This window comes from Anolis sagrei, chromosome 3 (genome assembly GCF_037176765.1).
Source record: "Anolis sagrei isolate rAnoSag1 chromosome 3, rAnoSag1.mat, whole genome shotgun sequence".
Lineage (NCBI taxonomy): Eukaryota > Metazoa > Chordata > Lepidosauria > Squamata > Dactyloidae > Anolis > Anolis sagrei.
The window spans coordinates 88,588,180-88,813,184 of record NC_090023.1 but is presented as its reverse complement, the minus strand read 5'-3'; the positions used below and the strand labels follow the sequence as shown (position 1 = coordinate 88,813,184).

General features: G+C 39.4%; 1 protein-coding gene and 1 long non-coding RNA gene across 5 annotated transcripts; one reads left to right on the top strand and one right to left on the bottom strand.

Annotated features, from left to right (window-relative positions):
• Positions 1-15,461: 15,461 nt before the first annotated feature.
• On the bottom strand, positions 15,462-219,694 carry SH3KBP1 (SH3 domain containing kinase binding protein 1). Of its 4 annotated transcripts, XM_060770073.2 has the most exons (19): positions 219,267-219,694; positions 191,658-191,815; positions 147,127-147,250; positions 108,836-108,942; positions 100,638-100,764; positions 97,058-97,132; positions 86,491-86,687; positions 60,258-60,333; positions 57,665-57,759; positions 47,954-48,055; positions 44,906-44,957; positions 42,321-42,401; positions 41,461-41,623; positions 38,794-38,879; positions 28,412-28,521; positions 26,474-26,599; positions 23,644-23,912; positions 21,111-21,174; positions 15,462-18,708 (listed from the first exon to the last, which is right to left on the bottom strand). In XM_060770073.2, the coding sequence occupies exons 1-19, from the start codon at positions 219,268-219,270 to the stop codon at positions 18,667-18,669; spliced, it is 2,058 nt and encodes a 685-aa protein (XP_060626056.2). In that variant the 5' UTR covers positions 219,271-219,694; the 3' UTR covers positions 15,462-18,666. The 4 variants fall into 4 exon arrangements, with proteins under 4 accessions (XP_060626056.2, XP_060626057.2, XP_060626058.2 ...); XM_060770074.2 differs by lacking the exon at positions 97,058-97,132 and having other exon boundaries at positions 219,267-219,690; XM_060770075.2 differs by lacking the exon at positions 219,267-219,694 and having other exon boundaries at positions 191,684-191,809.
• On the top strand, positions 38,340-121,704 carry LOC132771718 (uncharacterized). Its single transcript, XR_009631109.2, has 3 exons — positions 38,340-38,557; positions 115,501-115,594; positions 121,622-121,704. It is a non-coding gene; the product is annotated as an uncharacterized lncRNA (long non-coding RNA).
• Positions 219,695-225,005: the final 5,311 nt, after the last annotated feature.

The window sequence follows — 225,005 nt, the reverse complement described above, 5'->3', positions numbered from 1 at the left end:
CCATAAAACAAATAGGCATGGGCAAACTTAGGCCCTCCAGTAGACTGTTAGGAATTGTGAGAGTTGAAGTCCAAAACACCTGGAGGGCTGAAGTTTTCCCATGCCTATGCTAGGGAATGGTTTCAGTTGTTAGACTGAATAACCTGTTATCTCTGATCTGTTAGGAAAACAAAGGCTTTGCCAGTGGATAAAAACAGCAGAGCTTTAGAAGTGTTCTTCAGTGTATATATACATATATATATATATATATATATTCCCATTAAACAACTTGTTTTATATCATGCACTCAAGAGACAAAAATTAAGCAGACTTTGATGGAAATAATAGATTTGGTTTACTCACAACTTTCATGCATTCAGTATAAACAGGTACAAAACTAATCAGTCCAGTTTCAGATATGTTTAAGATAATTTTCTGTGCCATCTGGCCAGGACATCTCTCTTATAACAAAACAGCTATCAACAGGTCACATAGTCAAAAAAGGAGAGAGAGGATGAGAGCATGTGATCTAGAGCCCCTTTTGTAACTTTTCAGAAAACATAGAGTAAAGGAAGCTGCCTATCAGCACATACATACATACAGGAAACAGTAAGCAACAGGATAATAGATAAACATTACTAGAGAAAGCTTGAAGAAGGTTGTCATTTCCAACAATAAATGTCATTTTTTAATTGAATCTATTACAAATTAAAAAAAAACATGGATAAAGTTTATCAAACTGCAGTTGAATAAAAGTTTTTGTGGGACATCTGTCCTGCAGCACATTTTGCTATAGTTTACCAATAAATATTATCTCACAGAGTCTCAACCAATCCAACCTAGTTTGTGGCAGCCGACAAAATTAAGTTTCGGGAGTATAACATGGGCTTTCGAAATAAGTAAAGGTAAAGGTTTCCCTTTGACATTAAATCTAGTCGTGTCCAACACTGGGGGCTGGTGCTCATCTCCATTTCTAAGCTGAAGAACCAGTGTTGTCTGTAGACACCTCCTAGGTCATTTTGCCGGCATGACTGCATGGAGCACCGTTACCTTCCCGCCAGAGTGGTACCTATTGATCTAATCATATTTGCATGTTTTTGAATTGTTGGAATGGCAAAAGTTGGGCTAACAGCTAAAGCTCACCTTGCTCCCCAGATTAACACTGCTAACCTTTTGGTCAGCAACTTAAGCAGCTCAGCGGTTTAACCCTCTGCGCCACCGGCAGGCATGCACCGGCAGGCATGTAGCTGGGGGGGGGGGGGGCTTGGGGGGCTTCAGCCCCCCCCCCCCCCAAATTCTGATGGTGGTCCGCGAGAAGGCCTTACTGGTACATTATTTAAACTGTTATGTTTATTCATATCATGATCTGATCACCATGCTCAATATATCCCATATGCATGGGGGTATTGGGATAATGATACAAAAGGTTTGCTAGGGTAGACCCTCTTTCACTCAGACTCACCCCCCCCCCCGAACCAAACTCAGCCCCCCCCCAAACAAAATCCTGTCTACGGGCCTGGCCACCAGGGGCTCCAGAGTAAGTACTCACACAATTAAACAAGAAACAACACTTTCAAACCAGCAACAGGAAAGTTTTCATATTTTGTTACATAGTGTAATTACAGTCTGCCCCAAGTTGCGAACAAGGGAGGTTCTGTAGGTTTATTCATAAGCTGAAATTGTTTGCAAGTTGGAAAGGTACATTTTGCAAGTGTCACTCCAGCTAAATATACTATATGCAAGCATTGAATAGCATAATGAAGGGTTAACACCCATGTGATGTTTGTTTTGTTGTTTGTGGCCCTGTTCAGAAGATTTCACCTTACTTTCTGTACCTGTGATTATTGGATTTTGAAAAACATTGGCTTGTGGAAACAAGCATTGATGATAAGGCTTCAGTAGAGGCACCTTTCCACCATGATAATAACTCTTTCAGGAATGAATTTCCCTTCCAAGGGGTACATTTTTCTCCCTGTTGTCTTCCCTCCGTTCTTAACTCTAAGTCGTATACAAGCTGGATGTTTGCAACTCAGGGATTTCCTGTATATGATTCTACACTCACCCTAAAATGCAGTTCCAAACTGCATTCTATGGCAGTGTAGATGGGGCCCGAGAAACAACTAATTTTATGCATTTATTCAATTTGTGCAATTACTCTCTGATGTGGACTCTCTCAGAAGACTTGTTCCCCATTCCTTCTTCGTTTCAGAAGTCAAATTTCTAATTACTAAATTGGGTTGGGATGTGGATGAATTACTGATTTAGATTGTAGGCCACTACTATTTTAATTCAGTACTTATTGATTTGGCTCCTGGGGCACCACATCAACTGTAATAACTATGTGATGTGCTGACCCCTGCCTTCACTCGTTACTGATTGTTGGGTGTCTCTTTGGTTTTGTTATTGTGATGCTGCAGTTGAAAAAGCCAATGTGATTCTAGGCTGCATCAACAGGAGTAGAGTGTCAGGAGAAAGTCATCGTCCCCACTCTATTCTGCTTTGGTCAGACCTCACTTGGAATAATCCTTCGTCCAGTTCTGAGCACCGCAATTCAAGAAGGATATTGACAAGATGAAATGGCCCACAGGAGGGAAACCAAAATGGTAAAAATTCAGGAAGCCAAGCCCTATGAGGAGCGGATGAGGGAGCTGGGTCTGTTTAGCTTGGAGAAAAGAAGACTGAGAGGGGACCTGAGAGCCATGCTTAAATATTTAAAAGATGCCACATTGAGGAAAGGTCAAGTTTGATTTCTGCTGCTCTAGCATTGGATTCAAATTGCAGTAAAATAATCTACCAGCATATTAGGAAGAGCTTCCTGCAGGCCCGTAGCCAGGTTTTTCATTTCGGGGGGGGGGGGGCTGAATTTTTTTCAGGGGGGGGGGTTCAGGGGGGCTGAGTTTCTGAGTCTGAGTGAAAGAGGGTCTAACCTAGCAAACCTTTTGTATCATTACCCCAATACCCCCATGCATATGGGATATATTGAGTATGGTGATCAGATCATGATATGAATAAACATAACAGTTTAAATAATGCACCAGTAAGGCCTTTTCGCAAACCACCATGAGAATTTCGGGGGGGGGGGGGCTGAAGCCCCTCAAGCCACCCCCCCCCGGCTACATTCCTGGCTTCCTGGGAGTAAGAGCTGTTCGACAGTGGAATATGCTGCCTTGGAGTGTGATGGTGTCTCCTTCTCTGGAGGTTTTTCAGCAAAGGCTGGATGGCCATCTGTTGGGGTGCTTTGATTGTGTGTTCCTGCATGGCTCTTGTAGTCTTTTCTAACTCTGATTCTATAATTCTATTATATGCTAAACTAAATATTATATTCTAATGACATCTAATAAAAATAGAAGGAAAGAAACAGGACTTTCAAGATAAAACAAAGTTTTGCTTCTCTGTCATGGCACTGGCAACCTGTGCTGCTGAGCTGGATCACTCTGTTGAGCCACAAAGTCCTTTTGTCTGCCCTTGTAGACGTTTGTTCGCTTTGGTTAATTTAGATATGACCACAGACTATCTTCATGAGGCAAAATGTCTTGTTTTCCACACAAGCAGGTTACCTAATAGAGCGGTTTCAAAACACGGGAAAGAATGAAATTGCTCTTTCAGGCTGGAGGTGCCCCATTTGAAGTTCAGCACAGCTGTTAGGAATTGTGGGAATTGAAGTCCAAAACACCTAAAGGGTTGAAGTTTGCCAGTGCTTGTGCTAGGCAATTGTTTCAGTTGTTAGACTGAATAGAATCATAGAATCTTAGCATTGGAAGAGACCTTGTGGGCCATCCAGTCCAACCCTGTTTGGTGGTGGCGGGGTATAAAGAAAGTTAATAATAATAATAATAATAATAATAATAATAATAATAATAATAATATCCCCCTGCCAAGAAGCAGGAAAATTGCATTCAAAGCACCCCCGACAGATGGCCATCCAGCTTCTGTTTAAAAGCTTCCAAAGAAGGAGCCTCTACCACACTCCAGGGCAGAGAATAACCTGTCATCTCTGATCATTAGGAAAACAGAGATTTTGCTGGTGCATAAAAAAGCAGAGCTTTAAAAGTTTAATCTAATTTATTTAATCTAGTGGAAACACTGTTTTAATTGTGTTTTAATTAATGTTTTACTGTTTATTGTTACTTTGTGCGTTTTGTTTTATGTTATTTTGTTTCCATGTTATTAACTTGTTATTTATTTCTATATATTATATATTGTATTTACTTATGTTGTGAGCCATCCCAAGTCCTTTCAGGGAGATGGGGGTGAGTATTGTTGTTGTTGTTGATGATGATGAGTTGTTAGGCACTGGGCCCAGGAGGGTCAACAAGGGTGAGCTGAGCTGCAAAAATAATGTAATTTCATACTACTTTAACTGTTATGGCTCAATGATATGGATTTCTGGAGTTGTAGTTTGTTGAGGCATCAGCACTCTGGCAGAGAAGGCTCAAGGTCTTATAAAACCACAATTCCCACAAATTCATGCTTTAAGCCATGGAAGGTAAAGTGTCCAGCTGAATTACTTTCAGTGAACAAATAAAGTGTTTAAAATCTTTCAAGTAGATTTTTCTTGTCTAGCAACCTGTGCAGGAGTAGGAGAAAGGAAAGAAACCTAGAAAACTGAAGAAATAATCTTTCCCTTCAACCACATGTGCTCTTGCATTTCCTGTGATTGTTACATATTACCTTTTGTAGTTTCAAAATTGTTCCCAGCAAGCACATAGCCTTAGACCTACACAACCAAAGTCAGTCATTACTAAACCTGATTGAAGGTTATTGAGATCTAAATTAGGCATAACTTTATTGCTGTTGTTGTTTCCCTTCAAGTCATTTCTGACTTCTTGTGACCCTAAGGGATGTTATAGTCCATTCAGAGGATTATGCAGTTAGATATCTTGATCTAAGCAGCAAAAACACAAAAGACTTCGAGAAAGGAAACTAAACCTTATTGCAGGAACTCTATTCTAAGATAGGAGAGTTACTCAGGGTGCTGATCTGACCTATCTACATCTTGGAAGGTCAATAGAGGACTCACGGGAAGAAGAAGATAGATCAAACAGGGAGAAACATCCCTAAAAGTATTTTGTTACATGACAGAGAGAGCAAGATTAGTAGACAAAAGGGGGAGGACTCTTCAGGTAAATCAAACTACAGAGGTATCTTGTCAAGATTTGCTCAGAGGTTGTCCTTGGTTTCCTCTATGGTTGAGAGAGTCTGATTTGCCCAAGGTCAACCATCAGGTTTCCATAGAATCACAGAGTTATAGAGCTGGAAGAGACCACAAGGATATCCAGTCCAACGCCCCAACACACAAAGCACTCCCAGCTCTCATGGTTATGTGGCAAGAGTAACATTTCAAAGTCACTACCTGAGTAATTCCCAATTTTTGCTGTTCAAGCATGAAATATCCTCAAACAAACCTCCCTATAGATTTACCTTTCCTGACCTACTGTCTTGTCAGATGAACTTCAATGGCCTTCCATGTCCAAGGGAACCTTTCAGCATGACTCACCTCTTTATTCTAATTGGTGAGGTTATGGAAAAAAGCTTTGCTGTAATTGCAAACAAATAGTGAATCGAAGCTAGCTAGTTTTGTTTTTCCGTTTCTCTTCCGGTTTTGAAATCTTTTTTGATCCCCAAATTTCTGACAATCTAATAACTGAAACCTTCAGAAAGGGACAGGAAAAATTACCAACAGAAGGTGAATACAGCAAAGATAGGAATTCCTGGAGTGAGTGATACTCTTTGTCCCACTATGCAATTCTAAAGATTTGGTAACTGAAAAAATTTAATGAGGCAGCAGACATCTAATTGAGGGCAATGTTTTCATTTTGTCTCCCTCCCTTTGGTTAATTGTTTGTTGTTGTTTTTTGTATTGCACTTTTTAAACTATTAACATGGTTAGCTGTCTTGAGACCCCACAGGGAGAAAGGCAGGGTATAAGTAAAGTAAATAATAATAATGTCTTGTCGAAGACTTTCATGGCCATAATCACTGGGGTGTTGTGTTGTATGGCCGTGTTCTAGCAGCACTTTCTCAAGACATTTCGTCTGCATCTGTGACTGGCATTTTCAGAGGTCTGTTGGAGGTGAGGCAAGTGGAGTGTATATTTGGGCAGAATCTTCTGTGTGTCTGGCATTTTCAGAGGATCTTTGTGTCTGATTTTAAAGTGGAAGAAATCCAGCATAGCTACTTTTATTTTCCAACCTCTGGTTCCTAAATATCTGTAAATAGTACATTTTCTTCAATGGTGGCACAAATAGAAATGCATAACTGATGTAATAATGTATTTACCTAAGAAAAGGAAATTTACCTGTAAACTATTTTCCTTATAACCATGCCAATGCTTTCATTTAATAGCTCATAAAGGCATTAAAATAAAAAGATCCAAAGTATTTTTCTATTCCCTGTACTCAAAACATATATTTCCAGCTTTTGGTTTATTCTGTCCTCTGACAAAATATTTCCACAATTATTAAATATCATCCTATTCCACAAATGTCAATCCTGTTCTGGGGGTGTAATTCCTTTGCATTTGTTCTTTGCTATTAATTTGATTCTGACTTATGGTGATCCTAGGGATGAGAGGCCTCCTGTCATCAACAGCCCTTCTCGGATCATAGCTTCCTTGATCAAAAGAATCCACTTGGAACCCTCTCTTCCTCTTTACCTACAGCCTTCTACTTCACTGAACATTATTTTCCAATGAGTCATGTTGTCTCATGATGTGTCCAAAGTACAATTTAGTCATATTGGCTTCTCATGAGGGTTCAAGCTTCATTTGTTCTAGGAACATTTATTATAATAATATAATTATAATATACTTTATTTATATTCCCCTATATCTCCCTGAGAGGACTCAGAACGGATTACAGAAAACATATATAGCAAAAATTCAATGCCGTTATACAATTAACAAAGACAGACAATGCATAGACAGAGGCTAGGCTTCCCTCATTTTCATTTCCAGTGTCTGGAGGATGTGCTCAATTCAGCCATGGGGAGGGGCTGTTGTCCCATTTTTCCATGCTGAGGAGCCTATTGTCCATGGACATCCACGATCAAATTGCCAGCATGTCTTTAGGGGTACCTTTTACCTCCCTATCTATTTATCTATTCACATTTCTGTTTTCGAACTGCTAGGTAAGCAGAAGCTAGGGCTGACGACAGGAGCTCACCCCACCCGTAACTTGAACTGGCAATCTTCAGGTTGGCAAGATTTTCTGTAACTGGCGGTTTAACTCACTGTGCTAACTATGGCCCCATTTGCTGCCATTTATGATGTTGGCAATCTATGGTATCCAGTGAACTTTCTTCCAGGATCATGGTTCAAACAAATTGACTGTCTTCCTGCCAGCTTTCTTCACTGTTCACAACAATATATAGAAATTGGAAATGCTATGTCATGTGTGTTTCTGACTTTAGTATGGATTTAACTTTGTTTGGTATCTGAATCCATCAAAAAGGGTTCATAACATTCCTCCATATACAAAATGTGTGTAGTGTGCAATTGAAGAAAAAATTAAGTGGAAAATGGATAGCAACATCCATCCAAACTCTTGTTTGAAAATAGGCCTATGCATCTACACTCAAATATATCGCACAGTTATCTTCATATCTACATCACAGCCAATATAGCAATGGATTTTCCTTACTTTTAAGTACCCTCTAGATTTTCATGAAAACATACCCACACAGATACTTACGGTAATTAGCAAAATAACGAAGTCCATTTTTTCCTGTCATTTTGACACCCTTTTCTTATGCAAGACTTTGGTCCATTATTCCAAAGAAGAGAGTGTAGTAAAAAGAAATAGGGAGGGCTTGCTGTTGCTGTGAGATTTTGGGGCTATATGGTCATGTTCCAGTAGCATTTTCTCCTGATGTTTCACCTGTATCTATGGCAAGCATCCTCATAAGTTTGTTTAGAGGTGTGGCATTGTCAACTGGGTATTGCATGACATCCTGCTGAAGAAATTGATGTTTGTAGTTTCTGATTCCTGAGATGAATTAAGAAAATCTACATCCCCTGGCCATTGTTTTCACCAGGGACCCAGAATACTACATCCATTTCCCTAATTCATCTCAGGAGGCAGAGGAAATGACCAATTCTCACAGTTCTGACAGGAAATAGCCCGCCTGAGCATGCTTCAGACTATTTCCCTTTAAAGAGGGAGAAATAAGGTCTCACCTCTTATCTCTCATTGTGGGTTTTTCAAAAATACTGTAAAGTCTTTTTTTTTTCCATGTCAGGAGTGACTTGAAAAACTGCAAGTCGGTTCTGGTGTGAGAGAATTAGCCGTCTTCAAGGATGTTGCCCAGGGACCCCTGGATGTTTGATATTTTACCATCCTTGTGGGAGGCTTCTCTCATGTCCCCATATAGGGAGCTGGAGCTGACAGAGGGAGCTCAACTCGCTCTCCTTGGATTCGAACCACTGCCTTGGTGTTTTGGTATTGATTGGGAAGGAAGGGAAGGAGTAGCATTGAACAGAGGTGAGATCAGATCTAATTTTGAAATGGCTCTAGATGTGACGAGATCTGGGCCTATAACATTCAAACACCAAAGGACCTTTAAAAATCCTAAAACTGCAAAATTGCCCCATCCAATTGAGAGACAAATGAATCTCATTCTACCAGTACTTCATACATGACAACTGTACGTCATAATCCTTACATTAGGACTTATGATCTTAGCTGGTAACTGTTTTGATTTCAGACTGCAAAACAAGTAATTCCTACTCAAAATATAAACTAGCGTAACTTTCTACATCCCACCATTAGTGAAATTTATCTTTATTGGTTGTAAAAGTATAGGCATTGGACTGAAGCAAATATGGCTGTTTATTCTCTTACTCTGTTTCCCCCTCAAATATGCTTCATGTTTGTGGGAATCATTGCCTGGTTTTTTGCATTGTTTCCAAGGACTATTTTTAGAAGTATCATGTGGGACAATTGTTTCTCTAGATAAGAATGACATGTGTGGAACTCAACTGGGCATCAGGTTGACAGATAATTCCACAGAGATGCTTACAAGCTGCCAGCAAAGCTGGCTGCAGTTTGAAGGATACAGCAGACCATTAAAATATCCTTGAAAAAAGGTTGTTTGCCACCCACACATTCCATTTAAATAGAGATGATATCAAGGAATGGCCTATTTCTTTATGAGTCAGGACCTGCAGCTAGTGCAATATGCAGCAGCTAGACTTCTAACAGAAGTGTATTGCAGAAACCATATCATGCTGGCTTAAAAGAAATTGCAATGGCTGCTATGTTACTATGTTTCTAGTTTGAATTTAAATGTTGTGATGACATGTAAGGATCCAAATGGCCTATGATCATATTTGAAGGAATGCTTCCTCTCTCTCTCTCTCTCTCTCTCTCTCTCTTTGTGTGTGTGTGTGTTGTGTTGTGTTGTGTGTGCATGTATGTATTAGACATGGTTAGGTTCAGTAGGAATCTTCATAATTCGGAATAAACTAGGAAAGATTTCTTTTTTGAAGAGATTTTGAAGTTTCTAAGGAAACGGAAGTCCCTTTGCCCTTCCGAAGCTTTTTCCGCCATTTCTGTTATGAAGCAGTAAGTGAATCGGAAATGATTTAGCTTTTCCCCGCTTCTGGTCTCAAGCCTGGGAAGTATTTTAAACCAGACTGGATGAATTTCCTGCCTTTCCTCTCCCCTCGCTTCTGGTCTCAAGCCTGGGAAGCGTTTTAAACAAGACTGGATGAATTTCCTCCCTTTGCTCCCCCCCCCCCCTTTTCAAAGTAAAGACCACCCAATGAAACATGAAATAACACTTTCAAACCATTAAGGAAGGATTCAGAAGTCTCGGAAGTTTCAAAAAGTTTTGAACATTTTTTTCTGTGAAAATGGGAATTGACTTCCGAATCGATCCTACATCCGAAACAAGTTTTGAACCATTTTTAAAAAATCAAACAAGCCTAGTATGTATATACAGTAGAGTCTCGCTTATCCAACCTTCACTCATCCAACGTTCTGTATTATCCAACATAGTCTGCCTCCTGCCCAGATCCACAGCTGTTTCAATATATTGCAAAGTTTTAGTGCTAAATTCGTAAATACAGTAATTACTACATAATGTTTCCATGTATTGAACTGCTTTTTCTGTCCATTTGTTGTAAAACATGATGTTTTGGTGCTTAATTTGTAAAATCATAACATAATTTAATGTTTAATAGGCTTTTCCTTAACCCCTTCTTATTATTCAACATTTTTGTTTATCCAACATTCTGCCGGCCCATTTATGTTGGATAAGCGAGACTCTACTGTATGTATGTATGTATGCCTGCCTGAAATCAATTGGCCATCCTCTATATCCCACTAGTGAAAACAATATACAGTGTGAGAATATAACAGGTTAGGTTTATTTATGCTTGTGCCCTGGATTTGGAATGTCCTCTTTCACAATTTTTCATGCTTTCAACCTAAACTTTCAATATTAAGCAGCAACAGAGGGAAACTGTCCCTCTTCCTCTCCCTTTTCATGATGTTGAGTCTCCTTAGAAGCAGCACGCCAGAGGACTATGTTTAATGGATCAGTGCTAATGGGTTAACAGCTATGTTTCCATTTAGAAAATAATTAACAGATGGGTGGAAATGAACGACCAAACAAACACATTTGACTGCTCAGTGTGTCATCCTGGTCACTTAGTGCATTGGAAACCCACAGTTGCAATACTCTGTGACTATGCTTGAAAAATACAATTCAGAATGTTGGAAGAGAAATAGAAGATGTAGAGCCTTATATTTGCAATGAAGATGACATATTTCAGCAGGCAGTTAAATGCAATAAATGTCTCAATTACAATACAGCTGCTGTATTGCAAATGTTCTTTTTTGAGTGCATCAAATGTCCCAGTTATGGCATGTTTCTGAAATAGTTTCACATTTGGTTTCATATCTTAGTTTAGGAACATGGGGACATGAGAGAAGCCTCCCACAGGATGGTAAAACATCAAAACATCCAGGCAATGTACTTGCAGACAGCCAATTCTCTCACACCAGAAGCAACTTGCAGTTTGTCAAGTTGCTCCTGACGCCAAAACATGGAAAAAAATGATGTAAATGACACAAGGAATGGGTTTTTGCAAGGGCAGTAAATAATTAAGAAGGGCAAGATGCTATCTTCTCTTGGTATGCAGTTCTGACAAGAAACTGGCAGTTTTGCTATACATATTTGCCTTAAGAGGAATATATAATTTTCTTCCATGTAGTTCAACCAATGATCAGTGACAGCACAGAAGTACAGGTCATAAAGACACTCATTTCAAACACATTTAGCTACAAACATAATCACAAAGGCCCCAAAGAATATATCAAATCGCACTTTTATAAACATTTTTTCTTTATTAGATGCACACATCTTGTTCACAATGGAAAGGAGATCTTTCAAATAATGTATTCAGGTGAGCTCTTTTTGTGTATTCCCTGCCCTTTTGGTGTGATTAAATCTAGCTGAGACAAAATTAGTTCTGACTGGTGGTAAAGAAAAAGAAGAAACATTTCTTTATCTTCAAAAGTTTAGAAAGACCTTATGCACCATGACTGGAAAAGGTTACCGTTGGACAAAGTAGGATAATCATCCATTGCAAAGCAACAAATGGTAATAGAACATCTCTGGAAACTTCTTGGTCAGTAAGTTTCATGGCTGAGCAGAATTCAAACCCTGGTCTCCAGCGTCATGGTTGTAGCAGAAACCAGTACACTGCACTGGCTCTTACCTCACCTTAATTACAGTATCGTAATAGCTTTATATGTTGATCTCATAGTTCTGGGGATTTTGAAACTAACTGTTACAGTATCAGGAAATAGGATTTAAATGCAGCATCACAAAATCCCATTCGCACAAACAATATTGTCAGTAGCATGTACTGCTGTTTGAACTCTCCTCTCTCCTTTGTTGTTTCCTTATAATCATCCTGAGGCAAGAAAATAATGCAGGGTGACTATAATAGATAATAAATCACAACGGCAAACACATAATAACTAATGCATAATAAAATACACCATAAATATATAATATTTTGAATTAAAAACACTGCTGCTCAGTCTAGTCACAATCTACATGTGAATTTTCCAATTTGAGTAGTGCTTTCCATGTTCAGCTCTCCTAGCAATAATTTCCTGTCCAGGCAAGAAAGTCTTAAGGTCTTTGTAATAGTAAATAGAAATTAAGTTTTATTTAGAAAAATTATTTACAAAAGGAGCCACTGTGGTGCAATAGGTTAAACCCTTGTGCCGGCTGAACTGCTGACCTGAAGGTTGGTGGTTCAAATCTGCAAAATGGGGTGAACTCCCATCTGTCAACTCCAGCTTCCCATGTGGGAACATGAGAGAAGCCTCCCACAGGAGGGTAACACAGCCAGGCATCCCCTGGGCCAAGTCTCTGCAGACGACCAATTCTCTCACACCAGAAGTGACTTGCAGTTTCTCAAGTTGCTTCTAACATGATAAAAAAAAATCTACAAAGCTTTATCAAGAGTTAGCCCCTGATGATTTTCCTATTCTCAATTAGGGGGAAAAAAACATCCCACTCAGTAGTTACTTCTTTTCTTGATAAGGTTGAATGCTAAGGTACACTTTTTATGCAGCACCTTTTCTTTTTGTTTGCTTATTTCTGTTGTGAATTAATTATTGACATTTAGCACTATCCTAGTAATACACTATGGTAACCCTGCACATGAAAATGACAATACTCCTGTGCATTTCATTTTAAAGTATGTAAATAAACTTATGATGGATAGAAGAGAAGGAGCAATGATGTGATTTTAGGACTGTAAACTTTTTGCCGAAATTCAAGATTTAAAATTTGTGACACAGCAGCTTCTATATATGCATTTTCAAAATAAATTGGAGCATTTGTATTTTCACTTAAACAGCAGTATATTATTTTATTGAAAACGATTCAGTGAAAACAAGTCTTTATTGTGCAAGCACCAACGTTGAGACAAGATTATATTTAACTTAAATCTTGCCCAATTTACTTCCTTTAAAATTGCACAGAGTGATAAACTAAATACTGCAGACCAGAAGGTCGCAATTTTAATTTTGATTTTTTGAGGGGGGGGGGGGGGGGAGTGGGAAAGGAGATATAGAGAGAGCAAAAACCTATAGATTGCTAAGGAATATTCCACTAGTGGGGAATGGTTTAATTCCAATTTTAAAATCAGCACCTTCCAAACCTGTCTGCAAAATCTGCTGAAGAATATTTGATACATCAAACCTGACAAGGCAAAAACAGTCTAATAGCATCCACAGTGACAAAAGGACAGCATGCATTGTCTAGTCACCAACACTGAAATTCCATTGTTTGTTGATACTAACCTCCAAATTTATTCCTTGATTATTATGTCAAAACCAAAAGGCTTTTGCGTTTCCGAGGTTAAGCCTTGCTATTCAAACAAGGTGATGTGCCAGGGTGGGCAGCATGTGTCCCTTGAGATGGCCCCAACCCCCAGGACCCTGGAAGTTGCAATTTAACAATCTTTGGAGTGCTCCAAGTAACCCACCCTTGTACTACACAGATGTTTGTGATTTCCGTTCATTGAAACACACCTTAAATTCTGTGGTGAAAAGATGCTTCAGGAAGATATTTCTGCAGGGAACTTCCCTTTAGAACTGGTTGCTTTAACAAAAAAGGATGTTGAGACAGAAGCATTTCCTAGCCAGCCAATATCCAGCCAGGGTGTGTTTGCTTTTAAAGAATCACCAGTTCCTCAAAATGATAAGCAATTCCACACTGCATATCCGTTGAGTTTTCCTAATGCTGATAGTTGCTATATTGAGCTTCTTTCTCTTATTACTGACTGTTATTTGCTTCTTTCAACCCATCCTGTATTTATGACTAGCAATTTTCTGTGGCTTGCAATAGATACACCAGTCTCCACAGAACAAACAGTCAGTCCAAAAGCCTAGAGATGCAATGAAACATGCCATAGTACTCATGAATTATCTTTAACTACTGGCACACTGAAGAATACCACAAGATGTGCTTCGCATTTCTTCATTTAAGCTGGCCTTCCTTGAATGTCTTTGGGAACTGGCATTTTCCTCCTCTTTATGTCTAGTAGACATGATCTTGCAGCAGCCTGACTTCTCATTGTTGGTAGCAGAGCTACTTGCCCTTGACATTTTTGCTATCTGCCCTAGGAAGATGGCTTAAGAATAAAAAAGGGAAGCAAGATTACAACAATTACAAACTGAGCAACAAAGGACACGGAAATGTGTCTTGTTCACTCTTTCTCCAGCAATAAAGCTCCCAAAAAACCTTCAATGGAGGGACCCAACACTTGCCTTGTTCAGGATAAGACTTTAAGGAACAGTATATTACACAAATCAGGTATGCTTTAACATTATGAACAATTACTGTAGCTTACTTGAAAAGCATACTTTTATCTCCTCCATTACATTTTCACCTTCTAATATTAATATGGCTTCATTCACAACACACACAGAGTACTGTTTCATTGTTTGTTTATTTAATTTTGTATTTGCCTTAAAGTGTGTGGTTGTTAGCTGCCTCGAGTCCCCTTGGGGAGAAAGGTGGGATATAAATAAAGTAAATAAATAAGTAAATATTCCCACATAAAATCAGCATCAAATCTATTTAGCGGGATTTCCACAAGAGTCCCCCAGGGGGCCTCCTGGTGGTGCAGCAGGTTAAAGCGCTGAGTTGCTGTACTTGCTGACCGAAAGGTTGGTGGTTTGAATCCGGGGAGCAGGGTGAGCTCCTGCTGTTAGGCCCAGTTTCTGCCAACTTAACAGTTCAAAAACATGCAAGTATGAGATTAATAAGTACCGCTTCTGTGGGAAGGTAATGACACTCCATGCAGTCATGCTGGCCACATGTCCTTGGAGGTGTCTACAGACAATGCCAGCTCTTTGGCTTATAAATGGAGATGAGCACCACCCCCCAGAGCCAGACACGACTAGACTTAATGTCAGGGGAAACCTTTACTTTATTAGAAGGATGAAGAGGACTTGGCCCCTGAGTATTTTTGCCATAATGAATGTGTTAATCTTGTAAGGACCTGTTTAGTTATTGAAACTAGACCAGACATGGCAAACTGGAAAGTTAAATATTAAATGGTTTAGCTTAGCTATTTATAATAATCAAGCCATATATTTGAACACAGCTTCATTTCAATAAGAAGTGGAAAACAAATGAATGATATTTAATAAAGCTTTCATTATATTGCTAATTTGTCTATATAGCGCAACTCAAAGAAAAAAATTGGACATCAATTTAAGATTAATTTGCAGTATGTACATTTCTGTTTACTTTAAATAGAAAAATAAATGTATGCTTTATAGAAAAATAAATATTTAACCTAACTATAATGATGCTGGCATAAATGCATTGTTGGTCTTCTTTTATAAAACACTTGAAATGTAATTTCTTTGCAAAATGCCATTTGTAAATGTAATGTGGAAGAAAAGATAACTCATCTTTTCAAGAATCAAACTTTGAACAAAGTATTTTCACAAAATCTCATTTAATCTTATTTTACAAATCACAATATGTTGGACTTTCTTCAATACAGTTTTTATAAAATGACAATTTACCATCATAACAGGAGGGGGCGGGGGGAAGGAAATTAAGAGACCTCAATTTCAGGTCAGTTAATGCAGAACTCAGATAAGTTTTTTCCCCCTTTTCAAAATAATATTTTAGAATTCTTACATTTCAAGGCCCTGTCTTCAAATTCACACTGTAATTATTTACAGTTCAATCTTCAAGTGAGTGGAATCAGACATCTACTATGCTACCCTCTAACTCCAAGTTTCATTCAATTAGTAGTATACTTGTTGACCTCTTGTAGTCTCTTATTTTAGTAGCTAATAAATCTTTATTGCTAGGAAACTTTAAGATAACTACTAAGGCTCACTAGGAAACTCTGGTTCGGAGCCTACTTAGTTCCTGAATTTAGGCCCGGAATTTAGTATTGCTCTTTGAGGTTTGCAAGCCACACTAACATGATCAGGTGCCACTTTGTCCTGCCAGCATCTGTATACCGAGACCATGGCCAGTTGTTATCATCACCTCCCTTTCAAGTTCCTCCAGACCCCAAAGAGAAGTGATGGTGGCTTGGAAGTTAAAAGAGAAACCCCACAATTATTTGCCCCAATGTAAGATTTGGCTAATATATCCTGATCCAAACAATGTCTGATGCAGCCAAAGGGAAATTGCTTTCATCCTGCAGTAATAATAATGAATGAACCAGGGCACAGTAAGAAGCTTGGAGTAGCTCTACTTCATGGCAAATGTGTATACTCACTTTCTTGCCGCATTGATTCCCACTGTTTCGTATAACCCAAGGAGCCCCAATATATAATACATGTGCATATTGTACACACCTTTTCCCAGGAAAACATTCAAAATGGCATGACACTGAAGCATAGCCTTGCCCATATGCCAATGCCCACAGACTGCTAGCATTTCAAGTGCACATCTAAAATTTATATTGACCTTTGCCCACTCCCAAGCACTTAGGTTGGTACTTCTATCATAGTATCATGGAGGCTGCAAAGTCATATTAATTGCAGCTCAATATCCCATTTATTTTAAGGAATCTTAGGAACGGATTAAAGATCTCCTTCTGTAAAAATTATAAATACTGCAAACCAACAGTAGCTCTCAAACACATGGATGTTGGGAAGATCAAGGAATCCACGATGTATCTTCAAGCTTAAAGCGTTATCTAAAAGATACTTATCAAGGTGGGTTTGGTAACATTAATATGATAAATTTGTTTCAAGATTCCAGAGGTATCACAGTGACAAATGTTAAAATTAGTGCTTGTGTTAAAAGAGAACAAATGAGACATAGACGTCATGAACATAAGAATTCTGATTTATCACTGCATATAACATTTTATTCCATTTTGGTATGTAAATTTTAATACTTTTCTGCTTTCTCACAATATTTATAGAGGCTTATCATAGGTCCTCAATAAAATTAGAACTTAACAGTTCTAGACTAGAATATAAATTTGTGAGGGAAAATGCTGAATGGTCACACTTAGATATGATAAAACAGATTTACTGTGAGATATTAAATGTAAACTTCACAGCTCTGACCACAGCAGTGTCAAAACCACAGCAAAAAGGCGGACATTTCAGCAGCACATACACCTCATTTTGTTTGTTCAAGGAGATCAACACTGTAATCCTGGAAATGAATCCCAACTGCAGTTAGTGGGACTTATTCCATGGTAAGTTTATTCTGGGTTGCCCCCTCAGCCCACAATCCCAGACATTCAGAAAGGAAATTCCACTGAACTCAAAAGGCATTTGCAGTAGACATGTGTAGGATTGTTCTGTTAGTATCATCTATTATAAAAACAGGACAGTTTCTGTCATTAGCTATTTTCAGGAATTATGCATACATATTCAAACACACACACTCACTTTCAAAAGTGGAAATTTTCACAATCCATAAATAAAGTAAACACTGCTTTTTATGTAATTCTAGGAAACAAAAACTGCTGCTGGATATCTCTATAAAATCATTCTTCTTTCCATACTAGCAAGTTTACCATAAATGTGGCAGTTGACATTAAACACCAGGTTAATATTGCACCTTATTCTGTGCCATGAAATAATACAACTCTCTCTCTCTCATTGATTTATATTTTATTCATGGTTACTCTTAATGTTATGCAAAATTTGTTTGCCCAAAATGTGCAAAACTGGAGATAAAAGCAGGTGTTTCAAAAGTTCAAATTTAATCAAGCAGAAGGGAAATCTCAGTTGAGTCATATTATAAAGCTACAGCTGTCGAAAGAAAGTGACTTCAACCTGCTGTGGTCATTACACCACTTTTGTGGGACGCACACTCACACTCACATACACACAGAGTATCTTCTGAGCAAGCAGCTAATGAAGAGTGACCTCTAGTGGATTGATAGGCTTTTTTTGTGATAGCTACATGTCCAAGATCTGGCCCACAATCAGTTTCAATCCGTGTTTGGCAAAAGAAGGCACAAATCATTGCAAAGTTCAGATTTCTTTTCATGCTTTTTTCTCCTTTTTAAATAAAATATTTATACACAAACATAAGATTCATCTTGAAGATAATTTTTGGGCACAGAATTGCATATGTAATAGTATTTAAAATAACACAAATTAAGCTGCTTTATGGGTAGCGGGAGAAAAGTGGAGGAAGAAAAGGAGGGAGAGAAAGAGAGAGAGAGGAGTGAAAGAGAAAAGACCAAACAAACCAACCCCTCACCCAAATATCAACATTCATTTCTGGCTATATGCTATACAAACATTTTAAGAATCTCTGTGACAAAAGTCAATTTAAAAAGTCAAAATAATAAAACCTGTAAACTGATAAAACCCGAAGTACATTTTACTTATGGAAAATATCTTTAAAATAGTACCACTAGGAACTAAACTGCCTGAGTTTTCATTTTGTCTGTGAACTTGAAGTAGAGAAGACTTTTTTTAGCACAGTAAAAACAATTTCAGTCACAACCAGTGCGATAGCTGAGCAAGTGTGTCACATGGAAATTTCCTCTCTTCACTGGAATTTGTGTTGTGCTATTCGAACTCTTGTGCTAGTTGTTCAAACAAAGGGATGTAGGCAGATCTTTTAATCATTTGGCACAAAGTTGTTTTGTCTGGGGCATAAAGTCTCTGTCACGATGAACAATACAACATTCTATCTATGCAATTTTCACTTTGATTGAAGAGCTTTCTTTATATCATTGACCTCCATCTATTAAAAAAAGAGAGAGATTCAGATTAAACAATTTCTATGCCATCAGTTACTACATCAAGCTGTGACACCATCCAATTCATCCTTCAACCTAAAGGAAGTGTTGTCAAAGGCTTTCATGGCCAGAATCACTGGGTTGTTGTGAGTTTTCCGGGCTGTATGGCCATGCTCCAGAATCATCCTCTGGATGTTAGTATTGTTTTGTCTGTTGAAAAACAAATCTATAACTGGGTTTTCTTGGCAAGGTTTGTATAGGAGAGGTTTGGCTTTGCTTTCCTCTGAGGCTGAGAAAGTGTGATCCATGGTTGACCCCAGCCTCCAGAGCTGTAGTCTGATTCAAATAACCATACTAGATTGGCTCTCAGTGGCACTTTATTATATCTCAATACACACATGTCAAACTCAAGGCCCATAGACTGAATCCGGTCTGCCATGACATTTTATGTGGCACTCCAGATGCTGGATTATGATTCCTGTACTCCTCATCATTAGACACCATGACTAGAGCTGATGGGAGTTGTGATATTGGAACATCTGGAAGGCCGCAGTTTGTTCTGTTTAATCAGGTTAGTGGAGTTTGAATTTAGCTACAAGGCTTGTGGTGACTATGTCTGACTTTAAAATGCCCTTTTAACCTTTCCCCAACCTACAAGGGTTGATGGGTATCAATTCCCAGTATCCCCAGTCCGCATGATGGATAATCAAGAGATGGGAGTTGTCATTCAATATCATCTGGGAACCAAAATTGAGCACCGACCGCTATGTTAAAAAAAAACAACGATGTTGGACATCTACATCTACAGATTCCCCATCCATGGATTCAATGGCTCCTTGAAGGCAACCATAAGGATGATGTGGCCCTTCATGAAAATGGGTCTGACACCCCTATCTCAACCTTGAATTCAGTATTTGAAAGCTTTATGAAAAAGAGACTGAAAACAAAACAGCAACTTTTTGCTGATGTTATCATAGCAATATATTGTAACACACACACACACACATATATGTTAGTATATGATATAAATATTCAAAATTTTCCATATCCTTGGCAAGAAAGGGTGTTTCAATGCATGAGATATCTTGCCAAAATAATACAAGATAGAATAAAAGAAAAAGATTCATTTTTTTACCATCAGCAGCAATAACATTTGACCAAAACTTGTGCACAACATGCAAGAGATGATATGAGACAATGTGTGAAAATAAGTTAGAGTCTCAGAAATCCAACAAAAATCAGGCTGACAGATTTTCACAGTTGTAACAAGAGAACATAGAAATAATTTATCATAGTCAACAGTTTTAAAGTATCATCTGGAGTGGCTCACTCCAGATTAATCTCATGCTTCTCTTCCTAAGCATGGTGATTTTCTCAGACATCAATATAGAAGAAATTAATAAACTACCGTACATTTTTCCCTTCTGATTTTCAAACTGTCCCTAAATGTTGATATTTCTAGAGATTTCTTTTCTCAATAAAATCCTTAACATTTCACGTGACCTCTTTGTTTAGAGAGGTTTTTTTGTGCAAGTCGCTTCTGGTGTGAGAGAATTGGTCATCCACAAGGATGTTGCCCAGGGGACACTCGGATGTTTAACCATCCTGTGGGAGGCTTCTCCCGTGTCCCTGAATGAGAAGCTGGAGCTCACCCTGCTCCCTGGATTTGATCTGCCGACCTTTCTGTCAGCTGTCCTGCTGGCACAAGGATTTAACCCACTTTTTAGAGAGTGAGCACAGCTCCTTCATTTCAAGCACAAGCACCGCATGTCAGATACAAATATTTCTATCTGGCAAAGACTCTTCTCCTAAAGCACAAAGACATAGATCTAAAATTAGTGCTCAGAGACGTTCTTTTCAGAAAAAATATAACTCTTCTTTGTGTCTTCAAGTAGTGTGTTAAGCAATTAAGCAGCTCAATGAATTCCATAAATTGAGTCTGCTACAAGTTAATTAAGAGTTTTGACAGTGAATTAGAACAGCCATTAATTCATTTTATATTCTCATCAGTCACCACTGGAAGAAGAGCAATCATTACAGACTGAGTTGTTTGTTTATTCACAGGGCACTTCTCACAAGAACTTTTCCATAATCTTCTCCTGTTTGTTTTCATTACAATGCTACAATGATAAATGGGAAGGTCACAAATCAGCAAGAATTTGGATTCAAAACTAGGACACTGTTATCTTCTCTCAAATCTGGGTATTAAGAGGGCAGTTCTCCTCAACTTTCAGGCTGTTTTCTTACAGAAAAGGAACAAAAATTACTAGGTGATGGAAATAGAGAGAGGTTAATGGGTACTGGTAAGCAGCTGCATTTTAAAAAATAAAACAAAGGTACTAACAATTCCGTTAGGAAGGCAACTTTCGTAGCTTTGCTTATTCCAAAAGACACAAGATTAAATTACCTGTAGTCGTAGACGGATCTTTTTTTCTTCATCTAATTCTGAGAGTAATTGTTTAATCTCTTTTCTATGAAAAAATAGAAATGATTTCATTACTATATCATATGCATTATTTTACTATTTCAAGTAGAAATTCTCCATTTCTGTGAATCTGGTACAACATAAAATCCAACCAATAGTCCAATTCTGTCAAAGGCATGAATAGATAAGAAGTCATGAGATGTCTGATCTGCTTTTTAAATATTAAAAAGGGAAATACAGCTGTAGAACTTTCCAGTTCCAAAAGGCACTAAATCATCCACCAAGCTGATATTTATTCTGTGCATGTGCCTCACTTTATTCAACCAGCTGTATATTTACTTTCCATTCCTGTGGCACAAACAGGGAATTTGGGCCGGGGGGGGGGGGGGAGGGGGGGAGAGAGAGCGCATGGAGATGCCATTATCTTCCAAACAATCATACAACCCAGATTCACACATGCTACTCACACTATATATCAGATTATATTTTGGAAATCTAATTAACGCATTCCCAGACAAGATACTTTGTCTTGTAATTTTGGGTGACTATAATATTAACTAAGTGTCAAAACAAGACATTAATAAACACAATGCATGCATTCTAGCACTATTGAACATTTGCTAAGGTGCTCCACTTTTCCCCCCATTGCAGTTCTAGGTTGTGTATTGGATGGGTATCTGTCCATTTCCAGAGCACCTTTTCCTGGCAGAAAGGGGTACAAGCTAAAGGACTGCCCAGAAACTCCAGAATGAATGTATAGAAGTTTGCTCTGTTTATTCTTAATTTGCCAACCCAATGCAAATTATATTCAAAGACATGGCCATATTGATCTGTATCAATAAACAAAAAGATCTAATAGCACCTCTGAGACTACCTGCAAGAATTTGGTAGCATAGACTTCTGTAACTTAATCTAGCCCATTAGGTAAAGAATAAATAAGCAAGGAGAACATTCTACATTGTTATCTGAAATGCTTGGGAACTAATTGGGGATTGGGGGGGGGGGTTGCATACCTGTATATGAATAGGGGATAGGTGAGAAAGGGGGCTAGCTACATACCCACCTGCTAAATATGTAGCTAGCCCCCTTTACCACCTGCTGGGTTCCTCTCAAGGACATTCTTGCTCCATCAATGTCAGAAATTTGATGGGAGAAAGGGAGGCAGGGAGGACTCCAGGTCCTGTAATTTAACTTCCAAAAAATCCCTTGTAAAACCCAAATATCAGGGAAGGGGAAGGTTCTACTGTATCCAGCTCCTGTGGTTCCAGAGAATGTTGGAAAGGACTGGCTGCTAACCAGCAATCCTCCAAGTAAGCATGCATAGATAGTATAATCGTTCTTTTTTCCTTTAAAAAAAAGATATGCAAAGGAATTTTTCAATCAACTGTAGCCAAACCAGCTACACTCATTCACAAAAAAAGAAGGACAGGCAGATCGAGTCCCTTTAGGGAGATGGTGGAGGAGTACAAATAAATTATTATTAGTAGTATTGTTATTGTTATTATTATTATTATAGGGCTTTGGTTTATACAAGAACAAATTATCTCCATTCTTTCCAAAGCTTTCCCCATTCTTTGAGGAAGACATGTCTAAGCAGAACTTAAGGTAGGAGTGAAACCTTTCCTTATAAATTAATGGATATTTTAACACAGTTGGGATTGGGCATACCACTTACTTAACATATTTGCAACATGAGGCAGCAAAGCAAAGACTTCCTGCTTCTTCTAATCCAGTGTGAAAGATTTAAAATATGGCCCTAGTACTGAAAATTCTCAAGTAAATGCACATCACATTACAGTTCACAAGGGTGGTTTATGACAGCTTTTAAGTGTAATTCACACTGAATACAGCAAGCCAGGCTTTCCGTTGTTTACAACAGCATAGTATTATGTAAAGCAATTACAGGTTGAGAGTGGAACTGAATTTATTATGTTATTCATTGCTTTTATAGCCATACTGCAGGTTGGGCTGAGAGAGCAATAACATAACAGCCCTGTAGTGTAGTTCACTGTTAATAACCCTGCTACTTAAAGAAATGATTTTACAACTGCAATTGCAATGTATACCACTGCAGAGCAACTGCAGGTGGGCCCAAGGTTATTTGGATAACATCTCAAGTTGTAGCAAATTGCCCCCTCATAACTTTTCCTAGGTCAAGTCACACATTCAGTTTATGTTTCATGCTTTCAAACGTTCAAAAACTTTTGAAAAATCTGCATGTAACACAATTCCTGCTATCAAAACATTTTTATCTATATATATAAAAAACATTGCCATTATTTATTGTAGGCTTCAAAGTGTGTAAGTTTACCACATAATTTGTATCATGCTGCCTTCATTTCTAATTTTCTATAAATCTTTTGTAACACACTGCAAGAAAAAGGAGTGGTGGGGGGGGGGGACATAGATAAAATATTAATAGATAAATCAAAATAGGGACGATGTGTTTCACAAATAGAAAGTATCAGTCTACAGTATCACAGCAATACAGAGTACTAGAATTATTAATGCTCACTTCTGTTGATCTTTCATAGTTTCAATGATAGTTCGTAGCTCTTTAACTTGTGTCCTCAGCTCTTCCAATGCTGCCGCTTCACCTTGGTTGGCGTGATCAGTCTTTGGCTTTCCTTCAGTACTGAACAAAGATGGGGAATTTGATCTATGACCTGTTGTTCCTGCTACAACTGGATGAAGTACAGATGAGGATGATAATGAAGAGGGAAGATTACTTCCACTTGTTAAGCCTCCTGGCTTGGCAGGCAATGTAGCTTTGTTATCAGACACCTATGGGCAAAAAGGACAGCGACATTGCATACAAACATTATAATATTCATAAAAAGGAATTTACATTTCACAACTATGAAATGTTCAACAGCAACGTTGAAGGAACTCCATCTAGATGTTTCACACACTGGTAGTTGGAGTACCAACTACCATATGGCAAATCAAACATATATGGCAAATCAAACATATCTTTCCAAAACAACCTGAATATGAAGCTGACATAAGTTTCCAGGTGAAGTACAAAGTGTTGGCTATTACCTTTAGAACACAGAGAATTTAAAACACAGTTAAATATCTGTATCTTCTGGCAGGCCTACAGAGTCAGTTTTAACCTATGAATTTAAACCTATTGGGTCGCTGTGAGTTTTCCGGGCTGTATGGCCATGTTCCAGAAGCAAGTGAGGTTTATCTATCTGTGGAATGTCCAAGGTGGGAAATTCCACAAATATATATAAACCCCACTTGCCTAGTTTCCAACAGGCCCCTCAACCTCTGAGGATGTCTGCCATAGATGAGAGTGAAACATCAGGAGAGACTGCTTCCGGAACGTGGCCATACAGCCTGGAAAACTCACAGCAACCCAGTGATTTGGGCCATGAAAGCTGTCGACAACTACACTGTATTAATAGAAATGATTTTAATCTTATGACTGTCTTTTAATATATACGTTTTAACAGTCTTGTTTTTATCTATGTATTTTATCTGTCTTGTATCCTGCATCAAACCTTGAGGACAGACAGGCAATAACATTACATGGTTTGGGATCCCGTTCCCTCTTATAATCTGTCCTGTATACTGAAGTCCTCTGGGGGATATTTGCTCCAGCTGGGCAGTATTAGGCTAGCAATTATCACCTATAGGATTTTTCTTCAACTGCCCTTAGACTATACAATGAACTGTCAGAATTGACTTGACAGCTGAATATACTGTCTGAATTTAAAGCAGCATTAAAAACCAGTTTCTTCTGGCAGAACTATCCAGATGATTTTTCAATTATCATTTTTATTTAAGACTTTTATCTAAAAAATGTGCCGATGGATTTAATATGCAGTACTTCTTTTAAACTGAGGTTATATGTGTTACTTGATTTATACGTTTTTAATTGATGTGATGAGTTTTAAAAGATGTTATGTGTGATATTTTAATCTGCTGTTTTCTGCCTCAATCCATGTAAAGAGGCAGGTAAGAAATAAAATCAATAACAATAATAACTACATTTGCACAGAAATCACTATACATAAAACTTGAGTTTGAAAAATGAGAAACTCCACTGAAATTCTTCTTTAAACACACATTCTCTGAGCAAATTACTACAAACTGCTTCAGATCTCAGAGTATCCCGATCAGTGTTCTTGTAGGACCTCATACTCATGTCAATCTGCAGGCCAGAAACTTCAGGAAACCTTTGCTCCTGTTAATTTCAGTCAATTTTTGAAATCAGTAATGAGAGCTAAGTAGCATCCGAGATGTTCCTAAACTTCCACCACTCCACTATGCTGGGTACAGTTGCAGGCTAGCAACATGTGGACAGGCACACACTCCCACCATTTTTAGGCCTTCCTTATGTAAAATAATGCTATTCACTTTTACCAATAGAATTGTCTATTATTTGTCTAAATTTAAATACCCACATATTTTTACTATGATTCAATTATTTTACTCTTTTTACTATGATGCAATTTCATAGTAAATGACCCCCAGTGGTGCAATGGGTTAAACCCTTGTGCCAGTAAGACTGAAGACCAACAGGTCATAGATTCAAATTCAGGGAGAGTGCGGATGAGCTCCCTCTGTCAGCTCCAGCTCCCCATGCGGGAACATGAGAAAACTCTACCTCAAGGATGGTAAAACATCAAAACATCCGGGTGACCTTGCAGATGGCCAATTCTCTCACACCAGAAGCAACTTGCAGTTTCTCAAGTCGCTCCTGACATGATATAAAAAAATTCCACTTGTTAATGTATCTTACGTATTCCTTTGGAAGAAAATCATTATAATTATAATTATATAATACATCATTAGATTATAGAATAACCAACACTAAGTAAGTACAGGCAGTTCCCAAGTTACAAACATCTGGCTTATAAAAGACAGGGGTGAAATAACAGGAAGTGAGAGAAATCTACCCCTAGGAAGGGAAATTCACCCCTGAAAGTCTTAACATGAGGAAAAGGTGTCTCAATTGAAGATTTCTCACCAATACTTTCTCCACAACTAGCCACATTTTTCAAAATCCAATTATCAGAAGTGACAGAAAGTGAGGTGAAATCTTGCGTACAGTAATTTTTTAAAAATGTCTATTCAATTTGTAGAAAATACAGTAGCCTTAGGCTTTCTGTATGTGTATGTCTTGCCACAGGCAAAAGTACATGTGATCAACGTGTACATGAATTTTAATTTTTTCTTTTAATGGAATCTGGACATCAGCTGGATTGCGACTACAGGAACAAAATGATGGGACTATTTGCTTAATGCACATGCTACACTTAAAATACATAAATCCCACTAGGAATTAGGGGTGCTGGCCCTCATTATTGCTATAAGTAAACTATGTAACTTACTAGCGATATTGTAACAGTCTTGGGTTTCTTTACTGGCTCAGCTACTTTCGGTGGAAGGGAAACATGTTCTTCTTTCTCCTCTTCGGGACTCGGCGAATCAAAAAAATCAGGACTCGAAAGTGAAGACTGTGGAAAGAGAAGAAGAGTTTATTTCTGCAAATACTGAAAAAACTACAAAAAATCAATAAAATCACAATCCTAGGCATGTCTACTCAAGAAAAATTCCCCAAAGTTCAGTGAACAGTGAACTATAGCAAACTTTCATTATGTGAAATTTCTCAATCAAGGTGACTAAAAATTGAATGTTTTTCAAAGTTGTTACTTAACATTTGAATATTTCCAAAGTTCAGTGTGTTCAATATGCATGTGTAGCAATCTTCCCAATTCAGACATCTTCCAGTTAAGTTATATATTTTTCTATCAACCTCTGAGCAAGCTGGTTAGGTAAGAAAGAGGATGTAATTCAGCACATTTGAACAGTGCCAAGTTGGGAAGGCTAGTGTACAGTACAAAGGCTAGTTGTAGACTAGCAGGCACTACTCCAAGAAGGCCTTATGTGTCTTCAGTACAGGATTATATAGGGCTATTCTTTTGTGAAAGTGCTGCTTACAGCTTTCAAAAGAGCCCAATCTGGTGCACCATGGGCAAATTCAAAGAACCAGAGCCTGACACTGGAGAACAACATTGATCTGACCTGAGAACTGCCTTCATACTGGAAGTGAATGTTCATTTGTAGGTTACTGAATAAATCTGAAATATATTTTCTAACTAGAAAACTATTCGGCAAAGCATTTTGGGATGTGGGGGAATATGCAGGTCTGATTACATTGAAAATACTTTTTTCTTCCAGAAAGACATTGTAATAGATGCCAGTAAGTTTAAATTAAAACAGAACTTCCTATTATGGAAGGATAGGCATAATAGTTAAGATAAACACAACATCAAACTATGTATTTCAACAAAAGCAATGGTTTTTAAAATAGTAATAAATCAAAATAAGACTGATGTTTCATTCACATGAAAACGTGTATTTATGGCTTCTGTCATGCTAACTACGGGCTGTTCTACATAGGCATTATAATGCAGTTTGAAGTTATCTCAAGGTTTCAATGTCTACAAAACGCACAGTTTAATATACGTGGTAGTATGTATTAAGGCCAAAACCGCATATTAAAAAACTCATCAGAAAAAGCTGTAACATCCATTGTAGCTTAACAGTATATATCCCATGTAGAGCTGGAATCAGAGACCAAAAAATGCAGACTGCTGTTCAGGACAGGGCTAGTGCTGATGCATATGGCCGGATGGCAAACAAATACACACACCCCATAGAAGAAGGCATAGTGATACCATGGGAACACCTGCTTTCTGCCCCGTTGTCTCCATTTAGTGCAGTGGTTCTCAATCTGTGGATCCCCAGATGTTTTGGCCTTCAACTCCCAGAAATCCTAACCGCTGGTAAACTGGCTGGGATTTCTGGGAGTTGTAGGCCAAAACACCTGGGGACCCAAATGTTGAGAACCACTGCTATAGAGTGTCCTGCCTTGGTCTAGTGTTGATTCCAAACAGTCATGCTGATACCTATCAGGACATCCTCTTGGATGCTGTAAGATCCAACCATAATCAGTGGATCTTTGCAGCCACCATCCCAGCGTCCAATTGGTTCCTGGTGTGTTTGTGTAGATGCTCCACAGCAAACTGGTTCTCTCTTGTGCACTTCATGACCTGGGTTTAAGTTGCCATGTAAAACCGCCCTATGATAAATACCTTTATCATAAGCATTATTTGTGAACAGGCTAGAGGAAACAGAAATCTGTTGATCTATGGTAATCTTGATATGTGAGCACTGCAAATATAAGAAAACCCCAATTTGTTTGGATTATTGAATTGATCAGGAAGATGAATAAAGAAAATACGCAGTTCTTTGGGGATACTTACAGAAGTGAATGACTGTGAAGGAGGTCTTCTGCCAGTAGCTTTTGGTCTGGTAGTTGTTGGGTGGCTAAGTTTTTCTGCAACTGGTATTACAGAATCAAACCCTTCCAGATCTTAAAAACAGTCAAAGAGAGGGAACTGAATTAAAATATTGATAAATTATGAGTTCCCTCAAGAAGACAGTCCGTGAAACCTCTCAAAATCCTACATCTCTGTAGAACTGAATGTAGAAGATTTCTATGTCATCAAATTAAAGATAGTTGTATTCAGAATTAATTATTAATTGTTATATTTATTTGCTTATTATATTTTAAAATCTCACTCACAACACAATAGAGTCTTGCTTATCCAACATAAACGGGCCGGAAGAATGTTGGATAAGTGAAAATGTTGGATAATAAAGAGGGATTAAGGAAAAGCCTATTAAACATCAAATTACATTATGATTTTACAAATTAAGCACCAAAATATCATGTTTTACAAGCAGTTCAATACATGGTAACGTTATGTAGTAATTACTGTATTTACGAATTTAACACCAAAACATCGCAATATATTGAAATAGCAGTGGATCCGGGTGGGAGGCAGACTGTGTTGGATAATGCAGAACTTTGGATGAGAGACGGTTGGATAAGTGAGACTCTACTGTACTTATAAAAAGCAATACAATAAATGTATTCACAACTCATTAAATTAAAGGTAATTGATTTGAGGTAGCTGTGGAGTCCTATATTGGCATGGGCAGGACTTGATAGCCTTCAGGTTCCCTTCTAGTTCAATGATTTCTACGGTATCTTACTAATTGGGATAACCACAAGATAAAGTTGGCCCTCTATATCTAGAGATTAGGTATTCACAGATCCAACCATTCATGGCTTAAAATGTGGTTTTTAATTCCAAAAAGCAATCCTTTGTTTTGCCATTTTATATAAGAGACATTGTTTTAATACATCATTTTATATAATGGAGCTTCAGCATCATGGTGGCTCAATGGGTTAAACCCTTGTGCCAGCAGGACTGCTGACCAAAAGGACAGCAGTTTGAATCCAGGGAGTGAGGTGAGATCCCATCTATCATCTCCAGCTTCTCATGCGGGGACATGAGAGAAACCTTCCACAAGATGGTAAAACATCCAGGCATCCCCTGGGCAACGTACTTGCAGACAACCAATTCTCTCACACCAAAAGCGACTTGCAGTTTCTCAACGGGGGAAAAAACCATCCACATAATTGGGGATCCTCAAGGGGTTCTGGAATCAAACTGCAGCGGATACCAAGGGCCTTGTGAATCTAATTTTAGTAACTAATCTAATAGCATTTTCCAAAAGAGTGTTAAGAAGTTTTGATCCAACTATCAAGTTGAATGTAATATTCAACAATATAATGGCTACTTTCCTATACATGTCCCATTTTTAACACAGGAGTCCCAAAATGATGCTGTTATCTTAAGTGGGGAGTACTTAGGAAATCGGTCTCCTTAACCTCCTCAAGCACATGATACCTTTTGCTTTTAATCTTCCCTTCAGGCCTGGCAGGATGCAAGCTGTCCTTACCAGAGTGAAATGTTACCCGTGTTGTCACTAAATATTTGGCACTGCAAAGTTGTAAACTGATCCATTTAAAGGTAAGATGATGCAATAATCCAGTGAGATTTAGCTTCCTGCCCGATTTATGAGGGGCAGTAAACGAATGGAAATTTATTATCTGAAGCTCAAATGAATTGTTTCAGAAGCATAAATGAAAGAATTTTGTTTTAGTACCCACACAGTCAATTTGCCAGACAAACAGAAGGGGTCATAATGATCTAAGGAGGTCTTTCTCATATTACAGAGAATGACACCAGCTAGACTTGGATCTGTTGCATTTCTCCCTCCCTGCATCTATTGTGTGCCTTCCTCCTTCGTAATATATTGAAGGAGGAAGGCTGGGATTAGCCTATTATCAGTTGCATCCAGAACTGCACACACAATGGGACTTTGCTCCTGCTTGCTTTGCACTGTAAAAGCCTTTTCGCTTGAAGAGAAATCCCTGGGATACGCTGAACAAACTCCACCTGATTATCCTGCACCACAGTCTCTAGTTCCCCAGCCTTCAGGAAGAGGCTTTTGGGAAGGCTCAGGCTGCTATAGGGGAAGAGTGTCCTTATGCAACCGATTTCCATTCACACAACCCAGGGGCCATGCCATCCCTTTTAAAAAATGGCCTGATTATCTACTAAGTAACATTTGCTAAATAATTAACTGCAGATAGTAGACTGGAAAAGACTCAGTGACAAGATTATTATTAAGCACTAGTTTATCTATGTACCACTGTATCGTTACCCACCATTCCTATTAATACTTTTTTCAAGAGTAAGTACATAATCTGCTTTGGAAGGGAGCAATCAAATTACATCAACACGGACACAACTAAGGTCATGTAAGTCACACTTGGGAAAAGGTGACAAGGTTCACAAACTCTGTCCTTCTGTGCTGACAGCACATGAAGGTTAAACTCTAACTGCACATTTCCTCAGCAAGATTTTATAATATCTTCTTAAATTTGTGACCCACATTTTGCACGTATTTGATTTTTAGAACAACCAGAACAACAAATCTAAACTAAGTTTGATAATGACAAAGGTTCCCAATGTTAGCATAATACAACAAGATATTGTGTAATATTGGAGCTATGCTCAAAAGAGTTTTGTGTGTTTATTTTTTAAATGGGAATAAAAGAGAAGAGCGATACTCATGGTGACAGTGGAGGGATTCAAACAGGGTTAGAATTTGAACTTTCGCTATCAAAAAGCCCTTTCAGATTTCAAAGGAAATCTAGGGTGGGATCCAGACAGGCCTTTGACCCAGAAGCATCCAGATTTTAAAAAACCTGTCCACACCCACCCCAGAAAGCGCACACTTTCTGGGGTGGGTGTCCACACATTCTCACGGGACTAGCCCAAGAGAATGTGTGGAGGCCCTACCCTCCAAGCCCCCAGGCCCTTTCGAAAACTAATAAAAGCTTACATACCTGCCATTAGAAGCCTTGGCAGGCTCTCCTGGCGCATAGAAATGATGCGCCAGGAGAGGGGGAGAGCGATTTCCCCCCTGCTCCACCCCTTGCTCTCCTGGTGCATCATTTTCTATGACCTGAGAGAGCCCGCCAAGGTTTTTAATGGAGGACACGTACATTTTATTAGTTTTCAATGAGGTTGGGAGGTTTGGGAGTGGGTATTCCCACAGTTTTCTTGGCTTATTTAACCCGGTAAACTGTGGGAATACTAAATGGACTGCAGTATTCTGCAGTCCAGACCTGGAAATAGTGGATTTATCTCGTACCTTCCAAGAAGGCACAGAATAAATCCACTATCAAATTAATTCGCTGCAAACCAGGGTTTTCCTAGTTTGTAGTGAATTAATTTGGGTCTGTCCAGAATGTTGCCTGGACAGCCCCTCTTTTATTGTGGGGGATTCCCACAATAAAGGTCCTGTCTGGATGGGCCTTACGTCCCTTCTTAGCCTGGCTGCAATGTTGCTTGTCCTTTCAATTTGCCACTAGGCAATGCCACCTTTCAGCTCCTTCCTTTTGCAAATGTAGATGAATATTGCTCAAAGGAAGATCTTTCCTGCAGTGTGTTGTGTTTAGAGATCTGGGTTTCTTCAAACTGATGATGCAAAATTATTCAATGCTTAAAAGGTGCAGTCTTTATTGTGGTCCACAGGCTAACTATCCTACTCTTCCCAGATCACCACTAGCAAACATGGGGTGGACAACATACATTTAGGCTACATAACTTTAGACCAATATATTTTAACAAATCGGATCTGCATCAAAGAATGGATCTACCACAAATGTTATACCGTATACGCCCCCCCCCCCGATTAGAAAAGCAAAGAGAAATATAATTGGCAGCTCAGAACATGTGATCAACAACCAACCATATGCAATTGAATAGTGAGGACAACAGAAACAGTCCTTTAGGGGAAAAAATGATGACACCATATTTTCCGCAACCAGATCATATTGTCTTATGGCATCAAATGTTATATTTAGTTATTTATCACAACATGCCTCCATCCATCCATCCATCCATCTGCCTATCCATCCACCAACACCCCCACCCCCAAGTCCATACAGCTCTCTTTGGAAGTCATTCTCTTCTTGAATGTCTGTGTATTCAACAGGTTTAAAGATAAAGAAGAATATGAACGTAGAGAAAAAGGGTTAAAACTTGGGGGGGGGGGGGAGGGCAGTCCATTTATGTTCCATCCAAGGTTATTAAAAATGTGTTGCGATAAAACAAAGCCACTGATGATATAAAACACAACTGTATTGATAGTAAGTAAATAGTGAATTGATGCAGAATTTTAAATAAAAAATAAAGACATTTTTCTTGCCTTCCTCCAGGTGCAGTATATCTGTCCTTTGGTTGTATGGGATTACATTATGGTCCTGGGCTATAACTGCTCTGAGTTGTGCAGCCAACTATATTCCTTGTAGGAATGCTTCATGCACAGTTAACATTTTAGAAGCTATTATGAAACGCACAGGTTGAAAAAGGGGGCAGCACATTTTTTCTCTTTGACCAAATGTACTGGGAGAAAGGAAGTTTCCTATTCTTAGGGCGGAAAACAGCATTTGTATCTGTAACAAGGCTGGCAACAGTTGCAAAGATATTTGGGTTACGCTTGCACAAAGAGAAAGATAATTAGACAGAGAGTGCGATGCACCATAACAATGAAAGAGGATGAATTGGAAGCTTAACAACATAACTCTTCGATTTTCTGAAAATACAACCTATTGTAAGGGTGTTGGATGCAGAGGGATAGCACTTCAGTCAGACACTTAAATGCAGCGTCAAGACAATGGATGTCTCCATTCCCCAAACAGTGAACGTTTCTTCCCCTTCTTCCCCTTTGCACTTAGCACTTCCTAAAAACCTGCAGCAGAAGATCTTTCAGGCCTTTTCAGCAGGTTTTAAGAATGCACAGGGGGCTGCTAACGACAGAAGGCATCACTTCCCTTGTAGATTTGTTGAAAAAAAGAGTTTTTTCAATGGAACAATCCTTCTGGACACTGACTGCACAAACTTTCTTCACTACTTTATGTGAGGGGTTTAAAGGTACCAAAGGCAAACTGAAGCAAAAAAGAGCACAGAGGGAAGCACAAAAAACCATAATATGATTCATTGTTATCCCATCCTCAACCTTTCTATTATGTATGTATGTATTTATGGAATTTATTTCTTGCCTCTTAATCCATCAGGGTCACTGAGGTAATGTAAAAGGAGTTAAAATATTCAAAACACTAAATACACAATTAAAACCAATTAATCTCCCCATTAAAATTAGTTCTAAAATGGCCAGCAACTAGAAGACAGTGTAAAACGCAGCTAAACAAAATTAGAGAAGTCACCCCCAATTTTAAGATCAGGCAAAATAGCACAGCCTTCACCTCCTGCCGCAAACTCAAAATGGATGCAACCACTTTGTCACTGTGGAAAGATTTCCACAATTAGGAGCGGACTACAGAGAACTTTGCTGTGTATCAACCAACCTAATCTCTCAAGGTGGTGGGATATATAACAGGGCCTCTTCTGATGATCTCAAATTCTAGGTAGGCTTATATGGATGAATCAAATTATCAGGTGACCTTGCTTGGCTTTATAGCTAAGGACCAACCATTCAGGGCTTTATAGGTGAAGGCCAGCCAAAAACCAAGCTTGGAAGCAAACTGGAAGCCAGTGCACTTCTTGTAAGACTGATATTCTATGGCCTCTAAAACGTACGTTTTCTAGTAGTCTGACCACTTCATTTTGCACTAACTGCAGCTTCCAAACCTTCCTGCATTATAATACATATATCTGGGTATAAATAACACATAAAACATTGTGAACAGCTCAGTAAATATGGCACAGTAAATATGGTCCATTTTTACATCAGTTCTTATACCGTCCCCCTGGGATATGTTGACAGAATTCATGATTGCAGTTACAAAAGGATAGCTATAGTTCTGTACTCATTACTGATTCATATTCACAATCTCTATGCATTGAATAGAGAATACATAAGGACCATAAAAGTCCTGCAGTTTTGAACCACTGTATAGCAGCTGTTGTGAGTGACAAGCATCTGTTCCCTTGTTGATCGGGACATAGGCGACTGATGTTTCCATAGCCTTCCCATGAGGAATCCCCGCTGTAAGGGAGAGTTAGAATGTTGATCCTATTTTTGATTGTTGCGCCAAAAATTACTCACACAAAAAGTGTGGAAATGCTAGTTTGTTGTTCCAATCATCATCAGAAAAAAACCCAGTCATTTGAAGTAGCAGGATATGGGGGTTGCTGGGCCAGGAGATGCCTATTTAGCTATGCAAGTAAGGTAGTTATGAAAATCAAGTAGTGATTCGAGACTCTGCTGCCCTGGAGAATGGGATGCAGAACAATGGCTTCAAACTTCAGGAAAAGAGATTCCACCTGGACATTAGGAAGAACTTCCTAACAATGAATCTCTGCCCCAGAGTGTGGTGGAGACTCCTTCTTTGGAGGCTTTTAAACAGAGGCTGGATGGCCCTCTGTCGGGCATGCTTTGAATGTGATTTTCCTGCTTCTTGACTGGGGGTTGGACTGGATGGCCCATGAGGTCTCTTCTATGATTCTGGCCATAGTTTCTATAGTATTCATAAGAAAACAGCAAACAGTGCCACCACATTATTTCACATTGTTCCCCGAGTACATGTATTTTATTTTATTTTACTTGCTCACAAATTGTCCACCTGCTATTAAGAAAACCCTTTGCTGACATGTTGAACTCTACATACTGCCAATTCTTTAATCATTTTAAAATTCATACACTCAAAAGGTTCGGTCATCCATTTTATTAATTAATATTCTTTAACACTGGTTTCAACCTTCAAGATCTTCCAGAACTAAATTAAAATGCTGCTGCCATAAGTCACATTATTCTCAGTGCCCTACAAAATCATTTTGAAATAGTATCCATGCTTCGAACATAACCTACTGGTCCAATGAGAATTCGGGGCTGACAGTGTACCATAGAATTTGTACAATTATTTCCCTTTTCACAAAATACAAAGTCATTTGCAGTGCATTTTATATTAAAGACATGGATAAAGCATTTTAAAAATGCTTCAGATACAATTCATGCCAATGCTTTCATAATGTGTATGAAAACTTCAGAAAGACATCACATTTGTAATAATGACCAACAGTGTATGCATAACAGATATGCATAAACCAATGACTGCTTTTCACAGGCATTAAATGAATGATTATGCATTGACTCCATCCACCCAACAGTTTTATCTGTAACAACAAAATGGCATGAGAATAGTTCAGCACAAGCTGCTCGTTCTCAGGAAAAACAATGACAGGACAGACAGAAGGTGGAAAACAGCCTTACCATCATCGAGTGAAGAAGAATTACCCATGGTAAAGGGATGTAAATGGGGAAAGCTTGAAGAAATGTGAGTGGAAAGGAAAAGAAAGGCACCACTGGAAATGTAGAAAAAGAAGAGAAAAGGAAAATAAAGTGTGAGGAGTAAAGGGAATATAGATTTCTACAGACACACTTAACAATAAGACTAACAACCTTTTCTTAAGATATAGGAGGAACTGCAAGCCACAGATAAAGCTAGGGACATACCTTATGCGGTGGTATTTAAATGAACAAACAAACGACACACATTCAACCAATTCAAGCCACCATTCATTGATTAAGTAATCCTGCCCCATTAGATATAAATATTCCCAAGTCTTCTTGCCAAGAAAATGACATCAAGCACACACATCCTCTGGGAGCCATGTTCACACACAAATGATGACGCTCTACTTCCGGTTGACATGATGTTAAACACAGCACTTGCCTGCCCAAGCTAATTCCAAACTATGGCAATAACATAATTCCCCTATCCACCTCTGTGAACATAATACAATGCAATTTTTGGTTCTGTTTTACAAGACAAGCTTCCAAATGGCTAACACTTCCGAACCAATCTTTGCTCAATTTATGCCAGAAGCAGTGAAACTGAACGCCTATTTCTTTCTTGCTGCAGTCCTAGTGGTTTAAACACCAATGGCAATTGTGTGAACATTTGTCACCACATATGCATTTCATTTTAATTCCATCTGCCCTCAGTCTGTCCTCAGTCCATTTTCACACACAAATCTGAGCACTTCTCTGTCTTCCATCAAGGTCAGTTGCAACAGTTCAGTTCCACCAACAATTAACTTAATTTTCTACTCCTTTTCTTCCTCCTCAAATTATATACAAAGCATCTTGAAACAAGTTGTGTTCTAGTATGATAAGCAAGCTGCATTGTCCTCTGACTCTATTCTGTTTATCTTCTAATATGCGGCTGGGTGTCTCCTTAATAAATACAAAATATTAAACAAACAAACAAAACCAGATCAGACATTGTCACGCTCTAGAATACTGTGTTTATTTTGCTCTTTCAGTTTTGAGTCATTAGGAGTGGATTTGTCATGGCAAACTGCATGCTGCTCTGATCTTCATTTATGCTTAACAAAATGTTGCAATCCTGATTCAACTAATTTACTCCCAGCAGGAAAAAAAACCTTGTGAATAACCACAGTGTTGTGTGTTAAAATTTTCATGGTTCTTCTCAGCTGTTTTTATGTGTACTAAAAGAAGCCTTTGTTCCAAATGTAGCAATTTGATAAGATTGTTTTATTATTTTATTTTATTATTTTATGTTAGGTTTTATATTGTTTTCATATGTGAGATTTCTCTGGGATTTTATATTGGTATTTGTTTGTTTTATAGAGGCATTGAATGTTTGCCATTGTATGTTGGAATCCGCCCTGAGTTCTCCTGCATCACACTAGAGAAAAAATCCACTTAAAATCCAGTTTCTGCCTCCTGCAGAATTCTGAGGTTTGTAGTTTAGTAAGGCTGTTAAAGGCTCCTCCCTAAACTACAAACCCCAGAATTCTACAGGAGTCAGAAACCGGATTTTAAGTGGATTTTTTTTGTAGTGTGATGAGGGAGATTGGGCACAATACAAATAAAATTATATATATATATATATATGATATTTAGAAATTCAACCCTTTATCCACTGCTACTGGTAAGATCTCTCACCATTTTCTCATTGCTAGAATCTTACCATTACCAGTTGTTAAATATAATATTTAGTTATGCAAGTAATTCTATAAATTATAAATGGCTTATAAAAGCACTCTGCATCTCGCTGGCACTTAACACAAAGCAGAAAATACCATGTATCTATAAAAACACATTTGATATTTAGGTCCTGTAAAGAAGAATAAAATGTTCCCATTTCAAAAGTCATGCAATTTTGTAAATTATTGATCCTTTATTATTATTATTTTAATATACACTATTTATTATTTGGAATTCATTTGTTACTTTTCCAGTAAATGTTTTGCTGAAAAAAGCACACTGCATTGCCTGAACAGCCATCTTTCTTACAAACTTTTACTGAAAAGGAAAACCATAATGAACAGACACAAAAAGAAATCAGAAATGTAATTCTTTGACATACTGGTAACCTCACTCTAAACATGTTTACCTGGAATTAAGTCAAACTTAATTCAATGGAACTTACTTCCTAGTGAATATGTGCAAGGTTTCAACTTAATTATTAAAAACTTAATTTTAAATATTAATAGAACAGTTGCAATGAAGGGCAAAACTATCAAATCTGAAAAAAAGCGAAGACTAATTGCTGAAGCTGAACATTTTACCAATGGTGCGCTCTAAAAAGAAACCACAACATAAAAATAACAGTGCATGCTACCAATGAAGTGCAGTAATGCTTACAATTTAGGATACAAAGACTCTGCCTCTTACAAAAACACGTCTGCAGCAGCACAGTTGTCAGTGGACTGAGTGACTGAAGCAGATGACACTGAAATACTTCCATGCAAAGTGTCTCTGGGTTTGCTTACAGATATGTGGCCACCTCACTTTCTAGCAGAAGTCTACTACTTCACCACCCAAGGACATCTTCCTTATGGATCACAGATTTGCCGAAGCAAAAAAAAATGTGATTGTTCCTTTTATTGTCTCAAAGCAATTTAAGTGCCAAGTGCCTCTGGAAGTCCAATCCATTTCTTTCCAACTTCAAGGATGTACATCTACATTTGAAATGACAGCAACTACTTCAGGTAATTAAAAAAACTAGCTTTTAAATACTCAAGGAGCAAAATGATTTACACAACTGAACAAGAGATCACAAACATTTAAAATATTTTCAACGAATTATCTCTTATTTTATAGATGCAAATGATAATCAGTAAATGTGCCAATTGATTAAGAGTTTTTAAGCATTTTATGATCGCATTATCACTGCAAAGTTTATGTACATTTAAAAGGTAGGTCAAGTATAAAAAGCAAGACTTACCAATGTCATTGCTTCTTTCTGTTGAGTCCTTTTCTAAGGTGCTGGACAATGTACAGCCCACTAGGTCAACTTTTGGGATATCACTCCTGCAGCCAGAAGCAAAAGAGACTTTACCCGGAATTCTTAATATAGTAATTTTTAAACTTATATCTTACAAACTGGAGGGAAGAAGCACTCCACGCACAGAATATCTGAGTGACTGCTGACTGTCAGGCAAAGCTACCTCTTGTAAACCAATGTGCTGCTCGGATTAACCTTATCTTGTTTCTCCTTAACACCTGTCAAAAGGGCCTATTTTAGACATGCTAATGTCCAAATAATTTCTGAAATTCAACTGCATCTTGAGATGGACAAATTCAGAAAGGATACCTTCTGAAGAGCAATTTTAAAAATAATAATTCTGCCCTTCAAATCACAGTTATGTGAAAGGCAGAATGTGCTGCAGATCCATTAATGGAAAAAAATGTATGAAGTGTCAAGCTGTGATAATGGGGTTTAAGCTCTCCCCAGTTCTGCTTCTAGCTACAGCTTCTTCAATATGATTGGTTTCCTCATTGAGATTCTAATTACTAATGGCCTTTTTGCTGACAGTTTCAGATGGGGTTTGTTTGCCTTTGCAAGCCTGGATAAGCACTAGAAAAGAACACTGTTTATTGGAAAGGAAAAGAAACAACAGTATAGTAAATTGTATCTTATACATTATGTTCCTTTATTTTTTCAGCATGCTATGTACTTCTAGAAATCATCCACTCACTTTATTTTAAAAAAGGTATTTTTTCTATTTGCTGTACATTTAGCATTTTTTTAATTCAAAAAAAATATTGAATGCCATATTTCTCAAAAGCTTACTCAGTGAAAATGGATTGTGGGTTGTACAGGCATGCCACATCATTGTCTCATTCTTTCTTTAGCTCAAGACGTAGGATCCTATAGCAAATACTATTAATCTTCTGAGGAAATATGAAATTGCTTTCGGGATCGTATGCAAAAGTCATAGTCTCTGGCAGTCTGACACCTACCCGATGTTTTGGACTCTAAAAATCAACAACTCTAGCCCCTGAAGTCAGAGTATTTAGCTGAAAATATTTGGGGGACAACATGTTGGGGGTGGCTGCACTAAAGGAAATGCAAAATCTTGAGCTTCCTGTCTTATTTAGTTTCTCTTTCAAAGCCATTTTTGACAAGCTGCTCTACTTCTAATATTTAGTATTGGTGCATTCTTACAAAAAATAGCAATGCAATTACTGAGACAACAGTTCATTTGCATCCATCATAGCTTTGGAGCAGGACATTGCAATTCCATACTCTTTAGAACCCATAAATACAAACATAGTTTTCTTTCATCATTATCATCATCATCACCACCACAATGATGAGATCTGAGATCTGACTTCCTAATCCCTTCAGCCTCTGTTAACAATTGAATAGCCTGCTATCTTTATACTGTTCTTATGGTTTTAAATTATGTTGATATCAAATATTGTAAAATAGCTGACAACCAAAACTAGTGAAAATGACAGTTTCATCAAGTCAGGGACAGCAATGGTTTCCTACAATAGACTGACAGTCATTAAATATGGTAAAATGTAATAAAATCCACCAAATGTTTGTCTAAGAATAGAAATGGCCCAGAACTACCCAAAGCCATCCAAGGTATTCTGGCAAATGTGACAAGGACTCCCACAAGGACTCTTGCCCATACTGGGTAATAGAAGAAAACAACAAAAAACCCCAAACACTTCAAATTTGCTGGCCTTTCAGGACACCATATGCCTTAGATGGCCATCTTACTCTGTCTAATGGCAGGGTCAACTCTTCTGAGAATAAAGGCAGTACTGGATCTACCTCCAAACATTCAATATTTATCATATTTAATACTTTTCATTGTGAATATTTTCAATCACTACATGACTTCTTCCTTCTTTCCTTTCATTTTATCTCTCTCTCTCACGCATTCCTAAACAATCAGGACTTGCAAAAGGAATATGATAATGAGATGTCATAGAGCCAATCAAGACTTGTCTGTGTACAACAATGACAAATCACACTGCCTCTATTCAAAATGGTTATCAGCAGCAGGAAGAGAATATATCCTTCTTCAGCAATCCTTTCATATGCAGTATTCATATGCAGTAGTCATATGCAGCATTCAGTGAAATACAGCAAGATAGAGCATCTTGCAATTGCTACTAGGCATCTAATCACAAACTACTATAATGATTAATTTACAGTCTTTATGCTTCATAATAAAAGTCCACTCCTATAAAAACACTTTACAAAACTGACCAACATTGTTTTATAATTCAGGTGAAAAAATGCTATGGTGCCAACATCTCAATGAAAGATTGGCTTCCAGATTCTTTTCTTCACAAAACAGATTTTGAATAAATGATATAAATCAAGATACTTTATTTTTTAATTTATTTTAGGATTGCTATAATCATTCATTAAACCTTTGCATACGGATAGACTTCTAAAAAGAAAAAAGATGCAATCTAACACATATTTACTGAGAAGCCCATTGAAAACAATGAAATTTACCCATAGGCATTTGTCTAGGATTGCACTAATAAGCATATGTAGACATGGACAAGATTACAGCATAGGTACAATTTAAATGTTCACTATACAACCAATTTCATTTTAAAGAATAGATGGATCAAATACCTTGTATGGGTCATAGGCACAATTGGTCTTTCTGGTCTTCTTGGAGGCAACGTACCAGGTCTGTTCAAAGAATTTGTTTTTGGCGGTCGAGGTTTCTTCGGTGGTATAGCAGGAACAGAAGGCTTCTGTAAATCTAACAGTTTTTGCTCTCTGTCTGGTCTTTCTTCAAATCAATTTCCACCCAAAAGAATAAATATATTTTTAAGTATAATAATCAGAAATGTAACAGCTGCCACTAGTGTCAAAACCTAGTAGAAGGTCAATCTTGCACCACAGCTTAGGTCCAGAGTACAATTACTCTTTCATAATATTTATTCTCTTCTTGTGGCAAACCTAAAAGGCAGCCTGACCTGCACTCTTAAATTAATGATTCTAGAGCCGACTGTGTGGAACAATGGGATTTAAAAATCATTCAATATCTTGCCTTCAGAAATGTTAGGAAAACTTTATAAAGGCCAAGACTGCTCTTGTTATTATTTGAAATACTTTGTGTTTATAACGCATCATTTTAGCACACCCATGACATTCATCAGAGAAGGGTCACGACTGAGCTTCCCTTAACATTTCTGTACTTCTTACGAAGAAAGAATGGCAAAGTAATTCCCGCTTCAGAGAGAGGAGTGCTGTCCTTCTCCAGACTCTTCTTCCACTTCACTGTCACCTCTCAGCAGTAAAAACATCTCATGTCACAAAATAGCTATAGCCGCATCTTTCTATCAACTTTTTTTTGTTCTGGTTCTCTCAAACATAAATAACAAGGTATGTATAGTAAAGTATAGAAATGAACTGTATTTGATCTCTTTCTAAAAATGGTAATATAGATCCAAGTACACTTTTTCATTTGGAAGTACATTTCTTACCTTTCTCTTCTGTTCGATGAGGAAGACATTCTGGTCTCTCAGGAGGTACCTTTCTAATTTCGTGCTTTCGATCGGTGGTAGCTGCCAAGATAGCAATATGATTGTTTAGAAAGGGATAATTAGAAAAACTGAAAAATATCATGTGCAATGTATTCATTTAATGGCTCCCCATTATATTGGACCAGACAAAGGTGGTCCATTTTTTCTTTCTCCTGTTTGCACTGAATATTTAACATTTATGAATAAAATAAGAACCACATTACAGCAAGGACTTGGATTTTGCTTATTGTTTGTTTCTCTGTCCTTCATCGGCTAAGGTAGCAGACAAACACCACTGAACCATTTTGTAGCAAGATCTAACCAGCATGTTAAGTTATGAATTTTAAATTTAATATTATATTTAATCTTGGTACTATATATTTTAATATATGTATTTATGGTATTGTGTTTTATATGGGTGTTGTAATCATGTTATACCCCACCTTGAGCTAAGAGAAGATGTGGTAAACAAATACAACACCATCATCATCATCACAAATTATCATCACCATCACCATCATCATCCTCAATACCATTCTTCTCTACAGACCAGTAGCAAGACTATAGTCTGAAACATCGACATGTGGACCTAGGCTACACTGACTCATATACCCCACTGATAAAGATATCAGCATTGAGATCTGCTGGTGTTCTACATGGGTCAGATTGCTGCGGTAATCCTTTTGCATCTGGCTATGGGGATGTAGTCAGATACTTTTCCAACCCTGATTGCTTGCCAAGAAACATGGAATGGCCATGCAGGGTGGCTGCAAAGGATTTTCAGTAGGAAGAGGCATTCGGTGCTGTGGAGGGAGGAATGTCAGCCCCCATAGCACTTCGAACAGGATGCTCATACATGTGAATGAAACTTACACATGTGTATATCCCGAATTTGCACCCACACTCTAGAATCAACACACTATGAAATTCCCAGCTTGGTCAATATATGGACATGCAATTGCTTTGAGATCCATGCTGGAGAAAAACCCAGGATATAAATGTAACAACATGAGAAATTAATAAACAAAGATGAAAGAGTAGTGGGAGAGCTAGCACAGAAAGACTGTCTATGAGTAATCCACCCACTAAACTAAGGATTATGACTTTGTTTGACAAGTATGCAAAAAAAAAAATCCACCCATCAACAACCCTATGGCCAAAAACCTTCATCATGAAATAATTTTCCATTTATAGAAATACCCTATATATTAGGTTAATCTCATGTATAACTCAAGTGCACATTTTGGGGCCAAAATTCTGGATTTTAATATGATCCGTGGATAAGTTGAGAGGGAAAAGCACCAGGGCTACTTGAGGGAGCCAGTTACTGTTGGCCACTGACATTTTTCCAGCCAGACATTCAAAAAGGTCAGAAGGGGTGCTGTGGCAGAGAGAGTAGAGAAGGTTGATGCTTCTTTTAGCTTCCCCCAGAACAGGCAAAACTCTTGCCTTTCACCACTCTACTCAGAGATGGTTCCTTTTATTATAAGAGCTTGGGTGTAGTACTTATTAAGCAATGAATAGTTAATTTAGTCATTTATTTGACTGAAAGTTTTAGGCTTATATATGAGGATATAGAGTAGGTACATTATGGCCTCCATATCCACAGGGAGATTAATTCCTGAATTTCCTATGGAAACAAGAAACCATGGATAATAGTGTTTATTTCAACACTACTGGAAATTTTTCCATAAAATCACCTGGTGGACCAAGAATATTCCTAGAGAGGACATTCTGTTGGATGCAGGTAGGTGAAACCTTGGGTAACAGTTTTATGGGTATGGTGGGTTCTACTGTATTTATGAAATCTCAGTAAAACTAGATACTGCATTACAAATTTTTCATTTTGATAGTAAACGACTAGTGTTAGTGTTTTCTGTTAACAACCACTAGGTGGCAAAAGAAACTAGGTGGCATTTCTTCCATAGAATGATTTGGAGACATTGGTAACTAATTTATTTCATCGTAAAATTAAAACAAGTTGGTGGTAAAAATGATAAAGCATTATTAAATGCTTGGAAATGCATGACAGTGAATAGATCTGTAACACTTCATAAAGGACAATGTGGAGGTTGTTTCCAAAAGATACCATTTTTTTTAAAACACTGCGTGATAGGTAGCAGATCAAAACTATCAAAATGTATCAAATCACTTTGGTAAAAGGCATGGAAATTGCACTTTATAGCAAAAGAATGCATATTTCTCAGCACATTTTCCCATTTCTGTAAAATTTGTTCAGATGGATTTGGCCCGCTTTGGAAACAAGCTCCACATTAGCCCCATGTTTGTGTAATTTGGTAAAGGGGAACAAGTTTGTTGTTAAAATTTAACTGGGCTAATACTTAACTAGTTCTGCCTATCCTGAGTTTCTCACTGTCATGAATAGCTTTGGAATACCAAGAGCAGAAAATACTTGCAGTGTAACAATTTTTAAATGATATGATAGATACAGTGATACTGAGAGCTTCCATTAAGAGAGAGAAAAGTGGTTACACTCTCTGTAACGTGTATTTACTGATGTTTATTGTATGACAGCAGTGCATTACCTGATCCTTGTTTAAAGGCAGAAGACGATGGAGGAGGTGGTTTCTTGGGTCTCTTCAACAAAAAGCAAAGTGAACACAGAATTACTAATAAGGATTTGAATCAGACAGAAGATTTGTTATGTTGTTACAACTCAATGAGAAAACAAATTCAGTTCCTGAGTCCTTTGCACCCTGGTCCAAACTAGGAAATGAACACAACAAGGCTGACAAACTGAGTTGCAGTTCTGGAACCTGTGTGCTAAAATATGTTGGTTAGTCTTAAAGATGGCAGAAGACTATTTTTAATAAAAATTCTCCTTTACTTTTTAATTTCTCACATAGCACTAATCCATCATAAAGCAGACTTTAAAGGTTTTTCACAGAAGAGATCTGTTATATGCCATTCTTTTCTCTCTCAGATCTATCTACTTCTAATCCAAAAAAGGTTGCTCTGCAAGAATGTTTAAACAAGTAAGATTACAGAACCTTCGGGTACAATTCCCTTATTCAAGAGCCAATTCCCTTGGTTCAAGAGCCAAGTGAGACCCATGAGAAAAACAGGTGCCTACAACTGACAAGTGACAGATGTTATGAATGACTCCGTCTATGAATGCCAAATTTTAACAGCACACTATGTATTATTATGGCAATTTATCTTGTTTATGGATTGTCCTTCAGCCTGACAAAAAACTCCGAAACTGCTTAGGCCTTAATAGGTAAGTACCAGCATGTTCTCATTACAACAGTCTAAATGAGAGATGTTGAAAGCACGGCTGGTTATGGACAGATGTGTGTCCTCCAAAAAGTGGCGCAAATGGCAAGGCTGAACAAAGGCACTCTTGTTCGCAATAGCCACCAGATCTTCTGTGACCTGATATGAATATTCCCAGAAGATGAAGACGTTCTTGAATAGATAGTATATACTGGTATTAGTGTAAGCAGGTTTATATTTTAACATGGAAATGTGTACTGGTTGAGTTTCTTAAGAATGACTAAAAGGACTGAGAGAGAAAGAAGAAAGAAATACAATTTGATTAGAAAAATCATCATAAACACTAATTAAATCTGAGTTTAACTGTTTTTTAAATAAGCTTTCTAGATTCTATTCAATTCAAAGTGACTGCACCCTCATCAGAATATGTGTTGCACTAGGATTACGTGGAAATGTAGTCCAACAATATCTGGAGGGAGTACATGATTTCTACATCTGAGCTGGAGCACTACAGCTTAAGGATCCAATGTGGGGTGTGTGGGAAAACAGTATGCCACGGACCAGCGCCCTATTTGGGTTTTTCTTGCTTTTTTGGAAATTTACTGGTGGCCGACCGATCAGCACCAGTCAATGAAATAGCACTGTCCTAGACAACATCCCCGCAAAAGATGCATTTTCACCTAAGTGGGAATGAACGAAATGCCCATACACTTCATTATTCATAAAAAAACTTTAACGAAATAAGCAAAAAAGAAAGAAGAAAATATGTCCTGTTGCATGTTTGAAAATTAAATGGTTTTCATTAAATTCAGTTTTCCACTTTATGAAAGTTGATCCAACTAACATTGCAGCTTTAATTCAGCTTTTTCTTGGCTAACTTATTTGTACTCTATGGCTGCTACAGTACATTTTAAAGAAAAACTATGATAGACACTTTTTATGTATTTTAATCATTTAATCTTTCAGGGCATTTGTCTTTAATCTCTTTGTGATCGGAGTTTAAGATCTTCTAGGGAGGCCCTGCTCTCGGCCCCACCTCTATCACAAGTGAGGCTGGTGGGGACGAGGGACAGGGCCTTCTCAGTGGTGGCCCCTTGCCTGTGGAACTCACTCCCTGGGGAAATTAGGTCATCAACATCCCTCCTCTCCTTTAGAAGGAAGCTGAAAACATGGATATGGGACCAGGGCTTTGGGTAATCTGGCAGACTGACAAGGTAATGACGACCAGCATTTTGGGAAGGACTATGGTATTGCTGAATGGACTTATGGATTTTAGAACTCGGTGAATGTTGGCCATTAGATTGGCTTTTTAGTTGTTATTGTATTAACTGAATGTTTTAACTATTGTGGTTATTGTTTGTTATGTATTTTATCTGTTTAATTGTTGGCATCGAATTGTGCCGGTTGTAAGCCGCCCTGAGTCCCCCCTAGGGGGTTGAGAAGGGCAGGGTAGAAGTGCCTGAAATAAATAAATAATATAAATTTAATGTTAGTTATGTTATTAGTGTAATTATGTTTTATTTTAATATTTGTATTTTGTTTTCATTTTAATGTTAATCGAATTTGATTATGGCATTAAATGTTTGCCTTTTTGTATTTAAACCGTCCTGAGTCCCTTTAGGGAGTGAGGGCGGTCTATAAAGTTTTTATTATTATTATTATTATTATTACTATTACTATTATTAAAAGAAGGGTGTTTCACTTTAGGATAGGATGCTGACATTTTGTATTTACTTTGATAACATTTCAAAAGACTGGAGTGGTGATGGTGGAAGAATCTGAACAATAACGTAGAAGGTCATGACAACCCGAGAGGCATTTCCACCTTCTTTTTTCTCATTTGAACTCACAGCACTATATATCACCACTCCTCAGAAAACTCACTCCTGATTATTCATCCATTTCAGTGAACTCCACCTTACTCTCAAAGCACACTTTGGTCAAATAAGATTGGTGGAGAGAAAAGAGGTAAACACAAGTAATTATCTCGATCATAAGATAAAGTGATAACATCTGAAAAATTCTTTTTTGATACCCTGTTTCTGTATGACTTGTCATTTTCTATCAATTTGAAACTAAATCCATTAAAATATTCTAGAGGGGGGGGGGAGAAGCATGAATGAAACAAAGGAAACTGAACAGTTCTCTGCTGTATTTGTATTTCATGTTTGATCAACCTGAATGGGGTCAGTCGTTAGTAATTCAATTAGCATGTGATATAAAATGATTGAATAAGTTCCCAAGGAATGTCTTTTAAAAGAAAAAAATGTTTTTAAAAAGAAAAGAGCAACAGGTTTGCATTTAAAAAGTCTGCATTCAAGCATTAAGCTTTGTAAGAAAAGGTAAACTGGTCCTACCTCTTTTTCAAAATCAGAAAGAAGTAGTTTAACAAAGTTGTCTGGAAACACTCCTTTTTTCCCATTGAGCTCTCCTTCCCACCAGCCAGCATCAATGCACTCCTGTGACACATCAAGAAAAGAAGTGAACATAATGAGCATATATTGCAAGACATACATTTTCTGCTGTGAACTCCAACCATAAAGACAGATCTGTGCAGAATACACTTTATTACATAAACAGCTATTTTCACAACAGGACCAAAATGTACATTCTGAAATTGGCAGACTTCTCAGATTCATTTTCCGATAGTAAACTGGAACTGCAATCTAGATAAATTCAAACAGATAAGGTAGTGATAAATGTGGCAATATGTATATAGGACACTTAGGGTGTGGGTGCCTGCATGTTTATATATGATCATTAGTCACAAACAGGTTGTGCTGAACCCATTATGCAAATAGAGTAGAGGTAAAATGAACACCACAAATTTGTGGTATGCCAGAGCACTGAAATAATCATGCCATTCCCTCCAGACTCTTCACTTCTGTTTGGCTCATTTTCTAATTATCTGCAACCCCTATTAAGTTAGAATGGGATGAGGCTGTGAAATACAGTCTTAGGGGTATATGAACCCATCTATATGTGCTACCCTCCAGAGAAACCCATCTGTCACTTATTTCTTCAGTCATTCCCAAACTCACATCAAGTTAGGCTAGGCAGATAAGAAGGAAGAAATGTGTCTGATGGAAAAGAAGCAGAAATCACTGTCTATCCATCCATCCATCCATCTATGGAGCTATCTCATATTTACACACCTAAATGTAGAGTCTATATTTGCAATTTTGACTTTTGCAGATGAGATTATGCATGGATTTGATTGAAAATAATCTCTCTAGGAATTTCTAGGGATTTATGGTAAATATCATGGTGACTTTATGGTGAACATCTTCCAGCCATTTAGGAGGACCTAGAGGACACCTCACCATTAATCTCTAGGTTGACTGGAGGACCCAGAAAATCCTAGAGTGGTGTTCTCTCACATATATAAATCATGCCATTTCTTTATTTGTGATTTTTTATTTTCAGGGATTTTAAAAATCTAAATCGTTTAAAGTTAATTTTGTACGTTTTGAGGCACTGTGTAAGTGCCATTTGTAAGCTGCCTTGAGCCCCCCTTGGGGGTAGAGATCAAACAGGATATAAATAAGGTTAAATAAATAAAAAAATTTTCTGGCCCTAAACCCAGCGAATCCTGTAAATCCAAATGTATGAAACTAACAGTAGAAGCTGCTCTAATAGTATTTTAACTGGCAAGTATAATCAATACAAACTAATTTTGTAGGCTATTAAAGTACAAGTCTTTGATCTGGGTATAACTTGGTTACAGCTACTGCCATTTTTATTTTAGAATGAATTGTATGCTTACTTGAAATCATTGTATTGTTTTGTTAGTGGTCCATAAAGTATGTAGAAAACATTTAAAACAATCTATATGTAACTTCAGCAATATTTAAGTGAAATTGTAATAAGCATTTCCGATAAGAGACTCAACTTGTACTGGTCAGCATAGCAAACATACATCTGAACTATTATACTAGAAAGTGTGATGTAGTGTTTTGACTGTCGGACTGGAAGACAGGGAGGCCATGGAAACCTACTGAGTGACCTTGGGCAAGTCGGATTCTTTCAGAACTAAAGGCAATGGCAAATCCATACTGAACAAATTCTGCCAAGAAAATACTGCAATTGATTTGCCTTAAGGTGACTATAAGTAAGAAATGACCTGAAGACACACAATAACAGTAGTAACAGCAACAATGCAGTAGAAAAAAATAATGTCTTGGATCATCTATAAGAGGATAGATTTTGTTTTAGAAAAAAATCAAAATATTTACAACTTTAACCGCGTAATGCTTAAAAAATATCCTGTTATGAGGAACATGTGAAGTTACTGAATATGCTCTACACAGGGCCATAGCCAGACTTTTTTTTTTTGGGGGGGGGGGGGGGTGTTTGAAATGTTTTTAGCAAATCATGAAGAGTTGTTCCACAACACAAAATAATTTAAATAGTATGGCTCTTTCTATAGTTTTATATAGACTTAATACAGACTTAATTACATCAATTTTCTATTTTAGTTACAAAGTTTCAAGTCTTAAAATAACTGAAAATTACTATTAATTGGTAGTTTATAGTTACAAAAGAATACCACAATGTCTGTTGGAAACACTTGAAAACTGTGTCAATACACTTTGACAGAAATTAGGCTCCATTGATAAACTTCGGTGGACACTCAAGAGCGCAAGTCCATTCAGTCTTTCTTGCCCCATTGTGCTTCTTATAAATGAAGTATACCTACTTTATTTACTGGAAATTTGCTTTGCCATTTTTCCCAACACTCCATGGATAAGAACATCCCCCCCCCCCTTTAATCTTCTTTAATACCTTATTGTTGACGCTCCCTTTTTAAACACAGGCAGTGATCCCATCCATTTATGGTTTTTTCAATTCTGGCCCATCTTCTTGAATCATCCATGTCTAACTCTAACAGTCTTGTTAACTGGCAGGCCACAAAATAATCCTCTAAACTGGGTGCCTCCTATCCTTCATTTCCTTCCAGGGAGTAAAATATTAGTATGTACATGAAGCCCGACCTTTTATTTTTCTGTGCAAAGCTAAAGCTGTCATGATTAACCACTGAAGGTATATTTATATTGCATTTCTTTTTTAAAAGTATTGTTTTGAATAACATAATGAAAGTTAGTTTTCCTCATTGAATCATATTTGTTTTACACTAAAGCATTATGATATAAAATTACAACCAATGGTTAGTTAGGTTGCCTCTAAACATTTTTAAGAGAGAAAAAACATAATATAAATAACTATAAAAATAACAACAATAATATAGATATTGACTGGTGTTTACTATCATAAAAGCCCAAAGTTGTTTTGTTGTGCGGCCACAAATGGTATTTTAATAAGTTTGACCTCATCTGATATCTAATTATCCAGTTTTCAATATCTCAGGGGAAAAACACATAAGTACAACGCTTCTGTCTATGCATAGAAAATACTTAAAAGGAACAGTTCTTTGCTCATTAAGTCTCTTCACATTGACTAATTTGTAGAAATATGACCATCTTTCTTTACAAAAACAGATCTTTAAAGCTTTTCTGGGTGACTTGCATTTATAAATGACTTCTTGAAAAATTCAAATGTACCAGTCATGAGTGAAATTATTAGAAAAGTGATTTCTCCTTTTAATGATTCAGAGTTACAGCAAAATCCATTTCCGGTTATGTGAGAAGACTGTAACTGTCATTTGGACACGGTTGTAGACCTTTAAAATATAACAATTCTCTGGAGTAAGAGTATTGAAGAGAGCCATGCAAAATTACTTGATTTTGGGAGGAATATTATGCAGCCACCTTTTTACCTATTTGCTTCAAGAAATCAAAGCGTACATAGACCATTATTATGGTTATAGAAAACACGTCCTGTCTTTAACTAATTTAATTCTGAGGGTGGCATTTCATGTAGGTCTTGTAATGGCCATTTAGAGAAAGGAGAGAATGGTTAGCATTATGTCAGCTAGTTTCTTCTCGCTATTTTCTTTTTTAACAACTGAAAAGCAGATAGAGTACCATTAGTATAATTGCTGTGTGGGCAAACTACCATTACCATGTTTCCTTCCTAGACTGCTTTGGGAATGAGGCTAGAAGAGCTCTTGCTACTAGATGAAAAGCTGGCAGCTCCTTCACTGAGAAAATGAAAACTTAAAAAAAATGAGAGTCATGCTTAAGTGATACCATCCTAAGAACAATGTTTTGGGGTTTCAGAACTGTGCCTCTGAAAATCGCCAATAAAATATTGAAAACCTATGAATATGGGCAAAAAATAGGGCAGTGGTTCTGTTGACCTTTCTTTGTCTGTCTGCCTCTCTCCAAAGGACTAGCTACAACAGCAAAATAATCCAACTCAATACCAGAGAGATGTCATTTTACCACATTACTTCATATAATAGGATCCATGGATTTTGGTATCCACATGAATTCCTAAAACAAAACTTTGGTGGATACTAAGAGTACACTGTATACAACAATTGAGACACAACCCTTTTTCCAGTGTAAGTGAGTCAAATTTTCAGGCTGTGGGAGCTCACTTCCATTTTCACATGTATACAGTGGGTCTGCAGCGTTTTGCTTTTGGGAAACAAAACAAAAAAAAAGCAAGCCCCATATTATTTAATGGCATATTAAATAGGATGTGATGGTCTGCCATCAGAGGAAGTTGTGAATCCAGAGCCTGCAGATCCTGAGGGCCTCCTGTATTTGGAGACAGCACTTTAGTACAGCAGGATATCTATACAGTGATACCTTGACTTAAGAATTTAATTTGTTCTGTGACCGAGATCTTAACTCAAAATGCTCTGGTTTAAAGTGAATTTTCTCCCTCTGGCACTAGCCCTTAACTCAAAACACTGCTTTTATGTCAAAGCAAAACAATTCCAAGTGATGGCTCTTAAATCAAAGCACTCTTAAGTTGGCATGCTCTTAAGTAGGGGTTCCACTGTATTTATGCTTGGAGAATGTATGCCTCTTTTGTAGATATGCCACAAAAGTGTGTTGCTGGTACTAGCTAGTCTTTAAAATATAATTCTGACAAGCTGGAAGGAGGCTAACCTTTATTTTAGCTGGCCATTTAGAGGATAACACAATTAAATTTTGTCATTTGCAGTGATAAACCCCTCCCAGTTAGAATTCTCCATCTTCCAAATTCATTTTCTACACACTAATGAATTTAACATGAGGAAGTTCATTCTAAATGAATAAGTACTCAAAATAATGAAATACCACTCTGAGTGATTGAACTAAGCCTCCAATAAGATTGCATAAGGTTACTCTGTCCACAACTGGGCTAATTCACCCTTCCCTGGCAATGCTTTGCAATAGAGAACCCACAATTCAAGCGGTTGTTAGGGGCTGAAAGGGAGGAAAAAGAGTGCTGGTGTGATAGTCTATCAGGCACTCTTTGGATGCAACTTCATCTTATTTCAATAATTAAGAGGATTGTATTGTATTGTATTCTGTATTGAATGTGTCTATACTGAAAAATGTATAGAAGTAGAAGAAACCTAGAGGTAATTAAAAACATATTTTTAGAAATAAGCTCATCATCCATGAATAACGTACCAACCTCTGATTTAATATTTAAAAAGCCAAGTCAAAGGGACTAAAATTAGAAAGGTTTGTGTTTAATTTTTCATTTAATTATGTACCAGGGCCTTTGTGAATGCAAATGTTATTTGGATAACATGACTATCAGCTGTGCTTTTTGTCAGGATCAGAAGCTTCTATGATGTTAAAGTCGAATGTAAGATGAAAATATATTCACCACTCAATATAAGAATTTCCAGCAAATTGAATGATTTTTTACAACACTGTATTATCTGTAAGTATGTATATAATACATAGATCAGAAAACAATTAATTGCACCACATACAGGAAACACACAGCCCACAATGTGCATGCAGCCTCTGTAGAAACCCACCCCAAGCCCTATTTGTGTTTCTAACATGAAAACATCATGTCCCCAAAAGGATCCAGGAGGTGAGATTTTCCACTACAGCAGCAGGGAAATTGAGAGTTCATTGGGTTGTTGTAGATTTTTCAGGCTGTATGGCCATGTTATAGAAGCATTCTCTCCTGACGTTTCACCTGAATCTGTGGAAAGCATCCTCAGAGGTTGTGAGGTTTGTTGGAAACTAGGAAAATTGGGTTTATATATCTGTGGAAAGTCCTGGTAGTAGAAATAACTCTTGTCTGTTAGAGCTAGGTGTGAATGTTTCAACTGACCACCTTGATTAGCATTTGATGGCCTGACAGTTTTTAGGCGTGGCTTGTTACTCCCTGGGGGGATTCTTTGTTGAGAGGTGATTAGGTGTCCCTGACTGTTTATTGTCTGGAGTTCCCCTGTGTTTGCATTTTGTTTTTTATTTACTGTTATAATTTTTTAATTTGAAGAACTTTTATGACAGACAATGCTGAAACCAGTTGAGGATCTATGTGGTAGTGGAAAGTGCTCCTGTACTCTGAAATTTATGTTTCTACAACTGTAACATTACCTTATAAATGTTTTCTGTCTCCAGTTTCTTCATTCTGTTGACCCTTACAAGGGAACATTGCTAACACACGGCACCTTTTCTGTACTTCAGAATGGCTTTTGATGGACATGTGCTTCCATCAATAAAAATTTAATATTTATTATTTCCAACATTTATACCCTGTTCTTCTCAACCCCTGAGGGGGGACTCAGGGTGGCTTAGAACGGCAGCAATTTGATGCCGAAAACATACAAAAACACATTACATACAACATTACACAATAGGTAAAAACATTAGGTTAAAAACATCAATAAAAGCAGTTATTTCTAATGCTTATTTTCAGTGAGAGACCAAGATTAACTATATTGCTGATGCAAAGTGGAAAAATACTCTGCCACAAGAACTATGCATCAGTTCTTAGTCTGGAATGCTGGTAAAACACAGAAAATAAAGCAGAATTGCATTTATGTGGTTAATGGGAAATATAAGTGAAGCCAAGACATGAAACAGTGACTTCGTATGTATGTTGTTATTTCCGCTGCTATTTATGTTTCATGGATATACACACAGAGCAGGGTGAAGCTGTAATAAGGTTGCAGAAAATTGAGATGATGGAGTGAAACACAGCACTACAGGCAACAGGTTGGATGTAATCTTCCTTCACATCTACTTTTGCAAAAAGAAAACTATCATTACCAAGGTGAGGGAGTTTCTAGCTTTACCCTTTGCCCCTGAATTTCTCAGAGTTTTGAAGTGATGCATTAAAAGCAAGACTAATAACATATTGATTTTCTTTTAGTAATGAGGGCTAACATTATTACTTTTTTAAAGGTTTTAATGTTAATTATAGACTTCCTTCAACCAATCCAGCTGCTGGGAGCTGCTGACCATTAAGGTGGCCTGTAGGTACTTAGGATTCGTGAATATTTAGTAGTTATGGATCTGTAACTCTAGGTTGCAAATCTGTAACTACTTCAATCCTGAATACCAGGCAATATTTTGGAAGGAGATTTGAGGGGGAGGGGTTGTCCAGAGACGTTCCCCTTGTTGAGATCTTAACAAACTCAACACGCAGTTGCCATTCACCTTTGGGCCAAATCTGTGACAAACTGATAAAACAAACTTTTCACCATTCTTGCTTTGTTTCTTTAAATGAATAGAAGGTATGCAGGACATGCATGACTTCTCTGAAGGCTAACAGCATGAAGCTACCTCAAAGCCCTAGCAAAAAAAAAGAGTGTATGGCTTGCTCTTGAATTTTGCTTCTAGTCATATGTCATAGTTGTCTCTAGTACCTCTATTACAAATATATTTTCAGTTCTCATATGATTCCCAAATTACTATATATTCACAGGCTTGATGTCCATGGATTTGCTGACCCATAGTCCAAAACAGACCCTCCCGGGAAGTGTGTGTGGGCCTCTCTAGACTATCCAGTAAGGTTCTATAATAGAACCCAAAATATAGCGTTCTCAATTATCCAGTTGTCTATTATGTTATGTTTCAGTTATCTTTGTGTGTGTGTTTCTCGTGTGTCTTGGAATATATCCCCCTGTGGCTTTGGGGTTGTACTGTTTTAGCTTTAAGTGAAGCCATATCCAGTTTGGTTTTTTGGTTTTCTTAAACAAAGAAAAAATATGTTTGTTTATCCTGTTGGGATTGGAGTGAAGGTTAAAAGGATGTTTTAGAAGGGCTTTTGGACTGTACATAGACTATTTTAAAAAATAAAATTGTAAATAATGCATCAATAGCACGTTATTTTACTTACAAAGGAAGAAGGGAGGAATTTGAGAGCAACTTTAAGACCAACAAATTTTATTTCAGCATGAACTTTTATAGATATAAATTATAGATTTGCAAATGGAGTGCAGAATGATATCAAAGCTCCATGTTATAAAGAATATCAATACAGTTGTAGAAATGGGATGGAATGCATAAGATCTAGAAATATGCAAATCTTGTTCCTTGTCCTAAATTTTTCAAAAGTCTGAGCAAGGTGATAAAGATCTTTAAGATCTTTACAGTGTCAGTTAATGCTGAAGTGTGAAGCAATAAATCTTCTCACTTAGTGATTGCCATAAAGTGATTGTCTTTGTTTAGTTTATATTACTGTTAATGAATTGGTATTTGTGAATAAAATTCAGCTGTTTTTCTTTTGTCTTTCTTTATAATTATTTTGTTCAAGGACTACACCTTGTAGATCCCTTGTTTTCAGTGAGAGACCAAGATTAACTATATTGCTGATGCAAAGCGGAAAAAATCTAGAAAAGGTGGAATATTCTATAATTGGGTTTTTTGAGTATTGACATTTCTAATGCCAGATTTGGGTCCAGCAATCCTCTTGTGTAGAGCCTGTCTTTTTTGTCCAATATAACGTGGCACTGCTGTCATAAGATAGCATATATTATATTGGAAGAAGAGCAAATAAATGCACTTCTGATGCTGAGGGTAATGTCACTGGCTTCTATAATATTGCTTCCAGAATAGAGGTGAAAACGGAGTTGGCATCTGGGTTTGTCTTTGTATTACCATTCATATTACGTATCCTATTATAAGTAAATAGGTGGTGAATATCTGGAGGATGACTAGAGGTGAATAACGACCAAGAGATTAATGCAGCTACTTTTTTGAAAACTACTTTACTTGTCATCAGGCCTGTAGCGAGGGGGTGGTTTTAGGGGTTCAACCCCCTCCCCCCGAAATGTTTCAGATTTTTTTAAAAAAAACCTGGTTTACTCATGAATTTTAACTGGTTAACCAAATCCCCCTGCTAAGTATATGAGATGCAAAAAAGGTAAGAGTCCCTCCAGAACTGTAAGCACTATCTCAAGCAAATATTGACAATTTATTCACACTGTCATTACTTGCAGCAATAGCCGATGTAGCAAAGCAACCAAGTTGGGGGCCAGACTTGGTGGAGGTGGTTGATAGGGGTGGAGCTGCAGGCTATTGAAGGTTGCTCTGCCCCCTGCAGGTGTGCTCTTGGCTTCAGTGTGAGCTAGGAGGCAGGTTTCAACCCCACCCACCCCAAAATGTTCAACCCTCCCCGAAATTTTCACACACCCCCCCCAAATTTTCAACCCTCCCCAAAAAAATTTTCTGGATACGGCCCTGCTTGTCATTGATCAGTTATGAAAATTGCTAGCATTTTGCTCAAATGATTTCAGGTCAAATGAGAAACGTGTTAACATTTCTCAGGAACATTTCGTTCTGATCTCTCTATTTCCAATGAGCTCATATAGAGGAACATTACATTTTTTTCTCTTCCCAGCAGTTAGAAGTGGTACAATTGGTTCAACCACCTCATCCTGCAGAATAATATAGATCAGATTACATTTAAACTTTGTGTTCCGACCTTTATGTATGAAGGAGCAAAGGCAACTAACAACAAAGCAATCAATTATGCAGAGGTAAAACTGTGGCATTTAAAACAAAAAAATGGACTTTCAATACAGCCAGTTATTGTGATTTTTTTGTGTGATACTTCCTTCTTTTGAAAAGCGAGCAAGTATACATCCTGACCACACAGGGCACTCATTTTGATTGCTTTATTGTCAGTTATCAATGGCATTTTTCCATATGGAAAAGCAAGGTTATTTTTAAATAGTAGAGCATTGCAGTTACCTTGTTGAGAAGAGTGACAATATCACCTTCTTTGATTGTCAGCTCATCTTCATTCTGAGCTTCATATGGGAATATAACTTTGCAATATTCCTTTACTGAAAGAAAAAAAAGCTGTGTTTTAATAAATCGTATTGTGAAACATTCACATTTTGTAAAAAAAATGAACATGGTTCCCAGTGTTTATCTAAGCCAGTGGCTTTAGAAATTGTATGAATCATTAATAAGCTTTGCATAATAACTGATAGAGAAAAATAAAGATTTCTGCAGAAACAGTCATTTTTGTAAAATATTCTACTCAGAAATATTCCATTAAACTATTTTAATTGGAAAGACTGTGCTCATTTCTCACTCACAGTAAGAGAATGTGAAAGAATCCCCATAGGGAATAAGAAATCTTTCTGCTTTCACCATGGCACTGGGTCATTATGGCAAATGAAAGCACACATAATCATTTCTAATTTAATAGATTTAGGCATATAAACACATTAAATTGTTAATAAACATTTCTATTATATTCTATTAAAACTGTAGCCTAAATTCCTTCTTTGGATACCTAGGGAATAGAGTTTAACCAAGTAAAGGGACTTGGTTACATGGCAATATAGGGGACGAGTACCCTCCACATATATGGATTCTGCATTTACAGATTCAACCATCCATAATTTGAAATTTTTTTTTTAATCATCAAAAGCAAAACTTGATTTTGCCATTTTATATAAGAGAGACACCATTTTACTATGTCACTGTATATAATGTTAACAGCATCTGCTCGTTTTAGTATCCAAGGAGGGTCCTGGAACCAAACCCCAATGGCTCCAGGATATCAAAGGTGCACTGTTTCACTTTCCACCTCTCTGAACTAGCCAGGAGAATCTGGTGCTAGAAGGAAGAATGTTCAAAAACAAAAGGGGCAATTGAACATGATGGTAAGGAGATCAATGGGGCCCACTTTCCTGCCTGCAGTTCCCCCCAAAGGCCACAAGGGGGGGGGGTCTTCCAGAAATGCCTAAATCCTGAGAGGAACTGGGATTTAAAATTCTGGTTCTTTTGGGGATTTAGGCCACACAGCAGGTCCAAGTCCCAGAATTTGTAGGGGTGGGGATGTGGCTAGATGCTCTACTGAGTTGGCCCCACATCTCCCTAAACTTACCAGAGAGGCCTGCTTCTGTTTGCAGGCCTCTTGGAGTAAGCACTAGATGCATCATTTTGATGCAACAATAGCTTACTCTGTGTGGCTTGCAGAGGGAGGCAGCCCTCTCTGGTACGTTTAGGAAGAAATGATGGGCTGGCATTGCCATCCTGGTTCTTCAGGCTACTGAAGCCCCCCCCCCCCCCCCCCCCCCAAAAAAAAAAAAAACCAAACGGATGGTAGTAGGGATTGATTCCTGGGATTTCAAAAGGTGATCCTGAGACTACGAACATCTACAAAAATCTGGACCTTATTGAAATATCTGGATCTTTGCAGGTGTTTTTTATACCTGGAATAAATCTGGAAATCCAGGCTTGCTCTGTGTTAACCTGGATTAACCTAGCAGTTAGAAAACATGCAAATGTGAGCCATTACCTTCTTTGGGAAGATAACGGTGCTCCATGCAGTCATGCTGGCCACATGACCTTGGAGGTGTCTATGGACAATGCTGGCTCTTCAGATTAGAAATGGAGATGAGCACCCGCTCCCCCCAGAATTGGTCACAACTAATGTCAAGGGAAACCTTTACCTTTACTTTAATATAATTCACATATATTAGTGCTACATCTCAAAAAAAATCATCTGCTGTTTGCGTGCTACTCTAAGGAGTGACAGAGCCAGGCAATAATACCCTAATCTACATTTCACCCATGTATAATTTAAAAGCCCCTCTTAGAATTATTAATTAAAAATAATAATTTTGAGGCTCTACAATTTATGCTTAAATCTGGTACTGACTTCACAACTTTTTATCTTTTTATCTGCTCTTACGATTTTCTTTGTTTGGCTTTCTTGAAGGTGTGTCTGCTTTTCTGCTACAATGATTACCTGCCACTCTTCCTCTGTCCATCCCAATTCTGAAGTGCGACTACTAACAATAAACATTTTCCAGACAACAACTGGAATTTTAGAAATGACATTTTAGAGAGTAGCAAAGATGACGTTAGCAAATGTAATTATAGGTTTTGTCCATTTTTAAACTAAGCTGCTTTAAGTGCTGGAAAAACCCTACTGATATTTTAATTTCTTCTGGGATACTCGAGTGCCTGAAGCATATTTTCAAACCATGTAAATGCAGAGAACCAAGCTGAGGTGCATATGTGTACATATTCTCCAAAGACATATCTGAATATTTTAAGCAGGAAAAAATCCTAACCATTTGGATTCTCGAAGAACTGAAAACCATATAATAAAGGATCACTGAGTTGTAGAAATCAGACAGTAAAAGGTTAAAGCCAACTGCCTTTTTTCTTCACATTCTTAGCATTTTGGGACATTTTCTTTGATATTTATGAAATTATACTTTTTTTGAGAGCTGAATGTAACTCAGTGCAATTCCCAGATGCCTAGTTACTCTGAGCAGAGTCTTTTATCCTCCCCACAAAGAAAAAAAGCGAGACGTACCCTTTGTTCTGTTGTCCAGTTCTATTTTTGCTGGTTCCTGAATTGCTGTAGCCACAGGTATTTTTTTCCCAACTGTCTGCAAACAAATAAACAATCCTCTCTTTAATGTTAACTCAGGAATTAGTCAATAAATGCAAGAAACGAACAAAACACCACAATTCACATATTTATTTCTCTAAAAGACTATGGTCAATTAAAAACTTATTTAAATATTGAAATGGTTTTTAGCTGCCACAATTCCTTGAGATCTTATGGTTATTTTTGCAAAAGGATGTTTTTCTCTGTTTACAGCCCTGTGAAATATCAAAACTGTCTTGACTCTTGTTTTTCCCAGAATAAGCATTTCTAACAATTACATAAGCCCAGGTCTCAAAGCGAACTGAATTACATGCTACTCTATAGATGTAAATGCTTACAACGAACCCACCATAATAATAAGCCTGTATCATTTTTTAAGTCCATCTTCAAAAGAAATAACATTGATTAATGGGTTTTCCAAATCCAGTGAGAAGAACAAACGTCTGTGCAGATTCAAAAGCCACTAAAGCATATGAAGAAAAAAAACTTGAATTAACAAACTGTGTCAAAGACAAGAATTTGCATTGCTTTTATAGGTACACTCACATGCACTGCCTTCTTGACAGTGCATTAGAGACTTAGCTTTGTCTGAATGAAGATACTCAAAAATAAGAGCAACATTGAAATATGGTCCCTGCAATACTGAATGAGGGAAACTAAGACAGAGCAGTTCTGCAGAAAAAATAGAAAAATGTATAGATTTCCACCTCTGTCTTGAAACACGCACACACTTGGTCCATCTCCATTGCTATTAACAGAGCCCAGCAAGCCAATCCAAAATTTATGAGGTGTGGGATAAATCTGACCCTCCAAGTAATTTAATTAATTAGCTAAAATGTTTGCATACAAGACCACTTGGTGTCAAGGGAGCGAGTTATCTTCTGTCAGGCTGTTTTGTATGGAAAGTGAAATAGCTGATTTATGTTAGAAGGCACAAAGAGGTGACTTGTCAATTAAAAGCCTTTACTTCTAGTTAATGTGATCTGTCAAAAGGGTTGCCAGATGTTCCTCTTTTAAAAAATCAAATTCATTTGACGTGCAAGTGAACCCAGATTAAGAGCACTGCAGGACAGACTTCCCCTTATTTCATTTTTACAATATTTATCCTTTGTTTCCAATGCTTAACGTAATATAGAACAAATATTACTCTACCTTTCAGAACAAATTATATCTTTTCCCAACATTAGACAGAAAAATAATGAATACTAGAATTCTGTAGGAATCCTTGTTGTCCTTGGAGACAATATACCATTTAACATAACAGGTGTCACAGTTTTAACATTTCATTGTCCCTAAAGTTCAAGAAAACCACAAAAGGGGTATGTGTTTGGAATTAAGGTAGATTTCCATTTGTGGTCTCTTAAGAGTCTTCTCTTGCTCTGTTTTAATAAGAAAAATCACACAATCATGTAAAGCTACACAATCACATAAAGCCACACAAACTTGCTGTGGCTAAACAAATCAACTACTGGAATATCCTCTACATATGTTCAAATTAAGTTTTGTATTTATATGAGCAATTGAGGCAACACAGTAAGTAGTATGCTAATTTCAAAATTATATCAAGCACTTTTAAATGCAAGGGAAGAGATTTCCTGCTACAATGTGATTTAAACAGGATTAATGGGAAAATCAAAATACATAACATCAGTCTTAGCATATGGTAATGCAACTGTTTATGGGTCATTATGCAAATTCTCTATAGTTTCCAACCTCTCATTTGCATATACCATAAAGATTATGATTTGGAAGTTCCAAGATGAATATATATATACTCTCTTTGTCACATTTCCTTACATGGCAATTATATAGAAAGTTCAGGAAACACACAATTATACCATGCTTCCTGTTTATACAGTATTCTGTCTCATCCAAATTAGGACCTTCACATTTCCACCCACCTTGGAGAGAGACACAATTCTCTTTCAGTCAAATGAGAAAACAAATCACACATGGACTTGTGCAAAGTTCTATAAGCAGCATATATTTTCACGCACATGTCATTTGGTAGGTCTTATTCATAAATAAAAAAAAATACTCAGGCAGAACAATTCATATTCCAGGAATGCCGGGACTCATTTCTCATTCCTGAATCTACTTGAGATTTTTAACTTATAGACTCTGAATGAGATGCTTACGTGTTGCTACCCAACAAAAAGATTGGGAACCCAGAAAGCTGCTTGTGATGGGTTTGCCAGCTGTAGTTATACTCTCTACCAAATGCATCAGTAGCAATGCCTGCAGGAACACAGTGTGGAGGAACTACAGTTGTTGTTGTACTGGAACTCGCTTCATCCTTTTTTTAAAAAAAGAGTCTTAGCTAGATAAAAATAAAACCACTGTTGTCTTATCACCCAAATATCTATTGTTAGCTCATGTACACATCTATACACTTTATTAATGCAGGTAACAGGCATAAAAATCCTAAAATGTATTAATACCTCAAATAATAAACAAGTAAAATAAGGAAACAAGTATCTTAAATGATTTGTCTAAAGCACATGAGAAATATATTTGCTTTTTACTCCTTCCTGAAAGACACCAGGCGACAAAAGGATAATATTAGGAATTTCAGTTCCCTTTCCTGTTGTTAACAGTAAGGTTAGCTAGCTGTTGAACTCACAGATTTCTGTGGTTCCAGCCAAGCTGATATTGGAGATAACAGACTTGTCTGCTCTCAAACAAGGAAGCTGAGCATTGCTGAGAGCAACAGAGTTACACTGTTTGATACTGAAACCAATAAAAATTGCAAGAGAGTCATATACATGATTCCAGTGACTTCCAACCTGTGGTCCGTGGACTACCAAGAACTAAAATATGGTCTGCGGCCTCACTGCCACTACACAGTTGCAACGAGAGTGGCTGGTCTCATGAAACCCTCTTATAGTGCCGAGGCAACGGGGATGTCGGAAGGGGAGAGGCTGACTACCCATGAAAAGTGCGACAACAAACCTCCTGACTGCTGCTTCTCCTCCTCCCTCCCTCCCCCTGAGAGAAGCTGTTCCATGTGGCACCTGGAAGCGGGGGCACCTTGGTGTCTTTGTTTTTAGGCCTGTTCCTGAGGATATTTGGGGTGCTGCTTCAGAAAATTGCACTGGATAGACTACAACAACTCTAGATTATTAAACATGATTTTGTGTGGGCGAGATGGCGGCTACTGGATGGCATATGTTCTGTATGAGAAACTATAGTTGATGTGGTCTTATCCAATGCAATTTACTGAATCAGCACCCCAAATAACCAAACTGAATCTAATGTTGACCAAAAACGGATGCATTTTGGTACTAATGTTGGAGAGTGGTTCCCTGGTCAAAGTGTTTCCTGGTCAAGTGGTCCCTGGTAAAAACAAGGATGGGAACCACTGCCAATTGAAACTATTATCCTATGCTAGCCATAAAATAGTACCGTATTAGAGATTCAGGGCTCAGTTAAACAGATGAATAAATACAATTCAGATGTCAAGCCTGGCCATGATTCAGTAATCAGAAGCTTTTCAGAAGATTTCCATATGCTCTTCATCCCATCCCGATGAGATACTTCCTTTACTTTATAAGTTTTATTTGTCACATTTTACTGAAGTGTACCAACTGGCAAAATGTATGTCAATACTTTTAGACTATGATATGTAAACATATTTCAAAGTCTGGTTCAATGTTAAGGTGCAAACTCTGGTTTGCAAATTTGGACAGTAAACTGTTTTTTAATTTAAAAAACTGTAAAAAGAAGTGGAAATCTGTATCTGAGAGAGGAGAACTAATCACAAATGATGGCTGGGCATTATATCCCTTTTGGATTTCATGATGTCAAGCAGGTTGATAAAGTGTCACTGCCTTGTAGTGGTTTGAGCATTGAACTGCAGGCTTGGACATCAGGGTTCAAATTTCTGGTTAGTGATGGAAAACCACTGGCTGACCTTGGGAGTCACATTCTATCAGTCCCAGCAGAATGCAATGGCAAGCCCTCTCTGAACAAATCTTGCCAAGAAAATCCAATTATAGTGTTGCCTTGTCACAAGTTGAAAATGACATGAAGACACATAGCAATAAGCAGATTGGAAGTTTTGTCAAAGTTCAATATTAGCTCAGACCCCTTGAATGTTGGCTAATCTGACATGACATGACAAGCTATGTTTAACGGAAAAGGAAGCAAGAGTGCATGATCTACTTCGTATGGCCATGCCATAAATAGACAGAAGGTGAGTGTACGTGTAAACCTGAGACTAACCTAGGTTTCTTCTTACAATTCAAATTGAGCAGTTAGACCAGCCTGAGTCTCAGAGATGCTTAGCTAATAGGGAGGAGTAAGGAGTTTATCACACAAGGTCAGCAAATTGCTATTACAGCAGTCTTGTCTTGGACTATCCACATGGTCTTTTCCTGCTGCTCTCCCAGTGGAAAGCAGTCTGGAAAACATTTCTTTGACAAACACACATAATCCAGTAATGACTTCATTTAAAATAAAGTACCACTGAGAGAGTGGCAGGAAAGGAGCCATGTCATGTGATAAGTTCAAGACAATGGCACAGTTGCAATTTTCCCACCTCATATGATAAACTCCTGAGGTAAAGTGAAACATAGCAGAGGGGTGTGAAGGGAAAAGGGAGCTGGTCCTAATATCCCTTTTTTTAAAAACAAAAATCCATTTTAAATGTTGTTTTTCCTTGTAGTGTGATTTACTTTCAGTTAAAGAAGTACACTGAGAGAATAAATGACATATTTCTTTCAAAGATTGATGCAGAACAAGTTAACTATCCCTGGCCAAATTTCTCTAACTCCGAAGTCCCAAACTTCAGCATAGGTCATATTATCCCTTCCTAGCTTACTATTTAATAGTTTTGGCAGCAGTCCTAATCCTGCACAGGCCTCTGCCCTTCACAGCTAAACTGCAAATCACATGTCTGCCATGAGATTTTACAATAGTATAGGAAAATAAATATGGTCATATAGATGTTTTAAATGCAACCCATATTCAGGAATTTAGAACAGAAAGTATGTCCTTATGTATTTAACTACAACTCTTTTGCCAATGATTGTTATTAACTGCTGTCAAATTGACTTTGCCTTGTGGCAATGTGATGAACTAGTGATCTTCAAGTCACCTTCTCATCAACAGTCCTGCTCAGGTCTTGCAGACTCAGGGCTGTAGCTTCCTTGATTGGTTCTGTGCATCTGTAATGCAGTCGTCCTCTTTCCTATTGCTGTTTATCTTAGTGGCTTTTCGAGTGAGTCATGTCTTCTCATGATATGGCCAAAGTATGACAGTCTCCATTTAACCATCTTGGTTTTTGAGAGAGCTCAGGCTTGATTTCCTAATAGGAGTCATTTATTTGTCTTTTTAGCAGTTTATAGGATCTGTAGATCTCTTTTGCAGCACCACTTTTCAAACGATTTGATTTTCTTCTTAACAGCTTTCTCCACTCTCAAGCTTTCACAACCACACATAGAAGTGGGAAATATAATAGCACAGACCATTCAAATTTCAGTATTCAATTATATATCTTTATATTCCAGGATGTTGTCTTCTGATTTCTTGACTGTAGTCTTCATTCTGATTAAAAAATGGACTACTTCAATGTTGTCATTGTCTACTTTAAAGCTATGTCAATCCTCTGTCAATCTTTTGGTTTTCTTAAAGACAAACTGTAATCCTACCTTTGTACTTTTTCCTTAACTTTATTCGATAATCATTCCAAGTCTGCTTTTTCTGCTAGCAATATGGAGTCATCTGGATCTTAAAATGTTAATTTTCCTTTCTCTAATTTTCACACCTCCTTCCTCCGAATCTAATCCTGCTTTACATATAATATGTTCATAGCACAAGTAAAGCAGGGAGGGTGATAAATGCAGCCTTTCCTTCCTGAACCCCCCCTTTTTTTTTCTTCTTCTTCTTTTTTTGTATTCTGTCCTGATAGTAACCTCTGTACAAACCAGGACAAGGAAATGCTATGGCACATTTATTTCTCTAAAAGAATCCATAGTTTTTCATGATTTACACAATCAAAGTAGTACATTTCATATTTGTTCCAGCTAGATATCAGAAAAGCTTATATGGCCATATGGACTGACACACATGGACACGGACTTGTATCATCACCTAATGGCACATTAGCAAAGTTGAATCAGACAGCTTACAGTTATAAATATGAGTATTAATCATATCAAATATTCCAGGAAGTGAGAGCTTCTGAGTCTAATCATACTATTGATGTGCATGCAGAAACAAAGAGGCACAGACTAATAAGCAGAAAAAAAGTTCCCCCACCTTTGTTTAATTACAACCCCTATTGTTCTCCAGCCAGTGTTCCACAACAGGCTCTGTACAGATGCAAAACCCAATCCTATGATTCAAAAAGACAATGCAAAACTAACTTCTTTGAGGTCCATCAAGAGACAATAAACTTCATTTCTAACCAATGTCCGTATTCAGATAAGTGTGATCTAAAATCATTCTAGACCAGTGGTTCTCAACCTGTGGGTCCCCAGATGTTTTGGCTTTCAACTCCCAGAAATCCTAACAACTGATAAAACTGGCTGGGATTTCTGGGATGAGGTCTCGAGGGATGATTCACCACCCTCTGTGGCAAATCAACAGGGCAGGAGGGCAATCCCGGTGCCCTGCCTTGCCAGCAGCTGCGTGGGGAAGTGTCACCATACAGCTCCCCGTCCCCACGCTGGCCCAGTGGTTGTCTATGGAACACACAAAGCCCCTCATGTGCTGAGGGAGGCATCCTGCCATGCTGCCAAGATGCTTCCTCATGGAGCCCTGCCAGAAATCGCTATATGTCATGTGATGGGTGGCATGGGGCTCTGTGGAAGATTCGTACTGGCAGTGTGCTAGGATGCTAAATTCACCGAGTGTGATGAGGTGGTTTATCATAAATAGACACTGTCTCATTGCAGGCTGTTGATGTATCCCGTCTTTGCACTGTGTTCTTCTATACTTGTATTAGGTTTTATATCCAGGTTGTAATTCAGAACAATAAGGCTTGCTCCTTCATAAATAGGTTATAGCACAGACCCACCCAAAATGGTATAATTGCAAACATTTTATATGAAGTGACATTTTTTTACTTCTCTTTTTCCAGAATCACTAATAAACAGTTAATTCTAAAGTTGTATTTCAGGATTTCTGAATGAGGTATTGTGTCATACCTTTTATTTTAATTATACTACTGCATACTTTGACCCTTTCTCTCTAAGTAAATTAGTGTTTAGTATTATATTTTGCAACATGTAATTTGAAAGCTTGAGCTGCGGCAGCTCCAACAACACTGGGTATTTTTATCCAAGTAGAAACCAAAATATATCAATAGCTGTCTTTTTAGAAAGCTATTTTAGAAGGAAACAGCAAGAATAGTTAATTTTCTGTTACTACTCAAAATACTTTCAGTTATTTGACATATCAATCAGCAATGCCATCTGTATAAAACGTGGTTGATGCCATACATTTATTTTCATCCATGGAAGAAGGCTGTGTGAATCAAGTATGTATGTGAAGAATATAGAACACAAGGCAAATCCACCCTTGTTTTGAAACATCTGCTTCAGGCTTAGCTGGAACACTTCACACTTCTTGTCTTTCAGTTGTTGCTTAATTGTTCTGAAATCTGTAATTGTACCCTTCCTGAGGATGATGTTGCAAGCATAATCCTGCTCTGTACAAAAGAAACTGCATGTTTAAACATTTTGAGTGTGTCCTTGGGTGAGGAACCAATGAGGTAACTCTACTGCCTTCAAAAAACAGCCTCAGCAAAGGATAATGTGTCTCCTCTGAATGAATGCCTGTAACAGGCAATGGGTTGGATGAAGAACAACAAATTGAAATGGAATACAAACAAAACAGAAGTGCTTGCCATCAAGGGTCTTAATCTGGGGATAGAAGAGTATCAACCAGTTCTGGATGGGGTTACAGTCCCCTTGAAAGACTGTGTTCGCAGCTTGGGAGTACCCCTGGATCTGTCTCTCCAAATGTCAGCCCAGGGAGATGCAACATTCAGAAGTACATACTATCAGCTTTGGCTGATATGTCAGCTGTGCCCCCTCCTAGATTTGGAGGACCCAAAGATGGTCGTATATGTGCTGGTAACCTGAAAGGTTCATCTGCCCTTGCGCTATGCTACTCTGCTGCTAAGTACGCATGCCCAGTGTGGAACACATCTCACCACACTAAAACAGTGGATGTGACTCTTAATGAGACATGCCGCATTATCACAGGGTGTCTGCGCCCTACACCACTGGAGAAATTACACTGCTTAGCCAGTATTGCACCACCTGACATCTGCCGGGAAGTAGCAGCCAATAGTGAAAGGACCAAGGCAAAGACATCTCCAGTTCATCCCTTGTTTGGGTATCAGCCAGCACGTCAATGACTTAAATCAAGAAATATTTTTCTTAGATCTACATAGACACTCGCTGGAACACCTGAGCAAGCGAGAGTTCAAAAGTGGCAGGCTCAAACCCAGCACCTCAATCTGACTTAAATCAAGAAATAGTTTTCTTAGATCTACATAGACACTCGCTGGAACACCTCAGCAAGCGAGAGTTCAAAAGTGGCAGGCTCAAACCCAGCACCTCAATCTGTGGGTGATACCAGATGAGAGACTCCCCCCTGGGCACACAGAAGACTAGGCGACTTGGAAGGCGCTGAACAGACTGCGCTCTGGCACCACGAGATGCAGAGCCAATCTTAAGAAATGGGGCTACAAAGTTGAATCCACGACATGCGAGTGTGGAGAAGAGCAAACCACTGACCACCTGCTGCAATGCAACCTGAGCCCTGCCACATGAACGATGGAGGACCTTCTTGCGGCAACACCAGAGGCACTCCAAGTGGCCAGATACTGGTCAAAAGACATTTAATCAGCTACCAAGTTTGCAAAATTTGTATTGTTGTTTTTTTTTTATCTGTTTGTTTGTTTTGTTCTGTTAGAAATGTAATACAATGTTCTGGTTGCAGATAACACGATAAATAAAAAACCTGAAAGGTTGAACTTCTGCAATGTGCTTTACATTGGGATACCTTTGTACCAAGTTCGGAAACTCCAGTTGGTTCAAAATACAAGTATAGCAGCCAGATTTGTTACAGGAACATCCAGGAGTGAGCATATTACGCCCATACTAAAATCACTCCACTGACTGCCAATTTGTTTTCAGGCAAAATACAAAGTGTCAGTTTTGACCTTTAAAGCCCTACAAGGTTATCTACAGGATTGCCTTTTCCCATACAATCCGCCCCGCATACTTAGGTCCTCTGGAGGGTGGCTACTCCAGCGTGCCTTAACCCAACTGGTGACTGCCACCCAAAACACCTTTTCATCGGCCGCCCTACAACTGTGGCATGACCTGCTGGAAGAGAATGTAAAATACACCTGAAGACTTATCTCTTCCAGCAGGCCTACCCAATCAGTTTTAATCAGGGATTTTAAAATTGTGTCTTGTGTTGACTATATTTTAATCTTTGTTCTGTGTATCTGACTACATATGCTTGTAGAAATATATTTTAATATGTGTATTTTATAGTGTTTATGATTTTTTTGTATCAGGAGCGATTTGAGGAACTGCAAGTTGCTTCTGGTGTGAGAGAATTGGCCATCTGCAAAGACATTGCCCAGCAGATGCCTGGATGTTTGATGTTTTACGATCCTTGTGGGAGGCTTCTCTCATGTCCCTGCATGGGGAGCTGGAGCTGACAGAGGGAGCTCAACCTGCTCTCCCCAGATTAGAACCGCTGACAGTGCTGCCCGCACAAGGGTTTAAACCATTGCGCCACCAGAGGTGCAATTATGAGTATGTGTTTTTATTATGATTATGTGTTTTTAGCCATGTTGTAATCTGCCACGAGGAGAGGTGGTAAGAAATATAATAATAATAATAATAATAATAATAATAATAATAATAATAATAATCTGTAATTTATGAGTAATACATCGAAGTCAAAATTTCTGCACATCAGGAAGTGGCAGGGCTCCGATGTCAAATTGCTGACAAGAGTCAGAAAACATCAATGCGCCATTCCAACCTGATAATTCTACAAGATCAGGTTCTGTCTTTGTGTGCATGTACTATATAATCTTAGAGACTAACTGCCCTAATAGCCCTAGAGTCCTATCTGATCTAGGAAGCTAACCAGTGTCATCTCTGGATAGTATATGAATGAGAGACTACAGATTAATACCAGATGCTACAGATGCTGCTGGCTATATATATCAGATGCTGCAGGCTAAATTTCTGAGAAAACAAAGTGGCAAACCACCTCTGAGTTTTCCTTGCCAAAGAAAACTCTATGCAATTCATGGAGTCACCATAAGTCAACAGGTGACTTGAAAACATATATACACTGTATAATCTGCAGTGAAAAGCTATGAGAGACTGATGATTCGGCTTCAGCAACAGATATAAGTAGAGTATGAATTATATACTTGATTTATTAATATAATTTGAGGAATTCATAAATCGAGCCAGAAGGCATGTGGATTGGTGATCAGGGTAGTCTAAGTATTCCTGTATGCTTATCGACTGATTTCTTTCCACTGATCTTGTTAGTTGTTCTGTCTTGGTGCTTTATACCTGTATCTCTTTATCTTTTTCTCACAAAGTCTATTTACAGTGAAATCTAGGCACATTTACTCAAGAAATAAGCTGTGTGTTCAGTGAGGCTTACTCCCAATTATAATATAAAACAATAGACACAATGTATTGTCGAAGGCTTTCATGGCCGGAATCACTGGGTTGTTGTAGGTTTTTCTAGGCTATATGGCCATGTTCTGGAGGCAATTTTTCTCCTGACGTTTCGCCTGCATCTATGGCAAGCATCCTCAGAGGTAGTGAGGTCTGTTGAAAGTAGGAAAAATGGGTTTATATATCTGTGGAATGATCAGGGTGAGACAAAGGACTTTTGTCTGCTGGGGCTAGGTGTGAATGTTTCAGCTGATCACCTTGATTAGCATTCAATGGCTTGGAAGTGCCTGGGGGAAATCTTTTGTTGAGAGTGATTTTATGTGCCTGTTTGTTTCCCCTCTGTTGTTTTGCTGTTGTAATTTTTGAGTTTTTTAATACTGGTAGCAGACAGACAAAAGTCCTTTGTCTCACCCTGGTCATTCCACAGATATATAAACCAATTTTTCCTACTTTCAACAGACCTCACTACCTCTGAGGATGCTTGCCATAGATGCAAGCGAAATGTCAGGAGAAAAATTGCCTCCAGAACATGGCCATATAGCCTGGAAAAACCTACAACAACCCAATAGACACAATCTCTCTGGAAATTCTTGCAATATAGGTACAATAACACATATAAGGCCTAGGGTAGGTAAAGCTGCATTTTGAAGGCCAAAAAATGAGTTATCAACTATATGGTAGCTTACTTGAAAATAATTTTATGGGTTTGCTTATTTTAGTCAACTAGTCAGCAGCACCCATCACAACATGGAGGATTAAACTTTTTCAATATCAAATGAGCATACAATAGCTTGATGATATGAATAGCAGAAAATACACACGACTAGTTGACAACTTGATGGGACCTAACATGAACAGCTTGATGCCACCGCATTAATCAACCTCCAGAATATATAATCATTTAGTGTAGCTCATATGCAGAAAAGTCTATCAAAACAATGGGAATGAAACATAAACTAGTAATAAGAATTTGTGAACTTAAGACTTCCAAACTGTCATGTTGAAAAGGTACTGCATTCTTAAAAACTCAAAAGAATAAGCAGTTATCTACTTTATCTTGGTGTGGAAATTGTGGAAGAAATGGTTTTGAAAAGTTCCTTTAAGGCAGTATATCCTGAATACACTGTTCATACAGACACCATGTTTTAGTCCTAATAAATTCCTGTGAAACCAACATAGAGAATTACATTCCATCTTGCTTGAGGAAAGATGTCCATTTTCTCCAAACGGAATGTCAACACTGCATGTTATACCACCAAACCTGTGACAAATAAGGCATGGCATGGGAAATTATAATGTTGTTGTTCATTCGTTCAGTCGTCTCCGACTCTTTGTGATCTCATGGACCAGCCCACGCCAGAGCTCCCTGTCGGCCGTCACCACTCCCAGCTCCTTCAAGGTCAGTCCAGTCACTTCAAGGATGCCATCCATCCATCTTGCCCTTGGTCGGCCCCTCTTCCTTTTACCTTCCACTTTCCCCAGCATAAATGTCTTCTCTAGGCTTTGCTGTCTCCTCATGATGTGGCCAAAGTACTTCAACTTTGTCTCTACTATCCTTCCCTCCAATGAGCAGTTGGGCTTTATTTCCTGGAGGATGGACTGGTTGGATCTTCTCGCAGTCCAAGGCACTCTCAGAACTTTCCTCCAACACCACAGTTCAAAAGCATCTATCTTCCTTCGCTCAGCCTTCACTAAGTTCCAGCTCTCACATCCGTAGGTCACTACAGGGAATACCATGGCTTTGACTAGGCGGAAATTATAATAAGTGACTTATAATAGTGGATGCATTTCTGTTGCTTTATTTCTCATTTCCAAGATGTGTTTAAAAGCATGATGCTTAGAGTGAAATCAACTGATACGGAAACCACTCTTTCATGGTATTTATCACCAATAGCTTTGTCACTCACAGATAATAATAATCACTACTTAGGTATTTAAAGAACTAATGGGCTCCCAGCAGGAAACAGGCAAGCCCTTAGCAAAGTGTTTCACAATCAGATGTTGTAACCATAGAATGGTGAGCCTGTTTTCATGAATCATGAACTACAATCTACAATCTTACACCAAACTTCTGGATTTATTTTTCTGATATAAGAGAGGGTTGACAATCTATTATTTGGTTTAGTATTTGCCAGCTTTATAAGATGTACCTTATTTGGACTGACAGTCAATTTATTGACCTCCTCCAGCTTATTACTGATTCCAGGCAATGTGTCAGGGATTAGAGTGTCTCACTAGATATAGCCATTCTGTCAGTAAAATGAGAATAGATAACGGAATGCCATCAGTATAATCGGAATAATGAATTCCAGCTCCTCTAAAAGGCTCCCTCATTGGTTTCATGTAAATGTCAAAAAACCCCATAGGACACACTAGCTGTGCCCTGCCACGCGTTGCTGTGGCCTATAGTAAAACTTATCAAAGTTGAGGTAGATATCTGGACTATTATGAAAGAGAGGTCCCTACCTATTCCTTCCCCCTTTTCCTCCCCCTTTCTCTCCTTTCTTCCTTCTCTACCTCTTTCTTTCTTTCACTACTTGGTTTCATCCTTCTCTCTTTCCTTCATTCCCTCCCCCTTTCTTCCTTTGCCTTTCTTCCCTCCCTGTTTGCTTCCTTCTTTCTCTTTTTATTTCCTTTTATTTCACCACCATCATAACAATAACAGTTGTTTTGCCGTTTTGTGAGTGTGTTGTGTTGTTTTTCATTTTGAGTAGATATATTTGTACCTTGTGGGTTGTGTTATGGGCACGGGAATTTTGGTTAAGTTTTGTTGGGGGATCTTTGAGTTTTGTTGTTTTGCCGTTTTGTGAGTGTGTTGTTGTGTTGTTTTTCATTTTGAGTAGATATGTTTGTACCTTGTGGGTTGTGTTATGGGCATGGGAATTTTGGTTAAGTTTCGTTGGGGGGTTTTTGAGTTTTGTTTCCTCGTTGGATGCCCCTAACAAATTTATATATATAGATGATACTTTCTGGAACCCCACAACTTTGTTCCCATGGTGCAAATCAGGAGTCCTCTAACACCAGCCTTTGAAACCCTACAGAGCATATAGGAATAAAACCGCTGCAATATAGTACTTCTTACTCCCATCCTTTTCGGTGTTACAGAAGAACATTACACCTGATAGTAACAAAAATAAGTGAATTCGGGTTTTTTAGCCTTCTGCTGGAATGTGGTACCAAAAAAAGATCTTTATGAAGGTAAAGGTTGTCCCCTTAAATCCAGTTGTGTCCAACTCTGGAGGTTGGTGCTCATCTCTATTTCTAAGCTGAAGAGTCGGCGTTGTTCGTACACACCTCCAAGGTCATGTGGCTGGCATGACTGCATGGAGTGCCGTTACCTTCCCGTTAGAGTGGTACCTATTAATCTACTCACATTTGCATGTTTTCTAACTGCTAGGTTAAAACCTTACACCGGGGGCTCATCTTTATGTAATTTTGAGAATCTTTATGTAAAGATTCTCAAAACTAAATGCAGAATGAAATTCATTACATCAAAAATGTAACCACAGACTAAACATGGGTCTCTCTCTCTCTCTCTCTCTCTCTTTTTTTTGTCGTGTCAGGAGAGATTTGCGAATCTGCAAGTCACTTCAGGTGTGAGAAAATTGGCCGTCTGCAAGGACGTTGCCCAGAGGACGCCCGGATAATTTTGATGTTTTATCATCCTTGTGGGAGGCTTCTCTCATGTCCCCGTAAGAGGAGCTGGAGCTAGTAGAGGGAGCTCATCCGCCTCTCCCTGGATTCGAACCTGCGACCTGTCGGTCTTCAGTCCTGCCAGCACAGGGGCTTAACCCACTGCGCCACCAGGGACTCCTAATATGGGGCTAAAGGGATCTGGAAGTTGTCACTATAGGTGGAAAATTAAGTGTCCAGTGGGCAAAACAATGTATCGTAAAATTAAGAGAAAATAGCAGTTGTTCCATTCTTAAAGTAAAGTGAGCCTTACTATAAATTTCTGTGCTTTACTTTTAAATCAGAATCTCAGACTAGGAAATAAAAATATATAAATACAATAAAATACAAGACATAGGAGTCAACAAAAACATACACAAGGTAAGGTATTATATGAATGTTATTAAAACCTAATATCAACAGCTGTTACATAAGCTATTTAATGCATGAGTGGTATATTTATTTGTCTATGGTTGCATTCTGTGGGGACCCTTAGGGCAATAATGATGTGTTCAAAAAGGTTTTTTTGCATAGTAATTTCAGGGGCAGAAGTAGTCTTTTTGTTATATGTTGTCGGAGACGTTCAAGCCTGGAATCATTGGGTTGCTGTGGCTTATTCAGTCTGTATGGCCATGTTCCAGTAGCATCCTCTCCTGACGTTTCACTTGTATCTGTGGTGAGCACCCTCAGAAGTTCTGTTGGTAGTGAAGCAAGTGGAGTGTGTGTGTATGTATATGTATGTGCATATGTATATGTATATGTGTGTATATACTGTATATATATATATCTGTGGAATGTCCAGGGTGGGGAAGAACTTTATCTGTTTGAAGCAAGTGTGAATGTTGCACATTCTACTGGAAGAAGGCCATACAGCCCGAAAACCCACAGCAACGTAGTCTTTTTGTTAGTTTGATACAGCATAACCAACAAATTTTGTGGCGTGTTATAGACTTTGGCACAGTTTGCAGACTTCAGGCCACTTTACTTGCTGTAACTGGAGTTGCACCACAAGACTTTTTGTTGTTTCACATGCATTGACAAGGTAATCCTCACTGTTCTTACTTGAAAGCAAATTCTACTTAAATTAATGTGGCTTAATTCTCTTTAAAGAACTTAGAATAAGATTTCACACATACCTAAAGAAAATTCTGTCAGCCATACAATTATGAATCTACAGTAATGCTTTCAAATCGTACGACGTTTTCAAGCATACACTCTTTCCATTCATTCCCTTCCATTTGTTTACTTATCCAACCATTTCCCCTTTTCTCTGGTTATGTTTCAGTCCCGGGATTGGGGAGGATATAACCCCTACCAATGCATTTTCCTCCTCCCCTCATCAATCTTTGCCTTGCAAATTTGTGTGTATTTGCTTTTTAAAGAAAAATAAAGTAACATCTGTGTAAAACTCTAACATAAATCAACAGCCGAAGAAGGAAACATCCCACACATTTTTCCAGACCATGCAATGTCAACTTTTTCCATCGGCTCTGAAAAGGAATAAGAACTGACAAGAATTTGTCAGCAGCTCAGAAATGGAGAATAGAAACTTTAGCTATCTAAAAGAATATGACCCTAATATTCCCATTCTATAGAGGGGACAACAAGGAAGATTTTGAGAAGAGAGACTGGGAATTTCCCTGAACAGTCAAGGCTGCAGGTATGCCCAAACCAGAAAAGTGCAGCAAAGAGTGTCATGAGTGCTATGTCAAAAGACATTCACAGTATTTTGAACATTTCAGTTTGAGGAAAACTATTAGATTGTTTTCCTCAAACACTAATGTTATTTGTATTGCCACACTCAGACCACTGCACTGGGAATGACATACCCAACTAAATGGGTCTGAATACAATTATTTACCTTTTTGAAATGAATGAGAGATGGCAAACCCACAGTAACAAACTATCTTACACACAGCTTCATTTCTGTAGGGGATCCTTGTAAAGGATGAAAATATATTTCTAAAGAAGTCCAAAAAATTGCAAACATTTCATCAAGTCAATTGACTTACGGAGATACTGTTAATTTCATAGGGTTTTCTAAGGTAAGGAATACCAGAAGTGGTTTGGTTAGTTCCTTCCTCTGAAATAAAACCTACAACACCTGGAGTTCATTGGTAGCCTTCCATCCAAGTACTACCCACAGATGGCCCTGCTTAGCTTCTAAGGTCAGGTGGGATCTGGTGCTTTTAATGGTATTTAGCCAGTGTTTGGCAAACTATTCAAAACACCCTTGATCCATAGGAGCCCCGGTGGCGATACAAGGGTAGCACTCCTACCCTTGTATCGGTAGGAGTGCTAACTGAATGGTCGGCAGTTCGAATCTGAGGAGCGGGGTGATCTCCAATCTGTCAGCTGTAGCTTCTCATGCGGGAACATGAGAGAAGCCTCCCACAGGATGGTAAACATCCAGGCGTCCCCTGAGCAATATCCTTGCAGACGGGCAATTCTCTCACACCAGAACTGGCTTGCAGTTTCTTAAGTCGCTTCTGACACGAAAAAACCCACTTGATCCATATCTTCTTCATTGTATTTTATTCCCTTTCCAAACAAAAAAGGGGGAACTACATAATAACTGAAAAATCTGTTCAGGACACTATGCATTTCTTTAATGTTTCAAATAGAAGTCAGAAGGCTTCTTACCAATGCACACACAGAACTGTAGTTACATGCTAAATCTCAGAACTATTGGAATTAGTTAGCTGTACAATTATATGAACTGTCAACATTACTTTATAATCTATATTATAATGGAACTCAAGAGATTAATATAATTAAGTCTTAGTTTCAAACAAAAATACTTTTAAACAGAAGGAGTTATCAAGAAATCTTTTTAAAAAGCTTTTTTAAAAATCTCAGTACAGCCTAAAAATTTTTGGAAGTGGACTTCCTTCCCTTTCTCTCCCCCCTTCTTTTTAAATACCAAATAAGGATATAAGAAAGTCACACTTCCTATAGAGATTGCACAAGGTAACTGAACAATAAGAATAGTTCAAATTTTTATAAACCCATGCTAAAATTAGGCTCTCATCAGACATCTGTGTAAGTTCACTGATCAAAGTCAGGGCTGGAGTGAGGGAGATGGGGAACCGAATTCCAGGGCAAGTTTGACTTTTGCCAAGGAATCAAGTCCTGTATTTTAATATGTTACTTATTACTTCACAAAGACAGATGGAGCAGCTTTCCATTTTAAGACTTCAGTGAAAAGTCTCCCACTTTTAACACATCATTTTTACGCCACGATACAGTCAGCCAGAGGCTCCTGGTGCCAAACATCTGTGCTCTACATTATGCAAGTTACAACTTGGTTGCAGATATAAGCACACATACACAAAGCAGGACTTTAAAAAAAAAAACAAGCATGAAAGACGTACCTCTTCTCCCATTGTGAAGGAAAGCTGCTTTTCTAGAGTTTATAGCAAACCGCTCAAGAGCAGCACTGTGAATCCTCCCATTTCCTTGTAAGTGCTGAGCTCACTAAGTCTGGGAGACCAAGCCTAAAACTGAGTCACACATTAAGGCCAATGCGAGAGCTAGGAGGAAACAAAGCTTCCATTTGTTTATTACACAGGAAACCTGGAACTTCTTGCCATTTGGGCTGCATCGGAGTAGAGGATTTCTTCCTTCCCAGAGAGAAACACTGGGCTTCTCTTGACCACACACACAGAAGCAGAAAAAGCAACAGGAAGAGAGGAGGACGGCATAATTTTTGCAACTGACCCAGAGAAAAAGATACTTTTAAACAAAGCTATTCAGAAATCAACCCACAGCAAGATTCTCAAGTTCATAAAAATGTAATCATAGAACAAGAAGAACAAACATATCTCTGTTGCTAAGATAGTATTTGCACAGTGGAAATTAATGATTTTCTCAGCAGAGAGACTCACGAGAGATAGGAGTTTGTATCATAAGTTTAAATTAAGTCAGTTATGCTGCACACTAAATGATAGAAAGTTGAATATATTTATATTTAAGGCACCAAAGTTAGATGTTACAAGGCAAAATAGTGATTTTAAATATGACGTTTAAACTTAGGTAATAACTACTCAAGCCACTGATCGTGTTCGTATATGCCCCGGGAAAGGCAATGCTGAATTTTAATGAGCAAACATTATGACAGCTGTGGACTGGTTTCTCACGCAGACACACACAGGCACTTCAGGACTAAAACTCTCAGCTCCGAACCATGTAGTTGGACAGGTTCAGATCTGACTCACGTAATGAAAGATGCCGCCCACATGGAGTCACTAAACCCAGTTTCCTAAAAGATGAGTTTCAGTTCAAACCCCCAATGGAACTCACTAATCGGAAACATTAAAAAAACCATCATCCCATTTCCCATCAACTTGACCTTAAAAATGACTTGACATCTTATTTTCAGAACTCTAGTTGACAAAGTGCCAGTCTTATACTTGGCATACCTAAATTCAGATCCACCCAGAAATTAGTTATGAGCCCCAAGCCATTATAGCCATCTATGAGACTTGTCTGCCCAGTTTGCAAACTTGGTTAAGTATAGTTCATATGAATGGCAAATAAGCAATCTTTTCAAGGCTAGTGAAATGGAACACAGATTATGAACACATATAATGCATATGCACCGAGGGTGTGGTTATTCCTATGACAGGGTTAGAGTTCAGCACCTCTTGTGAGTTTATTTCATTTCGAATCTTGGAGAACATACTTTACATGATCAACAAATCCATGGCAGATTTTGTCCCCAACTCATTTGCAAACTTGACTAAATTGGAGTGTTATATATTATCAAAAGCTTTCATGGCCGGAATCACTGGGTTGCTGTAGGTTTTTCCAGGCTGTATGGCTATGTTCTAGAAGCATTCTCTCCTGATGTTTCACTTGCATCTATGGCAGGCATCCTCAGAGGTGAGGTCACAACCTCTGGGGATGCCTGCCATAGATGCAGGTAAAACGTCAGGAGAGAATGCTTCTAGAACATGGCCATACAGCCCGAAAAACCTACAACAACCCAGTGATTCCGGCCATGAAAGCCTTTGACAATCTATAACAATCCAATTTAGTCAAGTTTGCAAATGAGTAATATGTTAATAAAATAATTGTCACTGTTTGCACTTTCCAGCATTTTAATTCATTCTGACCTCACAACTTAGAAGCCAACTCTTCTTTGGAAATATATATAGACCTGTAATACAGGATAATACAATGTACCTGATGAAGTAGGCTATGGTTCTCAGAGGTTTGTGCGGTAATGCATTTGTTAATCCAAATTGCCACAGGATTTTTTGTTCTTGTGCATAGAGACACCATCCTGAGGGGGAAAGCACTGCTCTCTGTTTTACTTTAGGCAGTTAAAAAGTAAATGTTGTAAAATGTATTCATTATGGTTGTTCTGATAACCATTCCTTGTTTCCTTGGAAGAAATCAGCTACTGTATTTATTCAGTGTCTGTCTCGTTTTATTTTATTTTTTTAATGCAGTGGTTTGGAAAATGAGTTTTTCCCAAGATGGTAATGTGATTTCTTAGAAAAGGAAATTCTTAGAAAAGTTGTTTGCTTTCCAAGACTTTTCACCATCTATCTTAGAAGGATTCTGTTTGTATAGATATGATATAAACAGAAAATGGACTGGGTTGCTTTGAGTTTTCTGGACTGTATGGTCATGTTCCAGAAGCATTCTCTCCTGACATTTCGCCAGCATCTATGCCAGGCATCCTCAGAGCTTGAGGGGTCTGTTGGAACCTAGGCAAGTGGGGTTTATATATCTGTGCAATGTCCAGGGTGGGAGAAAGAACTCTTGTCTGTTGGAGGCAAGTGTGAATGCTGCAATTGGCCAGCTTGATAACCACTGAATAGTTGTTGCTTATGATGCTTGTCTTACTATTGTTATAATGTTGTTTTTATGTTGTTTTCATATTTTATATACTATGTTTTTAACTGTATGTGATTGGGCTTGGCCCCATGTAAGCTGCCCTGAGTCCCTTCGGGAAGCTGGAGGTGGTCTATAAAATAAAGTTATTATTATTACTATTATTATTATTATTATTGCAGATATTATTTGCAGGAATCCTTTGTTGGGAGGTGAAATATCAGGAGAAAATGCTTCTGGAACATGACTATACAGCTGACAAAACTCACAGCAACCCAGTGATTCTGGCCATGAAAGTCTTCGACAACACAAAAAACAGACCTCTTATTGAGAATATTTGTGCAGTTTCCAAGACCAATTTTAAGTTATGCTCTTCTTGCAATTTCTTCTGTATCAACATTGATTTTATTGATGTTTCTTGAGATACAAGAGATGACACATATCAAATTCATTGTAGACTTATTGATCTTTTCTTAAAATATTGGAGAGAAGAAGTATTTAATATGTGGGGTATGGTGGAGTTTAAAAATCAGATACACTCTGAGCAGCACCGGCCCTTAAGCATATTGAGAAAAATGAAGCACTGAGTACACTTTTTATTATTGTTTTAGAAAGCTGAAAGATCAGCAAAACAAAAAATTGTGTCATTCTACTACAGATCTGATAATACCAAAGCAAATCTTAAAAACATTTAAGAAAAAATGCAATTCTATTCTCTTTCCCATCCAAATTCTGAGATGCATAAAGTAATTTATTGAATTAGTTTTATTTGCACTCAGAAGATCTCAACAGTTTTCTTAGAGTTCTAAGATTCACTGTACCTATGCCTATCACATCTCAGAGGGTAGTTGCTTTGGCTTAGTTAATTTGTCGTTCTCTCTCTCTCTCTCCCTCCCTCCCTCCCTTCCTCTTGTGATCCTAGCACCTTCTCTGGGGTGTCGGAGGATGCTGAAATTCACCACTTTAGAAGAATGTTGATTTACATTAAGATCAGACTAATTTTTGACTACAATTTAATCTTTTCACTGCATGGAAAATGACCGAACACATGGCAGATTGTCACTTTTAGGTATTCCCAGATGATCAATTTTCCCCCAAGCCCATAAATCTGCCTTGCCATCTAATTATGAAGCATGGTTGATACTGATAGCTTCAGAAGATGTAAATCTGGCACTGTAAACCACCATTTTCTCTTAAGGTGGGACATCATAATCATGATATTGGAGAAAGTTTTTAATTTACATGAGATTTAGGGAAATATCTCAGGAATCATAGTAGTATTACTTCTGTATGAAGGTACCAGATTAGGACATTCAGAGCTTTGGAATTGGGTGCTTTAATTTCATTGACTGAGCTGCACTTTCTCTTAAAACAGGTGTTGAAAATCTGTTTGGGAATCAACTTCTGGAAGACTCAACCACCCACACATTCTCAGCTACAGAGGAAGACAAGGGCACCCCCCCCCCCCTTGGAAAACATTTTGCTAATAAAACTCCATGATAGATTTGTCTTAGGCCCCTTCTACACTACCTATATCTGGCAACATAGACTCATATAATCCAGTTCAAAGCACTTAATCTGGGATCAGATCCTGGGATATAAGGCAGTGTAGATCCAGCCAGAATTGATTTAAAGACTACAGGCAATCCCTAAGTAACAAACATCCAACTTACAAACAACTCATAGTTAAGAACGAGGGTGAGACAACAGGAAGTGAGAGAAATCTGCCTCTAGGAAGGGAAATTCACTCCTGAATGAGTTATCATGGGGAAAAGGTGTCTCCACAGAAGCTTTATCACCAATCCTTGTTGCTACTCAAAGTTGCTACTGGTGTGAGAGAATTGGCCATCTGCAAGGATGTAACCCAGGGGATGTTTGATGTTCTATCATCCTTTGGGAGGCTTCTCTCATGTTCCCTCATGGGAAGCTAGAGCTGACACAGGAGCTCACCCCGCTCCCCAGATTCTCTCACACCAGGAGCAACTTGCAGTTTCTCAAGTCGCTCCTGTCACAAATATATATGTGTGGGTGTATGGCTAGAGTTACAAAGTGTACCTGTTCCAACTTTCATACAAATTCAGCTTAAGAACAAACCTACAGACCCTATCTTGTTCATAACTTGGGGACTGCCTGTAAACTACAGTTGAGGCTATTGTTTCTGTATCTTAATTTAATTGACAAGTTAATATCCAGTTCTACTTCCAAAAACAATAAGCTCATTATTTTAAGAGCCAATGAGTTCAACACTACTCGGCAGAAGTTAGCTTCTTGAAGAGCCAGTAAAAGTTGCTGCCAAAAGCACTGCATGTAGTATGAAAACATTCTTCCTTTGTGGTTATGACTGATCTCTTCCTCCATAATTTGCAGGCCTCAATATTCTGTGCGAGATGTCCTTCAAGATGACTCAGGGTTTTAACTGATGCAAAATGAAGATGAGTATCTTTTTACAGGGGTGGAAAAGATACTGCTTTGCGTCAACAGCCTTCTCTACTTCTTTTCATTCATGTACAATTGAATATACCCAACAATATTAAAACTTATGTAGAATAGAATGATGCATACGTTTTTCCTATATCAGCGCGTTAATTGCATACTCATACTCTGTTCTAGATGGCCCTAGAGTATGAAAGGAAGGAATTATTCATTTCTGCTGAAGCTTTCCAAAATTTCTTCTTTCATATGGCATTTATTATTTTAAGTCATCATGTTTTATTTCTGTATTTTCAGTTTTATCCCTTTCTCATCTACCTGGAGCTTTAAGGAACAGAGGCTAAAATTATATTGAAAGATAAAGTACAAATGATAAATTTGTTCCAATCATCAGTTAAATACTTGCTAAAAGTATTTTCTCATGTAAATCTGGCTTTCCATTCCTGTAAAACTAATTGAATACAATTGATCTACAATCTATTTTCCAACTTAGTACAAGTTCAGAAAAAGTTTGGGAGTTGCTCACGAACCAGTTAAATACATAAATAAAAAAGTTAATGAGTGCATTAGTACAAAATCAGTTACATGCAAGATCTCACTTCTTCCTCTGTTTCCTCAAAGGCATCTATAATATTCTATGCTGATTATGTAATAATAATAATAATAATACCAACAACAACAACAAATCCTGTTATCTATCTGCAATAAGGGTTGGCAAAGTGGGCATTTGGCCACGTATTCCCTTCACCAATGAAGCTCTCTCACTTTGCCCTTAGCTCAAACAGAAAAATCTTTTAAATGCAAACTACAGCCCAGAAGTGATTTCCATTATACTGAATTAGGGCAAAGAGTAAGAGAAAGAGGGAAGAGAACATAGAGCACTGTTTCTCAACCTGGGGGTTGCGAGGGAGTGTCAGAAAGGTCACCAAAGAACATCAGAAAACACAGTATATTCTGTTGGTCATGGGGGTTCTGTGTGGGAAGTTTGACGCAATTCTATCATTGGTGAGGTTCAGAATGCTCTTTGACTGCAGGTGAACTGTAAATCCCAGCAAGTACAACTCTCAAATATTAGGGTCTATTTTCCTCAAACTCCACCAGTTTTCACATTTGGGCATATTGGGTATATATGCCAAGTTTGGTCCAGATCCATCATTATTTGAGTCCACAGTGCTCTCTGGATGTTGGTGAACTAGTACTCCAAAACTCAAGGCCAATGCCCACCAAATCCTTCCAGTATTTTCTGTTGCTCATGGGAGTTCTGTGTGCCAAGTTTAGTTCAATTAGATTGTTGGTGGAGTTCAGAATGCTCTTTGTGTGATTGTAGGTTAACTATAAATCCCAGCAATTACAACTCCCAAATGACAAAATAAATCCCCCCCCCCAACCCCACCAATATTCAAATTTGGGTATACTGGGCATTTGTGTGAAATTTGGTCCAGTGAATGAAAATTCATCTTGCATATCAGATATTTACACTATGATTCATAACAGTAGCAAGATTACAGTTGTGAAGTAGCAACAAAAATAATTTTATGGTTGGGAGTCACCACAACATGAGGAACTGTTTTAAAGGGTCACGGTATTAGGAAGGTTGAAAACCACTGATATAGAGAGAGCGATAGCAAGCATACATTGAAGATTGGCAAATCATACTCTTAGCAATGTATGGTTTGGCATTTGAGGAGCATGATAAGCCCTTCCCCTCCCATCACAGGGGTTTATAATTTTTTTCCAGGACAGGGACATCAGTGGACATGGGGAGGACCAAGCACACTGGATTGTCAGAAATTGGACACCCCTGAGTTCTATTTTAAAACTGTCATTTCAGTTTTAAAATAGGAAAATTAACTTTAAAAAAATGCGCGCACACATATACACATAGAATATTTCTTACAGACATTAAAACTAACACCTTGTGAAATCCCTAAAAAACAACTTTCAAACCAAATCCAAAGGAGTGCACATGCTGATTAAATTGTTACTATTTTAATGGAAGGGAGGCATGTGAAGAACTAAAATTGACAACTAACAACTGAAACAAATTATGAAAAAATAGAAAAAACAACTGATGAACATTTGATTACATTTGCCTGATTATAATCATATTTAGTTTTAAAGAAACCAGAAGACAGAATGGGCATTTTATTTTACTTTGCTGGATATCACAAATTACAACTAGGACTGAGTCGAACTCCCTCTGGAGACAAGCGAGGAGGCAATTTTAGTGGATTATCTTACTCCTCTCCACTGATCCCCTTCCTTGTAAAAGCATATGAGTAAAAAAGGAGAGCCATATAGGAAATTGGCAACAAAAGTTTTCCCCCTTAATTTTGTGTGCGTATTTTTTTATTAGTCCTTTCCAAATATTTTTTTTCCCGAGGGTATGGTAGGGAAAAGGGAATGGGTTTTCCCCTTACTTATTCAGTGGGGACATCCACAGTTCCTTCTATGGATGCATTTCAGTGGGCTGTGGATCGACTTGGCTTTGTAACTACTGCCCACACAAGAGTATGCATTTTTGTTGTCTGTAATGTACCACAATATCTTTATGTATATATTTTAGTCAGGCAGCTGAAACCTATGTATGCATATATGTAAAACCTTATGAACAGATTTTCAGTACACCCACAGGGTAACTGCTTAAAAATTCACCATACATAAAACTCTCGGCAGCATGTTTTTAATCTCATCCCACACAATAATTGGATTAAGCACACTCTGCCTACCAACGATCAATGGAAGTTTGTGATTATCAACCTACACAATTTAATTTAATTTCTTTTTTAGGATAAAGAATACTTTAAGTAGAATATGCATTTTAAAACTGAAAACCAGCACTATTGTAACTAACTGAGAGGAGTTAAAACTTGACTGACCGGAATAGTTGCTCAGACTGAACAGATGTAATTGCCAATGCAAATTATTGTGGTTCTAGTGTAAAATCTCTATGTGCAAGACCTCAACAGCTGAAATGATGACTCTAGTTTATAGACTAATATTATAGTTGCCCCACATATTACGTGAGGGATCCGTTCCAGAGCCCTTTGTGTAATACAATTTCATCATGACTTGGATTTCTGGGAAAAGAATATCAAAGAATCACTCTGAGGGATCTAGAAAATGCTTAGAGAAGTGTAACTCGGCTTCTGCCAAAACGTCCAGCTGAAGCCGACCATGGATTAGTGCTAGGGGCTAAAAACAATACTTCTCTAGTAATTTTCTAGGTTATTTTTATAATAGTTTTTATTATTATACCTTACAAAAAAATAAAAATAGAAACATATAATATTGGGTTGTTGTGAATTTTCCGGGCTGTATGTTCCCGAAGCATTCTCTCCTGATGTTTGACCTGTATCTATGGCAGGCATCCTCAGAAGTTGTGAGGTCTGTCTCTAGAACATTCTGAATGTAATGCCTGCATAGGTGAGAAACCCATTTGCCTGAGGCATCGCAGAGGATGAAATACAACAGCCAAACTTAAGGGATAAACCAAGAAGGTCCAAACATATATGAAGAATCATATACTGTACCTTTTCATGTGGCAGAAAATCATTATCTACTTCTATTGACCTGGGCCGTAATTTTATAGGTTTGTCCTTGAAAATGTCACCAAAGCCAATCCCCTTAATTTTTTTGGGTTGAATTGTTGCTGCTCCATTAGCTCCTTCTGATTTGGTACTGCTGGAATCACCGCCATCACTTTCAGAGCCTGTAGCCTCTCTTAAACCTGCCACGAAGAAAGGGGAAACTTAAGACACAACATCTGGCAATAAAGAAAGCAAAACAAAACAACACCTCATGCAACAGGCCAGTATACCTCATGCATCAGGTCAGTTTTCCTGTACAGGGTACAGATTTTTGTCTTAGCAAAACCGATTTAATAACAATCACCTGAAGTTATGGAAGATGTAGCAGGTCAATGTATGCATCCTTATTAAATAACAACAGCAGCAACAACGATAACAAGAAGAAAACTTGATTACTGTCCTAGACCAGTGGTTCTCAACCAGTGGGTCCCCAGATGTTTTGGCCTTCAACTCCCAGAAATTTTAACAGCTGTCCTTGACCCTTTGTAAACTGAAATAAGAGAACTGGATGAAGGTTATAATCTTGGCTGCCTCTAGAATTAAAACACATGTCACAGCACATGATCAATATTTCTAAAAGCAGAAATGATCTAATTCCATGTTTTAGTAAATGATCCAAAAAGATAGATGGCTGAAGGGAAATTACAGCAGCCTCATAACAATTTATTGATTAAACTTAGAGATGGGGGTAAATCTGGCTCTTCAGCTTTCAGTCCAGACTGATGACCATGTTATGCAACTTTTATGGGAGGTGGGATCCATCTATATTGCCATGTGCACACCATCCTTTTATCTATTTCTCTGCACAGGCTAGAAGTATTGATTCAGTTACCTGTTTTCTCACAGTTACCAATATTGATGAGATGTGTGATCTATCTGTTGATCATGGCCTTTACCTTCTAGCCAATGTTAGGATAACTCCATCAGACAAAACTAAAAATAATCTAGGAAAGCTAAAAGATTTCAATGAGATATATTCTCATATATCAATGAGATACATTCTCATGGTGAAAAAATGATAATTTTATAAAGAAAAAAACTCACCCATTTATTTGTGGTAATGCAGAATCTAATAGTGACTGGTATGACCACCTTGCAGGTTTTTAAACAGAGGCTGGATGGGCATTTATTTGGATTGCTTTGATTGTGTATTTTTGCACAAGAGTGGGTTTTGATACCATTGACCATGGTATCCCCATTTGAGTCATCTTGTCAGGATGGGACTGGGAGACACTGTCTTACATGGAGGGCTGTTCCAAGAATGTGATGAGGAGGGACTCCTGTCCGAACCCCCACCATTGACCTCTGGGGTTCCTCAGGGTTCCATTCTGTCCCCCATGCTGTTTACCATATACATGAAACTGCTGGGAGAGCTCATCCGGAGTTTTGGAGTACGGTGCCACCTATATGCGGATGACACTCAACTCTACTACTCCTTTCTATCGAATGCCAAGGAAGCTGTCCTGACCCTAACCCACTGTCTGCCACCAGTAATGAACTGGATGAGGGCAAACAAATTGAAACTTATTCCAGACAAGACAAAGGTACTCCTGGTCAGTTGGAAGGCAGACCAGGGAATAAAGATTCAGCCTGAGCTGGATGGAGTTGCACTTTCCCCGAAGGCACAGGCTCACAATTTGGGTGTCCTCCTGGACTCAGTGCTGAACCTGGAGGTCCAGATATCTGTGGTAGCTGGGAGGGCCTTTGCACAATTAAAACTTGTGCCCCAACTGCACCTGTTCCTTGAAAAGTCAGATCTGGCCACAGATAATTTAAGATAAATTAAGAGGGAGCTGTGGTTTTTAACTTTGAATGTGTTTTAATGGTTTTTAACTGGGAATTTTAAAATACTGGTTAAATTTAATCCTGTTTTAATGTTCACATATTTGTATATTTTTAAATGGTTATGCTGATGCTTTTATATTAAGCCATTTTGAGTCCCCTTCAGGGGAGATAAAACAGGATATAAATAAATATAATAATAATAATAATAATAATAATAATAATACTCAGATCTGCACATTTTATTTGCTGATACATCACATAGTCCTAGACACTTGGGAAGTGTCCGACATGTGATCCAATACAACAGCCAGCAGAGTGGTCTTGTTTGCTGTATACTAATCTTGTTGTGTTTCAAATAATTATAATAATTAACTGGATAGACATTGTGGTCTCTTTCAACTATATGATTCTATGACTTAGGTATCGTCCCAGTAATTGCAAGTGTATGGGCAAAGCTCTTCCTATTATGGAAAGAGAATGACCAAGGAAAAACAAAGAGGGATCAAGGACTAAACCAACAAGGACCAAGAACAAACCAACAATAGACAGACATCTACTTGGAAATTGTTGAGAAGTTTGCTTTAACACTGGCTACTCTGTCAGTTATTACATCTGATGGCTTCGCTATAATTAGGACTACTGTAGCCATTAATTATGTTTTGATGTAAGCTTTGTTGCACGTCATCTTTTATCTTGTGATAGCTTTGTAATGGGATTTGAAAATTTATTTTAATGAAAAAAGCAGCTCTCAACTCTTCCATCAATGGTCTCCAAAATATGTAGATTAGTTATAAAGCTAACAATACATGAAATAACACAATTAGATTGAACAGTTAAGAACAAGTTAAATCCACTGCCAATTCCACAAATAAATTGTGAGAACAGTATAATTTCCACCTGGTTCCTAGAGAACAGTAGCATAGACACAAACATGAAAATACTTGAGGATTGCCCCTCCATAATTTTGGGAATATAACAAAAAGCTATGCCCACTGTGGCATCCATTTAACTTTCAAAGATGGGGACACCTTTACCAGGCTCTCAGCTGACAATAATGGCATTTTGGACAGGTTTATATAGGAGAAGCTAGGACTTTTATAGCTTATGAACAAAAAAAAATACACGAATAGAAGTTATGTTTTCCATACCTACACCATCAGGATTGCCTTGTCTCATGTGGCTATAAAAGCTCCAAAGGAATTATTGAAAACTAAATAAATTATTTTTGAAGAGAGCAATGAGAACTTGTGTGGTTACACAAATGCACACATACTAGAATACAAAGTAATACATATATGCATATGTATATTAGAAAATTAACAAAGTGCTGTGCTTGCTACCACGCTTATCTCATTCAAAGGATATTTGAATTTAATATATGTTGGGGGTTTTTAATGTGTATGACTCATCAATGCAGTTACGCAATCAAAATTACACATTATTTAAGGGAGAAATAGAGGACTAAATGGCAATTAATCAAATCTGCAATCAAATATACTGTGCATCTCTCTCTGCCAGCACATTTAATTACATTCCTCTCTAGCTGAGGCAATCTTGTTACAAAGGTACACATCCACACCCCTGAGTACACATAAAATAAATCAAGACAGACAGGCTGATTGGCTTTACTAGCCTTAGTGAAAAAGGCTAATTCCATTTGTATCAACTTAGATGATAACTGATTTTCCTGAAAAGCATTGAACATCTTCAAAGAAAATAGGTATCTTGCTGTTATGGCTGCATACAAAACATTCATCTGAGCAAACAAATTCAACATGAATCAAGATCAGTTTTTTCCCATTTCCTTTCAAAAGCTTCTACAATAATAGCATAGATGGGAGAAATGGGGACATGAAAGACAAGCATATGAACTTTTCACAAATGTCATGACACAGCTTGTCACAAGCATGGAAGGGTTACTTGAGCACAGGATATTCAACTCAGCAGCTGAGCCACTGTGAACTTCTGTCCTGGTATTCCAAGCAATAAGACGTTTCAGACACACACGCACACACAGAGAGAGATAGAAATGATACCCCCCCCCCCTTCTACTGAGCTGTGAAAAGAAGAAGAGAAATTTTGCTATTGCTATTCTATTCTGCTTTTGCTTTAGGGAACCTGAGGGAGAAGATTCTCTACTTTGCACTCACATTTCACTTTCTTCTCAGAGCAGGAGTGGACAAACCATGGGCCTTAGGACAGTTTTTCTGAACACCACAAGGGGAAAAAATTTCAAAATGGCCTCCCCAAATTACCTCTGGAGTGTGAAGGCATTTCTACTATATTTGGAAGCCTACTGAGTTAAAAAGTTTCTTTGATTCCAAATTCCCTCGGGCAATTCCACTATATTTTTGCTCCTAAGCATGGTTAAAATGCTTCATGTCCACTTGAATATTTTTGATGATATGTGGAATTATCATCATCATCATCATCATCACCATCATTTTGCAAAAGTAGGTATGGCAGGATGGGTCTCTGAGGTCTCCTGAAGAGCAAATATGATCCCCAAGTCCTCCACTGGCGTGTTCTACAGTAAGAACACGCCAGATGCATCTAGGGAAAACATATGTCTCAAGAAGAGGTATCTCACTGTGACCCAAGAAGCCTAATCTTCAATGGGCACAAAAAGATTTTCTCAGCTTATCGATGAACCAGTAGCTGGCTTGCGCTAGTTCTAGTTAAACACAGATCTACTGAGGAAACCTTGGATTAACTAGGCCAGAAATAAAAATGGTTCCTTAGCATTAATGTATCTTTAATTTAGTAGAATTTGTCATGGAATCTTGAGTCATACGAGTTTCCTACACAATAGTAATGTCAATTTTCAGCACATTTATGGTGCAGCTATGTTGTAAAATTAATGCAGATTGGCACCCCTTTAACTGCCATGGTTCACTGATATAAAATCATGGAAGTTGTAGTTTTACAAGATGTTTAGCTTTCTCTGCAAATGAGAGATGATGCCTCACCAAACTACAACTCCCAGGATTCCATAGCATTAATTCATGGCAGGTAAGGTGGTATCAAACTGCATTATTTCCACCATATACATGCACCCATAGATGTCCAATTCCTCTCCTCCCTAATATCTAGTCATGGTGGTTAGTGTTAATGAGAGCTGCATGTTTAACAACATATTCATGGCCACAGATTTCTTCTTCCTACACTACAGATAATATAAAGATGCAAGTGTTTCTGAGACAAAGTCATGATAATAACATCAAAGTGAACTGAAGTTTCCCAAAATAAAACTAAATATTGACTGAATGCCAGGCTGATGCTCTGGACATTTCATATTTAAGAAGTACAACAAATCAGTCTTTTTCTTTTACCTGGGTACTTCTGAGAGTATTGTACCTGGCTCTTTATTGCTGATATTCTGTAGCTTCCAAGATCCAGTGAGAACATGTGCATCCCTTGGTCCACAAGTCCCTCTCTTCTTTATGTATGTTCTAAGATTTATGAAACTGTACAACTTGCAATACACTACTCCCTCCTCCTTCAAATGCAAAGGAAAATGGAGAAGATTATCCTGGAAAAGGATTCAGGAGAATTTCAAACCGGCCTTCAATTTGAAATAAGTGTTCTCCAGTCAAATCAACCAACCATATTGGATTCCTGCTTCAATTCTTATGGAAAAGAAGTGTCCCTCCCCCTTCTATTAAACTGTTCCTCATTTTAAGGAGATGGTGAAAAGATTTGTTTTTCAGAAATACTCGTACAGGGGGCAAAGGACTAAATATAACTTTATTGAAGTCAAGTAGTGTGCTGAGAAGAGCCATTGTGCTGTGTGACTTCAGATAATTTCTGACTTATTGCAACCCAACTGAAGTTCCCTAATAGGCAGAAATATTGCTATTAATTCATATAAGAGGGCAGATTTTACTTATGTCCTTGGATCTCTTCCCTGTAGCTAACAATGTACTTACTATATATTTTTTGCAGATTAACAACTCCACAAAATGATTCTCATGCTTTCAGATACCTTTCACAGAAACAGGGAATTTTTCAGGATGCCCAAATACTCACTCTGACATTTTTAAAATTCTGGTGTTTTTTCAGGATTTCTATTATTTTCTTACCACAATAAATCTATTAGGAATGAAACACTCAGAATATGCGCAAGATCTTTTCATAGGGAATGCAAGGAGCTGTTTGTCTCAGACTTGTAATAGCTAGATAGCAATCTTAGAAAAGGAGGGTTTTTCTAAATAGCAAAAAAAAAAAAAAAACAACAACTGTAGAGAGGTTTTCTTTGTTATTCACAAAAATTCTGACAAATCCTGAACTTGAAAGACACAAAATTAGGCAATAGCAAAGATCAGACAGCAAGTATAATTGTTAAAAGGTCAGCCTCAAAACACTAATAGAATTGTATTTTGGATAGTCCAAGGCTCTAAGATCTGACTCATTAATAGTAAATCAATCTAACTGCTTATGCAGGATGAGAAACAACTTTATTGATCCTGATTTCTTACCCTCAGTGATTTGGTTTACTTAATTTGTCTAGAAGAAACATGGTGTGCAATTAAAAATGCTGCACCCACACAAGGTTATTTATTTACGACATTTATATGCTGCCCTTTTCACCCGGAAAGGGGATTCAGAGCAGCTTACAATATATATATATACATACATACAATATATTATATTATTAACATAGTACAATATCAGTATTAAACTTTATCAGACAAATGTACACGTGGTCATGGATTTGGCTTTTACATTTACTACAGATGCAGCGGGATATTAAATTTTAAAATTAAGATAATATAAACTGTAGCGTGCACACTTATTATAAAAAGCCTGATTATCACCATCATGCCAAACAAATGGAATTGAAAACAAAATACAAAAATATTCATACATTCCGTTCAGTAGGGACTTCAAAATATGAAAAGGTATAAGAGATAATGAGTATATTTAGTCATTTACATAAGACTGTTGTAAAGCTCTGAGACAGACCCTGTTTTATCTCAAAAGCTACTCTAGATCAGACATGGATGGGAGACTGTCAGGGAATATCAGGTCCTGTAGGCTATATTTTAAGGGAAGGCACTGGCAAAGCACATCTGAGTATCATTGCCTAAGAAAGCCCTATGAAATCAATGGGGTAGCCATAAGTTGATAGGCAATTTGAAAGCACACACACACACACACAAAATGGACTGTGTGGGGGCTGTTAGCAAATGCAGGGGACCCTGAATTGATTATAGCCATCTTCTACACATTTATCCATTGCTCTGGCAATATATCTCAAACAGACATTATAGCAAATATTGTGAGAAACAAACATCTATTTCTTCATTTTCTATTTCTTTAATGAGTGTATCAGACGCACACATTTCAAATTTTAAAAGATTATGGTGACTTTGCAAATACTGCACTAAGTAGATCATCACTTCAAAGCTAATGTACTAGCAATAGTTTCCTGTCTAAACCAATGCTCAAATCAGTCCAGAATTTTGCAAGCTAAAGATAATCTAATAAACAGTAATGATAGGCTGTACATCAATGTTTAATTTTAACATAGATTTCATAATTCCTTTCACTGCATTTAAAATTCACACCAACAATTATTACTATATTAAGATTCCTCCATCTGCAGGGAACGTGTTCTCAATAAAATTATGGAAACTGCAGATAATTCCGAACACCATTAAAATAAAGAGCCTCCAGTTCCAGTAGATATATTTGCTAGGATCTCCAGTGTGACTGACTCTATGGTAACTCTGGGAGAAGCATATCACAGAATTGTAGTGGAAGACCAAGCAAATAACTAAAGAAACCAGTTAAACCATGGATATGAGTTCTACCATCACAGAAGTCAAGTAATAAAAAGAAATGTGGTGGAGGAGGAAGAAACAGAATTAATACCAGAATATTTTCATAGTTTTAAAAAACTTGCCAGAGTGATCTATGTTCTGATACTTTACAAGTGGATTGTTTTCACCCCTAAATTAGGGTTTTATAATGGTATTACACAGCTACTTAATGAAGAATGTCATGGAGGTGGACAGCATTTCTATGGATACAGAAAATGTTGACTTTGTAAGTGACAGATATTAAAGCTGCCTAATGAATTCTGTATAATTTACTCTAATAGCAAGGAAAGAAAACAGGCAGTCAAGCTCCAAATAAGCTTTGTCTAAGAATTTCTCTTTGAAGAGGAGGGAAACAGAGTGGGGAAAGGATAAAACAAATTTTACTTTTCTCTTTCTGTATTAATATACAGAGCTAAAGTATTCTGCAGATGATCACTCAATCTGGTCCACTAATTACAAACTGGCAACGGTTTAGGATCTCAATGATAGAATTCCCCATTACCTGAAACCTCAATCTCTGATGGATCGACTGTTAAGCCCTTCTGCATGAAAAGGTTATCATTCTATTTATTTTATTTATATTCTGCCTTTCTCCTAGAATGTGACATAATGTGACAAATTAAAATGAAACTCAGCTTTAAAAACTATGCTTGAAAAAAAGTTGAACAAACAATTTAACTAAAAGTACAAAGTTAAAATAGTGTGAAACCCAAATCATATTCTTCTATGTATCACCTTTTCCCTAGACACAAATGTGCAGGACAGATGAAATATGAAAGGGTTTTGTGAAAAAAGGAAGATAAGACCAAACTACCTCCTGAATGCTTTTGTGTACTGTACAATGCAAAACAGTCCAGCAACTATTAGTCCCATCCAAAGCAGGCCCACTAACTCAATTGATGAATAGTAAATTTACATTTATATAAACTGCAATTACTGAATGGCTTACAGCAGCTATACAACTATTGGGGAAAGAGGTAATTTCTGCCAGGTAAGCTAAGATTGAACTATGAATCATACAACCCATTGCCAAGGAGAAGGTAAACTCAGGCTAAATTGTCTACACATAACCCTAGTCAACTTGCATTACTGATTGAATCAAGCACTAAGGCAAAACATAAACATACAATTATAGTTTAAGTGAAGTAAATGTTGTTAAATCAAACCGTATCCACAAGCAAAGCCCATTCACCTTCTGAAGCAAAATTCTGCTTAGGTGGAATGATTTTGCAACTCAAAAGAAGGATGGGCAGAATCCCTAGATGAGATTAAACCTGGAACATGGAGGTGGTTTATCTCTGAATGTATCCTTTTTAAATTCCACCTGCAACCTTTTGATTCTGTTACTATCTCTATAAATCTTAGTAAACAAAGTAATGGAGAATAGAGAAGTTGCACATAAAAGACATGACAATCTTGCATTCTTGGTTTGTTGATAGTGATGAGAAATAAAGAAGGTCATGTGCTTTCATTTGTAGTCTCACAGAAGATGAATTGGATTTTTAAAATCTCATTTAATGAGAATTTCTTTTCTCCATTATTGTAAAAAAGGCTTATTATATTTGTAATACAATACTTCTGTCTTCTGCCTTGATTCTTTAATTTTTTTTCTTTGAGCTTACTGTTGTATGTCCCCTTATTTCATTTCAGGTACAAACATAATAACAGGAAAAAAATCCTCAACACTTCATCTTGCATAAACATTTTCCATTCTGAGTCGAAATATAATTTTCTGTAGTATGAAGCTAGCTTTTCATTTTTATGCTTAATCTTCTGCCAGGTTTACTTTCATATTCCTAGCAATATCTGTTTCCATGCTAATTTTAATCAAAACAACTGTCCATTCCACATGCGTTTATCAGTGTTTCATTACATTTACATTATATAGCATTTCTGAAAGAAGGGAGATGTAACAGTCATGCATAATTTAGGTGGTTAAGTAAGCATAGGAAATCAATAATCTTCTTTGTTATGTTTTGTTCATGAAACTACAAAGTATTTTCCAACCACAAACATTATTTAGTACAATAATGGGGGTGGTGACGGCCGACAGGGAGCTCTGGCGTGGGCTGATCCATGAGGTCACAAAGAGTCAGAAATGACTGAATGAATAAACAACAACAAAAACATTATTTAATATAGTAATCAGACCAGCAGGTAAGACTCGCTTCAGCAAAACCTTTACAGACTGTTTTCTTGGAGGCAGTGGTGACAAATACACAATATGGCTTGCCGAGATACGCTCCTGAACTTATTGTGAAAATAGGAGACCTTAGATAACAGTGAACCCTATTGAACCTTATTCCACTGGAAATTATCGTGGGTCCTCTCCAGAATTTGCTAGGTCCTCAACTGAGAGTCTATGTTAATTTCTGGCAGAAGCATGCCATAGAATCATCTGGAGGCCCTAATAATTTCATTGAGAACCAGAAGGTCCCATAGACAAAGATGTCACTCCAGACCCACAGCTGGTCTACTCCACTGGCACACTGTCTACTAACTTACAGCAGCTAGTTTCAAGAACTGGAATCCAGGATCTTTTTAAATGGAAACAAGGAACTGAACCTTAGCCTTTTTGCATGCAAAGCATCTGTGAGCCTATTAACAGTAACCAGCTAACAGTAAGTTGTGAAATTAAATGCCCAGCAGATGTCTATACATATTTGGGTGTTTTCCAACACTGCACATACATATACAAGCATACACATGCTGAAGGAAAAAAGCATACATCCTCAGTACATATGTACTGTGGAACCAGAAGCAAACAGGACTTATTTCAGCTGACAGACAAAAATGAAGAATAGCCAAGACTCAGCGCAATGGGTGGATGTTACTTCAGTAGCAGATGATATTGAACAGCCTCATCTTAGCATTCCCTCTTTTTCTTTTAATTAACTCACTGTTATAGCGTCTGTAGCTGTCAATCTTTGTTGGTGCCACCTTATACAGAATTGCCCCTTCAAAGGCAGATTTTCCTGACAGCAAAATGAAAGAAAAGGACAGCAAAACAAAAGAGGGGGAATAGGAGGATCGAATAACAATAAAAGAAAGGAGAAGAATAGTTTTTAATTTTTGCTTGGCATTGAAAGCTTCATTAGCAAAGGACAAAGAGTTCCAGAAATCTCAGAAGGCATTTTAAACAGAAAAATAAACATTTTACTAAGGTGGTAGAATTCAAAGGCATAGCCATGTTAGTCTGGAAAAGGATCTTGTAGCATTGTTGAGACTAACTGAAAGAAAGAAGTTGGCAGCATATGCTTTCACAGATTTAAGTCTACTTCATCAGTCCATTGACAATGGGTTAAACAATGACAATGTCTCCTAGTATAGTACATATATTATAACACCAGTGAACACCCCAGCAACATGAGGACCCTCGGTTTATCACATCTATCACATCGCCTTTCTGGTTCCCAGCTTCACCTCCATTCATATGGTTATCTACCCACCTTGGCTTTAGGCACTACCTTTCCTCCTGCCTTTGTTCCCCAATAACCACCTTAAAACTGAACTGGTCTCTTCACCACATAACCAGTTTTGTATTTCTTCTACCATTCACACATGCCATCCACAAAATATCTGTTCCAAGGCACTTCACTGCATGGATCAGATGTAATAAACTTACGTCTACAAAACCGCTTTCTCTCAGTTTATCACAGAGGTGCAACAAGATACCTTTGAATATTTTACTAAGCATTGTGTCGTAAAATGAACAGTAAAGTACATTATCCTAATTACTCATGATGGAGAGTTAAGAGCAAAATTACAACCACAGAAGTATGTCTGAAAAGGCAAATATAGATGAAGGTCTACAGATTTCTTCTCAGTATTTGATACTCAGCATATTGGTATGATATCCAATTCTGTCAAAAGAGTGATCTCTCTCGTCAGAAATGAAATGCCTCCCATTCACCTCACCCAAATCAACTTGGGCACACTACTCTGGGCAAACCACTGGAGCAGATTTGGGAGCTTATAAGAGGAGAAAGGATACAAAGGAAAGAAGGAAAAGTTCTGTTGCACAGATGTCCATTTGCATAACACTTGAGTCCTCCACTTCCCATTCCTAGTGTCAGTATATTTCCTTTTCAACTTTTCCTATTATAATTGTTGAACACTTTATATATTTGTATTTTTTATTTTGTAAGTCACCTTGAGTCCAGCTTTTGGGAGAGTGGGAAGTGATATATAAATAAACTAACTGAACACATTTTAAACTAATTACTTTCAGTCATTCACAAGTATGTTTATTCCATTCATTCATGAACTTTCAGCAGTGTGTCATGCAAAAAGTAACTTGTTGAAAATTTCAAAAGATGTCTGAAATTGATATATTGTTAGTAAAATATGTTTTAAATGTATGTTTTGTTTTTTGTGTGTGAATAGCTTGTTTGTTTTAAATAGATAGCAAGTTCTCTGCTTGCACTATTTCTAGAATCCTTATTGTATACATTATGCTAGATGTTAAGGAGTACCCAAAAGTGTGAGTCACAGAGGTGGGATTTGGGGGACTTCAACTCAAGCATACCATACATTCTTTAGATATACATGGTTCTTCCAGAGCTGTGCAATCTTGCCACGTGTTTATATGTATATATGAAATGACCAGGTATGCATGCATGGTAGTTTTCCAGCTGAACTTCAAGACTGACCAGAGCCAGTATAGTGTAATAGACAAGAGGTTGTACTGTGATTCAGAAAACACTGGCTCAAATCTCATTCTTTGCTACAAATTTACAAGGAATTTGTAGGCAAACCACTATTTCCTTGCTTTGTTCCTACCTCTTGCCTTGTATGATTATAGCTAAATAATTGTGTAAAGTGTAAATGTCAACTATTTTGATAAAGTTCTTCAATTATGACAATGCCAGGTGACAGAAGGAGAATAGATAACTATCAGGGAAAATAGAGTGTTTGGCCTCCAGATCTTGCAATTGAAAATATTTGTGCGATAAATACATTTTATTATACAGAGAGGCATCAAGACAGCATGATAAATTCTTAATAGAAAAAAGAGAAATGTAATTTATCTGTCTGAAAATGTGCTAAAGATAACATGAATGTTGCCAGATGAGACTGAAACTAAATCTTTACCTTATCTGTTGCCCCTACATTCCCATCTGTAATGTTTCTTACAATTTACCTATGTCCTGATGTCATGGATCAAGACAGGGATTGCAGACTAGAATTATAAAGCACAATGCCAGGATATTACTACATAGGGTAAGCTACATTAGTCATTATGGTGAAGAAAGTGGAACAAGACAAGTGGCTGTTGTTTTCAGGTGCCATGCATGTATATTGTACCATTTTTGCTGTAGTCAATCATCTGAGGAGATAAAACCTTTGTATTTTGAGATACTGAAAAAGACGCATTAATGTTTCTCTTGTAACAGCATTACAACGGACAATCAACATTATTAATCAAGGAGTAAATCATTTTGGAAGCAACATGTTACTGCATTTCATTCAGTGTTACCATGCATAAGAGAAGAACTGGCTTATAAGCACGCAAATCCTTAAAGTAGCTGGGGAAATACAAGTGGAATACATATGATATCAATATTCATAACAATATGATTAAATATAGCACATGGTATGTATGAATCACACATATCATTGCTACAGAAGCAGTTTGAGGAAGGTTGCGGCAAGCATAAAACTGTCCAAACACAGCTGGCATTTATAGTAGTACTGAAGCCAAAAGATAAGTTGGGAGATGACTAAGAATAATTGACTCAAAGAGACTTTTGCTCTTCTCTACCAAAAGCCAATGAGAAGGGGATTTTGTGCACATCCCCATGGAAAATTATGTCAATGTCCAAAATAATCAATTTTGAATTTACAAAGTGATTTTGCACTAGTACTTAGAGGTGTCTTTAGTGGATGAACAAGAAACAAGAAACCTTTAAGGAACCTTTGGTTTTTTAGCTATACAATAGTAAGGGTAAAATAAAGTTTAAAACACCAAAGAGAAAGGTAGAGTTGACACATGTTTAAATACTCCCAAGGCTTATTGTGATGTCCAAATAGTAATCCCAGTTACGGATTTGGTCTGGATGTCATAGCAAAACAAATCTATAGTTAGTCACGCAATCCTTGCTTATGAGAACATCCAAACCAATCTAATATGACTGGAAGAAGATCATAAGGTCCTCTTTCACCGCTCCAAAAATCAATCATCTGAATTAGCATTTAAGAGTCTCTAGGGTTAGACATAATGCCAAACCATGGTTAAAGGGAAACAGACTAATCTGAATGGAAGAAAATGGCAAGAGAAAGGAGAGCCCAATTTTCCAGCCCAAGGCCAAGTGCTAAATTATGGTGACCATGTGAAACCATTCAGTCTACAACAACTAGTTAGCTTCTCCATATTAACATATAAATTATAGGAAAAACCAAGGAAATACCATCATAGGTAAACATTCCAGCAAAGCTGACCTGATTTTTAGTAGAGACAGTGAATGCTTGCACTCTTACTTGGTTTTATTAGTTGCTCCTCGTGAATAGTTCTAGATTCATCACATTCGGAAAGTTCCTTTATGAAGTTGGAAGGAAACATGCCAGTCTTCCCATTTAGAACTCCTTCCCACCAACCCTCTTCCACCTGTTTCAGAAAGGAAAAACAAACATATGCTCGTGCTTCACATTAAATGTGACAACTGTTTAAAATAATTCTAGTATTGCTTACATAAACAAATACACAGAGAGAGCTTTGACAATCAAATATGTCAGATAAAGATTTACCAGTAAAGCTTTGGAAGAGATGGAGCCTCTGTGATGGGTCTGCATTTATTCATCAAAATATCCACTTAATTTAGGACATATTGCTATTAATACGCAGATGGAATGTCATAGAACAGAGGTTATCTCAATCAGCGGCTCAGTGCTGTTTTATATTTCATGAGAGCTAAGAGACTGAAATTTAGTTTTTCTTTAAAAAAAAAGCACCATGTACCTCTGGCTCATGGAGCACAGCATCTGTGAATTTTGGATGTTGTTACACAAGCACTAATTTGTCAGTTTCACTCTCTCTCACATTCAAATCTTCTATATTTATGAATGATTCTACCTATCTTCAGCATATTCAACTGGAGAAAGACAATACATACATTATATATTTTGGAAAGGACTGAATGAATATATCATAATTGCAGGAGAAAATAAATGTCACATAAAATCATTAAGTTTCTCTTATGCCAATTTATTCCATTTGGAATGGCAGCGTCCTAGTAGGAAACGACAGCCCCTAAATAGCAAATGCCCTTGGGTTATAATGTGACAGGAAGGAAATGACTCATTCTTTATATCAGCTAAGGATATCTTTGACATTTTAATAATTTCCATCCATCATACATTGCCCATCTATTCAGAAGTGACAGAAGGGGACAGTTTCAGTATGTGAAAGCCAGTCTATGATATGGCTCCAGCAACCTCTTCAAAGGGAAAAGAATGTTTAAGCAACAACAATGGCAACAACAAAAGGAAATCATACAAAACTGCACAACTGTTTCATTTTCATAACCTATTTATTTTCTTACTCTGCCTTCCTCCCAATATAGGGACTCAAAGCGACTAACATCTCAAAGGAAATTTGGATTATAAATGCAAGACATATTAAGTAAATATTGAATGTAAATATATAATGTGAGCACTTGAAGTTTCTTTTGAGACGCAGGGAAAGTAAGGTGTTACCGTATTTACACGAATCTATTGCTCACCTTTTTTGGTTAAATTGTCTTCCCAAAATTAGGGTGTGCATTAGATTCACGTAATATGGTAATCTTAGTGCTGAGCCAAAGCAAAAGGGGAAGCTACCTCAGAAGCTGCACCTAGAGCTCCCATTTTAGGGACATCACCTCTGATTAAATTGATATGGCTCAATGCTGTGCAATGCTGGGATTTGTAGTTTGCTGAGGCACCAGTATTCTTTGGCAGCCCCCATGATCCCAAACTACAGCCCACATGACTCCATAGCATTGATACAGGGGAATTAAAACTGATTCATTCTACTGCATAGATGCACCCCAAGTTTTTCTTTTCCATTGCTGGAAGCTCTGGTGTTCTAACACTTTTGTTTTAAAAGAAGGAATTCTAAGCAGGAAGCCACTGTAATGCGCGTCTTTTTTGGTCAAATCACAAAGAGTGCACTTTTTGCTGTTGCATATTACATTTGGTTTCAGGGTTTGGAAAACTGAAGTGTGCATTAGATTTGATGGCACACTAGACTTGAGTAAATACGGGTACTTTAACAAATAGCAATAGTAACAATACAATAATAACTAACAGCCATTGCTGCTTTACTTCCATTAACTGCAACTATTTTTAAAATTCCAAGCTTTGTCCATTATGCACAGCAATAGGCTGTAGGTTACCCATAATCAAAATCAGAACTATTTATTTCACTAAAATTGGCCTAATTCCAATTGCTAGTCTCAACCAAACTAGAACTACAGTACTGGTATGCTAAAATGAGATTTATGTTTGGTGCTGATTTATCACCCAGTAATTGATGCAATGTATCTATTGTAGTTGGGACTAATAACTGGATTTAAATCTTTATGTATAATTCCCAGCCCATGGGAGACAAAAATACCAAACATTTTTCCTAGACAAGTAGCAACAATTCAAATACATTCATCTCCTTGTTACCCAAAATAAGTGTGAAATTACTAAAACTTTCAAAGTTCAGACATGCCAGCTGCATTACAGCATAATAGCTAATTTATTTCCTTAAATATATATATATTATTTGCATGACTAGTCCGCTTTATTTTTAGATTCATTATCCTATTTCCATATTTACATTGTTGAACTATAACAGTGTAGGCAGTATACCAAGTCAAGCATTCCTCCATAAACTATAAAACATGCAACTTTCACAAGTTCAACTTCTGTGCCTAAACGGAATGCAAAACTGGAGCAAGAACAAAATTTTATAGTTAAATAGAATCATAAGAGTTGGATGAAGCCTCATGGGTCATTGAGTCCAACCCCCTGCTCAATCCAGGAAAAGAGATTTAAAGACGGTATTAAAGTCAACCTTAAAAACTGTGCCATAGACACCGAGAACTTGGGAGCCCTGGCCCTTGAGCGCTCTAACTGGAGGTCAGATGTGACCAGCAGTGCTGCAGAATTCCAAGAGGCATGAATGGAGGGTGAAAGGTAGAAACGTGCCAAGAGGAAGGCATGTCAAGTCAACCCTGACCGGGATTGCCTTCCATCTGGAAACCGATGTCCTTACTACGGGATAACATGCGAATCAAGAATAGGGCTCCACAGCCACCTAAGGACCCACCGCCAAGACACAACACCTGGAAGACAATCATCCTCGAGCTATGAGGGATCGCCTAAGTAAATCAATGCAGGACCTCCAGCTAAAGCATCCCCAGCAGACCCAGCATCTTTTTGAAGACATCCACAGAAAGAGGCCATACCTCCTCTGTAGACAATTCATTGACTGCTGAACAACTCTTTTTCTTCGTGGTCTCTGCGAATGCACACTTGTGGAGAGACTGCGCCTGCGCGGGCTCCAACGGAAACTTCTACATTTTAAACTTTTCAAGTTTTGGCGGTAACCCCGCCCAGTCCTGGCAGGGGATAAAAGGGCGCCCCGCGCACACCGATCCAATTCCTTTTTTTCCGCCGCATCATCGGCTTCGATACCTCCTGTACCAGCAGACGTTGGCTTCAACATCGACATCGGCGTCGACGTCAGCTGCGGTATCCAGGCCTTCGACATCAGCTTCGACGTTGAAGGAGGCATCGACATGGAGCAAAAGAAGAGGCCATCCCCTCTTCTCTGTGACAATCCTTGAGATATTTAAAAACCGTGATCATGTCATCCTTCAATCTTCTCTTCATCAATCTGAACATGCCCATCTTCTTAAACCTTTCCTTCTATGATTTTTGTTCTTTTAGAGGTGGAATGGTTTTCAAACTTGGAGCTGAGTACCATGCATGTCCTTACTGCATCCAAATCAACAGACTCTGAGTTAAAATAAGATCAGCTAACAATCCAGCAAAACAATACAAATGCTTTACAAAGCCTTTGATCGCGACATGAATGGGGACACTGTCAATATACAGGCCTGTGTTTTTGGGATAAACAACTATGGCTTATGAAACCCTGAACACGCATCAAAGCGTGGCCAATGCAATCACATATCCTGTCGATACAGCACCAAAATGTTTTTACCATGTAACAGTACAGATGTTCTTTGAGAAAATGTCCTCTGTCTAAGAAAGTGGCAGTTCGTTTTGCACAGGTCAAGAACTGGTTCTAGCTGGTTTGAAACGGAAGTTACTTTTGTGTTAGTAATGGAGTTGACATTATATTACCTGTCTTTAGTTGCCTTTCATCCCTGGCTCTCACACACTAAAGGAGGAGGGTAACTTCTGCCTGAACCGAGATCCCTCCAGAAAATTTTAACTGACTACAGCGTAATATCTGAAATGTAGCCCTGTCATTCTAATATCACCACTTTTCTTTGTCTGTATGGTTTTAGCATCTTTCATAGAATCATAGAATAGAATCATAGAATCAAAGAGTTGGAAGAGACCTCATGGGCCATCCAGTCCAACCCCCTGCCAAGAAGCAGAAATATTGCATTCAAATCACCCCTGACAAATGGCCATCCAGCCTCTGCTTAAAAGCTTCCAAAGAAGGAGCCTCCACCACACTCCGGGGCAGAGAGTTCCACTGCTGAACGGCTCTCACAGTCAGGAAGTTCTTCCTAATTTTCAGATGGAATCTCCTCTCTTGTAGTTTGAAGCCATTGTTCCGCGTCCTAGTCTCCAAGGAAGCAGAAAACAAGCTTGCTCCCTCCTCCCTGTGGCTTCCTCTCACATATTTATACATGGCTATCATATCTCCTCTCAGCCTTCTCTTCTTCAGGCTAAACATGCCCAGTTCCCTAAGCCGCTCCTCATAGGGCTTGTTCTCCAGACCCTTGATCATTTTAGTCACCCTCCTCTGGACACATTCCAGCTTGTCAATATCTCTCTTGAATTGTGGTGCCCAGAATTGGACACAGTATTCCAGATGTGGTCTAACCAAAGCAGAATAGAGGGGTAGCATTACTTCCTTAGATCTAGACACTATGCTCCTATTGATGCAGGCCAAAATCCCATTGGCTTTTTTTGCTGCCACATCACATTGTTGGCTCATGTTTAACTTGTTGTCCACGAGGACTCCAAGATCTTTTTCACACGTACTGCTCTCGAGCCAGGCGTCCCCCATTCTGTATCTTTGCATTTCATTTTTTCTGCCAAAGTGGAGTATCTTGCATTTGTCACTGTTGAACTTCATTTTGTTAGTTTTGGCCCATCTCTCTAATCTGTCAAGATCGTTTTGAATTCTGCTCCTGTCCTCTGGACTATTGGCTATCCCTCCCAATTTGGTGTCGTCTGCAAACTTGATGATCATGCCTTCTAGCCCTTCATCTAAGTCATTAATAAAGATGTTGAACAGGACCGGGCCCAGGACGGAACCCTGCGGCACTCCACTTGTCACTTCTTTCCAAGATGAAGAGGAAGCATTAGTGAGCACTCTCTGTGTTCATCCATTTAACCAATTACAGATCCACCTCACCGTAGTTTTGCCTAGCCCACATTGGACTAGTTTCCTTGCCAGAAGGTCATGGGGGACCTTGTCGAAGGCCTTACTGAAATCCAGGTACGCTAGATCCACGGCATTCCCCGCATCTACCCAGCTTGTAGCTCTATCGAAGAAAGAGATCAGATTAGTCTGGCATGACTTGTTTTTGATAAATCCATGTTGACTATTAGCGATGACTGCATTTGTTTCTAAGTGTTTGCAGACCGCTTCCTTAACAATCTTTTCCAGAATCTTGCCCGGTATCGACGTGAGGCTGACTGGACGGTAGTTGTTTGGGTCGTCCTTTTTTCCCTTCTTGAAGATTGGGACCACATTGGCCCTCCTCCAATCTGCTGGAACTTCTCCCGTTCTCCAAGAACTCTCAAAGATGGTTGCCAATGGTTCCGAAATGACTTCCGCTAGTTCCTCTTTGCTGAAGAGGAAGCCAGTGAATCTTTGAAAACTTGCATAAAACAGTTTTGAGTTGGCCCAATAATATTTCTGCTTTGTGGATTTTGTATTTTGTTGTATTTTCCTACATGGCCACTTCTGAATAATCAATCTTTCATACAGTTATTCTATTGCCATCCTAGTTTGCATCCTCCTGTACATCATAATAGAAGTACTTTATCTTGTGCCTGACACTTCATCAATTCAATTGACAAAATCTGATCATCCAAACTCTTTCATCTTTCTGATTATACAGGTCCTCTTTAAATACCACACTGGCTTCTTGCCCAATATTAAGCTTAGTATAAGCTCTTCCCTCTACAATGACATAGCTCCAACACATCTCTTCAATCATGGCTTTTGCTATTCTAGCTCTTGCATTATGAAGGCTATTAGATTTCTCCTGGCTCTCAACAGTCTCTAACATTTTTAACTTCCTCTCAAGAAACTCATGATAAACCACATCTTTTTGTTGCTCTCAAAGTTTTTCAATGAAGCCTTTGGCTTTACTCCTTAAGTCTTCATCCCAAATCAAGCCTAAATATGAAATGGAACTGAATGCACGCTCTTTCACATCAACCTACCCTCCCTCTTCTTTCAAAGCCTCTTGAATTTTAAATGATAAGATGAGTTGTAGGTTTTTCAGGCTATATGGCCATGTTCTAGAGGTATTCTCACCTGGTTTTTCGCCTGCATCTAGGACAGGCATCCTCAGAGGTTGTGAGGTCACAACCTCTGAGGATGCCTGCCATAGATGCAGGTGAAACGTCAGCAAGAATACTTTTAGAACATGGCCCTATAGCCCGAAAACTCTACAAAAAACCCAGTGATTCTGGCCATGAAAACTTTCGACAATAAAATGATAAGATCTTTATTAAGGATTTTTTTTCTATGACATCTGAAGAATTGTGTATCTTGAAAGTGTTATATAAAACCTAATGTCACCACTGTCACAAGTGAGGCTGGTGGGGACGAGGAGCAGGGCTTTCTCAGTGGTGGCCCCTCACCTGTAGAACTCACTCCCGGGGGTAATCAGGGCATCATCATCCCTCCTTGCCTTTAGGAGAAGGGTGAAGACTTGGTTATGGGACCAGGCCTTTGGGCACTCCGGCAACTAAATCAGACAACCAGGCGAGTAAGACCAGCAGGATTGATGAAGTGGAACGTAAAACTAGATCTATGAGTAGCGAACGCTGACCATGTAAGAGGAGAAATTGGGTTTGTATTTGGTTTTATTGATTTTATTGATTTTATGGTTATAATGTATATTTGTTGTTAACTGTGTATTGATGTAATTCTGTGTTTGATTGTCTTTATGATGCAGGGATCAAATTGTGCCTTTGCTTTTGTAAGCCGCCCTGAGTCCCCTTCGGGGTGAGAAGGGCGGGGTAAAAGAACCCCAAATAAATAAATAAATAAATAAATAAATATAGATAGGACATATGTTCATTTGTTGTTATGTTTAAATAATTGTAATTGGATGTGCTAAAAGGTATAATGATTATAATGCACCCAAAACTGTACACAAAGCTGATTCTGCAGATCCAGACTGGGCAAAATCCTTGTTCCATGTGGTTTGAAATGAAGCTATTCACTGAAGCCAATAAATGCTTACAGATGAAAATGTATTGTCAATTAAAGCACCCTGTCACCAGATACACATGCCCAATAAAATCTATCACTAGGTGAGAAATCTCATAGTTAATGTATAGAAGCATAGAGAATTGTTCAGCTTCCAGATACTGAAAAAAATGTTGCCCTCAAAAAAACAAAAGAAAGCTTAAAGAATCTTCTAAGCATGGATAGACTTCTTAGTTCGATTTGTATCCTTCCAATTATATTCGGTATACAGTTCTATTCTATTGGGATACACTCCAAATGCTTTATTGCTTTTTAAAGACCATCACACCACTCTCTTATCTGACCATAAACAATAGAACTATTTTGGATTCCCATCCACAATATATCTTCACATACAACACACACTTACAAAAACCCTCCAGGAGGGAGAAACACATCCTATTTGTCCACTGTCTTCCAAATGCTCCAGAAATGCTCCTCATATTTGTAGAAGATCCTGATGAGGAAAATGGAACGCTGCCTTTTCTCTCCTCTTTCCTGTACATGTGTTGGCACATAAGTAATGTGCTATTTGGTGAATGGGAGATTTGTGCACACTTCCCATATTTATAGTCATCTGTACTCTCCACTTCGATAAATACATATGCTATGTGTGGAAAAAGTAAGCTGTCCGCATTATGGGAGAGGTGCACCAGTATCTCATTCAACCTTCCTTCAATGGCTCTATGTCTATCTGCACATATATATGGAACTGTTTGGATGCTCTGTATCATTAGTGGAACCCTTCCTGCCATACATGAACTTCGTCACCCAGCAGGGAAAATTCTAATACAGAAAGTGGAAATTCATAATTTAAAAGGTTTGTCTCTCCTGTTATTAGTAATTGCCACTGGATTTTTGCTGGGTGGCAGTTTTACTGGGTGGCAACTTTGGGAATGTATCTGAGCACAAAAAATGGCATGAGGAGCCTGATTCTGAAGCCAAAATGAGCTAGACAGTGTCCAGTGTAAACATAGGATGATGGAGGATCTTGGAAAATCCTACTTACTTCTCCCACAACTTCAATGATGTCTCCAACTTTTAACTCCAGCTCATCTTCATTCTGGGGCATGTAGCTGAAAGCCACTTGACATCTTCTTCGTCTATTCCTGTCACCTGGAATTTTAAAAACAGATAACATTAATTGTAACATTTATGCTTAAGTCATGAATTTCAAGTTGCCATGAAATGTACATGGTATTTCAAAATGATGGACCTAATTTCAAAGCAGGATATTTCACGAGGGCAATGTGTTACAACTACACAAAAAGTTTAATGAGTTATCCTGCTATCAAGTTTTATTAACCATTCTGAACCAGAAAGAAATCTAAAAAAATAACTCGGCAAATATGGAGTATCTCATTAGGTTCATCTTTTCTGTATTTTCTGCACTCTGTATTTTGAGTACCTTTAGCAAATATCCTTTAGCTAAAACCTCTGAAAAAACAAACATATTGTATATATGATACACTTATATGAATTTTACAGTTTTACTGAAGTACGGCACTAACCAACACACTAACAGGGCTGATGACAAAATGTCTGGGAGACCACACTTTTTCATAACAATGAAATGAAATCACATAAATAGGGGGCAGCTTTATTTTGTATGTTTTTTATATTCTAAATCATGATTTTAAGCCTTTAAATTATCTTGCCAATTGTAAATAAGCAGTTATATATTACAAGAAATGTGTACACCCAGGATGCTGATAGATTAATAAATAGCCTAAAGTTTTACCTATTGTTAATGCTGGAATTTTCACCAATAACAACATGTTATTGCATCAGCTTATGTAAATCAGAAAGTGCTAATGTAACAGTCAAACAGTAATTTCTATTAACTAAAATGGAAAAAGAGTTTGCCCCTAAAGGATATTTTACCTGTTTTATAACTCTCTATGATATAAAGTAGTACTCACTCGCCTCAACTGTACCACAGAGTCTTTCCTAAAGAGTAACAAAAACCTCAATTTAAAAAAAAAATATCAGGCAGTAGTATTTGTAATCATACAATCAAAAATTAGTCATGGTTATGATGTTGCATGATTGCTCTGTTTTATTGTTATGTTGCAATGGAAAACAACTTATTTCCATTTAAAATATTGCAGAAGACATATAATTAATTTTGTCATAAGCACTAAAGGTTTAAGTGAATTATGGAGAGCGATGACATGAGATGAGAGTCATCCTGACATTTTGGAGCTGCTTACTACAATGTCTACCACTTTGTTCATCAGTTTCAAGAAGTGGATCAGTCTCAAGAAAAATGGACTTATTGTTTTAATATAGCTAGTAGTTACCAAAATATTCATACTATCTAAATTCTGATTACAAAAAAATACCACAGACAGAAGTATAGCCATCTGGCAAGCTGGACTGTTGGAGATAACAATTATTTTGTAATGTTAGGTTCTGCTGATCTAGAGAGTAGGGCGCTCTAGATCAGAAGGAACTGATTGATCAGACTGCCATGTTTGAAACCAGTTTAAGGCCAGGAAGGTGATTACATGAACCACAGAACCTAACATCAAACTGTTTTGAAGGGTATTATTTCTTCATTTTCTGCAGAGATGCGCATCAGCACATTGGAGACATACAGGGTGAGAAAAAAAACAGGAAAGTAACAGTTAGCAGAGAGAATCAACAGTTAGAGAAAATCAATTATCCCTCCTGCCCAGCCATGCCCTTGGGCCATTTTTGGACAGCTCCTGTTCTGGAGTCTATAATGTGCTTCAGCAGGGGTGCTTGTGTACAATGTGCTCTGCATTTTGTGGAGCTGATTTTGCCCTGGATCTGGGATACACTGGCATCTTCTGCAAAGTATTATTAGATGAACTCAGACTTTTCTGAGACTTTTAAAATGCATTATGTATCCTTAGATGCAAGTTGCAGTGCGCATTGACAGTATGCGTTTTGTAATTACCACTGCCTCGGCTTCAAAGTGCATTATATGGTCAGCATGGAAGGACATGGAACAGTGGGTTCAAACTGCAGGTAAAGAGATTCAGCATAAAAATTAGGAAAAAATTCTTGATGCTAAGAATTGCTAGTCGGTGAACTATGCCGTTGCCTCAGAGTGTGGCAGAGTCTCCTTCTCTGGATGCTATTATTTTTTTTGGAAGAAAATATTCTCTTACTAAACAATGCTACTGTCAGTATCTGTGTGACAGAGCAAGTTCTTCCTCAGTGGGAGACATGCAGGTCACATACACATGTGGGCTCTAATTGCCATCCAGTCCATGACAGTCTAAATGGATTCCTCAGAAGAAAACTGCAGTAGCACAGGTCAACTCAGCATGGCCATTTACACAAGTAACCATTCTGAAGAAAAAACTCACCAGGAATAAACCTCAATTGCCCTTTTCATGTTAAAAGATTTATCATTATTTCTCTACCTGTAGTAGAGCAATTGCTATAATCAAAAAGTGGCCCTGCCATACAAAAGAGGCATTTTTATAATACTTTGTAATTTGGAGACTAATTTGACCCTCTTTGCTGTGCCAGCAAAAAATAAACAATTACACGAAAGTGGTAACTCAGGGAATGAAAGGCCTAAATCCAATTGTTTTGTCAATAAATCCACTGAATCAATGAGAAATTAGTAACTCAACACTTAAATTCCATTGATTCAGTGGGTTTTCATGTCAGAAAAACAACTGGATTTAGACCAAAATCATTAGACTCATCTTGCTAACCAGGCACAAAAGTAAGTATTTGACTTCCTTACTCAATTTTGTAGTAAACATTGGAGGGTGGTACCAACAGCCTCAAAAAGCACCATATTCTGTCTGACTGTGAAAGTTTAATCAGGATTGGCTTTGGTTAGGAGTTGGATGAGAGACCCCCCCCCCCCCAGTGAATACCAGGTGCTGTAGATATACAGTGTTCCCTCACTTATTGTGGGTGTTACATTCCAGGACCATGAAAAGTGAAAATCTGTGAAATAGCAATGCTATATGTTTATATCAAGTTCCAAGGGTGAGGCAGAAGCGAGGAGAGATTTAAAGGCACCACACACTTTTTTGCTAGCTATCTCTGCTTAGCTTCACATTCTCTCTTGATTGGCTGCCTCTCTCCCAAGGGGGAGGGTGAAACCGCTTTCCACACTCCATCATTACCAGGAGGCGGGATTAGAGTGCTGCTCTGGGCAACAGCAACCATTCATAAACTGGGAGGCAAAACCCCGTGAAATAGCCAGTCCACAAAAAGCAAATGGTGAAGTAGGGAGGGAACACTGTATTTCATAGGAAGGAACTGGTAAAATCACCTCTGAGGATTCTTTGCCTAAGAAAACCCTATGGATTATATGGGGCCGCTATGAGTCAACAAGTGCCTTCAAATCACAACAAGACTATCCATTCCTTGGTATTCCAGAATTCTAACAATTAGAAATGGAAAGAAATCTGTATCCTTTGTAATGGGCTTTTTATTGCCAATTAAGATAATGGGGTGTGGGAAAGCATTAAAGGCTTCATATCATTCTAAATTAAGGGCTTTTGCCCTTAAAGAAGTTCTAGAAGTATCCATAACAATTGTCTCTGCCAATTTAATTAGTTTTTTGCACTCACTTTTGTATTAAAGGGCAGAAAGGTATAAATGCTAGCTGGGTGTTTAAAATAAAGTGTAGATTGACTATAGGTTACGTGTTTTTGGACTCACAACTGGCAAGGTTAGTACAAGGTAAATAACCTCTGTCTGTGATAACATTCCTTGAAACATGAAGAAGATCTGACATAGGAGGGCTTCATGGTGAGTGCTACTTTTTCGGATACCTCTTATTGTGCAACTGGCATATGCTGATGACAAATATGGGGGATACAATTTTGCTAGCACAGTGTAATGGCTTGGGTGTTACAATACGATCTTGGACGACCAGGGTGCAAATGCTCATCTGTCCACAGAAACCCACTGGATGACTTTGGGCAAGTCACAGTTTTAGAAAAAGGCTATGTTAAACCCCCTTTGAACAAATCTTGCCAAAAACAGGGTTTGCCTTAGGGTTGAAGTAAGTCAGAAATGACTCGAAGGTACACAACAAAAAGGCTGGCAGCTGAGAGAAATGGGGAGGCGGAGAAGCTATTACAAGGTCTACAGTCTGGGGAGTGGCAGGCAGATTTCCCCTCCTCTTCTCCCAGAAAATCTGCATGAATGTTGATTGTGAAGCTTCTCAAGGTCAAAGCTGTCATGTCGTGCTGTTTCTCAGTGTCATAACTAGTGGGTAGGCGTTAGACAGGGAATCCAGCAGGCAGATAAGTACAGAATGTCTTGCTGCAAACCCCGAAATGAAGTCTCCTTAAGAACATCAGGTTATTTGGGAACAGAAACGGTAGAAGGGGAGGGACATTTATGTGTTGCTCAACACTGACAAGGGGGGGGGGGGAAGCAACCTGAATGTCAAAATCAGGTTTTCATAACTATCCTCAGTTGGTGCTGCTGCTGTTGTGTGCCTTCAACTTGTTTCTGACTTATGGTGACCCTAAGATCTTGTTTTCTAGATAAGATTTGTTCAGACAGGGTTTGCCACGGCCTCTTTCTGAGGATGCAGGAGTGTGACTTGCCCAAGGTTCCCAAGTGGGTTTACGTGGTTGAGCAGGTGGTCCCCAGTCATCCAAGACTCAAACCACTACACCATGCTGGCTCTCATATGCAACAGGGGCATTAAGTTATTATTGTATTCAACCACAATGATTCTCAGAATTGCTTTTAATTTATTAGTTTAACAGTTCCCTGGCTTTGGGTTTACAATCTAAATAAGATGTAACACACAAGGAAAAGGGGTGGCAGAGTGGAGATTAGTTTCAGTACAGGTTCTGGCTGCTCTAATGCCTGCTCTGAAGTCAATGTGGGACTCCCTTCCTAGTAGGATTAGATTGGCCCCTTCCCTCTTGTCATTTCATAAACAAATGAAAACTTGGCTTTTGGAGCAATAATTTGGCCCAGCATAATTATTTGTGCAATGCAGTTGGAATTGGCTTTGGACAGATGAATATGATTATCTGGCTTTGGATCTATGCACAATGGTCCTCTAATATTTACATATGTTGTTTTAATGTTCTTTTAAATTGTTGCTTAATTGCTTGTAATTGTTATTGTTGTTTGGGCATAGAATAATGCCACTCATATAAGCTGTCCTGAGTCCCCTTCAGGGTGAGAAGGACAGGATATAAATGTCACAAATAAATAAGTAAATAAATAAGCTACGGGTTGTTGTAAGTTTTTCGGGCTGTATGGCCATGTTCCAGAAGCATTCTCTGCTGACGTTTTGCCTGCATTTATGGCAGGCATCCTCAGAGGTTGTGAGTTCTGTTGGAAACTGGGAAGGGTTGCTGACACTGCAGTTGGAACATGAACAAGAGTTTCTTTTTAGGAAGGTAAAGTGGGATATAAATAAATATTATGATGATTATGACGACGATGATAATGGAGATCTCATCAGCTGCTGAGGCTCAGCTACCATCAAACTGAGCCTAATCACTTACAGGCCATAGCAGTTGCAGTTGGAATTGGAGGGAGAGGTTTCACCATCTACTGAGGTCCATGCACAGAAGTGGGTCTCAATTATTATGCAATTCATACAATTCTTAATATTTTGTAATTAACTTGCTGATAAGCTGTAGAGCACTCTTCATACTATTTCTTGATGCAAGGAGTTGCTTGGTCCATCATCTTTCTACCAATCTTACTGCCTTGCTATTATCAATGGACTTTAGACTCCAGAAGAAACAGTAGGACAAATTTCTATTCAGCTGCAATGCCAGGCTATACTACAAAACCCAATCTTTTAATCTACAGAGCTCTAGCCAGAACAGCTGGAGATAGTGCAAATGGAACAATTGTGGGATACACAGTTCAAAAAGTGACTTTTCTAAGCTGTGGGTTGTTCACATTGCTAGATCTTTCAATTCTGTCCTAAGACAGAAGAAAAATAGTGCTGCTTGTGCATAATGGAAATAAATCACAACTCCCTCTGTTGATGCACATAAAGATGGCTCAATGTCACATTAAGGCAATAGGGATGGCCTCAGTTTGCCTTTGGGGCCATTCCAGCTATTTGATTCTATGAATAAAACACCCATAATCTTCATTTCTTGATTTATAGTCCTGCAATGCCAATTTGATTTCTGACTGTTAAGACTTTTTTTTTTGGCCTTGCATGTAATCATTTCAGCTAGAAGTTTTTCAGGCTACATATTTGTTATCTTCCAATTACATTGTCATGTTTTCTTCATGCCACATTGCAAGTTAATCTGGTATGCAGGTGTATGTTCAGTCTGGTCTGCAGATGTTTCAGGATAAGCAGAAAAAGCATATTAAAATGCATAAATGCAAGAATACGTACTTAACTACGAGTTTCCTTTACATGCTTTTAGAAGAAAGAATATGTGTTCTTTAATTATTGGGTGCCACTGTTAAACTATTTTACTCTGCTATTCCAAAATCTTAGGTAGGCATAATGTTGTTCAAATAAAGCTATGGGCTTTGCCCGAAAGGAAAACACTGTAATGCTGATCTGGAGGTTTCTTAAAATCATTATTGTAAATAAAATGGAAACATATTTGCCATTATTTTAGAAAACATCAAGCACCCATAATAATCATTGGAACATTTAGGACACAAATAAAGTACCATTATGTAACTCAGCTAATCATTTCTTTTAAATCTTTATTCAAGAAATCTTAAGAACCGCAACAATAAAAATCCTCTGTGGCCTAAATCCAACTCCTGGCCCAAACAAGAACAGATCCACTGAATCAATAGCTGAATGGTAAGCCAACACTTATATATATATAAACCTTATTAGCTGGAACTAGTAACTCAATGTAGGCATACTTTTTTTAAAGTGTTTTGGAGTTTTGACTGAGATTCAGAGCTGTATAAAAGTAACATTTTATATCTTTATGATGATAGTCCTTGAGATCAAAGTATGGAATAATTAAAATAGTTATGTGAAGGAATATGTAGAAAAATAAATGGAAGTATTCACTGATCTATGCCTGGGGAAATTACATTTTCTTTCATGTCAGAAGTGACTTGTGAATTGACTTGAGAATTGGCTGTCTGCAGGGACGTTGCTCAGGGGATGCCCGGATGTTTTACCATCCTGTGGGAGGCTTCTCTCATGTCCCCGCATGAGAAGCCGGAGCTGGCAGATGGGAGCTCATCCTGTCTCGTGGTTTCAAACCGCCAACCTTCAGGTCAGCAGTTCAGCCAGCACAAAGGTTTAACCCAAAGCGCCACTGTGGCTCTACAGGGAAATTACACATGATGATCCCTATAAAGCTCCCCCTGTCTACCTAGTGAGCCCCCAGAACTTCCTTTAAAAAAATAAAGTCCGTTTATTTCTCTCATCTTCACCCCCAAAGTCCCCTCAAAGAAAGACAAAAAGACAGTGAGGAGAGATGGGCAAAAACCAGCCACTGGCCACCCCTGCAAGAACCATTTGAAAGATGGAAGTGAGAAGTGAATAAAGAAAGGCAGTCAGATAATACACATTAGAACGGTACTGTCCCCCAAGGAGACAAATGAATCTCTGTAATAAAGTGTACCTAAATAATCTATGAGCTCAATCAAGATCCAATTGCTATTCTGCTTTTTATCTATGTGTCAAATGACATCTTCTGTTTAATGTTTTACACAGGAATTAAGATATCATTAATTATAGTGGCAGAAACTGGCAGAGTTACACAAAAGTCTAGTATAAATCATCCCTCTCTAACTAAACCATCAACTTCTCAGTTAACTGGTGCAAAAAATACAGCTTATAATTGTTCTTGCAGTAGAGGTTTAGGGCACATCTACACTGAAGAATTAATGCAGTTTGACATCACTTTAACTGCAATAGCTCGGTATGGAATAGGAGCCCCCGGTGGCACAGTGGTTAAACCCCTGTGCCGGCAGGACTGAAGACCGACAGGTCGCAGGTTCAAATCCGGGGAGAGGCAGATGAGCTCCCGCTATCAGCTCCAGCTCCTCATGCGGGGACATGAGAGAAGCCTCCCACAAGAATGATAAAAACATCAAATCATCTGCGCGTCCCCTAGGCAACGTCCTTGCAGATGGCCAATTCTCTCACACCAAAAGTGACTTGCAGTTTCTCAAGTCGCTCCTGACACGACAAAAAGTGCTGGTTTTGACCTATACAGCTCTATACGGTTCTAGCCCAGCTTACTTGTCCGAACGCATCTACCCCTATGTCCCAGCTCATAATCTAAGATCACCCGGGGAGGCCCTGCTCTCGCTCCCGTCAATAGCGCAAATGCACCTGGCGGGGATGAGAGATAGGGCCTTCTTGGTTGTGGCCCCCCGCCTAAGGAACACTCTCCCAAATGAGGTAAGATCCGCTCCCTCCCTCCTGGCTTTTAAGAAAAAATTAAAAACATGGTTTTGGGACCAGGCCTTCAGGCAGTAGAAACAAATGTATGCAGCATTTCGGAAAGACAATGACTGGAACTGCAATTTGACGGATGAGACTGTTTTACTGTTTTAATGATTGTTCTACTGTTTATGGATGTATTTTAAGTTGATTTATGTCTAATTGTAATTGTATAATTGTAATTGTTTGTGCTGGCATTGAATTTTGCCATTACCTATGTAGAAACCGCTTTGAGTCCCCTTTGGGGTGAGAAAAGCGGAATACAAATACTGTAAATAAATACATAAATAAATACATAAATAAATAAATAAAAATAGGACTTCTAATTTTGCAAGGTCTTTATCCTTTTCTGACAGAGTGCTGGTTCCTCACCAAACTACAATTCCCAGAATCCCACAGCATCACAGTAGTGCCCTACTACATTCATTCTGCAGATGCTTCATTAGAAGAAGTCTGTGGAACATTTTGTCTTCCAAATATTTTGGACATCTAGAACACCAAGGCATAATGACCAATGAGAGATTAGGAGATGGTGACAATGACATTTTAAAATATCAGGAAGGCCAAAAATTCCCCAACTCCACTGGTTTAATGGACACAGCAGTCACAAAGTTAGACAGCAGCATCATAACCTCTATCAAACATGGATAGGACAAAAATGGGAAACTCTTGACTGCACAAAAAGGCAAATAAATCCAGTGCCACCTAGTGACTACATTGGGGTTATCAGATTTTATTTTATTATTATTATTTTGTACAAAGGTTACTTTTGGAATTTATAGAAACAATCTGAGTAGGGGGAAACTCTTTACACACACCACCTATTCTTTTATATAAAGACTGGGTAAGGGAGTGATGCAGCAAATCTAAATTAAAAGCTTTTATTGCCCCTGTAGGGTGAACTGTAAAATATCAATCTGAGACCTGTCAGTACTATCATGGTGCCCCAAAAGGCACAGGTCTTCGTGACCATTTAAAGGCTTTTGAATGAGATGCCAACAAATCAATATAAAATCAAATAAAACATCAGCAGATATTTATTTATTTCTCGTGTCAGGGCAGCCAGTCAATTATATTATACTAGCTGTGCCCTGCCACGCGTTTCTGTGGCCTATAGTAAAACTTATCATAGTTGAGGTAGATATCTGGACTATTATGAAAGAGAGGTCCCTACCTATTCCTTCCACCTTTTCCTCTCCCTTTCTCTCCTTTCTTCCTTCTCTACCTCTTTCTTTCTTTCCTTCTTTCACTACTTGATTTCATCCTTCTCTCTTTCCTTCATTCCCTCCCCCTTTCTTCCTTTGCCTTTCCTCCCTCCCTGTTTGCTTCCTTCTTTCACTTTTTATTTCCTTTTATTTCACCACCATCATAACAATAACAATAATGCAATGCATTGCCTCTGGGACCTGACACCTCTCCCATTCCCCCTAAAAGGGTCTCATAGGAACAATAGCATAATAATAATAGAAATAACAACCTTTACCCGCCACGTGTTGCTGTGGCCAATCTTCCCTCTTTCTCTCCTTCTTTCCCTCCTTCCTTGTGGGGTTGCGGGTGTGTGTGCGGGGGCGGGGGGAGTGATGGAGCGTGGGGTTGCGTGTGCGTGTGCGGCGGCGGGGGGAGTGGGGTTGTGTGTGTGCGTGCGGCGGCGGGGGGAGTGATGGAGCGTGGGGTTGCGTGTGTGTGTGCGGCGGCGGGGGGAGTGGGGTTGCGTGTGTGCGTGCGGCAGCGGGGGGAGTGATGGAGTGTGGGGTTGCGTGTGTGCGTGTGGCGGCGGGGGGAGTGGGGTTGCGTGTGTGTGTGCAGCGGCAGGGGGAGTGATGGAGTGTGGGGTTGTGTGTGTGTGTGCGGCAGGGTGTGTGTGTGTGGGGGAACCGGCGCGGCGAGGCTTGGAGTGGGCATGGTTTCCGCAGAGGGAACATTGGCCAGAAGGCCATGTGCGCACGCCAGGGAACTTGCGGCTGGGCGCCAATGCGCATGCTCAGTTGTTTTGCCGTTTTGTGAGTGTGTTGTTGTGTTGTTTTTCATTTTGAGTAGATATGTTTGTACCTTGTGGGTTGTGTTATGGGCATGGGAATTTTGGTTAAGTTTTGCTGGGGTTTTTTTGAGTTTTGTTGTTTTGCCATTTTGTGAGTGTGTTGTTGTGTTGTTTTTCATTTTGAGTAGATATGTTTGTACCTTGTGGGTTGTGTTATGGGCACGGGAATTTTGGTTAAGTTTCGTTGGGGGATTTTTGAGTTTTGTTGTTTTGCCATTTTGTGAGTGTGTTGTTGTGTTGTTTTTCATTTTGAGTAGATATGTTTGTACCTTGTGGGTTGTGTTATGGGCATGGGAATTTTGGTTAAGTTTCGTTGGGGGGGGGGGGGGGGGTTTGAGTTTTGTTTCTCCGTTGGATGCCCCTAACAAATTTATATATATAGATTTCTAACAGAACAAAGCAAGCAAACAGAGAAAATACAAAATGTGTGAGTTTGGTAGTTGATTAAATGTCCTTTGACCAGTATCTGGCCACTTGGGAGTGCTTCTGGTGTTGCTGCAAGAAGGTCCTCCATTGTGCATGTGGCTGGGCTCAGGTTGCATTGCATCAGGGGGTCAGTGGTTTGCTCCTCTCTGCACTCGCATGTCGAGGATTCCAATTTGTAGCCCCATTTCTGAAGGTTGGCTCTGCATCTTGTGGTGCCAGAGCACAGTCTGTTCAGCGCCTTCCAAGTCGCCCAGTCCTCTGTGTGCCCAGGGGGGAGTCTCTCATTTGGTATCAGCCATTGGTTGAGGTTCTGGGTTTGAGCCTGCCACTTTTGGACTCTCGCTTGCTGAGGTGTTCCAGCTAGTGTCTCTGTAGATCTTAGAAAACTAACTTATAGTTTGATGGGTGTGTGTTTTAAACAGTGGCATGCCTTACAGAACTTGTAAGACTCACTAGGGATCTGTACCTCCAATTGATGTTTTTTCAAAACACAGAATCCATCACAACTTCTGAGGATGCCTGCCATGGATGCAGGTGAAACGTCAGGAGGGAATGCTTCTAGAACATGGCCATATACCTCGAAAAACCTACAACAACCTAATCCATCAGTTGATACAGCAATGGTTCCCAATTCTTTTCTTTTCTTTCTTTTTTTTTTTTTTTTGACCAGGGACCACTCTCAAACATTAGTAGCAAAAGGGTTATGAATCAGTTTTCTGGTCAACTTTAGATTAGGTTTGGTTATTTGGGGTGCTGATTCAGAAAATTGCATTGGATAGACCACATCAGCTCTAGTTTCTGATACAGAACATATGCCATCCAATAGTCACCATCTGCTCACCCACAGAAAACCGCATTTAATAATCTAGAGCTGATGTGGTCTATCCAATGAAATTTTCTGATTCAGCATCCCTAATAATCCCAGGACCAGGCCTAAAAACGAAGAAACCAATTTTTTTTTAAATTGGGCTGTGTTATTATCCATGAGGAGCCCCCGGTGGCGCAGTGGGTTAAAACACTGAGCTGCTGAGCTTGTTGATCAAAAGGTCGCAGGTTCGATTCCGGGGAGCGGCGTGAGCTTCCACTGTCAGCCCTAGCTTCTGCCAACCTACCAGTTTGAAAACATGCAAATGTGAGTAGATCAATAGGTACCACTCTGGCGGGAAGGTAACGGCGCTCCATGCAGTCATGCTGGCCACATGACCTTGGAGGTGTCTACGGACAACGCTGGCTCTTCGGCTTAGAAATGGAGATGAGCACCACACCCCAGAGTCAGACATGACTGGACTTAATGTCAGGGGACAACCTTTACCTTTACCTTATTATCCATGGATTTTATTAACACTCGTGTAAAAAGGGGGGGGGAGTGTTAGGCTGAAAAAAAATACAAGAAGTGGAGTGTGAGACCCAAGAAACCATCTTTAATGGCTTTCTCTTCACCTCCTCGCCACGGCCCCATGGCCACGAGGAAGGGAGCGTGGTCCGTGGGGTGTTGCAATGATGTAGTAATGGTGAAGCCATGGATCATATTTTAGCTTTTTTGGACCACTGGTGGTCCAGGAATCACAAGTTGAGAATCACTGGGATAGAGACCCACATGATCTGTGATTGACAGCTAGATTATGGGGGTGGATTTTTTGTATGTAATAGTGGGAGGGGTGAATCTAAAAATCCCACAAATCCACTGCACTGGACACAATACACATGTGTGTGTGTGTGTTGGTAAACATCCCTTCTCCCACTAAAGGAGGCAACTTTTTCCTTTCTGCATTCATATATATTTCCCTTCCTTTTCTATCACTTTCTGCCCCCAACTCTCTTCTGACTATAAAACATCTTATATTCCTTTCTCTTATGCCTTGGTTGCTTTTTTCTCTGAGCTCATGGGTTGCAGAATGCTAGCTTGGGAACTACATGGGCCTCACAATACTGTTTGTGCCTTTTGATCCCTACAGATACCTTGGTCTGTGAATTTTCAAGAAAGAAGTGTATTCCCTTTCCTGGAAGAATCTTGGAGTGGTAATTAAACTTTTTTAAAGGTTTCAGTGCTCCCTTGCACTTTTTAATAGCAATATATCTAAATTTATTTAAAAGGGAGACAAGTATCTGACCACATCTAGTTTTTTGGTGTGTGTTGTGATTTTGGCAATCTCTGTATCCTCTCAAAGGGTCCTCAGGAGAAAAACAGCCACCTGACCAATGCAGTTATCTTCCAGTCTCCGTCTTGTCCAAACAAGAGAGGCTCTATTTTTCTTTCCTAAGTGGCTGTAATTTTCTCCCTTCCCTTTAATTTTCCTTTTGCATCCCATTTCAGTTCCTTTCGCTTTCCCCAACACCCACAGACAAGCAGATAGTAGTGCATTATTATGGAAGATTCTTACACCTAACTTCTTTCAAACTGTTACGTCAAATCCAATTCCACTGTCCTCATTTTTAACATTCCAGTTTGATTCCTAACTACCTCAGAGCTGGAGCTTGTATGCTGCTCTCTCCTCAAAACATTACCTGTTTATCTTAGGTAGGAATAGACATAACTGATAAATTCAGGAGACGATTGTTTCTCCTTTGGTCCTTGCATGGGCCATAAAGACTGTTAAAATGTTGAACATAACAAACAAAATTGAACTGGTAGGAAGTCCCCTTCTGGTTTTAAACAATGGGCACTTCTAATGTTCACTAGCGTAGGTGGTCATTGTAACCTATTTAAAAGATTAATTACTTCTGGAAAGTCACAAAAGAGAGTATTCAACTTTTTTTAACAGAAAACGTTTTGGAGTCACAGAACGAGCTGGTAATCATAATTGAAAGTGGGGGGGGGTTGGTGCATACATTGTAACATATTTTATTTTGGAGGTTTTAAAGCCTCTTTCACTGGTTTTTTTTTTTGTGGGTTTGGGGATTTGTTTTGTTTTGTTTGAGTAATGGTCACTCCTTGGGTTAGTGGGTGCCTTGTGGCCAAATATGGTGGTAATTCATCCAGCAGTTTTGACCAGATAATGTTTCAACATATTCATCAAGTAGACCAGATAATGTTTCACATATGCATCAAGTGAGAGGCCAAAGCTGTGGTTGAATAAGTTTAGTCTGACGCATTTTGTTAATGTTCTGGGGATTGGATTAGGACATTAACAAGGAGCTATGGCACAGCTATTATGATTCTGAACATTAAAACTGGATGGGGATATGGGTGGGATTCTAAGGCATTGCTGGTAAGATTCTGAAGTGGCAGGTAGAACATTTTTCTGAAAACACAAGGTTCCCTGGCCTGCTTTTGGAGTATTAAATTCACACTTCAGCTAGAAAAACTGAATCTATGATATTCTGATGCTAAGATTCTATCTAAAGGTGGGAAAATGGCAGGGAAGCAGGAGAGGACTATGGCACTGCTGCAAAGATTTCTAATGTTAAAGAGCAAGAAAAGGGGAAACTGCTTTCTGAGATAAGATCAAGAGGTTTAGAAGAGGAGGAAGTAGGAAAATAACAAGTATCCTGGGACCCTTTTTGGATATCTTGGCAGGGATTAGCTACATTTCTGCTAGTGTGCAAATAATTGAAATATCCCAAACCATCATAAGCTAATGATATACAGTCAGTTCTCCAAATTTTCAGGTGTAACTTTTGCAGATTTGATTAATATGTTCTCTTTAGCAATCTGTAGATCCTCCAGAAAGACCCTATGGTCAACCTCTGCCTGAAATACACCACAATGTTGCACTGAAACACCTAGAGATTCTATAAACAAGAGTTACTCTGGAGGTCCTAGAGATTTCTAGAAAATTCTGAATATTTGGATTCCTGGTTCTCACAGAGATCTATTTATTTATTTATATATTTATTTTATTTACCATTCTTGTATACCGCTGTATCTCAAGCCCGAGGGCGACTCACAGCGGTTTCCAGATAGCAAACATCAAAGACAGTAAAAACAGCAACACTCTATATACCATAACAGTTAAACAAACATCTCCATTACTAGCTAATACAAACATCAATACACAATTCTCCCAAAGCCCCCCCCCCCCGATCGCCTCATCATCCAAGCGTGATCCAAATTCGACGTCCATTGTTCCGTTCCTATGTTCAAATTACCAGAATTGCACTGAATTACTCAAATGCCTGCACGAACATCCAGGTCTTTAACTTTCTACGGAATGTCATGAGAGATGGTGCCAGCCTAACATCTACAGGAAGGGCGTTCCACAGCCGAGGAGCCACCACCGAGAAGGCCCTATCCCTCGTCCCCGCCAACCGTGCTTGGGAGGCTGGCGGGATCGAGAGCAGGGCCTCCCCGGAAGATCTCCAAGTTCGGGTGGGTTCATAGGCCGAGATGCGGTCAGCTAGGTATCTTGGGCCGGAACCGTTTAGGGCTTTATAGGCCAGTACCAACACCTTGAATTGGGCCCGGTAGCGAATCAGCAGCCAGTGGAGCTGGTGCAACAGGGGGGTTGTGTGCTCCCTGCGCTCCGCTCCTGTTAGAATCATGGCTGCCGCGCGTTGGACTAGTTGCAGCTTCCGGGCCGTCTTCAGGGGCAGCCCCACGTAGAGAGCGTTACAGTAGTCTAAGCGGGATGTGACAAGAGCGTGTACCACCGTGGCCAAGTCAGACTTCCCAAGATACGGGCGCAGCTGGCGCACGAGCCTGAGCTGTGCAAATGCTCCCCTGGTCACCGCCGAGACCTGGGGCTCCAGGCTCAGCGACGAGTCCAGGGTCACACCCAAGCTGCGAACCTGTGTCTTCAGAGGGAGTGCGACCCCATCCAACACAGGCTGTAACCCTATACCCTGTTCGGCCTTGTGACTGACCAGGAGTACCTCTGTGTTGTCTGGATTCAACTTCAATTTGTTCGCCCTCATCCAGACCGTCACAGCAGCCAGGCACCGGTTCAGGACCTCGACAGCCTCCTTAGTAGCAGGTGGAAAGGAGTGACAGAGTTGGACATCATCTGTGTACAGATGACACCGTACCCCGAAACTCCAGATGATCTCACCCAGTGGCTTCATGTAGATGTTAAACAGCATGGGAGACAGAATAGAACCCTGAGGAACCCCACAAGACAATGGTTGTGGGGATGAACAGGTGTCCCCCAATAACACCTTCTGGGAGCGACCTTCCAGAAATGACCGGAGCCACTGCAAAACAGTGCCTCCGAGACCCATCTCCGCAAGGCGCCCCAGAAGGATACCGTGGTCGACGGTATCGAAGGCCGCTGAGAGGTCCAGAAGCACCAACAGGGACACACTCCCCCTGTCGAGCTCCCGGCGCAGATCATCCACTAAGGCGACCAAGACTGTCTCAGTTCCATGTCCCGGTCTGAAACCAGACTGCGCCGAGTCTAGATAATCCGTGTCTCTCAAGAATACCTGGAGTTGTGAGGCCACTACGCTTTCCAGGACTTTGCCCAAGAAGGGAAGATTGGAAACTGGCTGAAAGTTGTCAAATTTGGTGGGATCCAGTGATGGTTTCTTCAACAGCAGTTTCATTATAGCTTGTTTTAAGCTCGCTGGAATTTTGCCTTCCCGAAGGGAGGCATTAACCACCACTTCCACCCACTCAGCCAATCCCCCTCTGGCCTCTTTTAGAAGCCAGGATGGGCAGGGGTCTAGGATGGACGTGGTCGGCCTCATTCCTCCAAGTATCTTGTCCACATCCTCGGGCTTCACCAATTGAAATGAATCCATCAAAATAGGACAAGCAGGTGCTCTCGTTACATCCACAGAGACTGCATTTAACATGGTGTCCAGATTAGAACGGATCAAAGCGACTTTGTCTGCAAAGAACCGAGCAAAAGCTTCACAGCGAGAGGTCGAGTTGTCAGGGATCCCACCTTGGGTGGTGGGATTCAAAAGGCCTCTGACAATTCGAAACAACTCAGCCGGACGGTTCTTTGCAGACGCAATAGTGGCCGCAAAGAACGCCTTCTTTGCGGCTTTTATTGCCGCGGCATATGCCCTCAGAAAGGACACAAACCGTGTTCGGTTTGGCTCACTCGGGTCCGAACGCCACACACTCTCTAGTTCCCTCTTCCTTCGCTTCATCACTGCCAGCTCCTCGGTGAACCAAGGTGCTGGTTTAGCTCGGCTACTTGAGAGGGGACGTGTCAATTGCCCTGGTCATCTCCCCATTCCAGAGAGCGACCAGGGCGTCGACAGGATCACCTACCGAGGCGGCGGGAAACTCCCCAAGAGCCGTCAGGAATCCATCCGGATCCATAAGCCTCCTGGGGCGGACCATCCTAATAGGTCCTCCACCTCTGCGAAGGTTAGGGGGTGCAGTGAGCCTAAATCTGACCAGGTAGTGGTCAGTCCATGGCAACGGAGAGATGGTCAACTCCTCAACACCGCCACCTTCCTCCCATCCCTGGCAGAAAACTAAGTCCAATGTATGTCCTGCGCTGTGAGTGGGGCCAGTTACTTGTTGGGACAGCCCCATGGTTGCCATGGCAGACATGAAGTCCTGAGCTGCTCCAGAAAGGGCCATCTCGGCGTGGACATTGAAGTCCCCCAGCCGGCACTCCAATGCCAGGCTCGAGACCACCCCCGCTAGCTCAGGTAGGGAGACTGTAGTGCAGCGAGGTGGACGGTACACTAGCAGAATCCCTATTCTGTCCCGGTCACCCACTCTCAGGTAGACGCCTTCAAAATTTGTAGTCTGCGGGATGGGGCCCCTGGTCAGAGGGATGGAATCTCTATAGACCACTGCAACCCCGCCTCCCCGCCCTCCGGATCTTGGTTGGTGCTGCACGGAGAAACCTGGCGGGCAAAGCTGGGTGAGATTCACCCCCCCAGCCTCATCCAACTATCTATGAGTATAGCACTGATAAATGAAAGGACTCATATGGATTTGTTCATTAAAACATCTAAATATTTTCATGTAAGATTGAAAACTGCTGAGATATACCATTAATACACATTGTGATCCTACAGACCTTATATAGATCATAACGATAGCATATGAAGAAAAATGCTGTGAGTTAGATCTAAACAATCCCAGAATAGTCTCATTATGTATAAGAATTCTTTGTATTTCTGCTTCTTGAATATTAGCTCTATATGTCATCTAAAGCAGGTTTTCATTGAATCTGATCTTCAGTAATTCTGTGGGCCTGGACTCTGGATCCCACTCAATATTAGAGGATAAAAAATACCCCTAAAAGCTGCTATGGAGATAAAGGTTGAAGGCAAGTGTAGTTTGCTGTGTCACTACTAAGTAATATTTGAAACTCACATAACCATTGATTTAATTACTCTCCCCTCAGTTAGCACATTTCCCATTTGAATTCTAACTAAATAGCAATCATACCAGCAAGTCTTAGGCCCGTCGCAAACTCTGTTCCTGCGGGAGAAAACCTTGCTAGCATGTCCCTGACGTCACGAGACTCCGCCTCTCGCCCCGCCCCTTTCTCTGCCCCTTTCTCTTTGCCAGCGTGGTTTTTCTTTTGCTAGGGCAGCATTGCCCGCATTTTCTCTCAGTTGGCAGAATTCAACTGAGAGAAAATGCGGGCAATGCTGCCCTAGCAAAGGAAAAACCACGCTGGCAAAGAGAAAGGGGCGGAGAAAGGGGCGGGGAGAGAGGCGCAGGCTCATGACGTCAGGGACTTGCTAGCAAGGTTTTCTCCCGCAGGAACCTAGTTTGCGACGGCTCTTAAATATTTAAATAAAATACCCTTTTGGTATTGCATGGGTGGGTAGGGAGGATTGCATTTTTCAATTTTTAAAGCCATTTACAAAAGGTTCAGTCAAACATCCTATGAAAAATTAACCCAGCATCACATAATAAGATACCTTTTCTGAAAAAAATCTGAAGCATATACATCAAATCCCAATATGTTTCCCACCTGAGAGCAAGAACTGTCACATAGCCATGGAATACCCTGATATTTGTGGTGGATTACTATACACCAATAGGTTTTTAAAAATATCTTATCCCACTCCCAGGGACCACTGATTTTCTAACTCAAAGGGAGCTTACACGAAATCAAAATTGAGTTGAATAGTATCAGACTGATACCTAAATGCAAACGTGGTTTTCCTCTCTCTTCCTCTCCAGTTGTATTTCCAGGAGAAAGGGGAAGGTTCAGAGATTATGGTGAATCATTCTCCCTTTCACTCAGGTTTTCTTTTTCCTCATTAGTTTCATAATGTAAGGAGAATATTTTTTGATCAGACTAAAACCTATTTTGGCTAACATTCTTCATGCAAAGACAGTCACCTATCAGTGCTTCTCAGCAACTTACACTAATACGGCCATTGACACTCGAAATTAACTTACAGTAGAGTCTTCATCCCTCCTTATTATCCAACATTTTCGCTTATCCAACATTCTGCCGGCCCATTTCTGTTGGATAAGTGAGACTCTACTGTATATAGTCATCATACTAGAAGTCACTACAAATCTCTTCTCCATTGCATTAACAAGTTGATGTTAAAGACATTATCCCTTCTATCTATTCTGAGTGTCTGACCATTTCGCTTTAAAAGATACTTTCGGACAGAAAGAAAAAGATTTTCCTACTGTATTCAGTTTCTCCACGTTTTACATGCTTTTGTACTTTTCCTATCATAAACCCCTTAATTTACATTTTTTCCTGAGATTTAATAATCCAAACACAAAATGCTGTTGCTATCCATAAAGTATTAAGTACCAAGAAGGCAAGCTACCCATACATATAATTTAGCTGCCACAAGCTCCTTAGGTATGTGACTAATGTTAATCCAGCAGTATGTCACAACTTTGTAAACTGATGTAGAAGCAATTACTTAACTTTTGTAGCAACACGGCTGTTTTTAGGATGTTACAGCGATGGCACACAAAGACTCCATGACTTGGAAGCAACCAGAGATCATTTAGAGACACATCTTTGAATGTTCTGCTGCATAAAATTACTGCAATTACTTACACATCTCACTGCCCTTGGCAATTTCCTGGAAACTTTAGCCCCTACAAATCAAATGATACCCTAGATAAAATACTGACTACTGAAAAATGCAGTGTTTAAATAATTTTGAAAAGGAAGGGAAAACCAAACAATAACAACTCTGAATCAGTTTTGAGTGAAATTTAACTTGCACTCACACACATGTTTATGTGGGAGTAAATCCCATTGCACTCAGAAGTTTATGAGATCACATCTAAACTTGTTCTGCGCTTTTGGAATAAGCAGGAATAGGATACTGTTTATAGCCCTACAGTTGTCACAGCTGTACAGTCTCTGCAGTTGCTACAGATCCAAAGATCAAAATGGATAGTTTCAATTTTGAGCACTACACTTGCTCAAAAGACATTTTTAAAGTGCTCTGAAAACTTTCCCCACATCAGGAAATAAACCCTACAGGATGGAGATAACTGAGCAACATAAAATAGATACAAAAAACATTCAGACCCATATTTGATTTTTTTTCCTCGGGAAAATGGATTTCTGGGATGACACATTCATGGCAGCATCAACTCATAGTTGAGATTGGATAAGCCCTACCAACAGAGCTGTCTCTGTCCAGAGAAAATGGATTTGAGGCATCCAGGATTTTTCCTTCATCACAATAATGGGGAAATTGCAGAGTTTTCCCAGAAAATCGTCTAGTTTTCCAGAAACCATACACCTTCTCCTGGAAACGATGCAGCTTCCAGTATAAAAAGAAACTGACTAACATTATAACTTGCAAGGTTGCAGCTTCAACTACGGAATTTCTTTTCCTTAAGAGTAATATTTAGGCTGCAAACATTCCATCAGCAAAGAATGTGTAATGAAAAGGCAGTGAGCAAAGCTTTTTGTATTGCAAAGCTGAATAGTTTCTCAAACTCCTACATGTGTCTCAAGAGGCACATTGTTTATTTTCTGAGGGGAAAAACAAAGTTCCTGCAAAGTTGAGGAAACTTTCAACATGCTGGATTTTTTTTTTTTGCCTACTTTTTTTGAGGGGTGAGAAACTAAATTTGATCCCATAATTATTCGCTGATACATCACACATTCCTAGACACTCGGGAAGTGTCCGACATGTGATCTAATACAAAAGCAAGCATAGTGATCTTGTTTGCTGTGTACTAATCTTGTAATGTATCTAATAATAATAATAATAATCATCATCATCTTTATTTATATTATCACATTAGGAAACACTCCATTTCTGAGACTGTATGAGAATGATTTCAAATCGTCCCATCACAAGACGTTTGTTCCATCCCATCAGTATTTCATCGGAATCTGTCTACAAAAACATTGCAGAAATCGATTATTTGCAGACGGAATTCTAATTGTGTTTTTTTAAATACTATGGATTCTTCTGTTGTTGAAGTGCTGAATTTGTGTGTGACAGGAAAATCTGTATGCATCCCATCAGCAACTATACAACTTGTCATCCGTGGGCAGAGTCTCATGACCACAGACTTTTCATGATGGAACTGGCTGCCATTTCTGTTTTAGATGTTGATGGAAAAAGATCTCCAGGATTACTGAAATCCTTAATTGCTGTTTTACATCATTTTTTAAATGCAAGTTCTTCCCTCCATTGCATCTGTATGTGTAACAGACTGTTAATATTTAAAAGAATTTTAATTAGTATTCGTTCAGGACTTTGAGACTACATCACTGCGCAATCTTAGAGGAAAAATGTATAAGGACATAGAGGGGGTGTTTGGATGGATTGGGAGGAGCCAGCCTTCCATGGTGTGATGAGTCAAAATGCAGTATTTTCTGAAGTTAAGAATCATAGTAATTGGGTTTGATGGGGTCAGTTTGTATCCTATCTGAAAACAGTGCGCATTCAGTCATGAAACTATGTGATGCACACTGATTGGTTTGGATTACTTCATGTGTTGAGATCTCTAGTGCATTTCTATTCGTATGTGTATGTGTGTGCCTTCAAAGTGTTTGCTGACTTATTGTAACCCCAGTGTCTAAACAGGTTAAATAAAATGTACTCACTAGCTACCAACAGACCACACAATGTACAGTTAATCCCACAGCAGAAGCTGTACTCGCTGCCTTTAATCCAGTGCAAGAAGAACTGCAGGTTGCTCCAGAGCTTCCAGAAAACCCCGGGATGACCTCTGGCTCTTTTTAATGCAGGGGCAACCCAGTGTCTACATGTCAAAAAGGCCCACCACTGTTTTGTTGGCCAAGATCTAGGAAGAGCATCGCTGCCAATTTTGCTTCTGGTAATCACACTGTTTCAGTCTTATCAGAAATAAAATTGTCAGCAAGGCTCTGTTTGGGAATTGCTTCTGCCTGGTGAAACCGTTATACCAGCTTCTGGGAGGATAGAGCACTCGTGTAAATGAACTCCTGGCCCAGATGGTCACAATGACTGCAAAATGGCTTCAAGGTGCTTCCACACAGGTACTTGTTGACTCTCCCTGGTATCCCATGGCAGTTCTGGAGCAACCTACTCCAAGTATTTCATTTAATGTAGAAACACTTGGCCTCGTGAATTTGTAGGATTTTCTTGGACAAGGAAAGGCCTGTTATGATTTGTCATTTCCTTCTTTTCTTTTTTTTTTATCTGAATTAAAGCCTACAGCACTTTGTATTTGTTGGGCGATCTCATCCAAATATTACCCAGGGCTGCCTTTTCTTAGTTTCTAAGATCAGACGGGACTTGAATGCCTTTAGGATATTGAGACCTCTGCTCCATATCTATTAGATCAGACATGGGCTAACTTTGGCTCTACATGTGTTTTGGACTTCAACTCCCACAATTCCTAACAGCCTATTATGTAGGCATTACTATATGTATACGCAATATATATTTCCGTAAAAATCTTTTTGTTGTTCTTGCATTATAACAGTACTTGCAGGCAAACAACAACAAAAAGAAGGCCAATTAATTGTAGCAAAACACTATCAGAACTAGAAGATACTTCACGACAACTTATGTTCAAATGGAAAGAATCCCAGTCTAGGGTATTCTAATCTAGTTACCTGATTCCTTGGCTTTTCCACTGATTGAAGGCAATGTTTACAATCATGTAATGTTTAGATAAGATGGCAATAGTGATGCCATATATAAAAGTTGTACAGAATGTTGAAAGTTCAACAATGTGGGAAGTAGAACCTACCTTCATCGGAATCACTAAATTTTCTTGCTTATTTGCTGTTTCATAACATAGCGATCTAGAATAAATTCGTCTATTTAAGTGGATGGGATAAATTAATCTCAGCCTTGCCACATATGCTAGCTTGACACATATGCTAGCTATATACATCACATGACAACTGGGCCCATCTGTGTAACTTGTGGTCCCCATGTTTACCATATGAAGAAGAACCACCGTTCTGTTACAGGTTCTACCTCAAGGGGGCAGCTACTGTAAAGAAAGGCAACCACCATAACCCATAATTCAGAATCAGCTTTGATTTTGGATGGAGGCCAACTTCCAAAGGTGAAGACAACAGGCAGAAACGTAGGACCAAGAAAAACACAGTGATTCCATCAAGACTTTTAAAGTGGATCCAAATGCTAGCATTGCCGAGGAGATCAACAACTGATTTCTGGATAAGAATGAAGTTGGGATTTGAGCAGCTCTCTACATGTTGTTGAACTGCAACTCCTATCAGCCCCAGTCAACAAAGACAATGGTAAGAACTACTGGAAACTGCAGTGTAACATACTCCAAAGAACCATATAGCACGGATTACTGCTATATCCCAATCCAGTCAGAGCCAAAGTCTGGCAGTTGAAAAATTAATTAAGACTTGTTTGTGGCATTGGATTTAAATAAATCTGTATCCTCTTTTAATTAGTGGGAGATTTTAAAGTGCTTTCAAAAACATTTCTGTGTCCAAGAATATCTTGGATTTTTAATACACCTGGCAAAGAATAATAAAAGTGTTAGTCAAATAACCCGTGGCCCAAATTCCCAAATCCATTTATTCTAAGAAAAAAACAGAAACAGAGTAGGCTATTTCACATTTCTCTGGGACTTGCCCATAATGGTTTCAACTTACTCTTGTTTCTTCATTTTACACTGTCCCCATCCCATTCTCCCATGCCAGCCCTACCCCCTGCCCCCTTTTTGTCTCTAATACTGGCCATTATTCTCATCTTCAAGGAAACGGTGGCCTACCAATAAGCCTTGTGGCATTTGTGTCTTTATTCCCTCAGCTGCTTATCACTCTCTAATGAGCCCCTTCTAGTCCAGCGCTCCTGCTATTCTGTCTACACAGCTGCTCCATGAATGGATGGCAGGCTTGGCTTTTCATCAATTAGTTTCCTGACACAGGCATTTCAAACTTTATCTCATCTCTGAAACTGCATGTGCATTTCTCTGGCCACAAATATGGGAGAAGTTGATATTTCCCTCTGCTCTCCTTATCCTTGCTTCCTCACTGAAACAGTTATAGAAGGTAGCTGCTCATCCTACAAAGATTACTGCACCTTACGTCCAGTTGTTATTCTCACACCCAGCAAGTGTATATACTACAGGATACTTCTAATGTATAAATGTTATAAAAAGTGATTATCTAACAGATCAGTTGTCTTTAACAATAGCATAGCAGCTTGCATCAGATAAAAAGGTGTAAAGAGAAGAAAATGGGATTCCCTGAGCTTAAACAACTTCTGTCACTATTAATCATGGAGCAGATGGACAGTAATGTGAAGAAGTATGCCCATGTCAGAAAAGAGCACCCCTTACAGCCTTCTCACAAGAATAAGACTTCAACATGACCCAACTATGAATATACTTGAGTAATTAGCAGGAATACAGTTTGTGCCGTAACAACAGTCACTGACTATGAGAAAAATTAAGGGAAGTTCTACAGTCCCTCTAATAATTGTACATATTATGTGCCGGGTTTATAAAGCACCAGAAGCCACAGCCAAAGGATATAGCTGACCTAAAAGACTAACTCCATTAGGTTCCTTCACCAAACGGAAGAATGAAATAAACTCCTTGCCTAAAAAAAAGAAATATATATATGAAATTCAAGAGGTCGCCAAAGGTTTGTTGTTTCAGGCAATGGAGATTGAATTTGTTCTCAAAACAAAATAAGTGACAGAATGCGAAAAACTACAGAGAAACTGCTGTGCAGCTAACCACAAGTAATGAGCACAAAATCACATAAGGAACATATGCTTGGGGGTTACTGATTTGTGGCTTTATTAACTTTTAAATTTTGGGGCAAACTGTATTCAAAGTTTAAGATAAAGCAGTGTTCATATTTGTTTAGACTCAGAACTCATGGCCAATCTTTTGGTTTTTTTGTCTTATGAATGTTCTTCCCTCTCTGCCTGTCTGCCTGCCTTTGATTCTCTTTATTTTATTTATTTATTTATTTATTTATTTATTTATTTATTTATTTATTTTTAATGAATTGTAGAGACAAGTAGGGTAACATAAATCCAAATAATGAAATTCCACTTACATTTTCACTCAGTATAATGTATCTTATTTACTAAACCTTACCAATCCCAATTTCACACTTCATTTCAAGTATTATTTGAATTGATCAATCGTGAAGAGGATGTGATTCACTTAGTTCTTTATTTTTTTCTTTTTCTTTTTACTCTAGCTAGCAGAGTTCCCCATTTTGAGTCCCAAGTCTTTTTACAACTGCCAGTCGTGTATTTCAATCTCCTTTCACAGATATAATCCTGGAGCATACAATCTGCTAAATATTCAAACCATTTTTAAATTCCCATTTTCCCTGCTATTTCCAGCCCAATGAGACTGTTGCTCGGGCTGCTTCTATCATATGTTTCATGATACCCACCCATTTATTAGTACTATTCTTGCCATCAATTTTCTGGATAAAAAAAATCCTTTTATTCAACTCTACTTTTTACCCTAGAAATTCTTCCATTTCTTCTTTTATTTTATTATAAAATTCTTGTATCTTATCACAGTCCCACCACATATATTTGAAAGAGTCAATGTTGCCGCATTTGTGCCAACATAATTTTGACGATGATTTAGTTATATGGGCTAATTTAAATGGGTTTCTATACCACTTGGTCAATATTTTCTGTTGTGTTTCTCTGGTCCTAATATGTTTATTTTTTTAAATTGAATTAATCAAGTGTTCAATGTCTGACTCATTACAATTTAAATCCTCTTTCAATATCTCAAATAATGTTTGTTTCAGTTTATATTGTTTGACAACTATTTTCTTATAAATGAAACTCATCAAGCCTTTCTCCTTTTCTAGTTTCCATTTTAATATCTGATCAAAATCTGTTCCTGGGCTTTCCTTTCTCCTCCACTCTACAATCCATACCATAATAGCCTGCCTGTGATTGTCTGTCTGTCTCAAGTCTTATCCAGGACTGGAGCAAATATGTTTGAGTCACAATACCCATTGTGAATTGTCCCATAAGCTACATCTAATATATCAATTACTTCTCATGTAGATCAAAACTTTTCCTCTTCCAATGGAGACATTCAATTGGCATGTTTTTAAAACCAGGAATATTTCTTAAATCAAGTCTCCATATTTTAATTAAATGTTATTATATTATTGATGCTTAATTTTTTATGCTTTAGGTCTAAATGTTCTTTTATGTTTGTGTTTTAATTTGGTTAGGTTAATTTATAGTTATATGTTATTGTCTTCTTATTATCTTTCAGTTTTCACATGTAGGTACGGCATTGAATTTTGCCTTTATAATGTTGGAAACTGCTTTGAAGTCCCTTAGGGTGAGAAAAGCAGTATATAAACATAGTAAATAAATAAATAATAAATATGTGGCTGGCAGTCAGCACAGAAGTGGGAACAAATTGAGATATTTATATATATATATATAGAGAGAGAGAGAGAGAGAGAGAGATCAAACTATCAGAGCCCATGTTGATACTGGGAGGTCCCTTAACTTACAACATGGTGGAGGAAAAAGAAACAAGTAGAGAGAGAGAATAAACATAAGTTTATGTAAGCCTTAGCACTTGTTATACTTGATTTCCACCAGTTCCACAGCTATTCCCTTTTTTTAGCTGAGTGCTACTTTTTGGCATACTTTGACATTTAAAAAAATCTTACATAAAATGGAATTGCCAAGGAGATTAAAAATTAAATGGTTAGTACAAGACCAAGCATACTGAAAAGCTATTAAAAATTACTAGGACTTAAAGTTGCTGCTGTTGTAACAGAATGTGCTTCCTTTTCATTTTCGTGCCCTTGTTCCCAGAGGCCCAGCTGCCAGATACCATATGGAGTCTTCCTTTACTTCCACAAACAATATTGTCAAATCTTTGAGAACACCAAAGGCCACAGCAAAAATGTCACTGTCAAATATGCCAGAGTTTCAGGATTTCAGAAACCTATATTCATGAACACCTTCTCCAAATACCTTTGGCTTTAGTGGACTAATATTTGCTGTATCTTCCTCAATACGGCTTTCTGACCTAGAAAGTTAATTAATTCCATAACATGACCCAGTGAATTCTGATTGGTTCTTTCTAATCAGTCAAATATTGCCTGTTTCATGTCAAGGATTTTCTCATAGTGTCTCAATTAATTCAACAACAATGTGCAACAAAAAGATTTTCTATAAACAGGTAGCAGAAACTGAAGTCATAAAAATTGTTCGTGCTGGCCCTTTATTGAAAACTGTAGTTTCATATTCCACATTTAAAACTTAAGAAGTGGCAAAGTAGGGTAGACACTCTAACAAACATTGCCTCCCTTAATCTAAACAATGTTCACATTTGAAGAAGTAATTCATCTCCTCAATTTTTGTTAAATAATAGAGTTCAAGTAGGCAACTATGATGTTGTAAATAATTTAGTATGTTTGTTGCAATGTCAGTCTCCATTTGTTTCTCTTTCTTTCCCAATCCAATGTGAGTTTTGCCGATTTTGCTATAAAAGTACAGCCTTCCATGTTCTCTGAAGAATGCATACAAAATCAGGCTATAATACAGATTAAGCTCTCCCGGGGGGGGGGGGGGGGTATATGTATTTCATGGTGTTTTATTAGTGGGCTTCAGGGAGCTCTGGGTTCCAAAAAGTCAAGTGAAAGCAACACAAAGCTCATGCATGGTCTGTATGTGACCCATCCCAATGCTTACTTACTATATTTGTTTGAAGTACTGATATACAGCAACCCTCTCCAGCCCCTAAGAGCTTTTTTAAGTGTGTTTGTGTAACACATGAACACACTTAAAACATGACAGAGATAAAAACGGTAATAATACATTAACAACTACTTTAGAAACTTTTAAAAACTCTTTAAATAAAAGTGTACAACAAACATTTAAAACAGAGTGTTTCAAGTATCAGAGGCCATGTAGGACAACTCAAGACAGATGGCACCAGCTGAACTAGCTTTGGCAGGGATCTCCATACCTGGGATGCTCTTACAGAAAATCCCAGGTACATATGCATACCAATCTAGGGGTTCCACTGAGGAGATATTTCAGGCAGACTCACATGGCAGTCTTTCAAATACCCTAGCAAAGCTTTTTGGACTTTGTAGTTTAAAAGTATGTATTTCATCACATAATAGTTGCCAGTACACAATAGTTGCACCCCTGTTTTCGGGGTGGCAAACCCAGTAAAATGCATATTCCTTGCATAATAGTCGCACCTTTATTTCACAGGTGTGACTATTATGCAAAGAGGGCAGGCATGCAGGTGGCTGAGGCTTAACCTACCCACACAGCTACGTCCTCAAAAAGATGTATTATGTTGCCACCACATAATAGTTACATCCTTCCTTTTTTGAAAAAAAAAAGGGGGGAGTGCAACTTTTTGCAGTGAAATTCACTAGCTATTTTAATAAAACTTAGAAGCAAATTAGAAGCCAGTCTGGTTCTTGTTAGATTAGTATCACATGGTCTATATAATGCACTTGGACATCAATTACATTTTGCCCAAAGTTACACAAAGGCACTCCCAATCACCACAACCACCTTGTCTTCAAAAATGAGCACTGTTCCAGCTCCTACACAAAACACTGTACTACGTATTTCCTAAGCCTTATATATGAAGACTTTTTTGCATTAAGAAAAACAATATAAACAGGCCCATGAATGAACATGATTGAGCATGAACATGAGCTATTGACTTGGAAATTTAATATGCATTGTTGAACCCTGGAAATCTTTATTTCCATCAAGATTTCAACAAACTAAATCCCCATCTACACTGCCATATAATGCAGTTTCATAATGTAGTTTAAATGCACTGAACTGCATTATACATGACTGTGTAAACTCTTATAATACAGTTCAGTGTAGTTAAACTGCATTATGAAATTGCATTACATGGCAGTGTAGATAGGGCCTAAGATAGCTAATCCTTGCTGTTATACACATTGCAAAAACCATAGCACTAGCTCATGTCATTGCTTTCAAGTTCATCTCAATCAGCATTCAAAGGTTCCTATCTTTAGAAAATTGTGCTCCATTTTCTTGTAGTATAATAAAAGTGCAAGTCTTAAGGAATCTCTTCTGCTCCCGTACTACTGAAGAGAATTCATTATACAACAATATTGGCCTCTTGAAATCTAGTGCAGTATAACAACACAAACAACACTAACTTTAAAATAAAAATAAGTTTAAAGCAGCTTGACAATATTTTTCATGTTTAATTGACAATGCTTGGTGCAACTAGGGAAGCAGTAAGATTAAATGTTTTGAATGAATGGATTAATGACTCAATAATTTATTTTGATCTCGGATCTTTAAATGGAAGATGCAATATAGAGTCCTAATCAAAATCATACAGACCAAACAATATAGAGCACCATAGTGGGTTCCAATAGGATAAAATTGGAGTAAGCTAAAATCTTTTGAGTGGTTGCTTTTATCCTAATTGCATAACTTAATTTCTTTTGCCACGGATTTGATTATCAAAGGAACACTGTCTTTCAGAAGAAAAGAAACATTCTGCAAAGAGCTGTAATCTGCTTTCAGCAATTGGGAAATATGTTTTGCTCTAGGCTCCCTATAAAAAGTGCTCGTCAAGAATACACATAAAAGAGTTTAAATTTCCCTGAACTATAATCAAAGCCTTTCATTAAATGGAAGACCAATAAACTTCCTTTCCACCACTCTAAAGGGAAGTGGATTCAACCTGGCTCAAGCAAAAAGCATTTTAAAATCTAGAGACAGTTAGCTGAACAAGATGGCTTACATTATAATTATTAAAAATGCTTCCCTAAATACATTCAATTTTTTCCTATTTCGGAAGCTTAGCAGAGTTAATCTAGTTAGAACTTGGATAGAAGACCAATGCAGACAATTACATTGGTATGATTCAACTACAACTTACATGGCAACTTCCTACTGAATCCTGCAGTTTGTTGTTTAGTGAGGAACCAAAGCTCTCTGGCTGAGATAAGTGACTTCATCTCACTGAATCTTCTCTCCACCTTCTCTCTGTTTTAAGATACTGGCAAAACGGAGTCCCAGAGAGGCCATCCTACGGCGCATGGCCACTTCCTGTGGCTCCCTGTGGGAATCCATGTTACCAGCCTGTTAAAACAGAGAGAAGACCATTTGGGTGATACCCAACTCCTGACCCAGTAAAATGAGGAGGAAACGGGGAAAGCACAGAAAAGGATGTGGCATGTCCGACTATCCCTGAAGATGGGGAAAGATGGTAGGAAACAAATTAAGATGGTTCCCTCCACTTTACCCCGTTTTCAAATTGTCAATGTAATAATGTACACAAGTACCCACCCATAAAGTGCAGATCCCAGATTTCCACATGAAGTTATCATGACAGTTAAAGTAGAATCAAAGCACAATGGCTCCATCTACACTGTGTTTTAATGCAGTTTCAGAATGCAAATTAACTGCATTGAACTGGCAGTGCAATCTAATATAATCCAGTTCAGTGCTGTTCAATCTGCATTATATGAGTCTACATTGACCATCATATTTCAGTTCAAACTACATTATATGGCAGTGTAGATGGAGCCTATAATTTCACAGTGTGAAAGGAATCAGGGATCTCCAGGTAGATCCTGAAAAGGTCCTCCTAAAATCATGGACAGTACTAAAAATTCATAGAATTGCTAGGAGATATTATCGTTTTAAATATAAACATAACAGTTCTGGCAAGACCAAGAAGTTGCCTGGGGTTCAATACATATCAACATTTCAGCTGAGCCACCCAAGACGCTACACAACAATGAACAATAAGTTATTGAAATGAGTAAACTTTTTCCAGTATGTTATTATCCAATGTCTATTTACATGTATATATAGATTTGAAGAGGAAAACAAAATCTAATAAATACATAGCTTTTCAGATTTACAATACAGAGCAATGGTTTTCATAAGGTTTTTCAAACCTAATCAAGATTACATAAGCAATACTGTATTATCTGCATAGAGCTAAAGTGGAATTCTGGCCCAAGGCACTTTAGAGACAGAAGATTCTATCAATAACAGATGAACCACTAAATTATTGAAGGAAAATTACATAAGGTAGTTGCAAGAATGTAGCCTTGGAAACATCCAAGTTAACTGGAATAACCGTGGCAATACATCTCCTTAATTTACATACATCTACACTTGATTTCTATTGTGTGCTTAAAATAAACATTTGCTTTAAATAAGAAAAAGGAGCCATTTATCTACTAGGGAGGTTTCCAGGTTTTCCCACAAATGATTCCGCTAAACAAATCCAATGTTTATTTATTTTTAGAGTACAAAGCTAGGGCTGTGGAGACATGGGTTCAACTATTTACTTTTATATAAAATTTTCTGGGTAATCTCTGGCCAGTTAAGGTAAAGGTTTTCCCCTGACATTAAATCCAGTCGGGTCCAACTCTGGGGGTTGGTGCTCATCTCCATTTCTAAGCTGAAGAGCCGGAGTTGTCCGTAGATACCTCCAACGTCATGTGGCCGGCAAGACTGCATGGAGCGCTGTTACCTTCCCACTGGAGTGGTACCTATTGATCTACTCACATTCACATGTTTTTGAACTGCTAGGTTGGCAGAAGCTGAGGCTAACAGCAGGAGCTCATGCTGCTCTCCGGATTTGAACCTGCAACCTTTTGATCAGCAAGTTCAGTAGCTCAGTCGTTTAACCCATTGCTGCACTGGGGGCTCCTACGGCAAGTTAACATCTCCGAAGGTAACCCCATAGCACTAGGGGCTGAGCACAGGAAGGGTGACAAACCAGTATACTATACTGAGTTCATTAAAGGAATGATAGGATAAAAAATAGAAGAAAGATATAAAATAAATAAATGCTATCCAGAAACAGTTGATTTTTAAAAAGAAGACTATATCTAAAATCAGTTACAGAAAAATCATGCATAAGTTCAGAAGTGCTATTTCTCCCTCTGCCCCTGAAAACCCATCATTTCTATGATATCTGGGTTCCTGGGCTCCATTGGAACTAAGGACTTTCATAGAATCATAGAGTTGGAAGAGACTTTGTGGGCCATCCAGTCCAACCCTCTGCCAAGAAGCAGGAAAATTGAATTCAAAGTACCCCTGACATATGGCCACCCAGCCTCTACTTAAAAGCCTCCAAAGAAGGAGCCTCCACCACACTCCGGGGCAGAGAGTTCTACTGCTGAACAGCTCTCACGGTCAGAAAGTTCTTCCTGATGTTTAAGTGGATTCTCCTTTCCTGTAGTTTGAAGCCATTGTTCCACACCCTAATCTCCAGCGCAGAAGAAAAAAAGCTTGCTCCCTCCACCCTTTGACTTCCCTCCACATATTTAAACATGGCCATCATATCTCCTCTCAGCCTTCTCTTCTGCAGGTTAAATGTGCCCAGCTCTTTAAGCTGCTCCTCATAGGGCTTGTTCTCCAGACCCTTGATCATTTCAGTTGCCCTCCTCTGGACACATTCCAGCTTGTCAACATCTCCCTTCACTTTCTCAAATGAGGCTGAGAAATTATCACTGGATTAAAGCATGTTTGGTTAGGCTTCATCACATCATGTTGTATCTCTTCCCTGTTGTTGTTCATTCGTTCAGTCGCTTCCGACTTCGTGACCTCATGAACCAGCCCACGCCAGAGCTTCCTGTCAGCCGTCACCATCCTCAGCTCCTTCAGGGTCAAGCCAGTCACTTCAAGGATGCCATCCATCCATCTTGCCCTTGGTCGGCCCCTCTTCCTTTTCCCTTCCTTTTTCCCCAGCATAATTGCCTTAATCTCTTCCCTAGTGGCATTTCCTGTCTTTCCTGCCTTCTCAAACTCTTCCCTAGTTGCATTGCATTTGAATTGTGATTGGATAATTTCTTTTCATTGATGGAAAAAAAACCCTAAGTGAAACCAATACTATTTCTTGAGTGATAGTTTCGTTCCATTGCAGTACCAATATTGTGAAGAGGAAGAAAGTCTTGTGGAAATCCTAAAACTGTGTGACTGCATAGTTGTGGCAAAGTACACAAAATACAGCGTGTATGCACTGGGTAGGATGAACATGGATAGGCAGTGAGGCTGTACAGCACCAGCATAATAATGATGTATGAAAACGATAATTCCAATAACATTATGTTTCCGTTTAATTAAGCAACAATACTACACGCTGGTGTGAGGAAGTCCAACATGTCCAAATGAAATAACATACTGCTTCTCAATTTATTCTTCCTTTCCTTTCCTTTGTGTAGTCTGTGCAGAATTTTAGACTGTAATATCCTTGTGGCATCAACCTGCCCTATTACACTCTGTAGAACATCATGTTCTCTGATGTAACTGTCTATGTACTGTAAATTACAGATATTTAATCCACTGGCGCAATTGAGCAGCTGATGGAAAAATGTTTTGGATTTCTGAGTATTTCAGATTTCTTCACAAGGAAGGCTCAGCCTGTATAAGATTCCCTTTTAGAATATTGCAACAGTGGCCCAAAAGCACTTCAGGATCTTACAGTGTCATTTCTTACAGCAGGCACCTCACCTACTGAATCCAGGTTGCAAAGTAATTTTAGGCTTCTGTATTCACATTTGCGGTATATTGCCAATTTCCTTCCAACAATATTAGTTAAGAAAAAAAACACAGCAATATTTTCATAGTAGAATCTGTCAAAGTCTACCATAATTCAGAATTACAGAAATCCTTGAATTTGTGACAATATATATTTTGTATGTTTACAGAACGGGAGTCATGGGTTTGTTTTTTTAAAAAATTATCGATCCTAAAATGATTTTGGATGCTATTTTTATTAGATATATACATATGAAAAGAAAGTCTGGAAAACTATGAAGAAAAAGTATTAGTGTTACAAAGAGAAAGGTGAACCAAAATAATGTTTTGCTGATCTAGAGAGTGAAGACAGGATGCATAGACAAGAAATAGGGAGTGCTATACAAAATATGTTTTTAATTACATGGGGATGATGTGCATAATAGCAGAGACAAAAATAAACTGAAAGATTATGGTAATAAGAATAATTCTGCTCTTGATGAGTCCAAGAGCAGAAGCATGTGAAACAAATATGTGAGTGGGATGAAAACTGAAAGAAAATAAGTTTACTGACACGAGAGTGACATAATTGGTTTAACATGTCACCTGCAGTTTCAGTGCCATCATAAACAGTCTGCATAGCAGGGACATATTATCTCTAGCACATTTGTTGACCTGAATTAGACTCATGAGTTTCTAAGCTCGGTGATTAAACAGACCAAGAAGAATATCTACTAGGAGCGTGCATCACGTTTGGCTCAAATGCAATGCCTGAGCAAAAGCAGCCCATTTGTATTTCTGTTGGGGCTTCCCAAGCTTCTTGTGGAAGGTTACAGAAAATCTTTATATTTAATAACAAGCAGACAGAAAGTCTTGCACCAAACAATACCTTTTCTATGCAATGCTCAGAGAGGGAGGGAGGGAGGGAGAGGAAAGGAAGATGGAAATGCAGTTTACTACCTGGAGATCTACTTTCTAACCCTTAGATATGTTTTATGAGGAATTCTAACCATTTTTGTGCTTTGAGATACAACTATAACTGTTTCCAACTAGTTTCAAGAAACATAACACTATACCTAGAGTGCATATACACTGTAGACTTAATGCAGTTTGGCCTACTTTAACTACCATGGCTCATTGATATGGATTTCTGGGAGTTGTAGTTTGGAGGGGCACCAGCATCTTTTGCCAGAGAAGGCTAACGATCTGGCCAAATTACAATTCCCAGAATTCCATAGCACTGAGTCTTACTAGTTAAAGTGGTTTCAAACTTCATTAATTTTTTAGCATAGCTGCAACCTAGATGTCTAAAAATCTGCAGCTTTCTGGTGTGGAAACACCTCTATGAGAATAAAACAAAAACAAAATCAGGAAGAGAGATAGGAAAATGAATTACTCACACGTATGGCAATTATTAGGACTCCGCTGCTCCTTAAATTGTTGCATGCTAAATATTATTAATTTATTCCTAGGGGTGATTGTTTGTGCCTTCATTTTCACAACAAGATTCCATAAGAGACACAGGAAAATTGTTCCAATCTAGTCTGAGCAAGCAAGCCATTTTCTGAATTGAGTGTGGACTAAATCCACAGGATCCACATAGATCTTCAGTTTCTAGTATTTTCCCCTAGGTTTCTCAAAAGAATTTTAAAATATAATTGGTACATCCTGGTCCTCTTAAAGGGGATCTTTTAAAACACACAAAGGACAAACCTAAGTCACTAAGGACTTAGGTTTGAAATTTGAAACAGAAGATCTTAAACTGATATAGCATAATACACCATCTATTTTTTAAATATGAATGTTGACTGATTTCATGCTCTCTAAAGGTAATCTGCAACAAAGCAAAACACAATCACAAGTCTGTCAAAATCAATCCTATGCTTTCTTCCAATGAAAATAAATACATTTTTGGCTGGGCCAGGTTTTCTGGCCTCATCATTGGTTAACACCCATATATTCCGGCATATAAAATGACTGGGCGTATAAGACAACCTCCAACTTTTCCAGTTAAAATATAGAGTCGGGGATATACTCGCCATATAAGACTACCCCTCTTCCAACACACACCAAATAAAATGTTTAAAAGCATCAGATTTGATTTCAATATGGTAATTTTCCTATTACTGTACCTCCTTCTCTACCTCGCAGATCTCGCACATGTGCACCTGCACCGCTTCACTGTAGTCTTCAGGAGTGAGATCTGAGAGTCAGAGGAGGAGGTATGGTAATAGGATACAAGGGCAGGCCAGACAGGTAAAAGGTGTTTTTCTGGGCCCAGAGCCCACTCTATCTCTTTTTTCCATACCCCAGGCACCCCGGACACCTGCAGCTTGCTCCGCCCTTCACTTACACCTTCCGAGTGAGGCGCCCCTTCACCTCACCATCGGGAACGCGTTAAGTCCACAAATCCTTGATGAATGGATTTTCTTCTACCATACTTGTACAGCGTCGCCCTTAATGCTGTCATACAGTCGCTGCATAGGGCAGGGATGCAGACACTGCCATTTTTGAGCTCCCCCCACCATATATCACAACCGCAGATTCTCCAATCCAGATTGGAAGTTTCAGCATCCGCTCTATAAGATGACTCCCGGCGTATAAGACGACTCCCATGCATAAGGCTACTCCAGCGTATAAGACGATTCCCGTGCATAAGATGATCCCTGACTTTTGAGAAGATTTTCTTGGGTTAAAAAGTAGTCTTATACGCCAAAATATATGGTATATTAGAAAAGTACATGTTTATTTCACAACACTACAGTGAAAGGGGAAGAGGAAGAGGGATGAAGGACAGGAGAAGACTGGTGTTAAAAAGTAATACTAGTCAACATGATGCTCACTGCATTCAGTAGTAAAATAAAGAGCTCAATAAATTACATAACTAGAAATGTGCATATTGAATGCTATATACCTAAATGATAAAAAGCTTGCTAATAAGGTACCATACAGAACTAGTGACTCATTTGTTGGGCTTCTCCAGATGAATGAAATGAGTCACTGGTTGAAAGTTTAGCACGTAGTGTATGTAATTGTATAGGAAACTGGTCATCTGGCTAGGCTGTTGTACATGAAAATTTTTGGTAAGCTATGGTATATGAAAATCCCTCCCACCACTAGCCATACGCTAGAGAGAACAAGCTTCTCACATACCTCTCTCTATTTCTATCCCTCTGTCACAACACATGCAGGAAGCAACCCTTTGCGAACAAAGGCCCTAATCGATATAGAAATCACCTTTTCATTCATGTGCCATTTTTTTAAGCATACTTCACTTAAGTGGTATATGCCAACAGGACAATACTATGTTTTTTTTTCTTTATTGTGGAATCATCTGAAACAGTGGAGCCATTACACAACTGATCATTTTAAGATAACTGAATGCTGCAAGAATCCCACAGTGCTGTGACCATAAATACACACTGCAATAGAGAGTAACATTCACTGAGAAGAAAATACGTAGACATGAATTTATTTTATAGATGCATTTAATCCTATCATCTCGTATCCATAATTCTGAAATTTGAAACACTCCAAAATTCAAAATTGTTAACTTCTGTGCCTGAGATGGTTACATCTTTGGTCCCTTCGACACAGCTGTATAAAATCCACATTGAAATGGATTATATGGCAGTGTGGACTCGGATAATCCAGTTCAAAGCAGATAAAGCAGATAAAGTGAATCATCTACCTTGATATTCTGGCTTATATGGCTGTGAGGAAGGACCCTTTCATTTCAAATGGTTCAGTGTACCCAACATTTGTCTCATGCACAAGATTATTAAACAAGTTATATATAAGTTACATTCAAGCTACACATATAAGATGCATATCAAACGTATTTATTTATTTATTTATCATATTTATACATTGCCCTTCTCACCCCAGGCCTTACAACAGGCAACAATTTGATGCCATACATACATATATTAAAAATAAACAATTACAATTAAAAACCAAACAATTAAAACATAAATAATTAAACAACAGTTAAAATCATGTGAAACAAAGTGCATGTTTAAGACTTTGGTCTCATCTCCAAAATATCTCATTATGTATATTTATATAAGTATTGATATTCCAAACCCCCAGAAATTCAAATCCTGGCCACTTCCTGGTCTCAAGCATTTTGGATTAGGATATTCAACCTCTAGCACCCATTGACTGAATACACAGCCCAACCAAAAAATATATTGGTTTCTTGATTTTTAGGCCATTGGGGTTATTTGGGGCACTGATTCAGAAAATTGCATTGGATAAACCATATCAGCTCTAGTTTCTTAGATATAGTTATGATTTTCTGTCAGCAAGCACATAACGATTGCTTATGCTTCTCTATGGGTGAGCAAATAATGACTTCTACTTCATCTGTATCTCAAAAAACTATGGCTGATATGGGAAAACTTGGGGTCATTTTTTAATCAATAGGTCAAATATACCCAGAACCAAGTTTAACATTAGACACATCAAAATGTGTGTTAGCCAGTGGTATCTGAAATAACTTAATAAATCTCTACTTTCCAATCTGCGTATTTCTTCCACTTTAAATTGAGAAGATACGTATATCTGTCAAAGGTGTAACTTTATTTCTGGAAACACTGCAAATGCATTTTCATTATAAAGTACTTTATCAGAGCTTAGAATGAAATACCTTTTTTAGAGGTTCTAATAATTGTCTCAGACAACAATAAAGGACTTCCATTGGAAACTTCATGTATAGATTTTTCTGTTGCTCTGCTGGCAAAAGGTTCTTTCTTCACATCCTTTTTTATTTCCTGTATAAGAAATAAAAACAAAGTAGGAGGAAAACTATTTAGAAGACTCATTCAAGAATATTTAAAAACAAACAATATATAGACTTCTAAAGTGAGAAATCAGTCAAATGCCATTTGCCATCGCTGAAAATTTTCTCTGGGTGCACAATTATAGCATGCACGTGACACTTAGGCTCAACAGATGGCTGCTAGGCTCCGTTTGCATGCACTGTGGAAACGAAGCCCCACAGGAGTTCCACGGAGGCTATCACATGATGTAAGGGCACTTCTGGTGGGACTCTGTGGGGCTCCATTTCCACAGCACGTGAAAATAGAGCCTAGCAGACATCTTCAAGAGTTGCATTATCCAACTCCAAGCATCAGAAAGCAAGAGTAAGTAGGGGAAAGACAGGGAAAGGTGAGGTAAGCACATGGAATGGTGGGCCATTTGTGAAGATGGGGAAAGACAGGAGAGAATGGGGTAAGATGGTTCCCTTTGCTTTCCCCTGCTTTCCCCATGTCTCCCCAGTCTGCATCCTTAATCTAACATTGCATTGTTTATTGTTGTTGTTTATTCAGCAAATGTAAAACTGTAATCTTAAAATGAGAATCTTGTAGCTTCCTCAGAAATGAAATCCACAGCATGCAGTGAGACTTTCATTTTTGGAAAAATATTACAATTTCTGTCTTTATTTATTAATTAGTCCTGTAAGCTATGCAACAATTAAAGTAAAGCGTAGGAATCTGCTTCTTCTTTCCTGGAATTGTGAGGGTACAGTAATGGCTGTTACCAAGTAAATACTTTAGCTATGAGCACTACACTGTGGGTGGCTGTCAAGGAGTTGGAGAGGATAAGTTGCTCCCATTAGGCAAGAGATTCTTGCTACCAAGACAGAAAATCCATCTTGAGCTGTTCTTAAGATGTCCAAACATCACCACCTCAACTTTTTTTTTCTTTTCAAAGCCAGGAGGAGGGAGACAAAAAAACCCAAGATGTCTACCCACCCAATATGCCTGAACTGCTTATGTCTGAACCGTAGTTTTGCCTTTCTTCAGCACTACTAGCAATCCATAAGATCCAAAGGAAGGCCAGTGTATATACTATTTGTGAGAGAGCCAGCGTGGTGAATCCCCGCTTAGCTGTGGACTCATAATGGGTGGCCTTGGACAGGTCACACACTTTCAGTCTCAGAGGAAGGCAAAGTCAACCCCATCTGAATAAAGCTTGCCAAGAAAACTCTCTGATTAGTTACCCTTAGCATATTCATAATTTGGATATGCCTTGAAGGAACGCAATAACATCCTGCCCGTGATCATATCAAACTCCTAGAAATTCTATCTTTACCCTGAATTGTTAATCAAAAACCACTGTGACATATTCTCGTTTTCTGTGCACTTTTCTCCTGAGTAGTCTCCCTAAGGATTGCTAAGTGCTGCCATTTGTAGGCTCTGAACCAGAAACTCAGGTTTGTGTAAGATATTTGTGGTTCTTATATAATTATGGTTGTGTATCTCTGCCCCCTTCCACTATGCATCATGTTTCCTAATTAGTGGGAAACCCAAAGCTGGTACCCCAAATATTACTGGGGCACATGGGATGAAGAATGTGCAGGGTATATTAAAGGAATGACAAGTATGAATATGACTCTGAGGATGCCTGCCATAGATGCAGGAGAAATGTCAGGAGAGAATGCTTCTAGAACATGGCCATATAACCCAAAAAAACCTACAACAACCCAGTGACTCCAGGCACAAAACGGTCTCTCATTTGGATGTCACAAGTGACTTAAAGTGCCATGGCTTATGAGAAGAAACAATCACATTCTGGTAGGAAGTGAAATGGAGAATGAAAAACAACATCTGTCTGGATTTTCCCACAGGCAACAGGAGCTGTAAGGAGTCTTCATGGCAAAGAAAGAGTATGTAAGTAATTAAACAGAATGGGAAAAGATCCAAAATGATTAAGAAACACCACTAAAATTAATCTGAATTGGTGACTATTATACTATTTTTTGAAAATTTAATAAGATTTTCTGTAGTTTGAGAAAAGAAATGCAAGGAAAAGGACTGATATTCAGTGGCTTGGCAATGAGATTGTCTGAACAGTTATGTTAAGAATTATTATATTGTGTAGTCCTAGACTTCCTTTGATATCTTCAAGCAGTTCTGTATTAGAACGTGTAGCCAGCAACCAGGCCCGTAGCCAGGATTTTGTTTCGGGGGGAGCTGAGTTTGATTGGGGGGGGGGGGCTGAGTGAAAGAGGGTCTACCCTAGCAAACCTTTTGTATCATTACCCCAATACCCCCATGCATGTGGGATATATTGAGCATGGTGATCAAATCATGATATTAATAAACATAACAGTTTAAATAATGTACCAGTAAGGCCTTCTTGCGGACCACCCTGAGGATTTCGGGGGGGGGCTGAAGCCCCTCAAGCCCCCCCCCTCCCGGCTACATGCCTGCCAGCAACTATACCTGCGTGACCGCATTTCCATCTACGAACCCACACGCTCGCTCCGGTCATCTGGGGAGGCCCTGCTCGTTATCCCACCTACGTCGCAAGCGCGCTTGGTGGGGACGCGGGACAGGGCCTTCTCTGTGGCGGCCCCCCGACTTTGGAATGCCCTTCCAAAAGAGCTTCGTCAGGCCCCTACTCTGGCAGTTTTCAGAAGGAACCTAAAAACTTGGCTGTTCCGATGTGCCTTCGCAGATTAGGAATCCCCATCCCAAGTCCTAGATGCACTTTAGCACAACTAATGTTGCTGCACACCGCACTTTAATTCCTACGTTCCTCCTGCCATCTCAGCACTTTTAACCTTGTACCCCATTGCGCTGGCCGAACCAGTTTTAATAGTGTCTTGATGTATTGTCATTGTGGTTATTTTGCTTAATTGTTTGATTTGCTTTGTTTATTGTTATGTTATGTTTTCTATTGTATTGTGTTTTGTGGCTTCGGCCCGTGTAAGCCGCATCGAGTCCTGCGGGAGATGCTAGCGGGGTACAAATAAAGTTAATAATAATAATAATAATATACTCCACAATTTTCTTGCATTTTATGAGCATCAATTTCTAAGTTCTTTATACATGAAATGGAAGATTAAAACCTGCTTCCTTTCTGGCAAGTTCCAGCCAGTTTTAACATATCGCATTACATTTTGAAAGCAAAAAAATAAAATAAATATACAATGTTAAATTTTACAATGTATTTTGAGTAAGAAAAACCGAGAACAAACCACGAGCGTAAAGATGAAGATCCACCCAGAGGAAAAGTGTTCTTACCATACATCAAGGGAACCACTACCGCATAGGGAAACTGATGAGGAAACACAACATACAAACCACTTACAGACCCACCAAGCAAATCCATCAAATGCTATGTTCAGCAAAGGACAAGAGGGATCCTCTCACCTCTGCAGGAGTCTACCGTGTACCATCCAGCTGTGGACAAGTCTACATAGGGACCACCAAACGCAGTGCCCAGACACGCATCAAGGAACATGAAAGGCACTGCAGACTACTTCAACGAGAGAAATCAGCCATAGCAGAGCACCTGATGAACCAACCTGGACACAGCATATTATTTGAGAACACAGAAGTGATGGACCACTCGCACAACCACCATGTCAGACTACACAGATAAGCCATTGAAATCCACAAGCATGTGGACAATTTCAACAGAAAGGAAGAAACCATGAAAATGAACAAAATCTGGCTACCAGTATTAAAAAACTCAAAAATTGCAGCAGAAAAACAACAGAGGGGAAACAAACAGGCACATGAAATCACCCTCAACAAAAGATTCCCCCCAAGCACTACCAAGCCATTGAATGCAAATCAAGGTGATCAACTGAAACATTCACAGCTAGCCCCAGCAAACAAAAGTCCTTTGTCTCACCCTGGTCATTCCACAGATATATAAACCAATTTTTCCTAGTTCCAACAGACCTCATTACCTCTGAGGATGCTTGCCATAGATGCAGGCGAAACGTCAGGAGAAAAATTGCCTCCAGAACATGGCCATATAGCCCGGAAAAATCTACAACAACCCTAAGAAAAAGCATATGGAACCACCACACTAACAACCACCCCACCTATTAGCTTCCTTTTACTCAGACATAGTTTAAATAGTTTAAATCTTTGTTTGTTGAAATGTGCTACATGTATGTTTCTTTTTAAGTAATTATCCACATATTTCAAATGGTTTTTGGAAACAATAAACAAAAGCTGGAAGTGGTAATAATTGGGTCTTAATTCACATTGGAGTCTCTTATAAAGAAGAAGGACACCAATAATTTTGCTTGGAGGACAATTTTACTGCCATTAGTTGGGCATCATGTCAAATGAATCTAGATATGATCAAGCTGAAAATGGCCATATACTTGCTCAAGTAACTATTTTTTTTAAAGGAAAATCAGAGTATAATACAGCTTAATATTACTTCTTTCGAGCTTCTCCGGGTAGATTAGTGCTTAACATAACATGAGAATTCATAGTTTGACTGCATGTTTTCTACGAAACGTCTACATTTCATTAGACTGGAATGAGCTGGAATGAGTCAGTTCTGAGAAACATATCTCATATCAATTTATCTATCTGACAGAAGCTGTCCTGGGATAACAAAAGCCCTTCTGAACATCAATTGCCTAATTGTTGCATCCTATTCTTGAGCCATTTCCTCCTTCCTTGAACTACAGTACCCTCTACTTGATTTATAATTGCCTCTATTTTCAAATTTCTCTTGCCCTTGAGAATTATATCTAAAGTGGTCGCAAGAATTGTTTAAAAAAAGAAACACATTTCCTATAGAATACCTTTATTCATATGTTCAAGATACTATCAATTAGGATTTGAAGTTCTGTGGCTCTCCAGATATATTTCTTCGCTTCTGAGATGTCATTGATTGTATGAAGCACACTAATTTCAGTACTACCTATCTATCTATCTATCTGGAAAGCAATGCTTTTGGGAAGTGTGAACGCCAAGCACAAAGTAGCTGCACGCAATAACATCCTGTGGAAACTTACTGGTAGCACATGGGGCACAGACCCAAAATTAAGAAGAGCATCAGCCTTGGCCTTATATTATTCAACCACTGAGTATGCCTGCCCTATTTGGCACAAGTCTGCCCACACAAAGCAGGTGAATATAGAACTGAACAAAACATGCAGAATAATAACAGGATGCCTCAAACCTACACCAGTTGATAAGACTATAAGCTAGCTGGCATTGCCCCCTCTCCCCTGATGTGCGACAGGAAGTTGCTGCCAACTGTGAGAGAAATAAGGTTGAACACTGTGAAAGCCACCCACTGCATGACTATCACCCTCCTCGCAGTAGACTCAAATCAAGGGAAAGTTTCATGAGAACCACCACTCCTCTGGGCAGCTAAACCAGGAAATCCCAACTTGGAAGTCCCTGAACAGACTCAGAAGTGGAGTGGGCAGATCAAAAGACAACCTAGCAAAATGGCACTACCTAGAAGAATCCTCCACCTTGTGAGACTGTGGAGCAGAATGAACAACTCTGAATCTGTATGCTTGCCCACAACGCCCTGCCTCATGCACAGAGGAAGAACTATTTAAAGCCACAGACAATGTGGTCACTGTTGTCTGTTTTTGGTCTAAAATTATTTAGCTGCTTGCGTTCTCTCTATTTTATCAGTTTTATACTTGTTTATTTATGCAATGCTTTTGGCACAAAATAAATAAATAAATCTATCTATCTATCTGTAAAACCCCATTTATTTATTTATTTATTTATTTATTTATTTATTTATTGCATTTATTGACCGCCCCTCTCAGCCCGGAGGCGACTCGGGGCGGTGAACAACAACAAAGAAGACAGTGTACAGCGGGTTTGGACATACAAAACAGACAGATACAACACAACATATACTTATACTAAAAATCCGCTTCGTCAAGTCCAGGGGTCATAGCCAAAATTCGCAGTCCTAATTCATTCCAGTGTCAGTTAACTATACTTAGTTGAAGGCCTGCTCAAAGAGCCATGTTTTTAGGCCCCTACGGAAGGCCATCAAGGAGGGCGCCTGTCTAACTTCAACCGGGAGAGTGTTCCACAGCCGGGGGGCCACCACCGAGAAGGCCCGCTCCCTCGTCCCCGCCAGACGTGCCTGTGAGGCGGGCGGGACCGAGAGAAGGGCCTCCCCGGATGATCTCAAGGCCCTCGTGGGCTCGTAGGCCGAGATGCGGTCTGCAAGGTATTTTGGGCCGGAACCGTTTAGGGCTTTGTAGGAAAGCACCAGCACCTTAAATTGGGCCCGGTAGCAGATCGGCAGCCAGTGGAGTTGGGACAGCAGAGGCGTTGTATGCTCTCTGCGTCCAGCTCCCGTTAACAACATGGCTGCCGCGCGCTGGACTAGCTGAAGCTTCCGGGCCGTCTTCAAGGGCAGCCCCACGTAGAGAGCGTTGCAGTAGTCAAGGCGGGATGTGACCAAAGCGTGTACCACCGTGGCCAAGTCAGACTTCCCAAGATACGGGCGCAGCTGGCGCACGAGCCTGAGCTGTGCAAATGCTCCCCTGGTCACCGCTGAAACCTGGGGCTCCAGGCTCAGCGACGAGTCCAGGGTCACACCCAAGCTGCGAACCTGCGCCTTCAAGGGGAGTGCGACCCCGTCCAGCACAGGCTGTAACCCTATACCCTGTTCGGCCTTACGACTGACCAGGAGTACCTCTGTCTTGTCTGGATTTAATTTCAGTTTGTTCGCCCTCATCCAGACCATTACAGCGGCCAGGCACCGGTTCAGGACTTCGACGGCCTCCTTAGTAGCTGGTGGGAAGGAGTGACAGAGTTGGACGTCATCTGCGTACAGGTGACACCGCACCCCGAAACTCCGGATGATCTCACCCAGCGGCTTCATGTAGATGTTAAACAGCAAGGGGGACAAGATGGAGCCCTGAGGAACGCCACAGGTCAACGGCTGCGGCGTTGAACAGGAGTCCCCCAATAACACCTTCTGAGTACGACCCTCCAGGAATGACCGGAGCCACTGCAGAGCAGTGCCCCCAAGGCCCATTCCTGCAAGGCGCCCCAGAAGAATACCGTGGTCGACGGTATCGAAGGCCGCTGAGAGGTCCAGGAGCACCAACAGGGACACACTCCCCCTGTCTAGCTCCCGGCGCAGATCATCCACTAAGGCGACCAAGACCGTCTCGGTACCATGTCCCGGTCTGAAACCAGACTGTGCCGGATCCAGATAATCCGTGTCTCCCAAGAATACCTGGAGTTGTGAGGCCACCACGCTTTCCATGACTTTGCCCAAAAAGGGAAGATTGGAAACAGGCCGAAAGTTGTCCAATTTAGTGGGGTCAAGTGATGGTTTCTTCAACAGCGGCTTTATAATAGCCTGTTTTAGGCTCGCTGGAATCTTGCCCTCCCGAAGGGAGGCATTAACCACCACCGTTACCCACTCGGCCAATCCCCCTCTGGCCTCCTTAAGAAGCCAGGATGGGCAGGGGTCTAGGATGGACGTGGTGGGCCTCATTCCTCCAAGTATCTTGTCCACATCCTCGGGTTTCACAAACTGAAAAGAATCCAACAAAAACTGACAAGCAGGTGCTTGTGTCACATCCACAGAGACTGCATCTAATGTGGCGTCCAGCTCAGAGCGGATCAAAGCGACTTTGTCTGCGAAGAACCGAGCAAATGCTTCACAGCGCGCTGCCGAGTTGTCAGGGCTCCCACCCGTGGGAGGAGTTAAAAGACCTCTGACAACCCGGAACAACTCCGCCGGACGGTTTTTTGCAGACGCAATAGTGGCCGCAAAGAAAGTTTTCTTTGCGGCCTTTATTGCCGCGGCATATGCCCTCAAAAAGGACACAAACCGTGTTCGGTTTGACTCGTTTGGGTCCGATCGCCACACGCTCTCTAGAACCCTCTTCCTTCGCTTCATCGCTGCCAGCTCCTCAGTGAACCAAGGAGCTGGTTTAGCTCGGTTACTTGAGAGGGGACGTTCCGGAGCGATCTTGTCAATAGCCCTGGTCATCTCCCCATTCCAGAGAGCGACCAAGGCCTCGACATTATCACCTACCGCGGTGGCGGGGATCTCCCCGAGAGCCGTCAGGAATCCGTCCGGATCCATAAGCCTCCTGGGGCGGACCATCTTAATGGGTCCTCCACCCTTGCGGAGGGTAGGGGGCGCAGTAAGCCTAAATCTAATCAGGAAGTGGTCGGTCCATGGCAACGGAGAGATGGACAACTCCTCCACACCGCCACCCTGCTCCCATCCCTGACAGAAAACCAAGTCCAATGTGTGTCCAGCGCAGTGGGTGGGGCCAGTTATTTGTTGGGACAGCCCCATGGTTGCCATGGCAGACATGAAGTCCTGAGCCGCACCTGTGAGGGTTGCCTCGGCATGGATGTTGAAGTCCCCCAGCACAAGAAGCCGTTGGGACTCCACAGCCAGGCTCGAGACAACCCCCGCTAGCTCAGGAAGGGAGACTGTAGTGCAGCGAGGTGGACGGTACACTAACAGAATCCCTATTCTGTCCCGGTCACCCACCCTCAGGTGGACGCATTCGAAATTTGTGGTCTGCGGGATGGGGCTCCTGGTTAGATGGATGGAATCTCTGTAGACTACTGCGACCCCGCCTCCCCGTCCTCCGGCTCTAGATTGGTGTTGCACGGAGAAACCTGGAGGACAAAGCTGGGAGAGATTTACGCCCCCCGCTTCATCCAGCCAGGTCTCCGTGATGCACGCCAGATCTGCCCGCTCCTCCAGGATTAAGTCCTGAATCCAAGTTGTTTTTCCGTTGACAGACCTGGCGTTCAGCAACACCACCTTCAAGCCAGAGGGCCCGCTCACCTGGTTACACCAAATTCCCTTAGGAGACCTATTTGGAATAGTTAATTTGGGAAAGCAGTCCGAATTAGGCCGAATTCGTGGTCTCCTTCTCCCGCATCTCCTCCTTCCCACCACGACCTCTATGGGGGCCCCTCGGCTAGTGGAACATCCCCCCCCTCCATGCCGCAGTTCTGAGCCATAAGAGTGTTTTCTCCTATGCTTGTTGTTAACCTTATTAGTTCTTGCCAGCATCCCCTCTCCCCCTCCTCCCCCCTCCCCACCACACTCTCAATCCCAGGCTCCGGGCCACCTCTTCTTCCGCCCCCACCACCACACCAGAGCAGCGTAAACAGTATCCAAAGGGGGGCAGGGGGCCACATGGGTAGCGGCGATACGGATGGTGGAATCGATATAGTCAGTTCTTAAAGTGCAAGATATCGCCAGGTCTCAAAGTGCCAATTCTTAAAGTTCTTAAAGTGCAAAAAAAAAAATTCCGGGAATGGTCCGTCAATAATCAAGGATGATCGTAAGTTTCTTAACAGCAACACACATTCCACGTTCGACACACATGATAAGTGCTAGATCTAAAGTGCTCTACTTAACGGTAAAGTGCGGCACAGAGGGATCGGGAAGGGGTGAAAGTGCTGGTGCAGTCTAGCAGCAGAGAGCCGGCGCCTAGATGTTCAAAATCGTTCTTATTACAGTGATAGCAATGACAACAGGACTACCGGACAGTGTTAGTTGATAATTATACAACTACCCGTATGCGATAATGATGGTAGTTAACTAAAATTGCTATGACCCCCATAGGACTTAGACGGTTGGAAGATCAGCGGATTTTAAAATATATTTATATGAAAGAAAGTACGTCTTAGAGTCAAATAAATACAGTGGCTGGAATTGCAAGTTCAGTAATAGTGAAAAACCCTGGGAACAATATCTGGAGGACCACATGATTCCTATCCATGCTATAATTTAGTTTGAGTCATAATATTCCATGAAAAATCTGAAATTCCAGCACCAGTTTGTTATGATCAGTTTATAGCCAGTGATTAATGAAAATAGTCTTCTGTCTCCCAGCAAAGAGTACTGTATGATTGTTGTGGGTTTTTTCGGGCTGTAGAGCCATGTTCTAGAGGCATTTCTCCTCACTACCTCTGAGGATGCTTGCCATAGATGCAGGCGAAACGTCAGGAGAAATGCCTCTAGAACATGGCTCTATAGCCCGAAAAAAACCCACAAGAACCTAGTGATTCCAGCCATGAAAGCCTTCGACAATACAGTACTGTATGACTTTATCTAGTTCCAAAAAAATTACTTCTTTCAAACACATAAAGCTTTATAAGTGATCCTCTTGTGACCCCGAGATGTATGTTTCTTCTTGTTTAGTATGCAGAACTTACAAAGATAAGAGAGCACTCAAGAAACAGATCTCTAAACTGTATAATTCTGGTTATCCCTGACATGGAGTCTAAGTCAATGGAAAAATTATGGCGCTATGAGCCTACAGCAATTCTGTGGAGAGGGCAATGGCTTTCCTCCAAAAATACACAATTTTTTCCTGGAAAGGTTTTTCTCTTGAGTTAAAACCCCAATGCTTTACATATTTTCATTCTTAGTATAGAATCTATGAATCACTCTAGTTCTTTCAAAGATTCTGCAAAACTGAAGTGAAACTTCCAAATTCATCAGGCTTTAAATATGTATATATACAGAACAAGACCTTAGGAGTGTAATCTTTAGGTTGCTTGAACAATGAATTCATATCATATAGCCATCTGTACTTTTGACAACTTTTGAAAACAGAAGTTAGCTTATTCAGGAAAAACAATGGAATACCAGCAATTTTGTCAACGCATCAAATCTAATAATAAAGTACTGTTTTCAAAACCTATTCTTAGCAATAGGAAACAAAATGGTATTTTTAGCTACCATGACTAAAACAGAATTTTCTCTCTAAATTAAAATATTTTGTCTTCTTTGACCAGAAGAGTTCAATTTTAATTCTAGTGATAAAATAAGTCCATTACAAGAGAAAAAAATGCAATGCAGAAATCTATTTTCAATACTAGCTGTGACTAAAATAAAACCTGAAAAGAATTATCAATGTAGTCGTCTTTTCTCTTCTGCCCTGTTCCAGTTGCAATTTAACTGCTATGCTAGTTCCTGGCAACAGTTTACATTGGTATCTTTAGGACGGACACTTAAATAAAGGACTGTTACTTAGAAGCAGAGATCCAGCAAGGTGTAGTGATTTGAACATTGGATCATGAATTTTGGAGACCAGGGTTTGAATCCCCCACTTGGCCTTGGAAACTCACTGGGTGGCCTTAGGCATCCCGCACTCTCTCAGCTTCAGAGAAAGACAATGATAAACTCCTCTGAACAAATGTTGTGAATCAAACCTCATGATAGGCTCACCCTAGATTTGTGATAGGTTCGTTTAGCCGTAACTCAGAAATGGTTTGATGGCACAGAGCAAACTCAGAAACAAGTTTGCAACTGAATGAAACAATGAAAGTTCACAAATAGAGTAGAACATACAGTAAGTAACACACCAACTAGAACACATTATGGGATTGTCACCCTGAATAGGTTGTTAGGGAACTGTAATATAAAAGGGCAGCTTCTATCACAAACTCTTCAGCTACTGCCTTATTTTGACTAATTTTTATAAGTTTTTTATCTATACGCATAATAAAAGTGAAAAACGTGTATGTGTGTATGTGGCGAGGTGTCCACTTACACAGACAGCCTCTGGCCCCCCAAAATAGGCTATAGTTCCAAGTGCTGAGAAGCCTCCAAAGGCACTCCCTCAAGTGACATTACAGGTTATAGTGAGTGCCATGAACATGTAGCCCAAAAGCTGCCAATGTCCTCCCCAACCGCTATGGCCCACCACCCGAGGAATGTTTTCATTCTGGAAAAATTTCATCCTAGATTTGACATGTCTCCTCCACCACAGCCAGGCATCCCTGGGTTCCTTGTATGGAATTTGCATGACCCCGCCCACTGCCTCTCCCTTAACACTTTCCTACCGTTTCCTGTGGCACACAGCAAACAGAGAGGAATTTATCAGCAACTGAACAGACTGGAGGGGTTTGGGGATGTTACTCAACAGGATGGAAGTTGCATCCAGAGAAACTGTGACCCCCACTGACAATGGACCGGGACCATACTTGGCACAGAGAAGCCCCATGACCAACTGAACATATAGCATGGGTTTGTGACAATTCACTTTGATTTTGGGAGTTGTAGTTCACCCTTATCCAGACAGCACTGAACCCAGCCAATGTCAGATCTGGACCACACTTGACACAAAGACCCAACATGGCCAGCTGTGCATACAGGCCTGGTTTGGGGATGCTTGACCCACAATTCTGGGAATGGTAGTTCACACACATCGTTATGTATTTTCTAATGGGAGTATTCATAAACAACAAAATTAAAGACTGGCTTTTTTCTAATATATAGTGTTACAAATTAACTAAATGATATTACTTAACACTCCAAAACAAACAATGCCTTTTTCAAATAACCCGGCAGCACCGGGTGCCCAAGTAAGTTTAAAATAAAACAGGATAATACGTCTTCAGGTTTTCTACTGACACATAATATCTAATCTATATTTCTATGATACTAGGAAATACAGGGGAGTACATTCACGTAAGGATATGGTACTGCTCAGTTATTTCACGCCTCAATGACAACCTGGACATAATCTTACGTATATTAAGACTGTACTATAAACAGATGGGTTTGTGTGTACTGAGGTTGCAATGATAAGGTCACTGTAGTTTTATGAGTATGGTTTCCAAATACACTCTCAGTCACATAAATATAACCACAAGGAACCAATGCACACAGATCAATTGAGAGCAGCCTTTTGTAGTATTTCCACAGTCAGTATATCACTCATCACTCGAACCCAAATGATGACTCCATTGACTTTCTGTGGTTCACTGGAGATGGAATGGATTTAACTCATTTATGTTCCATCACAGAAGAGGCTTTGAAAACAGTGACATACGTTTATCACCAAAATCTCACTCATGTAGCATAAAGCATCTTGAAATACTAACTAACACATTACAAGAAGAGCATGACATAAACATGCGGAGGAGAAGATAATGATGTGTTACTTTACTTTGGTCAGAGTGAATGAAAAGCTGGTCATTTTATTATGGTTGTTACTTAACCAAGAGAGCAGGGAGCTATAAACTGTCTGGGTAGCAGGAAAGCAAGCCAAAATATGTAATCCTTTGGAATAAGCCCACAAGTGGCATTAACATGAATAATTTATAGAATTACTGCAAGCTCTAAAAGATTGGAAGCTGCGGCCTGCTTCCAAAGAGACTGCATGCTTAAGACGTGGCAGCCAACGAAGGGTGAGGATACAATCATAAATGAAATAGGAAGCATTTTGCTATGAATTTGGTAGCACCTCAAGTCTTCTGTAATTCAGAATATATCAGTACAAGTAAGTAAGGGTTTAAAATCCATGTCATGGTAGCACTTTACTGCCAGCACAATGGAAGGATTCCCTGTATCCTCAGATATTTTCAATGTTCTCTAAATATTGGCTTCAAAGGATCAGTTGCCAAGCATAGAGAACATTTAATGGAAAAGTGGAAAGCATGGCACAAAGCAGGCAGAAGAAAAAAGATAACATCTGTAAATATATTAGAAGGGCAAAAAATAATAATAAAAAAGGATAGATTTTGAGGTGGAAAATAACCAGGTGACAAATACAGTCAGCTTTCTGTATGGATTCTGTTAGAATCATAGAATCATAGAATCAAAGAGTTGGAAGAGACCTCATGGGCCATCCAATCCAACCCCCTGCCAAGAAGCAGGAATATTGCATTCAAATCACCCCTGACAGATGGCCATCCAGCCTCTGCTTAAAAGCTTCCAAAGAAGGAGCCTCCACCACGCTCCGGGGCAGAGAGTTCCACTGCTGAACGGCTCTCACAGTCAGGAAGTTCTTCCTAATGTTCAGATGGAATCTCCTCTCTTGTAGTTTGAAGCCATTGTTCCGCGTCCTAGTCTCCAAGGAAGCAGAAAACAAGCTTGCTCCCTCCTCCCTGTGGCTTCCTCTCACATATTTATACATGGCTATCATGTCTCCTCTCAGCCTTCTCTTCTTCAGGCTAAACATGCCCAGTTCCCTAAGCCCTAAGCCGCTCCTCATAGGGCTTGTTCTCCAGACCCTTGATCATTTTAGTCGCCCTCCTCTGGACACATTCCAGCTTGTCAATATCTCTCTTGAATTGTGGTGCCCAGAATTGGACACAATATTCCAGATGTTGTCTAACCAAAGCAGAATAGAGGGGTAGCATTACTTCCTTAGATCCAGACACTATGCTCCTATTGATGCAGGCCAAAATCCCATTGGCTTTTTTTGCCGCCACATCACATTGTTGGCTCATGTTTAACTTGTTGTCCACGAGGACTCCAAGATCTTTTTCACATGTACTGCTCTCGAGCCAGGCGTCACCCATTCTGTATCTTTGCATTTCATTTTTTCTGCCAAAGTGGAGTATCTTACATTTGTCACTGTTGAACTTCATTTTGTTAGTTTTGGCCCATCTCTCTAATCTGTCAAGATCGTTTTGAATTCTGCTCCTGTCCTCTGGACTATTGGCTATCCCTCCCAATTTGGTGTCGTCTACAAACTTGATGATCATGCCTTCTAGCCCTTCATCTAAGTCATTAATAAAGATGTTGAACAGGACCGGGCCCAGGACGGAACCCTGCGGCACTCCACTTGTCACTTCTTTCCAAGATGAAGAGGAAGCATTAGTGAGCACTCTCTGTGTTCGTCCACTTAACCAATTACAGATCCACCTCACCGTAGTTTTGCCTAGCCCACATTGGACTAGTTTCCTTGCCAGAAGGTCATGGGGGACCTTGTCGAAGGCCTTACTGAAATCCAGGTACGCTACATCCACGGCATTCCCCGCATCTACCCAGCTTGTAGCTCTATCGAAGAAAGAGATCAGATTAGTCTGGCATGACTTGTTTTTGATAAATCCATGTTGACTATTAGCGATGACTGCATTTGTTTCTAAGTGTTTGCAGACCGCTTCCTTAACAATCTTTTCCAGAATCTTGCCCGGTATCGACGTGAGGCTGACCGGACGGTAGTTGTTTGGGTCATCCTTTTTTCCCTTCTTGAAGATTGGGACCACATTGGCCCTCCTCCAATCTGCTGGAACTTCTCCCGTTCTCCAAGAACTCTCAAAGATGGTTGCCAATGGTTCCGAAATGACTTCCGCTAGTTCCTTCAATACTCTGGGGTGTAGTTGATCTGGCCCTGGGGACTTGAACTCATTAAGAGCGGCCAGGTATTCCTGGACCACTTCTTTCCCAATTTGGGGTTGGATGTCCTCCAATCCCTCATCCACTCCATCTTGCTGAGGTTGAAGACTCTCTTTTTGTGAGAAGACCGAGGCAAAGAAGGCATTAAGTAGTTCTGCCTTTTCCCTATCCCCTGTCAGCATTGCCCCATCTTCTCCGCGAAGAGGTCCTATCGCCTCCTTGTTTTTCCTTTTTCTACTGACATAAGAATAGAAGCCCTTTTTATTGTTTTTAATGTCCCTGGCAAGCCTGAGCTCGTTTTGTGCTTTAGCCTTGCGGACCTTTTCCCTACAGGTGTTGGCTATTTGTTTGAATTCTTCTTTGGTGATTTCTCCCTTTTTCCACTTCTTGTGCATGTCTCTTTTGTGTCTTAGCACAGTTAGAAGTTCTTTGGACATCCATTCTGGCTTCTTTGCACTTGTCCTATTTTTTCTCTTTGTTGGCACGGTTTGCAATTGCGCCTTGAGTATTTCACTCTTGAGAAATTCCCATCCATCCGTAACTCCCTTGTCTTTTAGTATCTGTGTCCACGGAATGCTGCTCAGCGTTTCCTTCATTTTTTGGAAATCAGCTCTCTTAAAGTCCAAAATGCGGGTTTGACTTGTCTTAGTTTCGGCCTTCCTTTGTACCTCAAATTGCAGGAGCACATGGTCACTTGCCCCTAAGGATCCTACCACTTCGACCACATCGATCAGGTCCTCCGCATTTGTTAGGATGAGATCAAGAGTAGCCAATCCCCTTGTTGCCTCTTCTACCTTCTGGACCATGAAATTGTCTGCAAGGCAAGCAAGGAATTTGTTGGACCTTGTACTCTTGGCCGAGTTTGTTTTCCAGCAAATATCGGGATAGTTGAAATTGCCCATGACTACTACATCTCTTTTCTGTGCCTGTTTGGTCAACTGTTGGCAGAAGACTTCATCAAGTTCTTCCTCCTGGCTTGGGGGTCTGTAGTAGACGCCTACAACGACATCTTTTTGAGTCCCAGTTCCCTTGATTCTTATCCAGATGATTTCAAGCTGGTTTCCCAGATTGCTGTCTTGAATCTCTTCTGCAGCATAAGAGTTTTTGACATATAAGGCTACTCCGCCTCCTCTCCCCTTTGTTCGGTTTCTGTGAAAGAGGTTATACCCCTCGATATCTACATTCCAGCGATAGGAGTCATCCCACCAGGTTTCAGTGATCCCTATGATATCATATTTGTGGTGTTGTGCTAAAAGTTGGAGTTCGTCTTGTTTATTTCCCATGCTCTGTGCATGTAAAGACATGTGAGCCCCTGGGATCTTCCCTTGAGCTGTTTAATTGGGATTATTGTGCTTTTGGTACTTGGTCCTTGTTGTGTTTGTGCAGCCCTCCGTTTAGCCTTCTGGCGATTCCCAGACATTATGGGTAAAGTAGTGTTCGCAAGGCTGTTGTCCCCCTCCCCCGGTGGACCTAGTTTAAAGTGTGTCTAATGAGGTTTGCGAGTCTGTGAGCAAAAAGGTGTTTTCCTACTTGTGTGAGATGCACCCCATCCCTTGCCAGTAGGCCATCCTCCTGGAAAAGCAGGCCATGGTCGAGGAGCCAAAGCCAAAGCGTTCCTCCTGACACCATTTTCTAAGCCAGTCATTGACCTGTACTATTTTTCTGGCTCTTGTGGGTCCGTGTCTTACAACAGGGAGGAGGGATGAAAAGACCACCTATCTATAGATTCTATTATCCATGGTTCTTTTATATATAGAGAGAGAGCCAAAAAGCAAACCCTTTTGCCATTTGTATAAGAGGCATTGCTTTACTCTGCCATTGTATATAATGAGATTTGAGAGCCATGGATTTTTGTATCCATAGGGTGGGGTTCCTGGAATCAAATACCAGTGGATATCATATGACTTAAAACGAAGAAGATGAAACCTTTAAAAATGCTGGTCCTTAAATAGAAAAAGTATATCCTATCAGAATAAAGGCAATATATATCAAGTATGTTTGCTCTATTTTAGAACCAAATGTGTCTCACTCATTCATATGCAAGTGTACAGCCGTGGGTGGGCTCTGAATGGAAATCCTGATTTAACTTTGTGTGGGTGTTTTCATGGGACTAGATTCACCACTCAGTATACAGTAGATGATGATATAATGGTGGGCTTGTAACATGTTCTGGAAAAAATAGCCCTGGCCACTTCTTTTAGTTGCCAGCTTGCTGCTATATTGAGAGATCAACATCTTGATGGTGTTATTATCAGTTTTACACTCTGCTTTAAACGAAGCTGAATTGTCACAGTGTAGATTAACCCAGTTTGGACATCCTTGATGGCGTGATTTTTCAAAATGAATCTCCCCCTCTTTTGAAGTACGACATTACATCCCAACTAATGATCCAGATTCTGTATTAAAATCACAAGTGAAACAAAGGCAGAATAGGTATCTATTGATATATACCCGGGTGACATGCAGGAAGACACACAAGGGTTTCTGACGTATTTTAAAGGGTATCCCTTAATCAGGAACATTGTGGTGCCAAATAATATGTATGAGGATGAAATTTACTTTCAAAGTGTTCACCTACTTGTAACTACTGTCATACTTCAGAACGCTGCTTTAAAGCAGGGACACTTATTCTAGGCTTATTCCAAGTCTCAACAGCTCAAAGTACGTACAGTTCTCTATCTGGAAGCTATTTTTATAAACCACCCTAGTTTCTGCCCTTTTAGAAAATTACTTCTTTTTTTTGTAACCACTTAACTTTCCAATTGAGAAAATGCCAACTGTTGTGGTCATGAACGCCAGCACAGAAATTAAACTAACCAGGAGATGTGCAGATTGCAAAAAGAGCCTTTTTCCAGTGGCTTGAACTGAGAAACGCAGAAAGATAGCAAAACTTCTGGACTTCTCTTTAGAAAAATGTTTTTTTTTCATTTTTCAAATCTCACTGGATACGATGAACGTCTGTTCATAGAATGGGTCATTGCATTAAAAAAGGATTCAAAGTCACATCTAAGAATTCAAAAAACATTCAACGTCCCATCTAAGAAGCTTTCACTTTCAAGAACTATCTCGATTGAAGCATTTTGTTGCCCGATTCCCTCCCTGGCATTTCCATTTCTACCAACCTGAGAAAGTAGGACTGTGGTAGACCTCTGTTTTTACTTTAAAGTAAGAGTTGGAACCGATGGGCTACTTATGGCGCCACCGATTTATTTTGTGAGTGATTCTTTATAGAGCCAGACATTTTTGTTTTACACTCCCCCCCCCCCCCACTCCCCACCACACACACACATCCCTAGTAAGCATAATCACTGTTCAGGAATATTGGGAATTGTAATTTAGTGTCTGAGAATATTAGAGAATTATTAGATAATATGGATGGTAGTCTAATTCTATATATGAAAGCTTCATGTGTGGACAGGACTGACACTAGATTGTGCAAAGTGATTTGAGCCTTGAACGATCTCCTCCTTTTGTTGTATGTCTTTCTTACTTATGGCAACCCTAAGGAGAGATTTTTGTGCAAGATTTGTTCACAGTGGGTTTGCTACTGCCCTCTTTTCAGAGGTAGAGTGTATAACTTGCCCAAGGTCACCCAGTGTATTCCTATGGCTGAACAGTGTTTAAAATCATAGCACCAAAGAATTATAGTCCAAGGCTCATACCACTTTGCTGCATTACCTCTTATCTTGGTGTGATCCATATAATTCAGTAATATATGTTACATTGACAAAAGAAGACTGCATTCACATGATGTGTTAACAGTCAAGCTATAAAGAAACAGTGTCAGGTGATCCTGATTATGAATTCTCCTTAAAAATAATAAAAAAGTATGTTGCTAGCTCTGAAAAAATTGTACCTAGTCCAGCATTTTTTGCATGAAGCAGCGGGTATTCAGTTGTCCCGGGAAAGCTGGCTAATAGATTTATAATAAACAAAAGTTTATCTGAAAATATCCAAGACATGTTGTGATTCAGAGTGTGGTAACAACGAACACATTCAAAAAGTTCCATCTGCCACCCATGAGATAAATTTGTGCTGCCCCAGTAACAACAAGGGTGGAGAAAGGGGGGAAAGGTGAAAAGTTTCCACTGGTTAACTTATACAGCTTGCAGAGAGAGGGAGAGAATACACCCAGTTAACTTGTTGCAAAATGTGCTTCCTCTTCAGACACTACATACATAATGTTCTATTTTTAACTTTTTCATTAATGTCTTTAAGACTCTTCATTTGGGGAAATGGCAAATTGCTCATGGCTTCCCAGATCCATAGTAAGAGCAGAGCATTCTCTAGCGCTGCCAATCAAATTGGCATTTTATTCCCATCTTAACATTTGAAATGGCATTGAAAGAAAGACTTCTGGAAATTTCTAACTTGTAGGTTATATAACATCCTCCTTCCCCTGAGGACTGATAAATTATACCCTATATTTGTTGTTGTTCATTCATTCAGTCGTCTCTGACTCTTCATGACCTCATGGACCAGCCCACGCCAGAGCTCCGTCGGCCGTCACCACCCCCAGCTCCTTCAAGGTCAGTCCAGTCACTTCAAGGATGCCATCCATCCATCTTGCCCTTGGTCGGCCCCTCTTCCTTTTGCCTTCCACTTTCCCCAGTATAATTGTCTTCTCTAGGCTTTGCTGTCTCCTCATGATGTGGCCAAAGTACTTCAACTTTGTCTCTAGTATCCTTCCCTCCAATGAGCAGTCGGGCTTTATTTCCTGGAGGAAGGTCTGGTTGGATCTTCTCGCAGTCCACGGCACTCTCAGAACTTTCCTCCAACACCACAGTTCAAAAGCATCTATCTTCCTTCGCTCAGCCTTCCCTAAGGTCCAGCTCTCACATCCGTAGGTTACTACAGGGGAATACCATGGCTTTGACTAGGCGGATCTTTGTTGCCAGTCTGATGTCTCTACTCTTTACTATTTTATCGAGACCGGACATTGCTCTCCTCCCAAGAAGTAAGCGTCTTCTGATTTCCTGGCTACAGTCTGCATCTGCAGTAATCTTTGCGCCTAGAAATACAAAGTCTGTCACGGCCTCCATATTTTCTCCCTCTATTTTCCAGTTGTCAATCATTCTTGTTGCCATAATCTTGGTTATTTTGACATTTAGCTGCAACCCAGCTTTTGCGCTTTCTTCTTTCACCTTGATTAGAAGGCTCCTCAGCTCCTCCTCGCTTTCGGCCATCAGAGTGGTGTCATCTGCATATCTGAGGTTGTTAATGTTTCTTCCAGCAATTTTCACCCCAGCTTTGCATTCATCAAGCCCCGCACATCGCATGATGTGTTCTGCATACAAGTTAAAAAGGTTGGGTGAGAGTATGCAGCCTTGCCGTACGCCTTTCCCAATCTTGAACCAGTCTGTTGTTCCGTTTTCAGTTCTGACTGTTGCTACTTGGTCCTTGTACAGATTCCTCAGGAGAGAGACAAGGTGGCTTGGTATGCCCATCCCACCAAGAACTTGCCACAATTTATTATGGTCCACACAGTCAAAGGCTTTAGAATAGTCAATGAAGCAGAAGTAGATGTTTTTCTGAAACTCCCTGCCTTTCTCCATTATCCAGCAGATATTGGCAATCTGGTCTCTCGTTCCTCTGCCTTTTCTAAACTCAGCTTGAACATCTGGCAACTCTCGCTCCATGTATTGCTGGAGTCTTCCTTGCAGGATCTTGAGCATTACCTTACTGGCATGAGAGATAAGGGCCACTTACCCTATATACCCATGTGTAAGTCTCAAAATTTTAGATAAAAACAACAAAATCCTGGGTTTGGCACTCCAAATCAGTTCTGGGATATTGTGTCCCTGTAGAAAGCATCTCTCCCCTTAGATAGTGAAAAATTAATGTGAGGAAGTTTTCCACCTCATTCATTGTTCACCCTACATAGTTCTTACTGATGGGAGGAGACGGAACCCCACACGTTCACCCAACTAGAACAAAAGGTATCACTATAATGTATGCAAAAGGCTAGGATCAAAAGAACATCTTGTTCTGGCTAACTTTGCCAACTGAACAATAGGATGGGCAAAGAAATGTGGTAATTAAATGGATGTTATGGCTAAACTGAGGGAAATTGTTCAAAGAGACTACCAATTTTTACAAATCCGTTTTTTAAAATTTCATTAAAATATGTATACCCCACCCAATATCAAAAGATCTCAGGCATCTTACAATACAATCAATGTAAAACAATAAATAGTATTCACTTCTCATCATTTCTGGAATCCCACTGGAGCATTGCAGCACACCCAAATACCTGGGAGTTACCATGGATGGTGCTCTGACCTACAAGAAGCACTGCTTGAATATCAAGCAAAAAATGGGTACTAGAAACAATATGATAAGAAAGTTGACTGGCACAACCTAGTGATGACAACCAGATACAGTAAAGACATCTGCCTTTGCACTTTGCTATTCTGCTGCTGAATACGCATTTCCAGTGTGGAACATACCTCACCACGCTAAAACAGAGGATGTGGCTCTAAATGAGACATGTCACATTATCACAGGATGTTTACACCCTACACCATTGGAGAAATTACACTGTTTAGCCAGTATTGCACCACCTGACATCCGCTGGGAAGTAGCAGCCAATAATTAAAGGACCAAGGCAGTGACATCTCTGGCCCATCCCCTGTTCAGATATCAGCCAGCACTCCAACGCCTTAAATCAAGAAATAGTTTTCTAAGATCTACAGAAATACTCGCAGGAACACCTCAGCAAGCGAGAGTCCAAAAGTGATAGGCAAAAACCCAGAATCTCAACCCATGGCTGATACCGAAGGAGAGACTCCCTCTTGGGCTCACAGAAGCCTGGGCGACTTGGAAGACAGTGAACAGACTGTGCTCTGGCATCATGAGATGCAGAGCCAACCTTAAGGAACGGAGCCACAAAGTGGAGTCAACGACATGAAAGTATAAAGAGCAAACTACAGACCACCTATTACAATGTAGTCTAAACCCTGCCACATGCACAAAGGAGGACCTTCTTGCAGCAACACCAGAGGCACTTCAAGTGGCCAGCTACTGTACAAAAGATGTTTAGTAGAATGCCAAGTCTTTAAACAATTAGCCCAAAGTCTTTAATAAAAAGCTTTTACTCGATACCAAAATACCAATGTTCAGCCAGTATATTACATTACTTTAGATCTGCATGTTTCTCAATGTTTTATTTTGAGGATCCATAAGTAAGCTCTGAAATATTCTTACAATGTAAGAATACCATACATGATTTCTTGGCTGGGATTGCCTAGTCAATAGGATTGGTGGGAGGACAGATTGGGCCTTGTTACTACACAAGAAGACTATATAGGCTCCACATCATGAACTTGTCTTTTTTCTGAGGATGTAAGGTTATTAGAGTATTCTGTGCAACAGGATGTGGGGAAAGACACGAACCTCACTTCCTGCTTCCTCCTATTATAACACTTCTCTCTTTCACAGAGCTACTGGGCACAGCTTGTATTGTAGGATCCAATTACAGCATATGCCCTTCTTTGTACAACTACATCTCACTTAGGTGAGTTGCAATTGATGATATTTGACAAAAAGGCAAGAAACGCATACAAATAAATAAACATACAGTGTGTTGGAAAGAAAATAAAGATCATAAAACATTTCTGAGAATTGTTTTGAGTAAACACATTACATCCATGCTGGGCAGAGCATATGAGAACAGATCAACAAATTCAGAGATCAAAAGTTTGGGAAATACTATGTAACAGATTGGATTAAAATACTGGTATGACATGAGTACGACCGATATAATAGAAGCTGTTTCTGGCACTTACTATGTGAATGAAAGGTTATGACAAGGACTTAGAGACTGATTGCAGATATCATTGGTGGGATATTTATTTTTGTTTCATGTCATTCTCTGTGTTTTTGTTTGTGTGCCTATTTTGAGTAGTAGACGCATATACTGTTACCCTATGGTTACTGTAGCATTGTATACTTTCTAAAGTGTTTACCATTCAGCAAGTGGGAAGGTGTTGTTTTAAGACAATCAAAAGCACATTTGCATACATGGAAGATTGGGTAGCTCTGTGAATCATTGCCAATATAATGAGGTGCCTTTAAGACAGTATCTAAACTACAATGGACTTTTGGTATTTTTGGACTTTTGCTGGAGGTTTGGTTCAAGGACCTCCAAGGGTTTTTAAATCTGTGGATGCTCAGGTCCCATTTACATACAATGATGTAGTAAAACTTGTGACCATTATATGAAATGACAAAAATAAGCTTAGCATTTTTGAATTTTTAAAAATATTTTCAAGATGTAGATGGCTGGATTTGTGGATGAGGAGTCCACGGATATGGAGGGCTGGTTGTAGATAATGGAATGGAAAATCGTATCAATTTGTATAAATTTTCTGTATGCATATAAGCAATCTATAAAACATTAGACAACAACTCTACTATCAAGTTTGCAAAATAGCAAGCAAAGACAAGAACAAAAGTTCTTTCTGTGTTGCAATTTCAAGGAATCCCTAATCACAATATTTTTGAATCCAGACATCTAAGTATCCCTTGGTTTCCAAAATAGCCAGAACACCACACTTCTATAAGACATTTTAGAATTTCATCTTTTGTCACTAATTTTCAGAAACTAAAAGAACACCACTTAATGGCAAGACAAATGTTAATTTTTCTTAAAAGCCAACATTCCCCAATTCCCAATTTTGTTGTTACAAAAATTGTTCAACGTGTGAAGTATATAATTTGTAAAATCAAAAAGAATTTGAAGAGCAGAGATTTCACAGCTGACTGTATCTACTCCTTCTGTTGTTACATACATTCAAAACTTTAAAACAGCGATATTGTTTTTTCCTTGTAGTAAAGACTACAAGGAAAACAGTGAACTGTGCTTAAATAAGTATGTGAAAACTGTGAAATCCTATTGTATGCCAAATCTAACAAAATCAGAGTCAGTTATGTATGTTCTAAAGCCTTTTTCTGATTTAATGTACTGTCAAAGACTTTCATGCCCAGAATCACTGGATTGCTGTAGGTTTTTCTGAGGCTTCCGGGCTATATGGTCATGTTCTAGAAGCATTCTCTCTTGACATTTCGCCTGCATCTATGGCAGGCATCCTCAGACCTCACAAACCTTGAGGATGCCTGCCATAGATGCAGGCAAAACGTCAGGAGAGAATGCTTCTAGAACATGACCATATAGCCCGGAAGCCTACAACAACCCAGTTTTTCTAATTTGTTTTTTAATGTATGTGTTTATAAAAATGCATCTTTAGACAAACAAAATGACATTGTTTTTTTCAAACAATGAATTCATGGATAAATGTATAATCAATTAGAGGGGAGTTTCTCAGCACACCTGGCCTTATATGGTTGTTGTGATGATAAAAACAGAGGAACATCAACTATGTAACCTACTCTGCCTTCCTAATATATCTATATACCTAATAAAAGTAAAAATGTGTATGTATATGTGTGGCTGGGACTCCCACTTCCACAGACAGGCTCCCACTTCCACAAACAACTATGACCCCCACCACTATGGAGCCACCAAAATGACTCCCTCCAATGACACTGCAGGTTATAATGTCATTAACATGTACAAGAGCCTTGCCAATGTCATCCACAAACACAATACTGCTCACCAGCCAAGTGAATGCTTTCATAAAGGGACAATTTCATCCTAGATTTTATGTTTTTCCTCCACCACAGACCTCTCAGTGTTTCTGACTCTCGCCATTGGTGTGGAATTTGGATGATCTCGCCCACTGTGTCTCCTATAATCCTCTTTTACTCTTTTCTATGACACATAGCAAACAGAGTAAAATTGATCAGAAAACTAATCAAACTGGAGGAGTTTCAGGGACTGACGCAACATGACAGTTGCAGTTCACCCTGCATCAAGACAGAGCACTGTGACTCCCACCGACAATGGACCTGGACCAAAATTGGTACACAGAATCCCAATGACCAATGAAAAATGCTGGAGAGGTTTGGGGGAAATTGACTATGATTTACAGGAGTGTAGTTCACCTATATCCAGAGAGCATTGTGAACCCAAACAATGATAGAGCTGGACCAAACTTGGCACGCATTTCTGATATGCCCACATTTGAATATTGGTGTGATTTGCAGGTAATCCTGCAGCCAGGGAACACACTAAATCCCACTGATGACGTATCTAGAGCAATCTTGCCACATATACCCAACATGACCAACTTTAAATACTGGAGGAGAATAAGGGGGTTAACCTGACAGGATGTGAGTTGTAGTTCACCCACAACCTTATTAATTTTCTAAAATAAAAAAAATACTTTTTCAAATAACCTGGGCATCTTCGAGTAACCAAGCTAGTTGTAAATAAATAATAGATACACTTGACTGACATTTCATAATCTGAATGTATTATTGTCTATCACATTCTATTACTTCAGGCAAATATCTGCAAATGAGATAAACTATGCTAATCTGACTCATAATGCCTTGGGGGGGGGGGGGGATAAAAATATATGTCACCCAAAATCCAACATCCTGGTCAACTCAGGTTATTTCCTTTTCTGCTCAAGGTTTAGTTATGTAAGAAAATGCCTCTGCTTTATTTTTAAAAACTTCACATACAATACAAAAATATTATTTCTAAAGGTGCAATTATGCATAACAGTTGTTTCAAAAAACTTGGCACTGCATAACTTATAAATGTTGCTAGTTGCTGGATGCAGTTTATGGCAAGGCAGGATCAACAGCATTTTTTAAAAAATCCCTTTCTTTAAGACGTTGCGTTTAAACTATCCTGGACAGAAGCAGACAGCTGTAATAGTTTTTTTCCAAATTACATAATGGAGAGTGCCAAAACCAGTTAGAGGAAATGGCTTCCTAGCATGAAATTCCAGCTTGAGACACTTCAATTTAATTCTCGTTCAGGATTTAAAGGACACACTCCTTAAAAAAACACCTTGAGCAAAAGGACAGCACAACAATATAGCTGGCCAATGCAGCCTACAGGATGTAACCTAAGAAAATGAATCTATACTGTGTCTTATATTTCCAAAGCAATTTTCCCATCTGTGTACTATTTGGCTGAAAGGAACTAATGGAATGAGGCTTCCTTTTAACTTTCTTTTCTGAATCACTTCCTTTTCCTCTTAAACCAACACATTCTCCACTCTCTCCTAGCATGAATGATCCAAGACATTTCTGTCTATTTACCTTCATTTGATAAGCAGTGAGTATAAGGCTGTGAACTGGGTCATTTCCTTGGCTAAAACTCATACCTCTCTATCAATTTCAACAAAGCCAGGTGGAAAAGATTGAAATAAATAACTTTAAAGGCTTTAATCTGCACTATCAACCAAGTCGAGATGTTCAGAAAGTATTATGTGCAATGAATGAGAATCCAAAAGGATTCCATTGCTTTCCCACTTCTTCTGTAGTCTTACGAATGTTTTTATGCCAATACATTTATCCTCTTACAGAAAACACAAAGCAAGCCTTCATAAATACAAAAATAAATCCTATTAGATTACATGGTGGATAAAACTTTGTATAGTATTGCTGCTCTGCTGTCTTCTTTGCTCTCTTGTCACAATCTACAACAGAGGAGCACCTAATGAAGCTGAACATTGAGAGATTCAGAATGGACTAATAAAGATGTATTATTTACATTGTGCCTAGTTAACCTAATGATAATGCACCAAAATTGGTTGATGACTGCCAACTTGGAGCAGGTTCCTACTCAATACCAGAGGTACAAAAATGTGATTTCTACTTGTGCAATGTGAGAGCCTGTAAATGTCAATTTCCTCATATTATGGTCCATTACGTGTGCATTTTGATACCATTGGAGGGGGGGGGAGCATCCTGACTGGGATCCTAGCTGTCAAAGTTGATGTCTACCTGAGACAAAACCTCCCTAATCTCCCCTTAGGCAAAAACATATGACTCCATTAACAAACAATCAAATACTTCTTAGATCTTCAACAAATTAAACAAATGCTTCAAGGCTTTGAATCAACTGGTAGGCACCTTGCTTGGAGAACTATTTCTTTCTTTAACAAGGAAAACCCTTTTTGACCCCTTCCGGGCAATCTGTTTTCTAGGCTCTGCTGCTATGTGCCTACTCCCGGCTCCAATTGCTTCTTGGTTACCCAAGTAGACCTACCAGCCAAGACCTTGTAAATTTTCCAGCTGGAGTCCTTTTGGATTTTCTCCACAAAAGATGTGAATCTGTATCTTTAACCCCAACAAGGGTTGTGCTGTAAAACTGTTTTCCTTAGAAGCTTTAGGGCTGTTTCCCCCGGATGTTTTGAGAAACGAAGCTTCTCTACAGGTGGGGAAAGCTCACATCCTGTAACTGGGCTGCCAAAACTGAAAGACTGCCTGAAGTCTTTCTTTTCCCTCCCAGAGCCCTGGGTAAAGGGGCAGAACTAAAGAACATAATGATGATTGACAGTTCATTGGCCCTATAATTGCAGAGCAAGGGTAACCACCTTATTGCAAAATGCATGGAACCTTGGAATACATGTAAACACTCAATAGAAAGAAAATGAAGTAGGAGTTCCTGGTACAGCCGTACCAGCACAATCAAGTCTTTTGGTTTCCTCACCTCAGTTATATTTTAAAAGGCAGACACAGGGCACTCCTCCCACCTACAAGGCTATTAAATGCTAATCAAAGTGGCCAATTGCAACATTCACACTTGACTCAAGTAGACAAGAGTTCTTTCTCTCACCCTGGACATTCAAAAGATATATAAACCTCACTTGCCTAGTTTCCAACAGATCTCACAACCTCTGAGGATGCCTGCCATAGATGTGGGCAAAAGGTCAGGAGATAATGCCTCTGGAACATGGCCAAAATTCACAGCAATCCAGTGATTCCGGCCATGAAAGCATTTGACAACACAAAAGAAGAAAAGTTGTAATAAAAAAATAATATAATCTTTACTAGGTAATCTAAAAATGAATGGAGAAAACAAACCACCACATAGCTGAGTAGTTTAGATCCTTCAATAGGAATTCATAAATATGCTACACAAGTACCTTTACTGCAGAAATCCAAAGATATTGTTACTACATTATAACTACCTGGAAAAGCGCAGAATAAATTACATCGAGTTTAAAATAACTGTACAAAGAAGAGCACCCAACAGCATATTATTGTAAACATCATCATAATACAAATAATAAACATATTTGCACAAGAAAATGGTCCACAGACAACTTAATCTGAATTTAAATATTGGCCAGAATAATCTCTCTAAAGCAAAATTAGTGTCTTATTCTTCATGCAGAAACTAATGTACTAGTTAAATAAAAACATGCAGAAGCAAAGGTCACTAAATTAGGATGCAAAACACCCAAGAACTATGATCAAAACTGAATGATGTTTTAGAATAATGGAGCTTCACATCAACCAAGATCTTAAAAGCCAAATGGCAATTTTCACAGCACATTTTTAGAAAATCCTACCCTGTCTGCTGCAATATGTTACAGGAAACAGTGAAACAACCATGACGAACTGCACCTCATGTGATGCCCATTAAATCTCCATGGTAAGTACAAGTACAGACAAAATGTGTCCAGCTTTTTGTTGTATAGCACTTGCTGGTCAATGGGATTCTTAATATGTGATCTGTTTCAGCAATCTACTTTTGCAGTGTTGAGTACATACTCATTTAATACCAATTTAATTATGTCACTCTTCTCCAATGTGGCACCTGACTATAAATCTTAATGAGAACATGGCATGCCAACTGAAAATCATGAGAGTTACAGTGTACAACTGAAGTTAGTTCAGGAAGCGGGAATTTGTGGCAAATTGCTAAGAAATGATGGGTCTCTTCAATATCCATTCTTCATCTATAAATATAATATATAATGATATATTATAGATTCTAGAGGTGGAAAAATGTAAGTAAATCACATAAAAATCTGATCAGTTTGCAAAATAATACTAATATGAAATCCAGCATATATATCTTGTTTGCTGTGTCATATTATGTTTTTGTGTTAGTAAAATAATAATAACAACATAATAATAACAACATAATAATAATAACAACAACTTTATTCTTGTATCCCACACCATCTCCCTGAAGGGACTTGGGGCAGCTTACAAGGGGACCAAGCCCAGTCAAACAGAGATTAAAATATAGCAAAATAAAATACATATACAAAACATCATAAACCACAAACAATTAACAAGAACTCTGGAGTTTACAGATGGAGCTATTTGAATTCTAGACTATGTATGTATATTGTGGGCCCTCTATATTCAATGATTCTATCATCCATTATTTGAAAATAAATACATATCTGAAAAGCAAACCTTGCTTTTGTCATTTAATGCAGGGAACACCATTTTATCACAACATTGCATATAATGGGGCTTGAGCATCCATGGGGTTTGTTATCCAAGGGAGGGAGAGGGATGAGGATGGCTCTGGAACAAAACCCCACCAGATAGCAAGTTGTAATAAAAAAAAGTTGTTTTTTGCCTGTTCACTTATGGCAATCTCATGAATTTCATACTGGTTTCTTTGTCAAGAAATACTTCATATGTAGTTTGTTGAATTTAAATAACGATTATATGAACATGTAATAAAACAATGTAATGTAAAACATCACCTTTCAGCACCTGATTCTAGATTCATAGTTGGGTTTAATATTTTCAAAAACAGAAGATTGCTTCCTCCTTTTTTGTTCATGGTGTTCAAGAGGTTATTCCAGGTATGGACAAACTAAGACCCGGGAGGCGGTTGTGGCCTCCTTGGGCGCTTACCTCTGGCTCTCCATTTTTCCTGTCCTTTTGGCATAAAACCAAGGCAGCCTGCCACATCCTTATGCAGAAAGGATGGAGGAGGAAGGCACGCTGCAGCTAAGAGCCCTCTGGATTGCTTTCAGCCACCATGTGTCTCGCCCTCCTTCCAGCATAAGGACAGTGTGAGCAACCCTATCCTTATGCCAGGAGGATGGCTTGAGAAAGGCACACAGCAGTTGAGAGCCCTCTGGAGTGCTCTCAAATGTTGCCTGTCTTGTCCTCCTCCCCACATAATGCTGAGAGGATAGCCAGAAGATCGAAAGAGGAGTATTGGGGAGGAGGATAGAAGCAGTTGCTATAGGTCTCATGTTCCTCCTGGCATAAAGATGGGAAGAGCAGCCCCATCCTCATGCCAGGAGGACAACCTGAGAATGATCAGCCTCCTAGCCCTGCCCTCTCCCAGGCCCTCCCCCTCTCGGGTCCATCACACCCAGAATATACCTGACTATCCTCTTTCCCGGCCCGGCTCACCTGGCTGGGTCCACAATGCAGCCCCAAGGCAAAAAAGTTTGCCCATGCTTGGGGTATTTAATGTGAATACTCAAGCAATCACAGCATCTGCTGAAACTTCATTTTACTGTTTGGACATCCTTCCACTGCAAGCCATCATGCATCATCAATGTGTTGCCTCTTGGCTTTTGTAACATCTTGACTAGTGATCTTAAAAGCTTGCACACATTGTGGTATTCTTTTTGTTGGACTAATAACTATATTGCCTGTTTGTGCCAGAAATAATATATAGACCAATAAAAGTATAGGGACCAATCATTTTATTTATTTACTTTATTTTTATCCTAACTTTCTCTGGATATAGGAGTGCAAATCATACAAGCTTGTGCAAGTGTGGTAGCCCCAGATTTTTTAAAACTTAAAATTCTGTACCCTATGTAATTCTGTTTTAGATGTTTCCCCTGCCCCAAATGCGAAGGGGAGATTTCTAGAAACAAAGGAAGTTTGTGAAAGAACCCATTATTGTATATGATACAATAGCTGTACAGCCTTAGTGAGGACAACCACATAAACCTAAATACTTGTATGAACGATAACCTTTCAATACATGGAAGGTTTCTCATAAAGAGTTAATATCTACAATGAGGTTTTTTTAAAACGGTTATTATGCTTCTGTTGTACCACACAAAACAATTCTATATATGTGGAAGTTGAGGGATACTCCTAGTCAAAAGTGGGCTGGAGGAATATGCTTCAGCATATTTGCTGACTGGAGATCTTTATCAGATTCCGAGTAGAGCATTTTAGTAAGAGGAAAACATGACAATCATTCTCGTTTGCTCCTGCTGAACTCAGTTTTGGTTCTCAGGGCACTTGATACACTTCAAGGAGCCTGCATTGCTTTCTTGCTGGTTCTTGTTCTAAGCATCGTACAGACATTTATAAAAGCATTTAAAACAAAAGCTAGATTTTTAGTTCAATCATTTGCATTCTGGGCTCAGTTCCAATTAAAAGCTTACATAGCACTGTAGCTAATACTTCACATGGTAGTCAACAACTAAGATAAAACACAAACAGAAGCATTCGTGAAACTAGTATGTTGTATTCAAAATATATAGGGAGAGGGAGAGATCATTAACAAAGCCTGAGGGTTTTCTTTATGATTCAGGGAAGAACTGTGCTGTTGGAGAATCCCACATGAATTTGTAGAAGACAGCACCCATGCCAGCACTAAAATCTTTGCTGTTCTTCACATTTTACTGTGGGTTTTTCCCCACAGTAAGCTACTTTTGGGTTCTTGGATTATATTAAACACCAAGATGCAATCAATACAATTAGAATTCTCAAGCAGGTTAAACTGAACCTATTCACAAGCATTGTTGATGCAATGCTATTTCCTAACAGAATGTTTTTTTCATGTTGTAATAAGATACACTTAAAGTACATACTTATATTTCACTCTTTTTCTGAGTTATGCATTATTAGTAGGGCAGCGATCTTACCGGATTAGTTTGAGATTTGCCAGATATTTATAGAAAATAAAGCAAGATTATAAATAACTAAATCTAAATCTGTAGATTTTACCAAATCAAACGTTTACGGAAAAATATGAATCAAATGATGGAGAAAAATTAAATATGGTGAGTGTTAGTGAAAAATGTGAATTGCATCAGAATGAGGAAAATTAGACAAATAAAAAATAAGTAATAAAATTAAAGTTGTGCTGTGCTGAGATGTGTCACACATTACAGTAATGGAGAATTACATAGTCTTATTCAGGAAAATTTATATTACAGAATATATTTTCTGAAATCAAATTTTCTATACAGAAATTAGCATTTTCTTCAAAGAATGTAAGTTTCTGTTCAGAACACAGTATACACAAAAATAGTCACAATCACATTTTTTGGCACAGGTTTAGTTCCAAATTGAGAATAGTTTGTGGAAACGGTGCAATTTTCAATTGCTTTCTCAGGACTGAGGAGAAAAATAATATTACTTGTTCCTGCTGATACTGTTTTTCCTTTATGTTTTTTAACTATTGTATTGATAAGCAGCATTGTTCCTTAATATACTTAAGACACCAGATTCTGTCCGATCTTGTTGGTAGGGGAATATCAACAAAAGCTTGGTGCAGGGCCCTTAAATATTAGCTTATGGTCAGTATTTTCAGACTGAGCTCAGGTCTGATTCATCATCTAGCCCGGGATGATTATACCAGCAACTGGTTCAAACTTAATTCTAAAAAGTGTCTTCTATCAGTCTTTCTTCGTCCCTTTTCTTGGTTTTGACATGGCACTTTAATCTATTAAACAAAGACTGTGGGACATTGCTCTCTGTGAGCTATTTTCTCGCTTATATATTTCTTGGTCCCCAAGTGCCTTGATTATCCACTATGCTGAGCCTCTCGAAGAAGCAAGTTATCTTAAGAACTTGACTGTGGCCAAATATTGCTGCCTATTCAACAAGGCAAGGTCCAAGTGTTCCCATCCAAAATGCTTTATTTATTATTTATTTATTAAAAACATTTATATTCCACCCTTCTCACCCCGAAGGGACTCCGAGCAGAGCATAGCATATATATGGCAAACATTCAATGTTGGGACAAGAATTCATATACACATACATAAACATTAAAAACATTTATCTCAATATTAAAATACACCATTTGAGGTGGATTTGCAGGAGTCCCATACAATGCAAGACTCTGCCCATGCAATAACCAGGACGTTAAATGTATGCATCACAACCTATTGTCCGGCAGTTTTTATAAGAAGGCTTGGCTACATATTATTAACTCATTACTGAGAACCTTACCCAGTAGATCAGCCCAATTCTGTGTAAAGTTTTTACTAGATGACAACTTCCCCCATGTGACAATGGCTGTTGCCAAGTTTCTCTCAAAGATAGCCAGGGTAAGACAACTTCCTGTATTGGACTCTGGCAGAAACCTGTCCTGCATCTATTTGCAGTTTTCTTACCCTTGCCCATATGCATCTTGTATTGAAAGCCATTCTACAATTAATTAATCTTATCAGTTTACTAATCTGGTTGCAGTTGTGCACCTTTTACCTCTGAGCAAATTGGGTCTTTGGATTGTAATCAACTTTTGATTGATTGATCATATCTTGGAATTTTAAGCAGGGCCAACTCTAACTAGTACTTGAATGGGGGACCGCTATATTTCACAGGATGGAAATTGCAAAACCATATCTAAGTATTCCTTGTCTAAGAAAAGCTATAGGTCTTCATCAGAATGTTTAAAATGCTAGTACCACTAGTAAACCTATAACAAAGACAAAAAGGCAAATCCAGCAATACAAGATAGGCAGAATACTCTTGCTCCACTGGATCTATGGACAACTACCAATAATAAAAAAACATTACCTCCACCATTGCGGAATCCAAGTTTTACCCATGTCCCGAATTAATGGTACTGTGGTAATAACTCTTCCAGGGGAGAAAACCCTTGACATAAATATTTGAAGAGGGGTATTTCAAAATAAGGCAACAGTGCAAGAGCACATTCAGTTTCTCTACCATTCACCTCCTTATTCATTTTTATAGTAAAACAGCAAGCTTTCTTCAATATCTGCTGCTATACATTAGCAGAGAGATACTTCCTTCCACATTTTCAGGTGACAACAAGGAAGCCAAAATGCCATTTCTGCAACAAGATGAAACATTCTGAAAACAATCGCTTCAGAAAAACAGTATGCTTTCAATCACTGTTTCAAACATAAGTGAATGTCACGAAGCAAATGAGCTATACTTTTCTGACTTTCACATATGAGAACATGACATTTTCCATATAACTCATTATGCAAATATTTCATATTCTAAAGAAAATGCCTTCTCTTCCTCAAAAATACTGAATTTAAGCCAAGGAGCAAACCAGTAAATATATTTCTCATACGACATATTACAGAAGAAAGGTGATGCTGGACAAGTACAGTCCCACACAATTCACAGTGAAACAAAGGCACTTTACCGAAAAATACATGGCAACCATCACTAAATAGAGCTGGTATGGGTATGCATGCTTTATGAAGATGGAAGGGTTAGGTAATTTTTATTGTTGGTATTCTGTTGCATACTAAGAATGTAAGTGTGCAAGTATTTGCCCAACGAATTATATGCAGAAAGCACTTCGGGACTGAGGGGAACATACTTCTGACATTATTGTCATAGACAATTCTCTGGGGAGATCTGGGATTGTAAATATTTAAATACAGCCAAGACTAAGAGCAAGAGGTGGTGGCTGGATGACAGCGCACAAATTAATTCCTTTAATGGAAGCATGCAATTTTTTCATACAGTTTCAGGCCAAAATGCATTACTAAGATGTTGGCCCTAAGGGAAAAAGAATGGCTTCACTTCAATGGAAAAACGAGAACATAGAAAGATCCTGTTCATTCTCTCTTTCTCTCTCACACACACACACATCAGCTCAAATTCCACAGTTTTATGTAATGATGAGAAAAACTGAAGTCTTTTGATCAATTTGGCTGCTAAATTATTCTAATCATACCATAGAGAGATCTAAAACTCTGGAACCATTGTAATTTTGATGTCGATCATTCTGGTTCTTTCAATCAATTTGTCATCACTGTTGTCTGCCACCCTACCTTATAAATTACTATGACCTTGTTCCTATGGAAACCTATTTGAGAATTGTATTAGAATAAAAATGGTATTTTAAAAGTTAATCATGATGAATATTACAAACAGTAATGACTGTAAAAGGAAGGTTGTTTATAGTTGCTGGAGGAAATCCCCACTAAAACAGACAGCGTGTTTTCTGTACAAGCCTTCTGTCTTTTGAGGTATGTTTCCCTCTGAAACAGGATTTAGGCAAAAGTAAAGACAGGGACAATAGCAAATATTAGACAAGCAACTAACAAGCTGGTAGACTGTGTTTCCCCTACAAAGCTACAATACAAAATAGCATTGAAACTGTTGGCAGGTGATGTTAACATATATTTTAATAGATGGATCATTGATTCATCTAAGAAAGCATGTTCTCATAAATAAAGAAAATAATGTCAGAGCATTATACATACTAAAGTATGTATAAAGACCCACTCCAAAAATATTTGTAATAGAGTACTCTAGTCTAGAGACACCAGCCCCAATGGAGGAGGACTGAAAGAACTATAAGAGACATAGCTATCTTTTATAGAGTAAAAGAAGCATACCAGCTGGGCTCTCAATGGCCAATCGTGATCGCTAAAAGGAGGCTCTTCATTCTCTCATGAGGAATTAGTACAGTGTGAAAATCCAGCTGCTAATTTATAGAGCAGAGTGCAATGACAAGATGGCAGAAAGCCCACAATCCAGTTGGATCATCAACACTCATGGTTGTAGCATTTTTATCCATCCGGTTCTTTCTTTGCTAATAAAAAGGGATATTTATGAGCACATCCAGTCTGTAAATAACTGCTATGTATCTACCATGCTCAATAGATACAGTGACACAGTTCACAATTGGTTCTAAACAAACCACTCCAAGTGGCAATTAAAATGTAACTGCTACCATAACATAAAATAAAAAACCTTTTAGTCCAGCTTTAAAAAAACCCCAAGTATTTTAAATAAATTTATTTTCCAAGTGTTTTCAAAATTTACTATCCAATGCTATTTGAATATTTTGCACATATTCCCAAGTAATAAATATGAAGACACATGAGGTCCTTGGCAGCATTCAAATATTCCAAAGGAGAAAACACAAATATACTTGCCCTTTAGGTTGCATTCACTATAAAAGATGTGAGCCAGTAATTTGAAGTGTATAAGCATTGTTCTCACATATTTCTTACACATTTACACAGGTTATCAAAGAAGTGAGGTTTTCTGCAATGCACTTTACATTGGGCTACCTCTGGACCAAGTTTGGAAACTCCAGCTGGTTCAAAATATGGCAGGCAGATCGGTTACAGTAACATCCAGGAGTGAGCATATTACAACCATGCTAAAGTCACTCCACTGGCTGCCCATTCCTTTCCGAGCAAAGTACAAGGTGTTGGTTTTGACTTTAAAGTCCTACATGGTTTGGGTACAGGTTACCTACAGGATTGCCTTCTCCCATACAATCTGCCCCAAACACTGAGGTCCGGACCTTTTCAATGGCCACCCCACAACTGTGAAATTATCTGCCAGAAGAGCTTTGATGGCTAAATGAGCTGTCGGAATTTAAAACATATTTGAAGACCTATCTCTTTCCGTAAGTCTATCTAGCCAGTTTTATTCACTAATTTTAAACTTGTGTCTTATGTTTAATCTGTGAATTTGAATGCATAATTTTTAGAAATATGTTTTAATATGTGTATTTTATAATGAATTTTAGATTATTATGTGTTTCTAGTGAGGTTGTAATCCGCCTTGAGTCACAAGGAGAGACAGGTAAGAAATAAAATTATTATTATTATTATTATTATTATTATTAAAAAGTAGTTTTTTGTTCCTTTTTTTAACTTTTGTGGAGGCTTCTCCTAAACTCAGCAAATGTGGCTGACTGCATATTTTTGTAATGATCACATAAAAAAATCCCTGGAAAGTAATATGAACATTTTCTAATTACGGGTATGAAGACATCTTTTCTCAGAAATCACCATCTCTGATATAATGAGCACCTCTTCTGGTTCTTTGACAGGCTGATAACATGAGTCCTTGATTGTTTACTCAAAATCACTGACAGTCAGTAAGACCAGACCTCTTTTAGCTCTGTGGCCGTGCTAGATATTGCTCTCCAGTTTTGAAGCAACAAGAAATTCTAATTTGATGGCAAGTTCTGTATGGAGCGCTAAACCCAGCATGCCTCACAAAGAGGGAAAGAATATTAAGGTGCATCTGTGGGTCTTATCCATGGCTTAATAAACATAGTCCAAATATGCCAACCTGCTGGCTATCTGCTCTTATTAAATGTCTTTTGCTGCCATTCTACAAACTTTGATGGACTTCTATAGGAACAGCTGACACAAACTTGAACCTTGCTTTAGCTGTTATAACTTGTCGAGTTCAGTAAAAAGTGAGGCCATGGTGCTATAGTGAAACAACAAGCAAGGAGCCCACATAAGGATGCCAGTTAGAGGAATAGCCAAAGGAAAAATGGCCAGGAACCTTATGAAGGTCAGTTCGCTTTCCAAGGAATCAATGGACTACAAATAGTTTAACTAAGCCTTCTAAAACTTGGTGTCTTGCAGATGTTTTGGACTTCAATTTCCACAAATTCTTCCCATTGTCCATGTAGCCTTGGGCTGATACATCTAGCAAGCCAAACTGCCACCTTGGGAAGGGCTGGACTACATTGTCCAAATGTTGGTTTTTTTCAGAATACTATCAGTAGTGTGAATAATCTCTATATACTATTCATGCTTGTCCCAACTTTACAACTATTTTGATAAAGATTTCCTCAACTAACCACAAGCACTACTATTTTATGCAGCCACTTCTGAGTATTTCATTAACATAATACTATAATCATATGTAACAGGATCCTCATTCTCAAATCTAGGAACTTGCCATATTTCTGGGCATAGTCACAGACAGCCTAGTGTAGATTCTCTTCCCTTGCCAAAGCAACAACCTTCAAGAGTGACACAGGGTATGTCTGCATTGCATTGTCCAATTTGCCCCAAGAAGTGGCCACTGGCCAACTGTATCGTAGAGCAAATTCATGGTGTTAGCTATCTTGTAGGTAATGCTGGACTTTCAGGAGGAGGCATGCCAGAAGTACAAAATAAAGGAAGCAACAAAAGAGTACATTTGGGCAGCATTCCAATGAAGCAAAAAGATAAAAGCAAAAAGCCCCCAAGGAAATATGTATTTTGCTTCAGCAGAGAGAACCCAAAAATAGACTGGATCAAAAGGCATCTGCCCTTCTCTTCCCACATCCCTACTTCCCAGGAGAATTCCACACATCAATTATGTATCTAAATATTGCTTAAATATTTTGAGTAATGGAATCACTACACTAGAACGTTAATGGCAGGATTAAAACAAGGAGGAAAACAGTGGAATAAGAAAATGGGATGTATGAATTTTCAACACTTTACTGAAATGCACTAAAGAATCTTTGAATATATTTAAGAGTGAAACCATACATTAGCCCACTACATGTATTACCCTATTAAGTGATAGACCAAGTTACTGTCAACGTGTTGTTATATTGGTTATCATCACTGCCAATCAGATGGCAAATGGTTTTTTTCTTTCTCTGAGTTTAGAATGAAAAATTCTCACCATACAATATCTCTTTTTATATAATCTTTAAAAAATAAAAAGAAATAGTCCTATTTCTACTACAATTAAAAACAGAGACTGAAATCCAAAGTTCAAATAAAGAGCTTTGTAGAGGTTTCTGAGGATTCCTTTCAGTCTTTTCTACACTTGCTGTCTGTGACACAAGGCAAAGAGCAGCAAAACAAAGAAAATTAGGCAAGCTACCATGTGCACTGAATAACAGCCAATTTTTTTTCTTTCAATTCCTATGGAGAGAATATAGCACAAGCAGGAAGAAGATGAAATCTGTTAGGCTGGGTCAGGAACATTTGGTTTCTCAGAGGAAAACCCACCTAAGGAAACTCACCATAGCACATTGATAGGCGTTTCTGCCCAGAAATATGTCCCACTGATTTCAAAGGATCTTGTTAACTGCCTTTAAGTCATAGTTGACTAATGGCAATCCTATGGATAAAAGAGCTCCAGCATACTCTTATTATTAACACCTTTATCATTGCAAATGTAGTGCGATGGCTTCCTTCATTGAATCCATCTACCCTTACTTTGATTCTCCTCTTTTCCTAGTGTCTTTTACTTAACCTAGAATTGTTGTATTTTCTAAAATATCATGTTATCTCATGTAATGCCTATGATACAGCACCTGAATTTAGTCATTTGGGCTTTTGGTGGAAGTTTAGGCTTGATTTGCTCTCATGCCCATTTATTTGCCTTTTTGGCAATCTCTAGTATCTGTAGATCTCTCCTCCAATGCCACATTTTGAAAAAGAAAAAAAATAAACTCTTCTCTGTCTTCACTGTCCAGCTATTGCAATCATACAGAAAGAGTGGAAATATTAGAGATTATTCTGACTTTGGTGTTTAAAGATACATTTTTGTATCTGCACCAATGTACTTTGGAACTTTAATAGTGGCAACACTGCTGTAAAGACGCTACGCAATGAAACTAAAGAATGTTGCATATACCACACAGTTACATACCTACCTTACCTTTGAGCAAAAAGACTCGCTCTTCCTACATCACACGCATGCGGAGTGACGCGAAGAACTGAGCCTCGTATTAGCTTGCAGTCTAAAGTAACTACTGTCACAATGTTTTCAAAACAAGAACAATATAGTTGTATAAAGACTGAATATGCCAGAGGTCATACAGCACTATAGTGTCATCAAGGTCTTCAAGAGGCTTGCGGGGAATCTGCATTGCCTTACAGAACTGTGGCAAGGGGGGTAAAAGCCTTCAACGAAGGACGCCAAAATGTGGCAGACACACATTGGCCAGGTCGTCCTAGTGTCAGCGAAGCAGAAGCAAATGCTGTTTCCGCACTCGTAGACAGTGATTGACACCATACGATTTGTGAGCTGGCCCAAAACACAGGTTTTGCGCAAACGACTGTGCTCCATATTCTGAAGAAATGCCTAGACATGAGAAAAATTGCTTCACGATGGGTTCCACATCATTTGACGGAAATGCAGAAATGGCTATGAAACGATGCTACTCGCGCCCAAATCTTCTGTAGAGTAACTTCTATGATCCAGGGGTCCATTCAAAGAATATAATTACAGCACTATGTTCTACTATATTTAATTCCCATGGCTTTGCCCTACATAATTCTGTGGTTTTTAGTTTGGTGAAGTAGTGGAATTCTGGCTAATAATTGTGTTGTGAGAATGGGCTCCAGGTCCACTGTATGGATTCCAAAAGGCCCTTCAAATTGTCCATAAATCCAAGAGCTGTCCAGTTATATCAGGCTTAAGCACTACAGTTAACGCTCTCCAACAATTCACTTCTTGTGCTACACACCCTTTCAAACTGTTACAAAATCTGGATAGCTGAAATTCTTTTCCTGATGGTTAGAGATCAAATCAAAAGTGCTCTTGTTGGTATATGAGTCACTTATATACGCACAAGTCACCCACATTTGCCAAGCAAAGAGCACCAATTCACAGGATGTGCTTTTGGTTTGCAGTGTGACTAAAATAGAGGGCCTTTCAACAGTAACAAGTTTGCTCATTGACTTGTCTAAATCAAACAAGACAAAATAATCAACTCACTGTTAAAAGCACTATAAATTAGTATGACAACAACGGCACAATTTCCTAACAGTATATATAATTAAAGTATTACAATCCAAGTGCATTTCATAAACCACTCTGGTAAATTTGACATCCTTGTCCTTTTATGCAAAAGGGAAAAAGGGAAAGGACTCGATGGTTGGGTTGATCTCTTTGTTAACAGGAATATTTAGACAGTATCGAAGGCAAAGACAATACAATTGCTCAACTCTGTTAATCTGGTCTGTTGGCAAAGAACGGGACCAATCACTTTAGCTTTCATTGTGCATCTGTTGCTTAAACAGAGAGTAGAAATGAAGAGCTGTTTATTTTTAGATATGCATTCTGATTTTACATTAAACAGTCACTGCCAAGAAACTGTCTTAACGAATCCAACAAGTCACAATATGTGAACCACCTGTAAAATGTTGTCAGTAAAATGTTGTCACCGGAAACAGGTGAGATCCTGCACTTCTTCCACTTAAAACGTGCACCTGGTGATATTTATGCTACAAGTTGGTTGGAAGAGACAGAACATCCAGAGAGGTGTAGGCTCTTTTTTTAAACCAGAAACCCACAATCATTTCAGAAAATTGGTTGACTTTACAAATTGAAGCCTGCAATTGGCTACCATACTTTTAATGCTTAATCTTTCCCTGCCATCCCTATAAGCAAACCTGTATCAAACAAAGTTTGAAAAATCGTTTGTCTTCGTAGAATGCAAAAAATAAAACACCACAACATGCTATTAGAATAGTAACATCCTCCGTTCCTCCAGCAAATCTATTTCCTCAGCATAAACCTGCTACAGGATGACTTATACTTTGCAAAAGCTATCTTCTTCCCCTTTTCATTTCTGTATCTAATTTACTCTACAGTACAGTACAGTATCTTTTATATGTTGCCTTTTTCCTGTGACGGGACCCCAAAACATTTTAGAAATGCAAACAAGACAAATCTGAATTTTTACCACACATTTATTTATTTCATTTACCAACATTGTCCATTCATGATAGAAACATAAATTTAAGAAGCCATTTTCCTTAGCATTATTTTACAAAATGTTTTTGTGGAGGGATTAGATCATCTCATTAACCTGAATTAATTATAAACTTTGCCATCACTGCAATGCAGTTAATTATGCCTAACATTTTCCCCATACATAAATACAATAAGAAGACATGTTATTTCCCCTCCTAAAATAATCTGACAACAAATAAGTTAGAAATGGCTAGGGAACAAAATATGTAGTCACTGTTATAGGCATTGCAGAATCTTCTTGTCATACAAACAGAGTTAGCCCATACTTTTGTTGTCAACTAGCCATGAAGTGTTGAAGTGTGAATGGACCAAGGGCACTTTTACATCACACAGTCATGGTGCTATGATTCCACTTCAACTGCCAAAATTCCATCTGGAGTCTTGGGTTGCATGTACACTGTATAATTAATGCAGTTTGACACCACTTAAATTGCCAAAGCTCAATGCCGTGAAATCATGGGAGTTGTGGTTTGGTGAGGTACCAGTGCTCTTTGGCAGAGGCGGCTATAGACCTTGTAAAACTATCATGGTGTTAAATTGCCTTAAGTCTAAAATGCAAAGGCCATCTTGGATTCACAGTTTATGAAGGGGTGCTTAGAATTCTCAATTACAAGGGCTTGGCAAACTACAAACCCCAGGACCCCATAGCATGTTATCAGGGCAATTAAAAATAGCTCCAAAATATAGTGTAAAAGGCTTCCACTTACTTATTTGCTGAATTGCTGTCAAATGCTAACTCATAGTTAAATCTTCTATGTTAGTTAAACCTTTGGATTTTTGTACCAACAGAATAAGTAATGATATTTTTCAATGATCTAATATGATTTCTGTGCATGTCCATTTGCAATAAAAACAGTTCCAATGTTACACTCAGTAGCCTGTCATAATGCAAAGAAACAATCTTCTGCACATCCTTTACTATATTTGTATGCCATACCCAGCAAATAATTCAAAAGTGGCATACAATGTGGCTATCAAAGCATAAACACAAAACCAGGGCTAAAAAAAACCCCAAAACAACATACTTGTAAACAATAACAACACCCAGAAATATCAGGGAACTCATAATATTTGCTACAAAGAGAAGGTTTTTTAAATTTTGAAAAGGAAACTAAAGAATACATAATATTATACCTACATCTCCAAAGTAACTGCTGAAGCATGCTGTCTCTTGGGGCGGTTCCAGACAGGCCCTTTTCCCAGAAGATTCTGCGTCTAAAAAACATGGATCTTCCTGGGGGCCCATCTACACTCATCCCAGAAAGATCTCTGGAACTCGTGCCAGAAAAACTCCGGCAGCCATCCCATGGAGCCTGGGTAAGCTCTTTTCTTTTTTTTACTCTGTTTAGGGGGCTTTGGGGGAGGGGGTTGGTATTCCCACAGTTTTCCAGGCTAATTTAGCCCGGAAAACTGTGGGAATGCTGTCTGGAATGCAGACCAGACACTGAAAATAGTGGGTTTATCTCGCGCCTTCCAAGAAGGTGTGGAATAAACCCACTACCAAATTTTCCTGGTTTGTGGCGAATTAATTCCAGTTTGTCCAGGACGTCATCTGGAGAGCATTATTTTTTTTGCGGAAGTTTCCATATTAAAGGGACTGCCTAGATCTGCCCTAGGTACCAGAATCTAGGATAAATGGATTCCGAGCATATTTGTATTCAACGTTTATTTTGAACTTCAAGGGAAGTCCACATGAAAGTCACCCAGAGTTTTGAAATTCATAGGTCAAAACTTAACTAGCCAAATTAGACTCAGCAATGTACTAATGAATAATATAATGAAAAATAAGCATAAGACAAGCATGCAGACTTTATGGATGACATCAGTTTAAGCAAGAGGCCTCCTGTTTTATTTTACATTTCCACACGTCTTCATGGATAGATCCTTGGGTAGAGTGTGTTGTAACAGTCAATGCTATGACTTGTCAGGAGAGTGATTTAAGTTTTTCTTTCAGATAACACCACCTAATATGCCACCTGAATATAAGCCATAATTGTTAGGTGAGAATCCAGAAGAAAACTGGATTGAGAAGCATGTCCAAACCATGAATTTCCAGCGAGAACATAATTTGAATCTACACAAGTTTTCCCTTTCCAATTAAACCAGCGCTTCTCGATCTGTCGATCCCCAGGAGTTTTGGCCTACAACCAGCTGTTACAATTTCTGAGAGTTGAAGGCCAAAACATCTGGGGGCCACAGGTTGAGAACCACTTAAACCATAGTCCTCATTTTCATACTCTTTGGCAGATAGATAGACAGACAGACAGATAATCATAAAGGCCAAAGTGGATGTGACACAGAGATGCATTTAACATCAATGCTTTTAAGTTAAGAACAAAAAGTATTAGGAGTCTGCAACAAGGAGAATGGGAATAGTACTGTAGAAAAAGTACTGAACCATTTTCTTGGAGAGTTTCTTTTTTAAAAAAACCTAAAATCAACCCTCTTTACTCAAGCATCTTAAATTTTTCTTGTGAGGGAAAACAAATGGGGAATGCGATTTTAAGGAGTGAAACAAGAAGTAAGACATTCATGGTTTGCTTCACCTGATTGTTAGAAATATTCTCATGTTTCCCTCTTAACATGCACTTTGGTCTTTGAAGGATTTTTTAATGATATTAGGTTTATCCCATCTTTAAAATTAATGTGGGTGCACATATCATCTAGACAGCAAACCTGCATCTAAAGGAGCAGACACAAGACAATGAACAGTTTTCACTTTGTACTCACTCTTACAAAGTTGTCAGGGAACAAACCTCTTCTGCCTTTGAGCTGTCCTTCCCACCAGCCTCCATCTTCTTTCCTGATGTGGGTGATTATGTCACCAACACTGATTGTCAACTCATCATCATGCTGAGCCTTGTAGTCAAACTCCACTATCGCCTCCACTAGAAGGGGAAAACACAAATATGCATTGTGGAATTAGGAAAGCCATTTTACCAAGCACAGCAAGATCATCTGTAGCCGTAGAAATTTAAGATGAATGAAATGTAATGGGGAAAGAGTGGAAAGCAACTTCACTTGGAGCGTACTAATAAACCAACACAGTCTGAAAAATAAAAAAGCAAAAGTAAGATTTTAAAAAATGATCTTGTTACTGATACTATTTGGATCAAATTAGCTATTTTAATATCACAATAGGCAAAGCATAAGTATAGCCAGAATAAATCATTTTCAAATCAAATTGCTGTAAATGTATTCAATATTAAAAAATAATCTTAAGACTTCTAAATTCACCAGCAGTTGTTATATAATATGTAAGCTTCAATTTATCACCACTTTAATACATATTCACAAAGAATCATTCAAATATTGACCCTCAGGAAATTCAGTACACCCTTGAAAATAAATGTCCTGTCTACAGTATCATGGAACTGAAAACAGCAAAGTCACATCACAGCAGTACTTCCAATATCTTCCATAGCCCCCCACTGTGAATACAGAAGGGAATAAAAATGTAATTTTGAAACATATTAAAATATTAAATTAAAAAGATAAGCTCTGTTGAACTCAATTCTCAGTGAACACATATTTCTCTCATGCAACTAAAAAATTATGAAGCTCTAATGCAGCAAATGTGAAGTTCTGATACAGCAAATGCTTCAGGTGTCTTTGATTATTGTCTGCAGTCAGCCCAATTTTTAGCATGATGTATATATACATATGTACTTTCACGATGCCTGTTGACTTACTATTAACCCCATGAATGTAATAGGTTTAGCTTAGGCATAAATTATGCAGAAGTACTTGTTCTGACTTACATACAAATTCAATCTCTCCCCCCCCCCAGCTTTGAATAGCATAGGAAAGGGTTAACACCCCTGTGGTGTCTGTTTTGCTATCTGTGCCCCTGTTCAGAATATTTCACCTCACTTTCTGTCCCTGGGATAATTGGATTTTGACAAATGTGACCTTTCCCCCATGATAACTCTTTCAGGAGTGAATTTCATTTCCTAGGGGTAGATTTCTCTCACTTCCTGTAGTCTCACACCCCCCCCCCCCGGTTCTTAACTATGAGTCATTTTGAAGTCAAATGTTTGTAATTCAGGGACTGTTTGTGTTTCAAATTCCAAAACTGTTCACCCACAAGTGACTAAAATAGTGATGCCATTGTTCTCTGATGGTTTGGTGAACATAAATTGTGTTTGATGCACAAAATTGTTAAAATGTTGTATTAAATTTGGCCAAAGCTATGTGTATAAGGTGTATCTGAAACATAATTTTGAGTCTGGACTTGAGTTCCATCTCCAAGATAATCATTAGGTATGTACACACAAATACAGGTATTCCAAAATCCATAAGAAATCTGAAACCCTAAATACTTCTGGTCCAAACCATTTTGGATAATGGACAGTCAACCTGCACTTTCATTCTTAATTCATCTTTCTTTTGTTCTCAATAGATTAGTAGTTTGTTGAGAACATGAAGGAAAAGCCAAGCTTAACACAGACTTTGTATTTCATCATAAGTAGTTGCTATTTTTTGTGGTTTGAAATCTGATTATAAGCAGTAGTTCATTGAGCGTTAAGAATTAATGAACTCGAATGTTGTAGGGCACCAATTTCAGGGTTACTTGCATGCTGCATTTCCCCCATAGGTATCATTCTAAGATGTTGTTGCCACTGATACAAGCATCTTTGTAAATAACCATCCCAGTAGTGCTATTCTATAGAAGCAGCCTGCCTGCCAAAATCCAGAACAGCTGCACTTAGAAATCCCAGACTCTTAGAGCAGAATCATACCCAGGACACATTCCTTCAAGCATATTTACAACTTAAGAGGTTGAAGGAGCAAGTAAAGAAATACCAACAAGCCTCAGCTTTCAACACAGATATCTATTTGTGCCACAAGTCAGGATTGGAGTTGTCAGGGAAACAAGCAGCTGAGACAGCAAGGAAACACAGTTATTAAGATGATAAAATGCAACATTCACATGACTCTACCTACAGTCCACAGCAGCTGACACTCCTTAATGAGTAAAGAGGGGTAGCAGGAACCAAGCCCAAATATACTGTCCCCTGCCCTGCTTTCCACAGGCCCTTCCATAAGGGAAATAATGTCAGACGACACAAACAGTTTTCCTTCCAAAGACGGCCCATGTATTATGCAAATTTGTCGTACATGAAGACCCCCTACATGGATGAAGGCGAGAACAGCAGGGAACCAGATTGCTTGCACTGAGCTCCCTGAAAGCAGCCCCCTCCCAGGTGGGAAGTCCAGCTGTGCAACAGACAAAGGAGATGAACTCCTTTCTCAATTGGGTTTCCTGCTGGATTTGGCATTCAGGGAGGGGGCGGCTCTTGGGAGCTCATCACGGGCAGCCTGAACCCCAACATGTGAGTCTTTGTTTCCATACTCTCCCTTTATAGTATTTTCAGCTTCATCTACCTACTGGCCAAGAGGAAGAACCAACTAGCAAAATCTTGCCACTGGAAAAGGATTCCAGATTTTACACAATGAACATATTACATGAAGGGTCTCAGAAGGGATCCCTCCCATAATGCATGGGCCTATGGTACATGCACTTCCCATACCTGGATCTAACTTCAACATCAAGATAATGGACATCCACTAACATGGCAGGACTTTCTCTTCCACCATCATTTGAAAACCTAGTTTCCCAGCATCCAAACAGAATCTTGAGTGGTTACAATAGTTAGCTGTGTATTTCTTTTAATTTGCTGAAATTGCTTCCAGTAACCTTCAAAACTCCCTTCCGCCATGCAGGAAAAGCACAATCAAAGCTTCCCCTGAGTGGTGGGAGAGAAATGGGATTTTAGAAGCAAGGAAGGAGAGGGGGAAAGGATCTGGGCTGTGAGGGGAGGGAGAGACTTTTGGCGACAAGGAAGGCAAGAAATAAGGCTTTTGGTGGCAAAGGAGGCAGGGGAAAGGGAGGAGCAGGAAGGAGCTTTGAGGGGGGGGGAGGAAGAGGGAACCACAGAGGCCCTCAGTTTGCTTTGAGGAGCCTTAAGGGCTCCACGGAGTACACTTTGAGAACTGCTGGTGTAGATATATGTCTGAACCATCTAAACCCTTAAAGTGGGAATTTGGATTTGTTCCCCAACAAATACAACCTTCTGATACACTTGGAAGAATGATAAAAATGTTTTCCCATTTATGTATCAAAAAGATCACTGCAATAATCTGAATGTGGGTTCAATGGTTGTGTTATTATAGTCAATAAGTACTTCTATACTTTGTAAGAACGAGCATGGTGTAGTGCTTTGAGTGCGGAACCAAGATTCTGAGATAACAAGTTTCAAATTCCTGGTGAGCCATGGAAACCTTTTGACTGGGCAAATCACACTCTATCAGTCTAAGTGGGAAGTAATGGTAAACCTGATCTGAATAAACCTTGTTAAGAAAATCTCTTGAGAGTCATCATAAGCTGGAGTCAACCTGAAGGCACAGAACAACAGCAGCACTTTATGAACCCAAATCCAACATAATTTGCATCATTATGAATGTATGGCTAGTGTATACTACTCTTGTGTTATGTGAAAAACACTTCTGTCTTGGCAGAAATACTACTTTGGTTCTTAGATACTAAAAAAAAATTCAATATTAACTGACTAGGAATAGGTGGACTCTTGATAAAGTTGCTGACCATCAAAAAAGGCAGAGTGGAGTTTCACCTTAGTAAGGATATAGTTAATAATATGTAGCAAATACATTACATTTCTAAATGTACACAGAAATACAGAACTCCTGTCGTGCAATCCTTAATCTTCATGTATTAGTAGCATCGCCATATAATCAAGACTTGTAGGGCATTCCAATACAACTCTATAAAAAAAATAGCCCCTAGTGAGTTAAATGAGAAATCATGCTTAGGTCCAGTTACTGCCTTATAATGCTAAAGTCAATAGCTACTCTCTAAGCTACCTTCAGTATTTTTAGGTATCTCTTTCCCCTAACAAATCCCTTCTCAAAGAAGTAGAAGTCGTTTTGATCTGGAAAGTAAAAGTTCATTTATCTGCAACATAATGAGCTATTCAGGACATTATAAAATTGTGAACTGAAAAAGCAACGGACAAATCCCAAGAGGTGTCATTAATATCATTCTATGTATCATAATAGGCTTATTGTGTTGGAACGGAGCCAGAGGAAGATATTCTGGCTTCAGTGCCATTAATGATTCACTTGTTGCCAAGAGCAACATTGCACTGTCTATCATGGTTCCATTCTCTAGACCAAGTCTGCTCACCCGTAGACATCCAGGCTGGAGTGTGTCTATTTTAAGATGGGTGGCTGAGACTGAATAGGGTTTTGTTGTACACTGTCCATCTTGCTGTTCGATAATCTCCCTTCCTGAGCTAGCCAGGATGCTCTATGGGTAGTTAGTAGAGTTGTTTTTGGCTTGTGACAATGGAGGACTTCAACATCTGAGACTCTTCTGTTGGGAGCAGCTCAGGACCATGTCTGCCATAACAACAATGAATTTGTCCCCACTCGCACTGGGATTAGCAGGAAAAATAAATAAGCTTACTATTCTTTGTAAAACAAATGAAAGCAACTTACTTATGCATAGCCAGATGCATGGTTAAATGGAGGAAATGGAGACAGAATAAAAAGTGTCACAGTTTGGAGAGATGTAAGAAGAGAACAGGTATGGTAAAACAATCTAAGAAGCCAGTATAATACAAACTAGCAATTAGAGTTGAGTCAGCTTTTGTATCTATGGGTTCTGAAATCATGGATTCAACTAATAACTGCTCATTTAAAAAAATCATCAAAAAGCATGTTTAGATTTTTCTTATGTTTATGTCTTTTATATTTTAACTATAAGTGTTTTAGAAACATTATTTATAATCATATAAATAATGTTTATTATAATCCTCCACCTCCCACTACTTCTTTATCATGCCAAAAGCGAAATTGAGGGTACAGTTGTAATGTATTTAAAAACAGAAACAAAGTTTCAAAACTTGGCATTATACTAAATGTCCTTTGACCAGTCTGATGTTGCTATAAGAAGATTCTCCATTGTGCATGTGGCAGGGCTCAGACTGCATTGTAATGGGTGGTCTGTGGTTTGCTCTTCTCCACATTCGCATGTCATGGACTCCACTTTGTGGTCCATTTCTTACAGTTGGCGCTGCATCTCATGGTGCCAGAGCGCAGTCTGTTCAGTGCCTTCCAAGTCGCCCAGTCTTCTGTGTGCCCAGGAGGGAGCCTCTCATTTGGTATCAGCCATGGCTTGAGGTTCCGGGTTTTAGTCTGCCACCTTTGGACTCTCACTTGCTGAGGTATTCCTGCAAATATCTCTGTAGATCATAGAAAGCTATTTCTTGATTTAAGGCATTGGCGTGCTGGCAGTTATCCAAACAGGGGATGGGCCGAGATGACTCTACCTTGGTCCTTTCATTATTGGCTGCTACTTCTCAGCAGATGTATGGTGGTGGGATACAGTTTTTCCAGTGGTCTCCCATTAATTTCACATGACTAACTTCTGGAATCAATTCTGGGACTAACACATGACCAGTTTCTTCTGGATCCAATTCATTTTGATAAATGAGAGAACAGTAATATTTCAATGAATGAAGTCCTTAAAATCTGTCGGATTCTTCTGTCAAATGATCTATTTGTGAGCTGGTGAAGTTTCAACTGAGCAAATGAGAGTGGGACAGACCCAGAAGGATTAGAAACATTATCTTGGTAGGAAATCCCTCTACACTCACTGCCTACTGTGATTATATATCTAAAATATACTACATATACTTTCTGAACAGGAGTATCTAGGGATATCTACCTTTCCTGTTTGAAACATGCTAGTACTGTACAAAACCTTTGTCATCAAGATGTGAATATGAAGGATTGGCAAAGTTTAAATCTTGATAATCAAGATAGAGCTTTATTCACCAGAACAGTAACTCTTGACATTAGATCAAAAAAGATTGCCAATCTTCTTGGTTAATTTTTTTTAATTAACACAGGGGAACAGAAAGCCACATGAAAGATCTTCTCCATGAGGAGAAGGGCTAAAACTGAGGAAAGAAATCTCATAAAATCTTCATTACAAATCACCAAAGACTTACAAAAAATACCAATAAGGAAAATTAAAATTAAATTTCAGATATTTACACACCAAGTCACCCTCATTTATAGGTATTTAGGTTGTTGTCTGGTCAACTTCATCTACCTACTCATTACTTAATAGATCAACAAATAATACATCAAGAAAGAGACAGCTAATATGGTGTAGTGCTTTGAGAGTCGGACTATAACTGTGGAGACCAGGGTTTAAATTCAATCAGCCACGTAATCCCACTGGGTCTCCTTGGGCAAATCATACTCTCGGCTTCAGAGGAAGACAATGGCAGAATCATTCTGAATAGATGTGGATTTCCAATACTTCAACTGGGGCGGCTCTGGAGCAGTTTACTCTGAAATATTTTGGCTCATGTAGATGAAGCTACAAGATCCCTTTGCATATTGATATTCCTGATTAACAGCACTATGCTCATAAATTCTACCTTCATGTAAAGTGTTTTGCAGGCATCAGGTCCTTTACCTTATAAAGGCTGTGTGGGATGGTAAATGTTATTGCCACCAGAAGCTAGAACAAGGATCAAGCGCAGCAGCTGAAAATTACAATGTAGGGGCATAACAGTATTTTTAGAACACTGAATGTTCAAAGAGGTAATAAATAGGTAGGGTGATGGATGCAATGTCAGGTGAAGTATTGAACAAGCATAAAGTAGTGATGAAATATTTGCCTGTCTGCTGAGGGACATTCAGAGCCCACCCACGGTGATCCACATGCAGCCCATCCCTTCAGCCTAAGGCACTTCCTAAAGACAATTAGGTTGGGAGGGTAAAGAAGCTGTGAACGGAGTAAAGAAGGAGCAAAAACAGAGGAAGGAAGCACCGCTTTCTTGCATAAAACCTCTCTTTCACACACACTCTGTAGCTGCTTAGTCCAACACACATTCTAAAACCTTGTAAGCTGTAGTAAATTCTGAAAATTTGCTACCTTCTGTATTAAATTCAGTGACTATAACAATTTACTTGCTGCAACAATTGGCAATGACGATTAGAACGGAACATGGATAATGAGATTCGGATTATGATTCAACGATGAGACGTGGCGAATTATTTTAGTGTAACTGTATTATTGATAGTGCTGTTGTTTATTGTTGATGTGTAATTGCTTTATTGAAATTGTACCTGGTTTTTATATGTTGTACACCGCCGTGAGTCGCCCTAGGGCTGAGAAGGGCGGTCTACAAATGTAGTAAATAAATAAATAAATAATACTTGTGCTGTTCACTGTAAACAAGAAAACAGTCAAGGTTGAGCTGTGGAGAAGACAAAGTAAATCACAATATTTATTTCTTATTTTATTAAAATGCCTATATCCTTTCCTTAATCGTAAGATCTCTGGGTGACAGACAAATAAAATCACTCCAAACATGTTAAAACTATTTTAAATAGCAAAAATAATGTGATTGTATTATAGGTCAGGGCCAGCCTCAGAAGGAAGTAAAGACATGTGCCACTGGATAAATCTTGCCAAGAAAACCCTGTGACAGAGTGGCCATAAGTTAAAAACAACTTGAAGACACACAACTGAACTACAGCAAATATTTCAGAAGAAGAAACTTGCAAAACCACATGGAATTCATGGGATGACCATAAGTCAACAGACAACTTGAAAGCAATCACACACACACTGTGAAAAGCTACATCCTAGTGTAGGTTTTCCCTCTCCACGTAGTATTGCTTTACACACATTATTTGAAATAAACTTTTGAAAGGAATTCAATGTCCTTACATTCTCCAACCATTTCACAAAATGTTTCCTGGAATTTGCCTTAAAAGGCAGTAATTAACAACAGAAATTATGATTTGAAACATCACATATTGCACTCCTTATGTTAGTCATCTCAGTAATTAGAGAAATCTGTATCCATTTATTGCCTTTGTTTAAAAGACTACAATATATTTTACAGTGCTACAAAAGATGAATTAGCAAGACGCAATATAACAAGAGCTTTAAAATTAAAAGAAGCTTTATATCATCTTTACTCACAATTCATTGCTAGGCATGGACTAAAGCCTAAACAACTGTTCCATTAAGGGCCAGGCTTAGCACAGCAGGCTAAATCGCTGTGCTGCAGAAAATTCCTGCTATTTGAAAGGTCAGTAGTTTGAGCCCAGGTCGGGGTGAGCACCTGCCTTTAGTCCCAGCTCACCTGCCCACTTAGCAAGTCAAAAACAGAAATGCAAGTACATAAAACAGATACCACTTTTAGGGAGGAGGTAATAAAGGCACCCTTAAGGACATCCATCGGAGGAAAGCTCCTCGGCATGGAATATGAAGTGGCAGCACACGTGCGTGCGCGCACACACCGTGGCCGGAGTCAAGCACAGCCTCCAAGATGCTGTAAATAAGATGGGGAAAACTGCCTTTACCTCTGTTTGAGTTGTCTGTCCCTGTTTATAATATAATCGGCACTGAATGTTTGCCGTATATGTGTTTTGTAAGCCGCTCTTTAGGGTGATAAAAGCAAGGTATAAATACTGTAAATAAATAAATACAAACCTACAGAAATGTCACAAGTAAATCCTATTTTACCTATTGGAACTTACTATTCAGCAGACATAACTATAAGAACAGTGATATCTGTAAGAAAAATGTTTTGTGAATTGCTTCCGATTTCATTCTTAAAAGTACAATTGCAGTTACATGAGAAAGGGCACAGAGGAGCTCCAGGATTAAGCCTTTTGTCAAGAAAATTTGACATATTGGGAGCTAGGCAAGGTAAAAGTACTTGTATGCAACATGAGAGATATGTTGAAAAACCCACTGCTCCGAAACAGCAAATTTGCATTTAAAATAGGAAGAGTGCTTCAAATCTTTGTCAGGTGCCTCTGCCTTTATTGTACTTTTATACTTTATTCCCACCCTAAGATCCTATTTTAAAGAGACTCCAAAGCACTGCAGGGATATCTAACACATGCAAAGCAAGGGGGAAATTCAGCACCCAGTATTCCACTGTCAAAATTCCTGTACTACTATGCAAATCATAAGGGATAAAAAATATGATGATGTCTTTACAAGGTTGCAGAGCCTTGTCTGAATAGGGACAAGTACTTCCTTGCCTGTTCTTCTGAAAATACAGTCATTACACCTGAGGGAAGGCAAGGTCAGAAACCCTGAAACATTACAATTACTATCTTACATTCCCAAGTCACCTGCAAAGACATGGCACTCTCGCCTAATTATAGAAACTAAATTCAAACATGTATTACATTATATCAGTGTACAGTTTTTTGTTTGTTTTTTTTTTTCATGTCAGGAGAAACTGCAAGTCGCTTCTGGTGTGAAAGAATTGGCCGTCTGCAAAGACGTTGCCTAGGGGACCCCCAGATGTTTAATGTTTTTACCATCCTTGTGGGAGACTTCTCTCATGTTCCCGCATGGAGAACTGGAGCTGACAGAGGGAGCTCAACCCACTCTTCCCAGATTTGAACCACTGACCTCTCCGTCAGTGGTCCTACCAGAAAAAGGGTTTAACCCCGCTGTGTCACCAGGGGCTCCAATGTACAGTAATTAAAAGGGAAATAAAAGCCCTTCATTCTCTTTTGCTGAGTTACCATTGATGGTCAATGGTCGGAAAGCAGACTATTTTCTACTTTGGTTGATTTCAGACCTCTGCAATGATTGCCCACATAAGAACACAATTCTACCATTATTAGGATTATATCAATTTAATTTTGACAGAAATACGTACACCCCATCTCCTGTAATAGGATTGCTGTTGCAGATGGCAAAGATCCTATTAACAAAAAGGCCATTAATGGGATTTTAAATGACATACCCAGAAGCACACAGATGTAAGCGGGCATATGTTTAGAAGGTTAACATTTCACATTTTTTATCGAATGTTATTTAAAAGCAATGCAATACAAACTCTTATACTTAAACAAACTTTGATTGAGATATATATTTATACAATCCCAAACTACACCAGCATCAACTACTGACCTTCTATTTATAACCCCTATCCATTAAAATGGAGCCTTATCTAGTGATACTTCTAGATTTTTTTGCCTGAGAGCAGAAATTTGGAACAGGACTAGACAGACTGTTGAGTGACAGGCAGAGAAAGGATCACTGACAATTATAGTTACATGAGATCAGGCACATAAGAGAAACAGGAGCAAGCTTTTTATCAGGAGAATTTAACATACTGTTGGCTAGGGACGATCGTGATAGATCACTGGGGAATGCAGAATACATTTCAGTACATAAAGTACAAAACAGGAAGGTATGCTTGACTGATTTCACTTCCTTGTTACATAGGCAGACCCCTGCAAATGGAAAACATCAGTATACTGGCCACTTAGCAATGGTTAGGGCAAAACGTTAAAATGAGTTAAAATAAAGGCTAAACAACATTTAGATGTATAGGAATTTCTTAAGTAAAAGATCTTAAGGGGAAAAAAATTAAATGCCTAAAAATGACTCAGAACTACTACTATTGCCTACTTAGCGGATGAAGGTTTTTAATTTATTTATACTATCTCAAAGGTAGCTGGACTCTTCATTTCAGGGAAAGGCAAACGCGAGTTAGATAGGGATGTTTCAGGAGCACTTTACCTGTATATTGTTCCACAGCTGAGAAACTGACAAGATGGTCCTTGTGGTTCTGTCCAACCATAAGAACTATGCTTTTTCTGATTTTTTAATATTATCAACTGACTCAGTAATACAACACATGGATGACAAAAATCCTGTAAATAAATGTCCTTTTCTCCTGAGTTAAAAAGGAATTCACCCAATTTAAATGTAAATTAAATGATATTATTTTGAATGAGTCTTTTGATGGCCATATTTCCTTTGTTACAAAGAGATTGGGTTACAAATATGAAACATAAGAGGATATAATTTCTATTGCAGAGCTCTCATGAGAACTGCTTTACTAATTTTTTCCTCTTTTGGTTTTTGAATGATGACAATCCTACCCCCCCCCCCCCATGATAAACAGGGACAGTAAAATAAAGTAAACGTTTAGATTTCCCTATATTGTGGAAGAAGCCAATGTGTTTTTTCATATTATTATGACACTTCTAAATGTATATTTTATGTTCTGGGCTACCTAGAGATATGAGTGATGATGTTTTCATACATCATTCTTTAGAATGGCATGGTATATATTACTATGTTCAAAGATTTCAATGTACGGTATATATTCCAAACTGCTTATAGGAGAGGGATACAGGGAAAAAACTATCACGCTCCTGAAGCAGTTACAGTTCGTTTCTGGGCGCAATTCATGATGCTGCCTTTAGCCTATAAAGTCCAAAACGGTTCAGGCCCAGCCTACCTGGGAGACCACATCTCCTCCTATCAGCCCACATGAGCCCTGAGATCATCAGGAGAGGCCCCACTCTTGGTCCCACCTCTGTCACAAGTATGGTTGAGAGAGGGGGCCTTTTTGTGGTGACCCTGCAGCTCTGGAACTCCCTCTCCAAAAAGGTATGTTCAGCCCCCTTGTTACTGGTCTTTCACACCCAGGTGAAAACCCTTTTATGGAACCAGACCTCTCCCGATAACAAACAGTAGCAGCTTATCTCAGTCAGACAAGGACCACATGGCCAAAGACTTGGAGTTCTGAGACATTTAATTTAATGTTTTAAGATAACTTCAGTGGTCTGAGGCATATGGATTTTAATGAGAATTATATATACAATCCCAAACTATACCAGCATCAACTACTGACCTTCTATTTATAACCCCTATCCATTAAAATGGAGCCTTATCTAGTGATACTTCTAGATTTTTTGCCTGAGAGCAGAAATTTGGAACAGGACTAGACAGGACTAAATCATTTTTAGGCTTATTTATATTTATGTAATTTGCATTTTATGCAATATGTTGATTTCCTCTTTATATGTTGGGTTGGGGGAACAATGGTTATCTGTATTATGTAGTTTTGTTTTTTCTATTTTGTTTGCCACTTTGAGTCCTATCTGTAGGAGAAAAGTAGGATAAAGGAAATAATTAATTTATTTATTATTATTATTCCTATGCTCCAAGATGTTATGGGGATCTCTGGACTGGATCCATAATTACTTTTGCTTTAATTAACATGGTTCTTTTTTGGATCTAATCTTATTAAAGCTCACTAGCAGCTGATATCTTATGGACTTGCAGAGGTCCATGAACTGTCACTTTTGGATCACACATCGTTTATAAATAAATATTCATTTTTCCAGTCATCCCCTCTCCCCATCCATTTCTCTTTATCAATGATTCATCATACACTCACATCTATATAAACAATAGATTCCTGGATCAAAACCCAACTTTCAGTGTACATTTACACTAAATCCAAGAGTGATGCTCAACAGATAAAGAAGGATAACATCAAAAACAAAACCACTGCAGGTTGCATGTAGCTCCACGTCTGTGTACTGACTACAAGAAAACATCTATAAAAATATAATGATCTGCCTCCCAAAAAATCGTGATTTGATTCCAAAGGGAAAATTGTCTATAACCATATGGAATTTTCCATTTCCTTCTTTCTGCACAGAAATATTTTATATACAAATACACCATCAAAATATACTATGGTTAAATGTATAATAATCTGCATTTTACATATAGAACATAGCTTCCTAAACACTGAACTCTCCTGAATTATGTATCTATTTTTTATTATTTATTTATTTCGAGCATTTATATCCCATCCTTCTCACCCCCGAAGGAGGACTCAGGATGGCTTACAACAGGCAGCCATTAGATACCAATACAACACATTTAAAACACAGTTACAATTAAACACAATTAAAACAATAAAATTCCATTTAAAACAGTTTGCCAGCTTAAAATCATAGTCCAGTCCATGGTGCGGAACTAGGACTGCTATTCTATGGATTTAAAACATAAACTACAGCCTGCACAAGGTGGTACACCATTTCACTTATATCTAACCTTACAAAATACAACTTCTGTCTGCTTTCAGTACTACTCTTAGAGCAGTGTTTCTCAACCTGGGGGTCGGGACCCCTGGAGGGGTCGCGAGAGGGTGTCAGAGGGGTCACCAAAGACCACAAGAAAACACAGTGTTTTCTGTTGGTCATGGAGGTTCTGTGTGGGAAGTTAGGCCCAATTCAATCGTTGATAGAGTTCAGAATGCTCTTTGATTGTAGGTGAACTATAAATCCCAGCAACTACAACTCCCAAATGTCAAGGTCTATTTTTCCCAAACTCCACTAGTGTTTACATTTGGGCATATTGAGAATTCGTGCCAAGTTTGGTCCAGATCCATCATTGTTTGAGTACACAGTGCTCTCTGGATGTAGGTGAACTACAACTCCCAAAACTCAAGGTCAATGCCCACCAAACCCTTCCAGTATTTTTTGTTGATCATGGGAGTTCTGTGTGCCAAGTTTGATTCAATTCCATTGTTGGTGGAGTTCAGAATGCGCTTTGATTGTAGGTGAACTATATATCCCAGCAACTACAACTCCCACAGGACAAAATCAATACCCTCCCCCAATCCAACCAATATTCAAATTTGGGTGTATGGGGTATTTGTGCCAAATTTGGTCCAGTGTATGAAAATACATCCTGCATATCAGATATTTACATTACTATTCATAACAGCAGCAAAAATGACAGTTATGAAGTAGCAATGAAACTAATTTTATGGTTGGGGGTCACCATAACATTAGGAAGCGAATTAAGGGGTTGTGGCATTAGGAAGGCTGAGAACCACTGTCTTAGAGGAACAGATAGAAAGGACAGTCATAGGACCAAGCAACCACAGCTTGACTAAGAAGGCTATAATAAACAGGGGCAATGAAGGTCCATGCATGTGTTAAACTATTATGCACACCAGTATGAGATACTAATTTAAACTCTGAGAAGGTAGTAGAGAGAAAAAACTGCTAATTCACACCCAATTTTGTTTTCACATCTGCTTTTCATTTCTCTGACATGACTTTTCTCCATTAGGTAAAAAGGAAGTGCTATTTTCGCTGCAGAGACCCATCAATAATATAACCGAAAAAGAGTTTGCTCATTTATTTATTTATTATCTTTATTTGTACCTCGCTAGCCTCTCCCGAAGGACTCGATGCGTCTTACAAAGGCCAAGACCTCAACAAAACAATAGCATAACAAATACAATTCAAAGCAAATCAAAAACATTAAAGCAATAACAGTAAAAACAGAAATTGCAGAAAATGCAGGGGTTTCTAAGTATCCGTGTCTTGCAGTGTAAGAAAAAGGAGAGAAAAGAAACAAAATGAGGCAGCACCTATGAGTTTTCATGGGCTTGTTAGGATGCAGTATCAAGATATATTAAGGGCCCAGGTATGAAGCATATTATACATTTGTGGGATGGGATCCCAAAAGATGCAAATCATGACCCTTGTGCTATATTTTGAAAAGGCTGGGCATGGCAATATAAGTCTTTCAATCTTTACATGGTCAATTAGTATTGATGTGTGAAAGCAATGCATTTCACACATCAAAAGCCTGTTTCCTTGGGTTCAAAACCTTCCCTGAGGGTGAATCTATACTGCCACAGTACTCAGTTTCTGAATCCAGACTATCTGCTTTGAACTGGATTACATGAGTCCACACTGCCATATAATCCAGTTCAAAGCAGATAATCTGGTTTTTGTTCTTTATTGTATTGTGTGTAATTTTTGCATTGTTCCAGGTACAATGTGCCATATGTAAGCCCCCCACCCCTGAGTCCCTTCGTGGAGATAGGGGCAGGGTACAAAATAAAGTTGTTGTTGTTATTTTTTTTAAATATTCTTTATTAATTTTGTAATAAATAACAAGTACAAAGAAGGGAAGAAGGGATCACCCTCTGGGACAGGGGGGGAGGGGAGGGGGCGGGCAGGAAAGAAGGGGAGGTGGTACAAACAGTACATTAATTTCGTTACCAGCTTACATATATAGGTATGCCTAATGGGGCCCCCTTCTTACCAGGGGTGGGGGTGGGGGGTGGGGAATGTGTAATAGAACATATGACATCATATACAACATATATAACATATACTACATATATAACATATAAACCGTATGCGCCATATACATAGGCACATATAGGAAACCAAGACTTCCATTCAGTTTCCAATCAGAGTATCTCCCGAAGTTCCTAGGTGACCCTCTTATGGGTCTCCTGGTTTGTTTTGCACCCTCCCATCTCGGTAGCGAGCCATCTGTGTCTCTTCTTTTCTGCTCTCACTCATTTTAACAATCGAATTTACTTTTTTCGTATTCTTCAAAGCTAGTCCAGTCTGTCTGTTTTACTGGTCTTCCAGAGCTAGATCTCAGGAAGAACGTTAACTTGTCCATGTCTCTTGTTTCTAATAGTTTGTCTAGCCATTCTTCAGTTTTTGGGATGTAATCTTCCTTCCAGTGTCTTGCCAAGGTTATTCACGCTGCAATAGATATATACGTGAGTAGAATATCTTATTATTATTATTATCATTATTATTATTATTATTATCTGTATTCTGAAACTGGAATATATGGCAGTGTAAATGGAGCCTGAGAAGGTTCCTTTTGTAATATGTGCAGTTGAAAGGACACTTGTAGCAATGCATGTACTGTGCTATAAAGTTATTGTCTTTGTACATACTTCAGCCCTAGAACTGGACTTTGTGAGCGTAATTCAATTCAGCTAGTCCTCCTTTGTAATGTCTTTGTTCAAAGGCGAGGATGGTTTGTATGTTTGGGTGTGCGCTACAGCGGTTCCCAACTTCCATTACATGTCTATTAAACAAAAGGAAATGTATATGCTCACAACTGCTATTGTTTCATTCTATGTCTAAACTTTGGCTCCAGGAAAACAATGGCAACAAAGCACCATTATTGTGTTTACAAATGGGTTGCATGTATACTAAAGGGCTTGAATCCCTGGTCAAGATGAGTACAATAGTCCTTATTTTGACAATAGCCCTTATCTTGATCAGGAGAATTATGTCTCACTGCCCATGAATGCAGAGTGTTAGGGTGTAATGTACACTTCTTGTGACAGCACATCTCAAAAGATATACCATCAGCATAGTAATGGCACTGAAGTTAGGTTAGGTATATTCTGGCATAACAGTAATGTTATAAACCCAATTATCACATCTACACCCCTGTATTAAGAGAACAAAGGCTCGTGGCATACCTACATTGACCATTTCATGCAATCTGAAGACAGCCTCAAATTTGAATCTTAAACTTTTTGCACTATGAATTATAGGTGGGCTTTGACACTACTCTAATGGATGACATCATAAATGAGAGTCTGCTAAAGTTTCTTCTTCCTCCTACTTCCACATACACAGAGAGAGAGAGAGAGAGAGGGAAAAAACCTCTTTCCTCTTTGTGACCATCTCTGCACCCAGTTACAGCATACCTTCACACATATATTCAGTTGCTCAGATGACAGTCCCATGCTGTGTTCCTTATGTCTTTCTAGCCTCATGTCAAGAACACTTAGTGCACACAAGAGGAACTAAGATGAAAGGGCACTTCACACAAAAAGGGAGACAGTTTCAGAACAGCTTGACCTCAGAACACACAGGAAGAGGAAATTGCTAATGCTTGTCTATTCAGAACCCAGCCATTCTGCCTCATGTTTCCAGACAAAAACACACTAGCTAGGATCTTGAGCTCCAACTGTGGATATACAAAAGAATCAGGCCAAAGTTAAGCGAAGGAAAGGGAAACCTACATTTCAAGTACGAATGACTGCTGGAAATTCCTTCCTGGGATTGGGTATTGGCCACAGTGTGTTAATCAAATACTCCTTAAAATAAAGGCCATTGTACTGGATCAGACTAATTGTCTGTCTCGCCCAATATCCTTTTTGCCAGAGCTGACAACCTAGAAGCTTGCAGGAAGGCCAAATGCACCACACCAAAACAATCAGTTTTGTGTTCTCTGTGTTCAAATCTGGAAATTAACTCACTGCCCTAAATGCCAGCAATTAAACTTGTTTAATTAAGCACTAATTGCTCAAACAAGTTAACTAACAACAACTTGTAGTTGCTGGGCCATGGGATTTTCACAGAATGTTATGGCAGTTGTCTTTAGGGGACCTCAAATGAATAACTGCATATTTTCTGATTCCCTGCTCTCAATCAAGAAATGTGATCCATAGAGATAAGGGGTAGGACCCAGGTTCTGCACACAGGAGCCAGGGATCCTAAATTCAATCGGTGGAATTTCCAGTTTGAATGATTAGTATCTAAGACGACCACTCTTCTCTCAATCCCTCTTATCTTAACCATATAATTGAAAGCAAGGGAAGGATAAAAAGCAGAATGAGAATGTGGGGGGAGGGAACAGAGATAGAAAGGAGGAAATGGGTCAACAATAACAACCCCCAAACAATTAACTCCCGCTGTTCTGGAGAGTATGCACTGCAGCTGCTGACTATGATTCACTCCTTTTAGCTCTCAAGACTCCAAGTGATGCACGGAAACCATGTAGGACTTTCCCAGTTCCTGTAGCAATGACCTGGGTTATACCTGCTGCTTCTCTGTGAGGTTGCCAACTTCCTTGCTCCAGCAGGGCTTGTACACCTTTGCAAGTACTTTCACCATAAATGACCTTAAGTAGAAGGTGAGGCCATTTTGAGTACAGGACAAAATAATGGGTTAATGACACTTGGTCATGCTGCTTTCAAAGGTGAAAAGGAGACAACCTTATCATCTGTCCTGTCTCTCCAGTATATTGAACCTACAATGATATTTATTATTTATTTATTTGCTTTATTTCTATACCGCATTTTTCAGCCCAAAAAGGCGACTCAATGCGGAAACTACTCGCTCGATTCCCGTTCTTAGTAGTATTTTGTTTGTAGTCTATTTTCTTCATCGTTTCAGGATGGAAATCAGAATGGAAGAAGGCCCAGGGTTTTGTTTTATTTTTGTTTGTTTTTTTCATGTCAGGAGTGACATGAAAAAATGCTGGTGTGAGAGAATTGGCCGTCTGCAAGGACGTTGCCCAGGGGGCACCCGGAAGTTTTTGCTGTTTTACCATCCGTGTGAGAGGCTTCCCTTATGTCCCCTCATTAGGAGCCAGAGCTGACAGAGAGCTCATCTGCACTCTCCCCGTATTTGAACCTGTGACCTGTCGCCTTTCAGTCCTGCTGACACAAGGGTTTAACCCACTGCGCCACTGGGGGCTCCAAGGCCCAGGTGATCTGCTATAGTGACCTATAATTTTACCTGCTGGCTATTTGAGATCTGGAATTATTAAACTGAGTAGCTATTATGATAATCATTCAATCAGAGAATACAAGATATGAGTGTAAAGGACAGCAGAAGAACATTAAGAGAGCCAGGCAACCCATCACAAATGCTGAATATGTATGAGTGAGATAAAGTACGTGGACTGGTGGTTAGCAAATGCTTGATAATGTTTCCTTCTGTCTTCTTCTATGGGTCAAACATTAGAGATAGTTCTAGCCCAGGCATGGGCAAACTTTGGTCTGCCAGGTGTTTTGGACTTCAACTCCCACCATTCCTAACAGCCTCAGGCCTCAGGCCCCTTCCTTTTCACCCTCAGCTGCTTAAGCAACTGAGGGTGAAAAGGAAGGGGCCTGAGGCTGTTAGGAATGGTGGGAGTTGAAGTCCAAAACACCTGGCAGACCAAAGGTTGCCCATGCCTGGGCTAGAACTATCTGCTTCCCATATCCATTTCACTTCCAGAATGAATAGACAACTATTCAACTACTAGTCGGAACTAGCAAAATCACCTCTGAGTATTCCCTGCCTCAGAAAATTCTATGTAATTGGGTTGTTGTCGGTTTTTTCAGGCGATATGGCCATGTTCTAGAGGCATTCTCTCCTGATGTTTTGCCTGCATCTATGGCAAGCATCCTCAGAGGTAGTGAGGAATTCTATGTAATTCATGGGCTCACCATCTAGTTTAACCTACACGTGAACTGGTGGAGTTTCCTAACATCCGTACTACTTACAGGTAATTTTTCTCAAGATGGGGTACTTGGAGACTAAAATTCAGCTTGAAACAGGAACCAGTTTTGCCATAATAGCAACTGCCTTAAAAGAATTGACGACACTATTCTTCACTATGGGCAGAAAAATGTTCCATTGCAAATGGATAGACTAGATAACTTCTCAAAAGCTGTGACTTTCTGGTTAATCCACGTGGTAAATCCAAGAAAACCGACTGACAGCTGGTTCCACAAAGCAAAACAATTGTTTGGTGTCTTTGTCACCCAGTTATTTTCTATTCAACTTTTGATGAAAAGTTTATCCAACATTTCAAAGCATGTAAATTAAGATGTGTGAACCTATATTAAACAGCGGCAGCTCAGAAAACCTGTCCCAGGGAGAGGAATTCCAGGTTTCATGCAGAAAATCAATGCACTCAGATCTATGGCTCAGGTTTAAAGAGAAGTCCAAATCATAGTACCTAATCTATGTTTATAGGTTTAAAACTGTTTTGTAACTGTAGGTGACTTTTGTTCATAAGATACCTCAATCAGACAATAGTATTGCATTACATGTCTAGTAAACAAAAGGTAATGTATGTGCTCACAACTCCTATTGTTTCATTCTGTTTTAAATCCCAACTTGTCATGGTTTTTCACCTAAGGTGTTCTTTTTAAAATAACTTCATTTCAAAGCTATTTGGCCATCTTATTAATCCCTACCCCCAAATAATACTGCCGTGGTTGTTGTTGTGTACCTTAAAGTGTTTATGACTTGTGACGACCCTAAAGCCATTATGAGTTATCTCAGCCAGATTTGTTCAAAGGGGGTTTGCCAGTGCTTTTCTGAGGCCAAAAGTAAGGCAGGACATTTGAAAGGTGTCACCCCAAAGGAGATTCATCAGCGAATGCAAGCTGTTTATGGTGATTGGCTTGATGTGAGTAATGTGCGTTGTTGGGCAAGAAAGTTTAAAGATGTTGAGATGACACCTTCTGCTGTCAAGAATTCGATGACTGCACATTGCTTAAGTCACATTGACTGACCGTCTGTGCAGGGTTGCATACTTTACACTTTAACAACACAGCCATTCAATGCTAAGGCTTCCCACCAAAACGGAACTGTATAGGAGAGTCTACTGAACAAGCCAGAACCTGCCGCATACCAGTACTGCCATCTGTTGAGGAGTTATGAAGGTAGAAGCATTACTTTTCATTCAACCCTCGTATGTGATTTGCCCAAGATCACGCAATGCATTTTCATGGCTAAGTGGAGGATCCAAACTCTGGTCTCCAGAGTCATAGTCCAGCACTGAAACCTCTACACCACACTGGCTCCCCAAACTATATTACTAGCAAACATATGGAGCACACAGAATAGTGTTATTAAAATTGATCTAAGTGGCATGCCAAGTCATTCAAGTAAAATTTTATGATATCATCTACAAAAGGAAACAGGGACTACCATAGGCACTTCATCACATCCTTAGGCAAGATTTGCTTAGTACTCTTTCCCCAATATCTGGAAATCCTATATCCAACCCGCAAAGTGTAGAAGGCTCCTATCATTGAAAAGTGAAGCATGGAAAGGGGTTCAAAGGTATTCACAATGATGTGGTTTCTCAAACAAAGGAAAGAAATGAGCATAGACCCCCAGGATATATGCCACACAAAGGGCCCTTCCAAACAGGCCCTATATCCCAGAATGTGACCTCAGGTTTTCTGCTTTGAACTGGATTATATGAGACCACACTGCAAGATAATCTGGGATAAACAGAAAACCTGGGATCAGATCCTGGGATATAGGTCCTGTCTGAAAGGACCCAAAGTCAGGCCTTTGTACTGCAAAAATTGGCATTACAATAATATGCAGTTGTTCAATCTCTATGGTTGGGTTTTGCAAATGTTCCTACTCTGGCCAAATTGCCACATGAGATCAGACAAGAACTTCCTCTCATATTAAGTCAGTTAGAAACTATTGCTGCATCTGCTGTTGTTTTGATAATTCCTGGATCAAATGATTTGTTCTATCACAGTATCTATTTGCTGAGCAATGACATTTTGTACAGTAGCCCTTCCACTTTCCCACTGTGCTGACGCATGGGGGTTTGAACTAACTGCTGCAAGGCAACATGGCTACCATTTCATTCCTTCCTGCTATAAAAGTTCAAGGAAACCACGTAGGTATTAAAGAAAACATACACAGAAATGTAACCACAAGATGGTAGCTTAATTCATCCCAGAGCCTTGAGGGTAAATTATTTTCTCCACTGAGCAAGTCCCTAATGGACAAAAATCAGCACTGTAGAGTTATCCAAGTGTTAAATGCTGCTATCCAGTAGCAAAGAATAACAACACACCAGACTGCACGCTAGACACAAACCAGAGATGAGGGTTTATGCAATCACAGGAAATTGGCTCTATAATGCAGTGTAACTTTTAAAAGGGAAGAGTTATGTAATACTCAAGATGCGTGTGCTTGACAAAAAGTACAATTTACTGGAATCAGTTAAGAGTTTTTTTCAGTACTGAACATGTTGTACAATGTTCAATTTACCCAGTCAAGAAGACAACACAGTAACATATAAATAAGGTGTATTTTAAAGTTCCTGTTTCAACATTATTTTGAATATTATCCCTCTGCATTGTACAACATAAGGCAATTTGGTGTAAAATGCCCATAATTCCCCCCTGAGGGTGTATCTGCCTTCAAGCCACCTGTGGTCTTTAGTAACCCCATTAATTTCATATAGTTTTCTTAGGCAAGGTACACAGAGGCATTTTTGCCAGTTCCTATACCACACATAGCACCTGGTGACAACAATCATGTTTACTGCAGAGATGGAGAATGGTTTCAGCTGTTAGAAAGTGAAATCCAACGGTATATGAAAGGCTACCACAAGTTCCCCATCATGGGTTATCAGGCTAAAATCAATCTGATCAAAGAAACAGATCATCGTTCCATGGTAGGCCTTCTGCCCACCTACCTTTTATATCTGATAGACTCTCACATTGAACATGTGAACGGCTCGCCCTCTCATTGAACATTGAGAAAAACAAAGTGCTCTTCCAGCAGGCACCAGCCAATCCCTCTGCAAGGCCAGAAATACAACTTAATGGTGTAACATTAGAATATGTTGACCATTTTCGCTACCTTGGCAGCCACCTCTCCACAAAAGTCAACATTGAACTGAAATGCAACACCACCTGAGTTCTGCAAGGGCAGAATTTTCCTGAATGAAGCAGAGAGTGTTTGCGGATCAGGACATCCGTAGGAAGACCAAGGTGCTTGTTTATAAAGCTATTGTCCTCCCAACTTTGTTATGCGCCTGCGAAACATAGACTGTCTACAGACATCATACGCAACTCCCAGAATGATTCCATCAACATTGCCTTTGAAAAATTCTGCAAATCTCTTGGAAAGACAAGTGGACAAATGTTAGGGTGCTGGAAGAAGCAAAGACCACCAGTATCAAAGCGATGCTCCTATTCCATCAACTCTGCTGATCTGGCCACGTTGTCTGAATGCCCAATCACCATATCTCAAAGCAGTTACTCTACTCTCAACTCAAGAATGGAAAACAGAATGTTGGTGGACAGGAAAAGAGATTTAAAGATGGGCTTATAGCTAACCTTAAAAACTGTGGCACAGACACAGAGAAGTGGGAAGCCCTGGACCTTGTGCACTCTAACTGGAGGCCAGCTGTGACCAGCAGTGCTGCAGAAGTCAAAGAGGCACTAATGGAGGGTGAAAAGGAGAAATGTGCCAAGAGGAAGGAGCACCAAGTCAACCCTGACCAGGACCACCTTCCACCTGGAAACTGATGCCCTCACTGTGGAAGAACATGCAGATCAAGAATAGGGCTCCACAGTCACCTATGTATCCACTGCCAAGACACTACACTTGGAAGGCCATCATACTTGGACAACAAGGGATCACCTAAGCTAAGTAAGTAAGTAAGTCTCTCACATCAAAACTATATACTGCATTATTGGCATATTTTAAATGTATTAATGGAACTAGCCAATTCTATTTGGGGACAGGGACATATACTGGCCCGTGGTCTGGAATACAATTCAAAGAAGTTGACAGTGTTAACACTTGGATAACTCTACAGTGCTGATTCACTTGTTAAAATATAACTCTACAAAGCCAAGAAGAAGAAAAAGCTAGCATGTTCTCTACAGAGGCCTGCTACAAGATCTTTTGTTATAAACAAAACAGATTTGTGTACAATAATGTAGTTGGGATATTAGCTGTACATGAATTCTTATAAACCATGTGACTCAAAGACAACAGACGGGGAACTATGAGATAACAGTCAAGATTGGGAGCAGACCGCACAAGCAATTCAAACACTTTAGGTCAAACTTCCATGAAAGATAATTGGTAAAGGTACAACTGGCCTTCACTTACACTACATATTTTAACAAGTGAATCCGTTTTCTTTTTTGTACACATGTCAGACTTTCCAGGCATATAACACACATACGTTGTACTGATGGGAATGGGATATATTCATAAATATCCTCTTCCAGTCACAGCCAAGAATTAAACGACATCTGATGAAAAGGACGGCCTTTCTCTAAAAGGCTGTGTGTTCAAAATCAAGATTTGAACTTTGTACTATAATACAATTATAAAATCAATCCACATTCCCAAATCCTATTTTGCTAAAAGCCAACTGCACATTTCTACTCAAAGACCAAAAACCAGACTGAGGAGTAAAGTGCAGTGAAGCATCTCTTACCTAAAGGCTTGGAACCAGAAGTGTTTTGGATTTCAGATATTTTTGGATTTTGTAGTTCTGTGCTTGCAAATATGTACATACTGAGGTATTTTGGAAATAGGACCCAAACAAAAAAATGAAATTTATTTTTGTTTCATATATGTGACACATATAGCCTCAAAGCAATTTTATAGGAAATATCTTCAATAATTTTGTGTACACTGAACCATCAGAAAGCCACGGTGTCACTATTTAGGCCTCACATGTAGATTATTCCAGATTTTGGAATTCCAGATAAGGGATGCACAACCTAAATTTTCAGAATATTTCAATACAGCATAGACCCCTTAATCTCAATTTAAACTTAGCACAACTAAAGAGGCTCATGTCTATGTCATGCATGTTAGAGTCACGTTGTATGGAGACCAGCAAAGCCATTACAGCTCTAGAACATCAGAAATACTGAATGATGATCCAAGAATTAAATAATGTACTGTCCTAAACGCAGTGACTTCTGTTACAATGTAGTTCATTCAGAATCCTGAATGCACTATCAACATATTGAATGAACAGAATTCTGAATACACTATCAACATGTTGAATGCACAACATCATAACAGTGAGCTGTAGTTGAGTTTTCCAGACTGTGTGGTCATGTTCCAGAAGCATTCTCTCCTTACATTTCACTCACATCTATGCCAGCCATCTTCAAAGGTTGTGAGGTCTGTTGGAAACTAGGCAAGATGTCCCACCCTGGACATCTTTAGGATGTCCAGGGTAGGAGAAAGAACTCTTGTCTGTTTGAGGCAAGTGTGAATTTTGCAATTGGCCACCTTGATTACCATTTAATGGCCTTGCTGCTTCGTAGCCTGGCTGCTTCCTGCCTGGGGGAATCCTTTGTTGAGAGGTGTGAGCTGGCCATGATGGTTTCCTGTCTGGAAATCCTGTTTCTTGACTGTTCCTCTTTATTTACTGTCCTGATTTTAAAGTTGTTTAATATTGGCAGCCAGATTTTGTTCATTTTCATTGTTTCCTCCTTTCTGTTGAAATTATCCACATGCTTGTGGATTTCAATGGCTTCCTTGTGTAGTCTGTCATGGTAAATAAAGTAAATAAAGAGGAACACTAACAAAACAGAGGAATTCCTGACAGAAAACAATCAGGGCTAGCTGATTGTTTTCTCAACAAAAGATTCCTCAAGGAAGGAAGCAGTCAGTCTTTGAAGCTGTACGGCTATTTAATGCTAATCAAGATTGTCAATTGCAACATTCACACTTGCCTCTAGCAGACAAGAGTTCTTTCTCCCACCCTGGACATTCCACAGATATATAAACTCCACTTGCCTTGTTTCCAACAGACCTCATAACCTCTGAGGATGCCTGTCATAGATGTGAGCAAAATGTCAGGAGAGAATGCTTCTGGAACATGGCCATACAGCCAGGAAAACTCACAGATACCCAGTGATTCTGGCCATTAAAGCTTTCAACAAAACATCATAGCAGTAAGTGAAACTCAATACTGAAAAACTGATGGAAATCATGTGACATATCAGGAACTGCAGATACAAAACTCGTGTTCAGTATTGGCCCCCTAAGAAAGCTTTCCCCACCATTGACAAATAATCATCACATACACCCATAATAAGCCTTCTGTAATTATGCATCTGTTGGGGGGAAAATGACATAGTAACGTGGCAAAAAGAAACAAAGCTCACTTCCTTCCTGCTGGAATCTTTAAAATTGTATTTTGTATGATGTGAGTTTTAAAGCAGACTGTGCTGTTTACTACTTGGCCTGCCCTGTAGGGTGGCTGTGTCAAAAGAACTGACCACCCCTCCACCCCTGCTTCCCAAAGCATGAATGTTTTCAGCATGAATGTTTTCAAGACAGAGAGCACATTGTATTTGTGAGAAACACATGGTGACCGAGTGACTATAATCCCTTCTTGAGGGAGGAACAGGGCACTTGCTTTTCAGATTGCCACTGCCTGGTACCACTGCCTCTTCGCAGCACATCCCCTCCCTTTGATATAAACGGGTGATTCATTCCCTAATTCTTGCTGGCATACCACGCAAGGGATGGCAAGCAAACCTGTTAGGCTTTCTGCCTCTGAATAGTGGAAGATGCAAGTACATCATGAACATATAAGGTAAAGGTTTCCCCTTGATATTAAGTCTAGTCAGGTCCGACTCTGGGGGGGTGGTGCTCATCTCTATTTCTAAGCCAAAGAGCTGGCGTTGTCCATAGATACTTACAAGGTCATGTGGCCAGTATGACTGCATGGAGCACTGTTACCTTCCCGCCAAAGGGATACCTATTGATCTACTCACATTGGCATGTTTTTGAACAGCTAGGTTGGGAGAAGCTGGGCCTAACAGAAGGAGCTCACCCCACTCCCGGATTCGAACCGCCAACCTTTCGGTCTGCAAGTTCAGACGCCTCCTAGGTCATGTGGCCAGCATGACTGCATGGGCCATCGCTACCTTCCTGCTGAAGCAGTACCTATTGATCTACTCACATTTGCATGTTTTTTGAACTCCTAGGTTGGCAGAAGCTGAGGCTAGCGGAGGGAGCTCACCCCGCTCCCTGGATTTGAACCACTAACCTTTTGGTAAATAAGTTCAGCAGCTCAGCTGTTTAAACTGCTGTGCCACTGGGGGCTCATCTATTGGAAAGGCCCACTTTGTGAGCATGGGAGGGAGACACATCTCACATCAGGTGTGCCAGGTGGAAGTCTAGGGGGAAGAGATGGAGCAAGGCAGGCCATTTGAGAGCACTCAAGCTCCTGGGGAGAACTTGAAAGGAGCAGTAACCCCTCTTCTGTGGCTCAGAACATCTGGTAGCCCTGGCAGAGAACATCTGGTAACCCTGGGATGCCCTTTCTTTGATGGAGGATGGAAGAAAAAGGTTTTTTTTTCCCCCCTTCCCCCCTTGAAAAGCCTGCCACACCTCCATGCCTGAGCTGCCCCTAGAGTCTGGCTTTGAGAGCTGCACAGGTTAGCAAGCCAAGGGCTTGGGCTCCTACCCACCGCTTGGCCACTCCAGCAGTGGCTGGGCTTCAGTCCTCCTCCTCACCTAAGTGGCCAAGCAGGAGGTGAGTTAGGACACCTTAGCAAGGGTGAGGCTTCTCCTTTGCAGAAGAAGAAGAGAGGGGGGAGGATGTTACAAGGCTGAAGGGGAATCGGAGGCCAAAAGGGGATGTGGAAGAATGAGCAGAGCCCTCTTTTCTCTCTCCCTCAGATGAAAAACAATGCAAGAAGGAAAGGCACAACACGCCCCTCCGATTTCCTGCCGTGATTCCTGCAAGGGCCTCCCCCTCTGGCGCACAGAGATGCCTTGTGGGCAGGGGGGGGAAGTGGGAGCCTCGCCCAGGGTTGTTGTTTTTTAGGGGAGAGGGGAGAATCCTCTCCTCCTCCTCCCTCCCTCCCTCCTTCCCTCCCTTTTCCCATTCTCCTCTGCAGCAGCCACAGAAAGAGAGGGTCGCCAAAGGTTGCTTCCTTTCCTGAGAGCTCTTGGGTTGAGGGAGGTTTGTCTTCGGAGCCTCCCTTCCCCTTCTCCCCCCCCCCCCAACCTTTCCCACTTCCAGAGCGAGGGGAAGGAAGGGCCCACGCGAGACCCCCTTCCCACGGAGCCCCCCTCCCTCCCTCCCTCCCTCCCTCCCTCCCCCAAAGGACTCACCCATGGGTGTCGCGTGGAGGCTCGGCCAGGCAGGCTGAAAGTTTGAAGGGGCCGCAGGTTGGCGGGGCTTCTCCTCCTCCTCTTCCTGCGTCTTCTTCCTTCGCTGGGCGTTTATTGCGCGCCCATGGCGAGGAAAGAGGAGAAGGAGGCCCGCGGCTATTGCTCGTCAGTCGGGAGAGACACCTGGCTGGAGTCCTACCACCTGGAAAGAAGGGAGGGAGGGAGGCAGAGCAGGCGGGGAGTGGGCTGCGCCTTCTCTCTCCTTTTTCTCTCTCCGTGTGTGTGTGTGGCGCTGAGGAAGGCCAGCCCAAAGGGGCGGCGAGGAGGAGAGCGCTGCAAGGCGGCGGTGGGCTGGCTTTCCTTGGGAAGGGCGGGGAAGCGGGATGGAGGAGCCCCTTCCTTCCCTTCCCTCCCCTTCCTTCCTCTTCCTTCCTTCCTTCCTTGGGACCCCGCTTCGGGATGCAGGGACACGCGTGGGAGCGTCTCCGGGAGGTTGCCTGGAGGAGCGGCTTCCCAGCCCAAGAAGCCCAGCCTGCCTCTCCGGGCCTGTGCGCCTCACTCAGGCGCCGCTGACATTTCCGCCTGGCTCGCTCGCTCGCTCACAATGCGCTGCCTGGCCTTGCAACAATAGTAACCAAGGCAGGGCGGGAGAGGCGAGGAGGGGGCTTGCTCGCCCCCAGCAAAATGCCTAAGACGGGCTATACGTGGCCATAGGATGCGGCTTCGGTGCATTAAAGCAGTCTGCCCTGACCATATCATGCCATTCCGGCGTAAAATGCAGTCAGTCCCTTCCCCTGCGAGCTTCCAAAGGGCCCTTCCACACAGCCATAAAACCCAGAATATCAAGGCAGGAAATCCCACAATATCTGCTTTGAACTGGGTTAGTATTCGTGAACATTCTGCGGCTCCTCCATGATGGCAACAGTCTTGGACAGCAATGGCTCCCAAAGTGACCCATTTAAGGTGGAATCGGGTGTCAAACAGGGATGTGTTATTGCCCCAACTCTATTCTCCATCTTCATCGCTATGATACTTCATCTTGTTGACAGGAAGCTTCCCACCGGAGTGGAAATCATCTATCGGACAGATGACAAGCTATTTAACCTCAGCAGACTAAAAGCCAAAACCAAGGTTACAACAACATCTGTTATAGAACTCCAGTATGCTGATGACAACGTCATCTGTGCGCATTCAGAAAAAGACCTACAAGCCACTCTAAATACCTTTGCAGAAGCATACGAGAAGCTTGGCCTGCCATTGAACATCAAGAAAACCAAAGTGCTGTTCCAGCAGTCACCAGCCATCCCCTCTCCAGAGATACAGCTCCATGATGTAACATTAGAAAATGTTGACTACCTTGCCAGCCACCCCTCCACAAAACCCTATGCACCCAAATGAAAAAACACACACAATCATTGCAGCTTGCTGAGAGTTTTCCGGGCCTTGACATTCTGGGATATAGGGTTATGTGGAAGGGCCCTGGGTTGCTGTGAGTTTTCCAGGCTGCATGGCCATGTTCCAGAAGCATTCTTTCCTGACGTTTGACCCACATCCTGAGAGTCATAAACCTCCCAATCTCTGAGGGTGCCTGCCATAGATGTGGGCAAATTGTCAGGCGAGAATGTTTCTGGAAGATGACCATACAGCCCAGAAAACTCACAGCAACCCAGGGCCCTTCCACACAGCACTATATCCCAGAATATCCCACAATATCTGCTTTGAACTGGTTATCTAAGTCCACACTCAGATAATGTGGAATTTGTGTGTGTGTGTCTGTCAGGAACTACTTGGGAAACTGCAAGTTGCTTCTAGTGTGAGAGAACTGGCCGTCTGCAAGGACATTACCCAGAGGACACTGAGAGATTTTTATGTTTTTACCATCCTTGTGGGAGGCTTCTCTCATGGAGCTGGAGCTGACAGTGGAAGCTCATCCGCGCTGCCCCCGGATCCTCAGAGGTTGGGAGGTTTGCAACATAGATGTGGGTGAAACGTAAGGAGAGCATGCTTCTGGAACATAGCCATATAGCCTGGAGAACTCATAGCAACCCTATGAATTTCTTATCCGCCTGGAGGAAGGTCTTTTGCCTGCTCTGCCAAAGAGTGCTGGGGCTCAGATTCCACAGCTAATCAAGCCATGGCAGCTCAAGTGGTATCAAACTGCGTTGATTCTACAGTGGAGACGCGCCCGTGGTTTCCTTCTTCATCTCCATGGAAGTGAAATGCCTAGCAACGGAGCTCGATGCGTATGAATAGCCATGGAAGCAGTACTCCTTCCCAGATCGGATCCTAGCGTTGGAAGACACCGCAAGGGCTATCCAGTACTTGCAGGAACACAGTCAAAGCACTCCCCCCCGATGGCCATACGCGCTGTTTAGAAGTGTTTAATAGGTTTGAGCCCACGACCGGGGAAAGTGAGACCAAGCAAATCCTCCCCCGCCTCCTTCCTTCCTTCCTTCTTTCCCGCAGCCCTGGCCCCGTTTCCAACCCCCCTTCTGGGCCCGCGGGGTCTCTTCTGCCCCCGCAGCCCAGGCGAGAAGGAAAGGCAGCCTCGGGGCAGAGTTTCTGCAACACAAACGCACAGGAAACAACACTTTACAAACCGGTCGCACCTCGTTCGGCAGAAACGTGTGTGGCCTTCCTGAACCAGGTGCATCGCCCCCGGGCTGGCACTGTGCTGCTTCTACGCACCCAAATGAAAGAACAAACACAATCATTGCCGCTTGCGGTGAGTTTTCCGGGCTGTATGGCCATGTTCCAGAAGCATTCTCTCTTGACGTTTCACTCACATCTATGGCAGGCATCCTCCGAGGTTGTGAGGTCTGTTGGAAACTAGGAAAATGGGGTTTATATATCTGTGGGATGTCCAAGGTGGGAGAAAGAACGCTTGTCTGCTTGAGTCAAGAGTGAATGTTGCAAATGGCCACCTTGATTCGCATTGAATGGCATTGCAGCTTCAAAGCCTGGCTGGTTGCTGCCTAGGGGATCCTTTGTTGGGAGGTGTTAGCTGGCCCCAATTGATTCTTGTCTGGAATTCCCTTGTTTTTTTAGTGTTCCTCTTTAATGTCCTGATTTTAGAGGTTTTTAAAAATATTTTATTTGCTCTATTTATATACCACCCCTCTCTGCCTGCAGGCAACTTGAGGTGGTTCATAAGGCAATAATTCAATGCCCAACAACCTCATAAAACATTTAAAACATTGACATATTATATAAGACCATAACAAATTAGTAAAACAAATCATTTTAAATACTGGTAGCCAGATTTTGTTCATTTTCATTGTTTCCTTTCTGCTGAAATTATTCACATGCTAGTGGATTTCAGTGGCTCCTCTGTGTCGTCTCACAGGGTGATTGTCAGAGTGGTCCATCATGTCTGTGTTCTCAAATAATATGCTGTGTCCAGGTTGGTTCATGAAGTGCTCTGCTATGCCTGACTTCTCAGGTTGAAGTAGTCTGCAGTGCCTTTCACGTTCCTTGATTCGTGTTTGGGCAATGCTGCGTTTGGTGGTCCTAATGTAGACTTGTCTACAGCTGCATTGTATATAGTAGACTCTTGCAGAGGTGAGATGATCCCTCTTGTCACCTCCCAACATAGGATTCCCACAGGCAGGAATCAGCCCGTCTTTGAAGTTGCAAGGCCATTCAATGCTAATCAAAGTGGTCAATTGCAACATTCACACTTGCCTCAAGCAGACAAGTTATTTCTTCCACCCTGAACGTTCCACAGATATACAAACCTCACTTGCCTAGTTTCCAAAAGACCTCACAATCTCTAAGGATGCCTGCCATAGATGTGGGCGAAACATCAGGAGAGAATGCTTCTGAAACATGGGCATAATGCCTGGAAAACTCACAGCAACCCCTTGATACCAGCCATGAAAGCCTCAGATAACTTTTTTGTTTGTTTTAACATGAGCTTTAAAGGTAAAGGTAGTCCCCTGACATTAAGTCCAGTCATGTCTGACTCTGGGGTGTGGTGCTCATCTCCATTTTTAAGCCGAAGAGCCGGCGTTGTCCGTAGACACCTCCTAGGTCATGTGGCCGGCATGACTGCATGGAGCGCCTTTACCTTCCCGCTGGAGCGGTACTTATTGATCTACTCACATTTGCATGTTTTCGAACTGCTAGGTTGGCAGAAGCTAGGGCTGACAGCGGAACCTCACACCGCTCCCCGGAATCGAACCTGCAACCTTTCAATCAACAAGCTCAGCAGCTCAGTGATTTAACCCACTGCGCTACCGGGGGCTCCCTAACATGAGCTTTAGTGGATATAAATTCATTTCTTCATGAAACTATAGTGTTACAATATATGATTTTAGCAACAAGATGGTTGTATGGTCAGAAATAGGGGGAAAATACGGAGATGTCAACCAAATAATGGATAATAAAGATTTTTGAAATGGCAGTTTACTTTGCTCAGAGAGGTCTTTTGACATTTCTTTGAGAAAATGGAAACCATTCTTACCCATTAATAAAGAAAAATAACATTTGGAATACTGTGAATATAGTGAGGTGCTTGTATGATTGATAGTTAGGCAGATGTTTAATGCTAGTCAAGCAACAAAGAGGAAGTGAACTGTATGTTTACATTTTTGGTTTGGAGAGTGGGAAGTCCCTTTCTAAACAGCTTTTTCTTTGTGGTTATGGTAAGGTAGTATGTGTTTCTTGGCGTTTGATTTTGTTTTTTGTTCCGTTGTGCATGTGCCACAATACAACAGAAATGTTTTAAAAACTAACCCACTTGAGATACAGTTCAGATTGATATCCAGGCCTCAGGATATAAACCATATTTTTACACAGTTGTGGGAGTGGGGTGGAATGTAATAGGAGCCAAAAGGATTCAAATCAAGAGACACTTGTAAGATGACGCTCTGGCTCCCAAACATCATACCACCACTACTTATTTACAGATGACTTCAGGAATGGTCTTATATTTTTATTAAAAGTACTATCTTACTTTCTAATCAGGATAGCAACTACTTGCCGTCGATAGTACTGTAATTGTGGGTAAGAACAAAGCCTTACTTGCTTTTAAAGCAGCTTTTTTTGAAGACCATGAATTTTTAATACCTTATACTCAAAAAGACGCCCCACGCTTGAACCACATTTTCTAAACAGTGCCTTTCGCTTAGATTATTGCTATTCTTGCAGAACCAGGAGCAATCTATGATTCTGAGTCTGTGATCCAAACAAGGCTAGTTATCATTGTAGGATAATTAGAACAATGGGTTAGACCATTGTGCTGGCAAGACTGAAGACCAACAGGTTTGAATCTGGGAGTGCAGATGAGCTCCCTCTGTCAGCTCCAGCTCCCCATGCAGGGACATGAAAGAAGCCTTCTACAAGGATGGTAAAACATCCAGGCATTCCCTGGACAACGTCCTTGCAGATGGCCAGTTCTCTCACACCAGAAGTGACTTGCAGTTTCTCAAATTGCTCAACGCAATAACTAAATGAATGAATGAATGTGTAAATTGAAAGGTCAGATACCTTTTCTCTTTGCATTACTACTCTGGTTAGGTTTGCTGGCAGTTGAGTCTGAGAACCTATAAACCTACTTTTACTGTTACAGCAGATTCTGCTATGATGCAATAGGAACCATGATGACATTCATATACAGCAGACTCTTGGTTAACTAGCATCCGTGGCAATTGGTACATGCCACATGAATGTAATTTTTGGTTGTTTGAGTTACTATTAAAAATGGGCCTAACAAATACCACACCATACCATACACTC

Bases quoted from the DNA above. Each gene is read 5' to 3' on its own strand.
- SH3KBP1 (XM_060770073.2), bottom strand. The intron at 48,056-57,664 runs GTAACTGCAATG...GATGTGTCACAG, and splicing joins TTGTCACTCTTCTCAACAAG to GAGTGCATTGATGCTGGCTG. The intron at 18,709-21,110 runs GTAATTTAATCT...TTTTTTTAATAG, and splicing joins AGATCCGTCTACGACTACAG to ATGGAGGTCAATGATATAAA.